The 248,024-nt window shown below is 41.4% G+C and overlaps 8 protein-coding genes across 10 annotated transcripts; 1 reads left to right on the top strand and 7 right to left on the bottom strand.

Annotated features, from left to right (window-relative positions):
• Positions 1-6,405: 6,405 nt before the first annotated feature.
• LOC146988525 (duodenase-1-like) lies at positions 6,406-8,447 on the bottom strand. The gene is made up of 5 exons (XM_085775399.1): positions 7,740-8,447; positions 7,501-7,648; positions 7,227-7,362; positions 6,771-7,040; positions 6,406-6,687 (listed from the first exon to the last, which is right to left on the bottom strand). The coding sequence occupies exons 1-5, from the start codon at positions 7,798-7,800 to the stop codon at positions 6,520-6,522; spliced, it is 783 nt and encodes a 260-aa protein (XP_085631525.1). The 5' UTR covers positions 7,801-8,447; the 3' UTR covers positions 6,406-6,519.
• Positions 8,448-10,682: 2,235 nt separating this feature from the next.
• LOC146988524 (granzyme B-like) lies at positions 10,683-12,742 on the bottom strand. Its single transcript, XM_085775396.1, has 5 exons — positions 12,562-12,742; positions 12,337-12,484; positions 12,119-12,251; positions 11,370-11,633; positions 10,683-11,275 (listed from the first exon to the last, which is right to left on the bottom strand). Exons 1-5 carry the CDS (start codon positions 12,698-12,700, stop codon positions 11,105-11,107), a joined length of 855 nt encoding a protein of 284 aa, XP_085631522.1. The 5' UTR covers positions 12,701-12,742; the 3' UTR covers positions 10,683-11,104.
• Positions 12,743-19,285: 6,543 nt separating this feature from the next.
• Positions 19,286-47,017, bottom strand: fgf22 (fibroblast growth factor 22). The gene is made up of 3 exons (XM_085773931.1): positions 46,024-47,017; positions 23,096-23,199; positions 19,286-21,612 (listed from the first exon to the last, which is right to left on the bottom strand). The coding sequence occupies exons 1-3, from the start codon at positions 46,394-46,396 to the stop codon at positions 21,418-21,420; spliced, it is 672 nt and encodes a 223-aa protein (XP_085630057.1). The 5' UTR covers positions 46,397-47,017; the 3' UTR covers positions 19,286-21,417.
• Positions 47,018-55,107: 8,090 nt separating this feature from the next.
• On the top strand, positions 55,108-128,305 carry polrmt (polymerase (RNA) mitochondrial (DNA directed)). The gene is made up of 22 exons (XM_085773930.1): positions 55,108-55,318; positions 57,206-57,304; positions 57,633-58,477; positions 61,320-61,453; positions 66,343-66,529; positions 71,057-71,206; positions 73,534-73,701; positions 74,204-74,374; positions 77,377-77,616; positions 79,755-80,540; positions 80,901-81,023; positions 82,498-82,620; positions 84,026-84,205; positions 85,186-85,272; positions 87,745-87,858; positions 101,976-102,028; positions 116,577-116,675; positions 117,136-117,208; positions 120,514-120,597; positions 123,095-123,102; positions 124,218-124,291; positions 126,745-128,305. The coding sequence occupies exons 1-22, from the start codon at positions 55,177-55,179 to the stop codon at positions 126,792-126,794; spliced, it is 3,990 nt and encodes a 1,329-aa protein (XP_085630056.1). The 5' UTR covers positions 55,108-55,176; the 3' UTR covers positions 126,795-128,305.
• A 16,045-nt stretch (positions 128,306-144,350) lies between these two features.
• On the bottom strand, positions 144,351-207,745 carry hcn2b (hyperpolarization activated cyclic nucleotide-gated potassium channel 2b). Its single transcript, XM_085773936.1, has 8 exons — positions 206,705-207,745; positions 204,719-205,142; positions 197,638-197,799; positions 176,657-176,875; positions 155,908-156,054; positions 154,747-154,987; positions 148,691-148,855; positions 144,351-145,610 (listed from the first exon to the last, which is right to left on the bottom strand). Exons 1-8 carry the CDS (start codon positions 207,559-207,561, stop codon positions 144,640-144,642), a joined length of 3,186 nt encoding a protein of 1,061 aa, XP_085630062.1. The 5' UTR covers positions 207,562-207,745; the 3' UTR covers positions 144,351-144,639.
• A 1,837-nt stretch (positions 207,746-209,582) lies between these two features.
• bsg (basigin) lies at positions 209,583-224,407 on the bottom strand. 2 transcript variants are annotated; one of them, XM_085773928.1, is made up of 9 exons: positions 224,207-224,407; positions 219,664-220,014; positions 217,862-218,030; positions 216,873-216,961; positions 215,732-215,871; positions 215,257-215,533; positions 211,027-211,051; positions 210,860-210,932; positions 209,583-210,754 (listed from the first exon to the last, which is right to left on the bottom strand). In XM_085773928.1, exons 1-8 carry the CDS (start codon positions 224,268-224,270, stop codon positions 210,872-210,874), a joined length of 1,176 nt encoding a protein of 391 aa, XP_085630054.1. In that variant the 5' UTR covers positions 224,271-224,407; the 3' UTR covers positions 209,583-210,754; positions 210,860-210,871. The 2 variants fall into 2 exon arrangements, with proteins under 2 accessions (XP_085630054.1, XP_085630055.1); XM_085773929.1 differs by lacking the exon at positions 219,664-220,014.
• Positions 224,408-225,817: 1,410 nt separating this feature from the next.
• LOC146988519 (E3 ubiquitin-protein ligase RNF126-like) lies at positions 225,818-232,404 on the bottom strand. Its single transcript, XM_085773927.1, has 9 exons — positions 232,311-232,404; positions 230,933-230,991; positions 230,135-230,195; positions 229,388-229,623; positions 229,175-229,243; positions 228,985-229,054; positions 228,736-228,829; positions 227,058-227,173; positions 225,818-226,926 (listed from the first exon to the last, which is right to left on the bottom strand). Exons 1-9 carry the CDS (start codon positions 232,383-232,385, stop codon positions 226,756-226,758), a joined length of 951 nt encoding a protein of 316 aa, XP_085630053.1. The 5' UTR covers positions 232,386-232,404; the 3' UTR covers positions 225,818-226,755.
• An 8,694-nt stretch (positions 232,405-241,098) lies between these two features.
• fstl3 (follistatin-like 3 (secreted glycoprotein)) lies at positions 241,099-245,318 on the bottom strand. 2 transcript variants are annotated; one of them, XM_085773925.1, is made up of 5 exons: positions 245,104-245,318; positions 244,471-244,656; positions 242,396-242,611; positions 241,692-241,919; positions 241,099-241,617 (listed from the first exon to the last, which is right to left on the bottom strand). In XM_085773925.1, exons 1-5 carry the CDS (start codon positions 245,171-245,173, stop codon positions 241,538-241,540), a joined length of 780 nt encoding a protein of 259 aa, XP_085630051.1. In that variant the 5' UTR covers positions 245,174-245,318; the 3' UTR covers positions 241,099-241,537. The 2 variants fall into 2 exon arrangements, with proteins under 2 accessions (XP_085630051.1, XP_085630052.1); XM_085773926.1 differs by having other exon boundaries at positions 241,099-241,590.
• Positions 245,319-248,024: the final 2,706 nt, after the last annotated feature.

The raw sequence follows: 248,024 nt of genomic DNA, 5'->3' as shown, positions 1-248,024 counted from the left end.
GAACTTTATAAGGTCAACTATCTTGTCTTCCTATTCTCCCGTTTGTTGCTCAGAATTGCCTAAATTTGCCGAAAAGTAGCCCGGACCCGACCCATCACTGCGCAGCAGCTATAATTGTATTAGTTGTTGAAGTGCATGGTCGCAGTTACTTCAGACAGTCAATGCTTTTTTCTGTGGTTTGTTCATTATTAGGGAGCCTTGTTGTTTGTTTTTGTTGTGTCATGTATAAATGTGTGTTTTTCATGTGTATATGTGAATGTATGTTTCTTATGTGTTTATGTGTATGTTGTGTGTATGTCAGACCCCAGGAAGAATAGCCGATGCTGTTGCAGGTGCTAATGGGGATCGTAATAAAGAAAAGAAAAAGAAAAGAAAAGAAATAAGGAAAACTTAAAATAAGCTAACTTAAAAATGAGTGATGAGTCAATAAAACTTGTGTATTCTATTAGACCTAGCCATGATATATGCTATAAAAAATAGATTTTCAGATACCAGATACCAAGGTTTCAGTCATTTTATCAGTTTGGGTTTTGGTGAATCAACCATTTCTCTGAATTTCACAACAAACCAGATGAACCACATATGCCATAGTCTCGCTTCAAGCTTTGAGTGACAACAATCTTGTATTTGGGTTTACTATCCTCATTTGACAGCAGTAAGACATACACATCGCTCACTTCATCAAAAACATATGCAAACATTCGGTAACACTTTATTTTAAGGGGTCCTTGTTCCTGTGTAGTTACCTAATTAATTACAGTGTAATTACCTATGTAACTGCATGTAATAGCATGTACTTACATTGTAAATACATTGTGTATTTTGGTGTACTTACAGGTCCTTGTTACACTTGTAATAAGAAATGCTTGTTACAATACCTGGTCAAAGTGGCCTCTCTCTTTGGGGAAGGGGTACATCTGCAAGAAAAATGGGTGAAACCACAACCCATGTTGCCTGGGCAACCTCTTCCATCAATCTTCCTCCTGCCTCTTGAGTCTTGGAACATGTATGCTGTTTCACAACTTAGTATATGTAACAGTTGTGTTAATACACCGTTGTTACACTTTGATACAGTGTAATAAGAACATTAAAGTGTACCTGCTGGGATACCTCAGTTCTTAACCATTAACTGCAATAACCAGTGTCTTCAATAGTGTACCACGTGTGCTGTTACACAACTTAGTATATGTAACAGTTGTGTTAGTACACCGTTGTTACTCTTTGATACAGTGTAATAAGCACATTAAAATAAAGTGTACCTGGGATACCTCAGTCCTTAAACATTAACTGCAATAACCAGTGTCTTTGATAGTGTACCAAGTGTGCTGTTACACAACTTAGTATATGTAACAGTTGTGTTAGTACACCGTTGTTACTCTTTGATACAGTGGAATGAGCACATTAAAATAAAGTGTACCTGGGATACCTCAGTCCTTAAACATTAACTGCAATAACCAGTGTCTTCAGTCTTGTACCACTTGTGCTGTTTCACAACTTATATGTAACAGTTGTGTTAGTACACCGTTGTTACTCTTTGATACAGTGGAATAAGAACATTAAAGTGTACCTGCTGGGATACCTCAGTCCTTAAATATTAACTGCAATAACCAGTGTCTTTGATAGTGTACCACGTGTGCTGTTACACAACTTATTATATGTAACAGTTGTGTTAATACACCGTTGTTACTCTTCGATACAGTGTAATAAGCACATTAAAGTGTACCTGCTGGGATACCTCAGTCCTTAAACATTAACTGCAGTAATCAGTGTCTTCGATCTTGTACCACGTATGCTGTTACACAACTTAGTATATGTAACGATTGTGTTAGTACACACTTGTTACTCTTTGATACAGTGGAATAAGCACATTAAAATAAAGTGTACCTGCTACATACTTACATGTAACATCATGCAGAAACTTGGTACTCAAGTATTTTTACATAAACCAATAACTAGAATAGCATTTTTTCAGAAAATGAGACAATGCTGGATAACTCAATTCATATGGAACTGAAAACATCATCAGCAATCTGTATGCATAAACCACACACTCAAAAAAATGCATTTCAGTGTTCCTTTATCGTCCTTTATTTTTATTATCCCAAAAAAACCACAAGGCTTGATCTTTTCCTGTCCTTTAATGGAGTCCTCTATTTCTCCTCCGTAAAACTGAAATGATCACAGAAACACAATTTACTTACAGTACTTACAGTAGCATTGCATGAATAGGTACACTTCAATTAGCATCCAGATTAACAAAATGAAAAGAGTTAGCATAGACTGAAAGCTAGCAAGGTATATTTACAGAAAACATAACTAATCATGTCTTAATTACAAAAATACACAATCATGTAACACTATTGACATATTATACTCACAGATAGACATTCCCCAAGGCAAAAGCGTCCAACAATATTATTTAGCAGTCTGTTTAGCTGTCTGTGCTCACTTTTACACCCGAGCATGAGAAGTGAGCATGCAACAGAAAAAACACAACATAGCTGGACTTGACGAGCCGAGCGCTCACTTCGACGCGGTTTCTCTGAACCAAAGAGAAGACCACTCACTCAGACAGGGTTTCTTTGAACAAAAGCACTCACTTTTTTAACCCTCAAAGACAGTACAAAGACACTGGTTATTGCAGTTTATTTATAAGAGTTGAGGTATCCCGACCCAGGTACACTTTATTTTAATGTGCTCATTCCACTGTATCAAAGAGTAACAACGGTGTACTAACACAACTGTTACATATACTAAGTTGTGTAACAGCACACGTGGTACACTATCGAAGACACTGGTTATTGCAGTTAATGGTTAAGAACTGAGGTATCCCAGCAGGTACACTTTAATGTTCTTATTACACTGTATCAAAGTGTAACAACGGTGTATTAACACAACTGTTACATATACTAAGTTGTGAAACAGCATAAATGTTCCAAGACTATAGAGGCAGGAGGAAGATTGATGGAAAAGGTTGCCCAGGCAACATGGGTTGTGGTTTCACCCATTTTTCTTGCAGATGTACCCCTTCCCCAAAGAGAGAGGCCACTTTGACCAGGTATTGTAACAAGCATTTCTTATTACAAGTGTAACAAGGACCTGTAAGTACACTAAAATACACAATGTAATTACAATGTAAGTACATGCTATTACATGCAGTTACATAGGTAATTACACTGTAATTAATTAGGTAACTACACAGGAACAAGGACCCCTTAAAATAAAGTGTTACCAAACATTCTTTAAAGTTGATGTGTCTAGTTTTGGTCTTTATAGCTTTATTTAATGCATGATTTATTTTCTATATGTTTCAGTCTCTGCCAAATATAGTGTTGTGGTCAAGACCATGTAACCCAAGACTGAGTCAAGACTAAGATCGAGCATCAAGCAAATCGTCTGTGGAGGTCGACCCTATTGAAGTTGAGCTGTTTATTAGGGCCAGAGCAACGACAAGCATCGGCCTAAACAACTGCATTTTTGGAGCCTTTCCAATGCCCCAAAATGCATCTTATTTGACATGCACATCAGGTCTGCGTGGAAATTTTATATTTTAAAGTCATTGGACATGGGCAAGGTAAAATGGTGAAATGGCGCCAACTAGAAAGTAAAAAAAAAACGCTCTCCATTGGGCTTACTTTGTTGTATAGGCGGACAAAATGTGGTACACATATGTATCATGCCAAGACTTTTTGTCTTGGCCCTAATTATCTTTAAGTTATTGAACTACATTACATAAACCAAAGTGAGTGGGTGACAGAAAGAGACATTTGTGGTTAAACATAAGACATCACTGCAGCTTTTGGTCTTGACTGGCCTTGAGAAAAAATCCTGAGTCCAATTCGACCGAGACTGAGAGAAGACTGAGTAAAGATGTAGTCGATTCTGAGACAAAACCAAGACCTTGAAAATGTGTTCTCAAGACACAACCATGCCTGCTGTATGCTATGAAAATAGATGTTCAGATACCAAGGTTTCAATCATTTTATCAGTTTGGGTTTTGGTTAATCAACCATTTCTCAGAATTTCACAACGAACCAGATAAACCACATATGCCAGTGTCTCTCTTCAGCTTTGAGCGACAACAATATTTTACTTGGGTTTATTTCCTTATTTGACAGTGGCAAAACATATAACTCATAACCCTATTTATGTTTCTAGTGATGATCAGAATACAGCATTTGTAAATTATGTAAATTGTGCAAAAACAAAAAAAGTGTGATAAATGTGAAAAGGTTTGTCAGATTGTGCAGGAAATTAACTTTATTACAATGCTAACTATGCTTTGTAACAGTGGCCTTCTCGATAATAAGAGTGTATGAAATAACACGTATGAAAAGGTCCACTCATGAACGTGCAGAAAATCATCACTTAAATCTGCAGCCAGACCTTATAAAGCGTTATAGTGAGTTACAGCAGAATCTCTGAAAATTCACTTTGTACTTTAGGGAGACCCATGTCTTATTAAAGCATACAAAGTGCTTTAATTTGCTCTAATTTTTTCTCACTTTTTTGTTTCTATTCAGTCACTCAGTCACATCAGATTAACTGCAATTGATTTGCTCTAAAACATGAAGAACACAGATGCAAAACAACAATTATTCAGTGTAAAAAAATAAATAAATAAATAAAAAAAAATCTTGACACAGCGTATTGAGACATGCCTTTGAATTCTGCAGTAGCTAAACGAGCCACAGAAACCACAGTTTCCCCAGTCAGAGCTGAGCATCAGCCGTCAACATTCACAGTTATGAAACTCACAGTTGGAGAGGACAAACATGCAATTCAGGACAGGGTCTTGCTGTCACATACAATACAATTTAAAATGCTCTTGTCCCATTTTGCTTTTGATAACTTGATTGATAAATACAAGCTTTGTTGTCTTTTTAGTTGTTGTTTTTTTCTTTCTTTTTTTCCCTCTTCACCCCATTCATCATTATGAAAGATGGATTGCTTGTATTCTCTTGCTCGGCCGAGCTGACACTGTCATGGCCTGTGTCTCCTGTTCCCTTCCTGTTTTATTTTGAAGTTCAGTGTCCTGTCTTCCTGTTTGCACCTTCCTATGATGACCTCATGTGTCTCACCTGGGTTTGATTGCACCACCTGTGTCTTGTTTTCCTCGTAACCTCAGTGTTTTCCCATTGTCCCTTGTCTGTGTGTCTGTGTTGATACCCAGTGTTTGTTGTGAGATCTCCTGCGTGTTTCAGCTGCTTCGGTTTTCCTGTGTTCCGGTTCGGACCTTTTCATGTTGTACCCCTGTGAGTTTATTAAACATTTTTAGTTTTCACCGCACCAGTTTTTGTCTGTGTCTCAGCATCTGGGTCCAGTTCTCTATAATCAGCAGGTCAAACACTGGCGAGCACAGGGACAAAGTGCAACCAGACCAGAGCAGCTACTTTTTTCTCCAGTGACACTTTTCTGAACCCACTCCTCGGTCTGTTTGTAGATAGCTCTCAGCCACATCAAACCATGAAACTTGTTGGATAAATTGTATATGTGGACAATTAAGATACAGCAGCTTCTCTGGTGTGGCTCTACGTGACACAGCTGTTGTAACTCTGACCAATTAGATCAACCACAGATTCAGCTTCAAGCGTTCTCACGGTCACAACATTATGTGACCAGAATTAAAAATGGGTAATGTATGTGTGAAGTAGTGAGTACTGCTTTATGCTACAAAATAAATTACTAATTTTAAACATACATTATGCAAATTATGACCGCAAAGGGAGACTGAGGATTATTGCAACATGGGTCAGTTGTAACACTTGCACATTCTGCTTGGTTTCATTTTTATGTTCAACAATTCTAACACCACTATGACTCATAATATACCTGGCTCACAATGACACACATATGAGCACAGACATACAGACGCACAAACACTAATTATGTTTAAAATACATTTCAGTGTAGAGTAAAAAATCTTCAGTATCAAGTTATTGTCATAATCTATATGTTATAATGGTACCGTACATTACACCTCAGTGTATGTTTCAACTACCCCAGACTAACATCTCTTATTCATATATTTATTTATTTTTTATTCTGTGTTTTAATACACTATGTGTTTTTATGTCTTCATGTATTTTTACTCAGTGTTTGTGATCTGTGTTGTTGTCTGTATTGTCTTGCTGCTGCTCTGTGACATTTTAAATTTCCCCTCGGGGATTAAATAAAGTATTTCTAATTTCTAACCTAACCCTGTAAATGTTTGACTTGTGTTTGAGACTAAACCATGAATGTTATTTTTGTGTTGCAGAGATAACACCTACACCACTAAAGCAGATATGTGTAATTAGTTTTTATTTATTATTGAACACACAGGTTGAAAAGATCTCCAGGATACAGATGGGTCAGCAACCAGAAAAATAAAAGACAATATTCTATATTATCTTTATTGGAGAATGAAATGACATGAAATAAAATACAACTCTTTTTTTTTCTTTAAGGTTAAAGAGCCAACAAAAAAATTTCGCCAGAGATATTTTTGCGATACAAGTCAAGCATGTTTAGTTTAACTTAACAATCCTTCTTCTTCAGAATGTATTTGATCCAGGGAAGGTATTTTGATATATCGGTATAGATGTTGGGAACATTTGGGTGGTCGTAGTCGCAATCATTTCTCATGTTGAAAGACACAACACCAACAGCTGTCCCACCACACACCAGAGGGCCACCAGAGTCGCCCTGCGAGGAGGAAGAAGCTCAAATTGTTTAATCATAATTTTAAACAGCAACCATTCACAACTGGAAATGACCAGAAAACTCACGTTACAGAATCCGTTTTTTGTATCATATCCACCAGCACAGATGACATTGGCAGGAAGACTGACCGGAACTTCTTTCCATATGTTCTTACAGACCTCCAGGTTGATGATACGCACATCCACCTCTTGCAGGTCATTAACAACTTTACCTTTGGTCTTTGTGAAACCCCAACCAGCTACACGGCACTTTGCTTTATCCTTTATCTTATTGCTTGGCTTTGGAAGTTGAATAGGTTGTACCCTTTTTGAGCTCAGTTTAACTTTCCTAGAAAGCTGGAGACATACAAAGGTGAAAAATAAAAACTTGGAAAAAATCCAACAGTTATGTCTTAAGATGAAGATGGAGCTTGTATGAATAGTGTGGTCAGTGCTTTATTGTTGATGGTTTTCAGAATTGAAGAACATTGATATTTTTGTAAAAAATGCACCACTGTGAAGCTGTTCAGGTAATATACTTACTTTGAGGAGCATGATGTCATTTCCACCTGAAACATCCACATAATCTGGATGCTTGCATCTCTTTGCATCAAATCTCATTGAGTCATTATCAACCTTCTGGAGATTGTGGGTGCCAAGAACAACGCTTGTAGTCTTACTGAGTGGGCGAACATTGAGAGGTTGTCAACATAACGAATGAAAAAGTGATAACATCTTTGCCACAAATGATCTGGTTCTTTTGATTAAATTAATCTGAAATGAATCAAAGATAACTTAAAGAGCCATGGTAACTCACTTTTTGTCACAGTGTGCAGCTGTAATCACAAATTCTTCACTGATAAGGAATCCTCCACACATATGAACTCCATTGTTCTGCACCGAGGCCATATACAGCATTAAGTTATCTGGGGCCTTTTTACCATGTATGATATGGCTCCCAAGTGCTTAAAAATTAATAAATAAATAAATGAATAAATAAATAATCATTTAATGTCCCATCTGTATGTCAGAGAGTGATCATTTAATTAATCTTACCATTTTGTCCAAGACATGTCAGAAGATGAACAAGCAGAATTTTGTGCAGATACTGCATCATGCTGGAAGCAAACCCAAGCTGTCGTTCATGGGGTGTCACCCCGAACCTTTTTATGCAACTGTTTTCTCACTGAGCGACCCTGTGGTTTTCATTTTTGACCGCCTTTTCTGCAACATTACTGCGTCTGTGCAACCTTTAATTATGTGTGTGGTCAGCAAAGAAGTGAACCTTCAGTCCTGACATTGTTACAGTAAATATAAAAGGTTGTGGTGCACTGCCTTTGCAGCCTGAAGCACGTACTGACATTCGATCAGTATGTAATAGGTCTAATAGACTGTCCCATGAATCCATTTATTCAAGTGTCCTTTTAATTTATATCCCTCTTTTGAAGTTTCAGTTTGCATATATGGCCTGACACCTAAGTTTCTGTCAACCTTAGTATCTAGGCCTTTATTACTTTTTAGATGTCACATTTTGGTTGTTGTTGTCACTATGATGGTGCACCAAAAATCTAAAGGACGAGTAACAGAAACCACGATTACAAGCTTTAGGCTGAGACTGAGAGTCATTTAACCATTGACATTTTGCAGTCTAAGGATCGTTATGAGTCAGCCTAGCTGTCAGTATTTCTCTTTACCACAGTGGAACATGTCTGTAAGTGACGTGTATTACAAAAAGTGACATGAAATGATCTCACTGAGAAGAATAAAGCACTGCAGGGAAGATGTAGTTTTTGTAAGTCAACCTGGATGTTAGCATGTTAGATTGGGTCCCTTGTGAAAAGGTTAGTGGGGTTTTCACATAAGCACTGCAATAAATAAATAAATAAATAAAAATGTTACATGTTTTGTTCAGTACGATAATCTTCACAAATATAGGGGAGAACAGGGTAAGATGAGAGGCAGGGTTAGTTGATACACCCCTTGTTTCTAGGAAACCATAAGAAAAATTGTGTATGTGACCAAATGGAAGAAGGCAACATTTTCAGTCTGTGAAGGTAAAGTGGTTTAACATTTATGTCAAAAAAAAAAAATCACTCTCAAAAGTGATTTTGTCAATCACGAGTTTCATGGGAATTGTGTTTAGACCAAAAGAGATAATTATAAATGTGTTTTATACATGAATTGTTGTATCTACTGTATGAGCTACAACATGAGGTAGTAAACTTAGCATGAAAGTGCACTCTTTTAAAGTCAATAAGGTAGCTGTAGGGTAAGCTGGGCCATTTGGCCACTCATTGGTGTACTGACAGCTTCCTGGTGTGTATATTGTGTGTCATATGTGACAGACTGTGAGAACAAATTTCCCAATGGGACTATAAAGGCATCTATCATCATCAAGTTGAGCCACCTGCCCTATACACTTAATGAATGTGTTTTGACTGTTAATGTATTAATTATTAAATCAATATTCTGGATATTTATGACTACAGTAAGTATGTTCCTGAAAACAGGAAAAGTTGTTTATGGTAAGCCAAACTTTTCTTCAGATATGTTAGTTAGCAAACAAAACTATAATTGCCTTGATGTAGTGATCCTGAATATGAAAAGTGGCTCATCTTACCCCACTCCATGCAACTTTTATTATTCTTGAAACCTAAATACAATTAGCTACCAGATGTATAAAAAGCTAATGTTAGGCTACAAGCAAACTGCACCACACTCACATACTGTATGTGACTCCAACACCAATCCAATTAGTATGATTTAGTGCTTACCAATTCTACAAAAGCTTTCCTTCTTCAGTAGTTAGTTTAAAAGATGTGGGTGGTGTGAACATCACTGACAACCTCTGTGGTCCTATTTAACCTCTTGTTAGCAACCAGTGTTTCATGTTTGAGGGGAAACAGGAAAATGTTTTGATCTTGTGTTAACCACAGACTAGACACTACGACTCAAGCATCTAGCCAAAGACACATTCAAGAGACACATAGACCAGCACGAGGAACCAGATGAGCTAAATTGATATCCCTCCGCCTGAGGACTCACCCCTGTGACACTTTATGTAGCTACTACTCATCCAAGCTGTCTTCAGTGGTGAAAAAACAAAGCCAGTGAAGTCTTGCTTTCCATTCAGGTTTATTACAAGTCACTCAGAACACTAACCAGCTAGTCCCAGTTTCACATTTTCACATCAAATCCCCTGAAAAAGTACTACTTCTCTGAAAACATGTATGTATTGTTGTATTGTTCTGTGCTGGCTACTCTAAGTGTGATACTTTCAAACAAACAAAATGCAGAATGATCAATGCCATAATTAAGTGCTTCAAAGTGACAGCTAAAGGCCTAAAAGAATCATTTGTTAATCAGCTCCAATGAGTCACAGGTCACAGTGTATGGAGCGTGATGTCCTGCTATGGACATGGAAACTGTGGGTTCATTCACTCGCACTGCACTTTATATGTTCCATAAAGAAATGAAAGATTGTATGTGTAGCTAAAGCACATTGTCTTAGTCTGTGTCTGTGTCTTTGTCATTGCCTGATCAATCTTGGTGTCCATTATTTAGTCTCACATAGGCTGAATTGCTTGCAGTCAGCTGCAATCTGCAGTTGTTTGCTGTGCAATACTCATGTCAAAACTGCACATGGCACAACATTCTTACTTAACAATGCCTTGCATTACAGTGTGGTCACATAATTTTTATGAGACATTTGTAAATAGCTCTAATAAACTTCATAATACTTAGCAAGTGATTAGACATGGGTAACCAGTAACAGTCCTTTAATGACAGATGCAGAGAATTGTATGTATCACTTGTGACAAAGAATTTGAACTAGAGTCAAACTCATTATATAGCAACAATAATAATTAAACTATAATAGTAGTTAATTAAACTACAATAATGATGATAAACTTTATTTATTAGCACTTTACATACAATAGATGTTGCTCAAATTTACAGTATGAATTTGAATTATTTTGGACCCCGTTTCTGCTCTTTCTCAAACTATTTTATACATAACACAGTGACAGATTGAAGTTTGCAGAAATTCATACTCAACACAAGAAATTATCATAATCTACGTGACAACCCGAGCATTTACGTAATCTGTTTGATGATCTTGATGAACCACTGCAACCACAGTTTCAAGCTGCAGATTTCAACACTGATGTTCCCATGATCAGTTTTAAAACTGCAGCTGCAGTAATGTTTTTGTTGTTTAACACACAGATGCACCTTAAGCAGTCATAGAAGAGTAATACAAGACAACACAGATGAAAAAAATGTGTTGCATTTGCATTTGCATTTGTGTTGATAGATGACAGGTGCCACAGCAGGAGACACATTTTTCATGTGGCTGACAAAATGAATTAGACGAAGCAATACTTTGATAATATGTTCCACAAGCCATTATAAGACTGTTATGTTTTACACTGCTTTGTCTTGAGAGTCTCTTTGATCCAGGGTAGGAATTTTGATATGTCTGTATAGACATTAGGTAAATCTGGGTAGTCGCAAATGTTGTGATTATTAAAGGAAACAACTCCAACAGCCACTTTCCCTTTGCATACTAAAGGCCCACCAGAATCACCCTGTGAAGAGGAAGAAGCTCAGATTGTTTATTCATTACAGGGGAGATTTGTAAAGTTTCAACCAATGTAATCTGAGAATGGACAGAAAGCATACCTGACAGAATCCTTTGTCTGTGCCATATCCACCTGCACAGATCACTGTGGCAGGAAGGATATTACGCCACAGCCTGTTGCACTCCTTCAGGTTAATTATTGGCACATCCACCACTTGCAAGTCAGCAACATTATTGCCACCAGTTCTTGTCAAACCCCACCCGGCAACATGGCACTCTTCCTTGTTCTTATGTTTTATTTTTTGTCTTGGAAGGATAACCGGCTTGATTGGAGATTTTTTGCTCAGGCGTGCTTTCCTAGACAGCTGGAAATATAAAATATGAAAAACTGGTGACATTTCTCTTTTCCCCCTGCTAACTTCAAACTAACATGAACTATGGTTCCTGAAATTTCAAGTTTTCGGAGTATTTCAAGTGTTGCTGTGTTTAGTTTCGATCTCTCGCACCATTAAAGTGCAGGATGTGGAAACAAAACCACAAGCAAGTTTTCAAATGCTTGGGCTCCATCTTTGAGTCCAGTTTCTACAGTTTCAAGACACTCTCACAGAGCTCCCACACATTCAAACACAAGCACATACAGTCCCCATCCTCACCCCACCTGCCACCTGCACAGATTAAACCAATCGAAACTTTGTCACACAGAATTTAAACATTTTTTTTTAACACTGTTACAACTGTAACACCTTCATTTTTATTTGGCCCAGGTGACGACTTAGAGTAAATGCAAATAATTTGACAAGATTGATGTCATTTACTGTAGGACTCTGAGGTTGAATGTATCTTTACTTACTTTGAGGAGCATAATGTCGTTACCTCCTGTGACGTTCACATAAGATGGATGTTTGCATTTTGTTATATTGTACCTCATGTCATCTCTAATGTTCCTTAGTTTGTGGGTGCCAAGAACAACGCTGATAGGATTCCTGCATGAATGATAATTAGAGAATTTTAGAGAATTATTAAAAAATATATCTAATCAATCAATTTTGAAGGGGGAAGATCACTCACATGCTGTCACAATGTGCCGCAGTCATTACAAAGTATTCACTAACAAGGAACCCTCCACATACATGACCTTTGTGGCTTTGCACTGATGCCATATACAGCATCGACCTCTGCTTGCTCTTTCTACCCTTTACGATTTCACTACCAAGCACTGAAAAGAAAAGAGGAAAGGTTTAAACATGATAATGTACCCTGTGTATGCTTTGAAAATGAGATGTGCAATCTTACCATTTTGTCCTAGACACGTTACAACATGAAAGAGCAGAAACTTTTGCAGAACATGCATCATGGTGGTACCCTCGACCTGCTGCTGTTGAGAAGTGCAGTAGCACTGCACACTTTGTGGCTTCAGGTTTGAGTGTATCATGTCTGCAGGACCCTTAACCTTAACTCTCACATGTGTCCTCACCTCACATTCTCTTGTTTTGACTTCCTTCCTTCTTATTTTGTTTGGTTGGTCGCTTTTGAACCCCTTTCTCTTAGTTTTTAGATAATGCCAGATTATGAAGGGAACTTTTGTGTTTGGGCTTTGGAATTAAACTATGTATTAGTTTATTTCTTTATTAGTGAATAGAGTGAATGTTTTTTTTTTATTTGTTGATTTTTAGCGGTTGCACTTTCAGATGAAAAATCACCCCTTGCAGCTGCTGCACTAAAACCTGTGAAAACCAAAACCACAATTCCATTTACCACTCACTGCCCTAGTTGTTCACACCTTTGGTAATGGGGACACATGCACCCATCTTGATTCATGATGTTCAATGTGTCATTGTGTTCTCACATACTCACTCACACTCTGAGTTAGCATCATGTTATGTTTCTAATATTTTGTTTTACTTGACTAGAGTTGACATAAATAGGGTTCATGCAAACCATACTTTACTTTAAATATATCTAAACTCACAGATACACAAACCCAACAAATTTTGCCCTGTACTGTATTGTGCAGTGCCTGTCTATATTTGTCACTTGGCTGAATTGCATCCATCAGCATAAACACCTGAGAGTTCCTTTTCCCTCTGCACATTTACTTTGCATGCCATCAAATGTAATCTCACCCCTCAATCGTCAGTTTCGTCAGTTCTTCATAATGTCCAGCAGAGGGTACCAGAGTACACCGTAAGACCTTTAACGTTGCTCTGCTATTTGACCATCAGAGGGCGCCACCTCTTCATCAGTGCAAATCCAGCCTAAAGTCACAAATAGAGCTGTCTAATGAATCTTCCTGAACAGCATCTGCCTGCCATCTGTGCTGCATTCATACAAATCCACTCACTTTAAGGACAAGAGTAGGAATTCATGTCACTGCAAATACAAGGGCTGGGACCATGAGGTCACAAGGTTACGGCACAAAAAGCGTTTATATTTTTAAATTTTGAAAATTCCTACCAAACCAACAGAACATGCTACAATTTTGAAACTTTCACCAATACTGCTGAAACTTTTGTCCACTTAAACTCATTACAAATTACAAGTCCATCACTCTGTTTTTTTCAAAAACTGTAAAACTTATTAAACCTATCTCCTCTCACAGTTTTTGCTCAATTGACACCAAACTTGCTTGACAGCATCTTCAGACTGTCCTCCACAAACGATCCACACAGCTTTTTAAAAAATTGAGCCTACAGTGCATGAAAATGTTTGACTGTAAACATATACCATCCAATTCTTGCTAAATACATTTTCAATCTTCCTGAAAAAATGACAATATTTTGGAGTCATGGTTGATGAAGTTTGGCAAATATCAGAATTTTATCTCAGAAACTGAATTGTTGAGAACATTTTGAATTCTGCTCTCATGGGAACAACTGCAATCAATGTAAGAGTGACATTTTTAAACATGACATTTTCTCTTGAGAAGCAAAACACTTATCGTTAAAAACAAATCACCAACATTTCCATGCTGTCTAGATGCAATTTATGTATTATCAGATTTTTGTTTAGATAACAGAATTTCTGACATTTTGACAATTTTTGAAATCTCCCTTGACGACTGCTGCCTGGCTTGTGACTCCCTGAGTCCATTTGAGAAGCCAAGCACCAGGTCTCACTTCCAGCCAATTAGTTCAATGAGTTTGGAGCTCTTGGTGTCAGAGGTTGTGGGTTCAAGCTCTAGCAAGGGTGATGATAATGACACATCAAAATACTAGATGTCCTCACTTGGAAACACCTGATGATAGTCCTCATGGTGGCGCTACAGCACGCCAAAACTTTGAAAATTCATAACAAATCAACCATATGAGCTACAGCTTTGGAACTTTCACTTTCAAATTGCCTAATTTTGCCTAAAATGAACATCGCTGCTCATCTGCTGTCAGTCTACATTTAACCATTATGTTCCTACGTTTTTAAATCTGTGGTTTTGAATGGTTTGAATTGCAGCAGCTGAATGAATGAAGGCTGAATTGAAGATTGTTTATTTATAGACTTAGTTACAGTGGATTAAAATCTTTAATTTTCCCAGTCAGTGGCTAGTTTCTCCAACAACCTGATAACAGACATTTGCACATGATTGCTTATTATCTGATTCATGCTGCAAGTTTTAATCCAATGAACCCACCACCTGACACTCTACATGAATGCAAAGGAAGAATATCCACCTGTTAATCTTTGAACTGAGAAACTGCAGTCATGCATGCTGAGACAAAACACAGAGTCTGTCTGGTTGCGCTGGCATGAAGAATTACTTCACACTCAGCGGGGCTTGAGGGGCAGGGTGGATAGGCTTTGGCACGGCTCAGACTTTGCATGAAGCAGCACTGACTTTGGTCTTTTCCAGTCAGTAACAGCCAAAGACAACCTTATGATGTTGACTGGGACACTGGCCAACATGTGGCCTGCCTCAGCTGGCCAAACTATATAGCAGGAGATGGTCTATGCCCCTTTAGGATGCCACCACCTTTTCTGTGATCTCATATTCCTAGTATTTCATTTATGTCTTTCCAGGACATGTGCAAGTTCCCCTGCTCTCCTTCCTGTGATGTCTTACTGACACACAGAGGAAACATTATCTAGATCAACTGAAGCTACATAACATGAAAGGATGTATCGAATACCTCCGTCTGCCATGGACGCTGTAATATCACATCCAAAATAACATATGGTGAATATAGATCAATAGCCTGATTCCACTTAGACTCAGAACAACAATTTCAACAATACACTCAGTGGTCATTTTATCAGATAATATTATACAATTCAGAGCAATGCTTCTCCCAAATGTTTATTCTTTACAGTACTTTTTTATAATAAAAAAAGATGCATCAATCAAACTAACATGTTTATTAGTGTTGCAGAGTTGCACTGGACTTCATTCATTGAGGGTAGCATTGTATGTCTTATGTGTTCATACCGGCCTCTACTCAAAGTGAACACATGTGCCTGCTTTTAATATTAAGAAGATTTGTACCACCTGTGTAAAAGTTCACTGTACTAATTCAGTCTGATGTCATCAGACATCCACATATTATCACTATAACATCAATACATCTTACCACTGTAACACTTCTCTTTTTTATCAACCCACATTATATCACACTCATCTTCTTTCCTTACTTTTCGTCTCATGCATTGAGATTCACATCACCTCTCCGTCCACCTCTTCCCCCAGTGTCTGGCACGGCTGAAGGCATCCTGAGAATGCCTGACATGGGGTTTGGCTGGTTGGCACCACATACCTTCAGTGTGGCATGGCAGGGCTTTAGGAGAAATGTGGCGCATGTGCCACTCAGCAGCCCTGTCTAATGTCCAATAAGTGGCTTCAGACATGAACACTAATCCACTCAGTGATGAGAAGGCCTTCGTCTGATGGCTCTGCTGCAGGCTGCCAAGACTCTCCAAGCTCAGTCTCAGGTTCAGTCAGAGCACAATAGAGACAAACTCTGGGCTTCAAAGGGAATTGTAGTAACTTTAATGAAATTGTGTTTCCTTTGCAGGTATTTGACTGTGATGAATCAATTTGTTCATGTTTTTCCTCTGTTTTATGAAACATTCTATTTTCAAAAGAGACTCATGCAGGACAGCGATCTCTGTCGTTCCTCTCTCTTTATGTAATTGTGCGTCAGTTCATACACATGTAGAGGACTTATGAAAGGACACATGTTAATAAGAGGTCCCTGCAGCAAATCCTCGACTAAGAAGACAAACTATTATTTTTGCATTTCTTAGCAGTGAAATGAGAATTAAGACAAAACTTTGAATAGGTTCTGTATTCTCATTAATTTGGCCATAAACATAGTGCATACCCAATAACCACACACACATGCTCACAAACTCACATGCACACTCATCCGTCGTCCACCCTTTAGTCCATCCATTCAGCATTATAACTTGGGCTGTTTTTGTAACAAAACAAGGCCTAATCCTAAATTCAGGGAACTGTGAATGTGCCTCAACAAATGTCAGACAAATGAGAGGGATTAGCGAGGGCCTGTGAAAGAGTGAAAGGTTTGCCATTGATCTACGGTGGTCCTGTTCTCTTTCAGGGCCACTCGGTTTGAAAACCCCACTGAGTAAGAGCATACAGGGCCACTCCAGAGCCCCCTAGGCCACCGAGAGACACACAACAGCCACAATTAGTCTCAGGAGCTGTAATGGCAATTCAATAAGCGCTTTAAAATTGTGCCTTAGTCCGACTGCCACCCCCCAACCCCTCCCATCCCTCCCATTTTCGTCTACATACATAAGATTGGTATTATGAGTGGCGAGGGGCTCTTTTTTTCTTTCCCACCCACCACAGTTCTTTTCAGTCACTGTGAGAGAAAATGACCACACAGGGTTTCAAAGGTTCCAGAGGCTGCAGTTTGTTGTCGCTGAAGCAGCATGACTTGTGCCCCTGTAGATTTTGGCTAAGGCCCTCAAAATAGCCTTCTATTATTACTTTTTTCTGTCACTCAGCTGCAAATTAATTTTGGAGCATTCAAAGTAACCTTCTCTCTAAACACAATTTTTTTTATTGGGACAGGCAGAATACCTCCATCCAACTCCATGTTTTGTGGATGTACGGGAGGTTTTCATGGATGTAGCGCGGTTTAAGCGTGCAGGCATCAAACTTTAGTCTGTGAAACCTCTGATGGGGCCCTTGCGGAAACATAGAGATGCGGCCTGCTGTGAAGCCTTCCAGGTGCTATCTGGCAGACACTATAGCAACATCATCATTGCATGAGTCACTCTCTCAGTACTCTGCTTACACGGATCAGATCAAACGCTGCCCAAACACCTGTGCTCCTGACATCAACACGTCATAGCAGAGGAGGAGTTGAGGACGTCTTCTAGATGGCTGTCATTTCCATTCTCCTGGACTCTCTTTGGGACATTCCTCGTTGATTTTGCACAGTGTTTAGGTTTTTCCTTTTGCTTCATGATCAAAGGCCAGAGCTTTTGATCAGGACTTCCAAAGGATCCCTCTTGTTTTGCTGGCGAGCACACTGACAGGACAGTGGTGGAGCAATGATAATTACAGCTCCCATTTGGTGTCCCTGGAACTGGCACCAACAGCCAGTCGCACCCTCAAGCCAAGAAGAAAGGAGAGATTCTTGGACGGTTAAAAGAGGAGAGAGGAGTGGTGTAGGAGAAGAGATGGAGGACATGCTGACAAAGAGGCGAGTCAATCGAGAGGCAGGAAAATGGGATTACTTTGTGCTGTGCATGTTTTAGTGTGGCTGTGCTATAGCAGAGGATGGATAATGATGGACTGTATGTTCAAAGACACCTTTAAAACCAAACTGCACTGTACTTCTCACTGCTATACATTCATTTCTCCCAACTGGAGAGACAAACACCATAAATATAGATCATATACATACTATATATAGTTTGCTTTTTAAAAATTACTAATAAATTCAGCCTGTGGTTAACTCAGCTTTGCGGAAAGAATTGGATAGACAGCTAGCCTGCCTCAAAGGTCACAAAGGTCATGAACTAACAGCACATCTACAAGTAACTGATGACCACGTTCGTTTCTTGAGTAGAATTTCCAAGAATTTCTCAGTTTTACGGGAGCCATGCCTGTTTGTTTTTTCCTGGCAACTGGTGGTTTTCTTTCTACAGTTTTTTTGTTGGTGAAATAAACAACATACAGTAGTGTATAACCTATAAACTGATATCTTCAAATGTGCTAATATGCTGGTTTAGTTAACTTTGCTAACTATTTCTCCATGCTTCCTGTCTTTGTGCTAAGCTACGAAGCTAAAGCATCATATTTGTTATACAGATTGACAACGGCAAAAATATTCTTATCTACTATAACTCAGAGCAATATGTCATATGATATTTTCTTTTTTTTTCTCCTTTGAATATCTTGATGATATTTTTGCTGTTTGCTTCTTTTGTGAGAGTGTAACACAAGTAGAATAAATACAAGAGGTCTTTACTTTATGGACTAAAACAGCCCCTCAGGGCTGTGCAGTTGAGGACAAAGACATTTGCATGGCAACAGCATTGCCAGACCCCCCATACTGATATGTCTGTGCTGCACCCAGACCTTTGGAGCTGAACTACAGTGAGACTTCAAGCCATTCTGACCAGACATGTACCCGGTCACAGTAATCTCACATTATGACAGACTGAAATGTTGGCCTTTATTCACCCCAAACAGTCACTATTCATCCCAGGCTCTCCTTTCTGTTCACTGAAAAGACAGAGTGGCCTCCTGTGCCACTGGAGGGCTCGTCTGTGTGTAAATGACCTTGATGCTCGGTTGCATAGTTCATAACCGCAGACCTTTCATCAGACATGGGGAGGTCCTCCACATCAATGCCTCTCCTGCTGTGAGTTTTGTCATGATTATGATGAGGAGGGGTATTATGTCGGAGAGCTCTGATGGAGACATTACCAGCACTTGACAATCAGTGCCATGCACAAGACAAGATAAAAATGGTGTTTTTGCACTTCAAAATTTGGGAGAGATGATTAAATAAGGCTCAGTAGCATAAGTGAGTGAGCCATGACTCATGATGTATCCACATTTTTTATTGAAGTTTACCAAGACCAAGGCACTCAAATGATTTCACTTTGCCAAAATGAATCTAAAGACTGTTTTTGTTCAGAGAATCTGACCTTATATACAACCTACTATCACTGGCCTATAACTGGAAAACAGTTCATGATAATTGGATCACAAATGTACCAATATCCAGTAGTAATACCATACAAAATGAGTTGAATATGGACTTGAATACAATTACTTTTCCCTTGTTTTTTTTAACAGTAGGACTACAATCCAACACAAAAGTCAACAATAACATTAAACATTAACCTCAAACAGTTAAAGAGTACAAAATGTTTTAAATATATTAAATGTTCTATTAGCAACAGCTTTGTTGTTGAGAAAGTGTTAGCAAGAATTGACAGAGAGGCATGTATGTAATAACCATTTACTACTGTGAACAAAATTAATGAAGCTGCTGCTATGTGATGTCTGGTGTATCTACAGCCATTATAATGCATGAAATGACTCAAATCTGATATTACTTATTTCACACTGAACTAAGGCTCAAGATTCAGAGATACAGATTTCTAACCTATTTGCTGTGGGTTGATGGATGGGAGAATCAGTCCGACAGAAGCACGCACAGACAAATAAACTCAGGAGATCCAGCTTGTTATCCCAGTAGTTAGCTTAGTTCCTGTTGTGTTCTTGTCATACATGTACATATAAAGACAGAACAGTATATTTAGCTATGTATCAATCAGTATGTTTACATGCACACTAATGTTATTCTGAATTGGACAATGTTAGGAATTGGATTCAGGTCACGTAAACAACATAAACTGTTTGGAAATTATGAATTTGTCCTTATTTCTGATTTTACACTTGTGATATGCACTGGTGTTTTAAAGGTTTTCGCATCATTTGGACATGTATACTGGGCATTTGTGATATGTATGTCAATACCACAGCTATGTTTGATTTACAGCAGAATAAAAAAAATGAATTTCTGCACATTTTCATTGGCCATGTAGAATAAGGGCAAAAAGCTATATTTTTGTGCATGTAAAATGTGCTGAATGAGTCAGATGAACTTTTCATCTCATCTTATCCAGTAGCGTCAGTATATCCCAGGCAAAGAGTTACCATGTTTGATTTATAGCAAGGCCATAGCCAGGATTTCAGAAATACTGAGGTCATGAGTCCAAGCAGATTTTGCCACACAAAAGTAGCGAATTTGACACTCACACTTCACATGCAAAATGTACACTAATCCCTCTTTGCCGACATGTGAATTCAGATGCGATAGATATGGGAATTTATGACATGTACTCACTCACATATGTTGCACATGTATGTTTCACATACCTGAACATCAATCAGTATGGGAATGTATCTGAAACGTTACTCTACATGGATGAAAAATGTGTTTAACATGATATGATTAACTTGCTCTTTTTTGTAAGGCCAGATATACAATATCATACAATATTAGTCTAAATCAGCTCATGAACCACCCACCATACTGAATGTCGTTTTTTTTTTGTTTTGTTTTTTTAATCTCCACACCCCCACAATGCTCGAGACTTCCCAAAATACCACTGATGTGACCTCAGTGTCCTCACCGGTATGGCCCTGATTTGTAGCTAGCTAGATCTGTAGTGATATCAGGGTTGAGTCTTTGTTTCAATGATACTTTTCATTTCAGATTGACACCATACTAGGTGCTTCCCTTCTTATTTAGCTGAACATCTGAAATTAGGTACAAAAACAAACTGGTGAGCCACATTTTGTTTCTCAGCCTTGCCGTCACTTTTCAGCCCTCTTAAAGTCTCTTAAAATCCCCCAAACACCACTTGCACTTCGGACACACAGACGTATACAGATGTATACTGTACAATGGCCTGACAGATGTCTGAAGATAGTATAATCCTACCATATTGGACTGTATTACTGAACACCATTAGAAAATGGAGAAAATAACTTAAAATACATATTACACTAGCTCTACAAATGTTACAGACCTCGACAAAATTCATTTATGTGACAGGAGGATGGAATAATAAAAATAAAGATCGTTGTCACAACTAGATCAACACTAGTGTGAAGAGACAGGTGAGCCAGCCAGTTGCCGGTCAGAGTTCAGACTTGGGTGGCTAGGACGGGAGCATAGGCAGGAAGTGAGTAGACGGATGTCTTCGTCGAGCCTTGTGACCTCGCCGCGGCTTCCCCCGCCCATTCAGTGAAACAAACATCTGCCTGCCACCGTGCTTCCAGCGAAGGGAGGCGTATGTGTTGTAGCCGTTCTCCTCAATGCGCTCCTTGAACTTACAGCTTGGGTTGTATTTAACCTGTGATCAGAGGGGGGAGGACGTGAGAGGTTAAGGAGGTAATAGCAGATGTATAGTTGTATAGTGTATAGTTATAGGCTGCTGTGCTATACCCAGCCAACTTCCAACAGGTGCACAAAGGTTAATGTCTGTTGTTGCAGTAAATGACTTTCAAGTTGTTTGTAGCTGATGGGGTGAGTTTCTCATTACAAAGAATTTAGCTTAGGTTTGTCCTTCTACAGCCATAGATGTGTTTAGTCTCGTACTGAAGAGTTGGTTCTCCAACACTTGTTCCATTTTTTTTTTTAAATCTGTTACCATAGTGATGTTTAAGATGTGACATTTTAAACTTAAGTCTCTGAAATTTCATTTTCACCTGATATGATTTTGGGCCTAAATAAAATTTAGTTGTGCTGCTCAAAGCATTGAAACACTAGAATTGACCCCAATACTGGTGTGTCTTTCCAGCAAAAATGTTCTGGTTACTCAGGATAATCCACAGACCTCACAGTTAAGTTTTTATTGGGAGCGATCTCTGAAAGTCGATCACTGACAGAAAATGATGACAGTGAGGTCTGTGAAATATCAAGGGTAACTGGGACGTTGTTATTGGAAGGACATTTTCATTTCTGCACCTACATTGTATTGGGTTCACAGAAGAATTCTTAGAGTTGATATCCTAAAACCTTGGCAAATAAATGTAAGTGAGAAAATATGTTTTTTGGGTATGTGCGTGTATGATTTGGTGAAGTGACCCTTTAAGGCTTTCAAATTAACCAGAATATAACCACAAGTGGTTTTGCTGCATTCCCTTCTCCAGATGGTTATCATGCTGCCATAATGAGGTTGTGTGTGTGATAGCATCAGGATAGTATGAGCCTGGCGTGATTCACCTGCCTTTTTGTTATTATGGGATGATGGCAGGAACGCCCTTGTGTCTTCAGGTCTATTTCTGTCCCGTCTTCAGTGTTACTTTGTTGAAGGCATGTGTCTTATCACTACTGGCTGACTGATTGCCGGCTCGTCCCTGATTTTCAAAGATGTAAATACACAAGCTAGACACCACACACCTTAGGTCTGATATGTGGTGTGTGATTTTAACAAAGAAGAGTGATTACTTTTGAAAGCTGTGGTGTGCAAAGCAACAATTGGCGGATGGCATGCAAAGACTGTTAAAAGAGACCAGCTGGCTCTTTGTCATTGTTGGTTGAGTTTCTTTTCTCTGGTATATCTATTTTGACAGTGTAACAAGCCAACTCAAGCTGCAGGTATCGTCAACCACGGCCCAGGTGTACAGCAGTTATTGATAGTAACTCTGACCTTTCTCTGGACTTTCTCGCAGAAGATTCTTGAGATTTCTCTCCACTCCAGCAGAATCAAACATGTTTGGATAGACAGTCATTCAAGGACCCCTATACATACATGCCTCCATCACCCCCCTCTCCCCTTCCCAGCCATCCCATCTTGACCTCCACAAAACAATGTTGCCAGGTTGCATACGCACCGATCCAAAGAGCGTGCCTTTCTTGGACATGGCTAAGTACAGCCCGGTGCTGACAGATTTGATGGCAACAACTCCCACACTGACAGATCGGATTTCCATCAGGCCTGGAAAATAAAAGAGGGAACAAGAGTCTGGGTTAGAAACATCAAGCTTTGGGAGTTTCCCCATCAAAAGCCGCTCTATCATTAGTGATTAGAATACCAGACAGCCATATGCTCAGGGGAAAGAGACCCCAAGACAAGAGAAAAACACACTCAGACTCACAGGGCAGGGACAACAGCAGGAGAGAGCTCTCTTTGTGAGGACACTGACCATACTTATCAGTTAGATCAACAGGTAAAAGTTTGTGCGCATTATATTTTTTCAAATAGTTTCATTTCCATTGATCCACTTCTGCACTCCAATAACAGACCATGTCCTGAACTCCATAAACATTTGTTTCACACACTTGTGTAGCAGACACAGATTATGTCAGTCTGCCTTGCCACATGCTCCCATAAAAGCCTCCCGACTCCAGATGTGACACTCTATCGTGATGATACCCAATGTTGTTTACAGAGGGACACAAACCCATGTCTGCTGGCCACTTAAGCAGCCTCTCTAACTCACTTCACCCCATGAAAAAGTTGTTGAGCTGGTGGGGTAATTGTTTCCTCTGGGCACTGATTGCAAACAAGTCCCATGTGGCTGCCTCTTGTTCTGGTTTTTATCCACATACAAAAATAAAGGCACACACCCATTGTCATGGCTACGACAGGGAGATGTTTTGGAGATGACCTGAAGGCTTACCGCAGGGTGTTGAATAGAAACTAATTGCTGAAGATGAAGCTCTCTTCATGCTGTTTTTTCCGGCGTGATTTGCCCACTTACACCTTCAAAAGCACCCTGATGTGGCCTGCTATCTAATCAGAGCAAGAAATCTTCTTTTTTCACCCCTGAAACCACATATGTGCAGAGAAAACATTTAATCCTGTTGCTCAAGGGCCGGGCACTGCTGAATATTCTGTGAAAAGGGATTGTTGCATTTGGGCAGAAGCTGTAAACACAGCACCAGATCAAGGTGCTGAAGGACGGATTGACCCAAAGCTGGTAGGAAATGAAGGGGTCATAAAAAGCAGTACCAACTGACTAACCCCCTGCTGCTTCTGTACAACCACAGATCTTGTACAGGGCAGTGACAGAGTTCCTGAATATTCTCGCTTATTAAACCCACCCAGCAATGTAAAACAAACACGCACACCAGGGGTTTTGTAGGTGCTACTCCCTTTGCACTGCACATTTTATATCTATTTATTTGTGCTAATCCAAATTTTCTTTGGAAAGGCGGTGAAATAACTAGTTATATTTTTGTTTAGACCAGGATATATTCACATTTTTCCAAACATGAACTGAAAAAATATACTGACCATTCACAGACTCTAGAATGACACAGGAACATTTTTGGCTGGATGACATGATTTTTCTGTGCCCCCCAAAACCATTATAATACTAACCAATCACAGTTGAACAATGATCTGGCAATGCTAGCCTGTGACTGAAGTTTAGTTTAGGTTTAAGCACTAAAACAATTTGGTTTAGACTATGGATTACAACTAGCTTTCTTCATTAAGGTTATGGGATCTTTGATTGCCTGGAAAATCATGGTTACAAAAAATGCGCACTGTCTGACTGATCCATCCATCCACCTCAACTTCCCCTACATAGACTTTGTATACAATAGGGCGTAGGCCTGATTTTTACCTACTTCATTTGATTTGTTTTGTTTTAACTAAACATTATTGAACAAGTACTGTAGATGTTTTTCTCCATCACTTACACTGAATAAAAAAAAACTATTGCTCACATGCTGTGATTATTTTATCACCTTTTCCTCATATCATACAGATTACACCAACATTATAATCACATGCACAAAGATGATTCTACTCCATCCTCTCTACAGGACTGCTGCTAATATCAGTGTTTCTACTTTTGCTGGTCTCAGACACACACCTGCTGCTCCAATCTTGCTAAACACAAAACTTTTTTTTTTTGCAGCTCTGAACATCACTAGTCGTGCTTACCAAGTGAGGTCATCTACTTCAGACACAGAAACAAAGGAGTACAAAGAGTAAAAAGACGGGGATGGTAAACAAACAAACTCCTGTTGAGTGTCTTTCTTCTCTGACAGGAGCGTGTAAATGAAGCCCTCTTGCCGCTTGCCACAGCTGCAGGGAAGGAGGGGACGCCTCAGTTTAGTCTGTCTAGGTATCAGCCCAGCTGCACCCCCATCATTTGCACGTTACCTCTGATCCTCCAAGGAAATATTAACACTTTGATGGCAGCCTCCTCTTTACGAGCTGTGTTTACAAACACCGGGTGTGCTATCATGGCACCTGGAGTGTGCGAGGGACTCATAAGCAATTAGCTGAGGCCCGGCTGGTGATTGGAGCACTGCAAGGATTTATGGGGGATTAGTCCAGGCCAATGAAAACCGCTGGTGCCTGAAAGTGGTGCCAGCAGTAATTGCCATTATTTGCTGGTTTGAGTTCCAGGCACAGTAGGTGTGTATGAAGCATGTTTGTCACATCTGAGACATCCACAAGTTGGCTGAAAACAGTAACATCTCAGATTTTAAGGGTAAAAAAAAAATCTAACAAAACACTTCACACCAGAAAATAGACTGAAATTAATCAAAAATGTACTCTTAATGAACTTTTTTACACCATGGTGAAGGAAGTAGTGGCTTCTGCAAGCTAATATCTGTAGCAATATGTTTTGTTAGAAATCATTTTGTGAAGCACTTCATGTCCTTAGGGCACATTAAATATTGTCCTTTCTCTCTTCAAGATTCGTAAGACTAAGGTACCCTTCTTGTCACTTCATTGATAGGTGGCAGTGTAGCAGTCAGCAGTCACAAAAGCTCTGAGGACATAAAATGGGGATTTCACATTGTCTGGAGGAATCACTTGGGCTCTCAACGCTTGACCACACATCTATAAAGACCAGTTAGATCCATATAACTCACAGTCCCCCCTTTGAAAAGTCACTTCATTGTGTTCAAAGCCTGAGAAATCAGAGTGAGGTATTTTAGGCTATTAGGGTTTCCCTAACTGCTGAAATCCAAATACTACTGCAAGGAAGGCTTAATGCTGAGTTTAGCCTCCAGACTTGAAGAAATGTGCTTTACTATTGATATTGTTGATATTGCTGAAGTACACATCTTCATTTTGATTTATTTAAACCTTAAAGATGTTACGCCTAGAGATTTCCTCAGTAACAATTTTTGGGAAAACCACACAATTTAATGTTGTAGTTTTGGTAAATCATCAATTTAGTAATGGATGGGTCACATGCTCATATAAGTGTCCATCGTCCTCTTATCAACTCATGTAATTTGCTGTAAAAAAATCATTCTTGTATTAGAGTAGCAGCTGACTATATATTTAGAGAAATTGAAAGTGAAAATTAAATCATTTTAATTCAAGAAATGTTTTAAATCTTTTTTACAATATCACGATTACACCGAACAGTGAAAGACAATGGAGACAAATTAGCTCTTTGTCCCTGAATTGCATTGGAAACTGCAGGTCACCTCTTCCCTGTGTTCTGCTGAGCAAGTATCAACTGATGGCCCTATTGAGCTCATGAAAAAGGTTGGCTACTTTTGGCTTCCCTCTTGCAATTGGCAAGATCTCTTAACCTTTGACATGTTTTGGCTGAGACTGTCAATAAGCTCAAGCTGCCATTACAAGCAAATCCTGCATTATACATGTCTAGTCAACTGTGGACTTGCCATTTATTTCTCCTCTTTGGGATTTTTAAAAGCATAGAAAAAGTCTTTTACCCAGTCTTTTTTTTTTTTACTCTTTCTTTTCTTTCCGTTCCCCATTTTTTGGACGTTAGCCCATCGTCAGATCATTCAAGCCTTTTCTGACCTTGAAAAAAAAGGCAGAAAGGAAAGAGAGAGACACTCTCACGGGGTTCCCTTTTGTCAGACTCATGGTATGGGGGAGGAGGAGGAGGAGGAGGGAGGGAGTACAGGGTGAAGGTGCTGGTTATAAGATGGGGGGTTTGGGTGGTGGGGGCAGGCGATTCCAATGGCTCCCTCCCCCCTCCCAATAAGTCTTTGTTACTCACCTGAGAGGTGAAGAGCTAGCCAAGATCTTATTAATGACCAGGCATTTTCAATAGGGCTCTACAAAGTGTGGCAAAATGGTTCCTTCCATCACAAATTTAAAGCAGAAAAGAGTGAAAGACTGAGCAAAGAGTGAGAAAAAGAGAATTTTCTGCTCCTTTCCTCCTGTCTTCTTTTTGTTCCTTTTCCCAGGTCTTTAATTTCTTGGGTTGCCCCCTTGAGCAGCCCTCCATGGCTCAGTGCTCGACCAGAGCAGAGCCTGGGAATCTCAGGGTTCCCGCTGTGCTCCTGCTCTTGATTGACATACCTTTTCAATTATTTCACAGTTTGCTTGCTTTTTAAATGAAGAGGGCCCTGTTGTTTTTTTCCTTCTGCCCTCCTTTTCAAAACACAAGCTTTTCATGTCGGGTCTGGGCTGCTGGGCCTAATGGCTGTGACCAGCACCTTTGATCTGCCATGACCCCCTCGAAGGGTCTGGTACTGGGCGAAGCAGCCGCCTGTGTGTATCAGCACAGACAAAGGCTGCATCACTCACTATTGCTTTAAACACCTTGAGAGATTACCATGAGAACGGGAGCTCTAGTGGAGGCCTTCACAGGTGCTGTGATATGGAAACTTGCGAATTAACCCTTGAACGTACAGTATAATGCCAATAAATGATTGGTAAGGACCTGGTTAATTCCAGAGGACAGTCAGACATTGCATTGTGGATACCACTACAATCTTTAATTGTCTATTTTTCTACTCTTTTTTTTGCAAGGAAATCAGGGCTATTCTAATTCTGCCTTCCCGATGGTGTCAAATTTGCATCGATATCCAAGGAAATACATTCAAATACAGCTTAGTTAGTCAAGCTTTAGTAATTGTTTGTAACGATACAGTGTTTTTGATGTCAGTTCACTAAAAGCCCTCTATGCCCTCCATCTTGCCCTCCTGGTCTTGCTGAACGACTGTGTGTTCTTGTTGAGTCATCTGGCAGTGTCTGAAAAATGTCAAAATCGAGCCCAGACATCGTCTGTGCAACCAGAATTTTATGACCCATAATTATGTTTATTGTTAGGCGACCTCTAGTGGTCGTAGTAATGACAGGAGCAGGATAAAGTACACACGAGGACGCTGGGATGGGCAGATGGATTGGCAAAACACAGTACTTTCTCAAAGAGGAAAGTTTTTCCTGTTTGAAATCATTCACCTAGTCATCACCGTGTCTTTTAATCATGGCAACCCCACAATCTTAACTACATGTTTATTATTGTAACCATGACAACAAATGTCCTCCAACCTTAAGGAAGAAATTATTTTAACCCAAAACTACGATCTTTTCAAATTGTTTTCGTGCCTAAGCCTAACCAAGCTGTGACCATTCCATAACCTTAACCACGTGTTTATTATTGTAATCATGGTGATGAGTAGCTGGGATGCCACCACCATTGGTGCTATTTCAGGAGACACTCCTATGGGTTGTATACTGTATCAGACCACGTAATTCTTGACACTATTACTTCAGCCGTGCTTTATCTGTAGATCTGAGTGTAACACCATAAATCTTTGAGAGATTCTGGGAGAAAGGCTGGCGAGGCAGCCAGGAAGAAGCTACTTGTAATGTTTTAAACAGCTCCTTTGAATTTAACACAAGGTGCAAAGATGTTTGCCTTTTGACAGGCCAACCACATGTTAGGCTACGCTACCTATTCAGTTTGAAGCATACAGATGCCTACAGGTGCCAAAAAGGGTGTTGGCACGGATGAATGAAATACTTCAACATGGAAGCATTGCTTTTCAAGTATTGTAAATATGCTAGTGTCTTTACCTACGGTCTGAAAGGCGGGCAAAAAATCCAAGCAATGTTTCCACACTGTCCTTTCATTTAATAGCCCATAAAACATAATTGTTGTGACATTGATTTAGGGCAGAGTACATTGTTTATGTCCTGACAACAAAACTTTGGCCCTCAGCGTGTAGTGCACGATCAAATCTAAGGGAAAATGTGTATCATCAAGAATCCCTGCCGCTGTCAGTCAGCAGCTCTGAGGGCACACAGGGGACATAACATGATCAATACTCTAAGCCCTTTTCCAGAAGTGTGCTCACTGAAATATATATTAGGACTGATTAGGTGAACTGTCAAACTAGGACTGATTAGGTGAACTGTCAAACTAGGACTGATTAGGTGAACTGTCAAAAGAAATTATAAATCACTACATCCAATAAATAACCAAACTGCATGCCTATATATTACATTCCTTATCCTCTAAAAACGTCATATCGATTGGTAGAATCTCATATGACGGAAGCCTGATATTTCTATTTTGCAGTTCATGATACCAGGTCAGTGCAGTGAGTGGCTAATATGAAAGCTGATATTCAATTTGCTGTGGAAAAATTACAGAGTTGCTTCGAAGGACATAGATCATTTCCTGAGAGTGAGCTTGATTTAAAATGGGAGAAAGTCAGTTATATTGTTTAATACAAGCACCTGTGGTTGAGCTATACCAAACTTTCCACACATTTAGGTAGTTTTTTATGTTTGCAAAGAATTACTAAAGTGACTGGGACTACAGCCCAAATCATTACTTTCCACATGGCTTCATGTCTATATGACATACATTTAGTCATCAACTCAACTCAGTCTGTGTTGACATGCAGCCCAAAAATTATGACACTGTGGGCTTTACACTCATATTATGTATGCTGACAAGTATGCATGAACACAAATCAGCACAGACTGGATGAACAGTCTGTTTATATTACAGTACTTAAAGGTAATCATCAGTCTTTTGGCTATATGTAGCCTATTTCTAATGACCTGAATAGAGTACAGGTCAGGGAGGCACTACAGCATTGCACCTCTTCTTACACAGCCACCAGCTGACATTTACATCCACGATATGGCCCTTTGTCCATTGTGACAAACATCTCTGAATTAGTGCAATGCAGTTGAGACGTACTGTACATCCTCACAGAGCTTTATAACTAACATCAGCTGATTGTTAAGCTCTACAGCCTGCAACTGCTCTTGGTTCAATCTCAGAGCACCATTTTTAGTCCCAGCGTGCAGCTGCTTTTGTTGGAACAGCCCACTGAACACCATCTGATCAGCACCATACGGCAAACAGACAAAGTCAGTAACTAGCTGGCAAATGTAGTGGAGCATTTAGCAGCTGAAGAGGCAGATATTGCCCTAAGTAACTGGCAGAGACTAGAACAGACAGAGTGAACTTACAAGTGAGCAGAGATACAACTCAAAAAATCAGTTCAAGTTTTACTGAAAATACATCTTTTTTTTTTTACCACCGAAAACTAACCCTAAAGTTCATCAACAGATATTCTGAGAAAAAAGTCGTAGTGGAACTGTTTGATTGCTGAGTAGGTCTTTGATTAGTTTAAGCCGTGATGTTGCTAAAACTACAGTAACAGTCAAGAAAAGGAACTGGCCGCCACTGGTCAAAAGCTACAGGAAGTCAGTGGTGGAACATGTGAGCCCTGCAGCTACTGGCCACGCCCCACCGAGTGATGTCAGAGCAGGTGTTTTACATCTGCTTTTAAAGGCATACCTACCTGTTCTGACATGACTGATTGGAGTGCCAGAACAATTTTCTACCCTATGCCTTGAGTGACATTATAGTTTAGGTCTTCTTTGACTTGACAAGGCGTTTTTATAAGTAAAAGCATATATTTTAGGTTCTTTTTACACAGAAGATTAATGCTCAGAACTTCAGTGTTGTCTTTATGAAAATGTATTTTCTTGAGCTGTTAGGAAAGGGTCATTTCAGTTCAGTTTAGTTTTGTGTTGCTTTACCAACCAAAACTTAGAGACCTCAAAGTTTGGCAAAAACAAACAAACTGTGAAATCTAGTGAGGGTTTTGTGAAGTTTTAAGAGGTTTAAGGTCAATCTTTACCATTTTGATCAATGTCAGGGGAAACTGTTTCATGCTTTTCATTTGTTGGTTTAGTCCCACAAAGGTTAGGCTTTATTATTTTGGTTAGAGTTGAGGAGGGAGGCTTTAGTTGGGGTTTCCCTTTTATTTATGCAAAAAACACCCTGTTAAGTCACCGTTCACAATGTTTCACACACATACTAATGAAATGATGGCATATATTTTTGTTTGAATAAGTGTGACCAGGCTCAAAATACATATGATGCAATGCCCTCGTCGGTTTAATGGACCAACCCGCTCTGGACAGCAACAAAAATTTACAGTCTCTTTAACAGAGGCTGTGACTGCCTCTCTGACTGCACTACTGTTCCAGAGGAGGATTTGTATTTTGGTCTATACGTGTGTGTGTGTGTGTGTGTGTGTGTGTGTGTGTGTGTGTGTGTGTGTGTGTGTGTGTGTGTGTGTGTGTGTGGCTCTGTGTTGCAGAGCACAGCAGCTGTCGGTCAGCAACTCCCTCCATTCCTACAAAATGTACCTGTCTTTCTCTCTGCCTGTCTCCCATCTGCCCTCTTTCTTTTCACTGCCCGGCCGTCTGTCCCTCACTTTTCCTCCTCCACTGTCCCTCTTTGGTCTCTCTGTCTCAGTCTGGGTCCCTGCCTGGGTCACCCTTCCACTCCCTCCCTACCGGCCTGTCTGCACCAGGTCTCCGGACATGCATCATACCTATTAACTTTCACAAGCCTGGGATGATTTATTCATCCCTCATCAGAAGCTATGAGATATGTCTGCGGCTGAGCTCAGCCTAGCTGAGCCCAGTTGGACTGATCACACACATACACACACACAAATAAAAGGATAAAACACTGAGACACACATAAAAAATGCACAGTCTGCTGCTTCTAGCATTTCCATATTTCGCACATTCTGTGACAAACTGTAAACTGTTTTCTTGTCTGTAACAACATCTATTGCACGTCTGTCCGTCCTGGGTGAGGGATCCCTCCTCTGTTGCTCACCCTGAGGTTTCTCCGATTTTTCCCTGTTAAAAGGGTTTTCCATGGAGTTTTTCCTCAGTGGATGTGAGGGTCTAAGGACAGAGGATGTTGTTACGATGCCATGTAAAGCCCTTTGAGACAAACTGTTTGTAAAAACGGGCTATACAAATAAAATTGCCTTGCCTTGCCTTGCCTTGCCTTGCTTCAAATCTCAGGATTTGTCACTATGCTCCTTTTTGTTATAGAGGCAATAAAATAACGGCAGGGAGGTAAAAACAAATCTTACTCAGTATTGAACTGACCAGTCTAAGTTTGATCGTCCAACACATGCTAGACAAAGCAACGCATCCAAGACAACATGCCAAGCAACTTGGCCCTGAGATCTGATTCTGTTCCTGAAATGAGCTCAGACTCCCTGGAAGTCTGAACAGTGTTTCTCTTGCCTAATTTAGCCCTGAATTCCTGGACACTTAGGAATCCTACAACTCAACTTGTTCTGGCTTTGATCAAACAAAATAAGTACATAATTTAAGCAGCAGCGAAGGGAATAAGAAACAGGATTATTTTTGCTTCCCTTATGTTCTTTGTTCCTTCTTGTGCTCTTGAACTTTGCCAGATCTAAACACACTGTCACTTTATAAATTGCTCTGTGCGCTGTCAATTAAATCGGGCCGCATACAGTCGGTGTCCTCTACCTGAAGGTAGCACACTGGCCTGGTCTGCTTGTGTCGGCATATTTGTGGGACTATTACCTTGCAGGGGACCCACCCCATCATTAAAAAAGAGTGTGATGCATAGAAAGGACAGAAAGAAAGAAAGGAGAGAAAAGACTGGTGGAGGGCTGCTCGTCCCTGCCCACATATCACTTGCTGTTCCCACATTCCACTAAAATCTCTGGAGGGAAGAGAGTGAAGATGAGACTGATAAGATTGTTTTCCTCGTCTTTTTAATCTCATTCTTTATTCAGCGGCCATGGCCTTATGCTCATTAATGTTTATTATTATTATTATTATTATTATTATTGTTATTAGTATTATTATTATTATTATTATTATCAACGCTTTGTTCTAATTTTAAGATAATTTGTGGCAGTATAATATTCTAGGACAAGGACTGTTTTTCTTTAGTGAGCATGTATTTTCTAACATCAAACATTCTCTGTTTCCGCACCGATTGCAGCTCTACAGTATTAGGGATATCAATCTCTTCTGTTATTGAATGGGCAAAAGGTCATCCATGAAGAACTACCTTAGTGCAAAACTACAGAAGGAATCTGGAAACAATTTGATGTGCACTCTTGCAGAGTTGCGCACAGGCTGGTTTTCAGGCTGTTCCCCCTGCCTGCCTGCCAGACTGAGCCACTGAGGGAGGTGTAAACCAGAGACAATCTACTCCTCTACAAGCCTGGGCCTGGTTTTTTTGAGCCTGTGAACAAGCCACATGGTGGTGATCTGCTGAAAGCTGACTCCCACACTCCCTCGGCCCCAGCCCCGGCCGCAAGGGGTGACATTCTCTCACACACGAACCAGAGGCTGGTCCTCTTTCAGGGCTCGCACTCGGCCCTGTTACCCCCACCCTTTTATACGGTGCTGCTGGGAGAAGTACTCCAGGGATTAGCCCAGCCAGGTCTTTCAAAGGCCATTAGAGCAAATTACAGGTATCCTGTTACCAGTGCGCTGGGACAGGCCAGGTGAGGGGCGCAGAGGCCAGGCGGCAGAGCAGGGGTCAGCTTGGGACAAAAAGACAAGGCCACCCTGGGCCCCACTCTATCCGAGTGTCTCCCTGGCTTCACAAACTGCTAGACCTGCATCTATGAATGGCTCACTTGATGGGACCTCAGAGACATTGTCTCACCGCCGTAACTTTAGCCTTTTTTTTTTTTTTTTTTACTGCCACCCCCCACCCCCAGACCTTACTCTCCCTACCCTGGTTTACCTTGTACTGATGTGGGCATGACTTTGACCAGATAGATGATCACACAAACTGAAGAAAACCCTCTAATGCATCACCACTAAACCTTGATATTTGTGACCAGCTGTGCACACTCACCGGGTCCTGGCTACACTATCAGCGTGTGCAGTCCCAAGTCCTGCTTATGGGTCAAAGATTTAATTTGAATTACATTAAAGCAGAAGTAAGCGGAATATTTGTGTTAATATAAGTCTTAAATAGTTATATCTTCCGACAGTAATCACTTCTATAGAGTGTTTGGTCTGAAACACGGGTCTGTCAGTCACTCTGCTCTGCTGTAAGCCGAGGAGAAAACTTTCCTTGTATCCTACAACCATTATCCAATGAGGAGAGAGAACGGCATAAAGGGGCGGTCCTCTCTGTGTGTGCAGCCAAGGGATGCGCGTGAATGTGGTGACGTAGGGACGAGGGCGGGGACTGCTAACTCCATCTGCTGACAGGAAGTTAGCCAAACGACTGGATCGCTTACTTCTGCTTTAACCATTTCTTCTTCAAACCTAAATTTAAATTGTAATGGCAACCACACAGCGATTAATGTGTGTTCTGTCAATGAATCAGTACGCTGCGGGCATCATGAGACTGATTCTGCTGATAAAGTTATGGAGATGGCCACGGGGAGTTCCGCATCCTGCCATTTTCTCTGGACTACACACACACTCTCGTCCGCACACATGTGCCCCTTGGCCACTTGCCGGCCACACAAAAACACGCACATGCCTCACCCTATACAAACCGCTGGATGACAATCTAGTGGAGGAGATGCGGAAGTGTTTCATTAGCCAATTACCGCTGGTAGATAAAGCCTGCGTTCCCACAGTCCGCAAAGGCCGGGGGTCAAATGTGACCAATTACCCTCCATCCCCTCACAAGACAGATTAGTCTGTCTGATTTATCCCCAGACAGACTGACCCAATACTCCAGAATCAGCATCCACATCTGGATACATCTGTGCATGTGTGTGGGAAGGCAGTTTTGTCTGTGTGTAAGTAATTTCGCTCTTCAAATACATGCTGTATACAGTCGATGAAACTTCAATTATTATACTGACAGGGACCAAACTTGTGTAAAAAGAGAATCGTTGTGTGTGTGTGACAAGTTCAGACAAAATCTCAGCTTGACTTACATTAGTGACAGCTCAAAGAGTGGAGCAAATCACACACACTCCCCATCAAAGAGAAATGACTGTACCTACATGTCCTGTCAGCATGTACTCCATGGTAGTTTTCCCACTGAACACAAACTTCCTTGGACATGTTAAGCTGTGATTGTATGTAATGGATCATCAATCAGGTTATTAAGGACCTCCAGGATGCTGAATCAGAGGGCAAAAGACCTCGGCTGATCAAACCACAAATGTACTCTGTGTGGGGGCAAAGGTAACACTAGAGGACAATCTGAAGGAGTGGGTGTGTGAGTGTGTGGGGTGAAGGATGGAGAGGTGAAAAAGGTTAACGAAGCCAGCGTGCACCCTGGGCTGCAATCTTTACCGTCCAAGAGGCCTTTTCTTTAATCAAGGAGCGAGAACGGGGAGGGCAAACTGCCTCCAAATCATGCATCACATCCGTAACAAGCAAAGGGCGAGCTATCAAAGGCTTCACAGATAGTTACGAGCAGGTCTGCCCGCTCAGAGCTTTGTGACTCACAGCTTCTGCAGTTTCCTGCACTTTGCTGCTCTGGGAGGGGGATCGACATTAGACATTAGAGCTCATTCTCCTGTGCCACTAAATTGATGGTGAGTTGCATCTGTGGCTGGTTTGGATGTCTGTCCAGACCAGACTCAGCCACTTGAAGTGGAAATATCCCCAACCTCCTTCATTTTCACTGGGCTCCCAGTAGAAAAACGCTTGATGACCCTGATGATGGCTACAAGCTGAAACGTGTCGGTCAAATGAAATAAAGTTGTTCTCTTAGCTACAAGTGTTGCCTGGGCTTTTTGCCGCCTGGGCTTTTTGTTTTTTTCAAATTTTCCTCAGTTTCACCATGCACCTTGTTGGTGAAGTTGTGCTAGATACCCCACTTCCTGTCCCAGTAGAAAAACAAAATATTCCCCAAGTATTAACCACTATTTAAGACTGATAAATAATAATTCTCAATTGTATATTAAAGAATATATCAATATCCACGGTGTAACCACAATGAGGAAGCACCAGTCTATACAGTAGTAGGCTACATGCCCATGCTGTTATACTGGGATAATGATTTCTTTCTAAGAGAAATCGTGCATCTAATAAAAGGCACAATCCTGTTGCATTGTGGGGAAATTCAGCATCTTGTGCATCTGCAGCATTACTAGAGTGGAAAACTCAGCAGAGGCCAAAGAGTTTTGAGAATTTTATGAGTTTTCAGTTTATATAAGCTCAGTACTAAATTGCACTCTTCTCAGTGTATCTCCACCATCAATCCAATATGACTTGAACACAATATTAAACCTGCCATTTGCCTACACTTTGGTGTGATTGGCAGCCCCTTAATGTTTCATGGGCTCTATGAAAGAAATAATTTATTGTTACCGCTTACAACCGCTCACGAAACCATCCCATTTCTTTTGAAGACTACTGCCAAGTATGTGTGCGCGCATGTGTGGCTCAGGTGTGCAGCAGCACGGTTCCAGTGAGTGAGCACCAGGACACAGAATATTCTCTGTGGCCTGAGCTTGCACCATATTTACATTATTAAAATGAGATGGGCATGCAGGGAGGTGACAGAAGGCACAAGAGTGAAATCAGGGCCATGTCAGAGCTGTCACTTGCTCCACTGGTCAAAGGGCCCTGACCCCAATCCTATCCACTGCAGGGGATGAAAGGGGGAAATGGAGACAGCAGGAGGGTGATAGATGGTGATAGGTAGAGAAAGGTGAACAAACAAAAAAAGAGATGAGAAGATAGTGAAAGATATGCATATATAAATAAATATATATATAAATATGAAGAGAGATGGGTACAGAATGAGTGCCAGAAGTATCACATTAAAGCAGCCCCCACCTTAAAAAAAGTGTGGCAGAAAAACCTTGTGCCCCACATGTATTTGAATATTTATTTCCTCTGCCTGCTTGGTTATGGATGACTGCAAGCTGCAAGCAGTAGAAAACTTCTAGTATGACACCTGCAACTTTTTCTTTCTGAGTCATTCAAATATTAGATGCAAAGATTTCTCATACAGTAAGAGTGTGGATAAATCCTAAGATGTAATGTCCTCTTTCTCATGGTGAAGCTGCATTTTGGACAAATATCTCGGTGTCCATACAGGCAAGGCCTGATGTATAACTGTGCCTCAGCTATATCACAGTGTTCCTTGCCACCCTCTGTGTTATAGTAGGAGTATAGCCTTCCAGACGGGAAAAACACCCGTGTGCACATGTCATCGTGCGTGTAAACACACACACACACACACACACACACACACACGCATGTGCTTGAATTGAATGCAAGGTAAGGTCTGGTTCATATTAGCCATTAGGGAACGGAAACGCACATCTTTTTCAGTTTAGGGTCCACTTCATGCTCCTGCAGTGGCACAAGTATAAACACAGGCACATGCATTCTAAACGCACACACACATTCAAAGAGCCCTGACACGATACTCACATCCTGCTCGTGGTCGTTTAGCAGAATGGCCTCAGAGATAAAAAGCAGGTACGACTGGGTGTGTGTAGCGCAGTTCAGAGAAGACGTTGTACACAGTCTCAACATGTTGGTATGCACGGACCTGCACTGGAGTCGCTGTTTTTAGCCTTCCCAAATTTGCATTAATTATCCTACTCCTACACTCAGGAAATGCATTTGCAACAGTTATTCAGTCCAGATAGTGACTTCTCTGCTTCTCAGTCTCAGAGGCACGAGCAAATAACTCCAGCACAGAGATTTCCCCTTGTCAAATATCACTTAAATCAATGTCGTCCAAAATATGAATTTTTCAAGTGACTTCTTTGAATCAAAAATTTTCAGTTCAAACTTCAAGTCGGTGTAGGTGTCTACTGTCTCCGCAAAGTTGTCCATATGGTCTGCATTTCTGTGTTGTGACCCATGTATGAGGATGTGCGTGGCCCATAATCAAATCAGACCTCTGCCCTATGATTTACAACTGGAATGTGGACCATGTGTACAAATTGGACTTTTGCTTTGCTTTATATCAGAGTTACAGATGCCATCACTGAAAACCACTGTGTGCTGAAAGTGAAATATACAAAGTTTGAAATATGTCAAGGTAAATGCGAATATTCATGAGATTCACTGAATTTTGTTGTATTATTTCTATTACTTCTTTACTCCGTGTGTGTGCATGTGTGTGTGTATCTCTGAAAGTTTGAACAGTAATTTATGGTACATGGAGAATAAACTGATGACTTTGGTGAACCTCAGACTTCTATGCCACCCTGAGGCTGACATCTGTGGTTCAGTTAGTATTAAACGCCTTACACAGTGTGGCCGGGACATTTATGATCTTGTTGAAATTTGTTTTTAGTGTCATCATCAGACCAAACTTTAAATGTGTCCAATATTTTGCTACTTGTCTGCTTTTCTTCGGAGTAGTACTACAGAGTAGTACAGTCAATCTTCACAGAGCTGCTAGCTGTCTTGTATAAAATTGCTCCACATAACTCACACAGAAACAGGACCACAGACGTACTGCACATGATATAATGCCGGGGCGGCACGGTGGCACAGTGGTTAGCACTGTTGCCTCACAGCAAGAAGGTCCTGGAAGGTTTCTGTGTGGAGTTTGCATGTTCTCCCCGTGTCTGCGTGGGTTTCCTCCGGGTGCTCCGGTTTCCCCCACCACTAAAAAAAAAAAACATGTCGGCTAGGTTAATCCTCCAGTCAGTGCCCCTGACCAAAGGCACTGACTCATAATCTGGAGTTGGTCCCCGGGCGCTGCACCGCGGCTGCCCACTGCTCCTCAGGGATGGGTTAAATGCAGAGAAAGAATTTCACTGTACTAGCTGTATATGTGACTAATAAAGTACCTTTACCTTACATGATGAAGAATGCTGGGTCATCGCAGACTTTCTAGTGTGTGCTGTGCCCTGTTTAATGCACCGATCACTGTGATCATTTCGTAAACATGTTATTTCCATGATGATTGATGATGCACCATTTCCCCACAGAAGTGTCATGATTTCAGTTTGTTCCAGTGTATTACACAGGAGTTGTAAACTAGGTTTTTATGACCCTATTGCTTGACAGCAAGTCAATGTTTAGCCATTTAGTCACACAGGTTGTGGTTGCTCTGTGTTTCTGTGTGAGATGTTTGTGGCTGAGTGAGAAAGATTAAAGTCTACAGGGAGCTCCCATGCTGCTGTTGATCATAATTTCACAGGACACAAAGGGTGGAGGGCCCCAGATTTATCTGCGTGTCACCTATGAGAATGATTGAGACACCAGGTTTTACTACCTTTTATTGCTTACTTTACGATCTGGATCAGGGGATATTTGCGTGGCAACAGGTGCATTAGATTCCTGCTATTATTGCTTCCTAGTCTAGATTTTAGGTCAATTTCGAACACCTTTTAACTCCTGTAGCTGTAGTCAGTGAGCCGTGGCTGTATTTAAGGATGCCAAGTTGTTTCTTTTTTCACCCGTCTACAGCAGGGGTTCTCTTTCAGCCTCTTTATTCCTGGGCCAGTGGTTAAACGCCGTCCAAGACATGATGTCTGGCTCAGTTTGAGCAGGGAGGTGAGAAGCTTTATTGGAAGGGTCAAAACAAAACCATTAATCTGTCTTGGTCTATCTAAGGTTGAGGCAAGACCTGTCTCCTCTGACTCAATGGGCTGATTATGTCAGTGCAGAGGTGTGTGTCTATGTGTGTGTGTGCATGTGCATGTGTAGGGTCCATGATGTGAGTGGCAGCAGCTCCTTGGTGAATATTTCCTTTGGCGAATGATTTCAAACATGTGGTGCTGCATGAGTAAGACTAGCTGGCCGACTGTTCCCAACTGATCTAATTAATACTCATTTTACACCTTTTTCAAAAAAGCACTGACAGTCATAACAGCAACTAATGTGTTCTCATTGAACGAAAGGCCAAACTCCTCACTCCCATTTTGCAAACGTACAGTTTGGCTCTGACCCTGTTCAATATTGCTTTACCCCGCTGTAATTAATTGTAGCTCATTACAATGGTTTATAAAGCAACTAAATCATTGACGGAGTTGTTTTTGGATGGAGCCAGATAGACTACTCATGGGAAAGAGATGGAAAATAGAAGCAAGTATAATGGTTATTTTTTCTGGCCCAAACAATATTTGAAGAGTCAAACCTCAATCTTTCTGTATTACACACTGTAATCATTTTTTATGTTAGCACTGTTTTTTTGAGAATTTAAAAATTAATATATTTTAACCTTTTATTCATTTTCATCCTTTTTTATAGGCCTTTCAGAGCCTCAGTGCAAACATCCTTTATCAATGGTTTTAAGGTCCAACTAGCTGGTTACTGGCACTGTGAAGACTTCTCTTTTGTGCTCCCTTCACACCCACAGGATGTCCAGAACTGTGGGATGTTATAAAGGAATTGGCTGCTGGAGCCAAAGTCAGACTATAAACCTGCTGATGAACCCAGTAAATCCCAGGGAGGAGCCACAGCCAGACTGCTAAAGGTTGTTAGCTACTAATTGCTACATTTCCAGAGCCCATTCATGATATCAAACCCTGATGGCAGAAACCAGCGATGCCCAGCTAATTAGGGTGACACTGACACCCTTGTCCTGCAATGTTCCCAGGACAGTAGTGTGTGCGTTTCTGTGAGGGATTGAATATGCGTGTTCACCATGCATGCGTGTGCCACTGATGTCTATCTAGCTTTCGACCTTCAGTACTAACTGACAAAGGGTCAATTTTCCCTTGTCCTTATTGGGGGGAGGATAATAAATGCATGATTTGTGGGATTTCACCCCCCTGTTGGCATCCAAAATGTCCACGAACCCCCTCACAGTTGAGACGAGACGACCCAGAGGAAAACTTACATAATGCCTAATGAGCAACGGGAAACGCTCCAGCACTCTTCTAGCCTTTAATTTCCACCTCAATACTGTTCAGAGCACGCCCCAGCCCTTCTCTTAGCCTCATTAACATGTGTATTCTCCCGATTCAAAACACCAAAGCACTTCCTTCGGCCAGGTGCTTCCCTCTTTAGCTCCTATGCCCCGGTGCTGTTGATCTAGTCATACATGCCCGTCTGCACTCTAACAAAACTGATGGTGAGTCATGATGAAGATGTAGAAAGGCCAGGACAGAAAAGACTTTCTTACACCTTTGAAATGGCAGACAGAACAGAACAGACATTTTGTAATGTCTGTCACTTTGGCACGTTAAAGCCGTCATCACCAAATTGCAGACTAGATAACGTATGAACTGATATTTAGCTCCTCGTGCACGAGATGAGTTTTAGATGAAGATGAAGTTTTACATTTAGATGTTTGAAAGTGGCTACAATGACCTCTCAGTGCACAAGCTCGTCCAAAGTACAAACGCAAAATATACTGTCTTACTAAATGAATATGTTTTATTAGACTAACAAGCTAAGTATCTTCTCAATACTGCTTTTGATTAGGCTCTACAAATGTCTCCAGCAATTGATTTATAGGTTTCTAATTCATAAGCCAAGACAATAATTTATTTTTAATGGTGCCAAATAGTAAATCATTCATTTAATACTGGCAAGCAGTTAATTTCAGAACAACTTAGGAAGGGCTAATCATAAAAAAAATATATAACCAGATTGTGGTCTGTTACATTTGGTTTGATTAGTTCCTTTTTCAACAATATATTATTCCCCACATTTGTGATTAAAGTTACAAAACCAGCCAATCAATCCAGAAATGAAATGTAATTACTTCAACTAAATTGGCCCACTAATGTATGTGCAGATGCTCATTTTCATCTGTGCCAGTCTAAGTATGCTGTCAGACTGGTCAAACTCTTCAGGTGGATGTAGTCATCTGTCTGCAGCACAAGTCTTGTCCTTTCCCATTTTCGAATTTAACTCAGTCTCTCCTTGGTGAGTGACAGTTTCCCCTGTCTAAAACAAGTTTGAATAATTTCCACAACATATTTCAGTGGGGTGGAAGATTTTCTTCCCATGGGTCCCCTTCCAAGTCAAATACACTCATGAACTTGGAAAATTCTCACATCAAACAGCGAGATGTTGCACACTAAGGGAAATTTGGTAAACACAACACGCCCTGGCTGTGAGGGTTGAGCGCACAGAATGGAGCTGGTCTGGCTGTAGTGACTTCTGTGATTATAGTAGGGTGGCGAAGTGACCTTATTTCCTAAGGGTGAATGGGCTGTCACTACCTGGAGACTGCACAAGGTTTTGATGCCTTCAGCCACACACGCCCAGAATGTAGCAGTCCATCTTTTAAAATTTTATATTAAAAAATGAAACACACAAAAAATATAAATGCAGTGCACCCCCACACCCTAAAAAAAAAAAACAACAACAACTGAGAATTTCAGGAACAAAATAAGGAGAAGAGATAGAAACCATGCTTTTAATTTCATCCATGGAATTACAATTACCACACATGTTTCGAACTGAATCTGACTTGAGTGACGTAGAGCATTTCTAGTCTCTACACTACTGAGTTGAATAATTTGTTGTTACAATTGATCATAAAGAACTTTCTGGGTGTGTCCACTGCAGCTGTTGTGCTGTAGCTAGGTCTAATTAGCAGGCTATGACCGATGACCCAGGACAGGATATGATGCATACCTGCCTCTGGAGCTTTTGTAAACACTTGGTTGTGTTTTTCCCCTCAATCATTTTCTGCTTTGCCCTGCATAGGTCAAAAGAAACTCATGTCATCATGCCCTCCCCTTCAGTCCCTCAATCTACTGTACTCTGTATCTCCATGTTCTTAGTTCAACCGGTTATTTTTAGTAACTTTGCTGAACAAGTGGTTGGTAATTATAGATGGATCTATATTTAGAGAGTGCTATCAGATAATAGTAGGGTCATTTATCTTGTTTGATTTCTATCTCTCTACTTTGATTAGCAAATGCTTTACTGTAAGAGTTCAATAAGCTTACAACATGTTTGAATCCTGATAAGAAACCTCAGGAACTGATGCCTGAAACGCTAGTGTGCGTGTCTGTGGATATTTCTGCATGTGTGCTTGGATAAGGCAAGACATTTTACTAAGAGCATTTTGCAGATGTAACTGATACACGTTCAACTCTTCCTCTCTGTTGCAACTGATACATCACCCTGCAAAAAAGAGCATTTAAACTGGTATTTGTCCTTTAATAACATCTGCTAAGGCACTTTAATGACTCCTGGGCTATGTAATTCCTCATGAACTGAAATGCAAGACTGGTAAACAAAAATGCACTGATTTGCCATGTATGTTTTACATTTTCTCTATCTCCCTTCAACTCTGTCCAGCTCTCTCATCCTTTAAACCCCTCCATCGCTCTAAGTCACTCTTTCTCCCTCTTGCCTCTTCCCTCAGCTGTTCCATGCCCCTGCTCCACTGGGATTGATACAATATTTTCCAACCTCAATTAGCAGACAGCCTGTTGACTAATTCCAACTGTTTTTGCACCTGAGAGGGAGCTGGGAGTTGGAGCTGGAAAAACTGAGTGGGGTGGAGGTGAGGCCCGGGGCCTGGGTGTAGCAGGCAGAGCTGTCGGGGCAATATAGCTGTGTCGACAAGAGTGTAAGGGCAACACAGAGGACAGAGGAGGGGTCGGCCATACTGCTGGGCAGTGTTTGTGGAAGTTGCATTCAGGCTGAGGACAGCCCGGAGCTGATCTACAGCTTGTTAAATTGTGTTGGGCAGCGCTATTTACAACAGTATTCAACAAAATTATATTTCTGTTTCCATCTTTCGGTATATATGTGTTTTTCTGAAGACTCCCATCAACATTTATACTTAACTTCAGACAGAAAAAAGCATTTCAAAAGTATTGATTGAATCTTGTAACATAAAAATACCCTCGTTACTGCATAACATGTTGCAGTCTAGTATCTGTGTCCCTGTTCTTTCATTAAATATGTACAACTTCCTCCTTCCTTCCTCACTCTTATCTATAGCATCGTCACTATATCAGTATCAAGAAACAGCATCAGATCAGGAGGCTTCAAGTCTGATTGTAAACTATGTTATGTGATGGAAGTAGCCTCGCACAGGAATGGAGCAAGACCACAGACTTAACCCAGGTCTGTCCCATTGTGAGATACAACCACAGACTCACTGCAGGGTTAATTTTATTGAATTTAAGGCAAAGGCTACATGACCCTTGGTTTGGCTCTGAGCGCTCAGGGTGCAGGTACACGCCCTTGCTCTGGGTGAGCACAGAAAGGATCGTTCTTTCCACCAAAGGAAATGAGAGGATGATGGCTAAAGTGTATGAGGACATTACATTTAAGGGGACTGCACTTTTTCATAGAGAGCTACTGCGACTACCTAAACACAAATGACATGAATATGGCAGGAAAAGGCACAAGTTTCACTATGCCCAGTTTTGTTGCTTTCCAGAGACTTTGAACACTTGTTTCAATTTAAACTCCTTGATGTTGCCAAATTGCTACCAGTCATCCAGCACAACTTCTAAAGTGTCAAATTTGAGCAAGGTCTGAGAGTAATATTTTATTATAGTAGCTGACATACATTACTATTACTGTAATATGAGAGAATAAAGTCCCAACTTGGATAAGCCCACTGGACCAATTCTAACACAGTAATAATTCATGTCTGTTTGAGTTCCTACCAGTGTGTGTGGTTTGAAAAGATTCTGCCAGATGACTAATTCTGACAGGTTAACAAATGTCACCCAGTCTGCAGCTTGGAGCTCACTAAAACAGTGGCATCAGACTGACTGGGCTGTTAGCTGTATGCAGCGGCAGCTCCTGCCCCCAGTAGCTGTATGGAAAAATCTGACTCACTCACTTGCATAAAAAAGCATTAATGACCAAATACATAAATATTACTGTCAAAGGCATAAATGTCTCTGAGGGCTATCCAGTCAGGCAGCCGGTGACTAATGGGAAGGGAGGTCAGATCACGAGCGGAGTCGACTCATCTGACCTGGTCAAGCATAAAAGACGGCCATTGACGGACACACCGAAAAGGCAGCGCTGCTCAGACAGCAACCTCTTCCCAGGTGTTGCTGGACCTCAGGTTGTGTATAGGCTGCAGGCTACCACATAGAATAACATGCCTGCGTTAGCTCTGCGGTAGCTCTACTTAACACAGTGGCTGGTACGTTGGGAAGTGCTGTCCCGTCTGAGCAGGTGCTGAGAGGGAAGACAGAGCCACAGTGGCTGCAGTTTCAAAAGAGGGATTTACAGCTGTGTGCATGATGACCAGAAAAATGTGATGGCAAATGGCTGTCACCGCAGAAAGGGCAAATGCAGCCCAGATTTCCTTTAAGAGTCTAACTGACTTGTTCAGACTGAAGTTACTCCTTATACCCACATGCACAGGCATACACTGATCAGAACACAGACTGACTTCAAACAGCAGTCTCTTGCTTATAACTAATCAAACAGTGCAAACGGATCCATGTTTACATGTGTTGGAAAAATGTGTTTTCATTTACACCTGCTACTCATAATTGATGCACTTTCATCACAGTTTTGACAAGTTAATCCCCACTGAAACTCAAGCTTTTTTCTTTTTATGCAAGCCCAGTTTACATCGACAACTGATGCTCAATGTCTTTCCTCAAGTCAGCTTTCTCATATGCTCAGTGCCAGCTGCCCCATGAGGAATCTAAATCCACACTAGTGTATTCCCTTCCTACCTAGCAACGCAACTCTTCTGCTCTAAACACAACACAAATAGCTCAGCAGTGATATAACCTTAGGATATCCCTATGAACTGCTATAAAAGCAAACAGATAAGAAAGTTTAGACATAACAATAAAAGTGAGAACGTCACAGGGCATCCTGTCTGTTTTCTGACACTCAACACACACGTGACATGCAGATGTTAGATGCACTCTGGCTCTGCCAGCTACTTACTGTCTGCGTAGTTTTTCCGCCGAGTGCCGTCCACTTTCCCTGTTTTGTCAATGCACAGGAAGAACTTGTTGGCAGAGTAAAGTCGCCGTAGTCGGACATCGCCCTCTAGGTGATTGTAACTGCGAGTGTGCCTTTCCAATGTCCATGAACAGTTGATGCCACCGGCAAGTACCTGAAGAGCTTCATGCCCTACCCCAGGAGGACAGGCCCCTGTGGCAGTGCCAGCGGTGACCAGCAGCAGGCTGAAGCATGCCAGGCAAAGGGAGGCTGCACTAGGCAGAGTGAGAGGTCGCCCAGCAGAGGCTGCAGTTGTGGTGGTGCCAAAGGCAGCTTCAGGACAGAGATGAGCTACGGACGGCGTCCATCTGCACATGGTGGGTCAGACTCCCAAGGTGCACCTTGTGCAAGCTGTAGGCATGCTGATGATCAGGAGATGTCCAAGTGGAGAGATGACAAGAGGGTGGGAGTCCTAAAGAGAGAAGGGAGGGAAATGGCACTCACAGCAGATCCTCTGGATGTCACCAATGACCGGTCTCCACGCTGGGCTGACAGCAGGCCTCCCTATAGCAACAGGCTTGTTTCTCCAGTTGTCATCTTCAGTCTTATTTTGGATGTTGTTTGTCCAGTCCTTTCATAAGGTTTTGTATTCTAAGGAATCCACCTTTAAAAGTTCCTCTTTCATCTCTCTTCTTGTTTCTCAGGTTGTCCTTCTTCTTCTTTCTTGGTCCACAGATAAAGTCCTGGGATGTATGAGGATGTGTGAGTGAGAGAGAGAATATTTGTTTGTCTGTGGATGTGTGTGTGTGTGTGTGTGTGTGTGTGTGTGTGTGTGTGTGTAGTTGTATGTTTAAGTATGTGTGTGTGTATGTGCACCTCGCGATGCTCTGCTCTTTCCAGCTGGATAGGAACAAGGTCCCTGTCTGAGCTGCTGGCCTGCACCTGAGAGGGAGTTGAATGAGGGTTGGTGACTGACTCTATGCATGTATGTGTGTCAATGTGTGTGTGTGAGAGAGAGAGAGAGAGTGAGTGAGTGTGTGTGTGTGTGTGTGTGTGTGTGTGTGTGTGTGTGTGTGTGTGTGTGTATGCGTGAGTGTGTGATACTGAGAGAGGGAGAGAGAGAGAGAGAAAGAAAGGGAGTGAGTAAGTGAGTGAGTGAGAATGGGAGGGAGAGAGCCGGTGTGTGTTTGCGACAGAGAGAGAGAGAGAGGGAGAGAGAGAGGCAGTGAGAGTGTGTCTGTATGTGTCAGAGTGAGTGGCAGTCAGCGAGTGTGTGTCAGCTCGCACGGGGCAGTGAAGCAGTAAGCTAATGCCCTCATGCTCTGCTGTGTGCAGTCAGTCAGTCAGTCGTCTCCTCTGTGGAGGCACCGGCTGAGTCGTCCTGCATTTTATCTTGGGCAGGGCCAGCATCTAGGGGGTTGAAAGGAGAGGGGTCGGGGGGTGGGGCCACTGCACTCATTCATAACCATTTCAAACAAATGAGAAAGCCTGCAACACCATCCTCTTTCTATTCTCTCTAAGAAAACTTTATTCTGTGAGAAACAAGTAATTTGCTTTTTTTACCTGGGGGTTTTAATATCCTCTTTTCACAGCCACAAACACCTGGAAAGACTTACATCCCCTTCCTATCCCATAACCTCTGTTGTCTCCTTCTTGATCTGAAAGGTGAAGCATTTTGTAACTCAGTCAAATCAGCTCCATTACTGTCCAGTGACCCAGCAGGAGAGCGTTTTTTTTGACACTTTTGCTCCCTTTTCTTCTCTGTGGCCACATGGGGCAAATTAAGGGAGCCTTTCCTCTTTCTTTTCTTTTTTCCTTTTTTTTTTTTTTTTTTTTTTACGGCTGCTGGTTTGAATCATCAAGCATTTGGAAACACAGAGCAGGTTGCAGGAGTGTCGGTGGAGCTAGTCCAGATGAAGCCTGAGAGACTTTCTGATCACCTGTGTTAATATTTCAATGAAACACCCTCTCTGATCTTTGCCATTTAATTTAGGAGAACAGGACGGAAATGAAGAACACCTTTTTTTTTGTGACTTCTCACACTCTTGTCAGTTTTTTTTACAAGCTGTTGTAATGAAGCTGATTGAGACAAGGCATTAAGGTTCAGCCCAAGCAGTCTGGTTAACAGCTCTTGTGTTATTTTCAATAAGGAGAAGAAGAACTGAAAAATTTATAAAAATCTGACTAGCGAGAACATTTGGAAATGCAATTTACTGGCATGACTTAGAGTAGATACATACCTTTCTATATAGCCTAGCTTAGTATTAAGATTTTAAATATTGTCTAGGAGAATGACAGAAAAAATGATTTCTTTTTTACATGATGCTTTTTGTGCATATTAGAATAATATATAACAGCTTCTTCATAATCTGTATGGTTGGTATCTGAATGGTATCAATATTTCACGGACAGTGCTGTTGTGCACACGCAGTACATACGAAGCTGCTCATAGAAAGATAAAAGGAGTGATAAAAAAAAGGAGATTAAGAAGTGAAAGAAAGCCGAAGAAGACGCAGAGGTTCTCCAGTAAGGCTGTCCACTTAGTGTTGGCAATTACCCCCTTTATAAAGGAGTCCCCGTTTCAATTATGGTTGCCACCTTGAGGCCACACTTGTCCAGGGCTCAAAGTGTGTTTGAGGAGTATGTGTTCAGAGAGGGTGACAGTCATTTCACACTCTTTTGCTTGTTAACTGCCCCCATAGAGTTGATGTGGCCCCTATTTAAACCTGAGCCTCACCAAAAAAAAAAAAAAAAAAAAAATCTTTGCGAAAGAGACCAGCCTTTCTTCTGTCTACCTGCCAGTCATCAAAGCAACTTTCTGCATAGATGTATATGGGCTCTTTGTAAAAATCTCAGCCTTTCACCCTCAATTAAACCATGCTGCCATGTAGGCTATGTTACCTTCCTTTGGCTTGACTCGCTGCTTGTAAACTTCTTACTTCATCTTTTCTCTCCTCTTGTCTCTGTGTCCATCAAAGTCAAACTGGGACACAAAGAATAGAAACAGAGAAAGTGTTCTGAGTGACTGAGTATTGTTAATGTGTTTTTGTTATTGCTGTATGAGGCTCTTCTCACATCTTTAAAAATGGTGAGTGTTTAGATGGCTCAGCGTTTATTTATTGCTCTTTTTATAGGAAATATGATTTCTTAAAGCAGAAGTAAGCGATATTTTTGTGTTAATGTAAGTCTTAAATAGTTATATCTTCCGACAGCAATCACTTACATAGAGTGTTTGGACCGAAACACGGGTCTGTCAGTCACTCTGCTCTGCTCTGAGCCGAGGAGAAAACTTTTCTTGTGTCCTACGATTTTTATCCAATGAGGAGAGAGAACAGCATGAAGGGCTGTGTGTGCAGCCAAGGGATGCGCGTGAATGTGGTGACGTAGAGACGAGGACCAATAGATCCATGACGAGGGCAGGGGCTGCTAACTCCATCGGCTGACAAGAAGTTATGGTGCGTTCAGGGCAGCCCGTAACTCGTGTTTTTCCGACCTGTGAAGTCGTACCAGTTCGATCTGGTACGAGTTCACGGGTCGGATGTTACGAGTGGCCGTTATAGTGACTTTCACAGACAACAGGTCGGAGAAACGCGAGTTGCCTGGAACGCTACAAAGTCGTAAGTCGTGACTTGAAGCCGTAATTTACGGTTTCAAAAGCCTGCCTGGAACGCAGCATTAGCCAAAACGACCAGATCGCTTACTTCTGCTTTAATTAAGTGATATAGGTTATAGTTTGGATAACAGCTTTGCTTAAAGGTGGATATTGTTTTTCATATAGTACATATATTTTTCATATAGTTAATATGCTTTGATGGAGTTGCATCACCATTGCCTTCGGAGTTTTCGGAAATTGTTAAAGGGGCATTGCTTTTGTTCAGAGGAAGAAATTAACTTTGAAGTACCACATTTCAAAATTAAATAAATGAATTGAATTAAATAATAATCTTCATTAGGGTCCTACTATTTTTTATGTTCTTTGCTGATTGAGGGAGATTGTTTTTTGCACATTGCTAAGCATGGCAAGTAGTCCCAACAGACTCCATATTTCAATTAAAAACTCCTTTATCCTTGTAACAGTTTATTTTTCCAGTATGATGTTGATAATGCACATGAGAAAGACATAAACCCTTTTACAGTAAAAAGAAGAAGATAAAACTTTAAATAAGGTTTGTGCTACTTTTTTTCATAGTCATATTGAGAAATCATTTGGCAGACAATTATGTTACAACAATGTTATTATGACAATGTTATTATGTATTTTATTTTTTAAATGTTTATTTAAATTCATATTAATTTTTATCTCCAAATAATAGTGTACAACTTTCTTAGCCCATATATTCATATATTTGCCTTTACCAGCAAAACAATGCAGTCTGATCTGTACTGTACTGTGCACCCCATAGTTTGGTTAGGTTATAGGCTATTTGGAATTCTTGCCATTATAAAACTCCATTATATATCATACATTCATAGAATGTATTATAAGATTTGGAATATCATAAATGTCATTAGAGTACGCTCCTTATCTACTCAATATAATTAAACTTTTTCTGCAAAACGAAATATTATGGAACACACATACAAAACAAAGACAGAAAAAATACAAAGTGTGAGAGAGAAAAAACATACAAGAACAAATTAAGATGTTTCAGTTATCTTTCCTTTGCTGAAATTCCTTGTAATTAATATCATACAGTCATTCTGTGTGCTGCAGATCTTCTCAATAATCAGAATGGCCCCTGAGGTCAACAGCAAAGCTCGGGCCCCATGTGAACATCAGATGTGGCAGCAGATTGCTTTGTGGTGTCTTGGAAGCAAATGTTTGGGCTCTGAGCTCAGTGCCAGAGCCGACTCAAGCATAATGTATTTCTTTGTTAAAAGTCTTAACGTGCAATGTCTCATTGTTTTTTTTGTTTTTTTACAGTGTGTACCTTTGATGTTGAAAACTACAGTCATTTAGATGATTTCAGCGTTGCAATGCATACTGAGGATTTACTTTATTTCCAGTTAAGCTAACTCTGTTTACAATTATCTTACTCTTGTATAAATAGTAAGTCCACACAGGATCCAGTTCTGATCAGAAACAGGTATATGGAGCCTAAGAATAGTTGTGTCTTCAGCTATCCTAACACATCTTAATTTATTTTTATTGATTTTTTTTAACCATACATTTTAATAATTGACAATTAATGCTAATGCTAGTTAATCAATTAATGTTAAACCAACCACTGCTAAGGCGGGTGGGGGCGGGGGGTTATTAGCTCTGAAGTCTTACAGTAAGTATTGGCACCGGATAGTATGGTATAAGTTACAAGATCCCCCCTTGGGGGAACAGGAGAGTTTTAACTAAATTTTGTTGTAATCAATGATTGTTACAGTAAAGGATTTTGGTCAGAAATACAAATCATGGTCGCATTAGGTGAAAACAATCAGCATGATTAATCTCCTGGAGAATATGATCATGATCAAAATATTGTCTACATTCATCTAAATGTAAAAAAAAAAGAAAAAAGAAAGAAAAGAAAAAAAAATAAGAAAAAAAATTCTTGATGTGGTGGACCATCTCATGGACAGATAGCCATTCCTTGCGTAGTTAGAAGAATATTTGATCTGTCTGTACCACAACTTGTCTAATGTCTGAATGCCATGGGGGATTTTTCCTTGAGTTGAGTTGAGTTGAGTTGAGTTGAGTTGAGTTGAGTTGAGTTGAGCTGAGCTGAGCTGAGCTGAGCTGAGCTGAGCTGAGCTCAGTTGTATGGGTGTGCCCTGAGTTGAGAACACCACTCTGTAAGCCAGGCACCCAAGGAGGATGTTCTCAAGTGGAGGAACCTAATCTTTCCCAGCAGGGATCCAAGCGGCTCTGTAAGTGTATGAATAGAGATAATATCTCTATAATGAGGCCTGTTTTGTACCATCAAAGTCTTCAAAAGGGTCTGAAACCCGACCTCCCTCCTAGCACTGACAATCCCTCAGTAATAGCTCCCTATTATTAATTGTTTTGCCTGCCTGCTAAGTCCATGTCTCTTGCTTTTTCTCCCTTTCTCTTGTATTTGTGTTTTTGCTTGTCACCCTTGACCTAGTGCTTATACTGACATTCTGCCAATTTGCATTTCAGTGCTGTGAGGGCATTTGTTTTCCTTGTTTGGATAAAACTGTTTCCAGATACATGACAATCTACTTTCTCTTGTCTGTAAATGCTGGGGAGTAAACAATTACAATACTCACATAAGGAATTTATCTCATTATTCACGGGCAGGATTTTTTATTTTGTTTCTTTTCTGTGTGTGTGAATAATTTTAGTGATTATGCATTTCATCCTTGCAGTTCTTCAGAACCAACACAGGTGTGCCTGATACCTTTGAGCTGTCTGCTGTGGTTGGCTGACAAACATCCGGACATGGTTAAAGGAACTGACCAGACCACCACAGCTCAGCCCCACTGAGGACATGGCCCTTTGCATATCCTGCTTTGTGACCATTGTCTATTGTCAGTGGCAATATGATAAGTGGGCTGTCTATCTGATGCTGCGAGTTCTGAGAGGGGCAGCCTCCCAGTTCTTCACAGGATAACAAGCTGAGATCCAACTCACTGATAGTGCTTGATGGGATAAAAAGTGACTTGTCAGGAGTGATTAAACATCTGCGCCCAGCTAATCTGTTCTATCAGATGCACATAACACGGAGAGAGCAGGATGGTGGTGGTGAGCATGGAAAAAAAAGAACTTCTTTGCTGACTGTGCACTTCTTCTCTCACCTAATGAAAATGAGGAGTGCTGCTGCTGCTCATACAGTAGCTTTGTCTGATTGTTGAGGTAGACACAACATCATCAAAGTCTGTATACACGATTCTCTGAAATTATTCCATTAAGATGTACTTTAAGATGTGCATGACACATCTTTTGACATTTAAACTGACTCAGTAATTGTATCCATCTTAGAATGCATGTGTGAGGAAACCCTGTTAGTGCTTATGAGTCACATAGTCCAGTAAAGAATCATTCTGAACTGTCCTAATGGACATTTAATGGACATAAAGTGTGTGATGAGTAATATTTCAACATAACTGTTTGTATCGGTGCTCTGGAGATTTACAGTGTGGGCTCTACAAAGTTGCAAAGGGCTCTACAAAGTGTTAATGCACTGGATGTCTCAACTTGAGTTTAAAAGTGTGATTTAAAAAAAACAAAAACGTATTTAATAGGGTTTCCAAATTCAGCTCCAAATGTGACTTCTTTGTTGTCTCAGATGTCACATGTGTGGAGGCTCATGAGGAAATTCCTTGGGAAGCAGTTTTTTCCACATAGGACAGGTCACTAATTCCGTGTAAGTGGTGCAGACACACACACACAAACATGAACACACATACGCACACATATGCCAAAGGCATTTACCAGCACAAGCATCTCACAGAGAAGTATCTCCATCAAGTTTCCCTGGCCAGGTGAAGCAGTTTGAAAAACAGCCCTCTCTCCATCTGTTAAACAAATAGGGAGCCCCCACAAAGGTGTGCAAAAGAATCCACATGATCAAAGTGTATGAGAATGGCAGCCTTGTCCTGGCCTGGCCATTATCAGGCCCCATGAATGCCTGTCTTCTCCTCTTTTGTCGGTCGGGGCATTGACAGTCACTCACCCGGCAATGACTGTCACACCAGCGCAAAGAGCCAGCCGCCGACAGGGGCCAACCACATCAAACGAGGCTGTCAAGGGGCCCTGCTCGTGAACCGTGGCAACAAACACCTCCTGATCCTCACCTACAGCTCAGCGGCAGACACCCACCGCTGTGCTCTCAGCTATCCACTGAGAAAAGATGTACTGCCTGGACCTCATTTCCCTCTTTGCCCCCCTTCTCTCTCTGTCTCCTCTCTCTCTCTCTCTCTCTCTCTTTTTCACTCTCTCTCTCTCTCTGTGTCTCTGTCAAGTAGTGCTTGTGTTAACCTCCAGCATACCGACACACAAAAGACTGCTAAAGTGTTTAAGAATGCTTTATGGATGCATGACAAGGGGAGGCTGACTCTGCTGGGGGTCAGAAAGTAACCAGGATGTGAATGAGATCAATTCAGTTTTACTGACAATTTGGAGCTGAGTCACACTTGATTTAAACTGTATGATGTTTGAACTTCAAAAGTCGACTGGAAAAAGAAGACAATAATTTCTTTCTACACGCTGTAACAAGTGCTTAGGTCAAGTCAGCAGGAGAGCAGGTTGCATGTGTATACAACCAGCTTCAGATTACATTACAAATGTAACCCCACACGCAGCGTTTTGTTCCCCTTGAGTAATGAGAAATTTAAAAAGACAAATAATTGCTACAATGTCTGTAATTGCTGTTAGTCCTCAGACGACATACACGTAACCTTCAAGAATGTTGTAGTGTGTTTAGGTGACAGTGCTTCCAAAGATCTCAGAAACACTGTGAATGTCACTTTTCATTTACATTATCATTCATCGGGTTCGGAAGATATTTATGCAAAATTATTATAACCGTGTTCATTTCCTTTCTAAACTTAACTATATAGAGTAGGCTACCATTGACTTTATATTTGTAAGAGCCGACATCTAAGCTTTGAGAAATGTTTTTATATGATGTGTACATTAATTTACATACATTTGAGCACTAATTTCAAAAATGTAAAACAAAAGACTTTATTTTCACCTTGGCCTCCTGTTTGACCTCCACTTGTAGGCTACTTGGTTAACAGTGGTGAGACTGCCACCTGTAGGCCAAACCTAATTCACTATTTACTTATTATTTCAGTGATGTGAATGAATGTTTCACTTAAAAAAAACTGAAAAGGTACAAAATAAAAGACAAAACGTGCAGTTATAAAGAGTGAGAAATATTTTCTCCCTATACTGCCAAAGATACTGAAACAAGAAAACAAGATTAATACATGGTACATAATCTGGGAAATAACTAAAACCTGATACCGTGTAATTACTGCTTACCCTTTAATAACTCTAGTTATGTCATGAATCGAGTCAAATCAACATTTGCAAGGTGTAAAAGAGAGCGAAGCGCTCAGACGTCCCAATCCATTTATCTGCGATCTTCTACTTCTACTTGCAATCAGCGATGACCTCTCGTCGCGATTAGCTTGGTCTTATTTAAGATGGCGGCCTAGTGCTGAGAAGTAACGCGGTTATTACATGTCAACATGTCATTCCTTAGAGTTTGTGCCTTTGCCAAATGTCTGCGTCGTCGCAGTTTATTTGAGAAGAGCGCAGTTCGCGTGTGTTTAGCGGACTGCTGCCGGCTGTGTGTGTCCACAGGAAACAGCGCAGTCAGACGGTTATCAGGTGAGATGAAGGAGACTCTGTCACTGACTGAGACTCAACCTGTGAGCCCGGTGTCCCGGCTGCAGCGTGATGGACAAGTTGGTTTGATGTCAGCATGTTAACTGTTAATGTACGGACGTGCTAATTTAAGTCTGGGGTTTCTGCGTCAACAAATACGAGCTTAACGTTACCCTTAGTATTTAATAGTAGCCTAAGGGTAAGCTCGTCTTAAGCTCGACTAGAGTTTGTTATTGAGCCAGTCCAGAGGATGCAGGTTAGTAGCCTATGTAAATTTACCAACAGACGACGAGTCAACTTCAGAAACATATTTTTCAAGGTTTAAAATGTAACAATGTAATGACTTTCTGTCACTCACATGACTGATGGCCCCTGAGGAAACCATAGACCCATCCTAACATCATTCAGCTCTGTCATTAGTTGACCATGGCAGCGTCATTTTCGCTCAGAGAGGCTGAAGGTCAGGTTGTAGGCAGTCTATGGTTGTAGGCTATATCTGAGACCTTAGACTTAGAGATACTTTGTTGATCCCAAAGGAACTTCAAGTAACCAGTAGCGCAGACATAAGGGCATAGAAGAGCAATATAACACAGAAAAGTAAGAAAGAATAGGCTATAGCCTACACTATATAGGCTACATGCATATGAAACTATGTACATACGTTATGAATAAAATACTAAAAAAGAATAGATAGAGAAAAAACTGTACTGTACCAAAACTGCAAATATGATTTAAAGTTACAGGTTTAACTCGTGTGTCAGTCCCAAGATGGTGGTTCACTTCTTACCAGGATAAATCACCAACTTACACTGAACTCCCAGCCTGCACCGCCTTAATTTTCATCACCTTTATTTATTCAGGGCCCGGGCCAATTGAGAGCAAGCTCTCATTTCCAATGGCGCCCTGATTACAGCACAATACAAATCAATACAAATCAAACACATTACAATACATATCCATAATAGGCTATATACATTCAACAGTAGCACATAGTGAATTCAAGAAGCACATGTACATTCAGAATTCATAAGATCAACAAGAATGTTTTTAAAATGATTAAAAGGAATCAGTGTATCCAACTGAAGCTGAGACAGTAAATTATTCCATTTAAAAGGAGCAAAATAAACAAAACCTACGTTTTAACAGCTGGGATATTAAGAGCCAGTGGGTTTTGTGTACGAGTGGGATATTTAAAAGATCTGAAGCTCAGTAGGCTAGATAGGTACAGTGGAAGTTTTTTTTAGCAGTGCCTTATAAATAAACAATATACAGTGTTGCTCCCTTCTTAGGGCTAGCGAAGTCCAACCCACATTATGATAAAGATGACAATGATGGGTCATGAACCCATCGCCCGTAACAAATCTAATAGCCGAATGATAAATTGTATCTAGTGGTTTAAGAACAGAGGGAGAAGCATGCATGTAAATAATGTCACCGTAATCTAAAACGGATAAAAATGTAGCATGCACTATCTGTCTTCTACAGTGCTGAGGAAGACAGGATTTATTTCTATAAAAGAATGCCAATAGAGGCTTCAGCTTTTTTAAATGTTCTGTAACATGTAATTTAAAAGACAATTTATCATCCAGCCATATACCCAAATACTTATAACAAGAAACCCTTTCCAAGGGTGTCCCATCCTCTGTGCCCAGGGTAAAGTTATTTAAGTCAACATTACGTTTTTTTGTTAAAATCATGTACTTTGATTCCAGAGGATCAGATCAAAACCTCTGTTTATCACACTATATAAATACATCATACAATAGCTATTACAGCTTCATTTTAATTCAAACATTCATGGTGTTTTTTTACTCTTCTTCCATTACTGCGGCTCAGTGTAACACCTGGAGAACTGAAGAACTGTGGTGTTTTTTTTTTGTTTTTTTTCAGTGACACCTCTCCAGCTTCAAAGAAGAAATGTTTCATCCATAATCCCAAAGAGAGAAGATCCAAAGAAACGTGTACTGGAACAGTCTCAGCTGTTAGACGGTATGTATGTTGTTGCAGAGTGCAGCAGGAGGTCATGCCACCACATGTTTAACTCCCAATACAACACCACACCAAACAGCGTGTCATGAATTATAGACTCATGTTAGATATGCTGGCAGACCTATAGGTCCTGAAAAGCCTCAAGTTATGATAAATGCTTGAGAATGATGAAATATTGACTTTGATGTTCCTTAAGTATGTTATTTATTACTAAATATCCCAGAGTTTTGTGTCACCAGCATTTGAAGTGCTGTCTTTTTTTCAGTGTATTACTCCAAAAAAGTCTGGTCAGTAAATTTCACATGACTTTATTGTTTTGTCTTCTAAGTGCTCGAGGCCCGGATCCAGCAACTCCAGACCGACATTGTTCTAGACGTCCAACATGCTAAAGTGCAATTTGTTAAAGCCCCTTCGGCTGGAAGAGGGGTATCATCTGGAAGGGGTTTTAAAGGCATGCCTCAGGAGAAAACTGACATTCCTAAATCTGGACAGACTGTTTCTAAAGGAGCCTCTAAATCTCAGCCCAGTCGATGGATTGAAAAATTGACAGAGGAGAAGAAAACAAAACTTAAAAAACAGCAGCGTCTCCAGCAGAAACTTTCGAAAAATGTCAAGGAAAAACCAGTAGCCAAAGCTAAAGGTGTCAAAAGCAGCATACAGATGCTCCCAGGCACATCAAAGAAAATCATATCTTCCCAAGCTAAAAAGACTGTACCTGTGAGTAAGACGAGCAGACGAACCATGAAATTATCTGAAGAAATTCATGCAGCAGTTTCTTCAACAGCTACTTCCACTGCTGCTACCGCTGCAGCAGCCACGCCGCACAAAGTCTCTAAAATGAAGTGGAAGGAATCTAGACAAAAGCAGACACACAGCAATGCTGAGGACAGAGCGAAGGAGCTGGCTGAGATAGAAGAAGTGGAGAAGAGGCTCAGTCAGCAGGTCAGCCACTGGACCTCCTCTAGTAACCCAGAGCACCTACAGCCAATCACAGAGGAAACAGCATGTGGGGACATTCAGCTGAGGATCAGCTCCTACCTGGAGGCCTGTGTGTTTACAGGGGACACTGACAGGGCTCACTGTTTCCTGCTCAGTCAGCACAGAATGATGAGTCGACGTAAACACCTCAACACAAATGTCTACAACATCATGATGAGGGTGTGGGCCAAGAAGGTGAGTTCAGGTGTTTGTAAATGGATCCCCTTGTACAGTTGAATTTGGCTTGTTATACATTTAGACAATAAAATTTTCAGTCTTGACTGATTGTTCAAAATAATAACCTGTATGCCGTCTTTTAAAAGGATAGTTCACCCAAAATTCAAATTGCACTCATTATCTACTCACCCTCATGTGGACTAAGGGCTGGGAGAAGTTTCAGAGTCCTCCATGGCTTCTCTGAGTTACAGGGGGTCTCGGCGTAGCAGTGCATGTCCATATAACGGTTGCAAATGGATACCACTTTTCTTCGTAACAAAAAGACACACCAAAAAACATCCAAATACCTCCATGCTGCTTGTATGTAATGTCCGTCTTGTATTGAAGCCCCGAAATGCGAAATTGTTCCGAAAAAAATCAAAGAAGTCTATATTTCAAGCTTGTTTTGTAGCGGAAGCTCCTCTTCCTGGTCCGTCCAAATTTCGCGAGATTTGCGCCAGCAAATCGCGATCTGAAATCGAGATTTGGAGGTATTTGGATGTTTTTTGGTGTGTCTTTTTGTTACGAAGAAAAGTGGTATCCATTTTCAACCGTCATATGGACATGCAGTGCTGCACGGAGCCCCGCTGTAACTCAGAGAAGCCACGGAGGACTCTGAAACATGTCCCAGCCCTTAGTCGACATGAGAGTGAGTAGATAATGAGTGAAATTTCAATTTTGAGTGAACTATCCAAGGGGGCAGTTGTCGGTCTGAGAAGTGAAGCTCACTTCCGCGTTCAAAAAACTGCAATCCCCTCGGATTCCTCTGGGGGCTGGTGTCAGAAGGGAGCATTCTCCATAGACCCCCGTGTTAAAATCGCCGACTTTACATCCTCAGTAAACATGTTAAAAGCCTGGTGTCAGAACGTTTTTTCGTCTCAATCGATAGTTTCTACCCCCGCACACACTCTGAGGGGGGTGAATTTTTTTTTAACTCTACAGTTTTACTGTTATTAGGTTAAAACTCTAGCCAATCAGGGCGCGGAAACGTTGAGTGACAGGTCCGAGCAGCTCCGTGGACAGCTGCTTCGAGGCCAGTGGGCGGGTTCTCGGCCGGCCAATCCAACATGGCGCTGTCCAGGCCGCCATATTTGAGTCACAAAAACGACTCCCCAAAACCAATGGGTGACGTCACGGACGCTACGTCCATTCTTTTTACAGTCTATGGAACTATCCCTTTAACTAGATTAATTATGTTCATTTTGTCTACTCAAATATATTAGTTATATTTTTCTTGTGTTCAGACAATGAAATCAAGAGTGATGTTACCTGCTTGACAGTTTCGACTGTGACTCCAGTCTTCCTCAGAAGCGTCATCCGACGTGTTACTGACGTGTCATTTATCTTTTATCACTTTGTTGCCAAATCCACCTACTTCCAGTTCAAAAATAAAATATATAGGCAAACAGAAGGATTCGCAATGGGAGACCCACTATCCGCAATCATGAGCAGTTTTTTTATGGAGGACCTGAAAACCAAAGCAATACATACAGCACCCGCCCAATATAAACCAACATTATGGAAAAGATACGTCGATGACATCCTGGAGAAAATAAAAACCGGACACACACAAGACCTCACAGATCACCTGAACACCATGGACACCACCGGCAATATTCAATTCACACACGAAGAAGAAATAAACCGGACCATAGCTTTCTTGGACATGAACATTCACCATAGAGAAAACGGCAGCATTAAGATAACAGTTTACAGGAAACCCACGCATACTGACCAGTACCTCCTCTGGACATCAGAACATCCCACAGCACACAAACTCTCAGTTGTTAGAACACTTTACGAACGGGCCACCATCATAACAGAAGAAATAGACAGACAGGAGGAGGAAAAACACATTCAACACGCACTCACACTCTGTCAATACCCTAGATGGGCCATAAAAAAAGGAAAACACACAGACAAACAGAAAAAGAAAAAAGACGGAAAAACAAAACACACAAGAAAGATAGACAACAAACCCAAAGACGTCATAACCATACCATACATCCGGGGAATAACAGAATCAATACAACGGATCATGAAGAAACATCACATCAACACAGCAGTCAAACCACATACAAAACTCCGTCAACTACTAGTTCACCCAAAGGATAAAATAACACCGGACCACAAATGCAACGTCATCTATGAAATACCATGCAAATTATGCAACAAAACATACATCGGAGAAACAGGGAGGTCATTCAACATAAGGAAAAAAGAACACCAAAAAGAATGCGAAAAAGAGACAGCTGGACGATACACACGGACACAAAAAGAAAAAGCAGAACAGGAAAACCTAAAATCAGCAATCACAGATCACTGCAGAAGAAATAACCACATCATGGATTGGGACAAAGGCAAAATCATCACATCAGAAACAAACAAGTTCAAACGCTGGATAAAAGAGGCCATAGAGATCAGGAAGCGGGCGAGGGACACCATCAATCGGGACGAGGGGGCGTACACTCTCTCGCACACCTGGGATTCCGTGCTCCAGAGACCACCCAGGGCGGAGGGGGCGTGGTCGGTTCGGCGGACTCTGACAGGTCCGCCGTACCGACCAGCTAATAAATGACACGTCAGTAACACGTCGGATGACGCTTCTGAGGAAGACTGGAGTCACAGTCGAAACTGTCAAGCAGGTAACATCACTCTTGATTTCATTGTCTGAACACAAGAAAAATATAACTAATATATCCTTTTAACTGCAAAACTTGTGAGGTTAAAAAAGTGGAAAATTGAAATGGCTGCTGGACCCTGTGGTAAACTGTAGTTGCTGACTACGTTTAACGGCCCCTCTGTGTCTCTCTGTCTGTAGGGCTCATTAAATCAGATCGGCCGTATATTTATTCTGTTAGAAGAGGCTGGTCTGAAGCCAAATCTGGGCTCCTACTGTGCTGCTCTGGAGTGTATGGGCCGCAACTCCAACTGTTCCCCAAACGTCATCACCAGGTATGTGCACACATGCAACACAAACCATGAACAAGGATCACAAAGAGCTGTGAGCTTGCCATCACATTGTGAACTTAACGTTCAGTATCATAGAGGCATTAAGGATCCTGAGGAGTTTTAAAAAAAGAGGACACGGCAGTAATACACAGACTGACCAGCTGATGTCATGATAACCTAGTGAATGTCTTTTTCTGCAACAGCTTTAAAGGGATAGTTCAACATTTTGGCAAATTGGCTCATTGCCATAATCCCTATAGTCATAGCAGTAGGTTCGTTACCTTTAATTGTCAGTGCAAGCTATTTTTAGAACGGCGGAGCAGAGCCGCGAGCTACGCTATGGTGGCTCATGGGATTTCTTGGTTTCCCTCATCAAACTCATCAAATACACAATCCAACAACTCCACAACGCTCTCATGGACAAGTTGTGACCTGCACATTCACCACGCTATGAGATAATAACAGAACGTTACGAGTTGTTTTCCCTTCACTTTTTTTTTTTTTTCCTGAATTTGGTTTTATGATTTAATTAACAATTTTTAAAATTTAAAAAATTAAAAGTTTTTTCCCGCTAAATTTAGCCAAATTGTTTTGTTGATTCTCGTTGCTGGTTGCTGATTGTTTTCCACAGGAATTATTTTATTTCGAGGTTATCCTATCTGGATTAGACAGTTAGGGTTCTGTGTCTCTCCAGTCGACAGCTTACTTTGCACCTTATTTCCTGTGCTTTGCCTTAATTTCTCATATTGTTTCCATGGAAACCCAGCGTGGCAGAAGCTTTTGTGGGTACCTTTCAGAAGTTCCGCCTTAATGTTGCCTCATTGTTTATCAGGTTGTGTTAGACTAATTAAATTGCTACATCACAGAAGGAAACATATGGCAGTGCATTTGTATTTGATTTAATTTTGCACAATAACACAACACAGCAGCAACTTAGCTAGTTTGTCAACTTTTCCTTTTCCTTCATCAACGACATCCTTGACAACAAATACCCCAGTTGTGTCTTCTCAGTAACTAGGTCACCCTGACAAATCACGGTTAAGTATTATTAATTGCATTGTTATGTCACTGTCTATGCCTCACACCTTGATTTATTAAAGGACATCCTGCACACCTAACCCCACTGGGCAAAGCTCATAGACTCATACATGTGTCACAGTGTGTGTGCGCCTGTTTGATGGCAGCCAATACAATCAGTTGGTCTGCTGCCCAGGCAGTGGCAGAGCTCATATCGAATTTTCCTTTTTTCTTCTGTGGAGCCTGTCATTGGTCTGGACTTGTTATATCAGGAAAAATGACAAGATACATGGTTCAATTTGTTTCATACAGAGAAAGCTCTGAACATGTACTTTCATGTATGCCTCTTTGAATTCAACTACATGCTGGTTCCTAGTTCAGGGGTTTCTTCCTTCACAGAGGTGATTTACTCCAAAAGCTTCTGATGGCAGATGAAAAAATACGGTCTTAAGTACACAAGTAGACAGTCAGATGTATTCAGGTGGTCCTTGTTAAGGCTGTTACAATCCATAAATGTCAGTTGACTACATTGTACAATTATCAGGTAATTGTATTCAGGTGGTCTCTTCTGACTCCACATACTGAATTGACTTGGCTGATATTTAACTAATCACATTATCACTGTATATTGTTTTTAGCTGTTGAATAAGTATTGCAATATTGAAATTATACTGATTTTGAAATAATATATCACCATTACATAGTTTGCCCATCAGTGATCACTAACAAGTATCCTGTCAAATCTTAAATGTCCAAGTTATAGGCTGATGTATAATATGTCATTAGCTACAGTTTGCATTTAGCTGTTATGATAATACTTTTTTTTTATATTCACCATCTAGATTATAAATCTCTTGTATACTTTTTGCCCAAGATGCACAAGTAAGACATTTTACTGTTGGAAAATAAAATTGTCAGTGCTCTCTGGTTGATGGTCTGTTTGTCATGACACTTTTGAAATGACCACGAACCAAATTTGGTGTTTTTTGTTTTATGGTCCTTTCTGGGCAACAAATACAGATGTGCAGTATCTGCAGGAAGCTAATACCACTCAGCCTATGTATTGGTCTTGATCAAGTCTATTATTTCCAAAATCGTACCACTCTCAAAAATTCAGTATCCGTTCTAATCTATATGGTAAGGTGGACTGTGTTTTTATCGCTCTTGACTATTTGAAAAAAAAAGACCAAAAAACTCTCAAAAAGATCCTTTGAGAGTTTGACTGAAACTGTCTGAATTCATTTTTAGTTTTGGTCTTTGTAGACTCTGTCTGTTGGAAAGGTGGCACAGATTCAACCCACGACCTTCAGGGCTCCACTTTTTCCTCATGACGTTGTGTCATGTGATGAAGGTGGCCTCTGAATTTGGACACAGCTATTTTCCAATCACACCGCACACAATAAATGACCGTCATAAAATCACAAGAATCATCAATCATCATCATTTTCATCATTCATTACCCTCAGTCACATTAAGTGCTGTGACACACACACACACACACGCTCTTTCCTCCTGGACCTCAGTGACATCATGCTATGCATCCTGGTCCAATAGCAGGACAGGTGGCAGGCAGGGCAGTAGGGTAGGTGTCTGGTTGGTCCATTGATCTCTGTAACCTGATGCTCATTTGACATTGTTGTTCTGCAGTGGTGCACTCCTGCTCACTCTCTGCCCAAGCGTCTCTTTTTTTTTTACCCTCCTCCTCCATCATCTTTTTCACCCTCACTCAGTTTGTTTTCTGCCGGTTCTTTTCTTCACTGTATTGTCTCAGAACTGCCATATACCTTCCTGATATGTCGCCTCTGAAGTCTTCCCTGCAGCTTCCTTGCCCTCATTGTACCAATCTGTTCCCATCTCCTCTGTTTCTCTCTCTCTCCCTCACACACACACACTCAGGCACACATATCCCTTTAAGTTTTCCCTTTGTAAGTGCTTGTGTCCTCCAGAGCTCTTTGCTCTCTGGGGTGCAGCAGGGAAGTCACCGGGCTGATTATGCTCCATCGTTCAACCTCTCTGCCCTCTTTGTTCCTTTGGACCACACTGCTAGCACCACGACTAATCCTCTCTTTGTTGGAGGCTCTCTCATTTATTCAGACCAAAATTGCACATTGCATCACAAGAGACCCTGGAGCACGAGTGAAAATACTCAAAAGTTTGACCTCCTCTTTGGCTTGCTTCAGAAATATTTCCAAACATACACAACGTCACGTTAAACAAAAGGTGTATGGCTTGTGTCTTTTATGACAGTGGCTCTTTTGTTTTATTCATTCATTCACGTGCTGAGCCCTGCTCACTTGTGATTTGGTTAAGCCGGTGCAGGTTGCTGAGCCAGGGTTTCCTCCAGATGGTAATTAGCGTGCTGTTATTTATAATTGTCCTGAGGAAAAGGTGTGCAAGGTGAGGCTGGCTCACGTTCTCTGTGGTCGATGATAAATGGGTTTTCCCTCGATTCTCTCTCTTGGCTCAGTCCATGTAGTTCTGTAGTAAACCTCTAGAGAGCAGTGCAACCCAGCAGGGTCTTCAAGCTCCTCAGTCTGGTTGGCACGCAAGTATGCATGACACTGACAAGCTTTCTGCCCTGTAGACATACAGTACCTGTCATTTCAGATTTTGTATAGTGTACACTATAGGTCATATAAATATAATGCAAGACTTTGGTGTCATTTAGTCATCCAACTAAGTCATTGTGCAATAAAGCAGTTTGTGTTATTTATAATTGATACATTTTATTGCCAGGTATTGCATTTGTGTATTTGTATACATCAATGTACCGCTTGATAGTAATATTATATAAATCTATATCTATATAGTATATCATGAAATAATTTAAACATATTTATCGCTTTCACTAATTGCTGAAGAATAGATACCCAGTTGGCTGAAAATATTAATTCACTACCGTACATATATCAAACTGAGAAATGGAATAATCATGTTATTACACCTCTCATTTGTATTCCTGGGACTGGTTGCACATTGTCATTATCTTCATTCTGCAGTCCAGTCATGGAGACTGTGCTGTCCCTAGGAGATCTCTAGGAGATTCTGTTTAAATAAACATTTCACTGATGTCGTCAGTGCCCATCTGCCTCTGCATCAAGCTCATACTTTGAGTCTGACAGATAAGCCGATGAATGCAAATACTTAAGTTGATATTCTGAAACTGTTGATCGGGGTAGAGAGGGGAAACATATACAGTGATCTCACAGACACATACATTTTCATTTTTCATCTTTGAAAGCTGAATTAATTCGATCCAGACAGACAGTTATTATCTTAGTTTCATCCCCACATCATCAGGCAGGTCAGCAGGTTGTGACTCCAAAGGCTGTTTCATCATAATAACTATAATCTCCCACATAAATGAAAAATGTCTCTCTCTTCACATTAAACCTGAAAAAACATATGGAGAACCCAAATGAAAGCCATTGTAAGGATTTTCTATTATGTTTTCCTAACCTAATCTAATGGCAATGAACCAATGTTGATGTGCTTTGCTACATGGCTTTATTACATGGCTCTATTGAATGCTGCATTCTGATTGGTCAATCACTGCATCCTACATCTGTTATATAACAGACCGTTGGGTTCCATTCATCCAATTGGGGTTTATTTCTATACTTTATGTAAAACAACTGATTTTCTTCTCTTGCACTGCAACAAAATGAGTTACAGTAAGTCAGCAGCAAAACTAAAAGCCAATACTAGTAGACTTCTGTTACTGTCAGAAATAAATAACATGGGATGGGCTCCTATGCCCCTTCAAATACCACCTAGCCTGCAGTCAATGCCCAAGTGTGAGGAGGACACAGTATTAAAATTGTACACATTGTATTAAAACCTGATCCACTGACTGTTTGTCCCTCTCTACCCAGGTGCCTGAGTCAGATGGAGGAGGATGGTTTGTCTGTGGATGATCTTTTCCCCCATTGTGTTTTTCGACAAGATGAGAGAGAAATGGTGCTGAAGGCCGTACACGTCATCCAACCCGACTACCAGCCCTGTCTCAACCGGACCACAAGCCAGTGTTCTTCATCTCTGGTTCAGGACTTCTACTCGCAGGTACCACAGGCAGGCTAACTCTGAGCCATGATTGTCTGGATTTGCAAGATATAAAATACAAAATAATTTATTTTAACAAACTTTTTACAACTATTGGAATGATTACTTTATTAATCCCGGGACTGTATTTAAGTTGCCAGAGGAGCCAGATACATTCGAACACAAATGTAAACATATACATGAAAACAGTGTTTGGGATGCAGAGACATTACTTCTTTTTTTTTTTTGCAGCAGCAGCAGCAGCAGCAGGTGCAAATCAAGATATGTCTGTCAGTGCAGACAGCCAAACAAAATACAAACATATAAAGATATATACATATATACACACATCTACCACAACATTAACAAAAAAACAACAACAACAAACAAACAAAAATAAGTCACACCACAAGAAATACATAAATAATAATAAAAACAAATGCACACACGTATACACATACTTATGTACTTAAAGCTCCAAGTATTAATCAAAATTAGCGTTGTTACTGTGAACAATTGACAAATACAAGTCATAACTAAAACAATAAAAGGGAAAAATAAAAGTAATAAAAAGGAACTAATAATAATAATAATAATAAAAACTACATACATAACCAAAAAAAAGAAAGAAAAAAAGCAGAAAGATGAACTGATGGTCTGGTTATAAATAAAGATAGAGTCATAAAGGGCTGATTGTTAATATCCCGGTAAAGTCAATATTGTAATGTGCAAAGAGCATGTGGATGCATTAGAAGCAGATAAAGTGTAGAGACTGATAACACCTGGCAAGAATGACCCCCTGTATCACTTCATTACACACCAGGATAGAATTCTTCTGTTGCTAAAGGCGGTCTTAAGCTTCGCTAACATGTTGCAAAGGGGGTGAGAAGGGTTGCCCAGCATCACAGCAGTTTGGCCATGCCATGTGACCAGCTAGGATTAAATAAGAGAGACCCAGCCTAATTTATTATATATATATATATATATATATATATATATATATATATATATTTATTTATTTATTTATTTATTTATTTTATTATTTAAGTATATTTTGTCTGTTGGCGTCGGCTGTGGTGCTTTCTTCTCAGCAGACCAGAGTATAGATGACGGTTCTTCTAACAACAGCACATTTGCAGCATCTTGTTACATACATTTAAGGACCAGAGCCTCCTTAGGAAGCAGAGCTGGCGATTTTTGGAGCATTCAAAGATGGATGAGCTTGAATGGGCTTATCATTATTAGTGCTGAACTGAACAGAGAAACTTGAAGTCATTATTGAGGAGTATTATCCCAGATTATGCCTTATCTTCAGGATAGTTGCTTACTGGCAGACTGGTCTCTGCTGGGGCCACAGAAAATAACATGACCTCCTGTTCCATTGACGTCATCACGGCTGATATAATGGAGTTAACTGACATTTAAGTGTCTTGGGCTGGTTTTAATGCTTTAAATCATCTTAAACCAATGTCACTGGAGACCCTTTTTTGCGTATGTTGGGACAGAAGCGACTTCATTTCGGATTAAATCAACCATATACACTCCCTTTGAAAGGGTGAGATCACGGGTGTTAGTAAGGTGCATTTTTATTATGTTAAAAATCTTGAGGTAAGGGAGGTTATTTAAGAATTCATGATATAAAAGTGACACTGGATGACTATAAATACGGATAAGTTATTTTTAAGGTTGAGTCTTGTGTATGTTTTGCCAGTCGAATCACCAGAAAGCTGGGAAAGCTGTCAGAAAGCTCCAGCGTGACTATGAAATATTTGATTGTCACCCTTTCACAGCCAGACAGGCACTGGCCTATTTATAGTGAGCCAACTCTGCTTTCTAATGGCTCCTCCGCTTCCCTTGCCTCTCCCCCTCTCACCTCTCCACTTTTTTCCCACCTCCCTTCCCCTCATGATTCTCACATGATTCATTCACAGCTTGTTGTACAACTGCTGTATTTTTAGGCTCAGTCCATGTACTGTATTCACTTTGATCTTTGTCTGAGTGACATACTGTATTTTTGGTCCTCTTTATCTTAGTGTTGGCCTGTGTGTGTGATGGCAGCAATCTGCAGGTCATGCATTTTTGAGAGTGTATGTGAAACTCTGCCACTCAAATGTGACTTCTCCATTGCTATTGCCTTTGCCCGTTTTGTCAGGGTTAGTGTGACTTTCTGGCAGGTTGATTTCATATCTAAAAGACTATCCAAATAACTGATAAAGGTAGAAGGCTTTAAGTTACCTGGGGGATTTTTGATCAGAACGAGTAGCAGACGACAATAATAATAATAATAATAATAATAATAATAATATTACTAAAAATAATAATAATAATACTAATAATAATAATGGCTTACATTTATCTAGTGCTTTATCTAGTGCTATCGATACCCAAAGCAGACGTGTACATTGCAATCTAATTAGAATATTGCTTGTTCGGGGCGGTGCGTGGCGCAGTGGTTAAGGTGGCCACCCCATGTAGAGGCTACAGTCCTCAATGCAGGTGTCCCCGGTTTGAATCCCGCGTCGGGCAGACCTTTCCTGCATGTCATTCCCCCTCTCTCTGCCTCCCCCTTTCCTGTCTATCTCTATGGCTATCAAATAAAGGCATAAAAGCCAAAAAATATACTTTAAAAAAAAAAAAGAATATTGCTTACAAAATGCAGTTGGATCAAGTTTCAACTTGTCATCAGAGATTATCATCATCATTTATCATCCATCCATCCATCCATCCATCCATCCATCCATCCATCCATCCATCCATCCATCCATCCATCCATCCATCCATCCATCCATCCATCCATCCATCCATCCATCCATCCATCCATCCATCCGAGGTCAGGTCATGGTAGCAATAGCAGATGAAGTAGGAATTCAGAGATATCCTTCGCTCCAACAACACAAGGTGTTCTCAGGTAATTCCTCAAGTGAGATCATATTCTACCATGAGATCCCCTCCCAATTGGACATGGAGACATTCATCCAGAAAATCCACAGAAGAAGGTGCCCAGGAGGCACTCTTACCAGTTGCCCAATCCAGTCCATTTCAGATGGCTCCATTCGACAAGAGGGAGCTACAACTCTTCTTTCAGCTCTAGCTGCCGAGGAGAAATTGATTGGCTTTGCCTTCCTGCTGATGCTGCACCAATCCATCTGTCGATCTCCCGCTCCATCTTACTTCACTCATGAAAAGGAGCTGGATATACTTGAACTCCTTCATTTGGGGCAATAACTGGAGGTTGCAGCACCATAGTTTTATGTTTAAGAAACCAAGGCCTCACACTTGCTGTCTCTCATCCTGGCTGCTTCACACGCAGTTTCAAACCTTTTCATTAAGCGTCCGAGGTCACATTCTGATGAATCCTACAGATCCACATCATTTGCAAAAAGCAAAGATGCAAAACTTCCGCTGCAACTTTTCAGAGGAAGTAAATTTTGTTTTTGAATAAGATTGTGCCAGCACACTTTAAGCAATTATCTTTTCATCCCGGTCTGCTGATAAAGTGGTGTAAGCCTTTCTGCCCATTCATTGTTCTGAAGTTCTTATATTGTACAAGAGCTGTCTGGTGGGCAATTTATGTGCCACACTACTTTAAACTTTGCTCGGCTTCTGTCCATGCTCTGTCTCTCTGAGGCCTAATTTACAGTCCAATGTATCTCCTCTTCTGTCTGTGAGATAATAAACGTTCATACTGCTGTACTGCATCTATTCATGCGTACAACCTCTCTATGATGTGCACAGATAATAGCCAAAGGTCTTGGTTTGGCAAGGCCGCTGTATCTTTAAACAAGGCTTGACTTTTAAAGCACATTTTATTTCTGCTGGCAAGACATAATGTCTGTCAGGTTGGGTGCTCGGTAGATAACTTGGCCAGTGCAGATCAGTTTGTTCTGGCAGGATTTTAGGAGCAGCATAACAGAGGTCTGTAAGCAGAGGGCTTAGACCGTTAACTCAGCCTACACATGTACTGTTGGCTGCCATGTTTGCAATGTCTGTACATGTGATATAGGTTTTGATAATAAGGCATGGAGATATGGACCAAAATTCATATCTCAATAAATTTAGGCTGAACACCAATACATGGTGTCTGCTTTTTCTATGAAGTGGGTAAAATATTCTTTAAGCCCAAACATATGAGATGTCATATGTTTTTAAGCATTTAAAACAAGATTTCCCTCCATGTTTGAAGATATGCAGCAGCTAAACATATAAATGAATAATAGATTGCCAATATAAAAGTTCTATCCGTGCTCCTTCAGTTGTTTTCAGCAGGAATAACAGACTGGTTAAAATAGAGAACAGTTACAGGTTTCTTTCTCTGATGAACACAATATACAGCTGTGCAAATATCGATAAAAATGTAAATGTAACTAAAATAACAACATGCCTGTATTGTTTCTGTATGCAATTGGACAATAAATCCACATGCTGTGTCTCCCTCCACATTGCAGGATAACTAGTGAGCAAGTGAGGGCGTGGAGACGGTGTGGGAGAGGACAGATGCAAACACTGGCACTCAATCTAATTGAACTGAACTGTGTTTCATATTTTCAGAGGGCAGACCATCACTACCCCAAACTGGACTTCACTCAGGAGGAGCTCAATGAGCGTTTCAAGCGTCAGCTGGGTGTGGAGCAGGCCTGCACCATCACCATTGACTCCGTGGAGGCTGCCAAGCCGGTCACTGAAAACATGGCCAAAATGGTAAACAGACCCAACTGCCTTCATGTCATCATGTCATCCTCAGCACAGCACAGCTTCAGTCAGTGATGCTGAAACTACAAATAAACAATGGGCTTTTGAAGATCTGGTTGTTGGTAGTAGATATTTCCAGGTTAAGTCTTAAAATCTATACACAGATTTTTTTTTTCTGAATTATGTATAACCAGTGGTGGACAGTAACAGAGTAAATTTACTTGAGTACTGTACTTAAGTACATATCCAGAGGATTTGTACTTTACTTGAGTATTAGATTTCTTTGGTACTTATTACTCTTACTTGAATACATTTCCAAGACAAATATTTTTACTTTTACTCGAGTTAATTTCTAGGAAGGCTGAAAAGTACTGGTTACTTTCAGGTCTGCTCTTTTTTATTTTTATTTTTTTTTTCCGAAAATCCTATTGGACACAAGCTGTGTTTGTCAAAGAAGGAAACCCGAACCCCTAAAAGCAGCACATCAGTGCAGGTGGTTTCAAAGAGTTAATTCTCAGAAACAAGAGTTAAAAGCACCTTAAATTAATTTAGAAAAAATTATAGTAATTCATTGATGTGAAAAATAAGAAATTTATTCTTACTCTTACTTTTACTTAAAGTAAATTTAAAAGCATGTACTTTTGGATACTTAAGTACCTTTAAAAGCAAGTACTTTTTTACTCTTACTCGAGTAACATGTCGACTAAGCTACTTCACTTGTAACAGAGTAAATTTTGACCTGTAGTATTTGTACTCTTACTCAAGTACTGGGATCGAGTACTCTGTCCATCTCTGTGTATAACATAAATTGTTACTAAAGATTGTTTTTTTGTCAGATTAATGTCACCTTTTATCTACATCACTGTAGCTAATGCAGTTTTCTTCCTCTCAAAAGGAAAACAAACACTGTAGTTATCTTCCTGTTTGGGGCTTTCCCCTTTAAGCTGCAAAAAAGACAGCAAATCTTTCTTCATAGCCCAATGTGCTGGCAAAGGAAGATATAGACTCTAGTGGGTGCATATCATCTTGGCAGTAGTCTACTTTGTTATGAGTAATTACAGTAATATATGATTATGAAATGATCATTCATTTGCTTTTAATGTACCTCCCACATTTCTACCTCTGAGATGATGAGATCACACATTATCTTATATGAGTTAAGTTTCTCTTACGCTCTGATCTGAACTTTGAATGTGCATTCAAGTCTGAGAGATTAGAGGAGGAAGCAGCATCATATTCTAGGGGTGTGCCTTCTCTCCAACTCTGGCATTTACAGTCCAGCCTGGCCTGTCTGCCTCTGCAGATGGGCTTGGTGGAAAGTGAGCAGGCTGAGAGTCCCTGGTGGTCAGGAAGCATTTACAGACAGGCAGGGCAGAATAATAATGTATTGTAATGGAAGCCACCAGAGACAACGCAGAGTCACCTCACCGTCCACAATCCAGACTGTGTCTCTGATTCAGTCCCACTGAGTAAAACTCTTTTGCTGAAAAGTGATCAGTTACACATTTCACACTTTCATGCACAGAGTGTATCTATTTACAGTATTAGGGCTGGGACGATATGCTTTTCTCCCGGTTCGATTCTTATATGATTTTTTGGATGGCGATTCGATTTAAATTGCGATTCTACGATATTGCCGATTCTCTCGATTTTTAGTCTGCATTTTTAACATTTATCTGCACACAAATACTGTAGGAGCCTATAAATTAACATACTCCATTATAAAGTTAACTTAAACCCTTTTCAAAACCTGTACTCTCTGTATGTCAAAAAAGGCTAACAAATGCACATTGCACAATATTTTAAAAAATTAAAAAAAAAAAAAAATTTAAAAATCGTCAAAAAAGATATTGCGATATTTATGTGAATCGATTTTTTCTCCCACCCCTACTATTTGTACGTAGGTATTGCTAACTGTAGTTAGACAAAAGGATGATGGAAAATGAAACAGGACATTATTGTTCTGATGTTTAAGGTGTTTGGCTGTATCCATCCATACTGCTATATTCTGTTAGGTCAAGCCACTGGGAAAAGTAAAAGTAAAAAAAACTTAGATGAATAAGTATGTGGCCCAGTTTTTTCTAGTTTGTTCTCTTCATCATCTATAGGTACATGGACCAAACAGCATAACCATCAAGTGGAATTCAAACTAAAGTTGCACAATAATGAGGCCAGTGGAAAGTGGCCCTATAGACTCCTTCATAGTTTATAATGACTTTTCATTTGGACCAGTAGTATGTCATAAATAAACAAGGATTTCTGCAGGATTGGTCTTTGTTCCCTGTTGTCAGTTACAGTCATGGCATGGATGAGTTACACATGTGTTGTCCTTCCAGAGGGAGCTGCTGGCCGTGCAGCGGGCTCAGTGGCAGAAGATCCTCCTCCAGGCCCTGAGGGACAGCAAGATGATCCTGGTGAACACCAACACCAAGGGCTACAAGCTTAACCTTTATCCCTTCCTCTGTCTGCTGAAGGATAGGGAATATGTTGACATCATGATACAGGTAATACAACCCACCTAACCCAGCCCACCGCTCAATGACATGTCAGAAATGGAGAATTTAACAAAGACTTGTCTTTGTCTGAGTCAAAGACATCTGATTGATGACAGCTCTATTTTACTACAACATAGAAATGTGTTGTTATGTCACTGTTATCACTCTTTTGTTTTCTCGACATGGCTGTTGTGTAATTTGACCTGATCAGCCTGGGAAACCACAAAACACAAATCAAATGCCTGACAGTGACAACACCTGGAAAAGCGTTTTTTATCTTTGGCAGCAAAGGAGAGCATGCTTTTAATCAGTTACCTTTCTACTCACATGACCAGATTCACAGAGTTTGATGTCATTTCTGAAACAACCATTCTCACTTTGATTTCCCCTCTGACTGAAGGATATATTTTTTTTTTATTGAACTAAACCAGATCTGATGAAAGCTTCAAACAGCCTTTTGCTTCTGTTTTCACCTGCTTGACCCTTTGAACCGTGTCTTGTTCTTGTCCAGAGCGTTGCTAACCTGCCTCCCAGTGGAGAGTCGCTGAAGATTTTAGCCGGAGATCTGGGCAACAGGGTCTACACCAAATACTGTGTGCGGCAGAAACACCAGAATCACACGGTGGAAAAGTTGGGGAACATTTACACCAATTTCACAGACGTGCTGGCCAAAGATACAAAGGTAGAGAAATTACATCTGACCTATCTGATGGTGCTCCAGATGTCTGTCTTTATGTCTACTTATATCATTTTTGCAAAAGGAACTGTCGCTGCTTTGACTTTTACAGTACATGCAGTCACGTTTAAAATGTGATGCTGTGATTAAGGAAAAAATACCATGATATGCCACATTGTTACTGTACAAGCTAAAGTTATTTGGGCTGCACAGCAGTGTGGACTGAATGGCCTTGCAATTATATATGAAAATGAATGAATTAACATAAACGTAAGACAAATGATTAACAATGGACAGGCGATGAAACCTGATAGATCTTTGTATAGACGGTGCTCACCAGCTCATTGACATACTGCTCATTATTTTCTAGATTAAACAAAAGGCTGCGTCTCCTCAGTGGAATTTTTCAGCCAGAATCACTGACTCAGTTTTCCACCAGTATGTTGATTGTTCAGGTGCACTGGGGAAAACACTAATGTCATCAAGACAGTAATGAGCAAGAGCTCATTATACTCCAGTAGCTAGTTAGACTACATGTTAGTTAAGGTGTTTGTTTTATGCAAGTTATTTTACATGCCACCTTTGTAGTCTAATTTATGTCTGTTATGGTCTTTTTAATGGTTGTTATGACAGCAAACATTAGTCTGAGGTCTCACTTTACTCATTAACATATTCATGCATCCATTTTGAAAACTAAACACCAGAATTGTTTGACTAAATCCTCTCTCACCTCAGGTCAGTCTTTTTTGTTTAGAATATTACTGTGTATATTATATACAATATATATATATAGTTACTAGTCATTACTGTTGCATGATGCTGTTTTTTTTTGTTTTGTTTTTGTAATTCACTTTGTATTGACTTTAAAGCAGAAGTAAGTGGTCCGGTCGTTTTGGCTAATGCTGCGTTCCAGGCAGGCTTTTGAAATCGTAAATTACAGCTTCAAGTCACAACTTACGACTTTGTAGCGTTCCAGGCAACCCACTCGTGTTTTTCCGACCTGTTTTACCGGTGAAAGTCACTATAACGGCCACTCGTAACTTCCGACCGGTGAAGTCGTACCAGATCGAACTGGTACGACTTCACGGTCGGAAAAATACGAGTTGCCTTGAACGCACCATAACAGTCCTCGTCCCTACGTCGCCACATTCACGGCGTCCCTTGGCTGCACACACAGCCCTGCATGCCGTTCTCTCTCCTCATTGGATAAAAACTGTAGGATACGATAAATGTTTTCTCCTCGGCTCAGAGCAGAGCAGAGTGACTGACAGACCCGTGTTTCAGACCAAACACTCTATGTAAGTGATTGCTGTCGGAAGATATAACTATTTAAGACTTATATTAACACAAATATATCACTTACTTCTGCTTTAAGCAGAAAAAAAGACATGTATGTATACGCAGTACATGCACAGTATACATTCACACCTGTATACCATGTCATTATATTTTAATAATGCATTGCATGGTAAGCTTAATTGTAGCATATTACTTAAGTAATTAATTTTGGGAACTATTACCTCCTTTAAAATATTAATTTTACCCAGAAGCGACATTAACCAATTTGGTCCAGTTTTGCAGTGAGCTCAATTTTCTGGAGTAATCTTTATACCCAGATATGTCAGGCCAGACGGCTGCCATGAAAATTGCCATCCCTGCCTGACACTAGGTGGACAGACTTTCCATAAGGGCATTGATTCACACTTTGACCAGTTTATCTTGTAACCGGAGACACCTGGAAAAAGAGTCAATCAAAGTGAGGATGTGAGGTATAGTTGTTGATGGGCGTCTGCACAGTAACAAAATATCATCTGCACAGAAGCAATTTATGCTCCTTGCCACCAGCTTTAATGCTGACTATATTATTATTTATCTAGCAACTGCTAATGGTTCAAGGACTACAGCAAAGGAGGAAAAGAGGTAGGAGGCAACGCTGCATTGTTCCTATGTGGAACTGAAAGGAGGGAGACCTCCTACCATTTCTTACCACAGTTCCTTAGGATTGTAATATAATAATCTAACCCAGGTAATATAAGAGGACAGACACCATTTTTTTCTAATGACTGGAAAAGGTACTACCACTCCACCCTGTCGACTGCTTCTTTAGCATCCAGCGAAAAAGCTACAGTGATGCCGTCCTTGTTTCGAGCTGTGTAGACACATAATGCTGTTTTACTGTGAGGACAAGATGAAGTGTCCACTTCTTTTGTTTTTACTCATTAAAGGGATAGTTCACCCAAAATTCAAATTTCACTCATTATCTACTCACCCTCATGTCAACTAAGAGCTGTGAGAATTTTCAGAGTCCTCCGTTCCTTCTCTGAGTTACGGGGGGGTCCACACAGCAGTATTTGTCCATATAATGGTTGTTAATGGATACCAACTTTGTTTGTCCAAGTGTTTGTTTGTATTGAAGCCCCGACATGAGAAATTGTTCCGAAAAAAATTAAATAAGTCTATATTTTAAGCTTGTTTGTAGCAGAAGCTCCCAGTGTCTCGGTTCACTGCTCTTCCTGTGTCGAGATTTGCACTGACCGGCGGAACAATTTCTCATGTCGAGGCTTCAATACCAGAGGGACATTACAGACGAGCACTATGGAGGTATTTGGATGTTTTTTGGTGTGTCTTTTTGGACGAAGAAAGTTGGTATCCATTGACAACCATTATATGGAAAAATACTGCTGCGCGGACCCCCCCGTAACTCAGAGAAGGGACGGAGGACTCTGAAAATTCTTACAGCTCTTAGTCGACATGAGGGTGAGCAGATAATGAGTGAAATTTGAATTTTGTGTGAACTATCCCTTTAAGTTTTTACTTTGGACCTGTTCATGGATGCCTAGCTTGAAGGTTCTTTCACTTTGTTGTCCCATATATTAGATACAATGACTTTCTGCCTCTCCAATGCAGTATATAGATAACATAATCATACTCATGATCATAATGTTTTCATATAAGGGCTATATTTAAATCACCAAATGAGAATAACCCACCATCTCTTCTCCCTCTAGGAGTATGACGTGCTGCCCAGGGAGCAGTGGTGTAAGCTGGAGACGGAGCAGAGTTCTGGACCGATGCTTCATGGGGGAGAGACAAGCTGGCCATACATAGTCACCCTGGAGCTGGGCACTTTCTTGGTTGATTTGATGGTCAAGAACCTGAAAATTAGGAGTGACATCCTGAACCCGGCCCACGACAGGAAGCTCATCCCCATCCTCTACCACATGTATGCCTTCCGTAGCACCCGACAGGTACAGTATGTGCAAATCTGTCCGAGGGTAACTCAGTCTGTTCTGCAGATACTGTTTATCACAGGAGCACATGGTCGGTAACCTCAGAGTTGGTGGCAGTTCTGTTATTTGCCAAAAATGCAGGGCAGATTCTTCTTAAACAGAGGCATGAACATAAGCACTCTGGGTTCTTAGGGTCATCTGGCTTCTCTGATATAACCATTCAGATCCAGATTTAGAAAGTTTGAATACCTTTGATAATTTAGTAACAGGATTTTTGAGCATTTACTCAGACCAAAGAAGATCCATTAACACAGATTTATGCAGAAAAAAAAATTGTGAAGGATTAAAGTTGAGGATCTCTTTGAAACTGACATTAATATTTTAATGGATTCCAAACATAAGAAAAGAAAGAACAACACTATAGATAAGAGCCTCCATCAGATAATATTCATTGTGACTGGAAATTATACAAAATTCATCTTTAAAAAAAGAAATTTTCATTAATAAAGAAGAAGAAGAAGAGTAGAAACAAAAAGAAAACCTGAGAACACTTGACCTTCACTTTGGACAGGAAGAATGGCCTTACCTTGTTACCTTGACCACTTGAACATCTTCCTATCCAGTGTGAAGCTCTGAAGAGTGTCAACTATTAAATCCTTTCTCCCCCTGTGTGAATTGGCAGGGGGAACAGTTGATTAAGATTAATAGGTTCCAGGATAATCCCTTTTTTAGTGTCCCCCTAATTGGCTTGCTGATTTAGTGCCATAGGACCCTGCAGAGCAATGAGGTGACAGTGTCAGGGGAGAGACAGACAGGGACAGAACTGTGGACTTTTTGGACTTGGTCAGATTTGACCAAGAGATTTACTGTAGCAGAATTTTTATACTTCTGTGTTTTCACCTCTCTCTCTCTCTCTCTCTCTCTCTCTCTCTCTCTCTCTTTACACCCTCTTCTCTCTATGTCTCTTTGGGGGTTAGCCCATCAGGGGAGCTCTCTAATGATTTTACAACACAGCATGCCAGTCAGACTCAGGCAAGCAATATTGTGGTGTTTTATTCTTCTGTCAGGTTACTGTATTTATTTCTTATCATGGTCTTTGTGTCCAGCCCTCCAGTTTCAGGTGTGTTAATAATATAAATTCTTTGACATCAAAGCAAAAAGGAAACTTGCTTTTGCTGGTATTAGAAAGTCAACATGTTGATATCCATCTGCTGCTCTGCTACTAAGCAGACTTTTACATAATTAATCAAAGCAAAGGAAACAAAGTTCCACCAGATCATCTCTAGTGTGAAGCAGCATTTTGATGAGTTCTATGGCCGTCTAACTCTGACTTTAGTGGATGGAAGTGATATTTACTACTGGTGAATGATAACACTGGAAGCTTATGTTAAAGGGATAGTTCAACATTTTGGCAAATTGGCCCATTGCCATAATCCCTATAGTCATAGCAGTAGGTTCGTTACCTTTATTTGTCGGTGTAAGCTATTTTTAGAACGGCGGAGCGGAGCGGCAAGCTGCTCAGAGCTATGCTACGGAGGCTAAAGGAATTTCTTGGTTTCCCTCATCAAACTCATCAAATACATAATCCAACAACAATAATGGAACGTTATGAAACAGAGCCGTTTTCGAGGTAAATACAGGGTAAATACAGAGACTGCTTGCTGAAAAACTGTCCCTGATGGGAACGCGTATCAGCGGTTTTGCATGAATTTCCCTCTAAAACAACTCTGTCTGGTAACGTTGTGTTATTATCTCATAGCGTGGTGAATGTGCAGGTCACAACTTGTCCACCAGAGCGTTTTGGAGTTGTTGGATTGTGTATTTGATGAGGGAAACCAAGAAATTCCCTTAGCCTCCATAGCGTAGCTCTGAGCAGCCTGCTCCGCCGTTCTAAAAATAGCTTGCACCGACAATTAAAGGTAACGAACCTACTGCTATGACTATAGGGATTATGGCAATGGGGCAATTTGCCAAAATGTTGAACTATCCCTTTAAGCCTGGTTGTTGTAGTGCAGAGATTGTACATTGTTCTTCTTGTCAATTAGAATTGAAATTGCTATGAAACAGATGGCCAAGCAAGCAATTGTCTTTTTTTTTTCTTGTGTCTGTTCATATGAGGTTTCTAAATGGATTTCTCCCGATGTTTAACCCATTAGATCGGCTTCATCAAGCCCCACCCCATCCTCACTCAAATGCAGCAGGAGGCCACGGAGACCAAGCTGACCTTTGACTCCTATGTGATGCCGATGGTGTGCCCTCCTGTGCCCTGGACTTGTGTCCGTTTTGGAGCCTACCTGCTGACACCGACCAAGCTGATGCGCACCGTGGATGGGGCCACCCAGCATGACGTGTTGCTGGAGAAATGCCAGAACCTCCACGCAGTCCTGGACTCTCTCAACCAGCTTGGCTACTGTGCCTGGAGTATCAACAAACCCTTGTTGGATATTATTATTTCCATCTTTAATGATCGGGGTAGTGATAAGCTAGACATCCCTCCTCCCCTGTCAGAAGCCCCCAAAATACCCCACTTCAACCACCAAGACCCCACTTACACCTCCTCTGAGAAGGCCCATATGAAACGAGAGGTGATTAACGCCAAAAAGAAATACAGTGAGATGCACAGCCTGCGTATGGACGCGCTCTATAAACTCTCCATCGCCAATCACATGCGGGATGAGATCTTCTGGTTCCCTCACAACATGGACTTCAGGGGACGTACCTACCCCTGCCCCCCATACTTCAATCACCTGGGCAGCGACGTGACTCGGGCCATCCTGGTGTTTGCCGAGGGGAAGCCCCTTGGTCCCAAGGGCCTGGACTGGCTAAAGATCCACCTAGTCAATCTGACAGGAACCAAGAAGAGGAGTTCACTACAGGGACGGCTGGAGTACGCCAACACCATCATGGACGACATCTTGGACTCTGCTGACAACCCTCTACATGTCAGTCAATCTTTTTTGATCTTTGATAGCTTACACTCATAGTCACACATGGCAATTCTTTGTAGACCCTTGTTGGTGTTAGTGGTGCCAAAAAACTCTCAGACTAGTCTGATACACATACTGCACTGCACTTTGGCTCCTCAGAGATTTACAAAGACCTGTCATGTTTTTAATTTCTGGAACTTGCATATTAAAGCCCAATCCCTTACTCTGTCACTTGGTAAGGGGTCAATGATGAATTGACAACATCTAAAGAATAAGAATATCTGTCAAAACTCAAAGTAAAATGTAAAAGTCCTTTCCCATCCATGTGTATGTCCACAGTGTAATGTGCCCTGTTCTTGTGTTTGTCCTTCTCAGGGTAGAAAGTGGTGGATGAATGCAGACGAGCCTTGGCAGGCGCTGGCCTGCTGCATGGAGGTAGCCAACGCTGTGAGATCTCCCAATCCAGCACAGTTCATCTCCCACTTTCCTGTTCATCAGGTACCACTAAACATGTGAAACTGTTATCTATTGTTTATAGAGATGCATAGTAATTAGAATAATACGCAATCTCTGAACAATCTGTTCTTTAACAAGACATTGATTGAAAGGGCAAAGAACGTGAAGATAAAGTCATTATTCTTTAATCAGGTAAAACAGAAATGAAGAATATAAAATTTATAGAACAGATTATCTTTAGTAATTTATTCATTTGACAATACCTTCGACCAGTCAGACAGTTCTAGTTTATAGGCTTCTTAAAATAAGGTGTGTTATAGTGTCTTGTCTTAGAGGCTGCTTTAGTGATGCTGCTGCTGGTTTAAGTCCCATCCTTTTTAAACAAAAAAAATCAACACTGGGAATTCAGTGATTTACTCCTTTGAACATAAGCTGAGGCTTTTATGATTTTTTTTTTTTTCTCTCAATGCAACATGGTCTGCACCTCAGGGCCATGTTAATAACCTTATGTGTATTTAGCACAGGAAATGGCTCCTGTTACTTTTAGTCATTTACATTTCATATAGCGATTTCTATGCTAAATAAACCAATAAATTATAAGTCATTGACATGGCAAATCCCATTATAATGCACCAATTTAAAAAAAGAGGAAAGAATGCAAGTGATAATCATTTTCTTGACTCTGGGCTTTTCAGCTTTACCACAATGTGAAAGCACACAGCAGTAGTTTGACAGAAATCAGTTAAATCAATCACCTCCTCCCCCTCCTCCTTTGAACCTCAACCTGCTCAGTGTCTGTGGATGAAAACCTGTCACATGTTCATCAAATTGATGTGAATGAATGTGCGCTGCCTCTGGTTGATAAGCAGATAAGGAGAAGGACAGAATCCAAATAGCCAAACGTGGTCAGTTTTTATCAGCCTTTTCAATGCAATTACAGAACTTGGATAATGGCCACACCGCGCAGCTTATCTCATTTAACCTGCTCAATGTGGTCGGCAGCAGAAAGCATTATATTCACAGTACAGGAAAAAAAGACAAAATAGAATAAATGAATGAATGGACCAATCTTTCAGCTAATTGTGCACAAACCCGTTGCATCTTTCCTTTGTCTGGTGCCGAAACCAATCTAGACATTGCATTAAATGACGCTCACAGATGGTGTGTTAGTCCAGAAATAAGTGCAAAATTCACTCTTTTTTGCTTTGGGCTGTGAGACATGGTGATATGTTGTTAAGAACTGCAACTAACAGCTTCAACTTTTCAATGTTTTTTTTTTCTTCTCATTTATTGAGCCAGTGCCCATGTGATTCACCTCACCCCTTCTCCTTTAATACTGTTTTGTCTTTCTTCTCTTTCTTTGTTGTTCTTTCACTTCTACTCTTTTCTTCTCATATCTATTCTTTGTTTTGTTCACCTTTAACTCTTCTCCCAACTGCCCTCTATAATTCTTCCTCTGTCTCTGTTTCACCTCCTCCACATCACTGCTTTGATCTTCCCTCCACCTCTCCTGCAGGACGGCTCCTGTAATGGTCTCCAGCACTATGCCGCTCTAGGCAGAGATGTTATTGGTGCCACATCAGTCAACCTCATGCCTTGTGATGTGCCCCAGGACGTGTACAGCGGAGTAGCACAGCAGGTCAGCACCACTGGGCTGTTTTTTGGGTTTTGTTCCTCCTCTTTGAAATGCATTTACTTGAAAGGTGCACAAGATAATTGAATCACAGTTGATCTCAGTGGCAAGGCACATTGCAGTTGCTCAGCTGTTAACGGTGAGATGACTCACTAGATGCCACAGTGAGTGACAGACTGAGAATATATTTTAAGTTTCTCGCTTTAGGTCTTGCATCCAACAGTGTCCAGTGAGTGCCTGCAGTGCTATCAGTGGGACCAGCTAGATGTGAACATGCTTCTATTTAGGAGGAAATAATTTGAAGTTAATTGTGATGTTCTGACATTTTAGCACAAGAGAAATCGGTAGTGCGCAGAGGGAAAAAGTTTAAATCTTCCAAGCGTGGTTGCATTGTGTGGAGTTGTCAGGGAGCCTGGGGTGTAGTGGGTTGTGAAATACCACATGGCAGGCTACCTGGGAAAATAAATCTTGTTTACTTGCACTGATAAGCAATGAAAAACACACGGGTAGTAGAGATTGTATTAGAGATTCTGTAAAGACTAAACCTCTTAATGATTAGTTGATTAATCCATTAGCTCAAAGGCAACAACTAACAAACAGCTGCTATGTTGAATTAATTTCACACAAAACTCGTTGGTATCGATTTGGCTTTTAAGAAACTGCGACAAGCATTTTCCTGACTAACGTTCAGCATTCTTACAGACAAACAACTAATTGGTTAATTAAGAAAACATTGTGCAGATTAATCAATAATGGAAATAAATATAAAAATAAATATGTTTCAGCCCAAGTGAAAATACTTATGCTGAGATGAAGCATTAAAGGGATAGTAGCATTTGACAAGTGGGGTTGTATGATCTACCAATAGCCCCTAAGTACTTTAATTGCAGTAGAAGACTCTCTGCACTCCTCATAGCCCTGCCCAGAGATTTACAACATACAGTGTTGTGAACAGACCCAAAGAAACAGCCTATTTTCGCGGCCTAAAAGAGGTTTTACCTGAAAAAAATTACACAGTTCCATTGTTCGCTATAATATAATTTTTTCCAGCCCCTCAAAGTGCAGGAAAAACGCAGTTTTTATTTGGATCTAACCAACTGCTGATCGGCGGGCGCTAACCCCTCTTTTAGGCCGTTTCTTTGGGTCTGTTCACAACACTGTATGTTGTAAATATCTGGGCAGGGCTATGGGCTGGCGTTGCTAACGGGAGGAGTGCAGAGAGTCTTCTACTGCAATTAAAGTATTTAGGGGCTATTTGTAGATACAACCCCACTTTAAAAAATGCTACTATCCCTTTAAGATGCCCTCCAAAACAAAACACATTTTGATCTGCTCCTGATTTGCATGTATGTTATAATGTGGATTTTGAATGTGTCTGTGCACCTGCAACACATCCACGTGTTTGTTCCAGGTGGAGGAGTTTCGAGCTCGGGATGCGGCGACTGGGCTGAAGATCGCACAGGTCCTGGAGGGCTTCATCAGCAGGAAGGTGGTCAAACAGACGGTGATGACGGTGGTGTACGGGGTCACCCGCTATGGAGGGCGCCTCCAGATAGAGAAGAGACTGAAGGAGATTGATGAGTTCCCCAAGGTACTGTGGTGGTGGGGGGTGGTGGCTGAGGGGATTCCCTCACACAGTGTACCATTTTATTTTTAGCATTGTATCAGTGTGGCATGACAGACTGGCCTCTTAGCACAGGCTCTCCTCTATATGGGGCTTTCGTTACGCCTTCCTCTCAAGCTATACATACTGTATACTCCCCCCACACGTCCAACCCAAATGGTCTTGTAATGAAGTACAAGGTCCTCTCTAGTGGGATCTGTCCTCCTTTTCCATTGTCCTCTGCATCTGCATGAAGGCATTTGGACGATGCACTCAAAGGGATTTTAGTGACTTTGACCTTGACGTGAAGAGTCCCTGCTGCACAGACCATGAGCAGCTTTTAATACTCATTTTAGTCAGGTTTATTTACATATTATCTTGTTGCAGTGAAATAAAATATTGCACGGTTAAATCAGGGAGGCCATGAGTGTAATACAACAATAGGCATAATATTTGATATCCTCTGCACAGCCACTCTGGAGCTATTTTTAGTTCAAAACCATTGCACTGCATTGCACATAATTGGTCCGTTGATGGGCACACCCATTCTGTCAGACGACACCATGGCAGGAAAATGGAGGCATTTAATCTTCACTGTAGTGCTCATTGTCTGTCAAATAGCTATAATTCCTGACGATAATCTCATTGTCTGTATAGATGGAAATCAGCATGATCCTGGTGCCAGCATATCCAACATCTCACAGGCAAAGCATTGTGCTAAATGACATCTGCATAATGTCCCTAATTGTTTAAACAGGGAATTGGGGAAAAGTGTAATTATGACTGATTGCAGAGGAATGGATGGCCAGAGTGAAGCACATTCAGTCCATCTGATAACAAAGTAAAAAAAAAAAAAAAAACATTATACTAAATGTCATATGAAATTGTGTTCATTTAGAAATGCAGTGGAGCAATAAAAAAGCATGTTTGAGGAAACAGACCAGAATAATTGTGTGTTTTTTTTCCAGGAGCATGTATGGGATGCATCCCATTACCTGGTTCGACTGGTGTTCAGTGGCTTAAAGGAAATGTTTGCAGGGACCAGAGAAATCCAGGTGAGATCACAACTGTATAAGATGCACACATGCAATTATATTTTATAACCACATTATCATGAACATACACTCACACTTGTGTGTTGTTACAGTAATTGCATAGCAGGCCTAACATCCTGTCAGTGTGGTGTGTTATGCTTTTTGTTTTCTTGCATATGCACTAAATAGTATTTCAATTTGGGTATTAAGCAAACATACAATTGTCTACAGCGAAGACAACGCACAATTACACAGGTTTTAAAACCTTTTCTCCAAAGATGAATAATGTATTATCTGAACACCAATTTCAGTTTTTTTTTTTTTTTTTTTTCAGTTTCACTGATAACCTAGGTTTCTCACAGAATTGAGTTATAACTATGTGAAGAATGGGCAGTGCAAATCAATACATTTTAATTAATCAAAAACTCTAGGCAATATCATGAGCAGAAACAATGTGTCCAATTATAATTTTGTATTTACTTGGGTTTACATTGATCCTATTATCCAAAGAAATTAGCCTTGAAATCAAACTCAAAGCAACTAACTGCAAACCTACTAAAAATTACTTAAATGCCAGCACTACACATACATAAGTTTAATTAAAACCACATTTCATTTTTTTCATTTGTGGAAACCCACTGGGAAATATTGTTATGAAATTACAGAGTGTTCCTCCCATTTCTTACTACTGACCTACTACTGCTTATAGGATGCTACTTTATTGTTATTAATGACTACATTGCATCACTATTATCCTGGCATCAGCACCCATTCATCACATAGACTCCATTTATAGATGTAGAACGTGCACCTGGTTGGAGTCCCTACATTACCTCCACGGGCAGAGAGGCGTCTGCCCAGCTCATACAGACACATTGCGTGTGTCCTTTAGGGACTGTGTGGGGACGACCCAGTCTGAGATGAAAAATCCCTCTCCCATCATGCCTCACTGCCGACCTAATGTTCCTGTGCAAGTGTGTGTTTATGTGTGTGTACCTGTGCCTTTTAAATAGGTCACATCCTCTTGCATTTCACAGGAGTGAGTTGAAGTAGGATTTAGAGAAAGGTAGCTGATCATTCCTGACCTCCTCTCCTCCAGCCCCTGCACATTTCCCATCTAATCTGTCAACACTGCTATTCACTTCCCTCAAACCAGTCTCTGTCCACACTTAAAGGGATAGTTCACCCAAAATTCAAATTTCACTCATTATCTACTCACCCTCATGTTGACTAAGAGCTGTGAGAATTTTCAGAGTCCTACGTGCCTTCTCTGAGTTACGGGGGGGTCCGCGTAGCAGTATTTGGCCATATCATGGTTGTCAATGGATACCAACTTTCTTCGTCCAAAAAGAGACACACCAAAAAACATCCAAATCCCTCCATACTGCTCGTCTGTAATGTCCCTCTTGTATTGAGGCCCCGACATGAGAAATTGTTCCGTGAATCACGCGAGATTTGCACTGACACAGGAAGAGCAGTGAACCGAGACACTGGGAGCTTCCGCTACAAACAAGCTTAAAATATAGACTTATTTAATTTTTTTCGGAACAATTTCTCATGTCGGGGCTTCAATACAAGAGGGACATTACACACAAGCAGTATGGAGGTATTTGGATGTTTTTTGGTGTGTCTTTTTGGACGAAGAAAGTTGGTATCCATTGACAACCATTATATGGACAAATACTGCTGCACGGAGCCCCCCGTAACTCAGAGAAGGAACGGAGGACTCTGAAAATTCTCACAGCTCTAAGTCGACATGAGGGTGAGTAGATAATGAGTGAAATTTGAATTTTGGGTGAACTATCCCTTTAACTCTCCCTCTCCATCTGCCTCACCTCAGTCTATTGATTGATCAATCCTCCTATAGCGATCTGTCTTGGTAATCTCTCACTCCAGTTTCTTTGCGTTCACACTGTCTTTTCTACCGTGCCCAGGATATATAGACGCAGGTGATGATGAATGGAGCAGCTTTGGGCCAGACTGCTGCCATGAGTTGCTAGGATGTATTTATCTCTGCTCCAGCTCAGTGTGTGTGTATGTGTTATGTGTGAGGAGCCTCTTGTAGGACTTTAATACTGCTTCCATTCTTGGAGAGAGACTGTGCCAAACACTTGTTCCAACAGCACTGTTGCTTTAAGAATAAGCAACAACTTGTCATTTGTTTCTCAGTAACTTTGTAGGAATTGTCCTCCACACCTTGACAATGAGCATGACATATCTATCATCACTTGATGCTGTAGAGGACAAGGTGGTTCTTTCAAATACCGCTGATTTATTATTACAGCCTTGAGCCGGCGGAAGGAGAAGACTCCCATCAGCCAAATGTATGATTTGAACTCACTGAGTGAAAATTGATTGCGCTGATGTCCACATAAACACACTCTTAGAAACACAACACTCCTTAGTGGTGAAGTGCTTTGGGTATTTTCTCAGTTTGCTTCCTGATCCAGTGCGTGCCCTTACTTTACCTCTGCTGACGTCCGTCTGTTGCAGGATTGGCTGACAGAGAGTGCCAGGCTCATCTCCAAGTCTGGCCACACTGTGGAGTGGGTGACACCCCTGGGCTTACCTATCATTCAGCCCTACCATCGCACACGCCACCAAGTGGTAAGTTTGATCCAAACACCTGTGTGGGGTTCCTTCCTTCTCTCTAGTGAAGCAAAGTTATAATAAATACGTTGCACACATAGTATGTGTAGGATGTAGGGTTGCCACCCGTCCCTTAAAATACGGAATCGTTCCGTATTTTGAAATAAAATAGTGCGTCCCGTTTTGAATCAATACGGGACGGGCTTTGTCCCGTATTTCCGAGTTGTCATGAATGCTGCATCACTTCGCACGTGTTCTGTAAAGATCCAGCATTTGTCAGAACTACAACAAAGCAGAGATCTCTCTGTAGGACACTTTCTATCCATCGCTCTTTCACCGTTATTGACGCTCTCTCTCTCACACACACACACACACAGAGCAAAGGGCGCATGCATGACATCAGTGCGCGGTAAAAGCGAACTCATACGGTCCGAACGCGGACCCCCCGCGCCCCCCTCCCTCGTCGGACAATCGGACCACCCGCCACAGTCTCCTTGCTTTATGTATCCATAGATGTAAACACTTCCTCGTGTTGTCTTTTTTTGTTGTTGTTTTTTTTTTAAATCCACTCCGCTGCTGCTCTCTGCACCCGGACGCAGCACAGCAGCAGATCGTAAGTGAGGGTGATGTCCTGCACCCCCGGCTTAAAAAAAAAATCCTAGAGGAAACACTGCTCTGCTCCATGACTATACTAAATAAATGTGCCTATTCAAAATCATTGTGCTAATATTTCAGTGTGCACTCATCTGTCTATTTTCCAGGTTAAAGCAAACTGATGTGGCATAGTTTTTCCCCTCCAAAAAAAAAGATTATTTCGAGCATTGGTTCCCAACCTTGGGTCCGGGCCCCCCTCAGGGGGGCGTCAGAGATGTCAGGGGGTCCACAGAGCTTTGTCTGTTCTGAGGTTGTGAGGTTATCAAAATTAGATTTGTGCATATTGATATTTTAAAATTCCAATAACACATCCAATTGGATAATCAAAATCATCAAAATCAATAGGAACAAAAACCTACATACAACCTACCTGCTTATAGGGACGTGATAACAATTATGACACAACAAAGGAAAATTGACATAAAGACAAAATAAGGATGGCACAAAATAGAATAAAAAGGCTTGTCTTTGACAAAAGCAGGGGGGGGGGGCTTTGAGGAAAAAAGGTTGGGAACCACTGATTTAGAGGAATGTACACCAGAAAGAGTATCTGAAGAATTTAAATAAGAGAAGTGTTCAGAGGTGTTTTTTTTGTAAATGACTAATCGTCAACCAAAAATTAATCGTTAGATTAGTCAAAAAAATAATCGCTAGACTAATCGACTAATCGAAAAAATAGTCGATAGATTAATCGGGAGAAAAATAATCATTTGGGACAGCCCTATTTTATATTATTATTATTATTACATAAACAAAAGCAAACTAACTCAGTGGGTGCTGTTTATTCGTCTGACCTGCTGTTGCTGGTAGCCTATGCAGCTGGTCTTGAACTGGTCTGAACATTAGCACAGTGTTATTTCTGATCATTTTGTGCAGATGCATTTTTATTTGATTTGCATACGTTTCAAACCGTGGTAAATCACTGTTAATAATAGGCTTTATGCACAGCTCCACTACTTCCTGAACTTAAACCACCCAGTCCTCCCATTAAGATGGCCAGCTCTCTGACTATTGAGGTCAGACACACCTGGATTAATCAGTTTGTCCAATAATACATACAGGAAATAAAGGAACTTGTTTAAAGCAGATATCAGTGGAATGTTTTTGTTAATATAAGTCCTAAATAGTCCTATTTTCCGTCAGCAATCACTTACATAAAGTATTTCAGCCTAAACACGAGTCTCTCCGTCACTCTGCTCTGCTGTAACCCGAGGAGAAAATTTTCCTTGTGGGATACAAGTGTTATCCAATGAGGGGAGAGAACGGCATGAAGGGCTGTGTGTGCAGCCAAGGGATGCGCGTGAATGTGGTGACGTAGCACGAGGACCAATTGATGCCTGACAAGGGCGGGGGCTGCTAACTCATGGTGCGTTCAAGGAAACTCGTACTTTGTGTTTTTCCTTCCTGTGAAGTCATACCAGTTCGATCTGGTACGAGTTCACGGGTCGGAAGTTACGAGTGGCCGTTATAGGGAACTTTCACAGACAACAGGACGGTAAAAACACGAGCTACGGGTTACCTGGAACGCTACCAAGTCGTAGTTGTGACTTGAAGCTGTAACTTACGGTTTCAAAAGCCTGCCTTGAACACAGCATTAGCCGAAACGGCCGTGCCGATGATATCTGCTTTAAATATTCAGGAAGTAGTGGATCTGTGCATAAAGCCTATTAGGCTGTTGTGAGGAATCATTCCATGTGTAACATGTGACAGCCTCTTCACATAGGCTATAGGCATTAATATGTATGACTATTATATTTAAGTGGGATATTGCAACTTTATGTTTTGGATCAAACAAGTAGGCTAGCCCGTCCTGGCCTTAGCTACGTCAAGTGATAACCTCAATAAGGTGCACTGTACCTGCCCCCATTCCAGTTTAAAATATGTGTTAATACAAGAAATTGAACGTGTACAAAATACATAGGCCTACATGAAAAGTGATGCGTTTTGACCCGTGTCACCCCCCATCCCTTATTTTCACAACTCAAAGGTGGCAACCCTAGTAGGATGAGTCAGGTGCTTTCATACACAATGAAACAACGGTCATGTCATGATGCAGAAGTATTGGTGCTATTTGGGGCGGTGTGTGGCACGGTGGTTGAGGCGGCCGCCCCATGTGGAGGCTGCGGTCCTCGGCGCAGGCGTCCCCTGTTCGAGTCCCGCGTTGGGCGGACCTTTCCTGCATGTCGTTCCCCCTCTCTCTGCCTCCCCCTTTCCTGTCTATCTCACTATGCACTATCAAATAAAGGTAAAAACGCCAAAAAATATACTTTAAAGTATTGGTGCTATTTATGAATTTTAACTGGTACAGCTGAAGTTTTATATTTACAGTTTAAAGGGATAGTTCACCCAAAATTCAAATTTCACTCATTATCTACTCACCCTCATGTCGACTTAGAGCTGTGAGAATTTTCAGAGTCCTCCGTTCCTTCTCTGAGTTACGGGGGGGTCCGCGCAGCAGTATTTGTCCATATAATGGTTGTCAATGGATACCAACTGTCTTCGTAACAAAAAGACACACCAAAAAACATCCATATACCTCATACTGCTCGTCTGTAATGTCCCTCTTGTATTGAAGCCCCGACATGAGAAATTGTTCCGAAAAAAATTAAATAAGTCTATTTTTCAAGCTTGTTTGTAGCGGAAGCTCCCAGTGTCTCGGTTCACTGCTCTTCCTGTGTCAGTGCAAATCTCGCGTGATTTCCACTGACCGGCGGAACAATTTCTCATGTCGGGGCTTCAATACAAGAGGGACATTACAGACGAGCAGCATGGAGGTATTTGGATGTTTTCTGGTGTGTCTTTTTGGACAAAGAAAGTTTGTATACATTGACAACCATTATATGGACAAATACTGCTGCACGGAGCCCCCCATAACTCAGAGAAGGAACGGAGGACTCTGAAAATTCTCACAGCTCTTAGTCCACATGAGGGTGAGTAGATAATGATGAAATTTGAATTTTGGGTGAACTATCCCTTTAAATTTGCACCAACTCAACTCCACTCTAATGGCTTTTTGTGCTTATTTGTCCCCGGTACATAGTACCCCCTGAAACATTGTCATTACTATAGCAACACACTACATAACACACATGAACAATGGAGGATACAGAGAGGATCCCAATCAGAGAAACTCCTTTACTCCTCCTCAGCTGACCATGGCATGCCTTTGCATGTTGCCATGAAAAGTACAGGCGACAGTGATGGTGGGTTTGCTCAGATTGTCTGTTCTGTTTACACAGAAGTTATGATTTTCTGCTATCTGCTGTTTTTTCCACATCATCTCATGGAATCATCTTGGTAATTCAAAAATTTACCAGGAACCAGGTACCTACAACTTTTGCACAAGAGGAAACCAAGTAAAGGTGACTACAGCCTTGTTGAGCCAGTGCCACGCTGTGGAAAAGGGCTTAATATCAGTACTGTAGTAGCAGGCAGAACCTACCTGCAGCATAGTTTTCCACACTGGACACTATAGCCAAATACATATTTTTTTGTACCATCAGAAATGATCTAACTGACCTTTCTGTGTCCTCTTATATCTTCACCTGTTTACTTTTATATTCTTCTCTTTGTCTCAGCTTTCACAACGTACAAACTCTCACAACTGACCTTTTCATACGGTTTCCAACTTCTTGACTCACACAAATACAATAGAAACTCATGAATCTCTCTCATGATGACACATACCAGTAATAGAAACCCTGTTGTGTATCAGCCTAGTGCTGAAGCATAAAGTGTGTTAGATTTGATCCATCATTTCCATGAGGTACAGCGGTGATTACACTTTCACTGTAATCATCATTTCACAGTGCAATTTCCACTCATTATGTTTCATCGGGCTCTGATGGAATTTCTGATTAAGCTGATAATAAATGAGGTTGGCTAGTTAGCTGTGGGCATACAGTAAGCCTGTGCACACATAGTGCATGAGTCCAATGGGTATTTACGCATAATTGCGGGAGTACTAGAGACAGCTGCTTTCCTAATAGCAGCCAGCTATAAATCTAGTTAAATTTCAGTAATTTCAGTGTTTTAACTAAGTGAGGACAAGCTGTTGACCTCACAAAACCATCATAAGGGGCACTGCCAATGTGCTGAGGTGAAATTACTTTGCACCAGATTTTTATCGAGCTGATGAACATGACTGGTTGCTCTTGCCACTAATATGGCCGACCAGGTCTTTAAAAACAGTTCAGGATCTCTACCTGGGAAAAAATATGACTTAAAGCAACATTGCGGAGTTTCAGCGCAGTGCTTCCACCATCTGGTTGAGAAGCGCTATCGTCTGGGGGGAAAAACGAAAACGAAACTTAACAGCGAGCGCATCCAGCGTTTATTCCCAATAATAAACGACAGTATTTCCCACATGTTTGCAAGGAGACTGTGTGGCGGGTGGTCGGGGGAGGGGGTGTGTGGGGTGGGGGGGGACGGCGACGGCGACCGGAGGAGAACCGTAGTTTCGCTTTTACCCACCACGTCTCTCCCTCGACGCAGAGGGGAGGGGGGAGGAGGGGGGGGCAGTGTTTCGTACCCGTGCAGGGAAGTTACATAGTGCAGTTTCAGCCGACGCCACCTGGCTCAGGCTGCGGCGGCAGCACCATTCATCCTATTAACCATTTTTCTACCATTGCAATGAGTCTGGAAACATTATTTTAAGGCCGAAAAACTCCGCAATGTTACTTTAAGTTTTAGTTTAGTTTTAGTTTTTTTTATTTGCACATTATAAAACCTGTATAAACAATGAAAATAGTCAAATTAAACATTGTGCAGGAGAGGTAGAAGCCAAAAAAGGCTTATAAAAATACCTCCCTTATGAAAAAACAACAACAACAACAACAACAGTGGTGGTCTTCAGAGTAGGAAGACAACACAGAACTTCACAACATAAAGAAAAGAAAGAAAAACAAGGAAAAAAGAAAGACAAGTTAACATAGAAAAATGAAAAATACTGAATTAATAATAAATAAAAAAAACAGTTTACATAATGAAAAAGGAAAATGCTACAAATCTTAACTAAAAAATGTTTTTTCTGTTGTTTTTTGAACAAATCCAGAGTGGATATTGATTTGACTGACTGATTTGATTTAAAGTTTCAGCATTGTGACAGACTGGCAGGCTGTCAAGGCTCACTGGCTATTTTTTCCAGACTAATATCTAAAAGTAAAAGGTGAGCATGTGAGATGGACAGTAATGTAGTCAGACTTTGCATTTAGAGTGTCCACGAGCCCCCTTGTTTTAGCCACAAAATAGTTTTACTCAAATTATTTACTTCTTGTTTTGTCTCTTTCTCCTGTTAGTTATTTTTCTGCTGCTGCACAGAAAACACAGCCCCCTTAAAATAATTCTGAAGTCAGTCCTCTCTCACACAGGACACCCAAACTATCATGAAGCCTTGAGTACTGGATGCTGTGTGAGTAGAATGTCCCAGCGGGTCTTTCCAAGTCTCGATAGGTTTGATGTAGGAGTGCAGCTGTGATTGCTGTGAGTGGCCCGACTTAAATGGAGCTAAACAACATCAGTAGAGTTATTCGTCACTATGGAGATGCTGACAGTAGCACGTCTTAGAGATAACATGTCTGTGTGCCACACGTCTGACGATAACATGCCCTCGTGCGTGTTTGTAGATGGAAAGAAAACGCCTGCGTATGTGTGTGTATGGTTGTGTGTTATTGTATAAACCACATTCTGGATTCTAGTGTCCTTAAAGGGATAGTTCACTCAAAATTCAAATTTCATCATGTGGACTAAGGGCTGGGAGAAGTTTCAGAGTCCTCCGTGGCTTCTCTGAGTTACAGCGGGGCTCCGTGCACCAAAAAACATCCAAATACCTCCATGCTGCTCGTATGTAATGTCCGTCTTGTATTGAAGCCCCGAATCTTGCGAGATTTGGACGGACCAGGAAGAGGAGCTTCCGCTACAAACAAGCTTGAAATACAGACTTATTTAAATTTTTTCAGAACAATTTCGCATTTCGGGGCTTCAATACAAGACAGACATTACATACGAGCAGCATGGAGGTATTTGGATGTTTTTTGGTGTGTCTTTTTGTTACGAAGACAGTTGGTATCCATTTGCAATCGTTATATTGATATGCACTGCTACGCCGAGACCCCCTGTAACTCAGAGAAGCCACGGAGGACTCTGAAACTTCTCCCAGCCCTTAGTCCACATGAGGGTGAGTAGATAATGAGTGCAATTTGAATTTTGGGTGAACTATTCTTTTAAAACAGAAGTAAGTTCGTCAGCCGATGGAGTTAGCAGCCCCCGCCCTCGTCATGGATCTATTGGTCCTCATCTCTACGTCACCACATTCACGCGCATCCCTTGGCTGCACACACAGCCCTTTATGCCGTTCTCTCTCCTCATTGGATAAAGCTTGTAGGATACAAGAAAGTATACCAGACGTTTTGTCCTCGGCTTACAGCAGAGCAGAGTGACTGACAGACCCGTGTTTCAGACCAAACACTCTATATAAGTGATTGCTGTCGGAAGATAGAACTATTTAAGACTTATATTAACACAAACATTCCGCTTACTTCTGCTTTAAGCTCATTGACTAAGTTAAAGGAGGAGACAGACATATAGCATATGCCAAGTACAGGCAGACAGCTAGCGCATAGGTTGGCCCAGCACGCCGCCTGCTCTTTTAGTATGACATCAAGCAGAAGGTTAGCTTAGAGGGGGTGTGACACCTAAGCAGGTGCAAGAGAGCGAGGGCGACAGATGGCGGGTCCCTGTGGGTGCACAGTTCCCTTGATTTGATCTGCTTCTTTAAACGTCCTGCAGGGACGAGGTAGATGATTAGCCTGTGTGATTTTTAAGGTCCAACGTTGAATAAATGAATTCATGAATGATGAGATGATGTCATGGGCATACAAGGTTTTAGCCTTTATTCATCCCCTGCGATAATTCTCTAATCCAGTTGCATCACTAACCAACAAAAATGAAACTAACTTGCAGGAAAGGTCACCTTTTCCCTGCGTGGCTGGATTAAATTCAATCTTCCAGTCTCCTCTCTTCCTCTTAAATCCAAGGCCACAGTGTTTGTGAGGGTCGTTAGTAATTAGACTCTAGATAGAGTGGTGAAGATGAAGTGTGATGCACAAACTGAAACACCAGGAAGGGGAGAGAAAGTGGCTACAGCAGCATCACATAATCAGACAGGGGTGTTTTCGCATGAGCGGATCTTTGGGCTTTTGTTTTCTGGTTCTTTTCAGTGCGCAGACGGATCAGTACACGTGGCGCCCGCCTGTGAAATAGTATTTTACACAGCTGATGGGAGGTGAGAGAGTTTGAATAGGATGAAGAGTCTGAATGGCGCCTGAACATAGGGGAGGATGCATAACCGGATTTAGAGATACTAATCGGATCAGAGGTCACTCTGGCTCTGATTCTTCGTTAATTTTCATTCATAACCCTGCCAGGCAAGGTTAGAGTGAGATCTCACTCCCAGCGGGTGGTGTCACCAGGGAGTCATCAGCTGGATTGGCTGGATTTGACTGGATTTGTGAGTTTATAGTGTTACCAAAAGCTTGCGATCTAATGTCCTCTATGTGGAAAGAATCAGTTTGTGTTGGGTTTTGGTGGTAATTTCCCTGGACATCAGTGTACTGTGCATAATTTCTTATTAGTGGAGTACAAAATGGTAAATACAGTAATTGTTTGTAGCCTGTAGCAGCATACATAAATAGGTCACTGTCAACATTAATTAATAGTTAAAAGCTACAGTGTTACAAGCCCCAAGAGCTAATACCTTCTAAATAAAAGTTTTTTTTGAAGGGTTATAAAACAACAGACTCCTGGGCACAAACAGGAAAACAAGACATCCTGACTGAAGGAAACTGAACACATGTTAGCTTTGTGTTTTTCTGTGGTCATTATGTGTCTCTAGGTACATTGTGTAAGAATTCCTCTCATCTAGCGTTGCGGTTGTAGAGCGCAAGCAACTCAGTCGTATTTTTCATGCTGCATTCACGTGAAATCGGTTAGATGGCAGACGGACGACAGCTGCTGCAGGTAACGGCTTAAACAAGCCTCTATGTAAACAAGTGGTCCGTCAGCACCAGGCAATACAATACACGTGACAATATGTTGTCATGGCGATGTGGTATTGTTGACCTGACCCACGTTTTACCGGCTTTCTCTCCACTTCTGTGACTAAAATGACATCTGGTTTGTTACCGACGGCCGTTCTTCCGACTGCACCTGAATGCAGCATTCACGTGCAGTCCTCACAGTCCTCACTGCGTTACCGCGGTGACTTTTCACAGACGCCACCTCCACCTGAGCCGACTCCGCTGAGCTTACCCGCTCCATGGAGATATGAATGATATGAACGGCTCATTCAGAGCTGAAAGGAACACTTCACTTTGTTGATGGGGTGGGGGGGGTTACTGATGAATGAAAACGTACTTTTGAACGAAATAATCGATTTTCGTGAATAGATAACAGGAGAAGTTACAGAATGTACCTTTAACATCCCTATGTGATACTTTAGCATATCGTTGTAGTTTATTGGTATTTTCTGGTTGCTTGACACCATGGACCCCCAGACCTGTGCCCCTCAAGGCCGGTTAGTCAGTAGTCTACCTCATGTCAGAATTCTATAGATCTGTATTTCCGTTTCCATTCTCATCTTGCTGACTTTCTCATGGCCTGTCTTTCTGGCTTTCTTTTCCTTTGAACAGAGGCAGGATTACATCAGACTGGGATAAAGTCACAGGGCCGCTGCGATTAGCCTGTACAATGAGTGTGCTTTTAATTCCAATTTTGCACAAGTCCGTGTTTCTAAATGTCGGCGTGATGTCCTCCATGCCTCCCTTTGCCTTTGAGAAGAAGCAAGTCGTTCCCAGGGGGGCAGCATGATGTTTCGTTGATCTTGCAGAATCCTGTGGCATTTTGGGGTGAAATAATGAATGCAGTTTGAATTTCAAGGACATCCCCAAGAGGTAGACAAAGAAAGTTTGGGAGAAAGAAGGTCTGGAAAGGTCAGTGGAAGTGTGGCGAGACTCAGGGGTGTGTGCAACTATGAGTCTGCATCTGTCTTCATTTGTCTTCAGGGGGAAAAGTGGAGGTAGTGGGCCGGGTGACCTGGAACAGCAGAGAAAGGAGGTGTAGCATAGAGAACTGCTTCCTCTTGAGCAGATGAGACGGTGATATTAACCGCTGTGTGATGAATGGGGATTCCCTTCTTGGCAGCACAGCCTTTCCGTGGTTTCCGATGGCCGTTGTATCCACGACCATCTGAACTGCGGCTCTCATGTGATTTAGACTACAGGAGCCTATTCCCTCCACACACGCAGCAGGGTTAGCCAAGGACTCATTCATCACAGCCTCAGGGTTTGAGTCAGAAGTTGTACACGGATCATGCATGTATTCATTATAATGAACAGGACAACATTGTACGGTAGTGACCTCATTTAGAGCGTGACAGTCCATTACTCACATCAAAGGTAACCTTCATTTCTCTCACCCTCAACCCTTTTTAAGTCACGTTCTCACCGTTCCCTCCATCGTACTGATCCGTTCGGACACAAAGACAGGACATTAAGAGCATAATGATGGACAGACCCCCCCCCCCCCCCCCCATGAGTCCTCCAAGAGCAGTGATGGATGAGATAGCAGCCATGGGTTTAACCACATAGAGTTTCTATTTTAAAACCATTTTTAAAAATTGTGTGATTCTGTCATTCATCACAGCAACCTTCAAGCGATCCACTGAAACCGCCAAACAAAGTAGCATGCTGGCCGCTGAAGCTTGCTTTAATGTACTTCCATCCATCTGAACACCTGTGACTTTAATGTTGTTACATCTATGCCTTCTTTTGATGTCAGATTTAATTTTACAGCAGATCTGTCGTACAGGAAAATCAGTTACAAAGATATAATAAAGCTTGTGTTTCTGTTTACACAATTACTGTTAAGTAGAAGATTAGATGTTTCAAAAATTTGATGTGTAACTTCATCTTAATGCAATTGAGAAAAGTAGATTTTAGATTTAGACAAGTTTAATCTGCAGGGTTGTTAGTTGTTTGCTTGCTTTCGGTCTGTTCTGGAGATGTTGCGTTCACAAGGCCCAAACTATATTTGGTAAAAATTGCCAGTAACTGTTATTGCTATTTTACATGTTAAATTAGACTAATTTTTCAAACATCAATTGACCACATTTAGGCTTCAACAAGTGGTAATGAAACCGCCTCAGAGACACTGAATAATGGAACAGTGGTTTAACTGGGATATGGAAACATTCACAGCTTGTGTGTTGCATTCACTTTAAACTTATCTGGATGTCATGTTGCCATCAAAGACTGACTGAGCACACAGACACTGTTACCAGTTACACCTAATGTGATATATTCTGTTCAGACTAGTTTTACTAAAATAAATCGCCAGAAACATTGAAATGGCACTGAGACTGAATGGGGACTAGTTGGAATTGTGGAGGGATGGGCACTGCAAGGTGTCCTCACTGTTCCTCCAGAGAATAATAGTAGATGTATTAAATACAAGGTTATTAAAGGTTGTTACAAAATGTCATAATGGCAGTGGTCTCCTGTGCTGTGTTATTTGAATTATGGATGATGAACAAGTTGAATTCAAAGACTCCATCCACTGACAAAATTCAGATTTCTTTTTGTGATGTGAGTTGATCTACCTCTCTATCGTTTCACCTACCTCACGGCCCACACAGGAGATCTAAACCCATACCCGTACTTAAAGTCACAGCTCTCACAATGCTGCATAATATGAATCAATTTGTTCCTTTATTGTGTCTGTGATGCAATTCCATGTATTTGACCTTAAAAACAAGCAGCAGAATGCAAATTTTTCAGAATGCAAAGTGAGCCCATTAATAATTTGGAAACAAACACATTTTCTATTCATTCATATGATAGCGGGATCTTGTCCTTAGCAGTAACAAACAGTAATGAGGTCTAATGGCTTTTTCTCCCCAAACAATAAAGTTTTCAGAAATCAGAGTACAGATACCAGATCTAAGCGTTTGTAGCACTCTGAATGTAATTTAATAGGCAAAACATTTCCTACGCCAAAGCTGTTTTCCATCAGTGAAAAAGTGTGTGCAGGCAGAGCAGACTTGGAGACACCTAGATACATTAGTGCACGATGAATGCAGGGTAAACACACTAATGCAGTGTGCTCACTTTACAAGGAGTTGGCTGTCTGCTGCCAGTCATATCTCTTTCCTGGTAGCCTCGTCGTTCCCACCCAGGCTCTGTTCCAAGGGTCAGGGAAAGAAAGCCCAGTGGCAGATGCCAAGGCACGGCTGAGTGGATGGACCCCTCAGGGTTTGGGAGATTAGGGCGCTAAGTCTTCTCTCCATTAAGAACAACTGTCAGTGACGGCTTGGGTGTCTTAGAGAGAGCGTTAAAAAATTTAAAAAAACGACGGAATGAAGAAAACACAGCAGAGATGAAACGGCGGTGTCCCCTGGTGGTCTGTGGGTATTGGCAAAAAGGCTTCTGCTGAGGGCTGATCACTGGGATTAACGGGCCCATAGAATCCATGCCAGTGCACGAAGCGCAGAGTTGTTTTTGAGGTAACTTTATACAAAGCCGCCAAAGCGTGTTTCCGTCGGGGGCAGTTTTTCGGCAAGCAAACTCTTTTCGGCACTATACTGGCTTTGCATTTACCTCGAAAACAACTCGTAACGTTCTGTTATTATCTTATATCATATCTCCGCCAATCTAAAAATAGCTTGCACCGACAATTAAAGGTAACAAATCTACTCCTAAAACTATAGGGATTATGGCATTGGGCCAATTTGCCAAAATGTTGAAATATCCCTTTAACAGTTGCTTCCCCTAATTCTGCCATCTTTCTTTTTCTTTCTGCTTTTTCTTTTTTTGATACCCCGATTTATGTGTTTTGGGTGGCATGATGAAAGCTAGCCTCATTCAATCTGGGCTCACTGACGTTACACTTGTCGCCGGCCGCTGTCTATGGGCGGACTAAACCATTTTGACACAGAGTTTATTCTCTCAGTTGATGTTATCAATATATTTGAAATAAATTATGACACCAATTAATAGGGGGGGGGGGGGCAATTCATTCAAAATAAAAACATCACACAAAAAAATAATAATTTCAGGATTTTCATGGGCCCTCTCCCTACTCAGGCCCTGGGTAGTCAAGTCCCCTTTTCCCCCCACTACCACACCCATGTGTGACTGTATTTGTTTGTGTGGGTGCATAGAAAAAATGCTAATGCAGATGAGTCTTGAGTGTGCAGGTGTAAAGTGAGAACAGGGCCCCTATGAAATTGTATCCTTACTCCCTTAATGCAATGTAATTCCTTTTGAACCAGGATGTCAGTGCGTGGCGTTGTAGAGTCACTCTAAACGGACAGAAACAGAAGGAGAGGTTCTGTTTATTTAAAAACCAACCTGTGATGGGATGGCCTCATGGGTTGGAGTGTTGTTTACATTTATTGAGGCCACCATTAAAGATTCACCGGTTTCCAGGTGACGATGGCAAGTGACGAAGAAATAAAACCCCCATTTCCTGGAGTCTTTACAGAAAGCATTCAAGTGATTACGTTGTCCCAGGCGTGACAAGGTCATTGAATCGCTCACACGCTTCTCACTGACCCACAAGCTTCCCTTACACAGCAGACCGCTTTCCCTAGAACAATACACAGCGCTATAACCGACTCCCAAAAGCAGTACAATACAGCTCACTATAATCTGTTTGAGCCAAGACCCACTGGGATGCTAAAAATAATATGCCCTCATGGGATGCTGTAAAATAAGTATGGATAAAACAGCTCAACCCTGGACCTTTCCACGAAATGCTTTAATGACATTTGGTAGAATAACCATTAATCCCAATTTGAAATACTCTATCTTTTTTAATCCGCAAGAATGGCTGCTACAGCATCAACTACAAGAACTTAATTTAGTCACAGCTTTTGAGGTTCAAGTCTCCTGCGCGGTTCCTTCCTGGCTCCTTGTGGTCATTGACCTGAATAAGCAGCTGGGGAATGGAACATGGATGGATGGATGTAATTCTGTGTTGTCAACCATGTTTTGATTTTAAATTAGTTTCCTTTCACCCCAGATTCTGGTCAGGTAGGCTGAGAATCTACCGTGAACGACTGTACAGTCAAAACTGTGGCTTGAAATTAAAATGGTTTAAACTTTAGTTTGATCACAGTTTGAGCGTGTTTTGTGCATCAGGTGAAGTTGTTCATGACGGCATAAGTTATGGATCTAAATCTAATGCTTAAACCAATCTCAAATCTCATGTTTATCTTAGAAGATGAAAACTTTAGAAACTTGTGATGAAAATGTTTCTCTACTTTCTGATATTTTACCACATGAAAGAAATATTCAGTTTAGTCCAAATACATTTCCTTTCAAAGCTTTAGTGACAATACATGTCACTCAAGATTCATGTCATCAGCCTGATGGAGGTGAAATCAATAACTCTCTCTGCTCTTTGTCTCTGTTTTGTCTCTCCAGCTGAAGAGTACCATCCAACACATCAACCTCCAGATCAACCATGACATCAAAGAGTAAGTTGTCCTGTATTTAACAGCCTTTTTTCCTCTCTTTCTTTCACTAACACTGACCCACAGCAGATCCTGTCACCACTGCACACTCTCATACACGTATTGACATTCTGTTTTAAATTGCGCTACTTTATCCAGGAGTTAGGTCACTAACATCAGACTGAGGATAACTGGTGGGAGACAATGTGTTCACAGGAGGGTCTATTAAGTAGTCATTGACTTCGCATTTTCATAATGCAGCTTCGGACCACTTGAAAACTTTGTTTTTAGCTCTTAGAGGTAAATGAAAGTAAAAAAGTTGATCGTCCTTTTGAGGTAATTCACTGGAACCTTAGTGGCACAGAAGTGTTTTCTGTAGTGGATATTTTCACTAATTACCTTTTCAACCTTGTGTAATTTTGCAAATCCCATCCAAAGTTTAGATACTTTAAAAGCATAGTTTCACACCTCCCATTATTGATAAAGACGATTTTTCTAATGGAAAATATTTCAAATAAGTAAAACTTTGGGTAACACTTTAGATAAGGGAACACATATTCACCATTAACTAGGTGCTTATTAATATGCATATAAGTAGCTTACTAGCTCCTTATTAGTAATTATTAAGCAAGCATTAACACCTTATTCTACCTCTATTACACCATGAATTAAGATTTTTCCTGATATTAACTCCTTATTATCGCTTATTCATTGTAAATTAATGCATTAATGCTAAACTAATTAAGAGTGATAAAGGAAGAATTACTGTTCTTGTGCTACTGCCCCTGTACAAGGCCCCAATAACCCTCTGGTTATTCACATCATTATTCAGAAACAACAATGCATTAATTTACAATGAATAAGCAATAATTAGGAGTTAAAGCAGAAGTAAGTGGTCCGGTCGTTTTCGCTAATGCTGCGTTCCAGGCAGGCTTTTGAAATCGTAAATTACAGCTTCAAGTCACAACTTACGACTTTGTAGCGTTCCAGGCAACCCACTCGTGTTTCTCCGACCTGTTTTACCGGTGAAAGTCACTATAACGGCCACTCGTAACTTCTGACCCGTGAACTCGTACCAGATGGAACTGGTACGACTTCACGGTCGGAAAAATACGAGTTTCCTTGAACGCACCATAACAGTCCTCGTCCCTACGTCGCCACATTCACGGCGTCCCTTGGCTGCACACACAGCCCTGCATGCCGTTCTCTCTCCTCATTGGATAAAAACTGTAGGATACGATAAATGTTTTCTCCTCGACTCAGAGCAGAGCAGAGTGACTGACAGACCCGTGTTTCAGTCCAAACACTCTATGTAAGTGATTGCTGTCGGAAGATATAACTATTTAAGACTTATATTAACACAAATATATCACTTACTTCTGCTTTAATATCAGGAAAAATATTAATGTATGGTGTAAGAGGTAGAATAAGGCTATGTAGAATAAGGTGTTAATGCGTGCTTAATAATTACAAATAAGGACCTAGTAAGCTACTTATATACATATTAATAAGCACTTAGTTAAAGCAGAAGTAAGTGATATATTTGTGTTAATATAAGTCTTAAATAGTTATATCTTCCGACAGCAATCACTTACATAGAGTGTTTGGTCTGAAACACGGGTCTGTCAGTCACTCTGCTCTGCTCTGAGCCGAGGAGAAAACATTTATCGTATCCTACAGTTTTTATCCAATGAGGAGAGAGAACGGCATGCAGGGCTGTGTGTGCAGCCAAGGGACGCCGTGAATGTGGCGACGTAGGGACGAGGACTGTTATGGTGCGTTCAAGGAAACTCGTAGACTCGTGTTTTTCCGTCCTGTGAAGTTGTATCAGTTTGATCTGGTACGAGTTCACGGGTCGGAAGTTACGAGTGGCCGTTATAGTGACTTTCACAGGTAAAACAGGTCGGAAAAACACGAGTGGGTTGCCTGGAACGCTACAAAGTCGTAAGTTGTGACTTGAAGCTGTAATTTACGATTTCAAAAGCCTGCCTCGAACGCAGCATTAGCGAAAACGACCGGATCGCTTACTTCTGCTTTAATGGTGAATATGTGTTCCCTAATCTAAAGTGTTACCAAACTGTGTCCAGGGGGAGTCACTTATGAAGCTGTGAGAAATAGATTACTGTACTTGTTGCAAGAAGGATGTGTCACACATCCATCTGTTGTTTATACTGCTTATTGATGCACAGTCACGGGGGGCTGGAGCCAGTCCCAGCTAATACAGGGTGAGGGCTGGGTAGGTCACAAGATGTCAGTGGGCCTAATGTGTTTGTCTTTTGACTGAGGGAGAAGACGCAGAGTACCCAGAGAGACAACTTGACATAAATGTTCTATACATTTCCAGTAATGGGTCTCAGAGTTCAGTTACATAGTGGTAGTCCAACTTTCAGATTCATTAAAAAAAAGAAAAACTTCCTAAACATCATCAAATAAACATATAATTATGTCTTTGTGTATCTTTAGTGCGTTTCCACTTCTGAATGGATTATAGCTAAATGTGCAATTGTTTTACCCCGATCACCAGTGAGTATCTCCAATCTTCCAGAAGAAAGAAGATCATGATTTCTAGCTGAATTTGAGTATTTGTGCATTCTGTGAATGAGGCAGAAGAGAAAAATGTTTTCCATCATTTTAAAGAGGAACTATGCAAGTCTGGTCGCTTTTCCACTGTTTTTCCAACCCTCCTCCTGGCCATGTGCATTTGTTTTCAACGAAGCCGGCAAAAAATCAATACATAGACCAGCGGATACCGCTAAATATCATATACGATGTTACGACGTGTATATCTGTGTAGTCTTAACTGTCATGAACAAAAGATTATGGGTTACAGAGCGTGCTTGTGTCACCGTGCGCAGAGACGAGAGCTGGGACACCGGGTACTACACTGATGTTGCAAGGTTGTAGTTAACTATCACAATTACTCCGGAGCTTTTTAATTAAGGTAAAAGTGAAGTGTAGCCACAGGAAAAATCCTGCTTAGTTCCTCTTTAAGAGAACAGGCAGAGGAAGAATGATAGTGAACAGATGACAAAAAGCGACTGAAGGAGAGTCAGCAACGGAGAGGTAGTAGGAAGACAGAGGTGGCAAAGAGTGACAGCCGTCCTCCTCAGTCAGATATCTAGAGTAAAGACACAGCAGCTGGATGTTGTCTCACCAGGCAACACTGGAGGAGAGAGAGAGGGCAGAGTGATGCTTAGGAAGGCTGTCTTGTCGGAAACTTGAAATGTGCTGTCAGAGAGAAACTATCACACAGCCTGACACTCTGAGCTAAACTTGACACAATCGGCACGGCACTGATTTTCTCCAGCTCTTCCTTCCACACACACACACATAAATGAGTCAGCGCAGCCACAATTACACTTGTTTTTATTAATGATCCCAAAAAAGCTCATTCACCATTAAACTATGTGAATACAGGTAGAGCTGAAGCAGTGACATCCTTCATTTACTCCAATCAAGCCCTTGTTTCTTGCTGTCTGGTCCATCCATCTTTTTTTGATTATCCATCCCTCTATTTTGTGGAAAAAAACATTAAATGCTGAGCTCAGTGCCAACTCACTTGTGATATGAAGTGAAGTCTCATCCCACCCTGTGCTCCGTGGGGAGAGCAGTTGAACTTGAGAGAGCTGTGGTTGCTAATCCTCACTGACTCACTGCCTACTGACTATGCACCTTTCCAGTCTGGCAGGCCAATGGGATTTCAAGGTGACATGTTTGATTTTTACATGAGCAGAGCTGCGAGACAAAGGAAAAGGAGTAATAAAAAGGGCAAGTCTTGTTCTGTACCGCATACAGCTTATTTCCAGAAATCTTATTTTTTGTCCAGTTTAAACCCAGAACAGCAGCACAAAACCCACAGTGATCATACTGTAACTTTCCCAAGCCAGGAGGAAAACAAGCCCACCAGACAGGCACGGTGGTGTGTGAGTGTGTATGTGTGTGTGTGTGTGCTCTAGCTTTGGGTTTGGCCCAAGCTCTCCCCACTCTGTCAGCGTTTCCATTAGAAGAGCGTTCTGGTCTGTGGCAGCCCAGAGGATTTGAATGGCGCAGGCTCAGGGTAATGACAACATGGGGATGCAGATTGGCAGGGTGTTTATTTTACTGCCAGCTTCATCTTCAGTGACAGCACCACTGCATTTATATTACTTTGTAATATTTTTTTAATTTTCCGTCTACATTTATGCTCTCATATTTGACTATTGTTTAGAGGATGGCGAGTCCCCCAGGGGTCACATAGCAGAACGTAGATATTGATGTTCAAATCCTTGCATACAGACAGTCTGAATGAGTAATTATTTTTCGATCACAGCATCAAAATTTCAACAAAACAAATTCAAGGTAATAACAAATACTATATAGCTGGTGGAAAAGGGTTGCGGCTGAAGCAAAGCTTATAGCTGCCGCACCCTCGTTTCTCATTTCATTATAAAAACCATAAGCAGTCTGATCGGAATGGTGCATATGCATACACACATACACACACACACACACACACACATACATATACCTACACCGTACGTCCCCCACCGACCATCCTATATCCACAAACCTTCACAACTCAAAAACAAAACAGGTCGAGTGCTGACTTCCGGATGCTGCGGAGAGCAGACGTGTATTCGTGAGCTCTCGGTGGTAGGCGCTAGCTTCTGCCTTTATCCTGATTTAGAACACGGCTCTCTTGAATACTCGATTCTGATTGGTCAATCACCAATATTCTGCGGTGTTTATTTCTCGATAGACCACCGCTGAGCGGACCGTTGCTAGGGACTCCATAGCAACGGCCGACTCTACATGTCCGGTCACGGCCGCTGTTTTGCTGAGCCTCCTCCCGTTCGTGCATTTGAAGCCTTTGATAATCAAACAGTGGATCGATGGATTACCATACACGTTACGTGTATTTTGTGTAGTCGTACCTGTCATAAACAAGAGATTATGGGGTGCGTTTGTGTCGCGGAGCTACAGAGAGGAGAGGAGCTGTGACACGGTCAGAAGTTCTGATGCAAGTTTACTTTTCAGCCACGATGTGGAAATAACTTAGGAGCCTCCACTCTCCCTGTAACAGGTTGCAAGTCGTTTATCAACATCACTTTTAGTCCGAAGCTATTTAATGACGGTAAAAATGAAACGTAAAGTAAATATCCTGCATACTTTCTCTTTTCTGTGCTGCGCTGGTCAGAGCGGCGTCCCGAGCAACGGTCTAATTTTACATGAATAAAATATATTTTAATCATTATTTTGTGTTACATTATTGAATGATTTAGTTGTAGGCCGTGTTCTAAGCGGGATAATGTATAGTTGGTCGGTTGTTATGGAGAAATAAACCCCTTCATGTTGTATGAAACCCCTCCGCTTCGCGTCGGGGTTCCATACAACCTGTCGGGGTTTATTTCTCCATAACAACCTCCGAACTATACATTATCCCTTACTTAACCTCTCATAACTTTGGATTTTATACAAGAGGCGAAGCCGTTAAGAACTTTCTTCCTTTTTTTTTCTTTGCATGGCAAACTACAATTTAAGAAGTACGACTCAAGCTCCACGGCACTTGCACGAGGCAACCGCAAGAAACATGGCGGACGGGGAAAAAGGAGAAATATCATTCAGCCAGCTTCTCGATGCTATCCAAGAAACCAAAGAGGATCTCACAAAACATATTGACAAAAAAACTGCCGGCATACAAACAACATTAACGAAAATTGAATCCTCACTCTCTACACTGTCGGACCAGGTTGAGGAGATGGAAACACGAGTGAGTGCAAACGAAGACGACATAAAAGATGCACGCGACCGCGTCGGCAAAATGGAGAAACTAATAACACACCTCAAAGACAAAACTGACGACCTAGAAAACCGCAGCAGGAGATCCAACATTCGGATACTGAACGTGCCGGAAAAGGCAGAAGGTCGTGATGCGGTAGGATTTTTGGAAATGTTTATACCACAAATCCTGGGCAACGATAACTTCACTTCACCAGTCACTCTGGAAAGAGCGCACCACATCGGGAAGAACTCGGACAGACCGCGGCCCCTCATCGCCAAGTTCCTGAACTTCAGAGACAAAGAGAAAGTCCTCCGGCTGGCCAGAAGTAAGGGAGAGATGACATACGAAAATAAAAAGATATCGTTCTACCCAGATTACAGCGCAGACCTACAGCGCAGGAGAGACGAGTTCCTTGAAGTGAAGCGGAGGCTGCGAGAGAAGGGGATGGAATACGCGCTGATCTACCCAGCCCAGCTTCGCATTAAACACCGGGGATCCGTCAAGTTTTTCTCCACTCCAGCCGAAGCACAACGCTTTATGAAAGAACTGCCAAGTGAGTAGGCTAGCAAGATGACAAAAGTGACTGCAACACAGTCCACAATAGACGCTGATGAGAAGGGATGTGATTCCCACTTCGAAATTGAGAGGGAAAAAGTGAAAATATGCACCTAAGCTGTGACATAGTTAGCCTAACCCTGTTATCTTCAAATGTTCAGAATAACCAATCTGGGACCACGATAAACCTGCATCTGATTACTAATGCATGGTCAATTGTTCATTGTTCAGTTATGACTATGTCCAGATTTATAACACAGCAGACCCTGCATGCAGGCATACGAGCATTATGGGTCATATTTTGCATCCCAGTGGTAGAAGGGGGTCACATTCTACACCTAACACCTTAAAGTTCAAAACTTTGCCATATACAAAATGTTATGAGTGCCCAATTTGAATTTTCAGCAGTTGCTGGAGCCACCACTGTTGTGTAAGAGAGTTACCTACCTAATGTGGTTTTGTTACAGGGGTTTTACTAGGCAGGTTTTTACGTTAATGTTTTGGGGTTATGTATGGTTTCTCACTAAAACTCTAACTTCTGCTTACACATATGTCCAGAATATTATTTGGTCCAGGTTGATTCTTATCACTATACTCATATTCATTGTTTCACCACCTCCAAACTCAGGGCAGGAATACAACCAGGCAGCCTTAAAGCTAACTACCATGACACTTGTTCTGTTGAGACATTTATATGAAGTACCAACACTATGGGTCAATTAACATGTATATCGTGGAATATTAAAGGGGTCAATTCTAGGGCCCGACCGATTTATCGGCGAGCCGATTAAATCGGCCGATTATAGCCCATTTGAGAATAATCGGTAATCGGCCAAAACTCGCCGATTGTCGCCGATATTTTCAGAAATAAAATGCAGGGAATAAGACTTGGTTTTACTTTGAAAATGTTCCCCCATTTAAAAAGATCCCCCGACATTAGGCTATTTATCCTGTAGAGGGCGCATCCTCTCTCTCCACTATCCACTATAACCACCTCACAGCACAGCAGAGTGACTGAGCAGGACATGCTTTCCTTTTCTTTTCTTTTTTGCCGCGGTCGGGTGAATTAATTAATGCTCGTGACTCCGGCCGTGTTGGGTCCGAGATTCAACAAGCCAGTCGGGTTTTACCGTAGGCTAATTACAGGCAGTATGCCCGTTTATCACCAATAAACACAGTACCAAGATGAGGTGGGTGAGTGACTGAGCTGACTGAGGCTGTAACACGGGGGGGAGGAGGGGCGGCGGTGCGGGTCTCTGACTGCAGCGGGACTATCATGTCTCTGCTCCGTGAGACTGACCGCCTGTGAGCGCTGTGGGACCGGGGCTCGCGGCAGCACCCGCTAATGGTTGAAAACAGCGGTGATACGTGCTTCCACGTCGGAGTCAACAAACCAGAAACGTCTGGAACAACATTCGCTAAAGAAAAAAAAAGAGAGAGAGAGCGAGAGAGAGAGAGAGACCGCCGTGCCGTGTAAAAAACAACAACAACAACAACAAAAGTGTCACGTGTCATGACTTCCTGTATCTGGCCCTTCAAATTAAAAGCCTACAGCCTTTCACAGTTCAGTCATATTGATTTTGACTTAATTTTGACAAGACAGGGCTCCAAATGTTGTTGTTTTTTCCTGCAACCAATTGACCAAGGAAATTTTGGCAGCCCTAATTTATATATTATATAATTTATGTAGATATATTACTTAAATTAATACAATTTTAAAACTTTATATTAAAAAAAATAATCGGCCGATTAATCGGTTATCGGATTTTTTACCCCCTAATAATCGTAATCGGCATCGGCCCCAAAAAATCCATATCGGTCGGGCCCTAGTCAATTCACCAATTAAGTGGAAAAAAATGTTGACATATTTAAAGAGGCAGAAAGTAGATATCGCCTTTATTCAAGAAAGCCACCTCACTGACACAGAGCACTTGAAATTGCGCAGGGACTGGGTGGGTAATGTGTTCTACTCCTCCTATTCCTCAAAAGCAAGAGGTGTCGCCCTGCTTATTAACAAACACCTGAACTTTGAATTAAATTAAGTTGAAAAGGATAAAAATGGTAGATTTTTGCTTGTAGATTGTGAAATAAATAGCCTTGGTGAATATATATGGCCCCAACTACGACGACCCAGTGTTTTTTAACAATCTGATTATGAAGCTGGCTACAATTGGGGGTCAATGTGTTGTGGGTGGAGACTTCAATTTGGTCCTAAACCCTCTTTTGGATCGATCTTCACCCAAAACAACTTCACCATCAAAAGCGGCAACAGCACTAAACCAAGGTATGAAAGATATAGGCATAGTTGACGTGTGGCGGAATCTCTATCCAAATCAGAGAGATTTTTCTTTCTTTTCACCAGTACATAAGTCACATTCTAGAATTGACATGTTTTTAGTCCCGCAAAATATGACATCCATGGTGATAGACTGTTCCTACTTAGCAGCTACCTTCTCGGATCATAATCCTATCAAACTCTCCTGGGTACTTGACACTCCACAACCCACAACCCGTAGGTGGAGATTTAAGAATTACATGTTAAAAGACCCTGAATTCTATATGACCACTCATATTGAAATATTTCTTGATGCCAATTCAAATTCCTTGTCACATGCCAATATTTGGGAGGCTCTTAAAGCCTATATGAGAGGTCAGGTCTTATCTTACAGTGCTCACAAGGTAAAAAAAAATTAAAGAGACACTAACTTAATTGGAAAGTGATATTAAAAAGCTGGAACAGGACTACATAGCTACTAAAAAGGAAGAACACCTTAATGCATTAACAAAAACAAGGCTGCAGTACAACAATCTGTGCACCAATAAAGAGGAAGCAGCAATGGCCAGAACTAGGTATCACTATTATGAATTTGGGAACAAAACAAGTAAGCTCTTGGCTTGGTAAATTAGAAAGGAAACATCGGAAAAATTCATACACTCAATATTAACAGAGGATGGCAGACTCCTTGATGATTCAGCATCCATAAATGCAGAATTCAAACAATTTTACGATAATTTATATAAAACCGAGCAGGATGCTGACAATATTGTTTGTATTTTATCTTACTTGATCTCAAACTTGCAAATTTGCACTGTCCTTGCACTTCCTCCTCAATTGTATGTATGCCTGTGTATGTGAGTATGGTGTGGCGGTCAGTTGTAGAAACAGAATTGCCCTATGGGATAAATAAAGTAATCTCAACTCAATATTGGAGCCAAAAGGTTTATGGATGGAATAACCCTTCCTAAATTACAAGATGAAGATAGAGAACTACTTGATACAGATATATCAGAAATGGAGGTACTACAAGCCATTAACTCTTTACAAAATAACAAGACCCCGGGGCCAGATGGCTTCCCCATCGAGTATTATAAGGTCTTTTCAAAAAAATGATTGACCCCTCTCACCAACATGATTAAAGAAGCTCTAGAAAATAAAAAATTACCAGACTCATTGGAAATCGCAACAATCACACTGCTTCCAAAACCGGGTAAGGACAAACAGAAATGTGACTCATATAGACCCCTGAGTCTCTTAAATGCAGACTACAAAATACTATCCAAACTAATTGCTCTCAGGCTGGAAGATATTGTGCCAAAGGTAATACATGCCGATCAAACGGGCTTCGTTAAAAACAGATACGGAGCAGATAACGTGCGGCGATTGCTCCATATACTAAACACCGCTCAAAAAAATCTAAATCCTATGCTAATAATATCTATGGATGCAAACAAAGCATTTGACAGGATTGAACCAAGCTTTCTCTTTCGGACTCTAGAGGCAATGGGCTTTGGAGAAAAATTCACTCGATACATTAAAACACTTTTTAATGCTCCCAAAGCTAATATTTTAACAAATGACGTCCTGTCTAGCACTTTCTCCTTATCCAGAGGCTGCAGGCAAGGCTGTCCAAGCTCTCCCCTGCTCTTCGCACTTGCGATCGAGCCATTAGCCATCACTATCCGGTCCAACTCTTCCATAGCCGGAATCAAATTTGGCACAAATGAACATAAACTTTCTCTCTATGCAGATGATCTTCTATTATATATAACTGACCCACATACATCAGTACCCCCTCTACTGGAATGTCTCAAAGAATATAGTGCAGTCTCAGGTTATAAATTAAATTACACTAAAAGTGAGATTCTACCACTAAATATTCAGGACAACAATATTAAAGCTCTCACCGACCCATTGAAATGGTGCAACAATGGTTTCAAATATTTAGGTATACAAATAGACAAAACGAATGGGAATATATTTAAACAGAACTATATAAAATTACTGGAACAAACCAAACTTAACCTTCAAAGATGGATGGATCTTCCATTGTCTCTCATAGGTAGACAGGGTGTCCGCGGGGTTTTAAAAAGTATTAAAAAGTGATAAATCAAAAAAGCAAAATTTAATGGCCTTAAAAAGTGATAAATTTGGTCCAAAGGTATTAATTTTAAAGAATAGGTATTATTTTTTTTTCTTTTGGACAATGACTGGTTTTATTTTGATGAAATAGGCGTAATAAAATAAATAAAGCATTACTTGCTTGCGCCGCTACTTCAAAAAAAAAAAAGGAATGATATTTACGTCATATCAATTCATTCATTGGCCGCTAGAAATCTAAAATCATCTTCGCGCGCATAGTTGTCAGGCGGATAGAAGTGCTAGTGAATCTCTTCGGATTTTAGCGTGTGGCAAAACGTTTAGAATATGGGAAAATGCAAGTTTGCAGAAGACTTAAATTGAGATGACAGGCGCCTTGATGTAGCCTATGTGTGTGTCAATGTAGATGCACGTCACGCGCCGCACATCCGATGTGCTCTTTTTTCATGCATTCGCGGCTCACAGCTCCATGAACCTTCTACCGCCAGCCCGGTGTTTAGTCGGACCGGGTCCGGGTCTGCTCCGTTTGAAAGGGCAGGAAGCCCCGAAGCGCTACAGATACAGACACCTGCAGCAGCTGCAGCTTCTACTGAGAGCTGAGGTCAGATGGAACGCACGTGAGACACAGACCGACGGTGCAGATGTGCGGACATTGTTGAAACTTTTCACACTGATGTAAAAAAAAACATATATATGGCCTACCACTGTGTTCTGTGACGGTAGAGACAGAACCAGGTATTTATTTAAAGAGTTAGTGAGGTGAGTTGGGTGAGTGAGGGAGGTGAGGAAGGAAGACGGAGCGAGGCAAACTGGGTGAGGGAGGGAGGGAGGGAGGTGGAGTGAGGTGAGGGGGGGGGGGGGGGGGGGCAGGTGAGGGTGGGATCAGGGGAGAGAGGCTGGTGATTGAGAAAGGCATGATAAGATATTTTATTTTTGATCAAATGTTCCTGATGACTTATGGATGATGCCCTGTTGTGCAACCGAGTCTCCTGGGTAATGGTAATGATGTAAGTAAGTGTTGGATGATAAAATCTATGTACATGTCATAAAATCTTTCTGATTGAATGGTGCAACTCGATGTCGTGGTGGTATTAAAAAAAATCTGAAGGTAGTGAAAAAAGGTATTAAATGGTAGTAAATTGACTCAAAGATTTGTGTATATACCCTGGTAGAATTAATACCATCAAAATTAATATTTTGCCTAAGTTTATTTACCTATTTCAATGTCTAGCTATAAATGTTCCCAAAAGTTTCTTCAAAGAGCTTAACAAAATTATAACTCCTTTCATATGGCAAAAGAAAAATCCCAGGGTCAAACTCATTTCTCTGCAGGCTCCATATTCGAGGGGTGGACTTAACTTACCAAACTTCAGGAATTATTATCTTGCTTCTCAGTACCGATCCATTTGGATCTGGCTGCATGCAGAGAGCAGTGAAGTTAGATGGGTCCCAATAGAACAACATGAGATGAAGTCTATGCCTTTAAAGGATGTTCCATTTATAGGTACAAAAAAATGTTTATCCGCACTCACAAACAATTCAATAATACAGAACACATTTGCTACCTGGCAAGAATCTCACTCACTTCTGGACACAGATATTTCTTTTCTTAGAAGGACACCTTTGTGGGGTAATCCCAATCTCTCACACCACATCGCTGACTCAGTATTACAGGGGTGGAGGGATAGGAAAATCCAAACAGTTGCTGACTTATACATCAATGATACGTTTGCTAACTTTCAACAATTAAAAGGAAAATTCAATCTCCCTAATCATAGTTTCTTCAAATTCCTACAAATAAGAGACTGGGTTAAGGAGAAATCTAAAGAAACATTCCCAGATATCCCAAAAGAAACTCCTCTTGAAACCCATTTATGTAACAAATTACGCAGTTCAACAAAAGGAATAATATCTTCTATATATCGTATCATTAATGGAAAGTTACCTGTTTATGATAAAACATCTACAAAAGGAAAATGGGAAGCAGACTTAGGCTGTGCTTATGAGGAGGAGAAATGGCATCAGCTATTGGAACAAGCACAAACTGTGTTAATCTCCACAAAACACAGACAAATTCAATTTAATATATTTCATAGGACTTACTATACCCCCTACAGGTTACATAAAATTGACAGCAATATTTCCTCCAGATGTCAGAGATGTAAAGTGGCCGACGGTGACCTTCTACACATGCTATGGAGTTGCCCACTATTAGAAGAATATTGGAAACGTGCCATTGAATTAACCTCAAGGGTAACAGGAATTCAAATTGAACAGGACCCAAAAGTTTGGATTCTGGGGGACACAAGCTCAGTTAATGTGAACTTTTATAAGAAATACTTTATTTTACTTGTGGGTACTGCCCTGAAAAAATGTATCCTGGTTAACTGGAAATCTGAAAATTCTCCATCAACTAGACACTGGATTAATGAGCTTGTGTCTTACTGCACGCCTGAAAAGATATTATATAATGTGAGAGGGAAGCATGCAACCTTTGAAAACATATGGGGCCCCTTCATAGACATTCTGCCTTAACTGGACTTCGCTGATAACGATGGCGCGACTCTTCCTGGATCAGCTTCAAATTAGCCCTCTGTGATCCTTCCTGTATAAACTTGTTCATTGATGTGTTTATTGTGAGTAGTGCGTTGATCCATATATATATGAATGTGTACAGAAGGGTTTATGTATAAATTATGGATGGTGTAAGTATGTAAATGAAAGGAAATTGAGAACCATACAAGGGAAGAGGGTGGGGGGTGGGATGGGAAAGGTTCATGTGATATTTTTTATTTTGTTTAGATTTTATATATTTTATTTTTTTTATTATTTTTTTCTTTTCTTTTCTTATTATCTCTTCTGATGTTTAGAAATCATCCTTGTGGTGTATTTGTAAGATTATGTACAGTACGTTCTCTATGCACCATAAATATCCTGTAAGAGATTCTGTTAATAAAAAACAAATCTTTAAAAAAAAAAAAAAAAAACAGGTCGAAATTTCCTAGGTTACATTACACAACCCATATCAATCCTTAACTACAAACATACGCTAAAAAACAGTCAGAATCAAACAAACAGGAAAACTTCATGTTTGTTGCAAAATTAAGTTAATTATTTCCCTTTGTTGCTCTCAACATTTTCAATTTTGTACTTTTCAAAAATATAATTTTTAAACATTGTTTTTAAATGCTGTAGGATACGATAAATGTTTTCTCCTCGGCTCAGAGCAGAGCAGAGAGACTGAGAGACCCGTGTTTCAGACCAAACACTCTATGTAAGTGATTGCTGTCGGAAGATATAACTATTTAAGACTTATATTAACACAAATATATCACTTACTTCTGCTTTAATATCTTCTGGTAAGCTATTCCAAAGTTTCACTCCACAGACAGATATGCACAGACTTTTCAACGTGGTACAAGCAAAAGGTTGCTTTAACTTCCCTCTCCCTCCCTCTCTTTCCCCAAACATTTTTTGGATTTTTCCTGGAAGTAGATTGTGCTTTCCTTTATACTATATAGTCTGACTTATCACACAGGTATGACTAATAATATCCATGATGCGATCTTTGATAATATCGTTGTGCTGTGCTTTTCCTGCTCGTGTTTTTACATTTCATTTGTTTCTATTAAAACAAAGTCTGATGCTGAGCTTCTGACCCTCAAGAAATAAACATGGTGAAATTAAAGAGCGGTTCCCTGAAGTTTATATCATGCACACACACGTGATGATACACATTAGCTTTCCTCATATTCAACAACATGTTTTAATAAATGAGGTTGTGGAGAAGATTTCTTAATTAGAAGATAAGTGTTTTCTGCTTGTTTGTTTTCAGGAAGTCCAAAGCAGTTCTTAAATGTCTTTCTGTCTCATCGCAGGAGGCCGGACACAGTCAAACAGAAAAACGCCTTCCCACCCAACTTCATCCACTCTCTGGACTCCACACACATGATGCTGACGGCCCTCCACTGCTACAGGTATCATTTAATACGCTGCAGGCACTAAGTGAATATTTTCCACACCTCCAGTGAAACATTTATCCTCGTCACATCTCTTGTAGCCGTTCCAGAGTAATTTTTCCAAGGGCGGTTTGTAATATGCCTCCGAGATTGAGCCTGTGTATGCATGACCTCAAATGGCTTTGAGAAAGTACCCTCTCATCTAAAATGTAATTATCACCTCAGATAGGTGTTGTGCAATGTGCTTTTGTTACATAAGCTCATTTCACAGAATCGGTCTCTGGGCAGGTGTGATAATTCATGATGGAACAATGGCTTTGAATGAATAATGAGTGTCCGATATCGTTTAAGCAGTTATTGTCTGTGCAGTGCAAGTCTGTGCATTTCTTTTTTTTTTTTTTTTTTTTGGCCAAGTCTTCCTATTTCATTGTCATTGTCTGCTCCTTCTTGAATCTTCTCTCTCTGATTTTAATCCCAGCGCTGGTCTGACATTTGTCTCTGTTCACGACTGTTTCTGGACCCACGCCCTCACCGTGGACACCATGAACAAGGTATCAAATTTACAGTACAACCTTTTTTTTCCCTTTTTTTTTTCTTTCACTATTCTTCGTCCTTATCATCCTCCCACAGCTGTTTCCATCCTGTCTGATCATGTATCACGGGGGTTTTGTATTCTGCTCTTTTTGCTGATTAATTGAAGCTAAAGGTGGCTTTGCACACGTGACTCCGTACATCTGATCCTGACTCCTCTTCTGTCTATTTCTGGGACATGAGAATGATTGCATGTGTTTGTCTTCTCAGCTTGTTTTAGCACTCTTCCAGTGGATCCTAGCGATAAAAATAAAGTGTGGCATCACTGGTGGCATGAAGCGGCATCTTTGCAATGCCAGTAAAACAAACTTTATACCTTCACTGCTGCATAGACTTCCAGGGTGCTGACTGCAGGGAGCTGCATCAGACAGAGCCTGTCTTGCTGGATAAATGAGTGTGTGCGCCCGCCTGCTGAAAGTAGCTTGTCAACAGGCCCAGGCTGACACACAGCACCGATTAAAATGGACCAAATTACCATAAAGCCCCAATTGTCTGTATCAGTTTTATGCCCCCAGCCAATCTCAGAGGAGGTACAACCAATGAAGCATTTATTACATTTATTTAGTGCATTTATTCTCTCTCATTCTCTTGATGTGTGAGTATACACCTTCCTCATTACATAGGTAATAGGTAAACAGTTCTTGTTCAGCGTATCAGAGTATATAATATTAGTTAGGGATGGGAATTTGAAGAAATCTTTTTGATCGATCTTCGGGAAAATTAACGATCAATTATCGATTAATCGTTAATATTGATATTAATATTAATATTCATAATTAAAAACAAAATGCGTGCGGCTATGGCGTGCGCCAGTAATCCAGGGCAGTCCCCGTGAAGGAAGAAGGTCAGACAACAACGTACACGGACGTCTGTGTGCTTGTGCTTCACCTGTAGGGACGGTGCCGGTGCCGGCATCGTTAAGTTAAAAAAAAAAAAAAAAAAAAGCACTGTTGCGCTGCCTGGCTCACCTGCAGCTGAGCTGTCACAGCAGCTCTGCTGTCCCTCTCTCTTCAGCCTCGTGTTTGGCTGCACTTGTACAAAAAAAATCACAAGCACTTTCAAACTGTGAAAGCGTGTGTTTTATTGTTATTTCTGTAGCCAACACACCACGGAGCACAGAAAAGAGAAACAAACTATGCAGGATATTTACCTTAAGTTTCATTTTAACCGTCGTTAAACAGCTTCGGACTAATTGTGATGTTAGATAAATGACTTGTAGCTTGTAACTTACAGAGAGAGTGGAGGCTCCTTCCACACTGCTGCTGAAAACCAAACCTGCTGATCAGAGCGGGCGGAGCCGCGGTGTCACAGCTCATGTCCGCGACACAAGCGCCCCATCATATTTAATGAATTATTTCACTCTTAAACCATGTAATAATAATAATAGGCCTGTATAATAATACTTATATGGAGTTTATTGGTTGTTATGAAAAAATAAACCCGTGGTTTATTTCTCCATGACAACCTCTGCCCTCTACATGATCCCTTATAATAAATCAATAAAAATTTTCCGTGATCGATAAAATTCTTAACGATCAATAATCGATCATCGATTAATCATGCCCATCCCTAGGGGAGACACTACAGGTGAATAGGGTAAAAAATTTAAATAACAGATATCACCATGAAACTTCCCAAGTTTATCACTGACATTAAGACAAATATTTTTTGTATTACAAGTTTTGTAAAATGTTATGTTTAAATATGTAAATGAGGCAATATCTGATGAAATATGCGCTAATTTACATAAATTTCCAGACCCGAAATCTGAACAATGGATAAAGCCTCTTTCAAAATTCTAGTTTTATTTTGTTGCCACATTAGAATAAAATACTGTGTCACCAGCCCTAAAAAAAAATCCAATTTCACCATGTTTTTAGGAATAAAATGCCGTATAAATCAGGCTGTGAATGATATATCAACAATCCCCTCTGTAAAAACCTTCAGAATATAGACAGGAATAAAACTGGAAGGTTTGGTGTCTGTAAGTCCTGCTGAAGTTGAGATTTCGGGTTCAGAGTTTGAGGAAAAACTCATTTTGAGAAAACGGCCTTTAAAGACTTGTACTGTAAAATTCCATAGATTGTTAATGTAAATCATACTTTTGCGATTGGTTGCGGATACGGAGGAGATGACAATTTTTGAAGCCTACATCACTGTTCAGGAGAGAGAGCTTTACAATGATACCTGACATGACATGGGTCAGACAACAGGCACAGCACAGTATGTCACAGCAGCTGTTAACTTTTGGTGAATTTAGGAGAAATCTACCGACAAAAGAGGCAAAATGAAGTAAAATAACCACCTTAATGTGGATTTTCTACCATTTCGTTTGACTTTTATGAAAGAATACATGTTAAGGAAGAAAAATAGCCAAAAATCTCAAAATTGATCAGTGCATGAAAAAACAGTGTTTTTGCCTGGGGTGTCTCGCCTTTAAACTGGGGAAAAAAACACAAAAGCATTGGATGGATCTTTTGAGGTCAATGTCTTGGATTTTCTCATCCTGGTTCTAAGCTCTTTAACAGTTCTGCCCAGGGACGGTCCAACGTCTCTTCAGAGGTTTTTTTTTTCTCGTAACCATCAGAGCTGGTCTTGGTTGAAGTTTTTCCTGTTTCTTTTTACACAATTACACAGTTTTTCAGCATGTTTCTATGTCTAAATATTCCAAATATACTGTATGAGTTATTGTTACATTAAGGCATCGTACAATGAGTGCTCATTCTTGCAACTTCAGTGTTCATAAGAGAAATAGGGCTGAACAATTGTTATTATTAAAAATCACAGTATGTGGCCAAGTGCACTAACAAAGTTATAGGAGTAGTAAATGAGAGAGTAGATGGGTAGATGAAAAAATACGATTGAAACATTATGGGTGTCTCAACAGAGATGTCTCAGTCTACAAATCATAATCTCCAGATGTACAGAAATGTGTGTGTTTGATGCAGTTCTTTGCATAAACCACATCATCATCAATATAAAATGCAAACAACCATTCCCACCAAACCTTTCACTCATATCACAATATCTGTCAAAAATAATTCCAATATATTCTTTGGTTTGCATAACTTCAGCTCTAAAGGGAAACCTTACATAGAATAATAGCAATAATGAATAATAGATAATAACACTTTCCTCCTTCCCACCTCCATCCATCTTTTAGCAGGTCACCAGGCTGGGCTAGTCTGAGGAGCTTCTCAGTCAAATCATCATCAAACCAGAGTAACTCAGAGTAAACGCTCTCTCCTCTACCTTCTCTTGTCAGGTTTGCCGAGAGCAGTTTGTCGCCCTGCACAGCCAGCCAATCCTTCAAGAGCTGTCCAACTTCCTGCTACACAAATACTGCCCTGTCCCGTAAGTGTTCACACCCACATGCTGCAACAATTTATATTGTGTGCATACAGTATATAAGTCTCAAGAGCAACACAGGTTATTCACAGGGATTTCAGAATACAATCCCAATAGTCCAAGAAAATGACATCATAAATAATTTTTCCTCAATTATACAAGTTTTGACATTGTTTGGAGCCAAAATCAATCAAACTCAATGAAAATGTGATTATTTGTAGCCCTAACAAGGACCCAGGTCTTCTGGGCTGGTAAATAGCCTGTTGTAAAGCAGTCATGTCTACCAAATTCATGAAGTTTTACATAATTCAGCACCATGTATTAGGGGTGGGAGAAAAAATTGATTCACATAGATATCGCAATATCTTTTTTGATGATTTTTAAATCGTTTTTTTTTTTCAAAAATCGATTTTTTTTTTTTTAAAGCAACATTGCGGAGTTTCAGCGCAGTGCTTCCACCATCTGGTTGAGAAGCGCTATCGTCTGGGGGGAAAAACGAAAACGAAACTTAACAGCGAGCGCATCCAGCGTTTATTCCCATTAATAAACGACAGTATTTCCCACATGTTTGCAAGGAGACTGTGTGGTGGGTGGTCGGGGGAGGGGGTGTGTGGGGTGGGGCGGTGACAACGGCGACGACGACCGGAGGAGAACCGTAGTTTCGCTTTTACCCACCACGTCTCTCCCTCGACGCAGAGGGGAGGAGGGGAGGGGGGAGGAGGGGGGGCAGTGTTTCGTACCCGTGCAGGGAAGTTACATAGTGCAGTTTCAGCCGACGCGACCCGGCTCAGGCTGCGGCAGCAGCACCATTCATCCTATTAACCATTTTTCTACCATTGCAATGAGTCTGGAAACATTATTTTAAGGCCGATAAACTCCGCAATGTTACTTTAATTTTTTTAAATATTGTGCAATGTGCATTTGTTAGCCTTTTTTACATACAGAGAGTACAGGTTTTGAAAAGGGTTTAAGTTCACTTTATAATGGAGTATGTTAATTTATAGGCTCCTACATTATTTGTGTGCAGATAAATGTTAAAAATGCAGACTAAAAATCGAGAGAATCGGCAATATCGTAGAATCGCAATTTAAATCGAATCGCCATCCAAAAAATCGTAGAAGAATCGAATCGGGAGAAAAGCATATCGCCCCAGCCCTACCATGTATTTTAGGTTTCAATTTGATTTTTAATTGTGGCCCTCCACAAACTTGATGGTTGCATTAGAGAACAGCAGCAATAGTTATGTAGCCTATGTGTAGAGAGGTGCTGAATCTCATATTTTTACATACTGTGTTATTTGTTTAGCCAGAGTTAAAGCAGAAGTAAGTGATATATTTGTGTTAATATAAGTCTTAAATAGTTATATCTTCCGACAGCAATCACTTATATAGAGTGTTTGGACCGAAACACGGGTCTGTCAGTCACTCTGCTCTGCTCTGAGCCGAGGAGAAAACATTTCTCGTATCCTACAGTTTTTATCCAATGAGGAGAGAGAACGGCATGCAGGGCTGTGTGTGCAGCCAAGGGATGCCGTGAATGTGGTGACGTAGGGACGAGGACTGTTATGGTGCGTTCAAGGCAACTCGTAACTCGTGTTTTTCCGACCTGTGAAGTTGTACCAGTTCGATCTGGTACGAGTTCACGGGTCGGAAGTTACGAGTGGCCGTTATAGTGACTTTCACAGGTAAAACAGGTCGGAAAAACACGAGTGGGTTGCCTGGAACGCTACAAAGTCGTAAGTTGTGACTTGAAGCTGTAATTTACGGTTTCAAAAGCCGGCCTGGAACGCAGCATTAGCCAAAACGACCGGATCGCTTACTTCTGCTTTAAGTAATGTAACCTAACCTGTAACATGTTTTACACATTGCAGATTGGGAATATAAATTGGCCGCTGTTTGAAAAAAATTCAGTCAAAACATTTTTTTTTTCTTTTAGCCCTGTATTTATCTATCAGGTATATCTGTCCTCATTTCATAGTATCATCTATTAAATAGCAAATAATGATTGGCATCCAATGTCTATGTTTAAGGAAAATATAACATAATATACAAAAACAATTATATAATAGTTACATGTTCATATTTTTTACACTTTGTTACCCCCACCTGCAATCTATCCCTCGTTTTCTGTTTGAATTGCTCTTACACAACAAACCATCATTGCTGTCAGTCTCTGTCTGTGTGTTTACTGTATGTGATACTGTGTCATCTCTCTGGACTTTTATGGTATAGACACTGAGCATTTGCCTCCCAGTTGCAGAAACATTGTAAATCAGTTCAAACATAAGATACACACACGAGAGGTTATAAGATCGTAAAAGTTATGAGTGTGCCAGAGTTGTTCCTCTGTAGTCATCTGTGGCATTGGATATAAAAAGATTTTTTCTCCCTGTGTATCTGTTTTACTGGCCTCAGGCTGAGTTATGCTCATCATCTGACTGTGTTTTTCTCTCTCTGGGATAATTGGACACCATCTCCACACCCTTTACTCCACAACAGCAGCCCTCGTCCTCTTTGTCTTTCTCCCCTCTCTCTGTCTGTCTCTCTCTCCCTAAACCTGGCAAACATATTATTCATTCTAGTGGACACCAGAGAGAAGCACATGTGGGATTACAAAGACATATTGGGTTGCTTCCCTTTAGGGTTGCATGGTGTTGGGACGAAGCCAGTGCTGTGTTTTGCTCACTTCTCTCTCTCTGATGGGTAACCTGGGTGATGACTATAAGATGACAAATGTATGTCTGTGTTAAAACAAAATTGTCACTACAAATAATGTGTCGCTCCCTAACTAAATGACGTGTTTGTCTGTTGATCCCCTCAGCTCTTTAGTCACAGCTCAGCATCTACACACAATAAGCACCACTTGATTACAATTAACTGCTCACAATGTGTGCCAGAGAGAGACAATGTGTGTGTGTTTGTGTGTGTGCACTGTACAAACATGGTTATTTACTGTAATGGGAAACAAGTCACGTATCATCTTGACATTTGCATGAGCAATCTTAAAACCATTGTCCACTGTCACAAGTGCTAACTGTACTGTAGTTTATTGTTTATTATTTATTGAGGATCCCCATTAGCCGACGCACCAACGCCAGGCTAGTCTTCCTGGGCTCCTTTTCAAAAGTTCAAAATAAAATAATAATACACAGATCCAGTTACAAAACATACACAGATCCAGTTACATTAAAAAGAAAAGGAAAAAAGAAAAGAAAAAGAAAGTTCTACAAAATAATAAAATAAAATAACAATACACCGATCCAGTTACAAAACATACACAGGTCCAGTTACAATAAAAAGAAAGGAAGTCATAGTTTTATATTATTAGTGAACCATTGGGGTCCTCACACATTGAGAGGTATTACACATCACACATTACACATATTATTTAATTAGTCCTGGTTCAAAGGCGGAGCTGACGGTTTGATCTGTAAAACAACTCAACTCCTAACTAACCTGAACAACCATCAATGCAACAACCACCAGTGATCAGAACTCATGAAGCCATTTGAATTTCCCCCAGAAGTTACCTGAAAGCTGGGTTTCCGTGGATTCAGCGCCCCACAGACACTTTCCACCGAGAGTTAACATCTTGACTTTTCCTTCTCTCCCTCTGGTGCAGGACTGAAGCCAAGAACAAGAAGTACCAGGAGTACAGGAGGCTTCTGCTGCTGCTGGCCAAAGTTCCCCAGACAGGTCAGTTTGTGTGCACAGACTCCAAACACGTGGCCTCACTTGAGCTGAGTATTGTTTGGCCGTGCCAACCAACATACAAGGTGTTGTGTTGTTCCTAATTGGGTTGCAGAGGACTTGTGTGTCCTGAAGCTGTGTTTGAGGTTAGCAACAGGCCTCTCTGCTCTTATTGAACTGGCTTTTTTTTTTTTTTGCACAATGCTATACTTTGTATCCTGTTTTATAATTAATCACTGTCATGGGTGTTTGGTGATTTTTGGCACGACTGAGCAGCGCGACAACAGACACGGATTGTAGTTGCTTCTTGTCTGTACATTCATCCCACTGTCTGTAGTTGTTTGTGAAGCTGCTGCGTTGCCCAGAGTGCTGTCTAAATAGGAAAAAGTCATTGAGTTTGGCTACAATTCAATTTCCAGGCTTACGCAGAGCCACGAGTGGGTCCAGATTTCCCCCATTTTCCACTGACGCCACTGTAAGAGTGTCTATTGTTGTCCACAGCGGCTGTGATGTACAGAGGCAGCATCTCTCTGTCAGTCAGGTGGACGGGGGCTTTGCTGTTATGTAACGTCTCACTCTATCTCCATCTGTACACTAACTGTGAGCTTGGCACTGACAGCTGGGTTGTATAAATTTATTCTTGTTAATTGTGTCCCTCCTCTGCATAATCAGCTTATGTGGCTGAGACCAGTCAGGTGTGCTCCTGAGGGGTGTGTGTTTCAGTGTGTGTGTGTGTGTGTGTGTGTGTGTGTGTCCCTGAATGCAATTCATGCAGTGAGTTCAGTGTTCACTACCACACCCACTGGATCACGGTTTAAAATCCATTATAATCTTCACAATGGAGGATCCCTAATTGATTAGTGCAGCGACTGAGGTCTGGGTGTGTATTCCAGCTGGAGATCAGATAAATCAGGTGCCTTTATGACCACAGACCTGAAGGAAGTTATTGTCTGACTTTGACACTGCGGCTGTTTGTTCTCGTTGCTCGTAAACAGTGATGTTTTCCGAGGGCAGTTCTCAAGGCAGCCAGGAAACATGTCTTTTCACTTCTGCGGCATGTGCCATCACTTCGGTACACAGTGAAGGACACAATGTCATCCTGGTAATTGTCTGTTAACATGACGATATTCTTTAAAAAAAATCAATGCCTCAGAAACAAGAGGTAGAAAATAAACTACCAAGTGTTTTATGGAGCAGACTGAAGCTTGGAGCGTCCTGCAGCGAGGATTAGCATATTTAACAAGCACTGAGCATATTCTGTGTCTCAGTTAGTTACTATATGGGTTAAAGCATTGATGGTAACATTTTGTGGCTGCAGTAAGTTTCTACTTTCTTAACTTTTTATGGCCTTTCCTCAATAATTCATCCTGCTGGTGAGACGCAGCTCCTAAAGAGCACAGCAGGCACAGCACAGAGTGCAGGACAGGGCCTCATCCAGAGCTAAAATTAGTGTATTGAAGTGGTGTATTAAAGTTTATAGAAAATCTACTGGTGCCCAGTAAAACTGAAAAGATGTATCCAATTTAAAAATTAAAGTTTGACCCACTTACAAAAAAATCTCTTTTCATGAAGATTGTTGCTCTGTGCTTGGTGTCAGGATACCTCAGAACCAACTTTGTCCTATCCCATCTCCATTGATCATTAAGGAAAATATCAATTTTTTCGTATTACAATAACTTCTGAGTTTACAAAATGTTATTCATCTTTATGAATGAATGAATGATTTTTTTATTTTCGTGTCATGCCACCACTGTGGCCCATCCCATATGGGATTACAAGACACAAATGACAAATACAAAAAAAAGACTAGACAGTCCTTCCTGTTGGTGTTACCTGCCACACAGGTGTGACATAAATAAACAATTTAAGATTACTTTCAGTACTCAACTATACATCGCTCTTCGTCTCATTGCCCAAGCCTTTTCAAGAAATAAAGAAAATGCAAATATATTCAACTGAAAAAGATGTTTTAGCTTCTCAGTATCGTCTAACCACACAAATTCATTATTTGGATCTACCTTACTAAACAAATTTTGTCTTATAGTCATATATAGTTATAGAGTCATGAAAAGGACAGTAGAACACAAAATGACTTTCATTCTCCACCTCTTGGATGTCACATAAGTTACAAATTCTATCTTCTTCTGCTGTGCCAACATATCTACCTGTCTCGATATGAAGACCAAGAATACCGGCTCTCAATTGAGCACACAGGGATCTTTTCTTTTTAGACAAATTATATAAAACATAGTTTTCTGGGCCAAATACCTGTTTTATTTCACAGTAAGTACGCAGTTTTGGTTTACCCCAAATATCTAATGCCCATCTATCTTTACTTTGTTGAAAAATAATGTATTTTAATACATTAATCTCCACTTTCTCTTTGTTATAATAATGGTTATTTTGTGCATCTACCATCCACAAGCCTTCCCCTGACACTTTCCCTCCTTCCTCTCTAGGTGACTTTGACCTCCAGCAGGTGAAAGACTCCACTTATTTCTTCAGCTGAGAGGCTGGTGGGGGCGAAGCCACCGGAGGGAGAAGAATGGAATTGACAGAGTCCAGTGGGGAGGCTGCAGGCCCCCAGGGTCTCAACCCTCAGACATCAGCACATTGATCCAGCCACACCCCGCCTGCCTCCTGGTCCACGGTCTGGTCGGAGCCGCCGGAGCTGCTGGAGGCGTTCACACACAATGAACCCGCCGGATTCAGTGACTAGTGGGCTGACGAGGGGAGGGTGGGATACGGTACTCATCCAAGTGGAAGATTAGGGAATCGGCACCAGATGTGAAAAGCACCTCTTATGATGGACGCCCAGACCATATGCAGGTGTAGTGTATATGTGGGTGAACAAGCCATACCGACTGAATCACGTGTGTGTAATTCTCCATCACTCAGCAACACTTATGCTGCTTAATAAGAGTAAAGAGTAAAAACTTTCTACTTACAAACTGTAACTGCTGGTGATTGGTGGGGTGCATGTGCGTGTGTGTGTGTGTGTGTGTGTGTGTGTGTGTGTGTGTGTGTGTGTGTGTGTGTGAGAGTGAATGAGTGAATGTGCATTTTGATGCTGTGAAGACCTCCACCAATCATCGACCCACCTCTGTAGCGATGGCTGCTACCACACCTCATCACTTCCAGCTCTTACTGGATGCAGGAAGTTCAAACATTTCAACGTTCTCAGCAGAAGTTTGAACAAAAGACATTTAAGGGGAAATGAAAAGATGGACTTCACAGAAATGTGGCCAAGGAGAAACGTGCAGAGATGAGTCAAGGGACTATGAGATAGCATAATGTCCCTCTGTCGACTTGATTCTTACCTTCATAGAATGACTAAGCACTTGGCATTTGCTCTAAAATAAATGTGTTTTTTTTTTAAATGTCTCTTTATTCTTCTGATGGTTCTGAGAAATAGTTGGTATTCTTACTGTGCTTAAACAGGATGAATGAGGCAGCACGTTATTTAGTCATATCTGCATATTCCAATCCCATTGTGTATCATGAGATGAAGGCCTCCTTTTAGATGCACCACAAAGGGTTTGCAGGCTTCACTAATCAACTGAGATTTTATTTTTCTGGGCCAGTGCCTCATCTAGAGGTAAAAATAGCTGAAGCACTATCTGATCATTGCTGGAAACGTTACAGCCGTTTCAGACAAAAGGTGCCGTTGATGTTCAAAGGCAAATGTAGGCTCAGCCAAACAAAGCTGGCTGAGTGACAATGTAATGAAGTGGAGATAATCTTCCTGGGAGGTGGTGTGATAATCAGACTCTAGGTTTTCAGCTGATTTGCATGGCAACACGGACATTCACACACCCTTAATATTTTATGACGTACATGAGATGTGTCAAATTTTGTTTTTGTTTTTTTAGTAAGCCATCCCTTTAATGACAGGAATCAAAGTGAAGTCTACTTTGAACTCTGTTTTTCATACTGGCTGTGCTCTCTGTGAGAAGCAGCCATTAGTATTGCCAAACTAAAGGTATTCACACACACACTGAATATTAAATGAGATGATTGAAGAGTGTGTATGTGTGTGTTTTGATTAGGATTGAAAACATAACCCGATATCCTTTTGTGTTTACAGACATTTCAAAAGAAAGCAAAACTTTCATAGCACAAAAACTTGGATTCAGTTACACTTCTGTGCTTTCTCGCCAAGAGTTGGAGCAGGATAAGAAGATGCCGCTCTTAAAGCTGCATACTGTAGCTACTAAATGCAAGATGCTGAGATTGAAACGTGGCTGATGGTACGCCAGTATGTCGATCATAGTCACCACTTGTAGTCCAAAGGAAGTGTCTGCAAACATCTTTTGATGCACACAAATTCATATTTTATGTTTCGCCTGTGTTAGATGCATAAAAACTGGTTTAATAACTGGTTATGGGCAGAGCTGTTTCTTGGCTGGGTGCAGGTACCTCAGTGGTTGGTCTTTGGTGGATTTTGAAAAGGTAAAAATAAAGCTGTCAAAGTGACTAGCATGTTGGCTTACTGGTCATTGTGAGCAAAGCGGGTCCATGGCACTGGTCCGACCTCCCATTAGTTCGACCTCCCATTGGTTCGAACTCCCATTGGTCCGACAATCGGAGTAATGAGAGTTCGAACTAATGGGAGGTCCTCATTAGATCGAACTGGACTAGTTATTAGTCCAACTCTCCATTCTTACCGTTCACTATGCATTTAATTATTCATATAGGCTCCACCTGTCTATAAGACACACGTGGAAGAAGAGGTGCAGTTTATTGTGTTTCACCAACGAGGAGCTGTCATTACGCACGACTTTTACGCACTGCTGCGCGCTCATTAGTGTCCGTAATTAAACCTTGACACTCATATCAAATCAAACTTACATTACAGACAGGTATACAGACAGGTGGATTGGGTTCTCTGTCTCTTTCTCCCACTCCGAACAGACAGACGGACGCAATCAGAAAGGAAACAGAGGCTACGCATTGATCCTTTTTTCCTTTCTGGGATCAAACGGATCATGTGCATAATTAACTGCAAAACAAGCACTTCATATCAATAACATATACGGCTCATTATGCTTCCAGCCTGTCTAGCCTCTACCTGGCGTTTTTACTAAACTTAACCAACTCCTTTCTTCATTGCCTGAACCTAACCAAAGCGAAATTTACTTTTTTTTCTCTCTCTCTCTCTCAGTCTGCTGTCAGCAGGAGCGGCGGCTGCAGCAGGCTCGCGCCCGTGAAGTGAGCTCAAGCCGGCCAGGTTCAGCCGTGCTCGAGCGGAGGGGGGGAGAGAAAAAAAAGTGTATTTCTTTTACTCTGTACTCTGAGAGGGGGGGCTTTGATTATCAGTTTACACATCTTGATCAGCATTTATGATGGTTGTGCGCGATCTGACATGATCTGGCTCCTTTCTGGCTCTCTGACTGAATATGGTGATATTCTGGGCCGCGCGTGTATGTGTGTGATGTGCGTAGAGAGAGAGAGAGAGAGAGAGAGAGCTGCATGCTCCTATCAATGGAAGAGCTTGTCACAAAGTAGCGATGACAGTTCGAACTAACGGGACCACCCATTGGTTCGACCTCCTATTGGTCCGGCTTGTGGTTGATTTTGTCGGAATAACGGGAGGTCGAACCAATGGGAGGTCGGACCAATGGGCAGTTCCCAGCCCCAGCTGCTAAGGGGACAAAAAGTGAACATAGTTTATTCAAAAGACTAATTGTGTATATATATATGTACCCTCCTTATGCACAACTGTTGCTCTTGTGTTTAACTCTGACAGATCAGCTTAAAGGGATAGTTCACCCAAAATTCAAATTTCACTCATTATCTACTCACCCTCATGTGGACTAAGGGCTGGGAGAATTTTCAGAGTCCTCCGTGCCTTCTCTGAGTTACAGGGGGGTCCGTGCAGAAGTATTTGTCCATATAATGGTTGTGAATGGTGCTCACTTTTCTAAAATCTCACATGATTTGCACTGACCGGCGGAACAATTTCTCATGTTGGGGCTTCAATACTAGAGGGACAGTACAGACGAGCACTATGGAGGTATTTGGATGTTTTTTGGTGTGTCTTTTTGGACGAAGAAAAGTGAGCCCCATTCACAACCATTATATGGACAAATACTGCTGCACAGACCCCCCCGTAACTCGGGCGCATGACGTCTGTCCGACTACCCATTTCTCCGACCACCCATTTCTCCGACTCCGACCATACATTTCTTTATTTTTGCGTCCATCAGTCCGACCTCCCACTTCTCCGACTTAAGTAGCCCTAACCCTTAACCTTACCCTAAACCTAACCTCAACACTGTAGAATGGGTAGTCGGAGAAATGAGCCGTCGGACTTGTGGGCAGTCGGACTGACGTATGCTCCCCCCGTAACTCAGAGAAGGGACGGAGGACTCTGAAAATTCTCCCAGCCCTTAGTCCACATGAGGGTGAGTAGATAATGAGTGAAATTTGAATTTTGGGTGAACTATCCCTTTGAATAGAATTGAATGGTACAAAACAGCTCAGAAGCTAAAGCAGCTTCATAAAAGGTCAGTGAGGTCTAGGTGAATTTCTATCACGTCAAAGGTCACCAGAGTTTAAAGTAATGTTCTTTCCTTTGTTAACTGCCACTCTGTCAATGCAGTTTGCACTCTGGGTTTTGCAACGTCACAGTTTCTTCGTCACCTTGTGTCCCTTAAAGGGCAACTTCGGTTTTTTTCAACCTGGGCCCTGTTTTCATATGTTTTTCTGTAGATGTGAGTGATGGATAATATTTTTTTTGAGGTGGCTCCAGTATTGAGCCGGGCAGGCAGCCTGCAGCCCAGCTGATGCTCTTGCATGGGGCAAGTGGCTCCCGTCAAAGTTCGCCGTAAACGAGCATTTTTTTTCAAACTGACAGGCTCAGATAGTTACAATGAATGTCCGACAACATACTAGAAAGGAGAAATTAACGTATTCAGGGTTTTTTCTGGCCAAAATTTGGGTTGAGGCGGCCGCAGGGATACGTATCTCTCCCTCCGGTCAAACGCCCCGTCCTGATCCACATCCACTGCAAGGTAAAGGTGCCGCCAGCTGTAATAGTGTAACATCCGCGTTTTTACAGCTGATTTTAGGATGAAACTCTGAACATAAATAATAAATTACCATGGAGATCTATCCGGGTTAAACAGCCACCTTTGTAGCTGCAGCTCTCCGTCTCCGTCTCCTTCTCTCTCTCTTCACGCTCTGTGCCGGTGGGGTGTGTTTACACTCAAGGTTTGAACGGAGCGGAGTCTATGATACACAAGCAAGCCGCGCATCAACGGCATCTTGCGGTCTGGCCCGGAGCTGAAATCAAACACACCCCTCCTGCTGCGGTCGAGTTGAACCAGTTGAAAACAGCGCCGCTGAGCTTCCATACCGTAGCCTACATTGAGTTTCAATCAAGATTCCAGCGCAGCGGCAGACAATTTCAGCGAGGCCGTGCCGACCACAGGGTCTGGTATGTTGTCGGACACTCATTGTAACTATCTGAGCCTGTCAATTTGAAAAAAATGCCTGTTTATACCGCGAACTTTGACGGGAGCCACTTGCCCCATGTAAGAGCGTTAGCTGGGCTGCAGGCTGCCTGCCGGGCTCAATACTGCAGCCACCTCAATAAAAGTGTTATCCATCACTCACATATACAGAAAAACATAGGAAAACAGGGCCCAGGTTGAAAAAAACCGAAGTTGCCCTTTAACACCAAACTTCCCGCAACCAAGCCAAGGTCTCCTTCCTTCCAGCGAGCACTGGCCCAGCGTGTCTCTTCTCTTCCCTTGTCTCGCTGAGGGCAGTTGTCAAGGACAGAGCTCTCTCCTGTAAAGTGCTCTCAGGATCTCACGTACTTAACGCATATCACATTTCACAACTTAACTTCTGACACACGGCCTGAAAAAAAAAAAGAAAAGCTCTGCATTACGACCTGAGCTCATCACCCAAGAGTGGTCATGGGTGGGTGACGACTGGATGCGTTGGTGGATGTTGAGGGTATAAGTAGCTCAATCGATAGCTGTGACTCATACCAGAGGGAGGGTTGGTTGGCTATGAATTGGCTTTAAAATGCTGACACTACAACACAATCGCACTTCATGTTGCGGGGTTAATGCAGAGAGACAGGTCGAGGAGAGGACATACACTTAAAGTCAGTTTCTGTTGCGATGATGTGTGTGCTCTTGTAGGTAAACTACAGTTGACTTTGGCTGAGGCAGTACACAGGATATTGAAGATGTCCTTACAGCAGATTGCAGTTGCCGTGTGCCTTGATGGGTCTGTCTCACTTTCTCCAGGGGTGATTCCAAGGATGTCTGCTGTCAGACCTCAGAGACCAACCTAACCTGCAGTAATGGAGTGGTAGCAGGAAATAGATAGCTCCCATTACGGGACCTCTTCAGACATTAACAAGTGTGTTGATGATGATTTTGGAGAGGGGAAATATTAAGGTGGTGCTTTCTTTTTTAGTTTCCTTTTTCCATATATGCTTGGCAGCTGGTTCTTTCTCTCTATATGCTCATGTCACTCCAACAGATATATATTTATTTTGAAGTTGCTCTTGTCTTACAGTCATTTAAAGTAAACATGTTTGCAATACTTACAAAAATAAAATCCTACAGTTCTTAAGGCTTTGCAGTGCAAGTTGATGTCTCTGGATATATACAGTAATACACAAGTAATAGGTTCAGTCTATCTCAATGTTTAAGGCACTCAAGTTGAGACAGGATATTTATTTTTAATGTGGCTTCTGCTTAGTGTGGTCTTTGGGTTATTATTAAACTTTCTCTGACTTTTGAGTTGTGATCCCGACATTAAAACGAATCAGTCATGTCTGGCCTGTCCACATCACTCAGCTTCAGTAAACATCTGACATCAGCATCAGAGAGTGCAGCAGAGACACAGGATGACTTTCAGCAGCACTTTCAGTGAAACGTCCCGATTAATATTCATATTATTCTTTAGTGTTCCTCTGCCCTGGAAGAGTCTAAGTAACATCTCACAGTTTTTACTGTCACTGGTGATGCAGTTTCAAGAATCTCCTCGATTTGAATTGCTCATTTTACTAGTAGGAAATGAAGCAACAGTGTGATGCCTGGTTATTGTTTTGCCATGCAGAGGTTGATGGGTTATCCAACTGCTATTTGATGGTGCAACTATGTGAGTCAAGTGAAGGCTCATACAGTACTCTAAGTGTGAATTTGACTGTCCACCTTAGGTAACTAGGGGCATTTAAAGGTGTTTCCCTGCCTCAAAGCATGCTGGGATAGGCTCCAGCCCACTATGGTCAGAAACGGAAATAAATAGATGAAATAAGTCCCTTTCAAAAATCCAAAAGGTAATAGATAATATGGTTTGTTTTCCATATAAATCACCATATACGACCTTGAATTGCATGCAGCTGATAGGACAATATGTGGATGTACTGTATGCCACTGAATGATGCCACACCTGCACAAGTAAGTGTATCACATTTAGCACAAACAATAGCGTGGAGCTTTTAGCGAGCTCTTTATTCCAGCCCTGGGCTCATCAGAAAGTGGACACAATAGAAGTGTTGCTCGCTATATCTGTCAGACATGCCAGAGCTGGAAGCCGCTCTTTGATAGCTGGACCACTCACTCTGACTGAGAGCACTTTGATTTCTCTGCCAGGCTCCCGGGCTCTCCCGCCCTATCTCTTGCCCCGTGGCGTCATGAGTGGCCGGCACTCAGCGGCACTAGCAGGGGAGCAGAGTGTACAGACAGTCCTGGTGGGGAGCAAATGGGGCCAGAGCTCTCCGACAGTGGGGGAGAGGAGGCAGGAGGCAGGAGGCAGGAGGCAGGAGGCAGGAGGCAGGAGGCAGGAGGCAGGAGGCAGGAGGGGCTCGGTGAGGGGGGAGACAGGTGGTAGAGTGTTGGCAGGTGTCAGGTAGAGAGGTGTCAGTGTGAGTTTCCTTGGTCTGACCTTTATTCTGACTGACAGGCAGAGATGAGATGATTAACAACCGTCAAATGCATACCATCCACACACATCTGGTGCCTCATGCAGCGTTGTTCAGTCAACTGGAGCTGCTTAAAAAGGTGTTATGTCTTTTTTTTTCTTTTTCTTCCAGAGTGACTCCTTATGATTATATATCAAATGTAAATTCAATGCCTTTTTTTAGGGGAGCGTATTATTTTACAGGAGACAACTTTGCTTGGGTATGGACTCCTACTGTGGCATTAGTGGCACCAAGTACTGAACCTACAGAGGCTTCTTTAATCCTCCACATTCAAACCCACAAAATTGTGTCTGAAGTTTTTTCATTTTCCCTGTTTGGAGACCATCTGTCCCAGTTGTGAGGGGGAAATCCGGCAAGATAAGCCACATAAAAACAAAGTGGCATTCCCTTTAATCGGAGTAAGTCTTAGTAAATTCTCTTTTCCATAGTTCACAAATTCATTCTGACTTATTGGACCTTTATGAAAATCAAAGATTTGAAAACTCTTACGGCTTACTCTGGATTTACATATTAAATTCATCATTCCAATTGTAGTTATCATTGGTGAAATGATTAATGGCATGATCAGTTCGAATTCTAATTATTTTCTCTGTTATTTGTGTAAAAGAAACAAAACTGTTCATGTTGAAAGTTGAAACCACCTTTAGTTTATGTGGAGTTAGACTAAAGTAAAAAAAAAACAAAAAAAAAAACATCAATTGCCATAAATGAAAAGATATTTTTTGTGTTCTGCCAAGAGCCACTAATCATAATCACCACAGCCAGTTCCTTTTCATGTCCTACTGTATGTGCTCTGGGTAATGAAGTTTTTTCAGTAAAAGCTTAACATAACATTTTCTGTCTGTGCTCCACCATTGAGCAGCTGCAGCTTCCTCTAGGATTAGTCACTGTTGTTTGCCACCTCTAACTTTCCTGTGTAAGTCTGTGTTTGTTAGCAGGGAAGAATGATTAAATGTAGCTCCAGTTTATGCCCCTCATGTATTCACTCCATCAATTTATTTAAAAGATGATTAACCAGCAAAGTCTGAAAAGCTCAGGAGCAACCCAGGAGAGCACTTACCTCTGCTCTGATGATGTTTTCAGGATCCCAAAAGACTAAAACTAGTATTTTGTCTAATAATTATAATAATAAAAATTAAACTGTTTCTCATAGGCTGCCATATTTGTTTTGATTCAGAAACACAAGCCCAACTTGGGAGACAAGTAAAAACCTTTTATCAGAAGGAACATTTTTCATGATGAAGGTTAATAGTCTTTGGGGATTCTATAAATACTTCTGCAATCGTCTGCATCCATAATTTCATGGTTACCTCTGTATACTAATACATGAGACACAACCAGGGACTGGATCCAATGCAGAGGTGTATGTGATTATTGGGTGGACATTAATCATCCTCAATGTTGCTTGGTAAATGACATCTGATGTATGGAGATTGGAGACCTTGCTTATAGTATGGGATGTTTAGTTAGAAAGAGTGAGCCGAGGTAGCAGTCTTTCATGAATAAAGCTGGATAAATGAACTCATGATGGATAAACATCAGATTATAATAAAGAACCAGTTTCTAATCTATAATGTTGCTAAATGCACATTACTTTAAATACACCATATTTCAAAATAAAAGTGTCCAGGTATTCAACGTGCAAATCTAATATTTTACACAACCCAAACTGCATTTTAAGATTTACCCTTGTATTGCAGATCACTCCCAAGATCCAATATGTAACCTTGACACATGACTAACAGAGGGGGGGGATGCATTCACCACCACATGCCTTCAATGCACCAAGAACTTCTGCTTCTTGCGTATTCATTTCCTGATCATTTATTTGTGGGCTTTTCCAACATTCTAACCCAAAGTGAGAGACCTAAACATCAGACTGTATTCAAATCAGTTTATTTGTTTTCCTTTTTTCTTTACATGTATTGCAGTGAGATATAACTGACAGTCATGTTTGCATTGTGAGGAGCTTGCATTTATTTTTACAGCCACACACGGAAAATATAGTACATGTATGTGGACACTACAATATATGCTAGGCACTAGGTATGCACAGTTCATGAAAATGGGATGTGACATTTAATAAAAGAAAACCAGGGCCCTGACACAGAAACGCCTGCACTGCACGTAACTGTCTCACTTGACCAGGAGTGGCTGCCTGAGATCGTCTGTAGGCTTCAAGGGTACATGTGGTGTCCATTAGGTGGCCTACATTTTCTGTAGTGTTAAGGTAGTGATTGGTGTTGGTATTGGCTTTGTACTCAGCCTCCATGCTATTAGTGTAAATGCTAGTCATCTCACTAAGAGGTCTGAGATCTGGGAAAGACAGAAAGAAAGAGTTAAATCAACAAAAAGCAAGGATGTAAAGAAAATAACAAATATATTCAAACTAACTGCTGTTTGATATTGAATAATATCATGATATTAAATCATTATATATTGTTTTAGTGTTGGTTTAGTTTATATTGGCCAATATGAGAGAAAAAGTGGAACTGATTAGCATAAATATATAAATTTGTGATGAGGTTCAAGACACAGAATCACATACTCGTTCAATCCAAATAAACAGCCCTTGAAAGTAAACAATTTAAAGACTCTGAATCTCCATGCTTAACTGTCACTGATGAACCCGAAGACACATTTGAATAAAACTTGGAATGGAAAACAGTGTTGACTCTGGAGCAGCGGTAGCATTGAGGACAGGAAAAATGAAGATGAGTGTTTTGAAAACGCTGCTTGATCCTTGTGCTGAGAGTCTGTGCATGTGCACAGGTGCCATCTCTACTGAAGCCTGGAGGATGTACCGAAAAGGTTTGAACAGCTGAGTCGTTGTAACATTTACATAACACTTGATGTGTTTGTAAAGTTGCAAAAAACAGAGGAAAGTGCATCCACACAGTTTCTGGGCAACATGCTGTTTAGGTAGCAGAGGAATCGGCACAGAGAAAAGAAAAATAAATCATGAAGCAGCATTTGTCATAGGGAAAGGATTCATAAATGCACTGGGCTGTGAGGGTAGAAAAACATAATTAAACAAATGAAATATACACAAGAGAAGAAGCCATGCAGACCAGACCTCACAGCAACTGGCACAGGGTTACTGTATATACAAACTGTGGGTGGTACTGTGAGCGACTAGAAAAAGATACATCTTTTGTAATGCAAACAGTTTTGTTCTGCTTTAATTATTATGCTAAAGTAATATCGGGTCATATCAGATGATCATATGCATTTTGTCAGAGATTAAAAAGATGTTCCTTTTTCATTTTTTTCTATCTCTACAGTTACAGTAAACTAGGCTAAATTAATCAAGTAGTCTGGTTTACAAGATGCACGTTGTGTTTACACATAGAAATAACAACCATGTCAATCAAGTCATTATCACTGAAAAGTGTTTTACTGTATATGCTTATACGGTCGTCCAGAAAAAGACATTGAACATTCTCCTTGAAGTTTGGGAAATCAATCTTGGGCTTGAAATATGACAACTCCATTAACACCTTAAAGACACAACAGAATATCATTTGCATATAGTGACACACACTCGTTTTCAGTTATTGCTTTGTGTGCTAAACTTCACTTTCAGACAACATGAAGCCATGACTGAATGAGTTTAGTGTATTATAATCTGATTTCTACATTAAGTCATGGTGAATGGTTGAGTCTGTGACATGATGTCACTCATCGTATCTTAACACCTTGAAACATTTGCATCCAAAAAAGTCCTAAACCTTGTAGCTTTGGTTTTACTCTGATTCTCATCCACTTGATTTGTGTCACTGACCTTCAGGTAATAATGTATGATTCTGATCTGGGTTCAGTTATTATTTATATCCCCTCTCTTCTCTTACTTACTGTGTGCCTTAAAAAAAAAGACTATAAATTAATTTTGTCACTTAATGCATTTGCTGTCCTGAGACGGTGCCTCCAGGACACAATGTGAAGTGCAGTAAAACACTATTCTTATAACAAGCGTCTATATTAATTATTTTCAAGCATCCAAAATAGGTTCCACAGGGCATAATTTGGGCATAGAACAAAAACAGAGCGGACCTCAAAAACACTGTATAAAAATACTTATAAACCTTCAACTTTGTCCCATTTGGAATTATCAAGGTACAGAATAACAATGCAGGAAGTGAAACTGAGCAAAATGAAAATGCAAAATGATCATAGGAGAGGAGCTCATTATTGGCACGGTATAATGAAATCCAATCGAAAGAGAATAGTAACGGTCCCAAACAGACCAGAGGGATTCCAATTTCCACTCTCATTACCCAGTAATGGTTCAGGCATTAGTGAGATGAGGTGAAAAGAGTGTTAGGTCCGGGAGAGAAGGTCCCCTTCCTAATGCTTGTGGACACAAATCAACGGCATCCGATGGACTGTTATTGAGGCATTAATGACAGAGGCACACTGCAATATACATCCTGCAAAGAGTCTGCACTGTCCTTGGCTGTTGATCAAAACTGTAGCGTTTATAGTTGGGTTGAGCTTTGCAGGAGTTTCATCATCTCTATGAATTGACTTTGGCATAGTGACACATTGCCCAAACTGCTGCTGCAGGAAATGTGAGACTCAGAGTTAGAAAAGAATGGATTTACATTTTGATTATGGGAATTTGAATGATTTTACATTTTGACTGGTACAAAATTCCTTGTATTTAACTGGCAGTGAATTATAATCTCTAAGATACAATAGACTACTTTCACAAAGTGTGGGATATAACTACTCACATGACAACACACCATGAACCCACTACCCCAGAAATTACGTCTGCTGTTAAAGGGAAATTGCCGTTTTTTGCAATCTGGACCTTATTTCTAGCATAAAATACGATCATTTACCCACCCAGATGACTTTGGTGTCATTACAAGTCGTTCCGACGAAATTAGATCCAGCCGAGAGCCGCGTATATCCGTATAATGCGAGAACACTGGCACGCAATGCAGCCTCTAAATAACACTTTGGGCCCTAGTTTGCTGGCGCAGCGCAGGTGGCGCAAGGTAGCGCAGCCGGTCTAATGCAAGTTTCGACCAGCGCAGCCTAGCGCAAAGTCAGATTGGAAGATTGGCAGATCGCGCTGCGCTGAGATAGGCGTGGCGGCGCAGCAGGGGGAGGCGTCACAGATTCAGCTTGGTGCAGTGCAAGTTTCGTCCGAAAATGTCCCGCCGAAGTTGCGCTGAAAGCTCGCCACCTCCAACCAGGTCTAGTCTCAGCGCAGCGCGGAGCGCAGCAGGTGCAGTGGAAGTTTGGCTGACTGACCTGCAGTGCACACACGTCACCAAGACCTCACAGGCAGATCTCCACAGTTCCAGACACATTTCAATGCAATAAATATCCACAATAACCACTATTTAATGCAACTAACGGAATCAACACGTGAATTTATATCTATATAGATTGTCCCGTCACATCTGACGTCAGATCAAAGCAGAGATCAAAGGCTGTCCGTGCGTAAAGGAAACTCCACCTGAATTAACACAGCAGGGACGAACTGGCACTGAAAAGCAGCTGTGGATGTCCCAAGCAGGACTGAGGGTGGATGACTGCATGTCGCTGCCGTGTTGAGATACCACTCTGCCCTTGTGATGATCGCTGTATTTATTTATTTACTTATTAATTCATAAGCACGTGCGACCGCATCACGCAGCCGTAATGAAAAACAAAACACAAATCATCATCTCTCTTAGTCCACCACAACAGCCTCGGTATCAGATAGTCAGTATATAGCCTACTACAGTATACTCAGCATCTCTATCACAGAAAAAAAAGAGAAAAAAAGAGACGGACAGAGAGAGAGAGAGAGAGAGAGGAGGACAGAGAGAGAGAGAGAGAGGGAGAGAGAGAAAGCGCGTCCTTGCTGATTTCATCCACATGGTGTGTGTTTATGTTGTGATTAGTGTAGCCTACACCTCTGATCTTATACACAGGGTTTGAATAAATGTGAGTTTCTTTATTAGTTTATTAGTTGTTGTTTCTTACATTGGGCAGGGGTTCTCAGTGTATCAGATCAATCCTGGTTAAGTATATTAGTAAACTCATTATTGGTCACTCTGAGCTCGGACCTCCGGACCAAAACAGCTGTTTCCTCCTGGGAGAGGTTCGGCCTCTGGCGTCGCTGTTTCCTCCGTCCATGTCCAAGTATAAAATGACAAACTTGCAGCGCGCATCACCCGCCGCGCAGTTAAAGGTGAGGAGAGGAGCTCCTTTGATTGGTGAAGATCTGACTCGGCTGTGTCAAACCCACTCCACGCCTTTCTCTCCTCCTCCTGTCTCCCTCCCGCCCTCTCTCCTCCCTCTTCACCGTTTGCGCCGGTGGGAGGGACGAGGGGAGGGGTTGCGCCGGTCTAAGTCTGACTGCGCGGCCCACCAATCTTGCGAAATGGACCTGGTCCACGCCCCGTTGGCGTGGCGAAGCTGCGCTGATCACAGACTTCACCTGGTCGACGAAACTAGAGCCCATTGGGCTCTAATTTCGTGAACTAGGTGCAGGCGGAGCGGATCAGGCCTGCGCCTCGCCTTCGCTTCGCCAACGGGGAGTGGTCAGGAGCAGATTGCAATTTTCCTTCGAAACGCAGCGGAGCACATCCCGCCTACTTCCCTCCCACCGGCGCAAATGGCATAGAGGGAGGAGAGAAGGCGTGGAGTGGGTTTGACACAGCCGAGTCAGATCTTCACCAATCAAATGAGCTCCTCTCCTCGCCTTTAAATCCGACGCGCGCGCAAGGCGGACGTTTGATTTCACCGTGGAAGAGAAGATTTGAATCAGCACCTACAGATTACAGCATACACATTCAGCACATCTATATCGATTGTCCCGTCACACTGATGACAGATCAAAGGCTGCACAGATGAAAGATGAGGATGGATTACTGCTGTGTTGACACTACACGATTATCTGCTATATTTATGTATTTACTTATGGATTTATTGAGCCGCATCGTCACACGACCATAACAAATAAAACTGAAAACAAATAAACTATCATCTCTCACAGCAAACCACAATCAGCCTGGCATCATAGTGAGCAGATATTAACATCTCCATCTCAGGTAAATTCTAAAGAAAAAAGAAAAAGAGAGACGCTCCGCGATGCCTCCGTTACGCACAGCTGTTTGTTTATGTTGTGATCTGTGCACACGTGTTTAAATATAGGTTACTAAATATGAGTGTCTTTATTAATGGAAAAGGGGTGTGTGTGTTTTGTTTTTTTGTTTTTTTTTACTGGGCAACAGCTCTCAATCTGTCAGAGCAAGTGAGACGGGAGGAAACTGATGTTCTGGTCCGGTCCAAGCTGGCAGTGTTCGGTCGCGCGAACAGACCTCACGGGCTGATGATGCAAAAGTAGTCTGGGAGGGAGGAGGTTATGATGTTATCCAGGTCTATCTATCTATCTATCTAACCTATATTTAAACACGTGTGCACAGATCACAACATAAACAAACAGCTGTGCGTAACGGAGGCATCGCGGAGCGTCTCTCTTTTTCTTTTTTCTTTAGAATTTACCTGAGAGGGGAGATTCAGAATATCTGCTCACTATGATGCCGAGGCTGATTGTGGTTTGCTGTGAGAGATGATAGTTTATTTGTTTTCAGTTTTATTTGTTATGGTCGCGTGACGATGCGGCGCTGGCCCCTAATAAATCAATAAGTAAATAAATAAATAAATAGCTGATCATCTGCAACGGCACAGTGTGTAGTGTCAACACCTGCTCTTGGGACATCCACGGCTGTCTCAGTCCCTCCCTGGTTTCATCTGTGTTAATTCAGTCAGGCTGAGTTTCCATTACGCAAGCCTTTGATCTGCCATCAGTGTGACGGGACAATCTATATAGATATAGGTGTATGTGCTGATTCAGATACAATAAATAGGGGTTATTGTGATGATGATTATTATTATTATTATTATTGTTAATTGCATTTAAATGTGCCTGGAACTGTGGAAATCTGCCTGTGAGGTCTTGGTGACGTGTACGCACTGCGCGCTGGGCAGTCAAAATACCAGTCCGCTGGCTGCGCTTCGCCTTGCGCTGAGATTAGACCAGGTTGGAGCTGGCGAGCTTTCGGCGCACTCTCCGCGCGGTCTATCTGCAACAAATTGTCACTGCGCCACGGCAAATCTGTCGACACCTCCCCCTGCTGCGCGACCACTCCCATCTCAGCGCACAGCAGTCTGCCAATTTACCGAATCCGCTGCGCACCTTGTTGCACTGGACGATAATACCACTTCGCCAGCTGCGTCAGGGCTCGCCTCTCTGCGCCACCCTGAGTTGCGCCAAGAAATTAGGGCCCATTATCTGCCGTGGAGCTCGTTCATTTCACCTATGTTTTGTTATGATACGCTAGTGCTATTCCCCTCTGAGTCCGGGGTTAGCTGTTATCAACTTCTGGTCTGCAGGTTGACCTACTAACCTCTGACCTGGATGATGTCATCTCTGAGCGCCGCACGGTGCGGCTTGTTGCTACTGCTAATACTATGGTTCGTTTCTGCGTGTTTCTGACTTGTCAAAACAAAATGAGCAGCTGGATGAAGTTCAGCTTCCACAGGCTTCCTCTCTGCAACCTGGACTCACTAAAGCTCCGGCTAGTTGCACTAAAAAATGGACCCGAATGATAAACCGGAATGATTATTATAAGAATGAGCCATGCAGCGCTCGGAGATGACATCATCCAGGTCAGAGGTCAGTAGGTCAACCTACAGACCCCGGATGTTGACAACAGCTAACCCCGGACTCAGAGGGGAATAGCACTAGCGTATCATAACAAAATATTGGTGAAATGAACGAGTTTCACGGCTGCATTCCGCTGCCCTATAGACTCACATTATATGGATATACGCGGCTCTCGGCTGGATCTAATCATATTTTATGCTAGAAATAAGGTCCAGATTGTAAAAAACAGCAATTCCCCTTTAAGAAGATGTGGCATATTAAATATTACACCTTTACTTATTCATGAATTTTAAAGCTGCATTAATCATTTTTTGCCTACTTGGCAGCAAAACTCCAAAACAGGCTGACAAGATACACAGCCCTGACAAATATGCAAAATGAACTGCTAACCTCCACATCCAGCAGACCTGAGAAACATTGTCAGCCCACTAGAGTTGTTTCTCTTTCCACCTGGCCAGCTGTTTAGCTCTGGTTTGGTCTCTATCAACTCCTGAGAAAAATATCTGGGTTGAGCTTGAGCTTGCTAAATGTTTGGCTTTCAACATCTGCTATAGTTGCTAATTTAGCCTTTCTGTTGCTGCTGCTTTGCAGGAACTTCATGCTGGAAACAGCTGCTTGCTGACCTGTGGACCAGAGCTGAATCTGCACTGTAAATCTAAAACCATCAGCTACGAGGATGGAAAATCTATAGAGAAGCTGAGTTGAGCAATCATTCTCTATGGGTTCACCATTTCTTTTGCATTATATTCAGTCATTTGATTCACGGTATAAAAAATATTGATTACTGCAGCTTTTAAATTAAACAAACATGCAGACATTTCCTGTAGAATTTGATGGCTTTGCCGGAACAAGATAATTTGTCCCAAAGCAGTAATTTCAGTTAGAAGGATACTCATCATCTGAGATCTGAAGGGGCCTCACATATTTATCTGTGGGGACAATCAGAGACAGGGAAGACTTACTAAAGACTCCAACCAGGTTCTGACACCGCCAGTTGGATCTATATAGAGTGATTACTTGTTCATCCATTCATGTCAATAGTCTGGGAAAAAATATGGCTCGAAACACTGGGGTAAAGGTAGTAAAAGGAGAGCGCTCTTTTATATTGTCCAATTTTGTGCTTATAAATTTGGTCTAATGTTTAATTGTATATTTAAAAAACTTGAAAACACATCAATTTTCATATTCACTCTTTTTATGAAACCACAATTTTTAGGCCTTTTTAAGGAGATTGTCTTTCACAGCCAGCCATATGACAAAATGTGGTAGATACAGTAGTTAAACCCAATTAAAGTGCCAACTTCTGAAATCTGAAGCAGGTCCCTGATTTTCTTTTAGTCCCATCCGACCCCATTTCTGCATGAAATAACTTGAACCAAAGGGGAAGTGAAGCAGATGTCTGTATGTTGTTAATTGTGTTGTGAAATACAATAAATAAAGGAGAGGGAGATGGGCAGATGCTACTTTGCCACTACCGTTCTGTGGATCTACTGTATCTGTAAGTAGAAACATGTCAGTGCTGCAGATTCAACAGTCACCATACAGAATTCATCCTGTTAGAAAAGTCTCCTCTCTTCTTCTTGCTGCCTCTCACTCAACATTCATACATTCGGGTAGTCAAACCAGAGTGAGAGGAAAGAGGATCCATAGGTGGGAGGACAGAGACCCTTCCATGTTCTTGCAGTCAAGCCCCTCACTGAGTCACTCCCCCCAAGAGTTCAGTTATGATCACAAGTTTGAGGATAACCTGGATCTAACTTTGATGTGGTCTGTTTCAGGAAGGCTCCCTACAGAGTCCTTCTTGGGTAGTCCCGAGTCCCCCAGACCTGTTCCCACACCCCCTACTGCCAGTCCCGCACCAGCCCCAGGGCCCTGCACAGAACCAGGCAGGGATGCCAGAGGGAAGGCCCCCACAGACATCTGATGGGGCAGAACTACCCTATGTGGTATAGCGCTCCGGACACCGGTGTGGCCTGATGGTACTTGAGGGGGACCAATGGAGGTGGAGGAGACTCGTGTAGACTGGGGTGGACTTGGGGCACCTGCTTGTGCCCCCTCATGAGGCAGTGAGGGCTGAGAGGCTGAGAGTGCCCTGGCGTCTTGGCTCAGACTGCCCATTTGCAGGGAATGGGTGCTCTTGTGTGCGCTGAGCCGGTGCGCAGGGCTGGATATGTGCTGCTGGACTAGAGAAAGCTGGGAGCCTGAGGTGGGGCCAGCCAGGGCACTGGACCCATACTGGAATGATCGTCGTCCAACTGCCAGTGGGCTCTGGACCGGGGGGCTGGACAGGACTGGAGCAAAGGCACCAGAAGCGAGGAGCTGAGACTGTAGGGGAGAGGCTGAGACGGGAGTGGGTACATTTTGTATCACCTGGAATCTCCTCACCATCCTTGGGGACTGCAGGCTACCAGCTCCCACTGAGCTCCCTTGCATGGGGGCACAAAAATTCATGGCTACGGCCTGTTGCAAGGTGGCAATCGCTGAACTCTGAGGCTGGTTGGAGGAACCTGTGGGAGTAAAGATCCCACTGTGCAGAGAAGGCGTCATGGACATGGCTCGAGGGCGTGGTACATCCACCTGTTGAACCATCTCCCGATCATATTTAACTATTTCCTGGATCATCTCATTCTCCCGGTTGTTGAAAACACCCGAGTTCAGATCATGCTGAACTTTGTGCATCAGGATTGAGTTCTTCTTGCCTGAAATGACATGGAGACAGAGAGTAACATTGTTGCTGAGGTATACACTTATGGTGCAAAGGTTTAGTATTAGGTATAAATGTTCTCCCCACATAGCATGCATAGACGCATGGAAACTGATGCTCTGAGAGTCCTAACTTCAGAAGTTGTGGGTAGCTGAGGGGAGGCTGAACAGAGGCACCACCATCAGGGTGGTGGAAATACCCAGTTTTGTGAGTACAACCATCATGTGTGCATCACTTCCTATTGTGTGGGCCAAGTTCAAGCAGCTGTCCATCAGAATCTCTGACCCTTTGTCTCCATATGTGTGGAAAATCAGTAAAGAAGGATAGCAGGAGGATAAATGCAATATACAGTATACTCTAATGCACAAACCTGCAGTATACAATGCAAGAGCAAGAGCAACGCCCATATTAGAAAAACCTCTTCTGATCTGGACTCAGCAGTCTATGCCATTCTGCCCCCAATCGTTTTCACACCAGCTCACACTTACATCAGGTGACTGTGATGACTCACAGGACACCTCACACGTGACCTCAACACCTCTCATGTGGTATCAAGCTGTGAATGCATCACAGAGATGTAAATGGCTGTAGCTTCTCACCAGTAAATAAAATCAACAAAGCCTCTTGGAAGGGCAAACTGAGGGCTCAAACAGCAAACAACAGTTTCTAGCTGACATTTTGGTCGATTAAAGGTATCTAGAATGCCCCTGAATGCAGACGGCTGATAAATAAAGAGTAGCAAGTAGTCAAAAATGCATTGATGCTTAAATATACTATATACAATATAAGGAGAAAATGCACAGACAGAGATAACAGGGAAGGGAAGGGGAGAAAGAAAGACTTCTCCAGTAAGTATGCTTTAATTTGTTGGGCAACATCCATTTTTATGGACTCTCTCCAGCATGGTTGGGGTAAGCACTCTGCCCATGGGAGGGCTGCCATTGATGAGCAGCCAGCCATAGATGATGATAATGATGATGCTAAAGGGCAGTCACAGGGTCACCCTCTGTTCAACAACTGCTGTCGGGCAGGGAGACTGGGACCACAGAGAAGAGTTTAGATGCTTCTAGATTATCCAACATCTGCTGTACCTTGGGGGACACAGAGGGACTCCCTGGAGACAGACGTGTGGAGAAGGCTACATGCATATAGGAAACTGAATAAGTGCATCTAGCTTTTCTGCACCGCTGTCAGTGGGAGTCAACTTGGTCCTCTGATGCAGTTCCAGAGAACTGGCAAGAAAACTAGATTCTAAGAACAGGCTGAGTGAACTTGTTTGTGTCTACCACAGTCAGCCCCTTCTTTAGAAGAGGAGGGATGAGAGAACGCAGATGCTGACTTAAATAAGCATCCACAAATGTATCACATCCACTATAGTTACCAAGTAACACCTCCATACCTCTGCTAATCTTAGGTGACACTGTGTTACGAGCTTCATAATAGTAACATATAGAAAACAACGGCACACAACAGTACACTTACCTACCAGACTCCTCTTTTTACATGTAACACAATACAATTTGATGTGTTAAAGGAATAGTTCACCAAAAAATGTTATTCAGTCATTAGTGACTCACCAACAAATCCAAAATATCCACTCCTTGTCAAAGATAATCAGCGAAAACATGACAGAATTTACATTAAAGATTTAACAGTTTCTATTTTAAGGCTTTTTTTAGAGGCAGCTGGTGTTTAAAGAACTGCATTGCACTGAATTCTAAAAAGATGATCCAATAAAGATGCATCCAGCTGTCACTCTTCAGAACTAAAATGAACAAAGCGACTTGTCTTATTTCAGAGTTTGCGTTCACATTTCATATTCTTCTCACGGCTTCTGATGGCCCTCTGTGTGTTTGATCCAGAGGCCTTTTTCTTTTTGACGAAGACTACACAACACAAGAACACATTATTAACGATTAATATGTACATGCACATAGACTCCAGTGGGAATATTTGGTTCAGGTCTTGAAGCAGACAGGTCAGCCTCCCTCCAAATACGTGAGTCGACTGACTGAAGGCTGCTCATGTGTGGAATCCTGCTGCTATGGCAACAGCTGGCAGGTGGCGGGTACAGGGCTTTGTAAACATGTGAAGAATGGTCACATGACAGGGGGATGTAACATCAGCAGCCACGCTGACCTTGGGGGGCATGATGGGAGGGGAGGCTTGTTTGCATTGTGGAGAAAAATAACATGTTTTCATTTACACACTAACAATGAGCAGTGTGTGTGTGTGTGTGTGCACGAGAGAGAGATCCTCCAACCCTGCTTGCATCATTCATACAGCAAATCTTAGCTGTCAGGTAGTGACAGGGACATCATGTTAATGAATAAATACATTTCCTTGTAGTTGAAATCATCATTTGAATGACTCACGAGAGAGAAGAGCCTCTTTACTGTGACTTGTATCAGGGAGGTGAAGTGTTAATTATTATAAGACTAAAGGTAAAGGTACTTTATTTGTCACATATACAGCTAGTACAGTGAAATTCTTTCTCTGCATTTAACCCATCCCTGAGGAGCAGTGGGCAGCCACGGTGCAGCGCCCGGGGACCAACTCCAGTTTATGAGCCAGTGCCTTTGGCCCCTTTGGTCAGGGGCACTGACTGGAGGATCAGGCTAGCTTGCATGCAGGAAACCGGAGCACCCGGAGGAAACCCACGCAGACATGGGGAGAACATGCAAACTCCACACAGAAAGGACCTGGGCGGCCGGGGATTCGAACCCAGGACCTTCTTGCTGTGAGGCAACAGTGCTAACCACTGTGCCACCGTGTCGACTAAATCTCCAAGACACATTTCATACATCAAGAGGAAAGATGAATTTGTTACATTTTCATATTTTAGTGAATGAATTATAAAATAAAACACATAAAAATAAAATCCTTATGGACTGGCATGATGTGTTCACTGCACAAGATTTGATGACATGAGTCTAAAACTAAATCTCCATGGTTTAATAATATTGCATAATGTTAGATGGAATAAAAACTGATGTCACTTACTGTGCACTTGAGTTTAAGAGCTGTTTATCATTATTATTCTGAATGATTGTGGAAGAGTTTACAAATCCTTACCTATTCTGTCCAACCTGTCGATGGCAACCGTCTCGAAAGCCCTCCTCATCATGGGATACTCCTCCAGCACCTCGTTGAAGTTGTCCACAGAGAGAGAGTACAGACGACAGTAGGTGTCCGCTCGCACGCTGGCTGTCCTTCTGCCACGGGTCAGCAGACAGATCTCTGATGGGGTGAGAAACCGAACAAAAAAGACATCCAGTCAGATCAAAAACCTGGTAATCTGACAGACTTGAGGTTGTCAGACAGCAACAGAGAAAAGAACAGGGTGTCTGTGAGTAAGGAGAATTTGTTGAGTCCTCTGAAACCGATGCCCAACCACAATACTGTTACAAAACAAAATGTGTCTGGGTTGTAAACTCTTGGCCTTCAGCAAATGTGTAATCAGAGCAGAACGCATGGCGTTGCTGTGTGAAGTCAGGATGACCGACTGACAGTAAAAGTGAGTGTGAGTCCTCCAGCGCTGGCAGCTATGTGAAGGAATCACACTCTATATTTGGAGATGTTGACTATTTTAAAGCTCAGAAAAGACCAAGTGTGAAAACAACAAACTGTGGACTAGCTACTTTTTGGCTGGGGGATCTCCACTGATGTCAAGACACAACATAATATTATTTCAGTCATCAGTCATTTTTTGAACAAATAAGACCTCAACAAACGGTAACATGACATTAACTGAGTGTTAGAGGTGCTATATTCAGGTGTTACATTTGGACAGAGCCAGGCTTTCACTGTCTTTATGCTGGGCTAAGCTAACTGGCTGCTGGCTGTCTTTCCCAAATTCCAAATCCCAATTGTTCCTTTTATCTAAATAAATTGTACAATTAACTGCACTGATGGGATTCAGGCCATAACTGCAAGATGTTTTCACTTTCTTATCTTGCATATAAACACAGGTATTGTTTTATATATATACTATATATATATATATACACACACACATATATATATATACCATGCATACATTCAGATAAAGCCACATACCCTTGCTGCCTATGAGTCAGGAGGAGGATGCAGTAGCATTTTATTTAGAGGTTATTCAAGTGTGACCTTGAGTGTGACAGTGTTTTCTGCCTATCTGATAATGGATTTATTTTTCCTCAGTATCTTAATTATTAATAGCCTATACGGACAGACATCAGAATGTTTACTGTAGGTTAGTGGTTAGGCTCCTCGTGGTCAGCTGTTTTAATGGACGTGAAGTGTGTTGCTATTGATGACTTATTTGGTAATTCATTATACATTAATCTGGTTAAATGTACTAAAATGTCATTGGAAAGCAACCTAACTTTCCTTAAGGTAAGTTTTGTCCAGTCGTGCATAAAAATTGAAGGTTAACATTTTAGATGCATATAGTGAAGTGAAGTGAAGATAGTGAAGTAGAGGGGCGCTGCTCATGTGGCGACCGGCAGCAGGATCCTTTGTTCCTGTGGTTGAGTGTTTTTCAGGCCGTCGGTGGAAGGTGCCTGCTCTTCGCACCAAGAGATTTAAGGTTTCCTTTGTCCCCACGGCCATTCAGTTGCTAAACAGTAGATAATTAATTGTATGTATATACAGACTGTTTATGGCTGTGTAACCTGTTGCATTTGCACTTTAGGCCCCTGCTGTTTATTTATTATTTATTTGTTTGTACAGTGTACATTATTGGCACTTTGAATCATATTTTATCTTGCAGTAGGTCCTTTTAATCTGCCCATGATGATACGTTATATGTTACATGTTATTTGGTGTTGTCTATTTGTGTATGTGTTTGAATGTGTGGATCTTCCCGGCTGCAAACCAATTTTCCCTGTTGGGACAAATAAAGACACTTTGACTTTTGACTTTGACTTTTGATGCTCCAATGTTGTGAGAGTTGGGGATAAAACTCGCCACAAATTGCCCTAGATGTTCTTTCATAAAGTGTCTCTTGGGATCCTCCTGGTTACACATAACACAAGAATTTGCATATTTCTGGCATCATTGCGGCATAGCGGTAAGTGCTTAGAGAGGATAATACTCCTAATGAAACCACTGAGGCTGCAATAAAAAGCTATTCAAAACCACTGGGTAACTATTTGTAGTGGATGGGGTAATTGTCATCCTTAAATATGATGACAAAATACAAAGAAGTCCTGGATGGGTAAGTGAAATTTAGCAATTATTGGCTTGTTACTGGTTCTACTTGGGATCATGACTGCTTTAATCCTTTTCTTTCAGCCTCAGCTGCATTGTTTCCTGTCCTCATTATTTCATATATACATAATGCCCCGTATTATCCTTAACAGACTGTCTGATATGTTCACAGGGACTATACTTCTGCATTAGTACCACATATAAACATAATTTTGTTTATCCAGTCAATAGATACTGAGTTAAAAGGGAACTTTATCAATCAGGATGAGTTTTGTCATGAGGTAGAAAATAGCTGTAGAATGCATCATTAATTTCTCAAACTATATTAAACTCTTCTCATTCAAATTCCTCAACTTTATGTAACAGTAAGTTGCTGGAGGAAGAAAACGAAATCAACTTTGAGGTAGCACTTACAAACTTCGCCACAAATCCAATCAAACTCTGACAGTGAATGTGCATTTGTACAAAAAGTTGCAATATTTTTTAACACATCCAATTTAGGATTTATACAGTTATTCAATGAGATATGCTAAGTAATGGTGTGATGGCTGCTACAGTACAAGTGGTGTATTGTTCTGCCAGACAGCGATTTTGGAAAAATGGCCAAAGGCTAAGCTGCAGATTCAGCTGCATTTACATCAATGGAAAAAAAAGACAAAGCCCTGTCTTTCCCTAAATGCATTAGCACAATAATGGAGCCAATCCAGCCACAGTCTGACAGTGAAAAATGTGCATAGAAATATGCCGTGACTTGACAATAGTACAGGCCAACACACGTAAATGATGGGAGATAATGCCTACTGAACAGTCATTGATCTAACACGTTAAAATACTGATGTCACTGTGTATCAAATCTGTGACACTATCTCTAACTACTAAATCTAAAAACAGCTATATCCTGTGAAAATAAAGTGTTTCGCTCAACATCACTATCTACTTACTGCTACTTACTAATTCAGAGGTTTTACCACAAATACACATTCCTGCAGTGGTTGAAACAAGCTGTCCCTGCAATCCAAGCCTGCTGCCAGTTCAGGAGAGACCTGTGATTTCCTCCATGGTGGCAGGGATGGCTTCAAATGGTCTAAGCTTGACATACGAATGGCCCCATCATCGCCGTTCCGCTGTGCTAATTAGCTGATATTAATTGGATGTGCATATGTGTGATGCGTGTGTGCATGCGTGTGCTGTGCATACGTGCCGCTCCGACAGCGCCCTGGGCTGCTGCCACATCAACGTCGCTGCCAGTGAACTCTCTTCCGCTGCAGAGGGCATCGGATGTTAAAAATGCAGCCCAAGCCATCAACCCACGAGACTTGAATGAGTGTGTGTGTGTGTGTGTGTGTGTGTGGGCGGGTGGGTGTGTGTGTGTGTGTGTGTGTGTGTCTGTGTGTGTGTGTTTGTGCACGTCTCTGTGGGTTTGTGGGTGGTGAAGGCGGCAGAGGCTCCCACATGTTTCTAAACAGTTCCAGAGGAACAACAGCCTAGGAAAGTGGGACGGAGGTGGCTGTAAGGCAAGACTGTACAAGAAGTCCAAGTAAAATGTCAGGGTGGTCTTTCTTTATTCACTTGTTTCTGCTCTTCCTACCTAAATGGTAAACCACAATCTGTGATATTAAGGCTGTGGATTCTGTCAGGATTAAAAAGTAAAAACCACTTCCCTGGAAGAATAGAATACACCGAGTCAGCAACCAAGGAAACGTCACTTCCGGTCAGAGCCGTGGGGGAAAACAGACCGATTCCCCCATAGACATACGTGTAAAAACGTGGCATTTTAAACCTTCGTCTAACGCTTGTCCGCTGTCATGTCTTAGTTTGAATCACTTGTATCTACTGACAAAGAGCTATATATTAAAAACACTCATCAAGATCCAGGTTGATAGTTGTCCGTACATTTTAAAATATTAATATAGGGCCCTAGTTTCTTAGACCAGGTGAAGTCTAACCTGAGCGCAGCTTCGCCACGTCAACAGGGTGTGGCCCAGGTCCATTTCGCAAGTCTGGTGGGCCGCGCAGTCAGACTTAGACCAGCGCAAGCCCTCCCCTCGTCCCTCCTACCGGCGCAAACGGTGAAGAGGGAGGAGAGAGGGCGGGAGGGAGACAGGAGGAGGAGAGAAAGGCGTGGAGTGGGTTTGACACAGCCGAGTCAGATCTTCACCAATCAAAGGAGCTCCTCTCCTCACCTTTAACTGCGCGGCGGGTGATGTGCGCTGCAAGTTTGTAATTTTATACTTGGACATGGACGGAGGAGACAGCGACGCCAGAGGCCGACCCTCTCCCAGGAGGAAACAGCTGTTTTGGTCCGGAGGTCCGAGCTCAGAGTGACCAATAATGAGTTTACTAATATCCTTAATCAGGTTTGATCTGATACACTGAGAACGGCTGCCCAATGTAAGAAACAACAACTAATAAACTAATAAAGAAACTCACATTTATTCAAACCCTGTGTAAGCAAGATGAGAGGTGTAGGCTACACTAATCACAACATAAACAAACACCATGCGGTATGAAATCAGCGTAAAGGACGCGCTCTCCCCCCCCCTCTCTCTCTCTCTCTCTGTCCGTCTCTTTTTTTCTCTTTTTTCTCTGTGATAGAGATGCTGAGTATACTGTAGTAGGCTATATACTGACTATCTGATACCGAGGATGTTGTGGTGGACTAAGAGAGATGAAGATTTGTGTTTTGTTTTTCATTACGGCTGCGTGATGCGGTCGCTCGCGCTAATGAATTAATAAGTAAATAAATAAATAAAGCGATCATCACAAGGGCAGAGTGGTATCTCAACACGGCAGTGACATGCAGTCATCCACCCTCAGTCCTGCTTTTGGGACATCCACAGCTGCTTTTGCAGTTTCCTTTACGCGCCGACAGCCTTTGATCTCTGCTTTGATCTGACTCAGATGTGACAGGACAATCTATATAGATATAAATCCACGTGTTGATTCCGTTAGTTGCATTAAATAGTGGTTATTGTGGATATTTATTGCATTGAAATGTGTCTGGAACTGTGGAGATCTGCCTGTGAGGTCTTGGTGACGTGTGTGCACTGCAGGTCAGTCAGCCAAACTTCCACTGCACCTGCTGCGCTCCGCCCTGCGCTGAGATTAGACCTGGTTGGAGGTGGCGAGCTTTCAGCGCAACCTCGGCGGGACATTTTCGCACAAAACTTCCACTGCACCAAGCTGAATCTGTGACGCCTCCCCCTGCTGCGCGGCCACGCCTATCTCAGCGCAGCGCGATCTGCCAATCTTCCAATCTGACTTTGCACTAGGCTGCGCTGGTCGAAACTTGCATTAGACCAGCTGCGTTACCTTGCGCCACCTGCGCTGCGCCAAGAAACTAGGGCCCTATAGTCTTTCACAGTCAGTCACATATAGCCTACACCGAGTCGGCAACCAAGGAAACGTCACTTCCGGTCAGAGCCGTTACACGGTTGGGTAAGATATAAAAGTTCAGGTTGTGGTATTTCAATTTATTTGCGGTGCAAAATGGTACACAACAACTCTTAGGCATCGTCTCCGAGTGTCTAGAGCCGCCGGCTGCGACCAAGGGAACGCCACCTAAATGTCAGAGCCGTGAGGGAAGACAAACAGTTCCTCCATAGACAGACGTATGTGACTGACTGTGAAAGACCCAATATTTTAAAATGTACGGACAACAATCGAGTTTTTTAATATCTCTTTTTCAGCATATACAAGTGATTCAAACTAAGACATGACAGCGGACAAGCGTTAGACAAAGGTTTAAAATGTCGCGTTTTTACACGTACGTATGTCTATGGGGGAATCGGTTTGTTTTCCCCCACGGCTCTGACCGGAAATGACGTTTCCTTGGTTGCCGACTCGGTGTATAGCATAGAATAGAATAGAATAGAATAGAATAGAATAGAATAGAATAGAAGAGAATAGAATAGAATAGAATAGAATAGAATATGACAAACCTCCAAAGTAGGAGCCGTCCATCAGCTTCATGCTGATGTTTCCTTTGGTCAGGACACTGACCACTCCGTGCTGAATGAAGTACATCTTCTTGCCGATGGTGCCCTCTCTGATGATGTAGTCTACGGGCTGGAAGACTTCAAATCTCAGTTTGGTCAACATGGCCGTGACAAAGTTGGGATCAGCGTTGGCAAACAGCGGCATGGATGCCACTAGCTTGCGACAATTGAAGTTGACGATTTCCTATATGGTGACAGCAGATAGGACTTGATTTGTTTTGGTTCGGCATTTGAGGGAAACACAGAACAATAATGCTAGTTTTAAAGGGACAAGGAGGAGTTTTGGAAAAGCGAAGCGTTTTCACACTACATTTATGAGCCTCCGCGCACCGTGAAATTCTTTGACCGGCGCAAGACAGACTCATGTTTTCATTCATCAAGAATTAAAGTCAGAGGTTGGAAGACGATCAGATACCGTTGTAGTTCCGACCATAAACGGCCATTCAGCGGCGTTATTCTCATGACTCGCCGTAAAACCAAAAGTAAGGAAACGTTGGTCGGCTCGCCCAGCATTTCCACCACCACTAATAATAACAAAATAACGACAGAGACAAAACGATATATTTATCGAAAATGGGCCCATTAACAAGTGTGGGTAACGTAGATTCATCCACATTAATATGAGACTTTTTTATAACCAAACAGAAACTCCTCATTGTCCCTTTAATGATGAGGTTTATTACAAGGTAAGCTATCTTCAGGTTTTTTAATTACCTTGAGGGACTCTGGCACGACTCATTGAAGTTTTCTACTGTACTTACTTTGTGTTACTTTTAGCCGCCCTTCAAGTAAGAAGACATTGTTTACTGTGAACTCAAACAGGCAGCTAGAAAAAACAACCCCTGCAAGTGTAGCAGGATGAAGTCCATTTGAAGATTCCTTTACAACCATCTGTTACTGTCTTTTAAAGCGTAGTTTTTTCTAAGTGAAGTTTGGTAAAAACAGCAACAGTTCATATGTGAATATACAGATATGCCTTTTTCATGAAAAGAGTCCATATCGGAGCTTTATAGGACATTTATTCCACTTAACTTACTAAGTAGCGGAGAGTTTTGACACTGGTGTGTGTGTGGGAAGATGTTGGACATTTGGGTGTTTCCGTACCTCGCGTAGAGGCTCATTAAGCTCCTCCAGGATGCTTTCTTCATCAAACATCTTGCCCTGGTATCTGTGTTCGTAGTAGTCGTGGATTTTCTGCCGGAAGTCGGCCGGTAGTTTGTGGAAGGACATGTACTGCTCCACTTGTTTGTACTGAAAGATGGAGAAAGGTGTGAGAGATGACGGTGAGGAAGAAAATATGGTCAATGGAAACAAGACTCAACAGCTCCTCTGTTAATTGTGACAGGAGGTTCAACATGATAGTGATTTGTTTGCAGCATCATGATTTCACTGCACACAGCCAGTTTCCTAAACTCCTGCAGCTGTGGAGACATTGCACAGTTTTTGATTTCCACTCAAGCTGACTTTTTCTCAGATCATCTTATCACTGGCTCTTTACTCAGCTACAGATGTGTCCATGTGTGCACTTATTGAGATGCACAGCTCTGCAAACATCAAGATCCCCTGACCCATTTCTACCTTGTAGCCATGGGAGGAAAACTGTGATGAAGCTGTTAAGGAAACATGAGAGCTCTGTGAAGCCCATGAGGATTCATCATGCTCTACTGTCTTTATAGAAAAAAAAGATGCTGCTGTTCGACAGTCTCTCTCTCTACACAGAAAATAATACCAGGCTTCCCACAGGGAACACAGGTCTATTATTATTTTTCATGAGAGAAACATATGAAACAACTGTGAAGACCATCGTAAAGAAAAGAAAAAAAGACACATGTAAATAATTGAATGGGCATTTGTGTAGTCGACTTACTATTCTGAGACAGGATGATGTTTGTTATTTATGTTGGAGCTGATAAATATGTAACTATGTGGTTAGAGAAAAGGAGCAGAAAGAGGAGGTTGGCTGCAGCACGTCATGTTTGTTCACTGAAGGGTCAGACTGAACTCAAGTGACTATAACATATTCACAACTATTACACTATGTTTCTCTACATCAAATACAACCTGAATGTCCACTTCTCTCAACTCATCATGATGCTGTGCAACACATTTCATGCCTGGATTCCCGGTGGAAACAGAAGCCACAGGATCTGCTGTATAGCATCTCATATACAAGATGCAGCATTATGGGCTCTTTGTCTGTTGGGGGACATTGTAAATCTTGATATTATTTCCTATCCAATAATACACAAACAGCTTTTAGGTTCTGTTTATGTATACTAAGAAGACTGGGATTCTGTGTGGTTTCATGCATCACCAGCTCACTGTAAACAACAAAACACACTGCACACATCAACACCCTGAGGGCGAAAAAGTGGCAATATGACTCTGTTCACTTCCTGTTATATCAGCAGTCAACATAGCAACGTTAAAAAAATTTTAAAAAAGGAGGAAGAAAAGACATGTACAGTATTAAGAAAAAAAATCCGAAATCCTATTACCCAGGGGGCAAAGCAGAAAAACAGACACGGAGCGTTGTTAAAGGTTTGACACTAGAAATGATATCTAGGAACTTCAAGGATTAAAACCTGGGTGGACAACCCGGTCAACTACGTAGCTGCTGGAAAGCTAGTTAGTTAGTTAGTTAGTTTTATTTGTCCACGATGTGGAAATTTGTTTTTGGTCTCATAAAAAACAACAGGCAAGACAATAACAACAACAACAAGCAGGACAACAACAAAAACATCAACAACACTTACACACAGACATCTTCATGGCAAAAGCAGGACAGCAGTGGCAGTTACATTACAACACATCATCGCATCAACGGGGCATGGTGTTCAGTGCCCCAATTGCATTAGGAATAAAGGAATTTTTAAAAATATTACGATTTGCCCTTGGTACTTTATAACGTCTACCAGAGGGAAGAAGTTCAAACTCCCTATTGAGAGGATGAGAGGGATCATTTGCTATTTTGACAGCTTTTTTCCTAAGCACTTCCTCGTAAATACAACTTAATTGTTTCTGTCTTGTCCCTATGATTTTTGAGGCAGGGGCCAAAACCCATTTTGTCATTTTGCTGGCGAAATTATGTAAATGCAGATATTTAGGCACTACAATGGCATAAATAGTCATACAACTATAAAATTGGGCAGAGAGTATCTTGACACATATAGGGGGAGGCATGAAAAAAAGATTCTGGGTTTTGGGTAACACTTTACAATAAGGTACACAAAATTAGAGTAGTTAAAACAACAACAACAAAAACCGTTTTACAAAACATTAAATAACTTATGAACCGTTTATGATAGAGACGAGCTGTGAGCAGCATCTGAATCGGGGGGTTATCCGCTTTCCGAGGGTCCTTGAATGGTGCCTCTACGACAACACGTGACACTGGAAGAGAAGCTAAACCGAGCATAGCATTGATGCTGAGGTTGCACATTTTTGACAAAATATTAAATAACTTATGAACCGTATATGATAGAGAGGAGTTGTGAACAGCATCTGAATCTCTGGATTTTTCGAATGGTGCCTCTATGACAACAAGGGACGATATGCGTCATACCCAAGGGGGCAGTTGTCGGTCTGAGAGGTGAAGCTCACTTCCGCGTTCAAAAAACTGCAATCCCCTCGGATTCCTCTGGGGGCTGGTGTCAGAAGGGAGCATTCCCCATAGACCCCCATGTTAAAATCGCCGACTTTACATCCTCAGTAAACATGTTAAAAGCCTGGTGTCAGAACGTTTTTTCGTCTCAATCGATAGTTTCTACCCCCGCACACACTCTGAGGGGGGTGAATTTTTTTTTAACTCTACAGTTTTACTGTTATTAGGTTAAAATTCTGGCCAATTAGGGCGCGGAAACGTTGAGTGACAGGTCCGAGCAGCTCCGTGGACAGCTGCTTCGAGGCCAGTGGGCGGGTTCTCGGCCGGCCAATCCAACATGGCGCTGTTCAGGCCGCCATATTTGAGTCACAAAAACGACTCCCCAAAACCAATGGGTGACGTCACGGACGCTACGTCCATTCTTTTTACAGTCTATGGTCATACCACATGGTAAGGGAACAGAGCTAAACCGAGCTAGCATCAATGCAACACTTGAGAGTATACTTTCATAGAGGCACCATTCAAGGACCCTTGGAAAGCAAAGAATCCCGCGATTCAGATGCAGTTAACAGGTTATTTAATGTTTTGTACAACATGTGCAAGTGTAGCATCGATGCTACATTCTGTTAACCGACCATAGCATCGATGCTATGCTAGGTTTTAGAAGGCTACATTTACTTTGGAGAAAGTTAGCATGGTAAAATTTGAGGAGTCATCTTACACATCTTCCAAAAAAAAAAAAGACAGATACCATTAAAATATCACTGTACGGTCACACCCTCGTCCTCGAGATATCGTAGAAATGGGATTTTCCTTCTTTTGCTTTTCCCTGCATGGTCCATTGCTTCTCTTGTGCCAAGTGAATTCACTGCTCCCAGTGTTGCCAACTCCTCAGTAAGCAAAGTCGCTATTGGCTGTCGTAAAAGTCGCTAAATGACGTCGTTATGTCAACGCGGGGGGGGGGGGGGCGGCGGCCAGCGGCGCTCTTTATGTCTGTGGCGTGGAGCAGTGCGTCTCTGAATGCAGCGGAGGCAGCTCCGTGACACTACTGTGTGTAGGCTGAATACCTGTGAGTGCCCGCGGCAGCGCCGCTGCTCGTTGAAAACAGCTGTGATAACGTGATTTCAGGTCCAGAAACGTTTGTAATATTACGGGAAAAAGTCGCTAGATTTGTCGCTAGTCGCTTTTGACAAAAAAAGTCACCAAGAGGGGTTGGAAAGTCGCCAGATTTAGCGACAAAGTCGCCAAGTTGGCAACACTGACTGCTCCTCACAGTAAAGGTGCACAGGAAATGATGATCTCGTTTCCAAACTAAAAGACAAATGACACTTTGTAAATGACCTTTAATATGATAAGAACATTACTTCATTTGTTGTTTTTATGTTTATTTATTTAGTTTCTGAACATTAGTCAGGGCTTTATTTCTTATATATTAAGCAGACGTTATATTCAGTGCTTTTATTTTGAAAGCGTCTCGCCGAGACCTCATAAACTTCCGGTGCTACGGATTTTACCGGTAGTGTGTCTGCATCATTAAAGGTGTACAGAAATGGCCGTTTGTCCCGTTTGTCGCGCCGAGTTGTCACGAGCTGCAACACGAGTTTACCCGAGTAAGGAAAATGAATTTGATTGGTCGTTATCGAGCGGGCGGGATATTCAAAGTTTGGGGCGAGCCCGAGCTCCGTGTGTGTGTGCGTGTCTCAGACGTTTGAATGACGGATTACGGATCCAATATCAGTGGCTAGTGAATCGTGTACAGGCTGACGTATAATCCGTGCGCCTGCATTATCCAATACGAAAAAAAAAACTACACTAAAATACACACTTTCATCACGGATTTACTCAAAAATAGAATTTTGCACAAAGTTTGGCCTACATCGTCTGATAGATGAGTTATTACACTAATTTTATGACCCAGAGTGGGCTCAAATTCAATTTTCTTTTCTGTACACCTTTAATATAATCACCGTCTTTGATATAATACATCCATGGTCTGCATGGCCAGAGTGTCTTCAATGCTAAAAGTGTGCCTAACTTACATGAAACGCCCTAGCACCTGGCTAATAAGGGGCACAAGGTTTGTTTTTGTTACCTTTTCATGCTATATTTATGTCCGGCTCGAGTTTGGTCGCCGTTGATAGTCTCATGTATGGAACATGTTGTGGTTAGCGGTAGCTATTAGCATTGGCTAGCTCGGCTTAGTTAGCTTAGCTTAGCTCCATCTCACTTCAATACATTGAAGTGAGATGAAGCTAAGCTAACTCGTTGATTGTTTTATCAATGCAACAGGACGTATTTTGTCTGTTTGATGTAAGGTCTGGTAAGGTTAAAAACAGTTTATTGGATTAAAAACAAACGGTTAAAAAATATTTATTTCATGGTAATACAGCACTCCATTTGGATATTGTCTTTTGATTAAAATAGATAAAAAGGGAGTCAACTTACATGATTGTTTATGTGATAAAAGCAGTTAAAAATAATTTCATTTATGTAAAAGGAAAGGTAACTGTATTTTATTTTCTTCTTCTCATAGCTCTTACGGTGTGTCTGCAACTGAATACGGTCCATGGAATAAAGGAATGTGAACCATCAGTTTCATCATTTGTGACCATCATTTAGCTGGGGACGCTACACACTTGTTATTTTTTATTAGGCTATTATTAAAACAAGAAAGCTACAAAGGTTTTTCTTTTCTTTTCTTTTCTTTCTCTTTTTCTTTCTTTTTTTTTTTTTTTTTACATTCTATCATATTTTCTTGTGTGTGGACATAAAAAAAATGTTTATTTTGGTGCCCGTGAAGACAAAAGTTATTTTGGTGCACATAGAGGCAAATTATTATTTTGGTTCTTCATTAGTTCATCAGTAACTACTGTAATGTTTGTGTACCTTACACAAAAATAGTAACTAACGACTAGGTAATGATTCAGTACTTATTACCTACTCATATTGATGTCTCACTTTACTATAAGGTGCACAAAAAGAGTAACTAATGATTCAGTAATGATTCAGTACTCATTACCTAGTCATTTTGATGTCTCACTTTACTATAAGGTACACAAAAAGGGTAACTAATACTCATTACCTACTCGATTTGATTTCTCACTTTACTATAAGGTACACAAAAAGGGTAACTAATGATTAAGTAATGATTCAGTACTCATTACCTACTCATTTTGATGTCTCACTTTACCTTAAGGTACACAAAAAGGGTAACTAATGATTAAGTAATAGTTAGTTCCTCAGTAATTTGATTAGGAGTTACTGAAGAACTCACCATTAACTAATAGTGAGTTCCTCATTCATTCCAAATTTGTTTCATAGTAAATAACTACTCTAAATTTTGTGCACCTCAAACAACTTTACTGTGAACCACGGTGTGATAAGTATACAGTACTACACAGCCCCATGATACCTTCATTTAGCCTACCAAACATGTGACAAACTATCATATTTATTTCGAAGGCAACATGGATGGTCATATTGATGTGTATGTGGTCTGAAATTAATGAATAAAATCTTCTCAAGAATCCTGCTGTCTGTGATTTTTTAAAGGAACTAATGTAAAGATGAAGATGAAGAAATGAAAAACCACTCATTATGTGTCTTTAGGTCATAAAGGTTAACTACTGGACATGTTATTGAGTAATGATTCTGTACTGATGAAGTAACTAGTTCACTAATCATCAAGTTGTGATTAACTTTCTATGAAAATTTAATCATGAGTTAATGAAGGACTGATCATTAATAGTTCCTCAGTAACTACTCCTCTGAAATTTGATCAGGGGTTCCTGAAGAACTGACCATTAACTAATAGTTAGTTAATCATTAGTTCCTCAGTAACTACTCTAATTTTGTGTATCTCATTTCTCTAACTAACTACTCATTAGTTCCTCAGTAACTACTCCTCTGAAATTTGATCAGGGATTCCTGAAGAACTGACCATTAACTAATAGTTAATTAATCAGTAGTTCCTCAGTAACTACTGTAATTTTGTGTACCTTAGTTCCTCAGTAACTACTGTAATTTTGTGTAGCTCAATTCCTCACTAACTACTCATTAGTTCCTCATTAGTTCTTCATTAGTTACTCATTAACTACTCTAATTTTGTGTACCTTATTGTAAAGTGTTACCGGGTTTTGTTGCAACTCAATTTTAAGATATCACCCTCAACATCCCAAAAAAGACAAAAAAAAAGTACTGTTCGCCTGACAAATTCTCATGAAAATTATTATTTTTCAGCACTTTATGGAGAATATCTATGCTTGACATGTATATAGAAAACTTCCTTAATTCATAAGCTTCCATTTGAGTCCAAGATAGCCTTTCTATCTCAAAAGCCCCAATTGCTGTGGCCAACGGTCTTCTCTATCTATCTGTTCACTTTGGGGAGAATAGAATGTTTTCTGATCATGCCAGTTAACATGTAGTTTTTCACAATAGGTGTTGCATTGTTTGGAGACAGCCTGTAGCTTTCCAGTAGCTAGTAGAAAGGCTATCTTGGACTCAAATGGAAGCTTATGAATTAAGGAGATTTTCTATATACATGTTAAGCATAGATATTCTCCATAAAGTGCTGAAAAATAATAATTTTCATGAGAATTTGTCAGGCGAACAGTACTTTTTTTTGTCTTTTTTTAGGATGTTGAGGGTGATATCTTAAAATTGAGTTGCAACAAACCCCAGAATCTTTTTTTCATGCCTCCCCCTATGTGTCAAGAAACTCTCTGCCAAATGTTATAGTTGTATTGTATGACTATTTATGCCATTGTAGTACCTAAATATTTGCATTTACATAATTTCGCCAGCAAAATGACCCAAGAAAGGGGTTTTGGCCCCTGTTGCTTTCCAGCAGCTAGTTGACCGGGTTGTCCACCCAGGTTTTAATCCTTGAAGTTCCTAGATATCATTTCTGGTGTCAAACCTTTTACAACGCTCCGTGTCTGTTTTCCAAAAAACTGGGATTTTGCCCCCTGGGTAATGTGATAATAAAATAGATCAAGCAAGGATATAATGTGAATGAATTTCATGTACACACACACGAAGAGAGAACACTTTAAAAACAGTGATCAATATTGTGCACGAAGTACAACAAATCCATGTTGGAGTTGCTTTAAAATGTTACATAAGGCCTCCCTCTCTGTCTCCCAAGTGTGTGTGCTTATGTGTGTGTTAAGCAGCGTGAGTCATCCCTCTGTGGAATAAACTGTCAATTGGATGAGTTGTAGATTTGAAGCTGGAGGTCAAGGGAGAACCTCCCCTGACCAACGCCACGCTTGACGCATCTCAAAACTTACACGTGGTGTTCTAACACGGTGGTTGGGTAAGTGCTGCTCACAGCCTTGCATGATAAACAGTTTACTGTGCTATTTACTGTTCCACTTACTGGCAGTGAAAAAGAAATGGATTGCACACTGTCAAGCCAAGCCGTTGTTGTTTACAGCCGACCTGTGGGTTCATATTAATCAGCAGAGCTATAATTCAGTTGACTTCCTGTGTTGAGAAGCTCCAGGGCTGTGACTTTTCCTTGTTTTACATGCAACTAAAAACTGATAATGACAGAACAGTAAAAGGTGAACGTAATGACCAATTCCATAAATAACAAGTTACAACAAGTTACAATTTAGTTCAATATTGTGTGTGTGTGTATATATATATATATATAATTGTATTTGTATAATTTCTAGGGTATCGACTGAAGCCTCTCTATGTCAACCAGGACCTCCACTCCCACCCCCAAGAGCCAGCACAGATAAATGGTATAGCCACTTATCTGTGGCTGGACGGACGGATTGATGTCCAGGGTGCTAAATTTGTCCTTGGCATACAATGAGCAAGCCAAGTCTTAGAGATACCAACACTAAGCTCCCTCCTCTCCAGTCAGTCTGACCTCACTGAATTGGGCTACGAGTCTTTTCTGACTAATCCTATCAAATTGAATACCTGGCAAATCAAGGCTGTGTGTAACTAAATGAAAGGTGTGTATCCACTCCAAAAAAGAAACACAGATGCAAACGTATGTGATCTTCTGTCACGATCACAACAAGCTTTGTAAATGTAACACATGACGCCAAGTCCATGAGTCATGTGACAGTTATTGTAATTAGGTGATCACACCAGTGGTAAAAGTTAAGCTGGTAAAATGGATAACCCTCAGATTGCAGAAGAGGGCTTTTAAAGGAATAGCCTACTCTTCAGCTCACCAGTGGTAGAAAATTTGCAGCAGTTCTGGAGGCTCATGGTATCTTGACACCTGCTAACATGTAATTTGTCATCCACCCTAATGTTATTATGAGACTGGACAGCCATAGAAATACTGGAAAACTGTCGACTTAAGTGCGGAACAGTGTAGTAGCTATAAAAGAAAATGATGTTGGATTGGCTGTGTGGACATACATCCAGAGGAATTCCACACTTCAATCATCCAGAGTGCCGGTATCTTCCTGCCGGCAAGTCGATGTCTTGACCGGACTATCACAATTTATGAGGACAGGCCATCTATGAAGGAAGAGCAAGGGCGCTGACATGACCTTGCTTATAATAGTTGATGACACGCATGGGATGGGATTGTACGCTGTCCAGGAAATTACATTTTGTCACACAGTAAGCGACATATGGGGGAAAAAATGGAGGCTTGACCCTTATGGCCTGTGTGACACAGCAAATCACAATATCCTTAATTCGCAACATACTGGCTGCCATGGTAGAACATCATTCATTTTATTTCCCAGAAGGATGATCTCTCCTTATATAAAGTGGTAAGTGGTTCTTATGAAAGGGAAAAAACTTGGGAAGAACTGAACTGTAACATTGGTCAAGGAGATTTGCAATTGCCCCATTTTCAGAAACATTTAATTCTTCCATTTCTATTTATCGTTCTTTCCATCTACTATTATCTCTGTCATTTTTTCTTTCTTTCTTTCTTTCTTTCTTTCTTTCTTTCTTTCTTTCTTTCTTTCTTTCTTTCTTTCTTTCTTTCTTTCTTTCTTTCTCTCAAAAACCTCTTCTGCTCCTCTCTATATCTATTTCAGGCACTTTTACCCAACTATGGTTAAGTAGCATCCTGCATCCTGCAGAAATCAATCCTACATACATACAATGCAGCGTGACCTGACCTTATACATGATTTTTTTTTTTTTTTTTTAGCAGACTGGATCACTTTACTTAATGAACCACATAATGAAATTACATTTGTAAAAAACAATTTACAGAATCCTCTTCCCTCTTATGTAAACCAGCTTTAATCGCAACCTCATACAAATGTAATTAATTGCCTCTGGTCACGGTTCATTCAGCATGAAAAGCCATAAAGCACTTAATGAAAACCTCACGGGATGTCTTCCTCATCTTCCTCAGCCATATTTTCTAACAACTAACTCATCATGAAAGTAAACACATAATCTAGACGAATGATAAAGATATATTTGTTTAAGACAAACCAACAAATACTATGCCTAACTAATCAAATAAAAGATAAAAAGGATATAAGTTCTCTCACTTCACCCCTCACACAAATGTACCGTGTGTCAGTGACAATAAAGATGGAGCCCACTTCCAGCGCATCAGGCTCATGGGGATAAACTGGAAGGCTCCTATTAAGTGTTTCCTGCCTCGGGATTCAATGTGTGACAGTCAATTAAACTAGAATGACATTTCTCTCTCTCTTCCACTCTCTCTCTCTGTTTCATTCTCCTTCTCCTTTAAAAGTGGTGGTTGAAGGAGCAGAGTTTTATTGACTGTCTGTTTTTCTCTGCATCAGACTTAGATTAGTGGCCATGTCAGTCAAAGTCCGTAGAACATAGTGGAGTGAAACTCATTGAAATTGCTAAAATCCACCAACTTGTTAAGTGAGACACAGTTGCCCAATATAAAACTGTGTTGTTGGAATTTCATAGTGCACACTGTGCTACTGCACAACCATGCTTATTGCTGTTATTGCTGTCGCCCTAGATCTACTCTGACTCACATAACAAACACACTTTAACACAGATCTCATACACTTGTCCCCACTGCACTGAAGCTTTAGTGATGCCACTTTGGATGAAAGCAAATGAGAACATGTAAATGTATATGAACTAACTAGCCAGATACATACTTATGTGATACCTGATGGCTATTATTTACCATCCATTACTGCAAGTTTTTAGAGACGTAACTCTCAAATTCCAAAGTGTGGTACAGATCCTTCAACATGGTATTAATAATGTAGTGATATCTCATAGACGGGATGCAGATAAAACTGGACTGAAATCCTTCTGCTGCATTAGACTATATAACTAAGAAATGTAGGCTATATAACTAAGAAATGCATATGAAATCCAATCAGTTCCTGTCAGCCAGTGGACTTAGCTAACACGGGGTCAAAACTGTGCCGAGTTTTTTTTTTTTTTTCATTTTTATAGGACATAAAGCCCTAAGTTGGTGGCTTGTGAGCATGATGCATGGCTGTCACTGTAAGCTGCCACAGAGGAAAGGGAGAAATTGAATTGGCCCTGCCATTAAAGGGCTTTGTGAGGATGTGACAAGTGTTATACCGTATCTGTGCTCGTGTGTGTTTTGTGAGTTGACTTCAGTGCTATCCTTCAGTTCACTGACTGAGGAGTGGAGGCGGTTGTAGAGAATTAAACCCACACAAACAAATATGTGCTCACGGCACACTGCGTGACATGTATGAATTGATGAAGATGTGGAGGAACTAAGGAGACAGAATGATTTAGACCAGCAAACACAGTACGGCCTATATTAATAATACATGGCAACAACGGTTCATGCTGTCCATATTATAAAATGCGTGATGTAAAACAACATTTTTTTTCACTTTGATCCTGACATCATTGTGAGTCACCATGATATGTCTATATAAGGAGCGCACTAATGACATAAATCCAGGTGATCCTGACTTGACCAAAAGGCCACTGGAGGTGAATGTCAGGAGGATGTCCCTGATAGCTTCATACTTTCACTGTGTTTTAAAGGGACACTACACTGATTTTACACTTCAACTTCACTTTACTCCCAGGAAGTGTCAAAACAGTTGTGTAATGTCTTTTGTGGCTGGGGGGGGCTTTCGAATGCCTGAAAAAAAAAAAGAAAACCCTGATGATGTCATCTGGGTTATTCGCCTTGTTTGGCCTTTAACTTTAAATTCTTTACTGAAGTGCTGGGTTATGAGCGGGCGACCAGAGGGTTTAGCAGTCCAACAGATAGAGTATGCTCTATACTGTTGTGGGAATAGGCATTATGGGATGTCTTGGCTTATCTTACATAAATTTGGGCCATTCTTTCTGTAACAGTCCATATTGGTAGCATGCACAAATAAAGCAACACAGTTAGCTGGATTTTTTTTTACAAACAAAAACTCAACACACCAATCAAAAAAATATAATTAATGAAACCTCTTTAAAATGTAACATCCCCAATTCTAACGTTAATACTTGCGATTAGGGTGAAATTGAGCATGAAACTAGAATCACAACTGTGGAAATAGTGTCTGACAACAAAAACAAACAGAAATGTGGGGGGTTGTTTCTAACTTTCAACTATGAAGTGGGGTTAAAAGCTCCAAAAACAACCAAGCAAGTCAAGCATGGGTTAAATTACATTTTGGGGATGATTTATTTTATCTATCAAACGTGTCAGAGACCCAGGTTGTCCAGGTCAGGCCTCAGTGATTGTCCGGTTATGAGCAGTTCCTCAAGCCGTTGTTTGATGTGTCAAGGCCCAGTGGGTCAGTGCTCATCACTGAACCCAGGGGTCACATCTCCCTCCTCTCTCAACTGTTCAGGTGCACTGCTGCTGTATCGCTCCTGAGGGGGAGGAGTGGAGTGCAGTTACATAATAGCTAATGCCCTCTGTCCATGTGTCCGCTGGCAGATGGTGTATTGCCCAACAGTCAGGGGAGAATGTACAGAGAACGGGGCGCAGGGGTGGAGGTTGGGGGGCTGTAGGGATGGAGGGATGCAGGGATGGAGGGAGGAGTATTGTTAGGAAAAGGCAGGATGAGGACTCCAGTCACCTCAACGTGAAGGATGGGTCGACAAAGGAACAGTAAGCTGCTGCCACTGCCTCATCACCTCTACTGTAGTACTGTTTGTAGAGATTGTGTGAACACCCACAGACACACAAACAGTAATATAACACCGGCTGAAACTTCACATGTCAACGCCAACACTGGGACCGCTCTCAAAATGTGGCCACATGATATTGCTGCATCCAAGACTGGGGATGTTACATAAGGCTGTATATTGCAGGGTATGAGGTACGATTGTTGAAGTTCAAGCAGCGCCGTAACGTAACCGTGCCCGGCCCGCCGCGATGAGGGGGGGGGGGGGGGTTGTTGACGGCGGCGACAACACAGCAGGAGCTATCCATGGTTACTTAAAGCAGATATCATCGGCACGGCCGTTTCGGCTAATGCTGTGTTCAAGGTAGGCTTTTGAAACCGTAAGTTACAGCTTCAAGTCACAACTACGACTTGGTAGCGTTCCAGGTAACCCGTAGCTCGTGTTTTTACCGTCCTGTTGTCTGTGAAAGTTCCCTATAACGGCCACTCGTAACTTCCGACCCGTGAACTCGTACCAGATTGAACTGGTATGACTTCACAGGAAGGAAAAACACAAAGTACGAGTTTCCTTGAACGCACCATGAGTTAGCAGCCCCCGCCCTTGTCAGGCATCAATTGGTCCTCGTGCTACGTCACCACATTCACGCGCATCCCTTGGCTGCACACACAGCCCTTCATGCCGTTCTCTCCCCTCATTGGATAACACTTGTATCCCACAAGGAAAATTTTCTCCTCGGGTTACAGCAGAGCAGAGTGACGGAGAGACTCGTGTTTAGGCTGAAATACTTCATGTAAGTGATTGCTGACGGAAAATAGGACTATTTAGGACTTATATTAACAAAAACATTACACTGATATCTGCTTTAACCAAAACTCTCTTGAAATATCAAACAAAGAAGAGAACTATGGACTGTGGAAGCTTGAATGGCCAAAATACAGAAGTTATCATGACGTGAACCATATGTTGCGGTGTAAAAAAAAAAAAAAAAGGCCGTTGATTCGGTGGAAACCCGGCTTAACGGGGCCCCCACGGCATGCGGGGCCCCCCCGCCTTGCGGGGGCTGCGGGGGTATACTTTACAGCCCAGAGTTCAAGTCATTTTAAAGAACAAATACAAAATATTATGATTTTATATTTTAATAGATATTGATAAATATGTAGGGGCGCTAGGGCGCCGCCCCCATCAAAATTTCAGGAAAAAAGTGTAGACACAGTAAACATAAATAACATAATAAAAAGTAATTACCATATCTGTTCAGTGTTCACTCATACAATGGGTTTTACTTTGAAATTTGTAAGCCTTTCCATTCCATATTGGGTTTATTCTGGGTTGTTTCATACATTTCAATAGCGAGGGGAGCCGGCCTAATGAGTGTGTATGTGGGCTCTTAAACTTTTGGCTTCCATGTGACTTCATGCTGGTCTCTAATTGGTTACTTCAAGATTCTCCTCCGGGTGCAGCTCTCTGCGCCCGTGGCCAATCAGCACGTTTGGGTTATTTTTTCATCCATTCGGATTGATTCATGATACCTGACCTGTCAATCAAAGTCACTCCCCTGGCAGACGCGCCCGCGTGCACACGGAGCAGACAGACAACAACAACAAGACAGGAGACAATGGCGGCCGCAGCAAAAGAAAAATCAGTTGTTTCTTTACAAAATAATCCTTTCACGAGGCGTTCGCTGGAGTAAAAAAAAAAAGGATAAAGGAGCGTGGACCGGAGCAACCTGACATAAAAATCCTGCAGCAGGCAAGTGGCCGTGGACGGAGTTACACGACGCTTCTCCCGTCTGTGTCATGCCAAACTCAGCTGAGGGGTGTACTGCGAAGCCAGTTTAGTGAGTTAGCAAGGTATGTTGAGTCTAAAGCCGGGCTCTCCTGTACTGCAAAGGTGGCTCTCTTTTAACCTGGCTAGATCACCACGGTAACTTATGCCACTAAACTGGCTTCGCAGTACACCCCTCTGTTAGCAATGCTCTTTATTTATCTTATTTATCTGACGCCCCCCCAATTTATTTTAGCACCAGCCGCCACTGTTAAATAGTTAAAATCACTGGCTTAAGAGTTAAAATAATGACTCATAAATAAGTAGAATTGTTGAAACAGACAAAAGTGAACTGGGAGAAATTATGAGCTCAATATTATTTAATTATTTATAATTAAACACTTGGAACAAATTGTTATGAATGATTGGAAAAAACTAAAATTAATAAATAGGTGAAATAATTAGATGCAAAGGGAAGAGTTGAAAGTAGCAGATAAATTAAGGAAACAACCTAATGTAAATAAATGATTGAAACCTGTAAGTAATGGATAATCTGGTTAAATATTGTAGGCCTATAGATAAGCTAATCAGTGGATGTAAATACAACCTTTAAAACTGACAACTGAATCATTTGAAAACATACTATAACAATATCCACCAATACCAATATCCTTAAAGGGATAGTTCAACATTTTGGCAAATTGGCGCATTACCATAATCCCTATCTTAGGAAGGTTTGTTACCTTTAACTGTCGGTGCATGCAAATTTTTTTAGAATGGACGAGCCGAGCCGCGAGCTGCTCAGAGCTACGTTACGGAGGCTAATGGGATTTCATCCAACAACTCCACAACGCTCTGGTGGACAAGTTGTGACCTGCACATTCACCACGCTATGAGATCATAACGGAATGTTACCAGACAGAGTTGTTTTCGCAGCTAATACAGACTGCTTGCTGAAAAACTGCCCCCAACAAGAACACGCATCAGCAGTTTTGCATGAGTTTACGTCGAAACAACTCTGTCTCGTAACGTTCCGTTATTATCTCATAGCGTGGTGAATGTGCAGGTCACAACTTGTCCACCAGAGCGTTGTGGAGTTGTTGGATTGTGTATTTGATGAGTTTGATGAGGGAAACCAAGAAATCGCATTAGCCTCCATAGCGTAGCTCTGAGCATCTCGCCGCTCTGCTCTGCCGTTCTAAAAATAGCTTGCACCTACAATTAAAGGTAACAAACCTACTGCTATGACTATAAGGATTATGGCAATGGGCCAATTTGCCAAAATGTTGAACTATCCCTTTAACATCCACTGAAAAGTGAACACACTGTGTTGATGAAGGGGTACCTGAGTTGATTTGACAGGGATGTGGGGGTTCATCACTGTCTACAGTGTTTCTATATGTATCATGCTGCACCCCTCTCTTATCTCACATTCACTGTGTGTGTCTATCTATATTATTGTCTCTAGGCCACACAGCAAACCAAACAGCATGTGTCAATTGTGATAAAGCAGAAAAAATACCAATTTGCTTTGTCAAACTTTTGCATCATAAACAACCAGGGCCGGCTCTTGGCATAGGCGATATAGGCGGTCGCCTAGAGCGCCAACTGCTGGAGGGGCGCCCCAGTCAAGGGGGGGGGGGGGGGATTATGATAATAATAATGATTTATGTCCGCTGGCGCCCCCTCACTTTTCTGTGTAGAAAAAAAAACCCAAAACAATAAATAAACAATGACAAACATGTTCTTAAATTGGCAGATACCTGTCTGCAGCAGGAATGCTCTCACGCCGTTTTCTTGTTAGAAACGCCACATTTTTACTGTAATTAGAGGTGTGGCACAAATGCTGGCGCGTTTGCGCGACCGTCTCGATATTTTTTTTTTTCATGTGTCTGTCAATTACGCAGTAGAAATGCGGTTCAACTACTGTGATCGGGAAACTCTCCTCTTTCAAATAAGCACGGCCGCACGCCCTTTTGACGACCTGTCAATCAAAACAACAACTCTGTGAAGCGCTTCGAAACAGCGAGTCGTTCAGAGGGATAGAGAGAGAGAGAGAGAGAGAAGCAGTGAGGATGATGACGGTGCTTCAGAGGCTGGAAGTTCTGACTCATTTGATGAGGAAGATTATGAAAAAAGAAGAGAGAGTTGAGATTTCAGCCTGCTCAGACAGCAGGGCCAGTGGGCCACAGCTAGTTGTTGTTTTTTTACCTCTCAAACAGTACCACAGTGACAACACATAGGGTACATTATATAGGCTAAATATTGTGAATTTTGTGTTTTTTGTCTATTTAGTTGATATTTGGAGAAAATTTCTCATTTAGGGCTACACACATCTCATGAAGTTTGAAATGTAACGTGAAGTCAATATTTAGCTTCTGTTATCCCACATTTGAGACATTTGGTGAGAATGACAGTTAGGCCTAACATTTATGCTCAAAAAGCAATTTCACAAATCTTTTTCTACACTTATCGCTTTATATCATACAGTATATTCCACTGCTTTTGTGAAGCCCAGACTTTCGTATACCCATTTCAAGCACCACAACAGTTTGTTCTCATGATTGTGAAGAGACAAATTTTTTCATGTCTTCACCCAGGATTTACTCAATGCAATTTTACTGATTGTTGTGCAAGTTGTGTATCTCAGGGTCAGAGGGGACATAGAGATACACTGCTATGTTATCGTTATGATCATTATGATCATTGTTGGGGGGGCGCCTGAGAGTAATCTCGCCTAGGGCACCAAAATGGCTAGAGCCGGCCCTGTAAACAACTGTTTGAATCCACACAACTCTCTGGTCAGTGGGGTCTTCATGCACCCTCCCAGTGGATGATACTTAGCGACAGAGCTATTATGACATTTCTGTCTCAACACTGAGTGCATTGCTAACTGTTTACTCTGTGTTATGTCAATATAAGTTCATGCTGTCGCTAGCATTTAGACTATCTCATACAAAGAATCTGTTTTGTCAGTGAGGCAAGTTACAGCCCATAACTCTGTCTCCACTATGTTATCTCATGGACCTATTGTAGACGGCAGTACAGCATGGTTCAGTTCATTGGTTAATGATGAACAAACAGTCATGGGATACTGAAGAGGGATGGGAGGTTGGATTTGTTGTCTTAGTCAAGACTAGCAGGCTGTTACCAATCTGTTCATTATTTCTCTGCTCTGCATCATGGAAGAAGAGGAGTATGAAAGCAGCAGCAGGAACTGATTTCTGCAGACGTCACATCATTTGTCACATCTGACAAAGTACAGCTGCACGAAACAGATACAAAGCAGAGACTCCAGCATGGAGTCTGTAGCTAATTTGCTCTTTCTCTCATCTTAAGTCTCTGTTTGAAGCACAACTGTGAGCTCTGTCCTTTGGACTTATGGCTTTAACGCTACAAACCAAATTTGGTTAGGACTGGGTGACATTTATGAGAGGAGTGGCCTGACAAAATTGTGGAACATTTGTCAGTTGCAGAAATGGGCGTGGCCTTTAGTCGTTTGACTTGAAGCCCCCCAAATAACATGAAACTATAGAATTATTATCCTGGGGCTTAAGATTTAATAGTTGAAAAGTAAAATGAAAAGTTGTTTAAAAAAATGGCATCCTGATGCCGATCATTATTACATACGATATTGATATCACCTTAAAGCAGAAGCTGACCAGCTAATCACTGGTAAGTACAGAACAAAAGTGAAATAATAAAAGACAAATTAATAAGGACATGAAAATAAAGTGAAATAGAAAATGTCAGTAAATTTAGAAAATTACATTCTGCTTTTAAAAATGCATGGGGAAATAACACAAGGTTAAAAGTTGGCAAGCTCAAAAGGCAATTACATAAAAAGGAAGTCTATGAGAGTGTATTTTGAGAAGTGGCTTTAAAAGATAGCATTGATTTAATAAGTCTGAATCCTTTGGACAGGGCAGTTAGCAGATCTGATGAAAAAAAAGAAAAGAAAAGTCCCTTGACTGGTGGACATGAGGACACTCATATGGACATCAGGTACAATGTCATTTAACAAATTTAACAAAAACCTTGCAAAAATCAGTATCACTGATCTGAAACCAATGTCAGACAACACTGACCCCTGTTTTGCGTACCCCCCCCGCCCCCCCCTCTCTCTCTCTCTCTAAATATATATATATATATATATATATATATACACACACACACAGTATATATAGATACACACACACACACACACACACACACACATGCAGTTATAAATGGAATTCAGTGTGCTCACTTGTGGATGGAATACCCCGGATCCACTGATAATTAATCCATTCCCTGCTGTGTTTACTATGCTCAGAAATCTGACACATACATACAGTTGCTTCATTACAGTTTAAATAAAATCACAGCCATTCCCCCAGGAGATCCGGTCTGCTATAAACTCAACATCATCATGGATGCTCACTGATATGATGACCTAGAAAATAAGGCAAGATGAAGATTATCTTTCCAACATGAAGCAAACAGAATAATAAACAGAATAAAACTACATGTTGATTATGACACAGGAGAAAACCTGATCGGCCTTTGTTCTAAACATTAGCCAGGGGCTTCAGCTATAGACAACAAAGCCTGACCAATCACTCTGATGTGCTTGAGTGATAGAGGAACACCACCTGTATTGCATGATTGGGGCAGCCTGGCCTACAACACTCTGTGGCTGCAGAGAAGCACATGTGTGTTTATAACAGCTGTCAGCTCTATTTCTCTATATACAGTAGTGTTTGCAGGGTTGTCATTACTTATTAATTTCATATTTATTTATAACAGAAAACATGAGTAAAATGCCTCCAAATAGTCTCCACATGGTTAAAATATATATATACTTTTTCATGTATGTCATATTCAGATTCTGAGTATAGACAGAGAGAACTAGATGTCATGTGATGTGATGTGGTATAAGTCTTATTCTCTGTCTTTTTCTGCTGGGCATTGAATCTAAATATGATAGACAACATATATATTGTTTAATCACTTTATCAGCAGCATGTGGAGACAGTAAGTGCCACTTTAGTATAGTCTTCTTTTAAAAAATAAATGAGGAATGAATCTATAATGAGAAGAAATACAGAAAACAGTTCATTAACCTGCGACAGAGCTGGCAGTAACAGTGGTAGCTACTGTATGTGCATCTCATCGCAGCTCAGCCGTATCTGCTGCCAGACTCACAGGAAGTGCATCCCCTGTATAAGACATCCACACATCACAGTGGTTCTAAGGAAGCTAACAAGACACAGAACACCACTGACACCATGGCCCTGTAAAGCACGAGTGTGCTGTGCTCCCCTTGCCGACGCCCAAAGCTTTGATCTGCTGTTCCATGGAGACAACAGACGGGCCCGGGCCCAGCGAGCTGCAGACATGAATATCGAACTAATAGAACAGATGCTGCTCCTATCAAAGTGTGTTGGAATCTAATGAGTAAACCCTCTCTGTTCATATCAAATGTGATAACCTACACATAGACGCCGTAGATACAATATCCTTATGGACTCTCCTTGTGGCAACTTGCTATGTTCTAGACAGGGGGGCCATCTGGACACAGGTCCTGAAGCTAACAACCTGATTAATATCACCAGCGATCTGAAGACAGAGTGTAGCAAAACCATCCTTCCTCTACCCCTGAGAACTTTCCAACCCAACAAAATGCAGGTGAATTACAACAACTACTTAAGAAACATAAAAGGCATGTCCTATATTTTATATTGTAAAACACCTTTAGTTGCTTTATTGTAAAGAGTTAGATAAGAAGATTGATAGCATGAAGCCAGAGCCAGGAGCAGATTGGTTCACTGGAGCGAAAAAGACTGGAAGCAGGGGAAACCATCCAGCCTGGAAGAACTTGTTACAGCAAGTAACTCCCCGTTAAAAATATCCTCATTGCCACATTTTTCGGGCAGGGAGGTTAATAAAACACTATAATAACTATAATGTGTTCATTTCTTTGTGAGCTTTATAGGTGCTGGTAGGCATGTTTTGTTTAAACTTGGTGTGGTGCCAAGGAAGCTGTTTCTCTCACTTTCCAATCTTTACACTCAGACAAACTGTCTCATGGCTTTTATCTTCATTCTTACCACACACACAGCACAAGGGTGGTATTGATCCACTTACACAACTCTCAGCAAGAAAGCGGATAAGCATCCTCCCTCAAAAAATATGGAATTAATAAATGATGTTACATGAACATTTTAAAGACTTTGCACATTGCAAACAGAAGTGTTTTTGCCATCATCACCAGATTTACACAGGTTCTCAAACTTGGACAAATAAAACCACAGTCTAGACACAGCAAAAACAAAAGTTTTTTTTTCTTTCTTTCCCCCATTAATCTGCTATTAGTTTATAGCAGACTATAACGGATTTATTTCAGGAGAAATAAAAACAAAAAAATTAGACAAATCCTGACCTTTTCTTGGTATTGGCGTCTAGATGAGTCCAGAGACTGGATGAGTGCCGTTGCATGGCCGATGAACATGGCGTAGCAGGTGGCTCCTACGATCATACTGAGCATCGTCAGCCAGATGTCCGACATACTCTCCGGGGCTTGTCTTCCATAGCCGATGCACAGCATGTGGCTCATGGCCTTAAAGAGGGCGAAGGAGTAGAGCTCGCTCCACGTGTCATTCTGTAGGAGGAGAGATGGAGAGAGAGGCAAGAATGAATATTAAAATCTGGGTTATTCTGTTCTCTGCTCTACAATAGCTCCTTACTTTTGTATTTTTACATTTAGTGGTTTTGACCTTACGACCTGAGCCTGAATTATACTTGCAGAGACACATTGCAGGAGAAATGTATAAGTTAGAGTGTGACACGAGTGGTGATGGAAAGAGTGGATGAAACAATGAGAGGGTCGAAGTGTAATTCTTGAAAATGATACGTGTCTGGTGACTGTTGGTGGTGACTGTTTGTTGGAGAGTCTAATCATGATCACTGAGCATGCCTTGCCCTGTCTTGGCCAAGCAGAGGGAGATGAGGAAAGAAATGAGTGATAATGAGGAGCCCGTACATCTGCTTGCTCCAGTCTGCCTTTGAGTGGTGCTCACACACTCAGTCAACTCTAATTCTCCCATGTTAGAGTCATTAGAAAGCCCTCCACGGGCCTCACATCCTCTCCTCAGACAGCTGTGGCTCACACACTGTCCAGACTTTATCACTGTGTGTGTGTCTGAGTGTTTCTTCTGGGACGAGTGGTGTCCTCAGTCACTGATTGACTGGTTGGATTCTCATCTGATTTGTATATTTCCAGGGTCATTTGCATCTCATGCAAGATTCAGATTTGCTGAAAATGTTTGTCTGTGTTGAGCTCTTGGCTGGATCGGTTGTTTAGATTTGTTGGAAGAGATAAACTGGGCCGTCTAATCTTAGATAAAAGCTATAGAAACCCACAATAACAGTCTGAAGCTTTTAAGATCTTAGGCATCATCCTTGTGTTTTTCAGCTTTGTTGCTGTTTCTACGATGTAGCCTTCCAACTACAGTCCTTGTCTCACCATAATCCACAGTTCTTGAGCCCATTATAATAAAACATTTTTTTTTGCTAAATAACCCTGGCAGAACATTTAAACACTGCAGCCTTCAGCCTGAGCCTCTTCCTCACTGCCCCGGGTGGTGAGCAGACTTGGTGTTGAAACCCTCCAGTCAGCCATCAACATGCTGGCCACATTGCTGATGGATAAACAGCAGGAGTAGGAGGCTTCAACCCAGAGCTAGAGCACAGAAATAAACACCTTTTTACACATGGCTACATCTTTCTGTCCCTGATTGTACTTTTTTCTCTCTCTCAGATACACACACCACACAGATAAATACATGGTATACTGTGTACTGTCTTAAAGTAAATAGATGGGCACCACAGAATACCCTCAATGCAAAAAACAACAACAACAACAAAGAACAATAGGATTAAAAATTTTAATATGAAAAAAATCAATCCATTTCTGCAAGTGACCAGGTCAGGACAACACCCTCTATAAAATCAGGACAGGGCCCTTAACTTGTCTGTTGGTGATTTATAAACCAACTCTGATGATACAATAGGCAATCTGTTACAGTCTCATGCTGTTGTGGCTTTTAGCATCATTACTGTCAGTCTGTGGTGACCTCCCAATTGATTTTTGACTATCTTGGCAGGATTATAACTCACCTATGGGCTACAGATGCATTACTCTTGGTCTCTCTCTGTGACTGTGTGATTGTTAGTAAAAAAAAAAAAAAAAAAAAAGTAGATATAAATGACCCTCAGCCCCTCGCCTTGTATTCCTAGGAATGTTTTCTAATGTTTCTGCCGTGATGCACATATGACATAACCACAGAAAAGGTGCAGCAGCTGAGTTGTATTTGTTTCATACCAAGAAAAGGTTAAAAACATACATTGGGTATGTTTTGTTTTATACATTTAAAGAATAACACCTATAGTAAATGTGACGCTAACCTATACAGACTGAAATCATAGGGAAGCAGCTAGCGTAGGCTACTTATCATATTTGATCCCATGGTGGTGATGAAATGGACTATTTTTTGGCCAGAGAACAGCCTCAAAAGTGGTCACACCTGGTCTAAAGCAAAGTTATTTGGAACCAGTTGCAGCCTCTGGGGTTCAGCTGTTTTCTTAAGACCTTTAATTACTTTTGCCTCATCAGGAGCAAGTGTAAAGTAAAACAGCTGGGCCATTTCTTTGGTAACGACATCAGACAAGACAGCTTGAATAGACAATGGTGTGCCTGAATTATTAGATTGGGTCAAATGGGCTTCTAGACAGAAGAGACTTGTTAGTGACAGAAGCAATCCACTGGACATGTATGGGACTGATTAGGAGCTTTAGCTTTTGCAGGAGAGATCCATTTGACCTTATTGAAGAGCTGTCACCAGACTTGTAGCAACAAGGCAGTGTAACAGATGAAACAACACAAATTAGCAAGACACTGGAGGTTGTTAACAATTGATCCGAGCAACACGTTGTGTAAGCCATTAGCCACAGACACATGGATGAGGCTTTAAGCGTAAAGTGTATCCTACAGACTGGTTTTAATTATGGCAGATTTAGCAGCTAGGGCTTAATAAAGACAACAATGTAACATGATCATTAGTGAGTTCTAGAGATGTGATGGTAGATTTTGCTACAAGAGCCAGGCAAGGCTATGCTAACTGGCTTCTGGTTACAGTCTTATATTTAAGAGGCCGATTTATCTTTTTGTTAGTTGTCTAATTCTTAACCAGAAATTATAACATTATTCTTTCATGCCACTGTGCGAGTAGGTCGGAAAACCTACACTGGCCAGCTGTAACCAGTCTGTTTGAGGTAACAGCTGATTAAAACTGACACAGTGTACAGCTGTCTCTTACTATTGAAAACTACAACCCTCATACTAACATAATAAACTAATTCTACAGAGATACCACCCTGAGTGAGGGGGGGTGGGGAAAGAAAGAGGAAACAAATGAAATTAGCTCTTGTGTTGATTTTATTTGCCATCGGTCTTCACTGAGCAGTGTGGATGATAGCTAATTCTACATAATACATTTAGGGAGTGAACACAAAGGGAGTATGGGACATCTATGATGCATGATGGCATAATTATAGAATAGTGAATGTGCATGCATGCTGGCAAACCCGTCTGGAGATACACGCTGTTTCCCTTTCAGCTTGTATTTGAGTTTGTGCGTTTGATTTGTGCCAGTCATGCTTCACAGCATTGCTCTGCTAGGGTGCAGTCCCTCTCTGATGGTCCCAAACTGATGTGGGGAGTTTTTTTTCAATTAACAGGACTGACAATATGATGACACTGACATTTAGAACTTTAATATGTAAAATGCCATAAAAGAGCTGGTTAGCAATGTTGAATTCATTATTTAGAGCCAGTGGGTTCCCATTTGTATTCATTATTTAAAATCACATGAGTACAGAAAGTTGCAAGTGTCTGTTGGAAGTATTTAACATTGATAATGAAGAATACAGATTATGACAGCCCAAAAATATTTCTCTTGGTCCAAGGGTGTGTTAGTGTGTTAAAACAGAATAATGGTGGCTGTGTTTGCAAAAGGAACTTCAGAGTGAGTTTAAATCAGTAGCTAGAACTAGAACATTATATATAGCTATATATATTTAACCTGCAACATTTAAAATATTCTAATGTTTAAGGACAGTGGCACAGTGTACATTGGACAGTCCTTTATGCTTAAGTTCCTACTTTAGTCACAACAACATTGTCTTGGTCCCCCTGTTCTGTTTTGTTTTGTTATATTTGTTGCGTTTCTGTTGGGTTATTTTGCCCAAGGCCTCTTTATTTTTTTAATTTTTTTTATAGTTGGAGGTGGCTATTGTAAAAGAAAACATAATAAAAACTTGAGTCATAGATTTTTTTTTTCTACTGTTGACCAGCATTAGCCTATATATTTGTAGTTGGTTTATACCAGTAATACAGGTATGTTGTATTTTGATGCTAGTCAGTCTCAAGTGCAAAAGAACCAGCATGGGATGGTGACCAGCATGGGATGCTAGCCACCAGCATCAAAACACAACAAAAGCAGTAGGAGTTGCTGGTCATCAGCATGGAATGCTGGTCCCTGCATTAAAGCACAAATTGCATACACCATACTGCTTTTTCTGGTGAAGTTATGCTAGTCTATGCTGGTTTTTCTAGCAGCTGATGCATCAAACCAGCATGTAAATGTTGATCTACACTGGTTTGATGCATATGCTAGTCCACACTGGTTTTTGTAGCAGCTAGGTCCAGACCATCTTCACTGGCAACATTATAGTTTATCTATCTCATTATGCAGAGTCCAACAATTCAGAGGCTAATGTATCATCAGCGTCATAATGTAGCCTAATGTATCTCTCTATCTCGCACATACACACCAATCCGTCCGTCCATCCGTATAAGTCATGGCAACGGAACTGTGACGCCTGACCGAACTGTTCTGTGTCTCATTTGCACACGGACTTGACCTTGTGCTGACCCAGGGCAAAACCTCTGTTGGCAAATTGACCTTTTGCGGACTTCAGTGAATTACAAAACCCTTTGGATACCTGTGGAAAGCTCTCTCAACAGCTCGTCGGAAGACTATCGATTGGAAGACTCCATTGGAAACGACTCACCTGCATATTTAATCAGCGGAAAACAAGACCCCCCCACCGACCAGCACCTGCTCTGGACCCAGTCCTCATAGTCTAAGACATCTTTTAATTTTTTAGGTCACCAAATGCCTCAGTTAATCTTCTTTAACCCCCCAAATCTGATTATAATCCAAAAATAGCTCTCAATGTATGTAATTATATAATATTACATATTAGCATGAATAGAATGTTAGCTTAATTGGAAAGCACAGTTTTGGATGATACTTGATGATGATTTATCCAAAACCCCGTGCCTTGTTTCCCGGCCCAGATGTGGACTGTGCTAACAATGAAGAGAACTCAAACATGTTTTCGTTTGACATTACAATTTTTGAAACAAATTTCTGTTGAAAGTTAAATATTTAAGATGGCGACTGGACCTTTAAAAAAAAAAAATGCTTTCTACCTTGCTCCTCCTCCAGCCTTCCTACTCTGCTCCTACGGCTTTCTATTCTGCTCGTCCTCCTCCTTTCTCTGCAGCTCCTATACTTGCAGACCGCTCCTCCTGCTTTCCCTGCAGACTGCCCCTTCTGCTTCCAAGCAGTCAGCTCCTCCAGTTCTCCCTCCCTCTCAGATGACTCCATCGCTCCCAGTTTACACATCTCTTCCCCCTTTGCTTCCCAGCCTATAGTCCTGTTGCAGCTTCCCAGCCTGCTTCTCCTCTCAGCGAGGCCTTCCCTCTTGCTCTTGCTCTCTGAGGTGATATTACTGCTTTGCTGCCTATTGCCTCTGCTTTCCAACCTGTTGCTTCTCGACCTGCCTCTCCTTTGCAGCCTATTGCTCCTGCTGCTGCTTCTACTCCTTAGCATTTTTCTGTTTCTTCTGCCCCCCGGGGCATTTCTCCTCGTTCTCCTCCCATCTTCCTCCAGACTGTTGCTGTTTCACCCTGCTCCTCCTCCAGGAGGCCCCGGGAAGAGGACGACCAGGTGTCTCCAGCCAAGAGGCCCAGACTGTGAGATGACAGCGACTCTCTGCTGCAGGGACCACTGAGTCCACATTGCCCTGCAAAGTTTGACTTCGACCAACCCTGTGGGCTGGCATATGGCAGGGCTGTAAACTGCCCCAGCAGTGTCTTGCACTCAGGCTTTTTTTTCTGTTGTTGTAGTTGCTATTTTGCACATCTAGATACAGTGGCTTGATCAACCATTCTTTCTTTCTTGGGGCTGGCCTTTGCGTCTGGCGGGGCTCAGTACAATTTGGTTGGTTGAGCATTACATTATTCACCTAACACTTTATTACACTAGGGTTATTTTGTAGATTTGCACATTTAGGTATGGTGGCTCGATCAGCGTTCTTTCTTTCTTGGGGCTGGCGTTTGCGTCTAGTGGGGCTCAGTACAATTTTGTTGGTTGAGCATCATCCCCTCCCTATAACAGTAGTGCACTCCTCCACACCCCACCACCCGCCTCTCAGCCCCTGACCCCCACCCCCCTGGCCCAGCTGGGATCAGCTACAGTACAATTAGCAAACGCCTTAAACTTCTCAGTCACTGTGTAGCTTCCTGCTTGTTCCCCTGCCTTCAGTTCAGTCCTTAATGTTCTGTCTTCATCATTAAAATAAAAAAGTGCTCTCAACACATTACTTGGCCTCTGTATTGTTTATGGGGTTGGATGTGGGCAGCGTACAATTTCCTGTTTTGTTATGAAATGACTTCCCTTGTGTGATTTGTGGTTATTTTATGTGCGATCTTTCCCTCTGTGATTGTCTGCCCATAGTGGGTCTCATTCATGAAACGTGAGTAAATCTGTGTGTAGATTTGCACATAAAAGCTCACTCTACTAAAACTCTACTCCGGATTCATGAATGGTGCCGGAAACTCAGATTTGATCGTAAACACGTGTGTAACTTCATGAATGCCAACCCATCGTAAACTAACAACACGCCCCCAGTGATCAGCAATTAGTATAGATCTCCATACATGAATAGCCATATAAGGAGATCCTGACCACCATATTAGGAGGTAGGTGCATCCTGTTCACCTGCGGCCATGACGCAAACGAGGAAAGAGGGAGAGAGAGAAAAAAAGAGAGATCACGGATCGAAGTCATTTTGGGTGAAGTGGAGTCCAGAAAAATATGTAATTCTCTTCTGTTAGTAGTGGTGTGACTGGGACAGGTCAAAGGCTGGAGGGAAGAAACAGATTTAGTGAATTAAGTGTCCTTGGTTTATTAAAGAACCGTTTAAGAAGTAAAGCCAGAATAGTTCGATATGAAACATGAAAAAAAAAAAAAAACACACACAACTCCAGAGCTACAGCAGCGACGGGAGGAGGAGGCTCTTCACAGCCTCAGCTGTAGAGGAGCATGGTTGTATCAACACATGAAGTTATATAGGCAGGTTATATTGTTACAGAAGCACCAGCCGTCTGTCACAGCTCCATCCAAACCGGTGCCGAAGCGCTACTGCGCAGGGTGAAGTGTGCGCCCACCGAGCGTATTGTAGCAACACAAAAAAGTTTTTTCCAGTTTTATATCAGATTATTATCATCATAAGATGGAGCCTTGCCGTGTTTGTGCGTGTCCGATCCCTAAAACGTCTCTCTCTCCAAATATTTCTAATTGTTTGTCATGTTTAAATTACGTGTTTCAAAGGCGTCGGCGTATTTTGAACATGAGAGAGAGTAATACGGATTAAAATTGTAATTTTCAACAGTGACGAGCAGTATTTATTTGCATTCCTACATTTACACAAGCGCTACACACAGTCCGGAGCAGGTGTAGATTTTGTGAGTAGCTACGAAAAAATCAGCACTACTAAAAGATTGATGAATGCGGAAATCCACGTAAATTTGCGCTGCTCAGGGTTTACACACAAATCCGTGCTGCTCACGTTTCATGAATGAGACCCAGTGTGTTTAATTGCCTCCGCCCTTATTGCCCCACTGTGCATATTTAGTCTGTGATTGCTGTTATCTGTTCATCTGTTTTACCCTGTTATGCTCCTGGTTTGTCACGTCTCTTTATTCAGTGTCTCCATGTGTTCACATTGTTGGACTTCTGTTTTCAGGGCCTGGATCAGGGCATGCTCCTTGTTAAAGGGACAACGAGGAGTTTCTATTTGGTTATTTAAAAGTCTCACGTTAATGTGGATGAATCTATGCTACCCACACTTGTTAATGGGCCCATTTTCGATAAATATATCGTTTTGTCTCTATCGTTATTTTGTTATTTTAATTAATGGTGGAAGTGCTGGGTGAGCCGACCAGCGTTTCCTTACTTTTGGTTTTAAAACATTTGTGGCAAGACGTCCGTCCTCCTCGTTGTCCCTTTAATAAAGTGGCCAGTATCTCCACTTGTCAGGGAGGGTGGGAGGTGTTCATTTACTTGCTTTAAAGTCTGTAGCTACAGCAAAAATTCCTATAATCTATAACTCGTATGACACCAAAGTGTATTGCACACAATACAGCTCTATTTCAATCCCCTGCCTGCATATTTATTTATTATTCATATAGTTGCACTGCTTCTTTGCACTATGTCTACTTACCACCCACCATATTTACCTAATTATGTTTTGCACCATTTTGCACTTGGAGTCAAATACCTTTCATGTATTGTGTACACTGTACATGGCAAGTAAAGCATATTATTAGGGCCCGAGCGGCGACTGCAAGTCGCCCAGCGAAAGCCCTATTGTTATTGCTCTGTTTATTAGGCCCGAGCGGCGAGTAGCACTCGCCCGAGGGGCTATTGAAATCGCGCTGTTTATTATTAGGGCCCGAGCGGCGACTGCAAGTCGCCCAGCGAAAGCCCTATTGTAATTGCTCTGTTTATTATTATTCTTTCTTTCTTTCTTTCTTTCTTTCTTTCTTTCTTTCTTTCTTTCTTTCTTTCTTTCTTTTTCTCTCAAAAGGATCGCATTTTTGGGGGCTTCAACATGCCCCAAAACGCGTGAAATTTGGCATGCACATCAGGACTGGCAAAAAATTTGATATTTTAAAGTATTTGGGAATGGGCGTGGTCAAATGGCTGAATAGCGCCCCCTAGAAAATTTCAAAACATCAGCCCCTCCTTTGCGTTTCACCTACATGCATGAAATTTGGTGGGCCTATAGAACATGGCAAGACGCACAAAAAAGCCTCTTAATGTCATGGTGAAATCACAACAGGAAGTCGGCCATTTTGATTTGAACTTTTGACCTGTTTGATCTAACTCCTCCTAGGGATTTCGTCCGATTGACTTCAAATTGGCTAGAGACCACCGAGATGCAACTCTGGTCAAAGGGCGTGGCTTCTGGGGCCTTGAGGATTTTGGCGACTTTTCGTTTGCTCGCCATTTCACCTTCGAACAGCTCTCACGCCCACATACTTTATCTGATCAACTTCTAACTTGCTGGACATGATGATGGCTCCGCCCTGAACGTCCCCATATATTAATTTCCTACGTCACTCATGGCGCCCCCCGGTGGTAACAGGAAGTGGCCAGGTTTTACCTTAACGTGTACTGATGGCACATAGTTGACCCCATCAACTTCATTCCACTTCTTAAACATGCAGACTAAGGTGGTGAAGCTACATCATCAACGCTGTGAAGCTACGAGTAATGGCGTCCGTGTGGCGACGCGGCCATGAAAATACATTTGGCTTTTTGATGGCTTTATTGAACTCGTATCATCATGAAAATTGGTACACAGGTCCAGGGTGGAGACCTCAACGTCTCCATATGCTCATAGGCGATCTCACTCGTGTGGCCCCCTAGTGGAAACAGGAAGTGCCATATTTTACATCAACATTGTCCGATTTCCTCTAAACTTCACATGTGTGATGAGGGACTGACCCTGAACACACCTGCACGCATGCCATTACTGCCCCCTAGTGGATGAACCATTAACTGCTCATAACTCCCTCATGCTTTGTCCGATTCACTCCAAACTTCACATGTGTGATGAGGGACTGACCCTGAACGCACCCGCCCACAACTGCTTAGCGCCACCTGGTGGATGAACAAAACATTGCAGCCCCGACATGCCTCAGGCCCCGCGGTCGCATGGGTGAGCGAGGGCCCGTCATCGCCGCTTGCGGCTTTAATATATATATATATATATTTTTTAAATACTTGTCAATGCCTGTATTTTGATTGTAATTGAGTACTGACACGATTATGTTGTAAACGTCAAATAATTGTTTATCATTTATTCCAGTCTGGTTTGAGGATAATCTTGTTTTATTATTATCTTTAATTGACTTAATCAGATGTGAAGTGAACGCTTCTAAATTATGCTTCAAGGATCCAAGAAGAGTTTGACTCTTGGCTGGTGGGTGCTTAGTAAACTGTCATTATTGGCTTTGATTAGTTTTTTAGGGCCCGAGCGGCGACTGCAAGTCGCCCAGCGAAAGCCCTATTGTTATATTCTCCCTAAAATCACATTTTTGGGGGCTTCAACATGCCCCAAAATGCGTGAAATTTGGCATGCACATCAGGACTGGCGAAAAATTTGATATTTTAAAGTCGTTGGGAATGGGCGTGGCCAAATGGCTGAATAGCGCCCCCTAGAAAATTTCAAAACATCAGCCCCGCCTTTATGTGTCACCTCGACGCATGAAATTTGGTGGGCTTATAGAACATGGCAAGACGCACAAAAAAGCCTCTTAATGTCATGGTGAAATCACAACAGGAAGTCGGCCATTTTGATTTGAACTTTTGACCTGTTTGATCTAACTCCTCCTAGGGATTTCGTCCGATTGACTTCAAATTGGCTAGAGACCATCGAGATGCCACTCTGATCAAAAGTTGTGCTCCGCAGGTCTCTAGGTCAAAGGGCGTGGCTTCTGGGGCCTTGAGGACTTTGGCGACTTTTCGTTTGCTCGCCATTTCACCTTCAAACAGCTCTCACGCCCACATACTTTATCCGATCAACTTCAAACTTGCTGGACATGATGATGGCTCCGCCCTGAACGTCCCCATATATTAATTTCCTACGTCACTCATGGCGCCCCCCGGTGGTAACAGGAAGTGGCCAGGTTTTCCTTCAACGTGTACTGATGGCACATAGTTGACCCCATCAACTTCATTCCACTTCTAAAACATGCAGACTAAGGTGGTGAAGCTACATCATGAACGCTGTGAAGCTACGAGTAATGGCGTCCGTGTGGCGACGCGGCGACCATTCCTCGCCATGAAAATACGTTTGGCTTTTTGATGGCTTTAATGAACTCATATCATCATGAAAATTGGTACACAGGTCCAGGGTCACGACCTCAATGTCTCCATATGCTCATAGGCGATCTCACTCGTGTCGCCCCCTAGTGGAAACAGGAAGTGCCATATTTTACATCAACATTGTCCGATTTCCACGAAACTTCACATGTGTGATGAGGGACTGACCCTGAACACACCTGCACACATCCCATTACTGCCCCCTAGTGGATGAACCATTAACTGCTCATAACTCCCTCATGCTTTGTCCGATTCACTCCAAACTTCACATGAGTGATGAGGGGCCGCCCCTGAACGCACCCGCCCACAACTGCTTAGCGCCACCTGGTGGATGAACAAATCATTGCAGCCCCGACATGCCTCAGGACCCGCGGTCGCATGGGTGAGCGAGGGCCCGTCATCGCCGCTTGCGGCTTTAATTTATTATTATTATTCAATTACGTGTTAACGAGAAGGCGCCACTAACAACATTTTACGCCCTCCACTAGTGAGAAGTGGAAGTCAATAACATTTATACATCGATGAGCTGTTAAAAAGTTACAGCTGTCCTGATATGTCTGCTAGTCACAGAGTTTGGTACACAACAAACAGATGTGCTTCCAGTTCTTTTTTATTTGGAGTTTATTTATATGGGGGGTGGGGGGTAATTACTTCAAAACATGCCCCCAGGAGTACTTTGAAATCTGCCTCCTGCCAACTCAAATTACAAAAATCCAGTGATGAGATTTGTTGCCTTGTAAATCATCATAATTTCCCTGCAAGAAATTACAGATGCACAACTGTAACTGGGGTCCTTTGCAGAAGAGCTGCAAGTTTGGTCTGACCCCCAGCACCTCTGAGGGCCACACCAGTGTAGGTTCTGTCCTTCAGGGGATCCAGCCTATGAACTGAGACACAGCTGTATAGGTTTCAGAATGCCGTTGATGTGCAACCATGTGCATCTGGAGAATGTGTAGTATTGATGATGCAAGCTGTGGCCATATGACTGGAGCCCAGAGCATCTGTTGTAACAATCAAGTTATCAAAAATTCCATCACAAGCTCTTCTAGGTGTCTTTTGTCCACAATTTCCCAGCCCACAACAATTTTCTCTGCAACAACCGTGGCCTACATATAACAAACAAATCTATATTCCTTCATCTAATGAGTTCCAAAGAGGTTAGGTATAGATCAATGTCAATCTTATATAATACAATATATAAATACAATTTTCCATCACTAAGAAATTACATTTAATTGTTTCAAGTTGATGAATGAGCTTGTTTTGAGTTACCCTTTTCAGCTAAAATACTGAACTTGCTTATGGATAAATTGATATAGCCCCTCTGTTACTAAAATGCCAGTCATTATGAATACATAAAATCAAAAAAAGACCATGTGAAGCAGCATAAAATGTTCATTGCCTGTACTCAACCAGCCTAAATGCACACGAGCAGTCTCCCATAAAAATGGCACAAATATTCTGAGACTACCAGAATAAATCAAGGATTCAATCAATTTCCATGAGCCAGCTCCAAATCACTACCACCTTCTTTCATTTTTCCTCTCTGATAAGTGTACTGATGTGATGTTACCAAGATCACTCTGTGCTACGTGATCAAAATTAGAACTGGAAGAGGCTGTTGGATCATAAAAAGGCAGCTGTCACTCACACACGTACGCACAAATCCACACACGGTAAACGTCCATTACACTCATGTGAGCAGGTGGGCCTGTCTGTCAGATAGATCACTTCAGTAATTGAATGCACGGAGAATTCCCTTATTAACTTTCAAAGCATGAGGGTTTATTGAAGTGCACGTTTGTGTTAATACCGCACACATGCACAGATGAGTGTAGCGGTTAGAGGAACTCCTCATCTCCTACAGGAAATGTCTCCTAGTAGCCAAATATTTATTTTTATTCATTTATTTGTTTATTTGATTAGGACATTGCATATTAATCAACATGTCAGCCAGAGCATCAATGTAAATATGCCGGAGTTAGCATAGTTGCTAATTCACATCCGTTGTCCTAAGGCAAGTCACAATATACCAGTATACAAATAGATAAAACACAGTTTTACACAGAAAATAGGTCCAAATTCACATTAAGAGTCCATATAGAAAACTAGAAAGACAAAAAGTTACATATGAGAGCAGGTCTGGCTTGCTACTAACCACTGTTTGAGGGTCTTTTTGAAGGTGATGTAAGTGGCACAGTCTCTAACATAAGATGGTAATATATTCCAGGACTGTGTTCCTCTGATGGACACCACCATTTGACCAAATTTGGTTTTGCGCCGTTGTATTAAATACAGCAACGCAGTTCAGGCTGAGGCAAAGCATATGTGAGAGGAAGATAGAGGCTTTATTCTAATGCTATTGATCTAGCAGCCAATCAGGCTGAGGTAGATGGGACTTAACCACCTGTCATTCACATAAAGGAGAGTCACTTGTATAATAGACCGTGATGATCTGGCCTCTTGTGATGGCTATGTGCTGCAGGAGCCTGATTACCAGGCTTATGATGAACGCCACTGTGCTGTACGCACATCTTTTACAAGTCACAGATATTGTTGAGTGTGTAGATGCAGAGATGAATATATTACAAGAAAGAAAAGAAAGTTGTTAGGAGGGTTTTGGTTATCTGTTATTCATGCATCTATTTTTTTTATATACCTGCAAGGCTCATCAGAACAAAAACAGACACAAGCACTCATATTATAGCAGGAATAAAAAAAAGAAAAAGCACATAACAGTGCCTCTGAGTGAGTGAATGGATCAAGTGTAATTTTAATACAAAGGTAATCTGGGTGTATTTCCATAGTTGGAGTGCGTGGATGATGAAAAAGAGAAGTCGGGTGGGGTCCAGTTAATGTCCAGTGCAAGCTGACAGCCAGTCAGCCTGTAGGGAAGCAACGAGGATGAGGATCACTTAACGCTGCATTTCTTATTCAAAGCGACTCTGAAAAGGATCCCTGACCTTGATTACCCCGACATGGCAGCCGTGCAGCGCACCGGGCAGCCACGCCCACACGGGTGCTCACCGGCTAATGTGGCATCGAGCTTGGAAAACAACACGCATCAGTTTGAGGTATGAAAGAGAAAAGTGAATGTTAACACAGCGAGGAGAGAGGAGAAAGTATGGGTGTGGGTGATTGCAGTGGTGGTGGGAGGGATTAATGGATAAGAGAATAAAGAACAATATATTTTCTCTGCTTTTGTAGCCTTTGGCAACAATTAACATTACAGAAAAGAATGTCAGCGTGCTATACAGAAACTGCTTGTTGTCTGAGATTGAAAAACATCAACAGGAAATGTCACTTTGAATTGGACTTTAATGCTAATAAGAAACTTCCAACACATTCATTCATATTTGTGACTATGAGTTAACAAAGCAATTCCAGATGCCTGGGGAGAAGGCATGTTTGAGCAGAGGAAAAGTAGCAGTCAATAATATTCTATCTGTTAAATGTCTCAATTTATGACACTCTGAGAAGTGGCATGTGGAGTTTGGCACAGCAGTGGGCTTCTTGTTGTCCTCCACAGACATAAGAAAGACGTGCATGTGTGTGGAGGAAGGGCGGGTGAGAAACAAACAAAGATGGCCAGAGATGAAACGAGAAATGAGAAATAACAGAGAAGCAACAGCGATGTCCCCTAGGGTCAAAGGGTGTGAGATCCATCTGTTCCTCAAGATCACACAAACTAAAACACACACACACACACACACACTGATGCATGCAAGCACGCACAGCAGTGTGCCATGGTACACAGTGTTACCACAGGACTATTTTGAAGGCTTGACTATCACAAATCTGTGTGCTAAAAACGAGAAAGTTCATTATCAGCGTATGAAACGTTTCTTAGTGACAGTGGCGTTAGACGGCTCAGGGAAACAGCCTGCACCTCACACAAGCATTAAGGAGGAATTATCCAGTCTGCTGAGCTTCTCGGATGTAACAAAGATGCCAGTTAAAATTATTTGCACCCTCTGATCCCAGTAAAGTAAGGAGCAGTCAACCACTAACATCTTTTGGCTCTGTCACGGTTGTGGGCTGGTTTGTGCTGCAGATGACACTTATACCGGTGATTGGAAATCTGTATTATTCCCACTTGTCACAACTATTCCTCCACAGCAATGCAACCTGTGCTTTCCCAGTCCATTTATGCAATTCTTTGTTTCTCTGTGAGGCTATATATTCTGCATTGGTCACAGGAACTCACCTGCACTACCTGTCAAGTTTTGGATTTGAAAATAAGGGAAATTTTCCGGCACCTGCCGCGAATAGTGCTGCCACCCCAACCAAGCTCCAGTATCCCTTACATTTTAAGACAAGAAAGCAAAAATCACTGGCTTTATGCACAGCTGCACTACTTCCTGATCTTCAGCCAGCTCCTTTGTTTCCTGTCTACCATTATTGGACAAACTGATTAATCCAGGTGTGCCTGACCTCAATAGTCACAACAACAAAAATGTGTTGTTGTTGTTGTTTTTTATTTCTAACACATAAATGAGGCATTCTGGTGTACTCTGAGGAGAAACAGTTTTTTTTGTTTTTTTTTAAAGCAGATTCAGTACTGACAACGTCTCTGCTGAGGTTCCTATCATTGTAACTGCAAGAATGGCTGAAGTGTATGAAACTGAACTCAGAACTGGTCTAGTGTGGAGCTGTGGCTGGAGAGCAAAAACAAAACTCTTTTTTTTTTTTTTTATCTTTTGGCCTGGACCGGCCGGTGACAATCCTTTCCTCTGCTTCACCATGGAGCTCTTTCAGGCCACACTGTCTTCTTCCACAACTTCTGCCCTATTCTCATCTGTATTTTGATAGCTGGAGCTACTGTCAGATATCTATACGACAGAAGGCCCACACATGCTTTAGCTTTATACTGCTGAATAATTGGAGCAGACATGTCCTGAGATTTTCAGCCTTATATGATTATAGAATGACCCTGTCTTTTACAGCAGGTAGGCTACACAGACACAGAGACACACCCGTTACTCTGCTGTCCCTCTCTGTTCCTCTTTGTTGCTCTCTGGACTGGGCTGCCTAGCTGTTCTTTTGGGTTAAGTGAGCATGGACGACACAACTCGACCGGTGTGGACCATGGATGTGGACGCGCTGGTTCGAGCCGCGCGAAAATATGAGTCTTTTTTTTTTTTTTTTCAACAACCGCGGGTCGGCCCGTTACAGGCTTGATGAGCAGGACCTCAGTCAGTGCCGCGGTGATGCAGGCTTTAGGCTGTGTGCTCGCACATAGTGACGACGAGCACGTTCATCGTCGCTAACCAAGATAGGATTAATAGAGAGTAGGCCACTCCGAGGTAAAAACCAAAACCCAAATGAAATAGCAGCTTCCAGTCCGGGGTGCCGCCGGGACTGGCCCGGGGTATTATTATTTTTTTTTTTTAATAACGCGGGTTAAAATACGGGAGATTTACGGGAAAATAGGGGAGGACGGCGGGAGAGAGGGGTAAAATACGGGACTTTCCCGGCCAAAACGGGATAGGCCTACTTGACACTGACAGGTAGCCTATGCTTAATAGGCAAGGCAAGGCATCTTTATTTATATAGTGCACTTAATATAATGTGACAGATTTGTTTGGCTCCTCCTACTTCATTGAGAGATGTTGTGTGCTATATTAGCCGACAGGTAAGCACAGCGCCCCCTCTGTGACAGACTTTAATGCACTATGCCCTGGTAAGCACTGACTTTAGGTTATTAGTGTCTGAGGGTGCAGTGTTTCATTCTGTTTGGTGCACCTTAGGTCCTGCCCGCTTGTAGTCTCCACTCCATTGTGTTAAGCCTGCATGCTGTGTGATGCAGAGGTATAATAAAGTCTGATACATACAGTATTTGTCCAGCTGAACAGTAATTTATTTAATCTGTCATTTTTTCTCCTTTATTAGTTGCCACTGTTGTTTTGTTTGTGTCGTTTTGTTTGTTTGATTTGTTTCTACATACAGTTTGTTTCGGGTTTTGGTTACATTAGATTGGTTTTAGTCTCTTGCCTCTGTCTTGTTTTTATTGTTTTGTCTCTTTCTGTGTGGGTGCTGGAGGACCCAGGACATGTGGACGGTGGGACTGCACTCCTCCGCTGTCCCTTTATCTACTGTTCATCTTTAATCATTTATATTGAAGATTTGGCTTTTAGCATAGGATTAAATAAAGATTGTAATCTTGGGGGAAACATTTGTGTTTGACTTGTGATGTTACTGTCATCTGCATCATCCTTAACCTGGTGATTTGAGTTTGCACCTAAATTAACTTTAAATAGGAGCAACTCAGGGCCTTGCCACCGCCCTGGCCACAATAAGATATCAAATTCTGCAGCAGACTGTGGAGTTAAAGCCTAATTATTCTGTTTTTGTAAATGATCATCATAAATAGTTTGTATTGTTAGCCTGCCACATTGGGCCCTATTTTGCTGGCGCAACTCAGGGTGGCGCAGCGAGGCGAGCCCTGGCGCAGCTGGCGCAGTGGCATTTTCCTCCAGTGCAACAAGGTGCGCAGCGGATTCGGTAAATTGGCAGACTGCTGTGCGCCGAGATGGGAGTGGTCGCGCAGCAGGGGGAGGTGTCGACAGATTTGCCGTGGCGCAGTGACAATTTGTTGCCGATAGACCGCGCGGAGAGTGCGCCGAAAGCTCGCCAGCTCCAACCTGGTCTAATCTCAGCGCAAGGCGAAGCGCAGCCAGCGGACTGGTATTTTGACTGCCCAGCGCGCAGTGCGCCCACGTCACCAAGACCTCACAGGCAGATTTCCACAGTTCCAGGCACATTTAAATGCAATTAATAATAATAATAATAATAATAATCATCACAATAACCCCTATTTATTGTATCTGAATCAGCACATACACCTATATCTATATAGATTGTCCCGTCACACTGATGGCAGATCAAAGGCTTGCGTAATGGAAACTCAGCCTGACTGAATAAACACAGATGAAACCAGGGAGGGACTGAGACAGCCGTGGATGTCCCAAGAGCAGGTGTTGACACTACACACTGTGCCGTTGCAGATTATCAGCTATTTATTTATTTATTTACTTATTGATTTATTAGGGGCCAGCGCCGCATCGTCACGCGACCATAACAAATAAAACTGAAAACAAATAAACTATCATCTCTCACAGCAAACCACAATCAGCCTCGGCATCATAGTGAGCAGATACTGATGCCTCCTTTACGCACAGCTGTTTGTTTATGTTGTGATCTGTGCACACGTGTTTAAATATAGGTTACTAAATATGAGTGTCTTTATTAATGGAAAAGGGGTGTGTGTGTTTTGTTTTTTTTTGTTTTTTTACTGGGCAACAGCTCTCAATATGTCAGAGCAAACCTGGATAACATCATAACCTCCTCCCTCCCAGACTACTTTTGCATCATCAGCCCGTGAGGTCTGTTCGCGCGACCGGACACTGCCAGCTTGGACCGAACCAGAACATCAGTTTCCTCCCGTCTCACTTGCTCTGACAGATTGAGAGCTGTTGCCCAGTAAAAAAAAACAAAAAACAAAACACACACACCCCTTTTCCATTAATAAAGACACTCATATTTAGTAACCTATATTTAAACACGTGTGCACAGATCACAACATAAACAAACAGCTGTGCGTAACGGAGGCATCGCGGACTATGATGCCAGGCTGATTGTGGTTTGCTGTGAGAGATGATAGTTTATTTGTTTTCAGTTTTATTTGTTATGGTCGTGTGACGATGCGGCTCAATAAATCAATAAGTAAATACATAAATATAGCAGATAATCGTGTAGTGTCAACACAGCAGTAATCCATCCTCATCTTTCATCTGTGCAGCCTTTGATCTGTCATCAGTGTGACGGGACAATCGATATAGATGTGCTGAATGTCTATGCTGTAATCTGTATGTGCTGATTCAAATCTTCTCTTCCACGGTGAAATCAAACGTCCGCCTTGCGCGCGCGTCGGATTTAAAAGCGAGGAGAGGAGCTCATTTGATTGGTGAAGATCTGACTCGGCTGTGTCAAACCCACTCCACGCCTTCTCTCCTCCCTCTATGCCATTTGCGCCGGTGGGAGGGAAGTAGGCGGGATGTGCTCCGCTGCGTTTCGAAGGAAAATTGCAATCTGCTCCTGACCACTCCCCGTTGGCGAAGCGAAGGCGAGGCGCAGGCCTGATCCGCTCCGCCTGCACCTAGTTCACGAAATTAGAGCCCAATGTGTTATTTAGAGGCTGCATTGCGTGCCAGTGTTCTCGCATTATACGGATATACGCGGCTCTCGGCTGGATCTAATTTCGTCGGAACGACTTGTAATGACACCAAAGTCATCTGGGTGGGTAAATGATCGTATTTTATGCTAGAAATAAGGTCCAGATTGCAAAAAACGGCAATTTCCCTTTAACAGCAGACGTAATTTCTGGGGTAGTGGGTTCATGGTGTGTTGTCATGTGAGTAGTTATATCCCACACTTTGTGAAAGTAGTCTATTGTATCTTAGAGATTATAATTCACTGCCAGTTAAATACAAGGAATTTTGTACCAGTCAAAATGTAAAATCATTCAAATTCCCATAATCAAAATGTAAATCCATTCTTTTCTAACTCTGAGTCTCACATTTCCTGCAGCAGCAGTTTGGGCAATGTGTGAATTTGGGCAATGTGTGAATTTGTGAAAATTGCAAACTGCTCCTGGCCACTCCCCGTTGGCGAAGCGAACGCGGAGCGCAGGCCTTATCCGCTGCGCCTGCGCCAGTTTACCAAAGTAGAGCCCATTATATTTATACTAAAAAGTACTACAGTATAGAGTTTCAGCCTTCAAAATCATACAGTATGTATGTACTGTATATATACCTGTATAAAATACAGTATAGAAGGCACATTTGAGTGGCAGGTCAACCAAGCATACGTGTTTCACTGTTCACTTCCCTCTATGCCTCTGTCCGTGTCAGTCACCAACCCTCAACTCCCTCCCTGTTATCTCCAATACAGAATGGTAAGTCAAATAGGATGGAAGGGTTGAAGTCAAAAACAGGGAGACATGTTACCTGCTGTATATTGTGTTTTATTCTTAGTGTTCCTAATTTGTGATTAATGTCCCAAAGATAGAAAACAGCCAGTAATTAAAGTTTATTTTGTTAACATGAAACGGTGTTAACATACTGACGGCCCTTTTTATTCGTAACATTTAGAGAAAGGCCCTAATTCAAATTCAGGACACAGCAGAGGTGAAGAAGTAGGACACTGCTTCATGGTAATGATCTTGATATTAGCCATATTAGAACTTAAATTAAAATTCTACACAGTTTCGTGAAACTCTGGGTGGAGTTTGTATGTTCTCCCGCATGCATAACAGCAGCGCGTGGTGAAAGCAAAACTTAACACGGCACGGCATGGTGCGCGACCCCCCCCCCCACTCGACGACATCGATCCGCTCGCACCCCCCCCCCCCCGTCGACAAGACAGACACCTAACTAACTAATTTTCTGGGGGAAACACTGAAGGTGTACTTACAAACTCAAAACTCAGTGCAGATATGCATAATGTGAGGAGATACGAGGTTTCAACGTTCTTGTTGGTTGATAAAGGCTGTGAGTCCAAAATGAATATGCTTTTAATACTGATTATTCAGTAATTCATTAAATATACCACATGCTCTTCAGAGAGTTTTCCTTTCATGCCAATAATAATTTGGGAGAAACCTCTCCTAATGGTCTGTCTGTCAGCAGATGGCCAGGAGCTACCTGCCGGCTAGAAAGAAGGAAGGCCATCAGAGCACAGAGAAAGAGAGATATAAAGAAGAGGGTGACTAAAGAACAAACACAGTGGCGTGCTGTATGAACCGAGAGAAAATAGCCTCTTTTTTCATCCTTCACTCCAGCTTTGTATACACTGGAATGTCTCCTGGGTTTAACTAGAGAGGGTTTAATTGAGGCTGGTCTTGTGTGTATGAGCATGTCTGTGCTTGCATGTGTGCAGACTCAACTCTAAATAAATCCTATTTCCTCATTTGCCTGCAAATAAAACACCTTTGAGGGACATGTTTTATGCTCCTGTTTCGCAGCCATTGTTCTCTCAAACACCTTTGTTTATGTGACTGTGTGAAAACTTCCAAAACACACATTCACTTGAACAAAAACACAATGAGCATTTTGCCTACCACCATCTTGTTGAGGGACACCCAGCAGTCAGATGGAAAGTCCTGTAGCATGGGAACGAGGAACTGCAGACAGCCATCCCAGTGACACAGCAGAAGCATCATACCAATCAGGTTGAATATTCGCATCACAGCGCTGGCCAGGTCATAGGTCATGTGGAAGATCTGTCAGGAGGAGAGAAGATGGGCAGACAGACGGTTACAGACGGAAAGGGCAGAGATGGATATGTGAAGAGAATGACAAATCAGTGGATTCAGACTGAACCTAAATCTGAAAGTAAAAACTGAATCTGTTTTCACAAATAGTATTGTTTTAGCCAAAAATGAACTGAACAATTTCTTTCTAGGGTATTTTCATATTCATATTCGAATATGTTTTAGTATGATCGATATTTTTGATGCAGCATGCAGAATGAATTTTGGACTAAAATAACATTTATATCTGCCTACAATTAACACGGAGACTTCCATTTAGATAACAGTCGATTCAGTATTGATTCAGTAACATTTTTTCAATGTGAAATCAACTAAAAATATGTTTGCTAACAAGTTCATCGGTGTGGCAGTGGCTCAGGCGGTTGTGCGGGTCGTCCAATAATCAGAGAGTTGGCGGTTCAAATCCCACTCTGTCCCAGACGCTGTCGTAGTGTCCTTGGGGAAGACACCTAACCCACCTTGCCTCGAGTGAATGCATATGAATGATCATGGTGGTGGTCGGAGGGGCCGTTTGGTGCACACATTGGCAGCCACGCTTCCATCAGTCTGCCCCAGGTATATACACTTACCACCACCGGTGTGAATGTGTATGAATGAATAATGGTTTCTGTAAAGCGCTTTGGGTGTTGGGACAAGCGCTATAAAAGTCACGACTTACAACTTTGTAGCGTTCCAGGCAACCCGTAACTCGTGTTTTTCCGACCTGTTGCCTGTGAAAGTCACTATAACGGCCACTCGTGTTTTTCAGACCTGTGAACTCGTACCAGATCGAACTGGTACGACTTCACAGGTCGGAAAAACACGAGTTACGGGTTGCCTTGAACGCACCATAACTTCTTGTCAGCCGATGTTAGCAGCCCCCGCCCTCGTCATGGATCTATTGGTCCTCGTCCCTACGTCACCACATTCACGCGCATCCCTTGGCTGCACACACAGCCCTTTATGCCGTTCTCTCTCCTCATTGGATAAAACTTGTAGGATACAAGGAAAGTTTTCTCCTCGGCTCAGAGCAGAGCAGAGTGACTGACAGACCCGTGTTTCAGACCAAACACTCTATGTAAGTGATTGCCGTCGGAAGATATAACTATTTAAGACGTACAGTATATTAAGACAAAAATTCCGCTTACTTCTGCTTTAAATGGATGTGTTAATTAATAATTTCAAGGATCATCGTAAATTGTCTCAGTTATTTCAGCTTTAAATTGTTGAAACATTCAACAATTGTTCTCTGGTCATTACCTGAAACAGCCAGCATCTCATTTTAAAATCAGTATTTTATATTTTTTGCCACTTAGATCAGCATAAGCTGTACACACAATATTTATATATTATCTGCTTGTAAAGGTTCAAAAGAAAAATGTGTGTTCTAAAGCTAGATGTGAATAGCACATACAGCGCAACATTCATTTACATATTCACTCACTTTTAATTAATGTGCTTCCTGTGTCTGAAAACAACACAAGGAGAACAGTGTTGGCTAAACCAGAAAAGTTGAGTTTTGGCCCTGGACACTATATGCTTCATAAAGTTGAGGGGAACTGAAGAATTTGGTTCTTTTTCCAAGTTTGATACAATATGCAACCCTATTTACATTATAGGTAGTCCCATACAGTCACACCTAAGACTAAGTACAGTGCATTCAGCATTATGTACTGTAAACACAATATATTTTCAATATACCATAATATTCAATATGATTGGGGCAGCTCTGAGTAAATCTGTAGCCTGGGAGGATGATCGAGCGATTTCTTACCTTCACTCACCTCAGGTAAAGCTCATTTGTGTCATTGCCTTGTAAACACCACTCGCTGTGGCTTTGCTGGCTAACGGCCAGGCCCTGTTACCGTGTGTGTGTGTGTGTGTGTGTGCGTGTGTATAGTTTTACATGCATGTGTGTACTGGTGTGAATCCAATGGATGCTTCACCAAATCATAAGCAAAAGCATATATTCCCAGTGGGGGCAAGAGAACTGTCCTACAAGGGAAGTAGGGCAGACTCTGAGTATGTCTGCATATATATACGGTATATTTATGCACATCGGAAACCCGGCTTTATGGGCCAATTTAATGGTTTCTCATATAGAAACAAAGGCTTTCTCACTTGAGAGAAGTAAATCGTCCTACATGTGAAGTAGGCCAGATTGTGTGTGTGTGTTTCTAGAAACATGAAACAGCTGCCTTTGTTGTTATTTTACAGTTTGGGAGCAGTCAGGTCGGGAAGTGCGGTGACTCATCCCGCCACCTCAGAGGCCCTGCTGTGCTCAACTTGCAGCTCACTTGAATGTCAAAAACCAGCTCTACTACACCGCGGGGTGCAAATCTCTCTTTAGTTACGGTGTCAAGTCAACCAGTGTAAGATCTAACTCCATCACACCTGACCAATACTCAACAAAAGAGCAACAGTCTTTTAGATTACCTTATTGCCAATGTTGCGTCTGATCTATTTTTACACAAGGTTTATGAAACCATATTAGTATAAGTATCTATGTAAATATCTCTTCATTAAGCTCCATATTTTGAATAAGTATCTCCAGGGTTTGTGTTTTAAAGGGATAGTTCACCCAAAATTGAAATTTCACTCATTATCTACTCACCCTCATGTGGACTAAGGGCTGGGAGAAGTTTCAGAGTCCTCCGTGGCTTCTCTGAGTTACAGGGGGTCTCGGCGTAGCAGTGCATGTCCATATAACGGTTGCAAATGGATACCAACTGTCTTCGTAACAAAAAGACACACCAAAAAACATCCAAATATCTCCGTGCTGCTCGTATGTAATGTCCTTCTTGTATTGAAGCCCCGAAATGTGAAATTGTCCCGAAAAAAAAAAAGTCTATATTTCAAGCTTGTTTGTAGCGGAAGTTCCTCTTCTCGGTTCGTCAAATTTGGACGAACCAGGGTCTGTCCTCTTCCCAGTTCGTCCAAATTTGACGAACCGGGAAGAGGAGCTTCCGCTACAAAACAAGCTTATATAGACTTTTTTTTTTTCGCATTTCTGGGCTTCAATACAAGACGGACATTACATACGAGCAGCATGGAGGTATTTGGATGTTTTTTGGTCTGTCTTTTTGTTACGAAGACAGTTGGTATCCATTTGCAACCATTATATGGACATGCACTGCTACGCCGAGACCCCCTGTAACTCAGAGAAGCCACGGAGGACTCTGAGACTTCTCCCAGCCCTTAGTCCACATGAGGGTGAGTAGTGCAATTTCAATTTTGGGTGAACTATCCCTTTAATCTTTTCCATACTGTCTATACCTTGAGTTTTATCCCTCCCATCCCATTTGTCTGATTTAGGGTTAAAGTCTACAGACCAAACTCCAAAGACATTACTTTCTTTACTATTTGGAGACCTGCATCTTCTATAGTGGCTAATGGCCTTTGCTAATTTGGAGAAGGAGAAGGGGAAACACACTGTGAAGTCCTGCCCTGTGATTAGGAATCATTCCCATCATGATTAATGAGGCTCCAGGACTAATGTTCCCCCCGACACCAGAACAGCACCTGGCCATGTGTCACTGTCAGACCACAATCTGGGTCAAGACACATTACTGTGACCACAACTCACAGCCTGGAAAACACAGATAAAATACTTTCTACTCCTGTCTGATGCACATGTGATCTTTCCAGACGATTCACATGACATCACTTAGAAAAAAAACGTGTGAACTTGATGAAATTTCACCCCCGACAACCAATCTCCACCCTCATACATACACGCCCACAACTTCACCTCATAAAAAAGGCATGCCAGCAAGTGGAGAGCCTTGATACATGCTTACTGCCTCAGGAAATTGCTCTGGTTATTCCTGACAATGCTTATCTCTGCTGCTGCTCTCTCTGTCACACAACAAACACACACACACACCAGTCTATTCTAAAATCATGTCAAAAATACATACTGTTAAGTTACCAGCATCATTTTGACCCAGGTTGTTGTCCAGCTTTCTCCTCTGGGTTAGCCTACAGTCAGGCTTAAAAAACTGACACCATCACAACTTCAAGATGATCTTTTAGGCTGCAGTGAGCTGAGCTAAGCTAAGCCGAGCTGAGTCGGGCAGCGGGGAAACACAGCCAGCCACGTTTGGATTGAGCTGAGCAGAGCGGGAGCTCAGCTCATCTAAGCTGATCAGGGCAAGAGCTCGGTGGAAGCAAAGGAGCATTGGCCTGTGTGTCTTTGAGCCAGTAATTAAGGTTCTCGTCAAGCTCAAATTACCTTTCTGTAATCAGAAGAGCAGTGGTTATTTTCAGAGTGAGGGAACACACACATTTGATTCATGGGTGTTTGGTCAGGCCAAATGGGGATCCTTAGTTTATTTACAGCCAAAAAAGCACAGAGAGAGTAGACCAGGGTTAATTGTGTTTATGCTGCAGCAGTATGATATACGGTTGATGATAATGCATCTATCTATAAATATTCATTTTTTCTTCATGTGTAATGGAATCATTGAAGCTTGTGTTCCTGCATTGGCCACAATGTCAGTATCCATTTAAAACAGTTTGATGTCTTAATTTGTTGAAATGCCACATTAAGACAATTACTAAATTGCGATAAAGGCAGCTCCCATCGTGAGAAAAAAAAGACAGTCAGCGTCCCTGTTGTTTTGTTCATTCCTCGGAAATCCCTTTTTAGTTGCCCGGTGATAAGCACAAATTAATTTCTCCTGAATTCTTAACTGCAGCAGTTTACTGGCTTATGATGAGCTGTTACAGAGGCGTATTGCTAGACAACACAGTAAAACATTTTTTTTTTTTTTAGACAGGAAGTAATTATACAGAAGAGGATTGTTTAGATACAAACAAGATTACTTGTATTCTGATATAAACCGCTGTATGGAATCTTATATTGTATTATTAACTCTTTGACTGCCAAAGACGAGTTATCTCGTCTTAGCGAATCCAAGCGTAGTCTGCCAAAGACGAGATAACTCGTCTTAGCGTTTTTTTAATGGCAACGCCATGCTGAATGTCTTGCCCTACTCCTCTGTGAAGATCAGACTTGTATCATCAAAATAAAGTGCAGAAAAACACATTTGGATTGAGAGATGTAAAAAATATAGCGTGTTTTTCCCCCCTCACGGAGCGGAGCGGGTGTCTGACTGCAGCGGCGCCGCTCCGTGACACTCTGGCCGCCGGTGAGAGCTTAGGGGGCGGCGGCGGGGCTCATGGCGGCTCGGCAGCTCGTCAAAGCTCCGTGCAGCTCCGTGATACAAAGCACAAACGTTAGTAACAACAACCCCGTCGATCACTCGTCGTTAGTCGTCAAGAGCGTTTGGAAAGTCGCCAGATTTTGCGAGAAATCACTCAGATAGCAGCTTGAAAATCCCCGATCTAGTGTGGATGAGGAACGGACGGCGCCGGCGAACGTGACGAGAGGAGAGCTATGGTGTCTGTCTGTTGTGAGCGCACATGTCTGTGGCTGTGAGTTCAGGGGGCACGTGACGTCAGCCAGAGCTGCAGGCTGTGTGTGTGTGTGTGTAGATGTGTGTGTGAGACAGAGAGAGTGAGTGACACCGCTGCCTGCTGACCAGAGGAAGCTGGATCTGATCTAAAGCGCCGTGTTTCAGCTACAAAAACCTGTCGAACTGATCCGCGCGCGCGCGCACACACACACACACACACACACACACAGACACACACGCACGCACACACACACGCACACGTATGCACACGCACACGTCACGTACGCACATACACTAAAAAAAAGAAAAGAAAAAGTTGTAACTCAAAGAAAAGAAAGAAAAGAGGCTGCAGTAGTGTGTGTCAGTAGCTAAATATTTTGTCTATTGTCATCAAAAGTCATTTGTCAGTGTTGATTTAGTTGCTGTTTACAAGAGAACAACTGTACAGATGTTGAGGCGTCACTAAAGCAAAATATAAAGGAGCCAATTGTACTGGTTCACCTGAAAATGACAGCCGACACAAAAACCTCTTTTTCTCAAGATTTTGGTGCCAAAATGGCATTTTGGGCTAAACTAACCTATATTCAACCGCCAATTTCACAAGACTGGAACAAGATAGAAACAAACAGTTTTTTTTGCTGGAAACTAGAGACCCTCATCTTTCCTTTGATGGGTTGAATGTGTATGTAGTAACAGTACATAATATATGGTGGGTCTACGGAAATCAGTCAAAAAGCTGGAAAATGCCTGGCAAGCTGGAGGAAGCTGCTGTGAGAATGGCTGGCAGTCAAAGAGTTAATGAGAGCAGTGAGACTGCTTTCTGTTTTTTAATCAGTGCAGTTCTAAAGGCAGATGTGATGCTGATTAGATATTTATAATGATTTCAGTAAGAGACTAAACCACTTACACAATATATTGACTGTTACGGGAAGGAAATTATTGTTAACATAACTGACAGGTCTTAAAACATCTAATTTGATGCAGTATCACCAAAAAAAATGTCTTTTTATGCTCCATGTCTGTGTAAAAAGGGATTGTAGGCCAAGACACTGCTGTACAGATGGCTCGGGATAGTGTGGCTTCACAAATACAGCGTGTAATACTTCTATTGATCAAAGTAAAGTGAACATCAAACCCTCCTTCTTGGCTTGGCTGAGCCAACCAAACGTGCAATCACCTCTAATGTCCTAACTGCATGCTTTTACTGTACTGCTGTCTTAACATATATCTGTAATGCGTTGTAATATTGTATGTGTTTATGCCGTTTTATTTACTTGAAATGTATGGTAATCTTTTGTATTGTAACACCAACCTGCCTAGAGGACTCCAGATGGAAATTAGCCCTTGGGCCACAATCTGGCACATTTACAGGTACCATGGTACATGTTTATCAATGTGCATTGTCCTGACTTCTAAATAAATAAACTAAACTAAATTGATTATATGATGAATGTTGAAATTGGGCCTACCTCCTCCCACTGGTGGATGTAACGGATGAGTCTGGACAGCCTCAGCAGGCGCAGCAGACTGAGGATCTTAGTGAACCGGACAATGCGGAGCGCCCGGGCTGTCTTGTACACCTCCGAGTCAATCCCTTTCTCCACGATGAGGAAGATATAATCCACAGGTATGGAAGAGACAAAGTCCACCACAAACCAGCTCTTCAGGTATTTCTTCTTAATCTTTTTAGGATCGAGGATGATCTCGGTGTTGTCCTCAAACACGATACCCGTCCTGAAGTTGAGCACCAGGTCCACTAGGAAGAAGGTGTCAGAGACCACGTTGAAGATGATCCAGGGCGTGGTGGTCTCATCCTTAAAGAAGGTGATGCCCACGGGGATGATGATCAGGTTGCCCACCATGAACATCAGCATGGTGAAGTCCCAGTAGAACCTGACAGGGTGGACCAGAGGGGGGGAAGTCAGAATCAGTGAAGTGCACACTGTGAGTCAGTTTCAGTATGTGAACTAAAACAAAAAACTGAAATATTGATGTCTAGACACTGTGCTGTTATCATCACAGGTCAGAAAATGGCAGATTGTGCTTGGTTCATGACAAGTGATAGTTCCCACTCTCTGTCAATCAATCAATTTGTTTATTTCGGGCATGTCAATTTAAATCATCATCATCACACTTCATCTTAGTTCAAATAATACAATACACATGGCCGGAAGGGAAAGCAGGAGAAGCAAAAGCTTATCTAGTCCCGCCCCTGTATATTGAAGCGATGCACTGTCCACACACACAAACTCAGATAATCAGGACAACTCCTTAATCACATTATCAAGTAAAAATGTCTTCTCTTTCTTGTGTGACAGGCTGGCAAAGTGATTAGTTTTAGGTTTTCTGATTGTTGGTCAGAAAATCTGACTGTTTACTGCACTTGAAAGTTAGGAAACTGTTATAATGGAAGATGTGATTTGGTTTTGCAATTTACTGATAACTGCATTGACCTATGAATGCAATAATCCAGAAAGTTGCTGCCAGATTAATTTATATCAATAATCAGTAGTTGCGACTTTGTTTCTCGTCATTCTTGTTGAGGTGCATTACCTGAGACTGCTGTCTGATCAGCTATAGAAGTAAGATGGAGACTGCAAAGGGAGGAACTGATTAAGTGTGTTGCTGAGTCACGAATGTCCTATTCATTGTAAAGATTTAACTAACTGTGCATGGAAATACCACGTTTTCTCTTCTATAGAAAGTTTCATAATATTTAAGTCTGGGTTAACCTTCAGATCAGTCCTGTTCCACACAGGAGGAACTGTCCTCGGTGCTGAAACAACTGTACCGACGCATTTCAGCTCAGCGACGCAACTTTTCCAACTTAACGTCAGGTCCGTCTTTAAGACCAACGTCGTTAAACTGATCCTCTTTATGGACACTTGCATGTTACAAACATAAATCGTACTGCAGTTATCGCAGTTTTCCCCCAGTGTAAGGCAGGGTTGTTTCCGAAGACTGGACTAATCTAATCAGATTGTGCGCAGAGCAGTCTTGCTATTTTTTATAAAGAGGAAAATATGTTTTTATAATGTCACACCTTCCTGAGAAGTGGTAACATATATTTTTTGTGCAGTGTTGTATGAAAAGGATAAGTTGCAGAATTTTTGACAATTTGGCATAAATCAGGCTTTTCAAGGACAATATAGGCGCTGTGTTTTTAAACTCTATTTGTATTTCTTTACCGTTACATGTCTCCTTTTGCCGTAGGATTTATGAATAATTATAGTTCGTTGTCTATTTCCAAGGTGAATTATATGAACATTATTTATCTTCCATTGTATTCTATTTTTTATTTCACATAAAGTGGTTTGATGAAGAGCTGCCAATATGTTAATAAGACATCCATTGATTCAGTCAGACACAACAAAAAAAAGCTCCTTATCTTCCATGCAGACCTACTCAGTCTTTAGGATGCACTGTTTATGAACCTAACTCAGTTGGACCCATACCTGAAGTCGCTGTATGGGTGGATAATCCAATTACCCGCTGACTTCACGCGCTCTTGCTCTTTTTCCACTGCCTTCTGGCTGCCAAACATGCGCAGGGAGAACTTGTTAACTCCGGGCTGCAGCATGGAACTAAACTGCCGCTGCATGTATGTCTGATTCCCCCTGGAGTCTCCTTCATCCGGCACTATCTGAGAGCCATCCTCGGCTTTAGAGAATGTCACCGAATTTCTCGATTGCTGACTCGGAGTCTGTCCTTTACTAGTTGGGGCATTGGAGAAGGAAACTCTCGAGTCCTTTTTGTCCATCCCTGCCACTGTCTTGACCTCGGCCCCCGGCCCCTGTCTCAGGGACCCCGGTGAAGTGACAGAGCCGTCCATGCTCGCAGCCTGCCCCTTGCCGTCTTCTGCTGCTGCCACTACTCCATCTGCCTGCCTGGAGAGGAGAGAGGAAAGGCTCCCTGAACTAGTCGGGTCCCTTCTACAGTCTCCGTTTTTGTTGCATATCATACCGATGGCCCCCTCTCCTATTACGCCTGTCTCTGAGACTGTGTCCCCTCCACTCCTTTGCTCTGACTCTGAGCCGCCTGGGCCGCCAGCAGCATCCCTCTGGCCGAACAGAGCGGAGGCTGCGCTGAAGCTGCCGCTGGCACTGGCACTCCGAGGCGCGGGGTCCACGTCTTGGAAGAGCCAGAGCTCATTGTTGTTGGAGTTTTTACGCGCAACGGACGCGGCTCCGCCTCCCGGCAGAAATGTCTTCATCTTGCTCCCATGGTCCTCACATCCGGTCAAGTTGCTGACTTGAGGGGGTCGGCGCCGACGGAATTTGAAGTCCTCTTCGCCATCCTCCGGCTCGTCCATGACTGTCCGACAAAGACGGACAGACACACTTCCGTCTGTCCGTACCTTGAACCCGGCGAGACTGGGCGGCGGCAGGGGGGGGGGGGGGAGGAGGAGGAGGAAGGGGCTGAGGAGTTCAAGGCAGCACCAGCAACAGCCCTTTGGGATAACAGCGCACCAGCGGCGTTGCTATGGCTGCAACCTGGCCTCTGTTATTGTGTGTTTGGGAGGGGGTAGGAGAGGAGGGGAGAGGGGGAGGATGACAGAAGACAGCGTTACCCTTGGGCTACAACCATATACAGGTAGTCACTGAAGAAAATGTGAACAAAGGAAAGGAAAGCACATTTGTCAAAGCAGCAGGGCACACCCAGCTTCACAGTGCAGGCTCAATTGGAAAGAAAACTCTCACTTGCTCTTAAATAAATCGAATAATATGACCTGGACCTGTTGTTAGCCTATCTGTATACATGAACACACTTACCTGAAGGAAACAGGGGGAATCTGGACAAAGGTGACACATGAAGGTCACTAGAACCAACCAAGTTCACCATCGTTTGCCGTCCACTATGCTGATCTCAGGTAGGCCTATCTTTAATTTAAAAAAAGAAAAAGCTGAGGGCAGGGCAATCACTCATCAGTGAATCAGGATTTCACTAGCTGCCTACATGTAAGCTTTGTTAACTGGGAGCATCTAACAGCGTCTGCCTGTTGCTTTACGTGGATCGTGGTTTGTTCAAATGGTGAGCGCCCACTCTCTTGATTCAACAGCTCCATCTTGTGGAAAAGTCCACGGATTGCTCTCCCAGGTTTTCTGAGGGATCAAGTGGACTTTACTACCAAGATTCAGAGTCTAACCTAACAAACTGAACATTGGCTTCTGCTTCTGAGTAAATGTTTACAGTGGTTTCTGATCACTTCTTTAAAGATCAATATTCTGTTGCAGCCTCTTCTTTGGCCTAAAATTCCCACATTTAAAACTTTTCTAGTGTTTAAATTGAAGTTTTGATGAAATTTAAAGAGCACTCAAAAAACAAATATCCTGGATGGATGTTGTACAGATGAACAATTATAGGAGCATGGCTGTGGGCTTTGGCTGTACAGTTGTGACATCACAAAGTTACATAAAGCTCTGAGGGCTCATTTTGAGGCAGTTCTGGATACAGGCCAAAATTGCAGAGAAGTTTCTAAAAGGTCAAGTTTTTAGTGTTCTAGCTTGTGTGTAAAGGACAGACTCCCATTTTCTCTCCAAGTCTGTCTTGTAGAGTATACAGTGCCCCAAAACACAATGAAGTTTTGAATTTGCTGTAATCATGTCTTCAATTCAGTAAGATATAAGAAAGGGAACTCTCTCTTTCAGTAAACAATGGAAGGAGCTAATTGTAGGAGCCATATATCATCCTGTTCTGGGCTCATCCAGATGGTAAAGGGGGGGGGGGGGGGTGGACAAGGGGAGGCAGAGATTCTTAAAAGGCCAGGGATGTTATATCTTAGGACAGTAAGAAAGCAAATAGTTTTTTATAGTTCACCGGTAATTTACATCTTTCTACGTATTTCTTTATTTTGTGAGAATTTAAGTTTTAAGACATAAAATGGCATCAGACAAAGAAACATCTGACAAAACTAATCTTTAACTAAAACTTTCTAAAGACTTCAGTTATTACAGCTAACAAGTCAGAACTGGTATCAACCACTGGAAGTTAAGAACAGGAAATATCACTCCAGTAATTTTTACAGCAAGTGAAACCCCGTTTCATTTTGCATATGGAGCAACTGCATTTAGAGATACACGTAAACAACCCATGACTTAACAGTACTTTTCTTTTTGAGTGGCTCTGTTTTATGCATAGAAATAGTGTATAAAGATAGAAATAAGATCATACAGCTACATATTGAAGGTATTTGGATTTGAAGGTTACTAAATTGAGGACACTTTTAAGTTAATAAAATATTCTCATGTCTTACTTGCAAGACATTTATTTTGGTAAAATGTATTCCTTGATAAGTCACCTATTTGAGTAAAATTGAACAAATAAAGAGACAGGTAAAATCCAATACCTTTATTCAGTTTGTGAAAGTTGTACAACAGATGGTGTTCCATGTCCTTGAAAGGTACAACAATTCACACAAATTTGGCCAGATCTCTTTTTATTTGTGTAACTCTGAAATGGTAACATCCAATCACAACACTACTCAGGTTAAATGGAACATTATGGCTTCTGAATCGTCTACACAGCGAAGGGAACATAGACAACGGTCCAACTATCGCACAGAAAACGTTTTTTTCCTTCACATTAAGTGAAAAAGAAAAACATCTTATTAAAATGAATATCTGTAGTTTTAAACATCAGTGTAGTATCTATGCTGCATTCAAAGACACAACAGAAGTTACATCTCTTGCACTTGGTCCTCATAAGATTTTTTACTGTGGATGTGACATCAGCAACAAAAAATTGGTGACTAAAACTTAATTCAAAAATGTGAATATTAAAATGAAGTAAAAGCAAGATTTAAAGGACAAAAGCTTTCCTACTTAAAACTGTAATTTCTTATGGCAACAAAACCTAGCAAACATTGAATCCTAGTCATTTCTGCATTTAATTTTACCTGTCACATTTTAATCTTGCAACAGTTAACGAAATGCAAAAAGACAAGAGAAATGGTGCTTATTAAGGCAAAGTTTAGAACTCTGCTAAAGGGAGGGTTGTAGGTGGTATGGGGACAGATCAAACACATGAACTCAAAAACACTCCAGTCGTTGCTGTAAAAATGGCAGTGATGTATCAGAAAGGTTTCAGACCCTCTAAACAGAACCTCTGCTGTTTGACAAGTCCCCATTCCAAATAGGAGAATAGAAAAGGAAAGGCTGACAACTGTGAGGTCAGTGTACGAAGCTTCAGCATGATCAGGAATTAACCATAAACTAAGCATTCCTCATGTGAACATTCTAATGATTAACCACAAACACACACTTTGCTAGAACAGCATTGAAAACTCATGCAATATTTGCCCCACGGCCTCAAGCAGACATTACTTCACACTATTTTCTCTGGCTTCACAATGTGGAGAAGATTATAGAAGAAAACAAAACAGGAGGAAATCATTCGGTTTCTTAAAACATTAACACCCAAGCACAAAATGGTACTTAAAATCGCAGGGTGCACAGTATAATGTGCCACACAGCAGTTGAATTCTGGACTGCCATCTGCCTGTCCATCTAGGGAGGAAAAAGTACATTGTTTATAGCTTTGACACAAACTGTCACATGTCGGATCCAAACATACTATATGGAATCTAATGGGTTTCTTGTACTGTCGTATACCTCTCTCCACTTTTAGTTAGAGTTCCTTTGCCTCACATTCTTCTCTTTGTGATTTGCAGTAGAATTGCTCTTCCTACAAAAAAGTAGAGCAAAAATAAGTGTGAAATGTTTTGTAACGACATAAGCAATGTTGAAAATCAAGGTGCTAAGTTGCTGAGAGTACTTACAGAGGAGCGGATCCTGAGTCATCATCTAGAAATTATCAGTGAAAGAAACAAGTGAAACAAAAAAAAAAGTCAGATGATAGCTGGTTTCATGTCTGTGACAAGGGTGAGTAATACATGCCCCCTCCCCACAAATGATGGAAGCAAATGTTATAACATAACATCCTCTGCAACATGAGTCCAACGGAGTTATGATCAAATCCAACTAAACATGGACTGAAGCATGCCCACCTGTTGTGTTTCTGACAATGAATGATACAACAAAATCCTTCAAAGATAATTTGTGAAACATATAATAATTAGTTGTGTTCTATCTATCAAACACACATTACTCATTGTCCTTTAATAGACTGTGGTATGCCTTTTCAACATTTGAAAACTGCCATTTATAAACATTTTTGTACCTTGTCCTGAGTTACCCCTTGGCATCACAGAGGCTCATGCAAACAAGCAAATGAAACCAAAGGAACACTCCAGTGGCCACATTGTGGCCACATTGTGATAAAGACAGTAAACCAGCAGAGCTAACCCCCAACCTGGCAGGTAGAGTGGCAGTATAAACACCAGAGCCAAGAGCACATTTGCGAGGCAAGGCCAAGTGTAGCCTCTCTGTGGCCAAATGGTGAATGAGACAAATGGCATATACGTAGGTCTTGAGAAGGTGGTTGCCTTTCTTTGATCATGCATAAATACAAGATGCAGAAAGCATGCACACAGAACGCTGAAACCTCTCCCTTTTCGTCCTATCCAATGTCATGTCAAACCATAACACTAGTCTGAGTGTCTCAATTGACTCTTTCATTGGCTCAAACACAGTTTTAAAAAAGGCCAAGGAATGAAATAGAAAGAAAATAGTTGAAGCTTGCTCCATATTCATTCTGCAGGGCCAGTGAAAGAGTGACCAAATCTTTTGAGCACATTCCTCTTAGAAGTGGTGACTATGAAAGCAATTCATTCAGGCTCCCATAGCTTTTTGCCACGCCGTCATCTCAGCCCAACCACTTCAGTCTGACATGCAGTTTTTTGTTCACTTACCAAAATGCAAAATCAGCAGCGAACAGAGAAGTAAAAATGTAAATAATAAAAATAATAATTTCTTTAACAGTGTTTACACAGAGACTAAAGCCAATTCCTGATTTATGTTTTTAAAACGTAAATAATGACAAAAACCAAAAGACAATAAGGGTTCACATTGGATGCATGCAACTAATTCCATACATCTTCACCTAAAGATCGATGCTTGACCTCAACCGTGTCCAGTTTGCTAATGGAAGGCCCTGAATCCTCTCCACTCACAGTTCAGTAAATGAGATCTATAATTAGGGATGAGTACTGAATTCGGTACATTTATTTGTATCGACCAAATTCCCACAGTAATCACGAGTGTTGATTCACTTAAAATCAAATGATACCACATTTCGGTACCTGAATACACCCTCTCATGTCTGTTAGATAGTGGAGTAGTGTCTGGCTGATGCAGACACAACATGTGTAAAATCATATTTTCCTCATAGAGCTGCACGCAGCATATTGCCCCTTCTTGCCGCACTCTCTCTCTCACAAACACATTGATAACGGAGCTGTCACAGTTCTCAATGGCCCTAACCCCACTGGACGTGATGGTTAGGGCCAAAATGTATGATTCTTTTTTTTTAAACAAAATAATGAAAATTACCACACATACACACAATAAAGTGCTGAAAACAGTTACTGTTGCATACTGGTTTTGGTTCCCAGTAACCAGGTATTGGTTTAAATGTGAAAGGTACCCATCCTTATCTACAGTTCAATGTGTTTATAATAGGTTCCTTTAAATTCTCTAAGTCACATATCAAACCAGACGACATGGTTTGCTGACAAAAAGTTGAGTGTAGTTTGAGAAAAGGCCCCACAGTGCCCCCAGTGTTTTATCACATATCCATGAGATTCACCAAAAACATCACAATTTCCACATATGCTCCTTCAGGAGTGTCTGAACTAGGGATGCACCGATTATTCGGTAACCGAATATATTCGGCCGAATATTGCAAAAAAAGCAACATTCGGCCTTCGGTGGAATGAGCGCAAAGCAAGGCCGAATATTAAAAAAAAAAAAAGTCTGATAAATACGCGATCGCGACGATCGAAACGGAAGCTTAAACCCCAGCTTTATTAGTGACTCCTACTGCTGGAAAAACAACAGCAACAAGAGCAGTGGGGGGGAAGCTGCACAGCTACCGCGCGCACCGTTGCTCGCGCTCCAAGAGCCCGGTGCGTGCTGTCTGCGGCGGAGACACGGCCACTGAGAGGACTGAGTGAGGGGACCGTTCCTGTAGGAACCTGAAATTCAAATGAGGTCGCCTGAAATGTCTAGTAGCCTAATTGATGAATTTAAAAAAATCTGACCAAGAAAGGTTAGGAACCACTGTTTTAAAAGACACTTGGGTTTTTTTGGAATATACTTGCATCTTTCAGCACTCACAATGGGCTGATATAGGCCTAAATGAAAAACTTTATATAACTTGTTGTGCTTTTTTGATGAGCAACGGCAACTGGAATATTCAAAAACTGTCAGAATAGTCAATAAACATTTACTTTCTTTGAAAATTAAGTTTAAAAAAATATTTTATTTAAAAACTTTATAACCACTTTCGGTATTCGGTATTATTCGGTTATTCGGCCAAGCGTTTTGACTTTATTCGGTATTCGGCTTCGGCCAAAAAAATGCCATTCGGTGCACCCCTAGTCTGAACCTCTTGTCGGAGTGTGTTCTGTGTCATCAAATATACCATCAAGGAAATTTATGGAAAACACAGAATAACCAAATTGTAAGGCCGGATAATGGGCAGGTAGAATTTGGGGGCATGCCTAAGAGTTGATTTCTGTGTTGTGACATCACAAAATTAAGGATGTCCGAAAAGCTTTTTTTTTTTTTTTAAGACTGTCTAAATATGAGGTTTGTACATTTCTCGATGGACTGAGCGGCACTATGCTACTTCAACAGTGTTAATGCAGCACTATGAAAATCTTACTTTGTACAACATTGGACCTTTAAAAATGTGTATGTACTTTCTTTTTGGTGGCTTGCAGTTGAGGGTATTTTATCCTACCAAAACCTTAGTAATTAGTAAGAAAAGAACAAATGGTAATGTTTTGTAATTTACCAACAATTATAGCTAGTTGATAAATTAAGTTTTCAGCTCTCCATGGCTGTTGAAAAAAGTAATATATTAGCGTTAAAAAAATTAACGCATTTTAATCGCACTTATTTAAAAAAAAAAAAAAAAAAAAATTCAAATTTTTTATTTTTTATTTTTTCTCACGTGTGTCTACGTGCGGTGCGCCCGCATGCGAGAGAGGCGGCAGTTTGAGAGGCTGACTGGCAGGGATGAGAGCTGGTGAAACGCTAGCATGGTTATTTAAAACACCATCTCTGATCTCTGCCTGCACATAGATACACAGACACGGGCGCACGCTAAATGCGCTATATAGCGCTGATTGCTCAGCTGCAGCGCTATATCTATGACCTGTCACTGTCACAGGTGCATCTCATCTCATTATGATAGGACTTCACCCTCAGAGCTCTGTCTTCAGACTGTCCTGACCTGAGTTTTATTAATGTTTACATCAGGCTGAGTTCAACACATCAGTTTATGCTACTGTGATTTAAGTAGCCTAGTTAAATACTACAGTAATCATCATAGTGTATTGGAAGGAAAGACCATTTAATCTGTATCAAATATCGATTAATGAATTAATCCATAATTTGCATCCCTAGTCTGTTGGTCTTGGTTAAATACCACCTTGAATGCTTAAGATTATGTATTCAGTCATTCAATGGTATACAAAAATCCATGTGAAAAAAAAATGCTTCTCACTGTTCTCAAAATGTGTCAAATATTTATATGCGATTAAAATGTGATTAATTAATTACAAAGCCTCTAATTAATTCGATTAATTTTTTTAATCGAGTCCCGGCCCTAGTTATTACAAAATGTCTTCATTTTGTGTTGTGGTGGTTCCAAGGTAAAATAGCAGAACTAACCTATTCAAGTTACAAAGTAATGTGAACTGCTAATATGACTGACAAATGAGCCAACGGCTGTTGTCTTGTTATAATCATCCGTCACCATCATTTCGCCATCCTCACTGTGCTGATAAAGTGGCCTCGTTGAAATGAATGACACATCATTTTAAAATCACACAGTGCTATCAGTTTGCCTAAGGTGATGGTGTAGGCAATGGCGTACGTACCGTCGTTGACTTCATCAGGCTTTCTCCTCTTCTCGTAGATGAAGATGATGGTCACCAGGATGATGACCTCAGCCACGATGCCAAGGAAGGGCCAGAGAGCGGCCAGGCGACTGCGGACACGCAGGTGGATCTTTTCATCGGCGGTGCCAATCTCATTGGTTCCACTGCAGACGTAATCTCCAATGTCGTCTTGGATGCTCAGTTCGCTAATGGTCAGAGTGGTCTTGTTTGGGGTGCTCTTGATCTCAAATCTGTCATTAGTGCCATTGACGATGGGCTGCGGGTTGTGTTTAAGCAACATATTAGACAAATAAAAAGAGAGATGTGCTGATCTCATTTTACAATTTGAGTATTGGACATTGATCATTTGCAGCCAACAAACCATTAACTTAATAATGGGGTGTAAAATGTTAGGATTTATGTTCTCTGGCTAGGATGCACTGTAAACCATAAGAAAGCCAATATGACAATGTACCTTCTTGGAATCATCATCTTCCTTTTTGAACCAGCTCCACTCAGTGGGCAGGGGGTAGCCGTGGCTCATACAAACAAGCACACCTTTGTCCTTCTCATTCCCATGCTCAGAGTGCTTGTAGGAATAAACATGGGGAAGCGCTAGAGCAAGGAGAGAAACCCATTAAAACAGGACAAGAGGTACCTTCACCTAATAATCTGAAACCAGGAACTGATTGCAATATTTTCACAGTTACATCTCTAATTGTTATGGATTTCTATGACCAATTTCCGGTTTTTACTGTTCCAACCTCCCTAATTTTAAATCATTGCCACACTGGTGATTTTTCTTTTACCTCCCACTCGTGCACATAACATCCAGTTTTCAGATGCCTCTGGCACAGAATGAGATTTTGTGCAGAGCAGGTCGGATATGAAAGACCATTAGGATATCAGAGTTCATATCTATTATAGAATATACTTTATTAATACCTTGTGGGAAATTCTGGGAAATTCTTTCGTCACAGCGCTCCAGTGTACAAAGGTAAAGAATATTATAGCAGAATAATGCTCACTCACTTTGAAAAAAAATGTTAGTTTTATGCAACCTAACATTCAGTTTGTCAGTAACAGGTGGCCTAATCTCGCTGTCTGGCTACACATAGATGCATTCCAAGTAAATCAGGGTAGTATCAGTAGTTCATGAATAGAAAATAATTGTATGTTGTGGAGAAAAGGCCACATCCATACGGTGGATGGGGTGTGACAAGCTTGGCGGGGAGGTGTCCAGCTTACAGGTGGACTGGTCCAAAAGACGTACTGATATCAATAAGTCTAGGGAGTAAAGTCTAGACCCCAAACGTGGCATTTCATACAAAGGAGAACTCTGTGTTTTGCCCTGATACATTTACTGTGTTTGGTGTAAACTTTGAGCATTGTGACCCTATAGATCACACATGTATGAAAAGATATAAGAAAAAACTATAAGAATGGGAAAAGCTGAAACATGTCCTCTTTAAATTATCAGGACTTGATGTCAAGAAAAACATCACATGACAAATCCTGGTTACCTTATTGACAGTTCTTGCAATGAGATGCAATCTAAAAGTTATACTTGATAGTGACAGTTGAAGTTGTCTGTATATCAAGAGAAAAGTTCTTACTTTTGACTTCAATCGTCTGCTTCGACTCTGGCACAGTCTCGAACACACATTCGTACTTTCCAGCAGATGTGTGGGTGATCTTTTCCAACCTACGCAAAGGAAAACAATTCTGGATTTGAGAGTCCCATTCAACAGTCATAAATATACACCAAGTGCGTTTTTCTGGCAGACTTAGCATTAGGCAAGTGGCGAATTTTGACCAATTCTGCCGAAGACACTGTTGACAATGATTAGTTATCCACCTAACTAAGTACAAAATCCCAAATAGAAACCTGTTTGTACTGAAGAACTAGGAGTAGAGATAAAGCTGCGTGTCCATGCAACAAATATTTCAAAATTTCCCCACGCAATCACAATCACACTTTTGTTTGGTGCTGCTGTCCTGTACAGCCTTTCCTGCTCTATCTAATGGGGAATTAAGGTCAGGGCAAGTGAGCACGCTGCTAGGGGCGCTTATCCCTGCTGCCAAGACTACTGGCAAAGCTGCACGTCTGCACGGTCCATCTCTCTGCTAATCAAGAGCGGTGAATGCCTGAATGGCGCCCCAAGCTCTGCTGCTGATGGAGGCAGCCAGGGAGGAAGGGAAGAACACGAGAGGGGGAGGGATGAGAGACAAAAAGCAAAAGGCAATGTGTAGGAGATAGAACATCAGAAGATAAAGATGGTCGTATACTTCAGGAGCAGACAGAGATGGACAGCATAATAATCAGAACAAAAGGACAATGTACATCAAACACATTCCTCTGAGGCCGAGGAATGATTAAATACCTCTACATCAATGATACTAGGTTCATATTTCTGTATATTTTCTCCTCAGTTCATCCATGCAGCTCAACCATTCACTGAATTGCAACTTCCAAAACCCAACTGCAAATTAATTCTTCTGCTTTACCAGCCTGTAGGAAACAGTATATGGACATATATATTCCTATCAGGACAAACAGCTTTATTGACACAAGTGACACACCTAAACAGACTACTTTACTTACTTGAGCTCTGTGTAAAGTGAAGGAAGGGGAGACTTGGAGTCTTCAATGATTTCGCCATTGTGCATCCAGTGGGATCCTTTGACGGGAAGGCTGGTGTCTGTCAGGTTGCAGGTCAGGACTGCAGAGGTCTGGTTGATGACCTCAGCAGGTTCCTTAACAATGGGTGGAGCTTTAAATAAACAAAAAACAAGCCGAGATCATTTCTGATTCTGTTCTTTTACAAAAAAACACTCCCCTTATAGCCACTGAGCATCATTTATGAAGTCTTAGACAACACATTTACCAGCCTAACCATTATTTACTGATCTCAAGGTAATGGGGGAGTCATTTAAGCTATAACTTCTATTGGTACAACACTCAACAATTGTCTTCATCAAATGAATGATTTGATGGTCATGGACATCTTATACATGTTGGTCCTATGCTCACACACTCACTCCAAGAAATTAAACATAGGCAAAGTGGGAAAAGGTCATCTAATGACAGCACTTTGCTGAATTCATCCTCAGTCATTCTTTTTACTGTCACCAGGCTGTAAATATGGGTTGGGTTACAAATATTCTTTGTAGAGGCAATTGTTGAGTGTTGAAAGAATTGTTTTTCTATGTTCCTGCAATGGTGGGAAGGGAAACAAATCTGTTCTCACATATTTAACAAGGGAAATGGTGTGGCACTTGTACAAGTTCTGTACTACTGCACAGAGCTTTCCAAGAAAGGTGGAACAAGTTCCCCAAAATCAGGAGATCTGTCCCACCAACAGTAGAATGGAGGGGGTAGAGGTGTTGTACTGAAAGCTAATTGACACAGTTATCTACAAAAGACCACAGGGAAAAGATATTTTAATAAATACATGCAGAAGAAGCAACAAGAGGGAATAAAACCTGATCTTCTTAATATTATTATTTTTGCTTCAATCAGGTAAAGGAATGAACCAATTCTTCAAAAATAATACTGGACGAGAAGGCAGAAAGATACCTCATGGCTAAGAAGTCAACTTTAATACTTAGTAAGGATGCCCCAATACATTTGCCATCCATCATTATCAGATAATTGTTTTAAAATATGCAACTGACAAAGCATAAGCAATGTTGTTGACTGAATACAGATTACTTTTAGTGGTCCTTTCATCAAGTTAGGTAGTCACCTGTTGGAGGTCCAAGTAGAGAAGAAAACTATGCAATAATCGTATTGATGACAAAAAGAAGAAAGCAAAACCTTGATCAAGGCATCCCTAATAATTAGTTGCCATCTTCTGTGCCTACATTTCAGCAGGTTGTAAGTCACAGGAATGGTCTACAAGCAAAAACAAAGAGGGGTGTTGCCAGTGTTAGTATCAATTCAGGAAAACACTATCAATGTGTCTATCTACCAAGAAGCAATACTAATCAAGTAATCTGACACCCCTTTTTCTAAGAATGATTACATAATTATACACTTTTTCCTGCAGGAGCAAATTTCCAACCTTATGACCAGTATTATATGGATCTAAACCTCTCACTTAAGCTTTGATATGAGGCAAAAAAGGCATCAGATTGAAGACATGCTCTGTATCAGGGAATATGGGATTAGGGGGTGGCCCGGTCACACTTTATGACCAGGTTTACACTCTACTACAGGACAAGTTTGGAGCTTTTGAGGAGAGGGAGAGTGTATACTGGGTGAAGCAGGACGAAAGAGGGTATTGGACTGGGAAGCATGAGACTTGAGTGTGACAGGAGCTGAATGGCCGGGACTTTACTAATGAGGAGATAACAGCCAAGATACTTTGACTAGCATCTCCTCATGCTTCCTCTGCCACTCACGTTCAATCACAATTATGTTTGCCTGCGAGCGGATCCACTTGATTTTTGGCGTCTTCTTCAGTTCATTGCGGTCGGGGTCGTTGGAAGCGCGGCACTCGTATGTGCCTGAGTCGTCGAGGGTGAGGCTAGTGAGGTGGATGGTGCTCGTGGCGTGTGCTATGTATGTGGCATTTATTAACACACGGTCATCCCGTGCCCCATCAAACAACTGGGTAAGGGTTTCGTTGGGCTCTTCGCCCTCAACAAACCACCACTGCACTTCAGGGATGGGGTTCCCTATCACCTCACAATGTAGCTCTGCACTGTCATTGACCAGCTTCATCTGAGACAGGGGAGACTTGATAAACCCAGCTGAACCCCCCACCCCCACCCCCATTTACAATCATTCCAGCAGGCAGAGATGGTAAGAAAATTTGAATTTGGTGAATTATAAAGCAAGCCAGGTGAATTCATGAATGGGTGATTAAAGGCAATGATGGAAGAAAGACAAGCAAACAGGAAAAAGAAAGAAAAAAGAAACAAAGTTAATAAAACACAAATGAAATGAAAATATGAAAGTAAGCACATAGAAAGTCAAAGATCAGAGCAACATTTACACCTAGTTTGGGAAATATTTTGATCATTATTTGGTACTCTGACCTTCTCAGACAAAAATAAGGAAAGCAACATGACAGGTTATTAGGGATGGCCCAAACCCAGAAAAGAGTGCAGCATCGAGTCATACACTCAGATTCCAATTTACTGTGGATGTACAGCTATAACATTCTCACTCAGTCTTGCAGTAACCTTTACTGTTATATTTTCTTATATTTTTCTTGAAGAAATGTGGGAAAAGCTTTTTGTGGTGCAGATGAATTGTAAGCATTTAAGTTGGAGTGGTTTATATTCTGTTCACCTAATTTGTATAGTGTTTCTATGGGCGTTTTATCTTGCCTAGGGCCTTTGCGGTTTGGACTGTTATTGAGACATCCCTAATGCAGCTACAGCAAAATGGTAATTTAAAAAAACAAACAAAAAAAACAAAATTAACAAAACACACCAATATCAAAAAACATGAAAGCATTCAATAGCATTCCAATGGAAACAAAACAATGTGCAATGGATGATATTGACCATGAAAAGCAGATGTGGCTGAAATGATAAAAATGTTACGTAATAAATCAAAAAAAAAAAAAATACATGAAAAGACATAAAGGATATGGACATGCACCGGGCAATTTGGGCTGATGGGCCTTTTATTCCTGTACCCAGATTCACCCAACTATGTTAGTGTGTCACACTAGGCCAACACATAACACCTATTTCGACCAGCGATTTAATGGATTATTACATGCACGTAACATCAGGGTAGATGGAGGTCATCATAGTTGCTCTCCACTGAGTGGCAAATGAAATGCAAACATTCAGAAACTGACTATATTTAGGCTACATAAGATGTTGGAGAAGCATTGTGTGTATGTTGAATGTTGAATGTTTTCTGAAATGAATATGATTCGTTGTCTTCCCAGTGTTGCGGCTCTCTGCATGCATAACAAGCAGAGTGGCCACTCACTGGTGTTTGGGGGTGTTATTCACTTAGGCGGGTCCTGGGAAGAATAACATTCTCACACCACAGGCCATGTTCCCCTCCTTTCAGAAACATTTTTTTGCCATCTCTAAAAAAAACAAAAAAAAAACATGCACACCCTTTCTCTATACTTCATTTTGTGCTGAGAAAGATCAATTTTCAAAACACTTCCCATCAACTGTCACATGTCAATTAAAGACCAAACAAAGAAGCATCATTGTGAACTTGTCAACAAGATCCTTAGTTGCCATGCATATCCAGTAACGGCTTCCCAGCCATTGCCAAAGGTCACCTTCATAACACATGCTGTATGAAAGTTCAAAATTAAATATAGTCAGAGTCCCTCTTGTGACAAGACACATGAATCTAGAAGGTGTCATTTACTACTACGACCCTCTGCTCTATAACAACATGTTCAGACGCCTGTAAGAACAAATGTCATCCTCAGTATTTTTGTGTTTAGGTACAGTAAAGAACTAGCTAAATAGCCTGAACCATGCACGTGAACGCCTGGAAACCAATACATTTATCTTACATTTGAAAAAAATGTTGCATAATTCAGAGATAACATTAGATTTATCGAGCACAAAAAGTAGAGAGAGGCAAATACATCCACACAGAGGGTATGCATGCTTTATCTTCTCCATAGAAAGTCTGACGACATTTTTGATTCAACTAGCTGGTTGAAAATTAACAACTCCAATGGGCATTGACTTTTAAAAGCAGAAAGGATGCAAAAGGATACCTAGGCTATATGATCCCTACACCACTTTGAATATTCACATATTAATGTGCATGGACATTTTCATCCTGAACAGAAAAAGCCACTACAATGTAATGTTCTTTCTAACAGCAGACAGGTGTAAATGGTTCCAGCATGACCGAAAAACTGAAAAACTGATACACTGACATTGTATAAAGTGGACAGCTGGCTCAAACTTTTATTTCAGCCGTGCATTATTCAGTCATGGGCAAGGGTTGGAAATATATAACCTTTGATTATAGGGAATAAATGAATGCTTATCACTTATGGCCCCTAATAACTACAGTGGATGTGACTTTATCTTTCAAGTTCATTTGTTTTATGATGAGTACACTAATCAAGTAGCCCACACTTCAACCAATGTAATTATTCAGCTGACCAGTGCAAATTTGTCACAATTATCAGAAGGCTGTCAACTTTAATACTCAAAAAACTAAAATGACTGTGGCAGCACTACTGCTTTGACTGCAGGCTTTTATCAAAAAAAGGATCATTTAAGTGAAAGCAGGTTAAGCTGCTCGTGGTCAATAACAAAATGAGTCTGTATTTAACACCATTTACCAAATTGCTGGAAAAAAAGATCAAGTATTTAACATATGTGAAAAAGCTGGTTTATCCTGCTTTTTCACACACAGTAGTCTTACATCTCTATCTGCCTCATAACCTAATTTGTATGCCAAAGTTAAGATAGAGAAGACGCTGAAACTCTAGGGAGATCCAGTTTTACTCCTCATCTGATCCAGAACTGTCCTTACCAAAGCAGGAAAGATCGAGTAGCATGAAAAGCCCCTTGTGTTTTACTAACGACACATGCACATAACATTTATAAACAGTCTGGTCACTGGTACCATCTCTGTAAAATTAAAGTTACACTCCTTAAGCCATCCCTTGGGGTGATGAAACACTGAAGGGAAATGATTCACTTTGGGTATTTTCTAAGTGTATGCAACACTGAGTTTTACTGTGTATTAAAACAATGTCAATTCAATTTTACATTACATGAAAACATACCCTGACAGTATGTAAGATGACAACAGCTTCCACAACCTTTTGGCACATTTTGCATGAGCTCACTCTGTTGCACATTTCTAAACATTTAAAGTTCTCATACAGCTTTAGAGCAAGACTGTCAAACTGCCTCCACTTGCATTTCTGTGGGAAACAAAAGGCATATAGTGGCTTTCAAAATTGTTCACACCTAATCCCTCGGGTCATTTCAGTTATTGCCAGTTAATGTTCACGAATAAAGCGCGTGTCTGATGAAAGCCAACAGATAATGGATTGCGATCGCTGTAAACCAAGCAAAGGGCAATGTCTGGATGAAATAAATATAATACATTTATCGATTAAGTTAAGCAGATGTGACCCAGGTCGACAAAACCATAAGAGGAAAAAGAACACGACAGACAGCGTCATGGGTGTTTGCTGTCAGACACGGTATTATGAGCTCATAGAGCCGACTGACTCAATCAGAGACATCTGATGGCCTTTTCACCACCACGGTTCACCAACTACGGTACTTGTAGGTAAATGTAGCTACGTTAGCTGTCACAAGCCCAGAGCGATAGATATAACATGTTATATCTATCGCTCTGCACAAGCCTATAGGCAGTAATTAAAGCCGTAACGTTACCAAATGACTAAGATTATGTTCCCCATAACATTGTTTTGGAAAACATGGCCTATGTCAGTGAAAACACCAGTTCACTATCACGTTACAAACAGATAGAAACCATTTGAAATGTTACGTAATTGTGTTTTTTGTTGGTACCAACGTTACAATAAACAAACATTACTGAGCCACCATACATTTTCGATCAGACCTCTCACATGATCGACCACCCTCGCTAACATCTGAGGGGCGTCAGGAACACTTCGTGTTCGACATGATCGGATGAAAAACATCCAAAAAAGTAACCTTCATCGTTAATGTTTAACTGCTGTCACAAAACGAACCGAAAAGCTTTTGCGACTGCAAATTAGCTAAATGTGTCGCTAGCATTTTAACGGCACGAAAAATACCCAGCACGTCTGCATGTGACAGTTTCTTATCGACTTTGAATTAGTTCGCTTCGCTTTGTATTAGAAACGGTGGTAAAATGCTGGCGACGTCGAAATACAGTATTGCTGACACATTAATATATCAAACGAATTATTCGTACTCGGGCAAAGTCTACAAGCAACAACCAACATGGCTGACACCAAATTCTTACCTGTGGACGCATTGGCTCGCCAACAGCTCAACAACAGGGCACTGACAGCCCACAGTATCTTCATGGTTAATAACGTAGAATTTACTTTATCGTAGAATAAATAAAATGTCGAAAAATGCAGACTGGATCTCCTTCCTCCTCTTCTGACGAACTCCCAGCACGGGTCTACGAGCTGAATGTCCGACAACCGGGGCTGATGTCGTCCTCTACTTGCTCCGCAAGCACACGCCCTGATCAGCACGTACGCATGACGTATTCTTTAGAGGCGTGGTCACGTGGAACGGGCTTGTACGTAGCTCTTCTTTTGAAACCATTTAAAGTTATTCAGTGATCATGATTTAGCAGCAAAGTGTTAGTTTGATATAGTTCCGTGTTTAAGTGAAATAAACTACAATATTTTTTCTTCTTTTTAAGCAAATTGAAAAAAAAAAATCATATCTGAGGTCACCATACAGTTGCATTGCATTACATTTTATCGTCAAATCAAATAAACACATCTATATTGCGCTTTCATATGGCTAACATGCATGGGAGTCATCTCACTATTGTATGAAAAAAAGTGGAAATCACCCAGATGTCAGAGGACAATGCTTGCAAGACATGAAACCACTGAAAAAGCTATTACAATGTAGTTAAACCACTATCCAGATATTCCCTATCAACTTAAACATGGCCGAGTGACGCTTGGGGATATCAATAACAGCTCTCAGTCTTTCAAGGATCATAATGAATGGATAAAATTAACAATAAACTATGAATGAGGCCGCAGTTTAACATTGTGAAGTCAAAATCATAGGCACAATTCAAGTGTATCCAAATTGTCCTTTGGTTCAACCTTTGGAAAGAATGTCCAAAACAACAATTCCCCTGAGATCAAAGGCCTTTGAACTTAAACCCCTGGGGAGAGTTGAGGTACAATGTGGAGGAAATACACCCATATGGCTACACAATAAAAGGAAGCTGAATTTATTGGCTTATTGATAACATTTAGCAAGCGAGAGCCCCATTAAAGGACTTGACATAGAATCTGTTTACTATGTTTACTGCATGCCTTTCAGCACAACCTTACTGTAAAAGATCAAAACAAACCCAAGCCGTATTATGTATTGAAATCACTTCCAGCAGTGTTGGCTAATGATATTATTGTTCCCAGCCTGGTTGTTCTAAGAGCCTGTAAGGCGTCACAAGAGGGACATATAGATTTATAGTCGGAAACAGAGCAGCGCAGCTCATAACTCAAACTGTACCCCAAAAATTTTTACTCTACATCCATTTGGCTGATTTGGTATTTGTACAAACATGTTTGCTTGTTCATTTCTTTTCTTTTTTTAGCACATCTGCTTTACCCATTAAAAAGTTATGGAAATGTCGCTGCTTGTTTTGATTACATTCCCAGATCGTGCCAAAATACAGCGCCACACAATGAGCACAGCAAAGACTTTGCTGTTTGGCTTGGCTGTTTGTTTGCACGTTTAAACACATTTGTTTGTAATTACCATGAGTTCCAGTATAAGGGTTTGGTTTTACCAGTGTTTTTCAAAGTTAATTTCAAGGCTGCAGTTGTACATGATTCGATCTTCACAGAATATCATATACACACACTAAGAATGCTTTACATGAATTTTGAGTGGTAGCACCCAAACATCTTTATTTTCATATCAGTCTTTTTGTACACGATCATACTGCAAATCAACTGTTTTTCAACTGGCAACTTTAGAAAATATTAAACTTATGTTTAAGTTAAAATGCACAAATGCACTGGAATTGTCTCTAGTAATGTGAAAAGATGATCCACATTTCAGGCTCGCAGATTAAATTAAAAAAAGGAATAATCCCTGCATGTGTAATTAAGAAATTATCCACACATCACAACATTACTGCAATTTGACACACCTTCCCAAGTGCACACAACAACATCTGTCAATTTATCTTAAAACAGTGGAGGGATCTTGACTAAACAATTCTATAAATTATTTATTTAATAAGAACTAATAAAATCAAATGTATTATCTTTCCAAACCATGAAGAAGCTTAAGTGCAAGCTAAAAGAGTGCATTTCAATGCACTTTGGGCATTTTTCCTGTGAGATATGAATACTAATTATGAAAGGAATAACTGTACATTTCATTTTGCTTCATCGGCAAAAGTGGATCATTTAAATCATTTAAAGTCTGGTCATTACAAAAAAGGAAGAAAAGCAACTATCATACTGTCCCAAAGTCTTCTACCATTGGGTTCCTTGTTCTTCTTCCCTGTATGAGGTGATTCAAGCAGATCGAGCCTCTTGAAGTTTCTATGCTTCTCCAGATCCTCTTTAACAGGAGCTGCACTTGCGGGCCTCCGCCCTTCCTTTGTTCAGATTCCTGATGAGGGTGGAGTAACAGGATGGACCTCATGTATCACTTACCCCTGAGTAAGAATTGAGTGCTCCTGACGAGATGCACTCAGGTCTCTACCCCAGGACAGGGAGAGACTGGAGGTCACTGCTCTGAAGTAAAGCAACCTAGGAGCTATAAACAGCTCTTAGGGCGATGAGGACAAATGTTTCTCTAAGAGTTGTCAGTGGAGTTCTCATTGCTGGTTGAAGTTGAGGACTGAGGGGTAGACGAGGAAGAAGAGGAGGAAGAAGAGGATGTAAAGTTCATCCCTGATAATTCTGGAGGGTTTGTTGCTGTGTTCTGTCCGCTTAAGCTTTTCCTGCACACGGGACAAGTGTCATGCTGGAAAGAAAGAGGAAATAAAAAAGAGGCTGTATCAGTCTGCTTGTTGATGTATCCTATTGCCCCACAGTTTCAGAAAGCAACTGTTCAATATTTAAGAGAATAACCATTAAATAGGAAGTGACTAATACCTGTTCCAGCCAGGGTACTATGCAATCATTGTGAAACATGTGATTGCATGGGAGCTGCCTCACATTTTCTCCAACACTGTAATCTTCTTTACACACTGGACATTCCAGACCTGACGCTGAAACGACAGAAAACCATATAAATGTAATACTGTCAATGTAATAGTTAAAATGGTGACATTATAGAGTAGCAAAGCGTGGTCTGATCATCTGGGCATTTCTTTAATGGCTAATATAATTCATTTTCACTGAAATACCTTTAAATGAGTGATTCAAAATTAGCACGAGCACACCAACCTGTGATAAACAAGAGTGTAAAGCTGGGGTAGTAGTAATTTTTAAATCAAAGCTCAACCAATTACCTTCTTTTAGAAGAGCTAGTTAAGATGTTTTTAATCTCCATGGCTGGATTTAGCTGCTTTGTACTGGATTACAACATTTGTCACTTGCTAGCTTTAACTGGATTCAGCCATGCAGCCATAGCTCTGTAGCTGAGGGTTTGGTTTGATGTTTTTGTTATATCTGCAAATCTAACATAGCACTTTCTTGGAAAATAATACATTTTTTGAAAAACAAATTGAATATGCTAAACATCAACCAGTCGGTTGCTGCTCCATTATTCCGGCTTTGAGCTAAGTGGGAGCTGCGCCACCCAGCCTTATGTAATGGGTTTGCTGTAGTTTCAAAACCAGCACATACAAATCAGAAATGAAAACCATGTCTGAATATGAAAAAGTTTTTGCTAATTGTCATAAACTGATTTTAAGAATGAACACTTTTAGTATCCTGTGGTTGATTATTATACTAAATCAGCCTTTCTCAAAGTGGGTGCCGCGGCAAAAAATACCTCTTCTGATATTTCATAGAATACATTCTCTTTACATATATATGCAAAGGGGCTGTGTCCACCGGACGCCCTTTTAGCGCTCTGGGCGTCTACTTTCCATTCAGATCTTATGGAGCTCAGAAAAAAGCTATCTGCGCTTTTTTGTCGCGGCGCTCAGAGTTGAAATATGTTCAACTTTTGGAACAGCGCTGCGCTTGTCAAGCGGCTCAGAAGTGAGGCACTATGAAAAAAATGCGTCGTACCAGGTACACGTCTCCCACTGATGGTGAGTGACACCCCCTCCTCTCTCCAGTGGATCTGTGTCCGCTCTGTTCCCACTCCGGTGCGTTTGATGTATAAAAACACACTGCAGTGCACACGGTGGAAATTCTCTGATTGTTCACAACGGAGTCAGAACGGAGCGGAGACCGCCGGTGGATATTCATTTGAGCGCATGCCTGGCATGTAGACCTTTCTCTCTTCCGCTCACATTGCGGATTATTGTGTGCATGTGTGTGTGCATATGTAGGCTACAGAGGCACCTATGCATTTACAGTTTGTATTATGCTCTGTTAAATACTGTAATACTGTCCTGTCTAAATAAACAGGACATTTACATTTAGGCTATGCAGTGTCATTTTGAATTATATTTTACACAGGGGTGCCGTGAGATTTTATGCACTTTTAAAAGGTGCCGTGACTGAAAAAAGTTTGAGAAACACTGTACTAAATGATCGTGATGAAGTCAGCTTGCTAGGAAATAAATGGCACCTGGTGGCTTTATACTATAATGCAATGCAATAAGAGGAAACAAGAAAATTATATCTGATAATCAAAACTGCATTTTTGACTCACCAACATGGTCATCTGTGATTTGTACTGTAGGGAGACTTTTTATTTTATCTCTGTCAGCGGGCGGAGGACCCGTGTTCTCAAACTGGTTTAATAACTGAAGACAAGAGAAGGACAAAAAAAAGAAAAGAAACTGTGATATATGTTTTGCATTACATGTAATACTTATACATACATTGTCTAAAATATGTACAGCAATTTAAAGTTATACATATAAAACAAAAAGAAACACACTGAAGATCTTCAAAGTACCTGTGTTATAATTGCATCCAGTCCATTAGCACCCCAGGCATAATCCATGGGATTTGAGTGAAGAACACCCCTTTAAAAAAAAAAAAAAAAGAAGGAAATATTAAACTAACAAAAAAGAAAACAGCAAATGTATATATATAGTTGAGTAATTGCATTTTGGTTCATTTAAAGTACTGATCTAGAGACTCACCAGGGTCCAACACCAATGTTTGGCATTGCAGTAGGTGCAATTATTCCATTCACTAGCTGCTGAATGATTCTAGAAAACAAAACACAAGGCTTATACATACATATGTTATGACAAAAAAAGTAAACTAGTTTCCATATATTTAGATGTTTGTCTATTAAGGAAGACAAAAGTTAAGTTCAGAGAAACAGTGATTCACAAGTGAGCATATCTTACCCTTCTAAAGTTGGAACTCCCTCATGTCTCCCTGGTTGTCGTCGTGAACCATGACGACTCCTCGGTTGCCTAGCACCATATCGTTGCCGTGATGCAGTTTCCCTTTCTCTCCTGTTTTCGGCATCTCGGTTGTCCTCTGTTCCCAGTCCAGCTCCAAAGTCAAAACTGTCATCAAAGACACCCAAGGCGAACTGACCATAGCCTGAAGGGAATGTAAACAAGTGCTGGTCCGCATTCTGGGTGACACAAAGATGAAAAAAAGGTAGATCAACCTGAGTATTATTTATCCTGATAGAACAGATGAGCAGAGTTCAATGATTTTTCCCAGGGTACATCCTCAAGGTAACAAGCTGTAGTTATGGACAGTACAACACACTTCATGTGTTGAGCAGTTTTGTTGGTCAAATGCTGCTGCCATACAGCATTTCCTTATTTAATGAGACATTCCTAAATAAGGAAATTGTTTTTAATTCTACAGTAAAATATCTTCTCAGAGCACACACATAAACTACATACTAAGCTAAGAATAGCATCTTCAACTGGTCAAGGTTAAAATAAGCTGAATCAACCAATACAATATTACTATAAAGAGCTAGCCTGTAGTTGACAAAGCGGAAGTGGAAACCTTAAGATGACTTCCTTCATGTCCAGTACCAGATCTGAAATTCTGAGAAATGCTGACTCAACAGTGTGGGACAGCAGAGAGAGGTCATGTGATAGAGTCTGGGTAAAGAATGAGTTAAAAACCTCAAATGGCTGCTGGTTCTGGGGCCCGCTGGAGATGGTAGACATGGAGCCATTGTCAGCACTAAACAGGGAACAGATTGTCAACAGGTTATGCGAAGACTAATAAATGTTATAGGATTTATTTGCCCCCTCACAGTGTGTCTTAGTTTCCATCATTCCTAACAAATGTGTTATGTTTGTTGTGACCCATTTCTCCCTGCTATCCTTTGCCAATCCATCTTTTGAAATTGCAGTGGCTGTGTTCCCATTTTGTGGCATGATGACATGTAATTCCATAACAATAGTAGATAAAAAGATGAAGGAGGGTAATGCAATGTAAATCTAAAGTAAAAGGAAAAAGATATCCCTCCATGCCAGTAGTATAGGTAAGTACATTTTCCATACAGGCCGCTCAATTTATAATACAGGGATTTCGTTATAAACGGCTTTATATAAAGTGTCTGTTAGTACTGTACAAGCTAGACATTTTAACTGAAAACACACATTATCTTAACCATATATTTGAGTGGTCATTACACTAATTCACGCAACGAATGCAGGTAGGCATAAGTGATGATAAACTGTAACTGTAACTGAAGTAATAATCAGCACTGATACAGTATAGTGTATTGGAGAGTGTCTGTTAGGGGTGATGGTGAAATGTATCAAGTTTTAAGACCCAGGTTAAGAGGAATTATTTGAACAATTTATCTAAATGATGGGTGGCAGTTGTCTCTTAGAACATTCATACAGTGTTAAAAAATAAATAAATACATAAATAAACAGACACTTGCTTTGTTGTGGCCAGTATATATATACCTTCTTTCCTCCAGCAGTTCCTCAATGAACCCTGATTCACATCTTGGACATGTATATTCCTGTGAACAGACAGAACAATACAAAAACAAACAGTAGTTTAGCTGGACACTGAGAAAAAGAAGACATTTGCATTGCTGTTTGATGATAAACAAGTGAGATAAGAAGCTCTGAGAAAGGAAGAAATGTCCAACTTATGGTGATAGTTCAATCTTTGCATATAACCGAGTCCTTAAACACAACCATTCTGCACAAGAGGAGTATGGAGAGGATGCACCACCAGAGACGACCCTCGCCACCCTACCCAGCCTTACCTCCACCAACTTCAACCCAGACTGGACTAGTTGAAAGTGCCCTGACCAGCTAGGTCACTGTCTGTTTATATGCTTGTAAGATCCCTAGTAAACAGTGTGGACAGCCATGAGAAGCTGGTGTTGCGTGTGTTTTTTAAATAATCATTTACAAAATAGCCTCCAGCATCCTACAAAGACTGTCCCCAAATGAGAAACAGCTTCTTTGGGTTGTAAGACATCTCACCATAACCCAACAGACCAACACAGACCTTATGACCCTGCATATTAATGACACCTTTTTGTCGTTTTGCCTAATCCTAAAGGAAGTACTAGCTATCACACAGCTGGATGTTTATGATTGAAATTACAAATCCAATTGTTGCAAACACAGTGGCTCCTTTACTCAATAAAATTGTTATTCCACGAGGCGACTACAGGTCATTACTAGCAACCTACAGAAACCTATGGCTGATCTTTTACATTGTGAAGGGCACATGTGCACTTCTATGACAGATCATTCTAGCCTGTGACAGGCAGGCCACTTGTGTACCTTACTGAATAGGGACAGAAGAAAAGGAAGCAGTAGCATTGTTGTCGCTGAATCACACACATGAGTGGTTCACAGTAGGTACAAAAAATCTTATGGGAGACAAGTGTTAACTGTGTGACATTAAATAGAACAAATCGTTAAAGCTAGCAACTGACGTTGGACGCCACCGCAGTGTTAAAGATAACATTATTGCTAGTGAATATAGCTAACGGTTACGTCAAAAAGCTTCGCAAACCTAACGGAAACCAAAAAGGGACCCGGCTAAGACATATTACAAAACATATGGGAGACGCATCAATATAGTGCGCGCAGTGACTTCGCAGTTGTGTTTACATACAGACTGATCTACCACATAGATAACAAGCTAACTAACCCTGAGTAACGTTAGCGAGATACACGGGAGCTCGCAGCTAATGCTGTTAGCTTGCTAACAGTATTAGCTGCTTCTACAACGATTTCTGCGAAAGTAACAACGACACTAATCTGTTTTGAATGTGTCCAATTGTCTCTCCCATTTCTTTATGCCCACGATACTTACGGGAAGCCGAGGACTAATCTCTGCGGAGCATCTGTGACAGAAGAACCGACTGGGCCATGGAGGAGCTTCAGCCATCTTTAGCTACTACACAGGTAGAGAGGGGGAAGGACTACGGAGCATCGAAAGGGACAATGTTGACCTCCTAGAAAATACGACAACCATGTGGTTTAAATGGCTGCATTACATCATGAGTACTTTATTTACACGTAGCTAGTTTAAATAAAAAGTCAAGTTTATCTGTAAAAGGGAAAGTAAGAAGTACAACATTGGCTAAATTAGGCTACAATTAGGCTATACACAATAGGATTAGGATTTACTCTATTTATTTATTTTTATTTTTATTGAATTTGATTGGTTTATATTTAATTTTTAATAAAAAACAAAACAAAAGGAAAAACATCCAATTTTACTGTAAAGAATTTAAATATATAAACGTGCTTTCATTTGTCAAACTCCAATGTGTCTTATTAAATATTGCCACATGGTGGTGCTTTTGTGTATCAAGTACTGAGGGGTGTCACTATATTTCACACTGTAGGCACTGACTGCTCATGCAATCCACTCTTGGTAAATTTCCCATGAAAATGATGAGATCTTAAATCAGGTTATCATATGCTGGAAACCTAGGGATACGGTGTATCTAATTCATACTCATATGTCAATGCAAAACCCCCAGGAAAATGAAGTACTAAAGGCCTGGATAAAGTTAATACCCTAACAAATCTGTATGATGTATCACCACACTGTGTCTCCCCTGAACTAATGTCTTGTCCCTGTAGGTTCAGCCTCCCCGCACCCATCCACCCCTCGTTCTCTCTGTTCACATGAAAACCAGAGATGTGTTTTTGCAATCTGGCATTGCACTAGATTTATTTTGACACATTACTTTTCCATTGGATTCTTGTCAACTACCTCTTGAGCCCAACAGGCATACTTTAGGTGTTTCAAAGTCATGCAGCATCTGTTTCTGAGCACCACATCTCGTCAAAGGTAGATTTGTATTTTGTCCTTGATTATTTGACAGCAGTTGTTGGAACCATTTAATCAAATGTCAAACTTTTGACATGGAACAGTAAATAAGTGGCCTCTCAAATGGGAAAAACATTGTCTGATTTTATATGAACACAACCAAGATGTGGTTGGCAGGTATGCCAGATAGCCCTGAGATAGCACTAAGGGTCTCGGATCACTTATAGTTGCATAAGATCTGGTGGGAATAGGTGATTGATTTTAGTTTGTTTTCAGGTCTGTTTTTATTTTCAAAGTTATAAATTACAATTTCCTCAACATTTGTTTCACAGGTATTCTTAATGTGATTACCACACTGCAGATTGACAACTATAAACATGCCACATAAATCTGGAGTACCTCTAGTGCTTGGCACAACATGTGGAGAGTAAGTAGGAGTTCCCAACTGACTGCCCGCCAGCCAATCACATCTCTCAAGCCATCTGGCCTGATTTTTGTGCACAAATGTCCAGTTTCATGCTTTTGAGGAGAGTGGCCCTAGATGCAACCAGCTCCTGTGGTGTTTTATTGGTGTACTTTATTGAATGAAAAACATATTGATACAGCCACGCTGTCCCCCATTGTGAGCTATAAAACGCTTCTCTGTTATCAGTACTTTTGCATGACAACCTTTTTCTGTTACATGTGTGGTTAAATAGCTGCAACATTTCAAAAGAAACAACGGCTTAATTTCCCAACCTGCACTGCATAGCATTGATATGATTAGTTACAATAAGAGTGGATGTTTCCGAGCAGCACCACTCACAATGTAACCTAGTTACAGTAGGTCCTATGTCCTGTCTAGGCCAGTGTTGTGTCTGATGTAGCCATGTGGGAGCAGGAAAGACACAGTTGTCCCATGGGCTGAGATTAGAGAGGGTCTGATAGCACTGAGGTTTGCTATGTCTGCCTGGCTGAGGTAAGCTATTGTCTCTCTGCGCCCAGTGCGTCACCGCCATTGCAGTCCAATGCTCATTGTAGCAATGCAATCTGGGGAGTGAGTGACTGTGGGTCAGAGACAGGTCATGTGAGCAGCAGAAAACAACTCTGCCCAGACTGAGTGACCTTCCACATCATGTAGTATTAGGTCAATACTAATCTGGATTTGGGCTCTGTCAACCAAAAAAAGTTCTGCAAATGAACCACAGTACTTGTTAAGTATAATATATTAGGCATCTTCTTGCTGTGATGTAAGAGACACTGTAAGTGATGTAACGAAATGTATTTCTTCCTGCCACTGTACTTAGCCAGCTTTCAAACTTTTGTGTGCACATGCATGTATGTACATACTATATATACCCATGTCCGGTGACTTATACAATAGATTAATTGTTTTTTTTTCTCAGCCTGCTTTTTAAAGCTTATTTCTATTACACTCGAAGAGGCAATAAATTGATGCAGCCAAGGCAGCAGACAGATATGCTGCAAGGGACACTGTGGCTTTTGTCACTCCAGACACTCCAGCCGGGATTGCCCCACACAGTCCCTCTGGGCCCCCGAATCACACTCACTTACACACATAAACACACACATAGACACACACTCAGCAATAACAGCCGCCTGCTGGAACTTCCTGGGCCTCTTAGTCATGCGTCACTTGTTTTCAGTCCCACCCATCGAAGACTCTGTCTCCTCGGCTCTGTCTGACGCCATGTGTCACAAGACCTGTGCATCAGGCACACACACATTGTAAGACCCCTGCACAAACAGCGAGAGGACTGTAAAGTTCAACACCAGTGATGGAAAAAGTTGTCTTTATGGAAAAAACAAAACAAACACATCCGAGAACATGTATATGCTCGTATCAGAGTCACAGCAGGTATCCCCTGTGTTCTGTGCAGTGTTTTTCTGCTCTGCTTGTGTTCCAGATCAAAATCCCTTGGTACTGCATTGGTACATTAAGTGTTTGGGATTACGTCATTGAGCAGCTAACAAAATATAGATGTTGCTAAAGGAGCATATGTGTACAATTAGCTGCATAGTTTCAACTGTTTTTGTTGTAGTGGAGTGCTTGTGGTCACTCACTGCAGATGTTTCAGCAGTTTGGCTTTATCTGTTTTAACTGACCTATTGTTTCATCACATTGCGGTTAAATTGACTCACATAGTACAGTGTTTTGTGATTTGTCACTCTACCTCTGTGCATTTGTGTTAATTGCAGTCTAGCTTTACTTACATTACTGTTATCAGGGTATTTCTCTTGCAATAACACATTCCATGAATTATTAAATGGACTGGTTCAAAATTTTGAATGGGTATTGATGATCCCTATATAGGATGAAATAAAAACCACTGATCTCTGACTTTTATGCAAGCACTACCATTATCACAAAATGTAATATTCATGATTCTCATCCAATGAAATGTAAGAACTTTGCTGACCCCTTCATTTTTTATCCACCATCATCACCACTACCATCAAGTCAGCATTTTAAGCCATCCAAAACTTTGCTTTATAACCAAATACCTTCAAAATAATGACATTCTCGGCAGGTTAGTGTTATCATTATGTCACATTATGTGTTAGCAATTCACTTTTACTTTTTGTTTTTCCCAGGCTTGCTTCACAAAGCCCTTTGATAGTTTGAGTTTGATTCCCTGAGAATGCTAATGTATTTAAATGTGTCAAATGTATTTTTGGAATAGACTGTGATTTGCACAAAAATACAGAAACAGCACAAGTAACCACTACAGTACAGGGTCACAAACCAGAATGACACAATGCAGTATCCAGGAAAACACAAGAACCTAAAGCACAAGACAGAAAACAGAGCCTGTTGGACAGACTTATAGTGTTATCTGCTCTTCTCAGCAGATCCTACACTGAAACACCACCCACTAACCGACACCGGGGACAGGAAGAACTCTCAATAAAAAGAAAAGAACAAAACCTATAGTATTTCAACAAGAAATTCCCCTGCAGGTGGTGGCTGAGTGTGAAACGAGGACAAAAAAAGACAACAACAAAAAATGAGTGTTTGTATGTGTGAGAAGAGGACTATTGGAGTATTGCTTTTGGCATATAGCCTATACTATGTGTATCTGGTAATGGTTGTCTGTTTCTGTGTCTGATAATATGGGTGTAGATATGGCTGTTTTTCCAGTGTGTGATGTTAGAGGATTTAGAGTATAATCAGTACAGAATCAGTGTGTCCAGGTCAATGTATTGTCTCATGCAGTTGTATCTCATAGCACAATCCATGCCAAACAACACCAAAGCTTCTAACATTACTCCCCTAATCTAAAACTGACCATCAGTCTGTTTACAAGATGTGCAGCTCTGTAGTCTGGGGGAATAGATACCATATGGACCTCTTGAGTTCATTTGTTGTACGCTGTCCTACTTCAACAAGCAGAGGATCTCCTAACAGATGATTTAATTAAGTGTGTACTAGTGGCTATTGTAGCTGCAGGCAAAAACCGAATGAAATGTGAAGTAAGGAAACTTTCCCCACTCTCATCTTTGCTGAATTTGCAAGGCATACCTTCACGCATGACAGAAAATTAAGTGCTCAAGCAACTTTCCATGATAACCAACTACTTTTCCATGATAAACAAGCAGGTATTTGAGCCAGGGCTTATTAAAAAAACAGGTATTCCTGTTTTGCCTCAATATGAGAGACACCTGAAAAGCCAATGTGAAATTATGGTCATGACCTGGTTATGTTCCAAGCCTCAAACTACACAATTGTTGGCGCACAATTATCACACTTCATCGACTTTTTCAGTTACGCGGCTTGAAATTTCAACACGAGCTCCAACCAGAGTTAATTCAATGACACTGTCAGTGCCAAGTCCAGGAGGCAAATCAGCTCACATTCTTGAGTCAGGCCCACATGTTCCCAAACCCTAACATTCTTAAGGAGTCTCAGACTGTACCTAAATATTTACAAAATAGCATAACATCACAGATTATAATCAATATTTTTGATATAGTTTTTTTTGACATATTTTACAGTATAGTTGTTTTCCCAGGAAATCATACTCCTGTTGGACTCGGAACATGTGGGCCGGACCACACACAGAGCGAGCAGAGAAGCCGTCCCAGAGGTCACGATGAGGAAGTGAAACTATTCACCACGAATAATTTGGGACAATTAGGCTTTACACAACTTCCTAACTAATTTGTTGGTGATGACATGATCCCGAACATATCGCGGACAAACTAGCTATTGTGTAGCAAACCTGGTTTTGTTTTTAGTTGTTGCTTAAAGTAGCAAGAGTTTTCTCAGTTTAGACTCTCACTGCAAAGTTTGTTTGAGCAAATTAAATGTTAGTTTTGTTGCCAGGTACGGCTGATGGGAGTGTTTTTAAAGCACCGTCCTTTGCTTGACATCCACTCTGGGACTCTGAAGCATGAACTGGTGGTTTTTGGTTCAATTTAGCACAGTAATAACAGAACTATGGTGAAAAATCACACTGTCAAATATTACAATCGTTTTCCTTTCCAACAGCTGATTGGTAGTGTGGTTTAGCATCACTGTAATATAGATTGGTAGCGTGGGTAAGCATCAATGTAATATAGCTACAGCACATTGCATTAAATAAGAAATCATATATATAGCCTATATCAAATCTCTCTATATATATATATATAAAGCATTTCCGAGAAATCCGCAAGACGTCATCTATAACACTATAAACAATAGGACTGGAGTGTCTGTTCTTGTGTCGGTATAATGATCAGTTGTCAGAAGTTAAATATTATGCACATGTGGAAAAGCAAAGGGCTTGCCATGTAACAAAGCAAGTCTGGGATATGATGTCTGAGGCAGATATATTGTGATGGAGTGATGTTTCTGATATCTATTACTTTCAGCTGTGGGACAGAGCTGTTTACAATTCAGTGGCGTGATCCAGAGAGTGGGTGGTCTCTGAAAACAGTCCAGCGCCTGGTTTCATCACAGCATCATTTCAGATCTAAATGCTGGCTGTTAACTTACTGGAAGTGGTAAGGCAAGTTGGTGGAAATGATACCATGTGGACGTCGTTGAGAGAGGGTTGACATATTGGAGCCCGATGATTACGCATCACTGAAATGTCAGTGTGGGTGTCACATTTTCGCTCCATGTGTTTGTAAGGATGCAAACAAGGCAGTCAGAGGTTGTGATGTCATATGTGTGACTAATCCCATGCTTATTACAGGTGAGCTCTGGTTTCTACACCCACACATTCAGACACAGGCAAACACAGCCAGCCAAGTATCAGTGGAAGTGAATCTCTCTGGCCACACCATCAACCACAGCATATAGGAGAAAGGATCAAATGTGGAGTATATTGAGTGTAATTAGAATAGCTCTGAAATGGCTCCTATCTACCGTGATTGGCTATGTCATTACCACCACCAGTGTGACAGAGGAGCATCCTATCTGACATCAGTCAGAGGCCTGTGTGGTAATGATATACAGGTCGGGTTGTTTCTGGTGAAGGTATTACCCAGTCATAATGACAAGACCAAATGGGATTTTATTTTTCTTGAACAACATGTATCTATTGGGACTGTTTGTCCAGGATACATGTATCAAAACTGCTGTCTCATCTTACTTTTCACTTGTGTATTTTACTGGAAGACCATGGTCATTTCAACATTATGTACTCAAAAGAAAGTGGGGCAAATGTTTTATTTTAGTGGGTGTTCATTGCAAATTCCTGTGGGGTTGCCACTTTTTAAACCATGGTGAGAGGTTTTTGTGAGTTTATTGTTTGGGTCGCAGAAGAATTTACAGATGGCTTGCATTCGTAAAGGTATGGGGATAATTGGCTTTACATCCCTCTTATGTAATGAGGTGTATATTAAGGTTCTCTATTAATCCTAAAGATGAAAATGAATGAACAGAAACGATGAACGAACTAAGTTGCAATATGCGCCTCTTTGGACTAGAGGCTTCTGCCGCCCAGACAAGTCCAGCGGACCACACTGAGCTCATGTCTGCATTTCTGATGACAAAATCTGACCAATACTTTTGTGGGGTAGTGTTGGCATCTAAGTTTCCTAACTAATGTTGCTAGATCATCTATCATCTATATATCAATTCATACATATTAGAAAATATGTGTCAGTTTTATATATGAACACAGCAACATCCCCTCAGTGGCGTTATTTGCCTTGTTCTAACTAACAAAACATCTAATTCCATTCCCAGTGTAATAAAAGGGTACTTGGACAGGAATATAAACATCTCCCTAAAGTTGAACCAGATGCTGCTGCATGGCCGAGCACAGGATTCAGAAACTGGAGAGAGAAAGACAGAAAAACAAGGGAGGTTCTTTTACACAGGAAAGTGAGTCAGTACCCAGGCCTCAGCAGTTCGAGACAATCATTCCTCCGCTCAACCCTGCTGCCTAATCCAGAGAAGGGGGACATCACTGAGGAGACAGCGGAGAAAAGGTGCACCAGCCTGGATTTGATACTCTGCTGCCTCTCATATGGGCCTGTAACAGCCAAGGCAACCTGACAACTGCACACACACACACACACACACACACACACACACACACACACAGGAGAGGGGTCGAATCACTGCACACACAAACTGTGTGTCTGGCTGTCTGCTCGAGCTGGACCCACCAACCAAAACCCCACACTGTTCAGTTACCATAAGGGTGAAAGCATGAGCTCATTTGGCTGAAGATGGCTATGATTAAGACAGTGACACAGTGTGGAAGTATCCAAATATCGTAACATTCACGTCAGACGCAGTTTCACAGCATTGCTATTAAATGTACTATATCCCATTTGAGACAATCAACATGAGGTGAGTGGGTTGGCTTATGAAAAGCAGACTGCAAATGTTACTCAACTGTGCAAGTGTGTTACTCTCCTGCAATCTATAAAAGAAAAAGGACACATTTTGACAAATATTAAACTTTATGTTGTTTTGAAATGGCAGTACAAAAATACAAAAATATGTTGATGCATTCATCATTCAGATTTCACAGTAGGTACACAGGTAGGTACACATGAGATTGTTATTTACAGGAGTCATTCAAATGTCCATAATACACTATAAAGATTATTCAAAGTATCCAGACATCTGTTTTGACTTTAAAGATTAAAATGGATCATTTGACCATTTGTATTTATATCTACCAGGTTCACCAGTGTCAACACTGGACAGACTGATTAATCTCTGGTGGCAGTATAATCAGGTATACTCAGTTGGCCCAAATTGCAGTCCATTCCCAGACAAATTCAATTTTCCTTTCAATCAGACATTGCTAATTACATTTGTCTGTCCAGTAAAAAAAAAAGGTCCAATCAAGTCAAAGCAGCAAAACAGCATTGGAATGAACTAGCATGACCTATAAAGATGCATTTACAAAACAAAGCCAAGCATTGAACAGAGGAGGTATTGTAGAGGGCTTGGGGTTGTACCAACAGTCTTCTGAGACTACTACAAACACAACCAAACTGTTAATTTTAGTGATCAGCGGGTGGCCGAGAGTTTGGATCAGGATCCAGAGTAAACACGTGTGGGGTGAGAAAGGGAGAGAGACTATACAGGTTTGTTTAGGCTGAACCCCTTCCTCACCTCCCAGACAAAAGCTGGAATACATACAATACAGCTGCAGTTGTTCTGTTCTTGTTTGTGGTGTACTGAAACCACACTGGCAGGCTATAAAGTGGTATCAACTTTCCAAACAAATTAGAGTTGCTTTCCATCAGCTTAAGAGGGAAAACTGTTTGTTTGTGGGGAATGGAGACTGTAAAAAGTTGTAAAATGCCAATGCCAGTGACCGCTATTATACATACACAATAGACAAAACACAATAAATACACCTTTTTGCATCAGCTTTCCCAAGGATATATGGAGTAGTTACTACGATTAAAAATATAAATAGAGTTTGATACCTTCTCCAATAAATAGCAGTGGTATTCTATTTACAATATGCACACATCTCCCAAAGAGCTAATGAGATATTTCTATCTTAAGACACATGCTTTTCCCTGCCTCTGACTTTCAAACTTACACAGTATCAACGCAAAACTGATCACAGGTTTTTGCTGATCTTTTTGAGGCAGTTTCACTAAAGTGTGTCTTCCAACAGAGGTCTTCCATTTTAAAATGTATCGTCTTTCTGTGTATAAGGGGGAGGGGGCGTGATTGTCAGGGGAAAAAAAGGAGAAAAAAAAAGGAGGTCATCGTGGAAAGCTAGTGGTGTGACACTTGAAAACCACTTGAAATCACTTGAAAAGGCAAATGCTGAGGAATCATTCATCTAGACGGCGTTTTCTTCACTGCCCTCAATATCCTGAGCTCTCCGAGGGGGATCTGTACGAAGGACAGGCAGAGTCGTGGCTGTTATTGACATTAATACAGATGAAAACAGGTGACTGAAGTAGTTGACAGGGGGTTTGTCTTTGTAGTCTTACTGTTGCAGTGGCCGTAGTGGCGGACTCCTATGGAGCGGCCGAGGAAGCAAGTGGCCCGGCGGAGGTGACAGGCGCTGGGGTAGGTGATGTTGTCGTTGCCGCAGATCGGCTGCTCAGACGGCATGGGGATTGGGCAAGGTGTTGTGCGGCACATGACGCAGTGAGCGCTGTTGGTCTGGTCGGTCACGCAGGTGTGAGTCCCCGGGCACACCACGTTGGAGCACGACTCTGTGCAAGACAAAGTAAGATTAATTAATCTTTACAACAATTTAGGAGAGCACTAAAGTCACTCCTGCTAACCAGTCAATACTTTCCACATGGTCTGCTAAACTGGGATTATTTTATATTTCTTATCATATCTTATCAAGCTTTTGTATTGCATTGTACAATGTTAAATCATGTTAAACCATGTCTGTATTTATTATGTATGAACGATTTTTGTACCTCACAAATGTATGCTCATTAGCTTAGAACTGTAGTCGGAGAATGCCACCCTACAAGCCCCTGGAGGTTTTTTTTTTGGCATTTCCCCTTCACATTGTCTTGGATTTTACTGTATATGTTATATCTCTTTTAACTTTTGATATGTGAAAATAAATAAACAAACAAACAAACATCATTTAGTGAGAAAAAGTCGTTATTTTTGCTTCTGTGCAGAACAGCTTTGCATGGAAATTTCGATAAAACACACAAACCATGCTTACTTTTGCACTCGCCCTGGTACATGACCTCCAGGTCTGGGTGTCCCATGCAGCGGGCCATCAGCAGAACACACTCATCCTTATATGTCTTTCCGTCACTGCCGCACACAGGATGCTTCCGGGCAATGTGAGAGCAGTCTGGAGAGCACGCGCACTGAGGCCTTCCCATCTTCATCTTGCAGACCTTCCCGGGACTGCATTTGACTCCCTCACAAGTCTCTACAAAAACACAGCGAGTGGTTTCATGTGTGTGTAAGAGCTGCACTGCACAGTGTCAGTATAAAGTTACTGTATTAACAAGTCGGTAGACATCAGGTGATCCACGCTCCCACACAGGCATTTTCATACAAAACAAGTTTGAAATCTGGAGTTTTTCCAGACCATAACACAATTTTCACCCGTGCACAATATTTACAATAATCACATCTCTTTATTGACTGTTACACACTGGGTTGCCTCGCCCGGTGGAATGTGAGGCCGGTGTGTTTTCATAACAGATCTATGTGTACGGCTGCACACAGAATTTGGTTAAGCTCTTGTAGAGGGACGGAAGAGCTCCGAGTCAGACGGAGATCAAATAGCTGTCAGAGAAGTTTACAGGCTGAGAAACGAGGAAGCCCCAGGCTCTTCTGACACCCCCTAATGTCAGAGCTCAGGAGGAACTGTAATCCTACACAGCGTAGGGTCAACATTAGACAATGCGTACATGTCTCTACCCAGGACCTTTTTGAGTCTTATGAGATGACGCCTGATCAGTTCTGAGTTCAGAGGATTCTGTAAACAATCCGAGACTTATTTCCTGCCTCTTCCAACACTTCAATATCCTGTTTTTATTCCATCGCTGTGCTTTTTCTTGGACTCTCCTGATTTATCTGCTGCTCTTGATCAGTAACTTTCTTTTTGTGTACATGTACGCTCTTTATCTCAGTGACAAGGGGACATCTGAAAACAAACTACAGCCTTGTGATGGCGTTGGTATCGTTCTTCTGAAATGACAAGCCTTTATTTATTTGTCACAATACCAACATTTTCCTCCCACAGAATTCCAATGATCAAGATAGTGTTGCACATTATGAGTCCCAGACATCTGGGCATGTGGCAGGCATTTATTCCAGCCTGCAGGAATGTATTTTCTTATTTTGTTCATGGAAGCAAACAGAGCTCTTTTTTTAACTATCTTTGGAAAAAGTTAACACATAATGAAAGAAGTCAAGGCGGTGGAGGAAAGGCGGAGGACCTGATTCTACCAACTTAAACCATTTTCCATGTGATACAGTTGTTTACTTTTATGCAGGAGTCATTTTTATAATCCTCTAGGCTACCTTTGACTGTGGTCTTTCAGCCTATTTTGAGTTTATCTACACACTACCCACATCTTTGTGTCTCTTACCCATAGGGCACAGCCAGACTAACCCAGGGTTGTGGTTGGTTGTGTTTTCCAAAAAATGCCAGTTGGTTGGTTTTTACTGGAACTTATCAGCATGGAGAAATTCACATTTTTGGCTTCTGATCACATAGTGCAAGTGCTGCTTATGAAAGCAGAATTTATCTGCAAGTGAACCTGAATGAACCTCACAGAGATTCCAGGGGAGGAAGCGTCTCAGGACAGCTGGGTGGAGTTATGTGGAACGCCTCTCCTCCATCCACGTCTGCATTTTGTTAGAAAGTTGCATCGGGAACTCGTTGTGTAAATATCTCGATTCACAAATGACGTGGTTCAAATTAACTTTCACTGACTCTCCAGGAGCAGCAACTGTTGTTTTGTGTAATGGAAGAGCCAATTTATCAATTACAACCCTGAAGGCATCTGTTTTTCAGTCTGCGAATGATATCTGAGCAGTGACTAAAATTCCTAATACTTACCCAAAAGCAGAACATGTGAGAGTAACAACCTGTGCTCAGTCAAATATCCAAGTTTATTTGGAATGTGACTGTTCAAACATGTGTTAAAAGTATTTGATGCAATGAGTAATACCATATCTAGCAGAGATAAAAACAAAGAAATACGTAACTAATTTATTCAACTTGATTACCTTTGCAGATTCAACTAATTTATTTTTAAAAGTCTGTTTATTTACCTTTGCATGGTTTGCAGGAGACGATTCCCAGGAAGCCCAGCAGGCTGACCTCATTCATGGGCAAGCTGGTGTTGGACCATGCTGTGTCCAGGCGACCCCCGGCACAGCACTCCTCTCTGGTCACCCCTCTCATCAGCACCATGTCGCACCGTTGGTCTTGACTCTGCTGCAGCCAGCACATCCCCGCTAGAAATAGTAGAATAAATACAAATTAAAACAATTAACAAATAAATTAACATATAAACACACAAAAAGTATTCTATTTTTCTGAATTATTGGCCACTGGAGTTCTTTGTCCATCTTAACAGGCTTAACAGGCTTATACTAAAACTGTAGAATTCCTATAAAATATGGCACATATTTGAAGATGTTACAGAGGTATTAATTGTGTATACATATCTTAACTCTTTGTACAAACAGTAGATACAATATATGATCAACTTTTTCAAAAGCACATCTGTTTAAAACAGACTGATACACTATTTTCTCTACAAAGCTGATGTAAAGGCAGCACATTCACATATGAATTCTTCAAAAAAACTCTGATAATCAGAAGATGATTCATGCCATTATTTTAAATGCAAGGCACACTGTAGCCAAACCTTTTCAAAATAAGAAAAAAAGTCCACTCACCGCTGGCTGGATTACTCCCAATCTGATACAAAGTGAGGATCACTCCAAAAGCACAAATCAAAAATCTCATTGTGAGCTCTGGTTAGGAAAAAAACTTTCCTCTGAAAACTTGTCTGCGCAAAAATCAGCAAGAAGAGGTGATGGCAAACAGAGTGGATCACTCTAACTCAGCTCTGGAAGTAGCCCTCCCTTATGTGAATGAATGTGTTGTGGATAAGTGATGTCGTTCCCCCTCTGTATAAATATTTAGCCCAGATGGAATTATGCTGCTGGGATGGGCGATCCTCTCAGCCAGTAATAAGCCAGGGCAGGACACAGTTTGACTCTGACTCAATTTTCAGAGTCGGGAAATGATCCATGCCCTCCAGCACCAGACGCTGAGCACTTATATGACCTCACAAAACATTTTCACACTATATTAGCTTAATTAAAGACTAATTAAGTCCTGGAAATGACTTCAAGTGGGTTTTTTGATTAGCTTTCTCATTATTACACCTTTAAAATACCTTTTTTCAAAGGCAGGAGTGGTGATTAATGCAGTTTACTGAACTGACCAACTCAATTATGTCTTGCTGTTCAAGTATTTGGGGAAAATACTTTATTGCATAAATCTGACCTCATAAGAAGCAGTTTGAGCCACTTGTTTATTTTTCTGGTGAGCCTCTGTTTTGTCTCATCTCTGTCTTTAATGTGGCATAGCCCAGGGATATTTATTCTCCTCACCATTCAAATATTGTTTGATCATGCTTGTTTCTTTTCTATAAGCTGATCTATGTGTTTTTGAAGGGAGATGCAGCCTATTAAAATTACGTACTAATTGATTTTCCCATTTTTGTGACGATGAAGTGATGTGAACCAGCAGTGACCCTGAGTTCTGTTTCTTTCTGATACAAAAACAGATGAAGGAAAAGACAACCGGAAACATAGTAGTTAACATCTTTTCCAGAGAGGTTTCTGGCCCTATAACTCTGAAGAAAATGAATAGCAAGTAACTAAAAATATCCAAGACAAGGTCTAAATAAGTTAAGTCATTTGCCTCTCCAACACTGTCATACCTCAGTCTGTTGACTGTCTGGGCTCATCAGCTGTGGTTAGAATAATACAGAGAGATGAGAGAGATAGTGAAGGTGGTCTGCCCTTCAGCAATATATCAAGTTCAATAAACAACAGTATGTTAGACCTTATCAAGAACGTTCATGTGTGCCCCCTCCTTTTTACGTCTATGATCAAATACAGACAGCCACAGGAACCAAGACCGAAAATACTGCAGCACTGTGGATATATACAGTCTCTTTTGACTGTTAGGGATAGGCATGTTTGCTTAACACCATCCAGTCTTTAAAAACAACTCACTAGAGGTGACTAGAGGCTAATCTGTATTATCCTGTTTGATCAGAACATCTGCACTGCTCGTCTCCTTTCCTGCACTCATTCACCCCCTGACACTGAGAGGTATGCACGAATGGCAAAGTAATGTGAGTCTGACCATCTGTCTGTCACCGTTTTTTTTTATGTTTCCTTTTGATCGTTGGGGGGTCGGTGGGGGTGAAGGGGGTGTAGGTAGCATGCTGTAGTATCTGAGTCTTTATTAATGATGTTACCTTCTTCAGCAAAGATCCCCAGGGCACCGAAGGAATGCTGCTTGACCTAGGAGGGGAAGAAAGACGAAAAAGGGAGCAGTGAGCTGTGGCCGTGGGTGGCCTGCCTCTTCACTGGGTCTCTGCAGATCCATTCAGCCTCATATGGTTTGGATCATCACTGCCGAGCCTTTCAAATGAATACAGCATGGTGGGGACTTTGGGTCGCCCACTACCTAATGTATGATCTTTATTAGGGCGCAGCTTAAGTGGACCCATCTTATTGAAATATTGGCCTCTTTGAAGTGGCTGGGGTCTGTGGGGTATAGTATGAAATTGAGGAAGCCCATGGTGGATCGTCTGATGTGAATTAGAGTGAGTGTAGGCATCTCTGACAGGGCAGGTGGGAAGCTCAGAGTGACACATAGGCCTACTGTACTTGCTGTAACATTAACAGAAAAGGCAACAACGCCAACGCCATCTAGTGGAGGAAGATATCTTAAAGGTGTACAGAAAAGAAAATTGAATTTGAGCCCACTCTGGGTCATAAAATTAGTGTAATAACTCATATTTCAGACGATGTAGGCCAAACTTTGTGCAAAATTCTATTTTTGAGTAAATGCGGGATAAAAGTGTGGGGGTTTTTTCCCGCATTGGATAATGCAGGCGCACGGATTATACGTCAGCCTGCGCACGATTCACCAGCCACTGATATTGGATCCATCATCCGTCAATCAAATGTCTGAGACACACACACACACACACACACACACACACACACACACACACACATACACACACGGAGCTCGGGCTCGCCCCAAGCTTTGAATGTCCCGCCCGCTCGATAACGACCAATCAAATTTATTTTCCTTACTCGGGTAAACTCCTGCGGCTCATGACAACTCGGCGCGACAAGCAGGACAAACGGCCATTTTTGTACACCTTTAAATGTTTTTCAGGCCAAGGACCCCCAAACTAATGGAGAGAAGAAGCAGAGACCCCCTAAAATTGTGTATTATGGGGAGGTGTTTAGCTCAGTTGGTAGAGCACCCGCCCCAAAAATAACTAGGCCTAGGCTACTTTAATTTTTTTTTTCAACACTCAGCTATTCAAATAAGACAGGTTTACCTTGTTACCTGTAATATTCCTCCATACTGCTCGTCCATGGCAATCCAAGTTTCCTGAAGGGATAATAGTCCAGAGTTTACTCGAAAGGACATGATTTTGGACATTTTTACAGCCTAAACAGTATTGAATTTAGCCTACCTGGGGCGCGCTCTCGCGTTCACGCAAGGCATGCCGTGCCAGACACAAACAGGTCCATAAAACTACACAAAAACCTTG

The sequence above is a fragment of the Trachurus japonicus genome, chromosome 4 (genome assembly GCF_045865225.1).
Source record: "Trachurus japonicus isolate A0001 chromosome 4, Traja_1.0".
NCBI classification, from domain to species: Eukaryota; Metazoa; Chordata; class Actinopteri; order Carangiformes; family Carangidae; genus Trachurus; species Trachurus japonicus.
The sequence above is the reverse complement of the archived record's forward strand: the minus strand, read 5'-3'. Positions and strand labels throughout refer to the sequence as shown.

Bases quoted from the DNA above. Each gene is read 5' to 3' on its own strand.
- bsg (XM_085773928.1), bottom strand. From the start codon at position 224,270: ATGAAGATACTGTGGGCTGTCAGTGCCCTGTTGTTGAGCTGTTGGCGA. The intron at 220,015-224,206 runs GTAAGAATTTGG...TGGGGGGTTCAG, and splicing joins GCGAGCCAATGCGTCCACAG to CTGGGTTTATCAAGTCTCCC. The intron at 218,031-219,663 runs GTGAGTGGCAGA...GTTTATTTAAAG, and splicing joins AAACATAATTGTGATTGAAC to CTCCACCCATTGTTAAGGAA.
- LOC146988524 (XM_085775396.1), bottom strand. From the start codon at position 12,700: ATGATACACTCAAACCTGAAGCCACAAAGTGTGCAGTGCTACTGCACT. The intron at 12,252-12,336 runs GTGAGTGATCTT...TCATTCATGCAG, and splicing joins GCGGCACATTGTGACAGCAT to GAATCCTATCAGCGTTGTTC. The intron at 11,634-12,118 runs GTAAGTAAAGAT...TTATATTTCCAG, and splicing joins ACGACATTATGCTCCTCAAA to CTGTCTAGGAAAGCACGCCT.
- polrmt (XM_085773930.1), top strand. From the start codon at position 55,177: ATGTCATTCCTTAGAGTTTGTGCCTTTGCCAAATGTCTGCGTCGTCGC. The intron at 84,206-85,185 runs GTACTGTGGTGG...TTTTTTTTCCAG, and splicing joins AGATTGATGAGTTCCCCAAG to GAGCATGTATGGGATGCATC. The intron at 124,292-126,744 runs GTCAGTTTGTGT...CTTCCTCTCTAG, and splicing joins GGCCAAAGTTCCCCAGACAG to GTGACTTTGACCTCCAGCAG.
- fstl3 (XM_085773925.1), bottom strand. From the start codon at position 245,173: ATGAGATTTTTGATTTGTGCTTTTGGAGTGATCCTCACTTTGTATCAG. The intron at 242,612-244,470 runs GTAAATAAACAG...GTGTTTTTGTAG, and splicing joins CTCCTGCAAACCATGCAAAG to AGACTTGTGAGGGAGTCAAA. The intron at 241,618-241,691 runs GTAAGACTACAA...TGTCAATAACAG, and splicing joins CCACTACGGCCACTGCAACA to CCACGACTCTGCCTGTCCTT.
- hcn2b (XM_085773936.1), bottom strand. From the start codon at position 207,561: ATGGACGAGCCGGAGGATGGCGAAGAGGACTTCAAATTCCGTCGGCGC. The intron at 176,876-197,637 runs GTAGGCAAAATG...CTCCTCCTACAG, and splicing joins TGTCCCTCAACAAGATGGTG to AATGACACGTGGAGCGAGCT. The intron at 145,611-148,690 runs GTAAGGATTTGT...ATGTCATTTCAG, and splicing joins CGACAGGTTGGACAGAATAG to GCAAGAAGAACTCAATCCTG.
- LOC146988525 (XM_085775399.1), bottom strand. From the start codon at position 7,800: ATGATGCAGTATCTGCACAAAATTCTGCTTGTTCATCTTCTGACATGT. The intron at 7,363-7,500 runs GTGAGTTACCAT...TCGCCCACTCAG, and splicing joins GCTGCACACTGTGACAAAAA to TAAGACTACAAGCGTTGTTC. The intron at 6,688-6,770 runs GTGAGTTTTCTG...TCCTCCTCGCAG, and splicing joins CAAAAAACGGATTCTGTAAC to GGCGACTCTGGTGGCCCTCT.
- fgf22 (XM_085773931.1), bottom strand. From the start codon at position 46,396: ATGTGCAGATGGACGCCGTCCGTAGCTCATCTCTGTCCTGAAGCTGCC. The intron at 23,200-46,023 runs GTAAGTAGCTGG...TTTATTTTCCAG, and splicing joins GCGGAAAAACTACGCAGACA to GCCTGATGGAAATCCGATCT. The intron at 21,613-23,095 runs GTGCGTATGCAA...CTCTGATCACAG, and splicing joins AAGGCACGCTCTTTGGATCG to GTTAAATACAACCCAAGCTG.
- LOC146988519 (XM_085773927.1), bottom strand. From the start codon at position 232,385: ATGGCTGAAGCTCCTCCATGGCCCAGTCGGTTCTTCTGTCACAGATGC. The intron at 228,830-228,984 runs GTACTTTGAAGA...TCTTGTCTTCAG, and splicing joins TGGATGCAATTATAACACAG to TTATTAAACCAGTTTGAGAA. The intron at 227,174-228,735 runs GTGAGTCAAAAA...CTGTCGTTTCAG, and splicing joins AATCACAGATGACCATGTTG to CGTCAGGTCTGGAATGTCCA.